The 288,358-nt window shown below is 43.9% G+C and overlaps 3 protein-coding genes and 1 pseudogene across 8 annotated transcripts; 2 read left to right on the top strand and 2 right to left on the bottom strand.

The window, feature by feature from the left end:
• The first annotated feature begins 22,035 nt into the window (after positions 1-22,035).
• LOC147430857 (uncharacterized) lies at positions 22,036-58,774 on the top strand. Of its 2 annotated transcripts, none has more exons than XM_086493398.1 (11): positions 22,036-22,188; positions 22,270-23,385; positions 53,288-53,467; positions 53,542-53,679; positions 55,280-55,348; positions 56,502-56,543; positions 56,657-56,752; positions 57,030-57,137; positions 57,379-57,471; positions 57,545-57,624; positions 57,707-58,774. In XM_086493398.1, the coding sequence occupies exons 1-11, from the start codon at positions 22,180-22,182 to the stop codon at positions 58,617-58,619; spliced, it is 2,844 nt and encodes a 947-aa protein (XP_086349524.1). In that variant the 5' UTR covers positions 22,036-22,179; the 3' UTR covers positions 58,620-58,774. The 2 variants fall into 2 exon arrangements, with proteins under 2 accessions (XP_086349524.1, XP_086349525.1); XM_086493399.1 differs by having other exon boundaries at positions 53,324-53,467.
• LOC147430858 (uncharacterized) lies at positions 40,970-42,992 on the bottom strand. Its single transcript, XM_086493400.1, has one exon. The coding sequence runs from the start codon at positions 42,990-42,992 to the stop codon at positions 41,055-41,057; it is 1,938 nt and encodes a 645-aa protein (XP_086349526.1). The 3' UTR covers positions 40,970-41,054.
• A 49,696-nt stretch (positions 58,775-108,470) lies between the features above and the next one.
• HEMG2 (Flavin containing amine oxidoreductase family) lies at positions 108,471-242,845 on the bottom strand. 5 transcript variants are annotated; one of them, XR_015185650.1, is made up of 19 exons: positions 242,691-242,845; positions 223,986-224,028; positions 223,741-223,876; positions 223,588-223,653; positions 223,078-223,128; positions 222,934-222,990; positions 218,798-218,874; positions 218,680-218,716; positions 218,450-218,515; positions 218,140-218,180; positions 217,573-217,699; positions 180,586-180,771; positions 180,432-180,506; positions 180,022-180,145; positions 179,839-179,947; positions 179,688-179,762; positions 122,359-122,920; positions 121,556-121,662; positions 108,686-108,715 (listed from the first exon to the last, which is right to left on the bottom strand). XR_015185650.1 is itself a non-coding variant. In XM_086493401.1 (18 exons), exons 1-18 carry the CDS (start codon positions 242,716-242,718, stop codon positions 108,576-108,578), a joined length of 1,545 nt encoding a protein of 514 aa, XP_086349527.1. In that variant the 5' UTR covers positions 242,719-242,843; the 3' UTR covers positions 108,471-108,575. The 5 variants fall into 5 exon arrangements, 4 of the variants coding, with proteins under 4 accessions (XP_086349527.1, XP_086349529.1, XP_086349530.1 ...); XM_086493401.1 differs by lacking the exon at positions 122,359-122,920 and having other exon boundaries at positions 108,471-108,715; positions 242,691-242,843; XM_086493403.1 differs by lacking the exon at positions 122,359-122,920 and having other exon boundaries at positions 108,471-108,715; positions 223,741-223,865; positions 242,691-242,790.
• Positions 242,846-270,131: 27,286 nt separating this feature from the next.
• LOC147430860 (uncharacterized) lies at positions 270,132-270,827 on the top strand (annotated as a pseudogene).
• The last annotated feature ends 17,531 nt before the right edge of the window (positions 270,828-288,358 follow it).

Raw genomic sequence — 288,358 nt, forward strand, 5'->3', positions numbered from 1 at the left:
CCCTTGAAAGCACCATTGGCAGGTAGGACATCTCCCATCTCATAGGCTTGGATGCCTAGCTTGGTGGCCAACTTTGTGGATATGAAATTGTGAGTAGAACCAGGGTCAAGGAGAATAAAAGCATCATGTTCTCTTACCTTTCCCCAAGCATGGCATAAAGGAGATCCTTTGTGGTGAGCTTCCTCTTCTTGAATTTCGACCAAGGTAGCTCTAGGAGGCTCGTTTAATGAATTCTTGTGGGGGCAAGCACGATAAGCATGCCCTTGCTCCACACACTTGAAACAACGATTATCTTTACGATAACGATCAAGCTCTTCAAGAGAGAGTTTATTTTTACCTTTATAAACTCCCTTCTCCTTAGCTTTGTTGTTGTTGGCATTGCCTTGAGGAGACTTTTGGATAGTGTCCTTCCCCTTAGGCTCATTTTATTACGGTCCTTGTTCTCCGTGGGCTTAAGATTTTTCTTAGCCCCTTGTTGAAAATGGATTCGTGAAGCCACCATGGTATGGTGTATGACCGTAGATATGGTGCGTGGCCTTTGGGAGTTGACATACTCCACCATATCTTCAGTTAGACCCGCACAAAATTGTTGTTTTTGCTCTCCAAAATCCATCTAAGATGTAAGTCCCAAAACTTGTCTACATATTTGTGAATAGATTCGTAGGGAGAGAGCTTCAAGCTTCGTCATTCGGTGAGTACTTTGTCTTTGGCATCAGTAGCCAAAATTGCTTCATGATGGAAGCTCTTAAAGCTTTCTATGTTCGTGGAGCTTCATGGTTTGCCCATAGGCTAGACCACCATTGCCTCACAAACTTTTTAAAATGCATAGCTACATGGTGTAGCTTAGAGGACTCCGTGAAGCCCTCATCTCCAAACGCCGCATCGAATTGTTGAATGAAGGCCAGGACTTTGTCCGTAGCACCAAAGGTGCCATTGTAGGTAAGGAAAGATATGTTCTTTTCTCCCTATTTGAACTTCTTGAGCTTGGACGACCTCTTCCACGCGGCATAGGATTTCCCATGGCCTCTTCTTTTTGGTGGTTCAAAAGTTGCAACATCACTTTCTTCAGAAGATGAAGAATTTGAGGAAGATGGAGAAGAGGGTGACCTCTTTCTTGCCTTTTTCTTGCCTTGTTCCTCCTTGTCTGCACCATCACTTTCTTCATAAGAGGAAGAGGATGAAGAAGATGGAGAAGAGGGTGACCTCTTCCTCACCTTTTTCTTCTCTTGTTTTATGTCATCCCTCTTTGAATTATGATGTGGAGAAGTGTGCATTGGTCTTCTCCGTTTAGGAGGTGATGGAGAGTGTTTTGCCCGCAGTCTTCATGGAGCCATCTTCGCCGAGGTGGCAGGAGACTCACTTCTTTCTCGCTCTTTTGGTGGGTGCTCTTGAGTTCTCCTTTGTGAAGGAGATGCATCATCAAGTAGTATATTCTTTAGCCCTTCGTACGGATCCTCTTCTTCTTCCCGAATTGAAGAGAGGCCTCTTTTGGAAGTCTCACAAGGAGGCTTCCTAGGTACTCTCTCTTCTTGGTGGGGAGTTTGGAGAATCCCATGAGCACGAAGCTGCCGTTGCACTTCACTTTGGAGGGATGGATTGCCCATGGCTTGTTGAAACCTAGAAACAAGGTAATTAACAAGCATAGGGGCATCATTAGTAGCCTGCTCATTAGCAAAATCAAAGCTATCAACATTAATTTCACTCTCTTTACTATTGTCAGCCATTCTAACAACTTTTAGGTGTGATATTTTTAGGTGTACTTTGGCACTTCAAGCCCTAGTTGCTACTCCTCTTAACCCCTTTAGAAAAGCACTCAAGCTCCTGCACCCGTGGCTCGAATATCATTAATTGCAAGGAATCGAATAGAAGAGAGAGTCTTTCAACACCAAAATAGTACTGGCTCATGTCAAGATTCTAATAGCTCAATAGTGGTTAAGCCGTAGGCAAGCCCCGTAGGAATCCACTATTAAGACCATAGCTCTCGACGATGATGCCCCGTTATCTGCACGAAGCAGGCGCACTGCAAGGCTGAAAAATCCCTATTCTACTTACTCTATTGCAATTAAAAATATCAACCATTTATAGTTAGCTTAAGGACCTCCCTTCTTGAGCAAGAAAAGACAAACCTTGTGCTCTGATACCAATGTAACATTTAATGGCCTAGTAACTTGTGTGTAGCGGAAAATAGCATAAACATAGCGAGCATTTCATTAGAATAGATTCCTAATGAGCATAGCAAGAGTGCTTGGATGGAGAGAGCAACAAACAGCATAACACCTAGTTAGATAGGCATGAACAATACTTCAAAAGAGAGAGAAATTAAGCTATTGACAACAGTTGAGGACCGGATTTACATGGAGCCGGTTCCCCCTCCAAAAGGCTTTGTATTATAGGTTTCCCCCATCAAGGGAGGCATTTTACAATACAATACTTTGTGTTCCTTCAATAACTTGCTGATGCAATGGAGATGGAAGCTTCAAGCACCATGCACACACTTATAAAACACAACATCAATTCCTTCACGGTCTCAAACCTGGGACCTCACACACCTTCGAAGATGGTGAGAGCTAGCGGGGTATGAGAGTAGATTGAGGGAAAGAAGGAGTAGTCTTACTAGAAAGAAATATGTCTCCTCACATAATCACTCATAAAAGCTTAGCATATCTTAGTAATTAGCATGGTAGAGGAGATGAGCATGCATTGAAGCTTGGCTCTTGGTTGGATTTGCATCACAAAGCCAAGAGTTGTTGGTGTAGGCCTCCCTTCTCACAAGCTTGAAGTAGATGATGAGCTTTTCATTAAAGCTTGAGAAGGAGAGAGAGTCTTCTTTGCTTCACACGTGAGATTGTGTGAGTGTGTGTTTGTTAATGCCTTGCCAAAATCAGCCCCCCCTCTCTCTCTTGGTCGACCCCTCTTGCATTTTCCTCATGTTGGCACCCCATTGGACCTTGCAAAGCTTAGCCAATGATAATTGAGAAGCATAAGTGATAGCCTTTTGACATGTGTCCCCCTTTCCCCTTTTGTGAGAGCTTTAGGTATTTAATTAATGCAATTAAACTCTCATTGGACCCCTTTGTCTTCTGGCCAATAGGAACTAGGCAAGCCATTGGGTTGTTGAATGCTCATTGGACCCCTTGGGAGACTGTCCGATAGTCTTCTAGAGAGCTTAATTTCTATTGGTTCTTTTATCAAGTGTTTTAAAATGAATTCAAGTAAATGTACTCTAGCCTAATTCTCATTGGTCCACCTCTATGGCCATCGAATAGGATTTGAATGCATTTTGGGGGCAACTGGGCTAGGGAGCTGACATGTGTCCCCTATTCCCTTTGTGTAAAGGGAGCATGTGAGTGTGAGTGTGTGTGTGTGTGTGTGTGTGTGTCTGTGTGTGTGTGTGTGTGTGTGTGTATGTGTGTGTGTGTGTGTGTGTGTTTCTCTCCCATCCCCTACTAAAAGGGTTCGCCCCCTCCTCTTTAGGATTCTTTGAAGACTTTGTGTACACTACCAAGCATCCAATTTTCCTAAGCAATTACCATTGGACTTAACCTTTGAATTTTGGAACCTTAGCATTTTGGAAGTCTTAATGAGCTGAACCTTAGGCCTTTGAAGCCCATTGCTTGCACATTTCTCTTTTGCAGATGGTCCCCCTTTGGATCCCTATTTTCGCTCCTTTGGATCCCTTCTGTGACCAATCTACTAGCCTTACCAATAATCTAGCTTTTTCTCCCCTGGTACTTCTCCATATTAAATGATCAGTTTAACATGAGAAAATCATTTAGGAGAATTAGATATTAGTAGTTATTATGACATATTCTAACCCTTGTTCCCGTTTATTGTCCCACATTAAATGATCAATTTAATATGAGAAAATTATTTGGGTTGGTTAGATATTAGATTTTATAACATTACCTCTCTCTTGAAATCATAGTCCTCCTCGACTATGAGGTAGAAGAGATAAAGTTTTTAGTCATTAGTCTACGTTTCTTAGCGGGTAGAGGATCCCTTTTTACCCTACGACATCATTCCAGAATGGATGACTAGTCCATTTGGTGCTTGGGAGACTTAGCTGCCACAAGCATGTCTGCTCTTTAGTCCATATCATACTCCCAAAGTAGAGTGACAAATTCTACTTGGTGTTTGAGTAACATCGTCATCACAAACATGATTCTTAGCATGCATACTATTTAAATTTATGCAGAAAAGAGGATTAATCTTATAAGACAAAAAGATTGTTCATTTAGAAAGCATTTACATTTGCTTACTCTAGTGTAGCATTGTACGCATTGACAAGGTTCATACTATTAAGTTGTGTTCCTTGCATCCATCTAGCATCTTCAAAAGGATAGTTTTTAAATTTAATAAGATACCGTCAAATAATCTTACCATGTCTTAGTACCTTGTCTTCGTGTCGAAGAATCGATTCGGGCTGAAGCACCTCTTCTTAAACTTTGATTTCTGGAGGGTCTTCAATAATTGGTTCACTTGGTGGCTCTTCATTGTAGGGTTTAAGTAGGCTCACATGAAAAGAATTGTGTATGAGCCAATGGTTGGGCAGCTTGAGTTGATAAGCCATTTCATTGATTGGCTTCAAGATTTGAAAGGACCATAGTATCTTTTTGCTAGTTTAGCATAATACTTTTGATGGCCCGTAGGATTTTTGCCCGTCGTTTGCCTCAATCGAGCCTTAGGAAACTTAATAAGACCCGATCATTTTCTTTGAAAGGCCCTTCTGTGCTTAGTAGAAGCAGCTTTTTACCTTTGTTGAGAGATGGATATAGCCTCCTTAATCTTTTGAAAAGATTCTTGTAGGTCACAACTATACTCATCAAGGCAGAGAAGATCTTCCTATGTATTTTAAGTAGCAAGGGACTTTTAGGTCTTCCCTCTATGATCGCAAAAGGTGCTTTTTCCATAGTAGTATGGACAGTATTATTGTACACATACTTTACAAGGGGTAAGTACTTCTCCCATTGTGAGCGTTGATCTACTTATGTAACATAAGTGCTAGTAGATTGAGTATCATAAGATTGGCTATCTCACTTTGGCCATCCGTTTGTGAATGATAGGCCGAAGAGAAATTCAATCTTGTACCTAGATTTTCAAAGAGACCTTTCCAAAAATTACTAATCATTCTAAGATCTCTATCTGACACGATGGATGTTGGCAATCCATGGTGTTTGAAAATCTAAGATATGAAAAGGATTGCCATTTGGTATGCCTTAATAGTCTTTTTGACAGGAATAAAGTGTGTTTGCTTGCTAAACCTATCGACTATTGTTCATATTCCCGTATTCCCATGGATAGACTTGGATAATCCAAAGATAAAATCCATGGATATACTCTCCCATGGTGATTTAGGGATTGGCAATGGCTGGAGTAATCCAGGTTTCTTCCCTCTATCATACTTTCTTTTGGCCTACCACACATTTGTACTCAGTCTTTTGGCATACCACACATTTTGAAACATACTCTTGTATGTCCACTTTCATGGTAGGCCAATAGAAGTACGTCTCTACTCCTTGAAGAGTAGGTTGAGTGCCTCTATGCCCCGCATAGGGGGGAGCATGGGATTCATACATGACTTACTCACGAAGAGAGTGGGTAACACATGGCCTATTGCCATGGATAAGATAACCATCCTGCAAGGTGAATGGTTCTTCTTTCTTCCTCAATGCAAGAACGGACATTATGTCTTTAAAGTTAGGGTCAGTAGCATACTCATCTATCATACAAGATAGGTCATTGTGAGTTGCTATAGACACCACATTAACTCTTGGTTGCATCAGCCACTTGATTGTGCTTATCAACAATGTGAGAAATGTGAGAATAAAATTGCGAAAGAGAAAATTTGTCCACCTCATTTGTTTGTCGAAAAGCTTGGTTTGCGTCATGAAGTACTTGAGACTTTGGTAGTTCATTCGCAAAATAAATTGAGTTCCCAAAAGATAGTGCTTCCATGTGTCTAGGGGCATGTAGAATAGTTAAAAGATCTTTTTTGTATATGCCCAAGACCCGTTCATCGGCATTGAGCCTTCGGCTCTCATATGCTATGGCATGCCCTTCTTGAAGCAAAACTAATCCAAGGCAATCGCCACAAGTATCACATTGGACCTCAAATGGCTTTGAGAGATCCGAAAGCATAAGATTGGTTGGAAGGTAAGATTCTCTTTGAGCTTGTCAAAAGCATTTTGTTCTTTAGCAGTCCATGAGTACTTAAAGTTCTTCTTTGTTTATGCATGCAATGGTCTTGCTTTTGAGAGAATTTTGCTATGAAGTGTCTATAGTATGCACACATACCAATAAAGCTTTTCAGCACATGTAGATTCCTTGGATTAGGCCATGCTTTTATTACCTCCAACTTTGATGGATCCATACGGATACCATATTGAGAGATGATGTGACCTACGTATTGAATCTCTTGAAGGAAAAATTTGCTCTTCTTTTGATTAATAAAAAGCTCGTTCTCCCTCAAAGCTTGAAAAATTACCTAGAGATGTTGCTTGTGCTCCTCCAAGGACTTGGAGTAGATGATAAGAACACTCTAGTGAACTTGCAGTAGGGTCTAACTATTTTCTCCATCAAACGATTGAATGTGGCCGCCGGTGCAAGCCAAAAGGCATGACTAGATATTCATAAAGACCAAACGTTGTACAAAATGTGGTCTTTACGATATCTTCATTCACTATCCTTATTTGATGATAGCCACTTTTAAGGTCTTCCTACTGAAGTAGGTCAAACCTTGTAGCTTATTGAATAGATCTTCTACCTGTGGTACAAAAAATCTGTTTTTGATAGTGATACGGTTTAGTGCTCGATAGTCCACACACATACGGTATGTGTCATCTTTCTTTTGCACTAAAAGGATTGGAGAACAAAAACGAGCGGAGATAGGCCTCACCATCCTTTTGTCTACCAGTTCTTGCAATTACCGCATAATCTCCTCTTGTTGAGCTTGAGAAACTCTATAAGGAGGCTTCTTAGGTGGTGAGCTTCCTAGTAGGAGCTCAATTCGATGTTCATCATCCCCTCATTTTGGAGGAAAGTCCAAAGGGATATTATCGATAAAGACATCTTGGAATCTATTTAAAAAAATAGACAAGTCTAAACTCTTCTTGATTCCTTTCATTTTTATTTGATAAATCATTAGCGTCATTAGTGGATTCTTTGACAAAAATCCTGTGCGCAAAAATCGAGCTTCAGGTGAATTTACAAGTGGTATAGTACGACCAGACTAATTAGCATACATGCTCTTTTCCATGTAGGTGAAGTAGATTCTCCTTTCAAGGAACTTTATGTTGGCAGCCATGCGGTTGAACCATGGTGCCATTAGGATAACATCCTCATGTTGGAGAGGAGAGAAAAGTCTTCTTTGTCGACGTAGCTTTGGACATGAAGCCTCAACATCCCAATCAAGGGAATAACGGAGGCTTGCTGTCCCTTGAAAACTCCATCGGCAATTAAAGTATCTCCCATCTCGAAAGCTTGAATGCCCAACTTAGTGGCCAACTTCGTTGATATAAAGTTGTGAGTAGAGCCAGGGTTAAACAAGATGAAGGCATCATGCTCCTTTACTTTTCCCCAAGCATAGGAGAGGGACGAGCCTTTGCAATGAGTATCCTCTTTTGGAGCTTCAGCCATGGAATCTCTAGGAGTGTCCGTACATTTCTTTTGGGGCAAGAACTATAACCATGTCCTTGCTCCCCACACTTAAAGCATTCGTGGTCTTTACAAAAGGTCTCTAATTCTTCAAAAGAGAGCTTATTTTTACCTTTGTAAGCTTCTTCCTCCTTGGCCTTGTTGTTGTTGGGGTTGGTGTTGCCTTGGGAAGAGTTTTGAGCATTGCTCTTCCCTTTAGCATCATTTCGATCCTTGTTTTCCATGGTTTTGAAACTTCTTCTCGCCCCTTGTTGGAAATTGATTCTTGAAGCAACCATAATGTGGTGGATGACTTCGGTGATAGTGCTAGGTCGTTGTGAGTTAACATACTCGGCCATTTCTTCAGGTAATCCCGCACAAAATTGTTGCTTTTTTTTGGCAAAGTCTATCCTTTGAAAGACTATAGCTTTGAGATGTAAATCCCAAAACTTTTCTATATATTTGTGGATAGACTCGTGGAAGAGTAGCTTCAAACTTCATCATTCGGTGAGCACTTTGTCCTTGGCATCGCTTGCAAAGAATTGCTTCATTATGGAAACTTGTAGAGTTTTCCATGTCTTTGGGGCTTTGCCGTTGCCACGAAGGCTAGCCACCATTGACGAACAAATTTTTGTAAGTGCATAGCTACATGGCGTAGCTTGGAGGACTCCGTGAAGCCCTCGTCTCCAAAGGCCACATCGAATTGCTAGATGAAGGCCAATACTTTGTTGGTAGCGCCAAAGGTGCCATCATAGGTGAGGAAAGAGATACTCTTTCCCCCCTCTTTGAATTTCTTGAGCTTTTGGGACCTTTGCCATGCAAGGTAAGTTTTGCGATGTCCTATCCTCTTGTATTCTCTTGGAGAATAACTATTGCTTTCGTCGAAAGAGGAAAAAGGTGAAGGAGAAGGAGAAGAGGGTGACCTCTTTCTTGCCTTTTTCTTCCTTTGTTTCCTCTCTTCCCTTTCGGAGTGACGAGAAGAAGGACCATGGGTTTAGGACCATGGGTTGACCGTTCCCTCTTGGGAGGAGTTGGTGACCATCTAGACCGTCGTCTTTGTGGAGATACATCTTCAGACGAACTTAGGGATTCGCTTCTTTCTCGTTCTTTGGATTCCTCCTCTCTTATGGGAGAGAGTCTTCTTTTGGGAGTCTCATCAACAGGCCTCCAAAGCTCTCTCTCCTCTTGGAGAGGAAGGAAAATCCCACAAGCACGAAGTTGTTGGGTAACTTTGGCTCGCAAAGCATGGTTGCCCATAGCTTGATGCAACCTAGTAACAAGATAATTAACAAACATGGGAGCATCATCATTGGCACCTTCATGTGCAAAATCAAAGTTATCAATGTTCATTCTACTCTCTTGGTTATTGTCAGCCATGTTAAGTAAACTTATGTATAGAATTACTTTGTGCTTTTATACCCTCAAAAACCTTAGTCGCTACTCTTCTTTACCTTTGAAAATTAAATCTCAGGCAGCCACATCCGTGGTTTAGAGAATGTTGATTGCAAAGACTAGTGGAGAGGATCTAACATTGCTCCGTTGATTATAATTCATGTTGAGCTTGCTAGTAGCTCAATAAAGGTTAAGCCAAAGGCAAGCCCCAAGAGATTCATTATTAAGACTATAGTTCCCAACGGTGTACCTCGAACTAAGTCCTTTTCAACCAAGATAATAGATCCCTGTCCCACTTACCCTATTGCAATGAACAGGTCCAACATTTCATGGAAAACTTAAGGACCTCTCTTCTTAAGCAAGAAAAGAGAAACCAATATCTTTGATACCAATGTAATAGAAATGGCCTATGAACTTTGAGAATAGCAGAATTAAGAGAATTAGAGTGAGCATTTTTGTGAGACTACTTGGAGAACATAGAGAGTGAACTTAATTAGCAGTAGCAACATAACCATTATACTTAATTAACTTGGCATGAATAATACTTTTGCAAGAGAGAGTATTAGAGAACGTGACAAAAGTTGAGGATCGGATTCACTTGGAGTCGGTCCCCCCTCCAAAAGGCTTTTGTATTATAGATTCTCCCATCAAGAGAGGCTTGGTACAATATAATCTTTGTGTTCCTTGTGACCTTAGTGATGCTATGAAGATGGAAAGCTTCATGCATCACGATCATAACATAAACTTTGTAAAATCATTAACCATCCCCGACCTCAGTCTCAAGGCCTCAAACACCTTCGAAGGTGGAGAGAGCTAACTGGGAATGAGGGTAGGGAAGAGGAAGAAGAATTATTCATAGGAGAAAGAAATAGTTCCTCACTTATCAAGACTCTTCTTGCTTAGCATAGCATAATAGCATAGTAATGAAGATGAAGAAGATGGCAAGCTTAAGCATTGAAGCATGGCTCTTGGTTGGATTTGCATTCCATGGCCAAGAGTGTTGGTGTAGGCATTCAAATTCTCCACAAGCTTGGAGAATGAGATGGAGCTCTTGCACTTTGCACCTCACGCAATGAGAGAGAGAGAGAGAGAGAGAGAGAGAGAGAGAGAGAGAGTGTGGGAGAGTATACCCCCTCTCATGCTTGGTCCACCTCTCTCTCTCTCTCTCTCTCTCTCTCTCTCTCTCTCTCTCTCTCTCTCTCTCTCGTATCATTTAATTATATCATTTGGACGTGTCCTCTTTGAGAGAAAGATCTTAATTATTTATTTTTATGCATCTAAATTCTCATTGGACCCCTTTAAAGCCTATCCAGTAGGATTCAAGCACATCATGAGGGCCAAATGGGGAGGAGACATGTGTCTTTTATGCTTCTTAAGAGATCATGTTTGAATTGAACACTTCAAGCACCTTGATCATTTAAGCATGAAAATTGTTTATGCCTCTTGAGAGATCATGTTTGAATTGAACACTTCAAGCACCTTAGTCGTTTAAGCATGAGAAGCACCTCAAGCTTGGGCAAGGTTTCCACAAACTCCCTAAGCACCTTAGTCAGCAAGCACGACAAGCACCTCATGCTTGGGTAGGATTCCCACCTCAAGGTTAGCCCTAGCCTTCCTAAGGTCAAAGGACTTTTTAGCACTAACTTTTGGAGGTCTTTAATGAAGCTAACCCTACGGTCTTTAAGCTCCATTATAGGTAGCATTGCTCTTTAAAATGCCATCTCTCATTTGGACCCCTTTAACCTTGGCCCCGTGTTGAGACGACATAAGCACATGTCTATATTCTAACCCTTGTTCCCGTTTATTCTCCCACATTAAATGATCAGTTTAATATGAGAAAATAATTTGGGTTGGTTAGATATTAGATTTTATGACACCTGAGCTTGGAGCTCTGTGTGCTACCAACCAGAGTTGTATGGTTCTTTGAGTTTGTCGAGTTCCTTTGAGTTGAGTCTGTAGTTGTGTTTTGAGTCGTATCATGTCTTGAGACATATTCCACTTCTGTGTTTGAGTCATGTTCATGTGTGATGTTTCTTCTATTGGAGTGTGGTTTCATGCATACTGACATATTCCACTTATCTGTTTGAGTCATGTTCATGTGTGATGTTTCTTCTATTGGAGTGAGGTTTCATGCATACTGCGCTGAGGAGCACCCACTCTAGAGAGCACAATGCCTTTTCCTACCAACCCACTCTAGAGAGCACAATGCCAAGAAAAATTCCAGCAACCCCATTACCCCTACCTTCCCCCTCAACCAGTTCTACACCTCCCCATTCACCCCCATCAATAAACTTCTCATCTTGGGTGTTACAGCAAGCTTCGGTGCAACAAGCTCCTGCATAGACAGCCATGGAGGAGCTCACAAGCGTTCTAGCTAAGGTGAATATTAAGTTTCCACCTTTCAAGGGTATCTCCATAGAGGATGTTGATGACCATGCCCGGAGGTTTGTTTCTCTCTGTAGAGGTCGTGGTCTCAACCGAGAAGATGCCCACTTAGTACTCTTTCCATCCACCTTGGATGGCTTAGTTGACAAATGGTACGGTCAGTTTGCAGAGAACCACTTTACAACTTGGACCACGTTACGACGACAGTTCTGTGAAGCTTTCAGGCAAGGGGACTTCCAAGAGAAGGTTTTGGATGAATTAGCCAATCTGATGTTCCAGCCAAATGAGACTTTTACAAAACTCATGACCAGAACCAAGTCTCTGGTCGCTAAGCTTCCCCAACAACCAGGTGAATTTATGGTTAAGAAATGGGTGGAGAAGGCTCTTCCCAAAACCTCTCAGCAAAAACTCTAAGAGAGTCTCCGACTTGACGCCACTCTCGAGGAATTTGTCGTAGTGGCTACTCAGATAGAAGGAGCTAGGAAGATGTTCATCAACTCTCCTCAGGTAGAGACCACCTCAGTCTTTTTAGAAAGTCCCTCTGATCCTTTAACCTCTTTACACAGGGAACTGGAAGCCCTAAAGTTACAGCGAGCTCTTTAAGAGGAGAAGTGCTTCTCTCTTTGATAGGAGAAGCCTCCACATCATGAGGTTTTGGACCAGATCAAGCGCGAGCTAGAGAGCTCAGGTCTCAGCAAGAGACTAAGCCTATGGTCTGGTGTAGCTCATGCCACTCTCCAGGGTACCCTCCACAAGAATGTCCCCTTCGGGCTTATTGCCACCTCTGTGAAAAGTCTGGAAATGAGGACAAGGATTGTTACTACCTCAAGGGATTGCAACAAATACAACAAAGTCTTGGTCCTACTCTTCAACAAGGGCCACCACATGCATCCCACATGGTTTCCCCCTATGGCCGTCCAAACCACATTCTACCTTTGCTGGCATCCCCTCCTATGCAAGGTATGCAAAGTACTTTTGCTCCCCAATGAAAGCCATTTGCCTTGAAGGAGGCATAGATCCAGTGGTGCAACGTAGTTCCTTGTCAATGGAGTCCAAACCTGAAGTGGAGTAGCCGACTCCACCTGATGGGTCAGAAGAAGACCTGTTAGAGTGGTTGGAAGCTACGAAGTCTATGCCTTGTTATGGAGTCTCTATTCAACCTTTGCCTTTGCCCGAGGATACAACCTCTTCCACATTTTCTACAATACTTGAGCCCAACGTGCCACCTAAGCCAGCAGCCAATGTAAAGGATCTATAGGAGTTCCCATCCACCCCATTCATGTCTAACTTTCCAACCAAGCCAAAGTTATGCTCTATGTTTGATATACTACCCTCCACCAAGCTTCTTCAAGGTGGGTTACAACACGAACATGTCGCTTTCAAAGTGGATGTCACACCAGCTCATGATGTCTCTCTACTCCTAGATGCAGCAATTACTTCATCTACATTGCAATCTTCAGCAGTGCCCTTTCAAGACCCATAAAGGGACCAAACTTCGTCTTTTTTTATGCCCACCTGGCACTACTCGACCATATGCAGAGTAGTCAATCACATTTGTTGTGGTTTGTGTCACAGAAGATAAGATTAGACTCATTAGCAGATGGTTTTGAAAGCGCTAGGTGTCAAACTTCTAGGAAGACTAGTGTGTGTACGGCTATCTTTTACTCGGTCTATCTTCTGCTTAATCTGGCATTGGTATACCACAAAAAGTGTTTCTTACACATGCTAGACAAAATCAGCTTCCGCTTCTCCACCAAAAGCTCTATGCTCTATGTGCACCCTTTGCAGTACCTCCCCCCATCCCCTCTCCTCTCGCTTCTCGCCACCTTCTGTACTCTAGTCCCTCACTACCTACCCTTGCCCCTATCCACCTCCTTTCTCCCCCTCGCCCCTACCCACCCCCTACCCCTAGACCTTGCCCTTACCCACCCTCTCACTCTCCCTTGCCCCTACCCCCCCCCCCCCCCCCCCCCCCTCATCGCCCCTACCCACCCCCTCACTCTCCCTTGCCCCTATCCACCCCCTACCCCTCGCCCCTACGCACCACCCACCCCCCTCGCCCCTACTTCCTCTCCACTCGCCCCTATCCACCCTCCTCACCCCCCTCGCCCCTTACCACCCCTCCCCTCTCGGCCCTATCTAGCTCTCCCCTTGCCCCTACCCACCCTCTCGCCCCTATCTAGCCCCCCCTCTCCCCTACCCCCTCTCCACTCGCCCCTACCCACCCTCTCGCCCCTATCTAGCCCCCCCTCTCCCCTACCCACTCCCTCCCTCTCCTCCTAACCCTAACCACCCAATCCCCCTCCTATCTAGCCCCACAACCGCAATCACCTATCTGATGTGTAAAGCTATCTACTGTGTGCCGCGTATGCTGGGTACTGCTTTGTGGAATTTTTTCAAGCATGGCCTCACTGCGTTATGGTCGCCTGCATCAGGTTGCCCTACCTCTTTAGTCTCCGTTCTGTTCATCCTCCCTAGCTGTTATGGCAGGTTGCCATAATTCTTCACCATACTATGCAATCCCACCGGGATGGTGAGTAGTCTTGTGGCGGGCAACTTGTAGCACGGCTACAGTGTCACTGGCACATGACATGCAATTAGTTACAGTTGGCTTGGAGTTCACACTGGACGGACTGTCACCTGGGTAGTGACATGTGGCAAGTGATATGGATGGTGGTCTAGTGGACACCATGGCCAGATCACCAACACCTCATTTTGGAGATAGGCTTAGCTGGATTGGGATATCTGCCAGTCGTTGGTGGCTCTTTAGGAGATACATATGAGTGGTTGATTCTAGTCATGGGTATGCAACATCATCCACTTTGTATGGTTTAGCATCTAGTGGGAGTCTAGAGTTCTGCACGCCACTGGCACTCTCTCTGCACATTGGAGCCTCAACACCGCCATTGTACCTTGAGTCTTGAGCTTGGTGTTGTGTGTGCTTCTAGCTAGAGTTGTTTGGTTCTTTGAGTTTGTCAGGTTCCTTTGAGTTGAGTCTGCAGTTGTCTTTTGAGTCATATCGTGTCTTGAGACATATTCCACTTCTGTGTTTGAGTCATGTTCCTGTGTGATGTTTCTTCTTTTGGAGTGAGGTTTCATGCATACTGCACTGAGGAGCACCCACTCTAGAGAGCATGATGCCTTTTCCTCGCTACACTCTACACTTTGGCATGATCCTTCTCACATTCCAAAGCTTGAAATAAAAGTTTCATCGATGTTGTCTTTCTTAATTAAATTAAAAAAATCAAATTTAAATTTGGTGCTCGTGGATTCTCATTTGAGCAAAAACACCACTTCATAGTAGGTGGCTAGTCTACATGATTGTTGAGAGACATTGTCTGTGGCAAGCGTGTTTCCATACATTTGGCCTACACAGTTTTCCGTAGTAGATGGCTAGTCTACACATTTTTCCATAGTAGATGGCTAGTCTACGCAGTGCTTGAGTCCACCGCAAGTGCATCTGCTTGCATGCAAATCTTTAAAAACTTAGAACTTTAAGAAATACATAAGCGAAATAATCAAAAATTGGGGGGGGGGGGGGGTGTCCAAAAACCGGGTCCCCACAATCAAATACCTTCTCTCTTAGTGCATGCCTCTTCTTTAAGCCATATTTCATGTTTAATTACAATTATGTAATTAAAGAAACTAGCCTAGAAACTCGTTATAGGATAAACTGAATAGCTTCATTTTGTTAACACTTGTGGTTGATACTTGAGTGTGTACAATACCTCCTTAAATGCTAGAGGAATGCAAAGCCATTCAACAATCAAGAGAACCATTTTGCAGACATACCGTTTTGCCCTTCATGGCAGGCGACAAAAATGTAAATCCAAAACCACCTTCGACTAGGTGATCAAATTTGATATAAGTCTTATTAGCCATCATCACATCATCGTACTAAAGTGTATTAGCTTCAATCCAAGATCTCAAGCCAGAAGTGTGGATGTCACTTGACAAAATATTGGAGAAAATGACTTGGTAGCTACTTGTGGACACTCGTGTGTCATAACAACCGGTCTAACATGAGTCCAAAAAAGCATGCAAATCTAGCAGCAATGATCGTCCTTGGAATAAAGCAACCCAAGATATAAAGTGCTACTCAAGTAGTGAAAGATTCTTTTAACAACCAATGCTTAGACCCTAGGCTATGCATAAATCTGCTGACATGTGAGATTGCAAGCTGAATATACGGCCTTGTATTGCATACATAAATAAGGTATCCAATAGTAGTCTAATGAAAAGTGACATCAGCAATATCTCCAGCATCATGGAGACTCGGTTTCAAACCTGTTTCCATTGGAGTAGAAATAGGTTTTCAGTTCTCAAGTCCAAACTTACATAGTAATGTCTCTATGTATCTTGCTTGACACAAAGCAATACCTCCATCACACTACGTAAACTGTATGCACAAGTAATGATGCAAAAACCCTCTTGAAAGTAGCATTCAATACAACCTTGAATTCATCAATGTGCATCTCATTCGAATGAATAATCAACAAATCATCTACATATAAAATGACGATGAGATATACATCACCCTCTTATTTGACATACAAAGTGCTTTCAGTTCAATTGTTATGAAAGCCTTGTTTAACCAAATGAGTGTTAGCTTTCTCATAATACCAAGAACGAGGAGACTACTTTAACTCATACAAAACTTTCTTGCATTTGCACACTTTTGTTTCTTGTCCTTTCTTACATATACTTCCTCAAAAATATCACCATTCAAGTTGATGTACATTCCATCCAAAATGAGCTCCCAATGCACATAGAAAATGAACAGTAGTCGTACGACAAGTGAAAGCAAAAGTCTCTTCATAGTCAATGCTTTTCTACTGTGCATAACCTTTTGCAACAAGTCTAGCCTTGTAGTGATCAATCTCACCATTTGACTTACGTTTCAACTTGTAAATCCACTTCATACCAATGGCCTTTTTGCTAGGAGGCAAACCACATAAAATCCAAGTTTCATTCTCTCTCAGTGCATCATATTCTGATTGCATTGCAACCATCCAATTTTTTTGATTATGTGCTTCATCAAAACAAAGAGGTTCCTCTTCATCACATAAACTAGAAATAGCCAAAGCATAACAATATGACACATATGATGCATGGCAAGAACCTGAACGAGTACGACTAGACATAGGTGCATTCAATTTACTATCATACAAAGTATGCACTAGCCATTTTGGCATACCCTTGGCCTCTTCATTCTCGGCCCTTCCACATCAAGTACAACATGTACATTTGCATCAATAATAGGTTGATTCGTAGCATGCTCAGAAACCCCAATAGGCTATACATATGCTTCATTGGAACTTACTATCGAGTTTACACCATTAAAAAGAGGCAACAAAGTGTCATAAATGTTATGTGAGATTAAATTACTATCTCTGCTACATGAGAACAAAGTCCGAACAAGATCTTCCACAAATACATCTTGTGAAACCAAGATACGTTTTGTTTGTGGATGGTATAACATGTAACCTTTGCTTTCAGGATTGTAACCAACAAAAATGCATTTGAGAGCTTCTCATCCAATTTCTTGTGTTGTGTTTGTGGCACCAAAGCATAAGCTAAACAACCAAAAGCCTGCATGGGATAGATAGATGGCTTCTTATCATGACATGCTTCATAAAGAGTCATAGACTATAAGGCTTTGGTAACACACATGTTAAGTACATAAGTAGCACACATGACAACCTCAAGCCAAAACAAATGTGGTAAAGCTTGACTCTTGACCATACACTGTGCCATCTTCGTAAGAGACATGTTTTTTATTTTAGCAATGCCATTTTGTTGTGGTGTATACGGCACTATACATTGGCTTTTTTGTCCCATGACTAGCTAGAAATGCATTGAATTCATGAGACATATACTCCCCCCCTTGATCGAAATGGAGGGTGCCCATAGTCATTTAGAGACATTTTTAGCCATAACCGAAAATTGCTTGAAACACATGAACACTTCGGACTTAGTTTTAAGCAGATACACCTATGCATGCCTGGAGTGATCATTAATGAAATCACAAAGAACAAGTAATTACCCAAGGATGGAGTTTGCATAGGCCCACAAACATCACTACGCACAAGTTGCAACTTGCATGTAGCCCTTACTAACCATCCTTTGGAAAATTTCCCAAACGGCGGCAAAAAAGCAACCATATCATATTTCAACGAACATAGCAAATTGGCAAAATTTAGATGCCCAAAACGTGCATGCTAAAGTTTGACATCTAAAATAGCCTTTGAATCCACAAATGCATTCGTAAAATTTTGCCCACACTTGTCATACAAAGTGAGCTCATATAGCCCACGACACACAATGACATATGCAACAATTTCATCACCAAAACTGAGATTAATTGTAAATTGTACATCTGTCATTCACAAATTTTTCAACAAGACCAAGTCTTCCAAGTGCAGATACATACAAAATGTTCTTATTGATTCTTGATATATAAAGCGCATCAACAACTTACAAGTGTAAACGAACTGTCATTTGCAGTAGTTAGCACAATCTTTCCAACTCCCTTGACTAGATAAGAGGCATTGTTGGCACAAGTGACTGTATTCTCGAAGGGATAGCCTCAAGAGAGGGAAACAAATCATGATGTGAAGTAATATGCTTTGTAGCACCACTATCAAAGTACCAAACATGTGACTCTATAGCAACTGACATACATGCATCATGGAAAGAAGGATCATAAGTACACTCTGCACTAAATGCTCACTTTGCATCTACATCAATATCAACATCACAACATCGATTAACAAAATATTGTTGCACATGTCGTAGATCCAACCTCTTTCTTCATGGCTTCTTTTGCCTTCAACTTAGTATGTTGCTTTATCAAGTGATCATTAGCCTTGCAATAATGGAAACACATCTTCTTCTTGCCTTTTCACCAGAATTTCCATATGAGTTGCTACCAACAGAAGCACTAGACACGGGTGATCTAGTACTCTATAGAAGGACCGTGAGAAGTGGCTGCATTGCTATTACCACCTTTTCTTTGAGCATCAACAAAAGCTTTGTTCAACTACACGATGTTTAGCCCTATTCTTTCTTAAAAGTAACTCCTATAATAGCAATGTGCATAATGCATCAAACTTGATAGCTTGAGGGTTTTGGGTCATGAGTCTCCAAGTACTAGCAAAAGTCTGTTAAGGGTCTCCCAACACATCGAGAATATTTTGCACAAGTAAACTGTTAGAATCGAAATAACTTCCCCTGTGGAAATGAACAAGAAAAGTGTCCATGTCATCTTCCTCTTGCAAAATATTCAACTCTAGCTATTTACACAACAATGTAATTTTAGCGTCATTGTGACTTGCATAAAAACCAATCAAAGTATCCCGCAACCAATCAAAGTATCCCGAGCATGTTTTGTTGATTTTGCTAATTCAATGTGAGGAGTAATAATGCGCTTCATAGATAATGCAATCAATGCATGAGCCTGTGCATCTCTAACATCCCAACGAGATTGCTCAGCCATAGGCAAAACAAATATAGCAGCAACAGACCTGCTAGAACTTGCAACATCCTCAACTAAGCCTATATCCACAGAAGGCGGACGTACATCAATGCCTTGCACAACATTCCAAACGCCCGTTGACACAAGAGCATGTGTCATCATGTAAATCCACATTGGGTAGTTATCCCCATCCAATTTGTCCTCAACAACAAACATCTTGAAAACATCTGTGTTGTTGTCAGCCATGGCGAGTGACTACACCCAATGTGAAAACTGCTCCGAAAGAGGAAAAAACGAAGTAGGACTAACACAGGGTATGTAGCATAACCTGAAGAGGACTATAAGGGACCTATTATGTAAAAGATTTCATTGACAAAAAATTTGCACAAAAGGACAAGATTGCCTACGCAATACTACCTGTAGTGAAAATAAAGGCCAAAATGAGCCTGAATCAAAATTCTGAGCCCGAAGTATTGTTTGACCTAATGAAACTCACCAAAGCTCACCCAATTATAGGAAAGTGAGCAAGGGGATGCCAGTGACATTGGTGACTATGCTCAAGAGGATGCAATCTGCTCTGATACCAATTGTTGGAGTTAGGGTTGCAAGGATGCACACAGAACTTGGAGAAGATGAAGAAGCTCAAGGCACACAACAAAGAGAGTATTGCTCCGCGAGCAAATACAAAGATAAGCCTTAGAGTGACGGGCGTATATACAATGTGCCAGGAAAAAACCTCCTAATGAGGGAAAAGGTGCCCCGACGGTCCTAAGTGTGTTCATAAACATCACTACAACTTACATGGTAACACTGGGGTCTTAATTATAATACTCACTACACGGTACACAATTAATCAATAAAATAATCCTAAGGTTTCAAATTTTGTAAAATCATACTCCATATTATGCAGACATACAACTCACTGTCAATATGGTATAATCAAGGCATGAAAAAAGACACATTATATTGCAAGAATAAGATATTTTAAGCACACAATTCATGGTAGATTCAAGAAGAAAAACAATGGCATGTTGGACTTATATCGATTTATTTATGGAAGATAAATTCATAGAGCACAACAAAAGGATAGTAAAGAACTCATCAATCATGTGTTATAGAATGTATTGGTAAAGAAATGAAGTAAAGCACTTGGAATAGTTCAATTTTGCAAGGGAGCATCATGACTTTTGGCGTTGATCAAGAGTCGAGAGTGGGATATTGTGGGCTTGATGAAATTGGCCTAATCTTCCTTAAGGGTCACTTCACTTCGAGAGTCTGCAACTCTATAGATTATCAATGCTCTTCATTTGGGTCAATGGTAGCCTCCTTCTCATTCTCCTCCTCAACCAGAAGAGGACTATTGAACTTGGATTACTGATGAGGCTTTGACACCTTCTATACGGAGATGCAACAAAAAAAGAAAGCCATTGCTGCATTGCAAAAGTCAATATTTTTTTTTGTTTGTAAAGGGCATTTTTCTCCAGCTCTAATCACCAACTAGGTATCCTTTCAAAATAATGATTTATTTTTCTCTTTTTGACTTTGTTGGATTGAAATCTTTTGGATGAATAAAACAATCACGCTTATTTGTCAGAGCACCTACTAAAGTCCACTTACGATTCTACAAGAGTAGTCCACTATCCTCTGAAGACAAACTTTGCATTGAACATGCTAGAAAGATCATGAGCATGGTGGAGAATGTGTGTTGTGTATAAGGACATGTAAAACTTTTCAACACAAATTTCTTCCATATTCTTGTCGGTGGCTTCAAAACAAGATTGTGCATCTTCTTATGTTCCATCCTTAAACAAACCACATATCAAGTTGAGTCAAAACACCATTAAAACTAATGGGGACGCAAACCAGGTACGAGTTGGGAGGTCCATACCAAGCAAGAAAATCAACTTGTTAGAAGGAAAGCCACACTCTCTTCGTTCTACTCCCATCTATATGAATGCTATTAGAAAAAATATATGGTCTAAATTGGACTTGACTTTGCAAAAGAGTTGGGCTTTGGGTGAATCTCGAGTATGAGGCTCAACTAGCTAGAGGAGAAGCCACACTCTCATTTGGTTCTGACCTTCTCCACATGTACACTATTACAAACAAAATATATGGTCTACACTAGTCTTGACCTTGCAAAAGGGTATGGGTTGGGGGTCAAGAGGACTCATTAGTTAGAGGAGTGGCCACTTTCTCACCTAGTTATAACCCTGTTCTTGTTTACACTACTAGAACACAAATCATTGGCTTTTTACAAAAGAAAGCATGCATCCTTGACTGAGCCCTCATGGCTATTCTAGAGGAAGATGTGTAAGTATCAAGTCTTTGGCTTTGGTGTTAGCGCTCTTTTTTTTGGGGGGGGGGGGGGGGGGGGGGGGGGGTAGATCAGAGAACACTGTGAGAGGGTGCAAATCAAAGATCACAACGAAAGAGAATTATGGGGAGGGAGTGCTAGGCGGAGGGAAATAGTGAGGTGCTATGGTGATGCCAGGGTCAAAGCATGATGAGGACCATGCAAAAGGGAAAAAAATTGAAGTTCCAATATGTTAACCTATCAAGACATTAAAAAAGTGCCCTTGATTATATTGTTTTTTTTGAATTTACTCTTGACTACACTGGAATCGACCCTTTCTTGCGTTGAAGAGGGTTTGCTTAATTGCATCGATGGAGGAGGTTTCCAACGCCAGGGACATGGCAGGAGAGTGTTAGAGAGGTTGCAAAGAGTTTTCTAAGGAGATGCCATGACCTGCACAAAGATCATCAAGGGTAAAGCGCAGGTCATGTAGCACTAGAGACAGAGTGAAGTGCATCTAAAAGAGAAGAACTCTTTAGATGGGCAGAGAATATGTACTTTAAAGTGGAGGCACAAAGTTCATAACTTCATTGCAACTTATTCTATGCAAAGCTCTCTCTCTCTCTCTCAACGAGTGCTAGCTCACTTGGTAGAGCAAGAGCCCCTTGTGTCTAGCTCAGATATGTAGCCCTTAGGGGTCGTTCCCCTAGTCCATATGATGGGTTGGCCAACCTTATCTGACCGGGAAGACTCACCTTAACTGTTGAACTGCCTCCACCTTACAGGTGTGTGTTGTAATTTCAAAATAATAGGTAATTCTCCAAAAACAAAAGAGCGCTCTCTCTCTCTCTCTCTCTCTCTCTCTTTTAGCACGCGCAATTTTCTTTAATAATGTTCAGCATTTTTTTTGAGGAGCCCGACTTAATTAGACAATACAGACGATGAACTCAGACAGCTTCAAGATACACATGCTCTGAGCAGATTAGGGTTTCAATGAATGAAGCAGGTAAGACAGAAGGCCTGCAAGAATGCAAGCTATGTCGTGAAGAAAGTAAGCTGACATGCGTGACTTTGTTTCCATGCTTAGTGCTTTGTCGTGGGGCTTTCCTCGAAGAGGTCGACAATGAGCAGCGGCGACACTTCTTGTGCACGTACTCGAGGCTGGAACTGGGACTGTAAGAAGTCACAGAGACTTGAAAGCAAATCATCTTCTTCAGACGAAGATATGAGTTTCAATTTTGACGATTCTGGCAAGAGTGAGCAGTCTAGTGATGGTGGCTATGCCCCTGAAAAGGAACCTGTAGATCTTGGAAAGACCCTTAGTAGCCTGAATGTGTCACAGGCCATGGAAGGTCATTTTACTGAGAGGGGGGATTTTGCAGTCCTTGGCACAGAAGATGAGGAAATGCACACTAGAGATGCAACCCATGAGAGGCATATGGAGGTTGAGGTGGAGAAAAGCGGAAAACACAAGGATGAACACAGAAGAAGGGAGAAAGATCATGAGAAGCGGTCTAAACGGAAGGAAAAGAGCAAAGACAAACTGTCATCGAGAGAGAACAAGAGAAGGAAAGAAGATGCTGATGACAAAAAGTCTCATGACAAGCATAGGAGGTTTGAAAAGTCTCAGAAATGGGAAAGAGAAGATGATGGTGACTTCTACAAGAGGGAGAAGCATCATGAGAGGGATGATGAGAGAAAGGAGAAACATCGTGCTGATGAGTATTCAGACCATGATAGTTATCGTCGAGACAGGCATTGGGACTCTAGCAGGTCGGGCCATCAAAAAGGCTCTGTAAAGGCGGACAAAGAGAAGGAGGTGAAAAGGGCTAGGGTTGACGGTGAGCAAAGGGCGTCAACGAGAGCAAGGTCCCCTTCGATGTCTCCAAGGGCAAACAAGGGGGGAAGATCACCTTCACCACATCAGAAAGAGGATGATAAAGATCGTTCCAGCAAAGAGAGAGAGGGAAGCTCTCGATACAGGCGTTCTGGGCTCGGAGGGTATTCTCCTCGAAGACGCAGATCAGATGCTGCCATTAGAACCCCATCACCACCTGCAAGGTCTCCTGAAAGGAGAAAAACCAGAGCTTGGGATCTTCCTCCTGTAGGAATGGATAGTGGTGTTGCAGCAGCTATGGCTGCTGCACATCAGGCTGCTGCACAGCAGGCTGCTGCTCTTGCCTCTGTCTCCTCTTTAGTAACGGTTAGTTCCTTCTCTATTAAGCTCTTTGCTTTTCACCAGTAGCCAAGGGTGAATTTCAAGGGTAGGTTTAATAAAGGGATATGGGGTGGAAGGAGGGAGGTAAATTATTGGATCGCTTAGTTCTTGAGAGCTACAGGTATAAATGATGAAGAGTGAAGGTTTTGCATTGATATGGATCTTTCACTAAGTGGTTAATTGGTAAATAGCATGTGCCTAACTAATATTGTGTGAAAAATGGCTGCAATGTTTGTGTCTTGGGTGCATAGTATGTTTTTGAGTTGCACTTTTAAGATCACATGAAAATGATAAGTTGTAGAATGTCTCTCTCTTATTTAGAGGAAAACATGGAGTATGGATTCAGTTGAACGGCTACTTACCCTACCTATCCATGGTGTGGTTCCATGGTCTTTTCGGCCCTTGAGGATGGTGGTCGCTACAGGTTAGAGCCATCAAGGTACAAAGCACCCTTCGCACTTTCCTGATCACTTTGCAGCCCATTCATTTTCCCATTCTGTGGGACACCAAGAGATAGTGTCTCCTTTTTTGAGTATTTTGTGCACATTGGGCAATCCATCGTGCTATGTATTGATAGGGCTTCCTATCGTTGTTGGAGTTTGCAGCGTTGGCTTGATTAGAGAATTTTACATGCTTTCCTTTCATAGTACTGGTCATGCGTTTGGGATCTGGGCATCAGCCGCCACATCTCTTACTTCTTTTGGATGTTAGTTCGTAAGGATTGCCTGTTGGCACTTGGGCTATTGGACTGGCCATGACCTGACTTGTCAGGGATGTACATTACGGATTGCTGAGTGCTTGCGACATTGCTTCTGGGTATGCCGGTATCTCGCCCGTATGCTCATTTTGTCTGGCATGCAGTTTGCATGCTTTCATGTCGAGCTGGTAGTATCAGTGTGACATGAAACGTTTCGTGGTTTCGGTCGTTTCGGGATTTCGAGGTTTTGAAACGTTTTGTTTCATAGCGTCGAAAACATGAAACAGGTTTCATAAACGACATGAAATTATATATTAATAAAATATGATAAATATGTATACAATGTAGCACACATGACTCTAGACTTTAATGTCCGAGAGAGAGAGAGAGAGAGAGAGAGAGAGAGAGAGAGAGAGAGAGAGAGAGAGAGAGAGAGAGAGAGAGAGAGAGAGAGAGAGAGAGAGAGACGTGCTCACTGCTCAGTGCTCACTGCTTAGAAGCGACTTCAAGCGAGCCCGATCAAAGAGATGTTCAGTATTGATGAAAGTTAAAACACAGCCATTAGTTTCATGAATCATAATTGATGCATCATTGATTCATTTAGCAAAGTATTTCTATTGAACAAAGTTCAAACTTAATTCAATGTCACAAACCATAGGTTTTAGGGACCATAATTATCTGTTAACTAGAGCTAGACCTCAAGAAAAAGGAAAAAAAACCCCAATTTGAAACGTTTTATAAAAACTGCATGTTTGTTTCATGCGTTTCGGCAAAACGTTTCATAGGTTTCGGGGTTTCATCTGCATGAAACGCGTTTTTTATGTCACACTGGCTGGTATGCAGCATGGCTTTGTGATTCGGCACTTGTTCTTCGGGGTCGCACTTGCTGTAGGGGACAGCAACAGATCCGGTTCTCTTGCTTATAGACTTGGGATACAGACGGGACACGGTGGACAATGCTGCCTTCCACGGTGCATGATTTCAACTCCCTGCAACCCCCCTGCCCCCCCTTTCCCCTTTGTATCCCTTTTTCTTGTTTTGTTGTTTCTTTTGTTTTTTGTTGATTGTCTTTCGCTTGTATGCTGCTCGAGTAGTGTTGGTGAGTCAGCCGCAACTTGTTTTTGTTTTCTTTGTTTCTTCTTTGCGTTTGTTTTCCCGTTTGTTTTTCTCCTTTCGTATATGGGTTGTGTGGGTGTGTGCCTATGCGAGAGTTGTTTTGTTCTTTTTTCATCGTCTTCTTTTTTCTTTTCTTCTTGTTTTGATCTAGACTCACGTAAGCCGCTATCCTAGTAGGCATAGCAGCAAAAATGCGCTTATTTTATTTGAAATACGGGACATCCCGTATCAAAACGTATAGCACTTCTCTAGATGTATTCTATTCTAACGTTTTTTGTTACATACCTTAAAACTTCGTGGTTCACATTCATGTACATTAAAGACTCGTTGAGGAGGTGCATGATGCCGCTTTGTTGTCATTATGAAAAAATCATATCTAAAAAAGTTGATGTATTCTATTCTTGATTCCCAAAAACACATTCAGTACGCGTATGAAACATTGCGTATTAAACCCTAGCAGGGAATTTCATCGGGTCGCCATCTTCGGTCCTTTGGTTGCTTTTGGTTGGTTCAGAGGAGGTGAGGCTGCTCTTTATCATGGGTTCTGATGGTGTATCCATTGGGATCAGATTGTTAGCAGATACACACAGTTTTACTCACAATTTAGTGTTGTAGAGGTATGTTGTTTGACATGCAAAGTGGTAGGAGAAAGGCTGTCATCACCACAGCTTTTGGACTTCCTTTAGAGCTACCTTTCATACAATGCCCATTCCTAGGATCCTGAAGGTTCTTTCCCTTAAGAAGAGGGTGCTACAAAGTTCAATTTGAGGCATCGGACGAAGCAAGTTTAGCGTTGGAATAAAATCTTCTCAGCTTCAGTAGAGTGTCACAAGACGGGCACCCCTTGCCAACGCAAAAGAACAGTTTGAACAACTTTAAGCACTTCAATAACAACTGAAATTGAAAGAGAGAGAGAGCACATGCGACACTTATTGGCGGAATTCCACCCTAGAGAGTATTGGCCCCAAACCTTGGCGCCCCTTTCGGTATTTCTTTATATGAACTCAGTATAATGCCGATACTCGCGCTCTACACCTTCTCTTTGAAGCGTGCTAGAGACTGAGCCCTCTGCACATATTTAAAGACCCTTGGGCTCAAAAGCAGTTACATGAAAAGCAGTAAACACAAAAGCATCTGGTCCAAAAGTGCCAAAAGATGCTAGCAAGTTTTGCGGAAATCCGTACAGTGCCCGTCATCAGCGTAAAATGTGGAAATCATACTATCACGTCAGTGCTGTCAGCGAAAATTACGGAAATTTGTACAACTGCCACGTCAGCATGCCAACGTGAAATCCATACAGTTGCCACGTCAGCATGCCAACGTGAAATCCGGGATTCCGTATAGCTTTGCCACGTCATCAGCTCCCCACGCAATTGTCTTGCTTTACTTATTCTCTTTAGGTCACTTGGGCCCTATCGGACGGGGTCCCATAAGTTGGCGAAACAACTTTAAAAATAGACCCACTCGGCGAGGATTTGTAAGTTGGTGCAACTTCTTCTGTTGCTTCTAGGGTTTAGGCCCATCGACCGGGATCTGCAAGTCGGCTCCGTTCTTCAATAGCTTGACACATCAGCAATTTGTGACATCCCCCCTTCTTGATTACAACATATTTGCAAAACAACTCAAGTTAGCTCAAAAATTTCTGAGGGACATTCCGAGGGACAATCCGTTTGCTCTTTTTTTGTGAGGCTGAGGTGGAGGCTGGAGCAAGGACCTTGTCTTGCTGAAGAGGGTCGAATTGGGCCCCGTGGGAACCCAATGCTAAAGGGCAGGAGCCTGAGGAACACTTTGAGTGCTAGGCTGGCGCGGTGGCCCCTGCCGACGTCGATCACAAACCTGCTGCCAGCCCTCCTCTTCTTGAGCCCTAGGCTTGGAGGGTGGCTCTGCCCACGTATTCTGTGACTCTGCCTGTTGCTGCTGGACAGTCCTTGAGGGCTGGGGCTGGGCCTGTGGTGTAGGTTGGGGTCTCCTCCATGGACAGGCCTTCGTAAGATGGCCCATCTGTCGACAAATGAAACACTGATTCGATAGGCCCGAATCCTCCATGCTCTGTCGGAACCAACCCCCACTCACCCGAGGAAGTAGGATGACCTTCGGGAGAGTGTGGGTGTCTCTAACCAGAACATGTAATGAGGGAATGCCGACCGCCTTGGTAGCTATTGAGGCTGCCGTGCGAGGTGTCTCCAGGACAGTCCCAATCTTTGAGCCTATCCTGGACAAAAGTGGTAGGTACTCCCTCCTCAAACCAGGAAAGCAGACGGAGATGGGAAGGTCTGCCTCCTCTACCAGAACATTTGAAGCTGGGTCAAAACCAGTCTCCACTATCGAAAATGGGCTCAAACTGCTCGGATGGTCAAGGGTACCGCGATGACCTTGGACGCCATCTGAGGTCTCAAACTCTATCTAATAGTAGGCGTGTCCGAGGAACTGAACGTCCAAGATCTTGTTGGCGTTCAATCTCTGCGGCTAGGCTCGCTTGCTCTGTCAGGGATAGAGCAAGTCGAATGGTGGGCTGAGCGGGGTCGGGCGAGGGGGCTTCCTGAGAGTCCCTTTGAGGTGGAGCATGAGCGTCCATTAGTGTCTGCTGCGGATTGCCCTGGAGAAGGGCGGAAAGACGAAGACGAGAGGTGGCCCTCTGCTGGCCAAGCACATCGAGAACGTCAAGAGTAATGACGCTTTCAGCCGAGCAAGACCCGAGGCAAGGGGGGTGGGGGCCGGGGCGATGCGGAGGGATCGGGATTGCGAAGCAGGGGCGGGCGAGTTGAAGCGCGGCGGGCTGAGGCTTGGGCTGGCTGCGGTGCTGCGTGTTGGGGCAGAACGCAGGCTGTGGGCAAGCTGGGCAGCGCACTGAGAGTTAGGGGGAGAGCGATGGCGAGAGAGAGGGGAGGCGAGGTGCAGAGCGTAGGCGAGGGGATGAGCGGGGGCAGCAGCGAGCCAAGGTTCCAGATTAACTGATCCTTATTGCGATCATGTCCATAGAATCTCAAGACCGAAATGGAGCAGTCATTTTATCTTTCAAACCTGCACTCAAACACTCACATGTGAGAATACACATAAATCAGATTCATTTCGAGAATTCCCATGTCAAAGAAAAAATAGTGACTTTATTCCATTTGGGTAACCTGTGACAAAGGAGCGGAGTGACTCCCCTCTTGTGCAGTCCTGTCTGCACCAGGTTCAACCTTGTGCTGATCCATGGGATGTTGAAGCTAGACATAAAATCTCAAGGTAAAGTTTCAATATCTGAGGAATATCTGCTAGGTCCTCCTCCTCCATCCACTTCGCATCAATGTCGGAAAGTTCTTGAATTTCACTAAGAATCGTCGTATCACTTTACCGTTCACTTTCCTTTCCTTGTGAGCCAGTCTCGGTTTGGAAACGAGTATGTCCTCGCTCTCTTATACTCTAGGTTGCTCCTCAAGCTCCGTGTCGACTTGCACCTCACCCTTGAAAGGTTTCAATAGACTCACATGAGAAGCATTGTGAATCTTCCAAGTATCTGGCAACTTGAGTCTGAAGGATACATCATTTATCTTCTCTTGAATTTGGAAAGGGTCATAGTACCGCGTTCTTAGCTTCGGAAAAACAACCACTCCTTTCCCTTTCGTTCCTTAGGCATGCCTTCTCAAACCGTAAGAGCACCCAATCATCTTCCTTCAGTTGCAAGTTGCGTCAATTCTTGTTGGTTGCCTTCTTATGCCGTGCTTGAGACTTCTAAGAGCCTCGTGCACTTGTGCAAAAGCTGTATCCAGATCTAGATCATACTGATTTGCTCAAAAATCTTATCCTGGGTCTAGGGAATTCTCTGATCTACCACTTGATTCCCTTTTCGTTTCTTTCCTTGTGCCGTGGGACCTATGGGTAGCTTCGCTAGCTTCCCCTGTTCATTGGCAAGTCAGTCTCAATCATCGGAACTCTGAGAGGCACTTTCATCTGATACCCTTTCTTCTCTGGAATCCTCTAAGGAACTTGCATCTGGCTCCCTTAGCTCGTCGGAACTTTCGTATGTGCTACCATCTGATTCTCCAGAATCTTGTGATGAGTTGTCATCCGGTTTCCTTGATTCATTCTCTTCAATCTGGCGGACTCTTGCCTCGTTGAGGTGGATACTATCCTGTTTGGAAGATAAGTCAATGAGCCAGCATGCATTCCAAATTGTTGCTTAGCATGTCCCATAAGTCACTGAATGGAGTCAGACTTATGGTTCAGACAATAGTCTCAAATCTCTTTTTGGCCAACCACAACAAAACCTGCTCAATCTGGTTTCTTTGGCCAATAAGTATCCCAAAACCTCTGGCAGTAGTCATCTAATGTATCTTTCTTCAAATACCTCAAATGACGCCTTCCCCTCCAAAGAATAAACTGTGTTGTTGTAGGCAAATCTCCACCAAGGGCAAATACGTTTCCCATTGAGTCTTCTAATCCGAAATAGAAGACTTCAACAAATCCAAAGCCAGTGAATTGGCTATCACAAATTACCCATATGACTGGGGGTGGGACGAGGACAAAAAAGGTGGACAATTACACTTTATCAGAACCTTTTCTCTCAGCGGTTGTGTAAAACACAACATTGTTTTCCACATCAAATAGCCGTCCCGTATGGAATAGCTTGCAACTGTCTCTCCACTCTGTATCCGGTGAGAGATATTTGCAAAATCAAGATTTGTGGCGCATTGATCTACCATATCCTCGAAGCTTCGATGATGTATTATGGAAATAGCCAGAACCAAGGGCTTTCGAGACAATGCATATGCCACTAAGTTGTTTAGTCCCTGAACTTGAACTATCTGGAAGTGGAACTGGGACAAGATGTTAGCCCACCACATCTGCTTTTCCGAAAGCTGCTTCTGTGACAAGATGTCACAAAGTGATGACGTGGCGGAGAGCAGAAACCCTAATTTCTGCCAGAAACCCTAAAATTCTTGCAAATCCTAATTTTCGCCAAAAACCCTAAATTCCGGAAATCGCGGAGACGGATTATTAAAAAAAAATAAAATAATTTTTTTTTGTGGAAAATGATGAGAGACGCGAATATTGCTTTTGCTTTTAAAAAAAAAAAAAAAGAGAAAAGACTCTCTAAGAGAGAGAGAGAGAACTGATGCTTTTGATTTTAAAAGCTTTTGGGGCTCTGCTTTTGGGCATCCCTTGTAACCTTTAAATTAGTGGTGAGGGCCTCACTTCTCAGAGCATCTGGACGCAGAGTCTGAGAGTGAAACCCTAACCGCTCTCTTGTACTTTGATGATTGATCAATATAAAAAGAAATACCGAAAGGGGCGCCAGTCTATGGGGCCAATATCTCTAGGCACGGAACTCCGCCGGGCCAGTGCAAATCTATTGTGATCTGTGAATTGTTTTGAAGTGGTTATTTGGTGCTGTCGCGGTTGATTCTTGACTTGGAGTGTCCAAGTTTGTTACAGTGGTATCAGAGCACGGCCGATTTCTCTTTTACGGGAAATCCGATCCTCGAAATTTTTTTTCTGCGGCACCTATGGCTTCAGGCAATGATCAGTCGACTCCCTCTGCATCTGGAGATGCGGGCTGGGATCACAACGAAGATTCAGACAGAGAGTATGGCCCGCCTCGGCCTACTCAGGCGGAGCAAAGAGAGATGGAGCGTCGTCAATTGATTTGTGATGCAACAAAGATGATGCTCAATTTTGCCAAGGACCCGAAGATGGCAAAATATATGAACCAGACCTCTTTGAAAGAGGTACAGATGGAGTGGCAGAGAACCACAACACCACTCCCGAAACCCGCTCTCGAGAAACCTTCTGCCTCCAAGAAATATACGGAGAAGGAACTGGAGAACGTGGTTGATGCACGGATTGCTCAGCTTTTCGACATGCAAAAGAAAGGCAAAAAGCACGGCAAAAAGCAGAACAAAGGTACTGACTTCTCGAGATATTTAGGTCGTCGGTCGACATTTGACAAGGCAAAGAAATTGAAGAAGCGCGTCAAGTTTGAAGACCTACCCAGTTCTTCTTCTTCTTCTTCTGACAGTTCTTCTAGCTCCTCGGATTCGAGCGAAGAAGACAGAAAAAGCAAAAAGCGAAGCAAGGAACAAAGCTTCGGAAAGGGCAAGAAAAAGGCAAAGAAGGCTACATCTCGCCCAGAGACTGACAGTTCTACTGAGGACTCGTCTACAGACAGCTCAGATTCCGATGACGGAAAGTTTTATGCGAACAAGAAGAATTTTTACAAAGCCAACCAGTATGACTTTCTCGAAGATAAAAGCAAGAAAGTCCGAGAGTTTAAGGAAGGTGGCCACTCGATCAAGTTTGATACTTTTCAAGATACTCAGATGCTTCGAAGGCTTTGTCTTTTATACAACAGTTTGACATCGCTTTCGCGGGAGGACGCTATTCAGAGCACTCCAAGATTCGGAGAGCTACCTCTTACTTTAAGGGGAATGCTCGTACTTGGTGGTCCACGCTTCTATTAAGCAAGACTGTGCAAGTTACATGGTTGAAATTCAAGAGGCTTTTTATTTCTTCTTGGTTGACTCAAGAGTTTGAGCGAGATATACGAGCTGCTTGGAACCATCTTCGGATGACCAAGAGCGATACAGTGAATTCTTATTGTGAAAGATTCTGGAGCTCTTTTCTACCCGCCTCTTCATTCAAGAAGATCTCGTTCAGAGAACAGTTTGAGTGGTTTACCTTGGGTCTACCTACAGAGATCCGAGATCACTGCTTGGAACAGAAGTCGGCTTCTATTCAGGAGTTGATGAGTCATGCGAAGCGGGGCTTTGCCATTCACTCTGGTAGTCTGACCTACCCCACAGATGAGGCAATGACACAACGAGCCGAACAGACTTCTGGGAATGAAAGTAGAATGAAAAAGAGCAACCCAGAGAAAAAAAAAAAAAAGGATGCACGACCCAAGCTTACTCCTGAGGAGAGAGCTCGCTTCATCAGAGAGGGGAAGTGCTTTGGATGCGGGGAACATGGACATATTTCCGCGAAGTGCCCTGATACGGCACAGAAAGAACAGCATGATAAAGACGACGACAGGTCTGAGAGTTCGAGAGCAGCTGAGGAATGTGGCAGAAAAGGCAGATAGAAAAGCAGAACTGGTACCACATGGCGTGGGACCTGCACCGAATCTAATGAATGAAAGTACAAACTTTGCCGCTATCGGGGCAAAGCGAAGGATCAGGAAGCTCTTTTGAAGGAGCCAAGGCCAACTTCTTTTCACTTTGAATTGGCAGCTCGATTTGGAACTACGCTCGACAGACTGATGCCACAGGCGGAGGTAGTTCGACTGGCACCCGGATGGGATGTTGCCATTACACCGAGCATTGGCAAACTTCGTTTGCAATGACAGGGGTGTTCAGGGCACGTGAGTGACGTTCTACTCGGGATCCCTAGGTACCACAAGAACTACGTCGTGGTTGACTACCGGGCCGAGAAAGCGACTTTGATAAATGAAGGGTTTAGAGATTGTACTTGATGAACTTCAGTTTTCTTACTCATTCTTTTGGGAGAACTGAACGATGGATAAAGGTTGAATATGTTTTGACCTGAAGAAAAGAATGCCAAGATTTTTTTTCTCCACGCTCATGCCGATTGCTTTTGAGAGGGCCTGAAGATCATACCATTGATCTGATATCTGGAAGCACGCCACCGAATCGACCACCTTATCGTGTGAGCCGAGTACAAAATGAAAAGATTATGAACTCAGTGAAAGACCTCTTGGAAAAGGGTCTTGTCCAGCCTAGTACTTCACCGTATTGCTCTCCAGTGTTGTTGGTTTTGAAGAAAGACGGATCTTGGAGAATGTGCATCGATTATAGCACTCTCAACGAAATCACCATCAAGAACAGATTTCCGATTCCTAGGATCGATGATATACTCAACAGGTTACAGGGATCCTCGTGCTTTAGCAGGATTGACTTGAAGAGTGGATATCATCAGATCAGGATAGCACCAAGAGATGTCTACAAGACAGCTTTTCGGACGACTTTTGGGTTATTTGAGTTTTTGGTGATGCCTTTTGGCTTAACCTATGCTCCTGCGACATTTAACCGGATGATGGACAGGATTTTTCGAGAGTACAGACTATTTGTTGGCACTTTCTTTGACGACATCATTGTTTTCTCCAAGAATGAGGCAGAACATAGAGATCATCTGCTTCAAGTCTTTCAGGCATTACGAGATCACACGTTAGTGATTAATGCAAAGAAAAGTGAATTTTTCCTACTAGAGATACATTTTTTGGGACACATTGTGTCAACAGCAGGAGTGCAAATGAACCCGGCCAAGATAGAGACTATCCGTGATTGGCCCGATTTGAGGAATGTCCATGAAGTTAGAAGCTTCTTGGGACTGTGTTCGTACTACAGGCGGTTCATACGAAAGTTTGCAGAGGTTGCTTCCCCTTTGCATACCTTGACACAGAAAGGAGTACCTTTTTCGTGGGGACCCACAGAGGTGACTGCCTTTCGGACATTGAAAGAGAAATTGACTACGAGACCTATTTTGACTTTGCCGGAATTGCAGAAGTCATTTGAAGTATATTGTGATGCTTGTGGTCGTAGTCTGGGTGCGGTCTTGCTGCAAGAAGGCCATGTCATAGCTTACGAGAGCCGTTTGTTCTCTAGGCCGGAGATGACAGCACAGATCTATGGGAAAGAGCTTTTGGCGGTTATCCATGCTCTTACTCAGTGGCGGCATTACCTACTCGGAGCGGATTTTACTGTCTTTACAAACCATCAGAGTTTGCGCTACTTCTTGTTACAAAAGCAGCTTTCGGAAAAGCTGCAGATGCGGTGGGTGAACATCTTGTCACAGTTCCACTTCCAGATTGTCCATGTGCAGGGACAGAAGAATGTGGTGGCAGATGCTTTGTCTCTGAAACCGTTGGTTCTGGCTATTTCCGCGATACATCATAGGAGCTTCGAGGATATGGTCGATCAGTATGCCACAGATACAGGTTTTGCAGATATTTTCACACGGATACGGGATGGGGAGACAGTAGCTGGATACACCCTTCGGGAAGGCTACTTGATGAAAAAGACTATGTTGTGAGTTACACAGCCGTTGAGGGAAAAGGTTATGATCGATTGCCACTGTCCACCTTTTACGGGTCACCGCGGCATTGCTACCACCATGAGAGGGGTAGAGAGAGATTTCTTTTGGCGGAGACTGAAGAAGGATATGGAAGAGTTTGTGCGCAGTTGCTTGGTATGCCAGAAGGTCAAGTTTGACAGGCATAAGGCACAGGGATTGTTACAGCCTTTACCCAAACCCACCCGCCCCTCGGAAAATATTGAAATGGATTTCATTTTTTTTGATCTCCCAAGAATACAGAATGATCACGATGATTTTCCGATTACATGGCACGCCTGAGACGATTGTCTCCGACAGAGACCCCATATTTATGAGTTTGTTTTGGAAGGCAATTTGGGAGAACATTGGCACGCGGTTGCAATTCTCGTCATCGTTCCACTTGCAGACTGACGGGCAATCTGAGATTGCCAATTCAGTGATTTTAGATTTATTGAAGTCTTGTATCTCGCATCAGAAGACTCAATGGGAAAAGAACTTACCTTTGGTGGAATTTGCCTACAATAACACGATACACTCTTCGACGGGGAAGACGCCATGAGAGATTGTTGAAACTGCTGCGAAGGTTCCATCCTTCATGAGCACGAAAGATTAGAAATTTGAAGCTGATGAATATTCGCGAGACTTGGATACGGCTTTTGCCAAGGTTCGCGAGACTTTGCAGGAGTCTCAAGAACGACAGAAAAAGGCAGCAGATCGCCATCGTCGCGACTGGAAACTGAAGGAGCATGATTGGGTGCTCTTACTTTTGAGAAGGCACACCTAAGAAAGAAAAAGGGAAAGGAGAGGCTTTTTCCAAAGCTTAGTATGTGATACTACGGACCTTTCCAGATTACTGACAAGATAAATGATGTCTCCTTCCGATTGAAACTGCCAGATACTTGGAGGATTCACAATGCATTGCATGTGAGTCTCTTGAAACCTGTTAAGGGTGATGTGCCTGATGATGGGGAGCCTGACGAGCAACCCAAAGTGGAAGAAAACGAGGAGATCCTTGTTCCTGAACAGATTTTGGCACATAATGATACGAAGAAAGGTAAAGTCCGAAGGGGGGTTCTTGGTTAAGTTCAAGAACTTTCCTGCATTTGATGCGAAGTGGATGGAGGAGGAGGACCTAGCAGATACTCCTCGGATTGTGAAACTTTACCTCGATGTTTTGGTTTAGCATAGTCTACTCCAAACGGAACCCAGAACTCAGCTTGGCCGAAGATCTGGTGCAGTGGGATGCACAAGAGGGGAGTTACTCCGCTCCTTTGTCAACAGATGCCTCGATTTTGATACTAAAGTCACTGATATCTCTTTGAGCTTCAGGGATACTGAGAGCTGACAGTATTCTGCTGGATGACTTTATGAAATGGAATTCTTGATTATGATACTGATTTGTTCTTGACTTCTTGTGAGTGCAGGAACTGATAGCCGAAATGATTGCAGCATTTTTGGTTTGATTGATCTCGAATAGACATGGTTGCAATAGGGGTTAGTCAATCGGACATCGATGAGGTCCCGATTGGACCTAGATGTGATTGCTAGCTACATTGCCGATAAATCATGGTCTAAGATCCGAATGAATGTTGAATGTCATGTGATGTCCTGTGATGTTTGGTGATGTCCTGTGATGTCGTGTGATGTGACTGTCGATTTTGTACATGTGCTAGATGTGCGTTCCTAGTACGTAGGTACTAACAGTCAGTGTCTGCTAAGACGGTTTATGGCTTTTGTCGGTTTTGCAGGCGTAATCGCGGTCGATTACAATGCTTTCAAGAGGGGGGTATGTCACAAAGTGATGACGTGGCGGAGAGCAGAAACCCTAATTTTTGCCAGAAACCCTAAAATTCCTGCAAACCCTAATTTTCGCCAAAAACCCTAAATTCCGGAAATCGCGGAGACGGATTATTAAAATTTTTTTTTTTTTAATAATTTTGGAAAATGATGAGAGACGCGAATATTGCTTTTGCTTTTTAAAAAAAAAAAAAAGAGAAAAGACTCTCTAAGAGAGAGAGAGAGAACTGATGCTTTTGATTTTAAAAGCTTTTGGGGCTCTGCTTTTGGGCATCCCTTGTAACCTTTAAATTAGTGGTGAGGGCCTCACTTCTCAGAGCATCTGGACGCAGAGTCTGAGAGTGAAACCCTAACCGCTCTCTTGTACTTTGATGATTGATCAATATAAAAAGAAATACCGAAAGGGGCGCCAGTCTATGGGGCCAATATCTCTAGGCACGGAACTCCGCCGGGCCAGTGCAAATCTATTGTGATCTGTGAATTGTTTTGAAGTGGTTATTTGGTGCTGTCGCGGTTGATTCTTGACTTGGAGTGTCCAAGTTTGTTACACAAGAAGTAACGTAAACTGTCATGATCTATAAAGACGGTAAAGTCTGCTTCGAGTAGATAGTGTCGCCTGTGCATGGATAACTGCCAATAGCTGCTCCTCGTAAATGTGTGCAACCAATTTAGGACGTGAAAACATCTTGCTCTCGTAGGCTATGACATGACCTTCTTGCATCAAGATTGCTCCCAGACTGCGATCACAAGCATCACAGTAAACTTCGAATGGCTTTTCTAAGTCTGGCAAGGCCAACACTGGTCTCGTTGTCAGCTTTTCCATGAGAGTTTGAAAGGCTGCAATCTCTGTCGGTCCCAAGTAAAAGGAACTCCTTTCTGAGTCAGCATATGCAGAGGAGAAGCTATCTTTGCAAATTTCTGAATGAATCGCCGATAATATGAGCACAAGCCTAGAAAGCTTCGAACCTCATGAACATTCTTCAAATTAGGCCAATCACGAATAGTCTCCATTTTGGTATTGGCCATCTTTACCCCTTCTACTGAGACCGTGTCCCAAGAATTGTATCTCAGGCAAAAAAAGTCTCTCTTTTTCGCATTTATAACCAACTGATGCCTCCGCAGTGCCTAGAAAACTTGCAATAGGTGGTGTCTGTGTTCTGCTTGATTCTTGGAGAGGACGATAATGCCGTCAAAGAAAGTGCCTACAAATGATCAGTTATCTTTAAAAATCCTATCCATCATGCGGTTGAATGTACCTGGAGATTTTGTATGGCCAAATGGCTTCACCAAATATTCATACAAACTCAAAAGTCGTCTTGAAAGCTGTCTTGTAGACGTCTCTAGGAGCAATTCAGATGTGAGGATAACCACTCTTTAGATCAATTCGGCAAGTAGAATCTTGAAGTTTGTCAAGTATATCATCGATCCTCAGAATGGGGAATCTGTTCTAGTTCATTATTTCTTTATTTTGGGCTCGGCTAGGTTGGTAAGATGGTCGGTTCGGTGGTGTACTATCCGGAATCAAATCAATTGTGTGATTTTCAAGACGTGAAGGAGGCAACTCGCCTGGTAAGCCCTCAGAGAAACAATCAACGTGAGCTTGCAAAAAAGCTTGTCGTTCTTGTTTTTGAGGTCTGACATATTTGACCTTTTCATTCAATTCTTTCAAGAAGATCGAATAGGCAAAAAAAAAACTAGATTTCATCAAGGGGGACGGACTCGCCTTTCAGTTTTCCATCAAGTACAATCTCTTTGGCCTTCTCATTCTTCAAGATGGCTTTCCCTGCCCTATAATCGACCACGGCATTGTTCTTGGGGAACCAAGGGATTCCTTAGAGGATGTCACACCCTTCCAAAGGCATGATGTAAAAGTCCTTTTGCCCTAAATACCTGTGACAGTGCAAACGTAGTTTGCCAATGTGATAGGTGTAATGGCAACATCCCATCCGGGTTCTGCTAGAACAACCTCGGCCTGTGGCCCCATTCCCTTGGACGTAATTCCAAATCGAGCCGCCAATTCGGTTGAAGCTGGCCTTGGCTTCTTCCTTAAAGAAGTTAAGGGCTTCTTGGTCTCGCACTTTGCCCCATGCTCTGCAAAGTTCGATACTTTCGTTCACTTGAGCAGGGTCGGCGGTCCCCACAAAATCGGTACCAATTCTGCTTTGTCTTTCCTTTTCTTCCGCACTTGACTGCTGCTCTGTAACTCTCTCTGGCTTATCTTCTGGTGGTTCTCTGGTTCATCTTCTTTTCAAGAGTTCTGTCCCGCACTTTCTGCGAGTACAGGTTCCACTTTTTTGCACTTGTCTGTCCTTTTAGCTTTCCTCTTGACTTGAGAGGAGAATCAATGGCCTCACGCCATCTTGAGCAAAGCTCATCAATCGGGTAATTCTTCAGGTGTTTCGCAAATCTTAGGTCTCTGGAGTACTTGATCAATCTTTTCACAAATGTGTCAATTTGTAGTTGACGTTTGTACTCTACTGTGGCGAACTTCTCTGTCGAAAATTTGCCCAAATCTTTATTCTTTTCTTCAGTTCCCATGTTGGATTTCAACCCTTCTTTGCCTACCCACCGAGAGGTGTTATCTTTGTCAAATTCTCCGCGAGAACCCATGTGTAATTTGGTGTTCGTTATGGCTTATGCCTTGTAAGACAGAGCGATGAAGACGAGAGCGCGCCCAATGCGCGATGAAGTAGGGGTGGGAGTGGCTAATAAGTCCGGGGTAAGGGCACGAAGATTCTTTCAAAAAAAAAAAGCGTGCGCTGCAAAAAGGATCGGATCCTCCGTAGAAGAAGAATCTTTGTGAGCTTTGATACCACTGTAATAACAGGCTTGGACACTCCAAGCGAGAAATCAATAGCAACACACTAGTAGAAACTTAAAAATTAGTGATCTTTAATAAATAAATAAATAAATAAATAAATAAATAAATATATATAGAGAGAGAGAGAGAGAGAGAGAGAGAGAGAGAGAGAGAGAGAGAGAGAGAGAGAGAAATGAAATGTTATATTAACGTCTTCAAAAGGCCATAATGACCTATGAGACCCGAAAGTTACAAAGTGGTGGATCTGATACAAAGTCAGAGTAACAAAATAACCTAATAACCTGAGAGAGAAATGAAATGTTATATTAACGTCTTCAAAAGGCCAAAGTGACCTATGAGACCAGAAAGTTACAATGCGGTGTATCTGATACAAAGTCAGATTAACAAAATAAATTAAACTAGGATAACAAAATATAAATACTGCTGGATCCTAAACTAAGCAGTACAATGTGAAGACAATATGGGAGGGGAGTAGAGATCCATCTTCATCTGCACTCTGGACGACGAAAGAGTATGGCTTGAATCTTTTGCCATAGCCTCCTTCGAAATTGTGTAGCTCCTCTCCTCCCTCGGGGTCGTCTAGATCTCCCTAGCTCCAATGCTCGGTCTATGAGAATGCCAGTAGTGCGGGTAGACCTCTCCACCGTCGCTGGTTGCTCCTCTGTCTGTTCTTCTGGGTGTACAGTATCTAGTGTAAAGAAATCTGTGATCTGTCTCTGGGGATGTCTCTCTTCACCTCTCCTTAGTAAGGTTTCTCTATGCTTGTGTAACTCAAGTAGATAAAGCCCAAGACATCTTTGATCCTCATAACTCATGACCCTAGATAGAGGCCCAAAACCTTCTCTGAATAGACAGTGAAAACGACCTCGTATCTCATAGTACACTGTGCAATGACATATGTAATGTACTTCTGTCTCTGGCTCTAGATGGCATAAGCGGCATATTCTGTTATTTGTTGGTGTCCCTCTGAATCTGCCAGTCTCAATCTCTCGAGCTGATGTGAGGACGTGCGTATCTGGCCAATGGCACAACGCAAACCATGCGAAAGATGCGTGTCCATATAGCTAGGTTGAATTACAAACCCATCCCCCGTGAGGTGGAGAAGATGATCTCTATAGAAAGCCATCTTTGTGCCCAACTCTTGTAACGGCTCTATCCATGTCCTCCTCGTGTCCAACTGGATTAAATCGTGACGGATGAGTCTATTAATCTCTACCCGTGTCAGAGACCTCAAGGGTGTCTGAAGAGAGTATTGAAAAGGAGGCAACCTGTCCATGGTGAAACCATGTGTCTGAAACCATGATGTTATCTGAGCATAGCAGCATGATGTATCCCCGTTAAGAGCTAATTGTCTGGAGGACTCTAGAGCCACCCTGGCATATCTGTCTCTGGTAGTATCCCACAGACTGTGTACAAAGGAGACTGATCTTGTGAGCGCCTCAATCTCCATAGGGGGGGCAGCTAATTCCGCTCGAATGATATCATGCGGTACAGAAACCTTGGCTCTAATCAGCCGCCGAGAGATCATAGATACCAGGGGCTTCTCCATACGCCTCCACCCATCTTGGCCTATAGAAGGTCCCCAAACCTACACCCATATAACATAGTAGAGGCAACCAAAGTATCAAAGAGCCATAACTTTGTCCTAGGTTCCTGGAACTGAACCTGTGAACACATCCTCTCCATTCCTCCCAGAGCCGCACCAGCTCTAGTTAGTCTAGTCTCTGCTGCTCTTCTCAAGGAAAATCTCGGCCCAGTAAAGACTACCCCCAGGTAAGTGTATGCATCTGTATACTCCACAATCTCCTGACCATATTTGAAAGTGGGTACTGATCTCCTGACCCATTGCGTTGTGGTGTTAAACACCATAACCTTGGTTTTACCTAGGTTTACACACAATCCACTATCCTCTGCAAAATTGCGTAGTGCATCCAACTATCGTTGCATACCTTCTGGTGAGTCAGATATCAACACAATATCATTAGCATATAGCAACAATGGGATCCACGTCCCTGCCAGCTGTGCACCTCTGCCACCCTCTCTATCGATGTAATCAGACACCTCATCAACATACATACCAAATAGAGTAGGAGACAATGGGCCCTGTTTCACTCCAATGGTAGAGTGAACTAAATCAGATACCCCTTCCGGAGTGCGTACTCGTCCCATCACTCATCTGTACAAAGCCATAATCCCCCAAATCACCTCTATGGGCACCCCCATCTCCTTTAGTATGCGCATCAATCGAGCTCTTGGTACCATGTCAAATGCTTTACGAAAGTCCACAAAGCTACAATATATTTGTCTCCCACGTGCTCTGCCCTCCTCAATGATGGCCCTGAGTGTCAGAATATGATCAAGAGTGGAGAAACCCCTCCTGAAGCCGGCTTGACCCTTTGCTCGTACCCCCTCGCCCTCTGCCCAATTACTCAAGTGTTGCTCCAGGATGGATGCATACGACCGTGCCAATGTGTGTCCAACCATGATAGTGCGGTAGTTCCCAGGCTCTGTAGGGTCACCAGCCTTGAAGATGGGCACAATATTAGACAATCTCCAAGTCTCAGGTAATCCCTCACACATGGCACGATTGAACAACATTGCGAGAACCTCCATCAGCATATCCCTGGCATGTATAAAGTGCTCCGATACTAGATTGTCATGATCATATGCCTTCCCGATCTTCATTCTGTCGATGGCCCTTTGTACCATCTCAGGTGTAAAGAAAGTGCTCGTAGCTTGGCAAGGCTTGGTAGGGTCTGGAAGGGGTTCCTGTCCAGGAACCGTATATAATGATGTCGCATATTGGCTCCACACCTTAGGTGAAGTAATCACTGGGGGAGGGGAGTGCTCATGGAAGAGACGCCATGCCTCTCCCGAGTCCCTACTCAAGAACATCTGATACAAGTCTCGCTCCATTTGGCCTAGGTAAGCTCCCTTCTTCCGTCGCATAAGGCGTCGGAAAGCAATCCGAGACTGTCTGTAAGTGATGACTCCTAAAAGATGATCCCTCTGAAGCTGGTCCCTCATCTCTCTGCACTCTTCATCATACCAACTATTCTGGGGCATGCTCCTAGAATGTCGTCTCTTGCCCGGCTGAGTGTGTGGGTATGCCACTGATGCAGCCTCGTGCAATGTCTCAGTCAGTAGCGTGGTGCACTCCTCCACTGAGAGGCTTGTACCATTTGTGCCAGCTGGGCCTTCCAATAGACGGTCCCAGATCTCCTCTGAATAAACGAAATCAATCTCTGGAGTAAATGTATAGCGCGTGTGTGACCTGCCTCCTGATGTCTGGGTTGTACTATACTGAAATTTAACGGATAGTGTCAAGAGAGCATGGTCTACTGCTATACCCACTGGCCTGGCTCCCACTGTGAAATCCTGAATGCAGGGGATAAAGCTCGGTTGTGTCATAACATAATCCACTGTACTGGCCCCATGTCTATGTGGAAAGCATGTGAAACCGGCTGCTCCAGGAAATCGCTTTAAGCCATTAAGTATGGCTAATCCATGTGTAGTCGTCATTTCCATGAGGTATCTCCCATACTCCGTTTGCTCTCTGTCATCTGAGCATCTGTCAAGTCCCAACTCACCCACATTCAGCTCTCTAAGCATCTCATCTGAAGTGTCGTAGAAGACTGTCTGCGAGTTGCCCGTTCGGGCATTAAAGTCCCCTAGGAGAATGATATCACCATCCCTAGAAAACTCCCAAATGTCATCATCTAGGATAGAGAAAGGCGCCTGCCCTCTGGATGTGGCATACATTGATGTACTGAGAGGAAAGTAACATATGGCAATATATAGGAATCGACCTGTGTCAGGTCTCAGTCTCACCCACTTATATCTAGCATGATCATCTCTTCGTACAATATGCAGTAATGGTTGTAGTTCCTCTCTGAATAGCACTGCTACTCCTCCTGAACCTCTACTCTCGTTCTCAGATCTCGCATTTGTCCTGTGAGCTGTTTCCCATATGTATCCCACCACATGTGGCATTACCTGTCCAGGGGCCTGATGAGTCTCTGAGAAGAACACAATATCCTTGTCTTTGAAACTCTCCTCAAATGCGCCCACGTCCAACCTCATAGACCCATTACAGTTCCAGGTAGCCATCTTCAGTGTGGTCCCATAGGTCTCGCACCGTCATGCAATACGCCGCTCTAAAATCACCACCGGTCCATCTTTGTAGAAGGCTATCTTTCCCTTCTCCCTTGCCGCTGTAATCTCTGGCATTACCTCTCTCATATGTGCGAGCTGTGAGAGAGTCAGGTCATCACCGAGGAAAATACCTGTCTTTTTGAGAGTAGGCCTCTTCTGTTGGGGTATAAAGCCCAATGTGGTCGCCCAGGTAAGTGGACGGGCCGCCAGGTATGTACACATATTCTTTTGTAAAAACCTAATAAGAACTCACTATGCTCTCTCTACACATTACAGTAGAGCGAGTTCACCATATCGTCTTGCTCTTCTTCTCGCACTCTCTCTCGCGTCGCACTTCCGCTCGTACTCCTTGAACTGGTATCAGAGCTCAGATCGAGGCTCGGGGCAGCACTGCAGGAGGCTAGAGTCAGCAACTCAGATTGGAGTGAAATTCGACAGGCGAAGACACGGCCCCAAATCTCGTGGGTAAGCCCGAAGGGCTTGGTGTTGTCAGAATTTCATTCTGAGGTCATCTCGGCCACCGTTCGGCTTCGACAAAGGTCTGCGCAAGCCATTTTCGACTACGTGGTCTCGACGGGTGCAGATCCGACTCTACAAATTTGGGGTTTTCGGCCTACGACTGCAGGTGTTGAGGATATCGACACTCCCAGAGTGCTGATTTGTGGTTGTCTACACATCGAAGGACGGCTCACAGTTCTTGGAGGCGTGTCACATACGACACGGGCGCATCTACACACAGACTGTAGGCGACATCCACTAGTTCATCAGGTAGCTTGTGTTTGCTGCTTGATATTCCAGATTTCATCCTGACATTGCAGGTACTTCCACATGGGATGTATTGTTAGAGATGATGTATGTCTGTTGAGGGTTTGCTGGCTGTGAGTCACGTAGCAAACAACCGCCGTAGCGGTTACAACATACAGTGGGAAATTTGTGGATGTATGACTTTGTGGGAAGTCTATGTACTGTCAGATTTACTGCAGCCTTTGTTGAGGGTCGAGTGAGGTTTTATTGAGCTGGGGGATTCTCGAATGTTGAGATCCTTTCGGTGATACAGGTCTTGGAGTGATCCCTCGAGCACCCTTAGATAGGCAGTTAGGATGTATTGACTGTGAGTTAGACAGTTGGGATTGCATCTTTGCTTTACTGCCGTTGAGGCATTGTCATAGTCTATGCTTACAGGACAGTGACAGGACTGTGAGAGACAGTACAGGTGCAGGACAGGTTTACCCGCAGCTTACAGTGTCAGAGAGACAATGTTTTTTGAGCTGTTTTTTGGTCTGTTTTTTGAGTACACCAGAGCCATTTTACAAAGGAGACTCTGCCGAAATTTATGCAGAATCTGAAGCTTTCTTGGTTCATTTGACAGGTTGATATTGGTTCAGAGGTCAGTTTACAGGGGAAACTCCGCCGAATTTTTCCCAGGAAAGTAAACCATTGTGAAGCGTAGCTATGGCTGGATCACAGGACACTGCCCTTTACAATATCAAGAAGCTGGATGGAAGCAATTTCCCATTGTGGAAGAAGCAGATTTGGCACGTGTTGGTACAAAAGAAGCAGATAAAACCTATAAAGCTCAAGGGGATAAAACCAGAAGATATGGACGAAGATGAATGGAGCGAAATGGATGAATTGGCACTTTCTACCATTATGTTGACTTTGGCAGAAAGCGTTTACTTCAATGTAGCAGACGAGATGTCGGCTTATCAAGCATGGTTAAAGCTGAGTGATCTTTATGAGAAGCAGAGTGCAGCTTCATAGGTATACTGGCTTAAGAAGCTTGTTGACTTGAAGATGAAAGAAGGGACACCTATGTCCAATCATCTGAATGAATTCAACACAATCTATAGTCAGTTGTCAGCTCAAGGTGTCAAGTTTGATGAACCTGTTAGAGCTATGTTCTTGTTGATCACATTGTCGGAAAGTTGGGACACTTCTTGCACAGCTTTGAGTAATTCTGCACCTCCAGATGGTTTGAACATAGTAGGTGTAGAAGGAAGTCTGCTTACTGAAGAAACCAATAGAAAGACAATGGACAAAGGCAAAGGAACAGCCTTAGTTGTCAGGGGAAGGACCAAAGAAAAGTACAAAGGTGGAAAGAGGAATCAGTCTCGTAGCAAGTCCCGCAGTGCTAAAGGCAAGAGTGACATAGAATGCTACCATTGTGGCAAGAAGGGTCACATGAAAAGAGACTGCATAGAATTGAAATCAGAAAAAGGCAAAGAGAAAGCTGAAGACCATGGTGAGAAGAACAAGTCCTCAGTGAAGATTCAAGAAATAAATGTGACAAACATTGTTGCAGAGGATGACAGTCTAGTGTCAGGAGACATCTACTTCTTGAAGAATACAATGGACTCAGCTCTTCTTACAGCATCTGATGGAAATGCACTGAGTGACTGGATTATAGACTCAGGGGCATCACTTCATGTGTCTCCAAACAAGGAGTGGTTTACCTCTTCTGTGACCACTAAAGATCATGTTCGGCTAGGCAATGGACAGACATGTGAGATCTTAGGTGTTGGAGATGTTCAATTGAAGTTTGAGAATGGCTCTTCTTTCACGCTGAAGAATGTGAGACATGTTCCCACAATTACAAAGAGCTTGATCAGCACAGGTTTACTTGATGATGCTGGCTACGTCACCACTTTTGGACAGAACATGTGGAAGATATCCAAGGGTTCTATGACAGTAGCACATGGAGTAAAGTCTGGAGGACTTTACATGATTTATGTATCAAATGTCTCTAAAAATGTAATCAATGTAACCGAGCAGCCGAACGTTTCTTTGTGGCATAGCCGGTTAGGACATATGTCCAAGAAGGGAATGGAAATCTTGTCTCGTTCTGGTTATTTGCCTGCCTTTTCATTTAATGATTTTGAATTCTGTGAACATTGTCTGTATGGTAAGCAAACACAGCAGCCACATAAGCATAGAAGCAGTAGAAGAGATACACAGTTGGCACTTGTTCATAGTGATTTGTGTGGACCTATGCCTAACCTATCTCTGGGGGGAGCTTCTTACTTTATGACATTTATAGATGATTACTCAAGGAAAGTATGGGTTTACTTCCTCAAGCACAAGGATGAAGCGTTTAGTGTTTTCAAAACGTTTGTGACACTTGTGGAGAATCAGAGTGACAAGAAGCTTAAATGCTTACGCACTGACAATGGTGGAGAGTATGTTTCAAAGGCCTTTCAGGACTTTTGTGAGTCAAAAGGTATAAAACGTGAACTTACTGCTCCTTACAATCCTCCTCTAAATGGTGTTGCTTAGAGGATGAATAGGACCATACAAGAGAAGGTCACAAGTATGTTGCATAATGCACAACTGCCAAATGGGTTTTGGGCTGAAGCTGTATCAACAGTTGTTCATCTTGTAAATAGATCTCCTAGCAAGGTTTTGCAGAAGGATTCAGTGCCAGAGATGGTATGGTCAGGCAAAATGCCCTCATACAAGCATCTCAGAGTCTTTGGCTGTGAGGCATATACTCACGTTCCAAAGGAATTTAGGAACAAACTTGAGCCAAAGAGTAGAAAGTGCATCTTTCTAGGCTTTGGGATCCCGAATCCAGAAAGGTTGTCCGCAGCAATGATGTTCACTTTAATGAATCCAAATATCATTCTAAACCAGAGAGGGTTGAGGAGATTAGAAGAGTTGTCTTCCAAGAAGATGGACCTGCACGTGCAAGACAAAATGTCAGGGCTCAAGAGGAGCAAGGACAGGATAGAGTGGAACCACAAGTTGTGGCTGAGCCTGAGCCACCTATTGTGCGTAGATCTGGACGTGTCACGCGACCTCCTGATAGGTTTGTTCCATCTATGAACTATGTCATGTTGACTGATTGCAATGAGCCTTCATGTTACAAGGAAGCAGTGCAAATGAAGGACTTCGGGAATTGGCAATTGGCCATGCAGTCAGAGATGACAACTGTGCATAAAAACCAGACATGGAAGCTAGTTAAATTACCGCGGGGCAAAAAGGCTCTACCTTGTAAATGGGTTTACAGGTATAAGATCACCGCTCATGATAGTCAGCCAAAGTACAAAGCAAGGCTTGTTGCCAAGGGCTTTAAGCAAGAACAAGGCATTGACTTTGATGAAGTCTTCTCTCCGGTGGTCAAGATGACTACATTGAGATGCTTTCTTGCATTGGTTGCCATATTAGATTTGGTGTTGCACCAAATGGATGTCAAGACAACGTTCTTGCATGGTGATTTAGATGTGGAAATTTACATGCAACAGCCAGAAGGGTTTGTTGAGAAAGGCAAGGAAGATTGGGTATGCCAGTTGTTAAAGAGTCTTTATGGCTTAAAACAATCACCGAGGGCATGGTACCATAAATTCCACAAGTTTATGCTTTCTCAAGGCTACAAACGTAGTGAGTTCGATCACTGTCTATATACAAAGAAGACTAAGGATGGTAGTTGGTTGATCCTTATTTTGTATGTGGATGACATGTTGATTGCTGGCAAGCACTTGAAAGAAATTTCAGCTTTGAAGTCAAAGATGGCAAAATCGTTTGACATGAAAGACATGGGTGAGGCAAGTCATATACTTGGTATGCGCATTGAGAGAGACAGATCAAAGAAGTTGATTTGGTTATCTCAAACAGAGTATATTGACAAGGTTTTGCAACGTTTCAATATGGAGAAGGGAAAGGCATTGAGTGTTCCATTGCCACCATATGTGAAACTTAGCAAACAAGATTGTCCCGTGTCTGAGGAAGAACAGGCTGAAATGGATAAGATTCCATATGCGTCTGCAGTGGGTAATTTGATGTATGCAATGATTGCTACTCGCCCAGACATTGCATTTGCAGTGGGAGTAGTAAGTCGATACATGTCAAACCCAGGCAAGAAACATTGGGAGGCAGTGAAAGGAATATTGAGATACCTGAAAGCTACAAAGAGTATGCGTATATGCTATGGGAGTCAGGAGCTAAGTGTAAAGGGTTTTACAGACTCAGATTATGCAGGTGACTTAGACAACCGAAGGTCTACGTCAGGGTATGTCTTTACATTGGCTGGTGGAGCAGTATCATGGCGTTCTAGATTACAAGATTGTGTTACTCAGTCTACTACAGAGGCTGAATATGTTGCAGCCAGCATCAAAGGCATGCAAAGAATCAATTTGGCTTAATCGACTAGTAACAGATTTGGGAATCAAAGAAGAGATGCCTGTGTTATATTGTGATAGTCAAAGTGCTATACAATTGGCTCGCAATCCAGTTTATCACTCAAAGACAAAGCATGTGGATGTGAAGTATCATTTCATCAGGGAAATGCTCGAGGATAAGCAACTTCAGCTTGTCAAAGTTCACACCACAGAAAATCCTGCTGATCTACTTACAAAAGGACTTCCCTCTGAGAGCTTTGCGCATTTTCGCACGCAGTTAGGTGTAGGGCAGTACATCACTTCTCTACATCTCTTGTATATTAGCTTGTATAGTAGCTTCTCTCACACTTAAAGTACCACATTGGACTTTAAGTGGGAGGTTGTTGGGGTATAAAGCCCAATGTGGTCGCCCAGGTAAGTGGGCGGGCCGCCAGGTGTGTACACATATTCTTTTGTAAAAACCTAATAAGAACTCACTATGCTCTACACATTACAGTAGAGCGAGTTCACCATATCGTCGTGCTTTCTTCTCGCACTCTCTCTCGCGTCGCACTTCCGCTCGTACTCCTTCATCTTCCTCGAGAATTCCTTCTTCTCTTCCAACGAGGGGAAGCGTAGTATGAGAGCTCTCCCCTCTGAAGACTCACCCGTGCCATCACTTTTCTTACCTACCCTCCATGCCTTTGTGTGCAAAGGCTTTTCCATCCCCATCATGGATGTAAGGCTTGTGACCTCTTTCTCCACATTGTTTATGTCCTTGAGACCGGTCACTCTCACATGCAGTGCTCGCTTCCGCCTTCTTTGTTCCTCTTCGAGAGTCATGTTGATAAGCGTCGGTGTACAAGGAGTTTCTTGACCTTTCCCTTTCTTGGCGACCTCAATCCATTTTTCAGCCTCGTCCGCCTTTTTCTGTGTCCTTGTTATCATCTCCGCCCATGAAGATGTCTTTGCTACACTCAGTTTCTCTTCCTTTGTGATCATCCTTACCTGTTCCTTAATTTCCTTAATTTCATCTATTACCGAGGGTTGAAATTCGCCTTCCTCTAGTCCATTGCTTACTCTATCAGCAAGCTCCTGTTTAAGGGCTGAGACTTCTTTTTTGAGTATCCGTATCTCGGCGTTTGGGTTCTCCTGTTTGAGGGTTGAGACTTCTTCTTTGAGTGTCTGTATTTCTCCGTTAAGGCTCTCTTTCTCCTTCTTCCACTGTGCGCCCTCATTGAAGACCGTCTGAAGTAGGTTGGCCTTCTCCTTCCACCATCCTTCCATCTCTGTTTTCCACTCCTTCATTTCCCTCTCCATCTGCGCCATCCGCTTATTCGTGAGCACGAAGGTTGCCTTTGCTCGCGGCTTGCAAACAGGTGAGACATTGGTGGCTTCCGTGTCCTGTGCAGGGTCTTCTTCAAGTGGATCCCTTACGGTGAGGCCCAAAGAATCAGGGTCTTCTTCAAGTGGATCGATTACGGTGAGGCCCAAAGAATGAATGAGAGGTGCGATAGATAGGTTGAGGAGAGGGGTGGAGGGGGGGGGGGGGGGGGGGGGGGGGGGGCGCGATAGACAGATGGGGGGGGAAAGGGGGGCGATAGACTGAGGAGGGGGGGGGGGGATAGAGAGAGAGAGAGAGAGAGAGAGAGAGAGAGAGAGAGAGAGAGAGAGAGAGAGAGAGAGAGAGAGTTGACACGGCCCGACGTAGTTCTGTGCCCAGAGGTATCGGCCCCAAAGTCTAGCGCCCCTTTCACTAAATCTTTTTCATTAATCATTGCAAAGTAGAACTCCCGAGGGACCTCTGTTCTCAGACTCTGCGTCCAAATGCTTTGTAGAGTGGGCATTTGGGCCCCAAGGGCTCTTATAAACAATACAAGGGATGCTAAAAGCAGAGCCCCAAAAGCAAAGCTTCAAGTCCCAATAGCATCTGGCCCAAAAACTGGTGTCGAAAGCTGGCAGTGCAAACTGCGGAGTTCCGTACCATGCCATGTCAACTGCTAGCGAAAAACGCGAGGCTGTCCGTATAGCCTGCCACGGTAGCCAGTCCACGCGATTTGGGTCTTCTACATTATTTTTATTTGCCTTGTGTCCCATGGGCCCCGTCGAAAGGGTGGCCATAAGTTGGAACAACTTTAAAAGTCATTTTTCATCTGCTAGGTGGTCATGCCATGTCATCACTTTGTGACAATTCCTACATTTTACCCTCTTCCTTTGTCGTGGGGGCTGGTGGATAGCTGGCTGACCCAGGCCCTAGGAGGTATATAGACAGGAGGTGGGACACCTTGGGGAGTAGTGTGTGCGCAGGCCTTGTGGTGCCTGGCACCCCCTTTGGGGAGCCCTAGGAGGAGTATGGAGAGCGGGGGGGCAGCATGGGCTAGCGTTTTGTTGGCTGCTCTCCTCTAGCGTTTTTCCTCATCATGAGCAGGGCAGCACGTTGACGTTGATAGGCAGCAGGGGATCAATCTTGCATTTCTCCTTCTCAGGGCAAATGCATGGAGGCGCTACGATCATGCAGATGCAGAGCACCTCCATCATGGTGCAGGCAAACAGGAGGAGTAGATCCGTGTTTGCTAGGGGGTAGCCACACCGTATTGCAGGCCTGATTCGGTTTCTTCTCCCTTCAGATCAGCTAGGGCAGCCTATGACGAGACACTGTCAGTGGTTTCGTGTGCAGGAGTAGTTGCGAGTGTCAGTAGCAGTCGCAATTGTGTGCGGGTCTATCCATTGGGCATGTCAATTCTATGCCGGACCACCCTTGGTCACTTGTATGAGGAGATTGTTATCAGCATGGTTAGCCTTTCCCAGATCTCTCTCTCTCTCTCTCTCTCTCTCATTCTCAGATGTCCCGTCTCTTTCTACCTCAATAATCTCTCTTCTCCAAAGGTGTGCCTTGTTCATGTGCTTGGCATTGTAGGTGTTCTAGATCATCAAGGTGCCCATCGGATCATGAGCCAGTTCTTGTCTTCATTGCATCTTCCGCTGCCACCTTTGACATGGTATCAGAGCCCTATGGTGATACGACCACGTGGATGCTCGGATGTGGCTGATCCGGTGTGGTTTTGGAGATGATTGAGAGAGAAGAAGCTTGCTGTTTTTTCTTGGTTTTCTCAAGTTTGGGGCAGATTTGGGTATGTGGAGGCCTTGGATCCTCGTCTATGACTTCCCTGTCTTTGGTTATCCCAGATGGAGTTATGTTGCCGTTTCTTCCCGCAAGGAGAGCAAGCATGCGGTTGTTGGATCCACAGAGGGAGCTATTCATTTCCAGCTTCTTCCTCAGAGAGGAGTGTCTGGACAACAGTAGGATCTTCTTCAACACTTCGAGAGCAGGTTTTTATGGCTGTGTTATTTTTCCGAGGAGATGGATTGACAGTTTTGCTGTGCCTTTTGCAAATGCACATCTTTCTTGGAATTGTGGACAGAGCTATCTATCCGATCGGTAGCAGGTTGATGATTCGGTTGCACTTTTGTACCAGATTGTGGATTATGGATGATAGAAGGGGATCTCTTCCCAACGAGAGAGAAGAGGAGAATGACACTTGATGGGGTCCCAACTAACCCTCTCAAGGGCGGCCCACACTGTTGCCGTTGTGGTATTTTCTTTAGATCGTGTAAATGGAATGTACACACATGCATTACCTCAAGTGCAGACTCTACTGACTCGAATGATGAGTGTCGCCGTAGTAACTCCTCAAGACGAGGCACCCGGGGCTGATTTGATGTACCTTTGGATCCTTCTCGATGTGGGATTGCGGATGGCTACCAAGGGCTACGTAGATTTGGGGCTGAATTGGCTCCCGTTGTGAGAGGAGTGAAGGGCTGAAAGCTGGCCGCAAAAACACAGACCTGTGATGTAAAACGCAGCAGATCTCTTGTGTAGAGCAGGGCTGAAAACGCAGTTCTTGACGATGCCGATGATGGACAGCAATGGAGCACTCGATGCCGGCGAGGGAATGAGCGACGGGAGGCTCAATTGGCTACTTAAGTACCATACCGCAACGGAGATGGCTAGCGATCACAAACGCAGGCAGATCCGGCAAGGGAAAACTCTAGGGCGGAATTTGCAAACATGGTGGCACTAGGGCTGATCTGGCAAGGAAATGCAAAAACGCTAGGGCTGTAGGTTGTTGTAAGCATCGCTGGGTTGATTCTAGCAAAAACGCCAAGGCTGGTCTGCTTCGGAAACGCCAAGTTGCTCTGCTTTCTCTGCTAACTCAATCTGCAACCTTTTTTAAATTCTTGGCTGCCCGGCTGCCTTTATAGGGCTGAATTTTGAGTTATAAACTCCCTTAGGCTTAGGTAGGGCAAACTGTTCACCAGACCCAACAAAATAAATCTTAAAAATGATTTATTAATAAATTGGACTGGGGTCAGTTTTTGGGTGAAACTATCGCACATCTGCTCACCCAGGAATCGGATCGACGCGGGGGATGGCTTGTTGGATTCCTCTAACCTAGAACTACATGCATGTCATGCCAGATGCCCACCATAGTGTAATAACATTTGTCAAAACGCGTGTACAAACCATTTATGCAAGAGGGTTCCAAAACTGGAAAACCTAATCTAATGGACTCGTCTGGACATGCAGGTGCTGGGAACAGGCTCACAAAATTGCCGGTACTAATCCTCCTAGGATTCTAGACACTCCTTTCTAGGAACTGGCTCTGGAAGTCGATGAAGCATGTCCACGTGGCACATAGAGCCATGTGCACGTGACACAAAGTGCATCCATGCTTATGTAAGGGCATGCAGCGTGGAATGCATGTGGGGAGTGAATGTGTGTGTCCAGTTAAGAGTAGGTTATTTTTGGCACCTTTCCAAGAGTTTTATTTTTCTGGGTCATGGCTTTGGTGGTCGTTTGCTAGCGTAGTGTGTTTCATGGTACTGCTTGATGCAAGAAGGTGAATAACGTAGTTGCTAACTTGTGCCCACAAGGAAGACGTTATGCTAGATGCAACACTGAGAATTATCACTAGCCAGAGTCCTAATTTGTTGTAAATGAAAAATTGTAAACAGTACAAGATGACCAAATTAGGAAACAGTGGAACTGAGAGCTGAAGAAATCTGTAATGCAAAGAGACTTTTTACATGTTTCATTGTACCATGCATCCAATTTTGCTTCTAGGCAGTCATGTGAAGGCCTATTCTAATCTGCAGGTGAACCCTGCTCTGGCTGCTGTGAGTCTTACACAGGCCACACGAAATTTCAGGAGACTTTACATTGGCAATGTACCTGCATCTGTGTCGGATGGAGAACTTTTGGAGTTCATCAATGCTGCAATGCTTTCTGTAAATGCAAACAATCTGCCAGGAACAAAGCCTTGTATAAACTGCATGGTTAGTATGTTTGCATCGGTTTATTCCAAGTGAGAAGCTACCAGCGAAACTAAATCTGTTGGGGTTTTCTGTAGGTCAATGTGGAGAAGAGCTATGCTTTTGCTGAGTTTCTGACTCCAGAGGATGCTACTGCTGGGCTTGCTTTTGATGGAATAACACTCCATGGCACTACCCTGAAAATACGGCGGCCAAGGGATTACGTTCCTCCTCCGGTGAGTAGAATGGGCGATCCACTTCATGCAACTTCCAAGGGGCACTATCGTTTTCATTCACCTAAAACAATTTTCAAGTGAAGACACTTATTTTTCTTTATAGAAATCATTGATGGATTTTGTTTGGGCCTACAAGGTCTGCGTTATGTTCTATCGTGTGTCTCAACCGGTACAGATTTGTTGTTTTTGATAAAAGAGTGCCTGCTTGTGATAGAATGGCCCTTATTTTGGCAAGAAGATCACTATGAAGCATGTGCCAGATTTGTCAGGCATTGGGTTTTTGTGTGCGCGCGCGTGCGTGTGCACCTGCAGGGAGTTAATTTTCTTGTTCCTGGTAAACAAGTTTTTAACTGTAGAGAGAGGAATGCCTGCACCCATGGACAATGCCGTACACATCCTCTTTATTTGCTGATTTTCGTAGATTGTTGAAGCCACAAGTGAGTCCTTGACAAAATACAATCTATAAAATGATCGAATTATTCTGTGCATTGTGGTCCTTCAGCACTTTCAAGCATTACCTTGTAAGCATTATATGAAGTAAGTTTTCTGAAAATGAGCCATATTGTTCCGATGCATCAAGCTATACTTGGGATGATAATGTTGATTATTGTTCTATAAAAATATCTGCCTATCTAGGCATCCTTGGGAAAAGTTGTAGTTGTTAATGAAGTTCTTCATTCTGTCGCATATGTTGCAGGAGTCTAGAGAGAGGTTTCTTAATTGGAAGGGAGGAGCCTCATGGAGGAGTTTGAATAGCTGGTTTAGAGAAAGATAGGCCATTGTAATTGAAGTGTTCGAAAGGGAAATATGAGTTTTTTCACTTTGTGATCACTTCATGAAGTTACATTTTGTTTTTAAAAAAAGAGCTCACCATGCAAAAATCAGTGCACAATGTAAGAAAACCTAATTTTCTTAGAACTGTTACAAATGTTATATTTTTCACTTTTCTTGAGTCATTGGGGTTGTAGAGAGTGTTTAACAAGATAATGGCCGATGTTAAGTTGTACGAAGCTCATTTTCTATGAAGAAGCTTGACGAGTAATTTCTATTTGCTTGCCCAAAATATGGAACATTAACAAAAGCCTTGGGAAAATCAGTGTGGGCCTTCAAGCAAGGGGGGAGAACGTACAGGAGGAGAAGAACATTAACAATGGTTTAGGAAGCTAGTAAATTGAAAAACTTTTTGGAAGCAAGGAGGAATGATTTGTCGAGGACATTAGAGGGGATTGATGGGCAACATGGTCTGGGCACTCATAGGCAAATTCTTGTCAAGGTAATCTTAGTGAAGTTTGTGTCATGTTTTGTTTGAAGGGTTTAAGGGTGGTTTTCTTTCAAAATTAAGAAAAGCCTTGAAAGCCATTGTGGCTGCTACTTGGATGTGATATTATGACTGGTTGTCAAGAAGCATTATGTTATAGACTATAGTCGTGACTTGCTTGAGAGGCATGCTTTCTTGAAATGTTGCAATTTAAGTTTTGCTTCATTCAAGGTAAGATTCCTGGCCGACTAGTGAAGTAAGTTAGCTGTTTTCTTAAACCTGAGCTACATAATACCCCATGGAACAGGAGAATGGTTTCAGAGAATCCCTGTTGTGGTGCAGAATGGGGGAGTGGGCATTGGTTCTGTCGTCGGCATGGTATCGAGTGTTGTTCCAGATTCTCCACAGAAGGTAAAAATTTCTACCTGGTTTGGATGTCAGAATTTTAACAGCTTGTTTAACTGACTGAAACTTGCAATTCAGCTTTGTTGGTAAAAATCTTGTCAGTTTCTTTCAACTACTTCTGATTTCTGCATTGCACGCGCAGCTTAGTTTTTCCTCATTAACTTATATACTGCACTGCTGTTTGCTGGGAAAGGTCAAATGTGTGAAGCAGGAAGTGATGCGTTTTATGTTGCCGAGGGGAGGGGGAGGGGGAATGATCGGCCTTAAATTAATGTCAACATATCCATGGCTGAATGCAATTTAGAGAAGTGGTGTAATTACAATTTTGTCTGCAGCTCTTGGATACCTGTCAGGCAACTTGTAAAGCTCCTCTACTCTAAGCCTTTCTTCACTAGATTTATTTCTAATAGTTGGAGTTATCATGCTCAGGATGAATGGCATCCATACACAAATGTGACATGATTTGTTGATTTGTTTTGGTGAGAAGTCATCCGATTACATTACAACCCAATGTAAAGGTCAGAGATGGTGATGAAATGGTGTCTTCCATCAATAGACAAAGCAAATATCGTGGTTGCGAACAGAGTTGTTAGCCCAATATACATAAGCAAACGCTAATCCAAACATCAAAAGTCGTTCTGGAACCTTTACCTAGACACCTTTGTCTGCGTAGTTTGGCTGGGTCTCCTCTTCTTTGCCTCTCTTTGTACTCCTCTGCAGTAGGTTTATGCTGAGGCTCCACAGGAGTTTCATTTTACACTGTTTCTCTTTCAATGCTGTCCATTTTTGCTCTTTTGGGCACCCTCCAAAAGTGCCTCCTACTGCAAAATGTAAAGCAGTGCTCCCATTATACCCTTTGTCTACCTTCCCCATGTATGGTTGGGAAAGAAAGTTATCTTGGGGGACTTGTAATCGAACATTGATACAGAACGACAGTGTAATTACTGATCATTTGTCTTTAGTAATTGCTTTTAGCAAAAAAGAGAAATTGGAGAGTTTTAATGGATGTTGCAGTCTGTGATTGATTTTGAAAATGTTTTTCATAGTGTCTTTCACAGTTCTCTTTTGTTTGTTTAGCAAGGCAAAGAGTATAACAATGTTTTGGACCTTTTGCGCTTCATAAGCATTACTAAACTCAGTTACTTCTTATTTTTTGAAGATTTTCGTGGGAGGAATCTGTAAGACCTTGTCTGCAGAGAAGGTACATTAGTGCTACACTTTGATAGTTAGTCAAATTTGATCTATTTGAACGCTTCTTGCATGATAACCTCAATAGGAAGGAAAAGGATTGTAATATTATGTTGCTGTTGCCAGGTCAAGGAGATTGTCACGGCATTTGGGCAGTTGAAGGCTTACCATTGGGAGATTGCCGTGAAAAATAATCAAATCGAGGCATTTGCCTTTCTGGAGGTGGAATCTTTCTACCATTGTGACCCACTGTGTTCACAGCTTAATTTAATGTGATTCTTCTATGATGAGGGTGGGCAGTCAGCAGCTTATTGTGATTAAATTTGTGTTTTTATTGTGGGGTCCTGTTAAAATTTGTATTTAATCTTTAGGCAGTGAGTAATGTACAACTAGCATTGTGTTCTCGTGTTGTCCTACTGTAGATATATTCAATTTTATTTTTAATAGATTAAATAAAGGTTTAATCTTATTGTAGCTGATGGTCTACCATTTGTTACAGTATTTAGATCCGTCTGTGACCCTCAAAGCTTGTGCTGGACTCAATGGCATGCGATTAGGAAACAAGATACTTACTGTGGTTCAAGCTACCCCAGATGCAGTCTCAGAGGTAGGTTTCTCTGCAAGCTAGAGTGCCTAAAATAGGCTGGCAGTCATTTTATGGTGCGGAGTTTTGATTGATATTGAAGTTTGCGCTTTCATAGCATATATAATTATTTAAAGCTCAACTTTCTATGCTTTGATTGGTCGACCAGTGCCTCATTGAACACTTTTCTTGTCTTCTCCTCTTATTGTATGATACACTGTTCTGATGGGGAAGGTTTAGTTACTTTTTGAGTTTCTCTTTTCAGACTGATGGGAAACAGGATCCCTTTTATGGTGTCCCAGAGCATGCGAAAACATTATTACGGGCTCCAACACGTATTTTGGAACTCCAGAATGTGGTATTTAAATCACCCGTATTTTTTTTCAATTAGTCTTTTACCTATTTCTTAACTTAGAAGTTCTTGAATTCAGATTACCAAAGCAGAAGCTTTATCCATGTCAGAAGCAGAGTTTCTAGAAATTGAGGAGGATGTCCGCACAGAGTGTAAAAGGTACTCAGTGTTGGTCTTTCCTTTTGTTAGTTGAGTAATAGATGTGCAAGGCCAGGTAAACTTAATGATACTGTCTTTTCAGGTTTGGAACCGTGAAGTCTACTCATATCGTTAAACCAGAAACGAGGCTAGACGAGAATCCCCAGATCAATTTAGGAGATGAAAATAGTGCAGAGCAGCTTTTGCTTCAAGCTGAAGAGGCCTGTGTGTCAGAAGTCGACAAAAGAATTGCTGAGTATATAGCTAGTGTTGGGGGTGAAAATGTTCTGTCTGGTGGCGATTCTGCAAAAGTGATTGGGGCTATTCAAGAGAATAACTGTCAGTCTTCAAATGCCTCTGTGGAGGAAACAAAAGAGGCACCAAGAGCAGAGCAGCTGGAAAGTGGGGCAGTTACTGAGGCCTTGCAGGTATCAGGGAAAGCAATAGAAAAAGATGGAAGAGAGAGGCAGAACTCGATTGATACAATACCAACAGATATGGAAGAAGCTGTGCAGCCTGGAATGGACATAGAAGAGAAAAATGTGGAGAGGGGAAACCATGGCACCACCGTACATAATGCTGACCCCAATGTGCAAGTAATGGAGGATGTTGATGTACATGGTGCACTCACACATGACTCAATCCAACCGGTGACACAGAATTGCGACGCACAGGGTACAACTATGCCATCAACTCAACTAGTGGCAGTTGGGCAGAGCCTTATAGACATGGCTGAAGCTGCCGCTGATGCTGTGAATGCTCAAATAAGTGAGGCTGACATAGGCAGGGTGTATGTGGAATTTACCCGTGAAGAAGTTTGCTGTAAAGCAGCACATGCATTGCACAGGCGACTTTATGCGAATAGGTCGGTCATTGCCGGATACTTTCCGCTTAAGATGTACCAGAAGAAGTTCAAGAAAGGTCTAGAGCCACGCACGCATGAGGAAAGGCAAATACTGGCACTGGCTGCTCAAGAACATTTGAACTCATTTATACCAGATAGGGGAACAACTTAATATGCATCACTCATGTTGCGACTTATGATGTTTTTTGGTTGCAACGGCTGATTTGTCTGGTCATTGATTTACAGGAAGCTGAGTGTATCTTTCTCTCATCTAAGTTGGCTTGTGTGTTTTCGCTGAAAGTTCAACAATACGAGCCTTCATTCCAACTCTCCGTGCAACTAGTTGAAAGCCTGTTCAGTCGCTTATTGTGAGGTAGTGGCTGGGTGGTGTAAGAAAATTTAAACAATTTTGGGTGCAGTCAAGTCTTTCAGTGTGCCTCTTTTAGTAAATAGGACTCTAGTAAGAATGCCGGGTGTGAGTTATATCCACACTTGACCCTTCTAACCAGGTGCAACTTATGTCAAATCTGATCACCTAGTCGAAAGTGGATACTCATCTTGCATATTTGTTGCGAGTGATGAAGGGGCTGTAATGATCAAAGTTTGTGTGCAAAATGGTTGTTAGATCACTGAACGACTTGGCATTCATCTAGCGTTTTGAGGAGGTATCATATGTGCTCAGGTATGGAGGAAGTGCTAACTAAATGAACCTTTTCACTTAACCCTTGCATGGGTTTCTGGCCTAGTTTCATAGCTAATGTATCTCCACGATTAAAGGAGAGGTATGCAGTTAGAGAAGAAGGTTCTTAATTGTGGGTATTACATCTTAGTCGTGGGGACAGGATTGCTAAGCCCCCCCCCCCCCCCTTCTCTTTCCCCCAAAAAGGGGGACTTGAACACACACACACACACACACACCTTTTTTTAGTAAATCTCGTTGATTCAAATTATAAGTGGAACCCTCAAAACAAGGAAAACACACCAAACAGAAAAGATACAAAAAGTGGAGCAGCATGAGGCTCGAAGGGCTAGAAACAGTTGAAATAAATCCTATAGGCATCAAGAGTGAAGTAGGGAGACGGGTCAACAACAATGCCTTGAAACATCAAGGAGTTGTGCTGGTGCCAGATGGCCCAGCCAAAGAAGACCGCAAAGTAAGATTGTAGAGACTGAAGCTCCCCAAAAAGCCAATATCGTGTGTGAAAAGTGGCGGAGGGAAAACGCAACCAAAGAGAATTCTTGCTGAATGAAGGATCTGGAGCTGCGCAACCCCACAATAAGTGCGGCAGTTTCCTTGGCATCCCCACATTTGCGACAATGCGAAGGTGCAATATCCCGAGCACGCAACAAGCTACCAACAAGTAAAACTCCCAGTAAGCAGTAACGGGAGTCCACATTCAAAGGAGGAATAGGGGAAATGTCAGCAATCATCCTCTGAATCTCTCGCTAGAGAGAAGAGTAATGGTGCCCCAAGCGAAAATGAGATGCAGCATTAGGAAACGAAAGAACGTGTCTAGTATCATCCACCACGTCCTGCACTTGGCATATTCCTTTTTGTGAAAGAAAATAGGCATGACGAGGGCAGCGCTAGGCCAAAGTCGAGAGGAAAGCCTTGCTCCAATGCAAACTCTCCAATCGAAGGGAATTGCCAAAAAGAAGTTGGCAACCATGCCACCTTCGAGTCCACAATGAGAGAGGAAGTAAAGGGGCATCCTGGAATGTTTCCTTGAAGCTAACCAAAATCAACCTCCCAATATGTCGGCTACCAATGACCAAATGATGGCGTAACAATATGCTCACACATATGTGACACCATAAGTGTCCAGGGTTGCTGATGTTGCACCAAGGTTGGTAACAACATAGCTTTCCGAGCCAAAGCATGAGTGTGCAAATCTAGAATATTCAACCCGCCAAGGCGCTTGGGAGAACACAGCTTGTCTAAAGACAAAAGTCGGAGGCTTTTTTTTGTGAATGAAGTATGCTAGAAGTGCTCCAAAAAAGTAGACATAAGGGATTGCAAGCGCAACCGAGACCAACACAACAAGGGTAAGAAAACCCCTACATAGGCCTTGAGAATTCTTTGGACAATCCTGAGAGGTACATGTAGTGGCCAAGTGGACAATTTCCAATAATGCAACTTAGAATGCGGATGCTGAAAAACGCAATCGAATTTATGCACAACCGATACATTCCAGGCCAACGGATAACCCAAATGGGGAACTATGATGTGCGGAGGAACAATCTCCCCCTGCCATAATAGCTTATGCCAATCATACTCCTTCAAAGGCAATCAATTGGATTTGCGGAAGTTGACTTTGAGGCCCGTTGCCAAACCAAACAAGTGAAGAGCATGCATAATCAGCTCAACATCGTCAAAATGATTGCGAGCCATAAAAGAAGAGGCATCCGCATAGGCCTGGCCACAAAATGCTTTCCCGACGGAAGCGCAAGACCATGCAATCGACCATAAGATGTCAAGAAATCCAGATACACAAGCAGGGGATGAGCAGTGATTGCATAGAGCAAAGCACTGAGGGGACAACCCTGCCTTACCGATCGTCCCAGAGGCCAAGGATCTGTAAGAAAACCATCCAACAAGCCCGCAGAAGAAGTATGTGCATACAAGAAAAAGACCACGCAAGAAAAGCTTGGGCCCAAAGCCCAATTGTTTCATAACGTCTGACTGCAATGTAGTCCCAAAGAATAGTATCAAAAGCCTTTTCAATGTCAGCCTGCATGACCAATACACCCCGTTGAGTATATTTCACATACTTCATGCCTATGATGATATTGCCAGATTGTCAGTAATTTGACGGTGCGGAATGAAGCCATGTTGAGATTGATGTAGGCCTTCATGTAGAAAGCCCTTGAGACGATTAACAATCATTTTAGCCAACAATTTATATACCACAAGCATGACCGTAATTGGTCTCGAATGAGAGAATCCTTCACATAGTGCTTGCTTAGGTATCAACTTGAGGAGGCCTTCTTTCCAAGAGGAGGGCAGCTATTACTGCTGCTCCCAGGTCGTATTCATAATTATCAACGGAGACAACTTCAAGTCATCCCAAAAAGATAAGAAAAATTCCATAGTAAGACCATCCCAACAAGGCGCTTTCCAATGGCCCAAATTGAGCAGGCTGGCATACAATTCTGACTCCGTAAAAGCAACCTCCAAGTCTTGGGCTTCTGAATTAAAAGAATGGGAGTGACATGCGAAAGAAACAAGCAACATGCTTGGCAAGCTTCCTATGCGAGAGGTAAAGGGGCCTCAAAGATCTTGCCATAATGAGACTGCAGAACTTGGGCCAGCTCCGGTAAGGAGGAGGTCCACACCCCTGACGGAAGCTTGATTCTCTTAATAGCTTGAGATTGCCTAGAATGATGCAAATGCTGGAAGAATTTCTTACAAGCGCAACCTTTATCTGTAAGAGCTGGTTGGCGAGCTCGAGTTTGCCATTTAGCCAGTTTCCTCTCATCGTTATGCCGCAACAAAGTGCGAGCAGATAACAAGTCAGTGACCTGAGTCTCATCAAGAGAGGGAGTGTTGGCAAATTGCATCATTTTATGACAAGTATCCTTTGCCTGCATAACTTCCCTCTCATTTCTGCCAAGTAGGACCTGCCATAGTCTTGGATGCCACATTGAACCCGCATAACAAATCGAAACCAAGATGTGCCCATCCCAAGGAGCATCTAAGATGACAAAGGAGGAATGACGTCCTGAATCATAGTGCGAAACATAATTGAGGATGTCAATCATGTTTAAGATAAGAATTGTTCACATGCAAAAGTCGCTTCTTGGGTAGGGAGTCATTGGCAACAATGGAACCAAAGTGTAGCTTCAAGCATAGAGGAGCATGATCCAAAAGACAAAGCATATAATCAATCGTCATGTCACATACAAAGTCATCATACTGCTGCATACTGAAAAGATACCAACGGTCTAGTTGAGCACGATATATAGATCAAGCATTATGCTACAATGTGAAGCCTGGATCATCCGCATGCAAAATAGGCCACAAATCCAATGCTTGACAATCGAGCGTAAAATGATCCCATGATTGTCGTTCCACATGAAGCGTGTGAGAGTGACCAGAAGTGTTATCCGCAGGATTCGGTGCATTTTTAAAATTCCACAAAGAAATGCATTGGAGCACCAACAATATGAGGAAAGAGCACTCCACAACTGTGCCCTATCAGGAGAAGTCGTGAAAGCATATAGACTGCCAAACTCAAAGACTTCCCCAGTAACAAACATTGAACAACCATCCATCTCCCATCTGGGTCATTGAAAACCAAAGTCGGAGTAGTTCATGTCTAACAAGCATAAGCACTCCAGAAAAACATGCAGACCCCGCGTAAGCAATCCAATAACCGAAAAAGTAAGAAGTTTGACCGGAAAAATGATGCTGGTTATGCTCTTGAAGAACAACGATGTCTGCCTTACATGTATGTACATAGTGCCAGGTAAGCCGCCACTTATTGAGATTGCATAGCCCACACACATTAAAAGAAATGCAATTCAAAAAACTATGCATCGTGTACAATATACACGATGAGCGATGAGCCAAGGAACAGGAGACTTAGGAGGAAATTCCCATAGACACATCCTCATCTATAGTGGGTAAACGAGGAGAAGCAGCACAACCAGATCCAAGAGGATTCAAGAGAGTAACACACTGCGATGCAAGGGATTCCCCTGTCACAACTTCCTTGTGTGAGCGGATAAACTTATCCCAAGCCTCAACCAACAGGAAGTGTTGTCATTGCAAGGAAGATTTTTCTGAACAACATTTTTCAAAGGGGGCCCATAATTACTAGAAGATGCTAGCGGGCGGGCTTTAACAACTTCTTAGGCACCATTCAAGCTTGAGAGGAAAAAGCCCGTTCTTTACCTGCCTCTTTGCATTCAGAGAAGCACGAGGCATGTTTGATTGGGACTGCTTTGCTTTACCTTTATTTGCCCCAACAGTCGAAGTAGAAGGCGAAGCACCTTTGGACCGAACCTCATGAGAGGATTTTAGAGGCAGAGAAGGTTGAGGGAAGGGACAACTGAATGAGGTGGCTGCAAGGTCTGTTCCGAACATTCAGATTGCATATATTTTTTACAACAAAAGCAAGAATTTGCAAATTTACGCATTTAAGCTTGAAAGGGCTCTTTCTAACCACTGGATTCCAAGAATCAACTGCAATACCTGCTCGAGTGGGGATGTCTGTGTCGAACAAGATGCAAAAACAATTAGTGTTCGCTTGCAACTTAGGAGGACAAATAACCTTATCTAGCTAAGCAACCAACAAGGGAAAAAAGTGACACCAAGTGCGGGGAAAATCCAACACCTCAACCTAGGAGGACAAATAACCTTATCTAGCTAAGCAGCCACACACCCACACCCATACCCACACCCACACCCCAACAACCTTCTTCAAAAAGAAGAAGAAACCCTAACAAAACAAGACAAGGAATATTCATTAAGAAGAATTGTACAATAGCCTGGATGTTTAAAACACTTAGCAGATGGATCATATAATGAGTTTTAGCTCTTCATAATCTAAGCATTCTTTCCCACTAGTATCATGTTGTATAGGTTAGAGTGGAGAGACTTCCGGTGAAGATAAATGAGACAAAAGCATTTGTGGTATGACACTAAGATTTTTGAGACTGACGCCCTAGAAATTTTACCACTATGAAGAACGCCTTGGTGGAGCTCATAGGGCCACCTAGATGAACCTAAAAAGGTCCTAAATTCTTTACATCGTGGAGGATAGAGACGATGCATATTCTTGGGATCTTTGTTGTGCTACTACTAGCAGGCTTTGCTAGTTTCTTTTTGAGGATGAAAACTCTTTTGAAGGGGGTAATGGTGTATGTAGCCGATAGTTGCTACGTGAGGTTGAGAATTCAAATGTTGGAGTACGCAGACTTACCAATATGAAAACACTTCCTTGAATGTAGCAAAAGAGATTCTACGATGAAAACTTTGTGACATAACAGAGGTTGGATCATTGGACAACAAATCCACCTTTCACCAAGTTACTCTTATGGTCCAACAATGGTACCCTAGACAAGAGTCATGATGAATATGGCACAATCACACCACCTTGGGTTGCTCCATGGAGAATCAATTGCCAAAGTTAGTAGGGTTGTCTTTGACAATACGACAAAAATTTTCTTTGCTGTGTACACTTTCTCTCTTGCACAATTGGGGTTGTCTTTGACAATACTACAAATTTTTTCTTTGCTGCATACACTTTCTCTCTCGCACAATTTGAGGTTGTTGTTGATGATAAACATAATGCTAGTAGCATTTCTAGTTCTTGTACACATGGATTTATGCTTCTAGCAATATTATCATGGCATTGTTTGTTATACTACTGCAATGAATGTGACGAGAATAGTGGATATTTTTTCATATGTGAAATTGGGGGCTTTTGTGCTCCTTGTATGGGTAACATCTTGGTGTTGAAAGAAGATATGGTTCTTGTGAGTGTGGGGTAGGCCTAATATTGCTTACAAAGGATATGCAACATTGGCTAAACACAAAATCATGAGCTACGCATTGAGCAAAGTTATGCTCAACATCCACGAAAAATCGACTAACAATAACGAAAACCCAACTGGATTTGAAGCTCTTCTTGAAGAAAACTTACATGTTTTAATGCAAAAACCGGAAAATCCTTCCTATTTTGACACAAAAACCGGGAGGATTTTAGATGTGTCCATTTTGCCACTGAGCGGCAAAAAGGTTTTTCTTAAGATTTATGTGAGGTATAAGAGTTTTTGACTAACTATTTGTGGGAACACATGTATACATCATAAACATGAAACAAAAACGTTGAATGAGAGGGCCAGAGTGTCTTCAAGAATCACTACAACAAGGTGTCCAAGGGATGAGCCGACACTATGAGGGAGAGAGAGGAAGAGAGGGACAAACACGACCACTCTCGAAAAAGAATGTTCTATCAATGGCCCGATATATACAGGGCCATATTCTTGCCATATTTTTTCCAAAACGATAGGCTCGCAAGGAGAAACCACAAATTCAAGAAAAATGCCAACTATTGAAAAATAATTAGCAATATGTCAGCACCTAGGTTTTAATCTCATGTGAATATTAGGGCTTACCCCCTTTGGAGGTGCTCCATTTTAGCAAAAGTTATTGCCTTGAAGTCTAAGCAATTCCTTCTCAAAACATGGAATGCTTACCCTCAATTCCAACTGTCAAAACTTACATATAATTTCCAATTCCTTCTTGTGAAATTGACCTCATAATACTCGTGTGACTGGCACTTGGATTTCCTTGAATTTACGCCTTTCTTCTAAATCCATAGGTATACTTAGGTTGGGTTCAGATTGAGCCGGCGGAAGAAAGAAGTCTTCACAAATCTGCCGCCGCCTAGTGTGAACAGTGTGGAGGTGGAACAATGAAAAAGCAAAGGGGGCTGAGAGAGGCCATCAACTCTTCCGAGAGGGGGGGGTCGGAAGAAAAATGGAGGGCCTGGCGAAAGACTGCCTCAACTTCAACCAATCAACTTTTGCCATGGAGCATTGACGCCCCTTTGCAGTTATCTTCCGCCGCCTAGTCCTAACCCACCCTTACTACCCATGTGTCCCAAAGCATGTTGTTTTTCTCATGAAAAAGAAGAGCAATGTGTCGTGTGACTATAAAACACAACTATGAGTGTTCACAAAAACATCTCAACTCCACACCCTTATGGACATTACATGATGTTCAATCGTTCCTGGTAGAGATTTTGTAAGTTTTTCTTTACCTCTGTGGAGCTAGAGAAGGAAAATTTTGCTGCCATGTATGATACCCAAATCTACATCCATAGTCTTGAAGGAGCTTTCCCATCTGGCCTCCCAATCCTTATAATTGGGCTAGTAGCCAACAACGTGATCTTTCATACAATCAAAGATAATCTCAAAGTAACCACTCTATATGGTCTTAGGATTTGTTGGGAGTATAGTTGGGTAAAGACCTTGACCAAAGTGTACACTCTCATAAGTCACACCGTACAATCTCATGGATGTTACGGTAAGAATATCCAAGGGATGAAAATTTTAAAATATCCCAGTAGGTGATACAATCTTTGAAAAAGAAAAGAAGAGGTGAATCAAGGTAGATGCTTTAGTCACGCGGAGAGAGAGAGAGAGAGAGAGAGAGAGAGAGAGAGAGAGAGAGAGAGAGAGAGAGAGAGAGAGTGCTTCCTGTCTAGGGCATCATCTCTTGGAGTCCATGGCGGATGCGCAGATAAGCAAGTGGCAGGCTGCAGCGCAGAAGGGAGGGGATGCAATATGCGGAGCCGACGAGCATATCGAAAGCAGGATTTGTTTATTTTTATTACACTCCAGGCCCTCTGGAGCAGGTAAGCCGGGCGCTGAAGTGGCTACGGGAACAACAATAAGCTATTTGTTGGATAGGTGGGGGTTCAAAACCGAGAAACCCCTTTGTAAGGGTAGTGAAGCTTTCACTTGAGAGAAGCAAGAGGGAATCTTAGAGAGCTTCATCTTCGCATCAATGAATAAACTAAAGCGGAGCCAGTAGATGAGCCATTAAAGCTGGTAACCCAGCTGGAGAACAATCTGAAAAATTGAGGCATAAGTTGCACTCCTTACATAGCTAGCCTACCTACCATTCATGCGGCATAAAACCACTTGGAAATTTGAAAAATTACCACGTGCTTGGAAACATCCCATACCACCAAAAAAGGATCAAACAAATAATACATTGACAAAATTTCTCACATCCAACTAGCTTATACAATCTTGGTGTCCTGCACAACCCAAAGAGCATAAACATTTGATGGAAATCCATGGTTATCTAGGAAAAACATGTTTTTTTTGTGTACTTGAGCATTCCTAAGTATTGTGCATGTTAGAGTGAGTCATACTACGCTTCTAAAACTTGACATCTAATGAAACATGCTTTGTAGAAGTGTCTAGCGAACCATGAGCTTGAATACAAATTCAATACCTTGAGGATTGCAAGGCCTTCACTACACAATACTACAAGCACACCATCTAGATGCAAATAAATAGGAAGAAGATTTTGAGGATGCTAGCTACAATACTTGTAAGATAGAACCCACCTTAGTGTGCTTAAAAACCCTCTTTATGGCATATCGATTTTATAGTACCATCATGCGGTACTGTTTGTTAGAGACAACCATACAGAATACAAAAGGCTCAAAGGAAAACAAGCATCCATAACATGTTGCATCCAAACCATACCTTATGGTAGAACCCTCTTTATGGCATACCGATTTTATAGTACCATCATGCGGTACTGTTTGTTAGAGACAACCATACAGAATACAAAAGGCTCAAAGGAAAACAAGCATCCATAACATGTTGCATCCAAACCATACCTTATGGTAGGATCTTGCTGACATGTTCCCTTGGCCACACTTCTGCAAAACAAGACCTCATTGACGACTGGTTTTCAATAGGAATACAAAAAGTGTGTCCAACAAAAGTACATCATCACATAGATTTAAGTAGACAACATTAATGCATAAAAAACATCCAAATAATACAAGAACTCAATGACCACTTGCCAACATAGATCATGAGAAGAACTACTCCAATAACCTCCTGGCTACTGTAGAAAACTCCAAGAAGCACTTCTAAGCTAGCAAAGATGCCAAAGATTCACTTGCCAACATAGATCATGAAAAGAACTATTCCAGCAACCTCTTGGCTACTGTAGAAATCTCCTAGAAGCACTTCTAAGCTAGCAAAGATGCCAAAGATTCACATGCACCAAATCCATTAGTCAAATATACTTTGCACCAACCATATGTAAGCTCAACGTGCCGATAATTTGCACAACACCTTAGTTGCCATATAGTCATCCTTTTGGAGCACCATGCAGTGTGCAACAACCATAATATTCAACAATAAAAATAGCCACTTTGTGAGATGATTTGAGGGAGGAAACATGATGATGGACATACCTTGCACATAAGAAATTTTATCTATGAACAACATGAAAGCATAATTTTTGCATGTCTTCATCAAGCTATTTAACAGGAAAAAAGCACGAGGATGTTTTTCTAGCACTTTGTATATTTGAATGACACTGCATCGTGAAATCTTGAGGTTTGTAGTAGAACCTATTGGAACAAGAGCACGACCCTTGTCTGAATAGAATTAATTGATCCACTTGCATGTATCACATGCAAGGCAAATAAATAGTCAAGTTTTAAAGGATGTGGTGGATGTGAGCTTTGTCCCATGACCTAGAGCATAGAAAGCATCGTGCATCGAAACTCTTATAACTTGCAATTTTCCACAATTCTAGGTGCACGCACACGTGCGCATGCATGTGTGTGAATCCCTTTTTAAGAGCTTTCATTTAAGCTTTGAATCTCTTTGTTTGACAACCTCTATTTGTTTCCACGAACTAAAACTACCAAAGCTCCTATTATTAGTTTTTCGTTTACATTATGAGGCTAGTAAAGTAAATTTGTGGTTGGCATCTATACTAAGGATAAAGGGGGAGGGAATTCCGGTCCCCCCCCCCCCCCCCCCCCCCCCCCCCCCCCTGCCACGCGTCAGAACCTGCTTCAACCGGCGGGTGTGGCTTGCAGCTCCGGGAGCACAATGACGCACAGAGAGAGAGAGAGAGAGAGAGAGAGAGAGAGAGGGGCGGCGAAGCCGCCGGATATACTAGTCTTCATAAGATTTCTAGTAGCCTACTTTCTACCCTATACCACTTTGGGCAGAGTGCAACATACTCAGCAAGTTTGACATTGACCCATAGGCTAGAGTATCAAATACATCAAATAGATACACAAGAAGTTTTGGACAAATTCTCACAATATTTCCCACATTGTGACACCCCCCACATTGTGGCAGGGGACCACCGGGCCGACGGTCCCCTGCCCCCATTCGTACCTAGCTAGGTATGCGGCGCCTCTTGAGCAGAAGCTCATGATGTTATGCATTGTATGAAAAACACTGAGAAAGACTCCGTTTTCCTACATGAAAAAATTTCTAAATCTTCTTGTGATAGTTGGCAACCATATTTTGGTGCTCGCAGACTGGAGTATCAAATAGATAGCTGGCAACCATATTTTGGTGCTCACATTGCAACACAAAAAGGGTAGCTACAATAACAGAATAACTAGTCAAGTTAAGTTTAACACATGCCAGCACACCATGGGCTTCAATGTTGATTCTAGTTGACCCTCGTAAGGCATCTTTGGCCTATATTGCACACAAAGTGACATAAGGAGTACACCCAACACTTGCTCAGAAATATTGCTCATCCATCGAATTTGTAAAATTGGTGTCAAATAGCGTGCAATTCCAAGAGTTCCCCGGTTGAAGCGTTAGCGTGCTCCTGTGGTAGCTCATGCAACATTGGTATCCAATCACATACAAGGCTCAAGCAACATCGGTAGCCAATCATATACAAGGCAACTACTCACACCATTATTCAAGGGAAAAAATTGTAGCATTTTGGCTTGCTTCAAACTCAATAGCCATTCTAGCGCATGTGGTCAGTTTCCAAAAACTATAAAAGTTTCAAAAGCTTCAGTTTTCAAGTTTCAAAGCTCTGGGGATGGAAACCGAGAAAATTTTTTGAGGGAGCTTCTTTTTACAGATTTTTACTTGTAGTAGCAAAAATCCAAAAATTTCGCCAAAAAAGCTCCCTAACAATCTCCCAAGTGACAAATATATACATATAAATAAATAAATAAATATATGTGTGTGTGTCTCTCTCTCTATATATCTCTCTCTACCCTCTCTCTCTCTCTCTCTCTCTCTCTCTCTCTCTCTCTCTCTCTCCCCCACACACACACATCATACTCATGAGGTGACATAATCGCTTATCCAAGCGAGAAGAATTTTATCCATGAAATAATCCCTTATGTCATAATCCACACGGCTGTGCTAGCGCCCAGTGTCTACTCACCTAATGAGCATGATGGAGAGAGAGAGAGAGAGAGAGAGAGAGAGAGAGAGAGAGAGAGAGAGAGATGGAGGAGAGGGTAGAGAGGGAGAGAGAGAGGGGGAGAGGGTAGAAAGAGAAAGGGAGAGGGTAGACACACACACACACACACACACACACACACACACACACACACACACACACGCATGCACATAACGCATAGATAGGAGGAGAGAGAGAGACACACACACACACACACACACACATATATATATATATATATGAGAGTGAGAGTGAGAGAGAGAGAGAGAGAGAGAGAGAGAGAGAGAAGGGAGAAAGCTCCCTCCAAAAGCTCTCTCTCCTCAGACCTTTCTAAGGGAGCTTTTTTGAGGGAGTTTTTATTTTTATTTTGCTACTGCAAGTAAAAATCAAGAAAAACGCTCTCTTCAATCCTCTACTCGAAAGCTCTCTTTTAAGAGGCCCTTCCCAATGAAGAGGAAAAAAGCCTAAAGCTCAAATCTAGAGGGCATTCACACAACTTTGAACTCACATTTAAAAGCTCATCAATAGAGCTTCAAAAATCCATCACTACATTGAAATTAGCATTGAGCATGATATATTTTGGGGCATTTTCTTTCTCGCACATGCTCGTGCACATTTTGCATCCCAAATGAATTTGTATGTCATATATGTTATGGAGCACGCACAAATGCATTCATTGTAAAGAGGTCCTATTCTCCTTATTCACATAATGCTATGTATGTCAAATATCTTCAAAGGACAACAAGATCGTCAACCAACAATGGTGGAGCTATTTTGCATGTTTTCAAAGCAATATTAGCAGATGAAAAGAAGATAATGCACAACAAAGTTGTTGCAATGCACTTATTCAATGAGAGTGACGTTTTGTAGAGGACATGAGAGGTCTTCGGTCTCATGATTTGGCAAACCCCAAGGGGAGTATCTTAGGTATGGAGTCTTTGTTCCATAGCACCAACTACTCTATGTGAGAACCCTACCTTGAGCTATGCATTGTATCTTGACGTGTGTACCATCTCTTATCCAATCATAACATGCGTAGCTCTCCACCTAGGATGATGGTGCATATGGTGAGCTTTTAACCCATGATGTATCAATGATTTCACCCTCTAAGTACCTATATAAGAGACTTGTAATCTCTTTGTTTTAGTCTATGAATAATTGTTCATTTAGAATCTACGTTGACACTCTCTCTCTCTCTCTCTCTCTCTCTCTCTCTCTCCCCAACGTGCGTTCTCATGCAAACACACATGGAGAGAAAAGGCTACTCTCACTAAGCCACCCTAACCCTAATTGGATGTTGGCTTGAATATCATGCCTTGCATGAATGGACAAAAGATTCTTTTGAAACGAGCTTCCCCATCTTGAGAAAAGGTTAGAAGGCATAGAGTTGATATGAAAATTATCAACACACTTGAGCACCTGAACCTATTTTTGAGATGTTGACTCCTTGTCCAAATCTACAATGCACTAACATGCCTTTGTATGTAGTGATCCAAAATCAAATTGTTTACATGTATAACCTTACCGACTAAATAATTTGGTACATGTATGGCCTTTCAAATTTAGACAATATCACAATTTCAATAATAAAGGAAAATTTCAAAGTAGTTTGAGTGTGTGGCTCTTCTAACATGAGAGAAGAAACTCCTCTTCAAAGAGAAAAATTGGGTAGAAAATCTTAGCACCAACCATGAATACTGTATCGATATTTATTCATGGTACGATTACATATATTTATTGTATGGTTGGCAGGTATACAACCACCTAGATTTTTGCATTCTAATGCGATGGATGTCACATGCTCGCAGATAAGACAATTGTATTCATAAAATCTCTCTCTATTCATGTAACACTTTTGTAATTCACAAATAGGCTCACATGGGTTCATTGAGGGACCCATTGGATGCAAAGTAACCATTCTCCTTCATACATCAATCTTAACTATGTTGTTCTCATTTTAACTAACTTTTTCTTGTTTTGTGGAAATTGTTTCCAAGTAAGTGTTTTGGAAACTTTGCAGGGATGCATTTTCACATGTCCTTAAGTATTACAATAAAACACTTGGGGGACAACCTTGACTATCTTGAGTAGGGACATATCCACAAGAAGTATATTGTGGGTTTTGGACATCTATGTCCATTGGGGTTGGTTGGTTGATGAAATCCATTTGTTATGGGGGTGTGCTACTTGTTGACAGAAAGGTTGATGGTTCTTGATCTTGGACCCATTGGAAAATATCATGTTGTAGATGAGGCCACAAGAAATAGAGGTGTGATTAGCATGCCCTAGCGGTGTGATTATCATGAAGGAAATTGATCAGGGACTGGTTTGTATGGTTTACTTGGAATAGTAGGGTAGATAGAGCAAATAACATGTGGTCGATAAGAACTTGTGGTGTTTTTAAAGCCCCCATTTTGACACACAAATTGGCCCTTAACAAGATGCATTCGGTTGTTTTCAACGGATGCAAAGCAAGGGCATCTCTCCAGATGCAATATCCTATGCTTAAATATTTGAGGCATGTGGTACTATGCAAGATGTTGACATTCACAATGATATTTCTAGTTATAGGTTGTTGAAGAAAAACATCATGCTTGGGATTGTCTTGATCAACATGTATGCAAAATCTGATGTACTTTAGAAAAGTGCACTTATTGTTGCAGGATATGTCCAAGAGGGGTAAGAGCAGAAAGCTTTGGGCTGTATTCAATGCAAGCAAATACAACTGCATCTTCAAGGCATGTGGCACTATTCAAGATGCTAATAGAGCCATAAAAATTCATGATGACATTAATAGTCCGGGGTAGTCTTCAGCAGATACAAAAAGAAGGAAGCTCTCCATATGCAATTAGCTATGCTTGCATATTGCAGAGGGGCTATTGAATAAAAACTTCATGCTTGAAACTGGCTTGGTAATGCCAAATGTGGTGGTGTACTTTAGAAAACATATAATGTGCTTGAGGAGGTTTTTTTCAACAATGTAGTTTTTGGAGTGCATTGATTGCAAGATATGTCCAACAAGGGTAGGGCTAGGAATCTCTGGGCTGTTAGGATGCAAAGAGTGGGCATCCATCCATATGCAATCAGGTACGCTTGCATCTTGAAGGCATGTGGGTGTATGCAAGATGGTAATATGGAGAAAAGAAGTCATGGTGACTTTTTCTCACAGGAGGTGGACCTACAATCATGGGCATCAACATGTAGCATAGAGAACTCTCCACGTCTAAAGGCACCATCCGTATTATGATCACATGGGTAATAGAAAAGTAGAGCGATTTCATGATATATGCTTGAGATGGCTATGGTTTGGAAGATATGTAATTTTTAGTGAGTGTGATATGAAAGCTTATATTCAAATGCTGTTACCTATGTTTGCGTCCGTAGCCTTACGGAAGACCTTTACACAATTCAAGATCATTTTGTTGGTCAAGGCTATTGAGCGAACATGTTGTGGTTCACAATGCATTGGGCAACATTTTTTGAGGACTTCAACAGAGCATCCAAGCAATGAGTACCAATTACAATGCTAGTTAAGGGCTATTGGAAAAACATGTTCTCTTTTGCAATGCATAAGTCGATATGCCCTCTCTAATTCTGCTCTCTCTCATTCAACAAATGCAAAGAGATGGCATTTCTTTAGATCCTATAAGGTACACTTGTATTTTGAAGGCATGTGGCACTATTACTGACGCTAACACGGGAGAAATTATTCACAATGACATTGTTAGTCAAGTGCTATTGGAAACAAAAACGTCGTGCTTGGGATTACATTGTTTGACATGTATGCCAGACGTGGTGTACTTTAGAAAGCCAAAATGTTAGCGATCCTTTCTCTTAGAATGCACACTGATTGTAACATATGTCCATGAGGGATAGGTCCAGGAATCTCTAGGTTTTTTTTAGCGGACACTAATATGGACAAAAGAATTCATGGTAATATTGTTAGTTAGGGGTTACTACAAATAAATGTCGTGCTTTGGACTGCCTTGATTGACATGTAAACCAAATCTAAGTGTATTTTAGAAAGCAAAAAAACTACTTAACTAGATTCCTCTCTAGATCCTTTGACATACCAGATACATATACAATGCCTATGGCCTTATGTAAGAACTCAAAGAATCCACAGTTTGATTTTTGACACTGCGTTTGGTATACATATTGACCAATGCATTGCAAACTTGATCGTGTTTTACCAATAGCCCTTGACTACTAGTCTCATCGTGAAGTGTCCGACTTATTAAACTACGCATATATGGAGAGACCTTCCTTTTTCATAAAGAAAAGGATGTCCTCTAGGTGCAACCAATAGCCGTAAACCAATTGGTCTTCCCTCCATCATTTCCGTTGAGTAATAGGGTTCAAGACTAGTCACATGTATTCACGAAAAACTTTTTAAAAGTTGGGCTTCACTTTGAAAAGTTGGTCGAGCTTATGAGGCCGGCCCTCTGAAAATTCCTCGAGACCCAAAAACACTTTTTTGCAAACAAACCAAGGGGCACCTCATCTTCTTGGACATGGTTTGCATGCCCTTGTGTGACATGGGCCTTAGAAAACAAATGATGCGCTCCTAATAGTGACCTTCATGGTATCTTTAATCCTTTGAAACCTCATTACTTTCTCTAGAACTGACCGAGTTGTGCTCTACAGTGCTGCAAAATCACCTTCACAATGCATTTGTCAAAAACAATCAAGAACTTGCTGGGCAAGGCCCAATTAGAGCATGTCCTTCCATCAAAGAAATCTAGCAAAACGATCAAGAAGAAAGGTTGTTTAGGACAATTAGTGCCAAAGCTTTTAACAACATTGTTTCCCAAGAGCCCCTAATTAGCATAGGTGATGATAGGCGGAGAAAGGCCCCTAACGTGCATACACTCCCTCACAAGAAGTTTTAGAAATTTTCTCATGTAGGAAAACGGAGTCTTTTCCGGTGTTTTTCATACAATGAATAACATCATGAGCTTCTGTGAGGGAGGCACCATATACCTAGCTAGGTACGATTGGGGGTAGGTGACCATCGGCCCCCAATCGTACCTAGCTAGGTATACGGTGCCTCCCTCACAGAAGCTCATGATGTTGAGGTAAGTCACAATGTGGGAATTATTGTGAGAATTTGTCCAAAACTTCTTGTGCCTTTGCACCCAGTAAAAAGAGCATACTGCTTTCTTGCCACATCCATAATGGGCATCTTGCAATCAACTCACTCTGAGAGACGATGTTTTGGACAAAACGCCCATCTAGGACTTTTTGTGCTCTCATGAGGGTACCACATTATTGAGCAGTCCCTAACTAGAAATCTCATCATGAATACTCTCACCCATGTCAACGCCCGGATTTTGTTCCAATTCTCTATGTATTCACACAAGTGCCCAAAGGCTTCAATAGAAAAGTGGATTTTCTTGTTGCAGCACCAATAGATGATGACCACTTGGAGAGTTGGTTGGCTCACAAAGTATGGGTGCAATGAATGATTCGTTGAGCATAATTTAGGGTAAAGATTTCTTGCAAACCATGCTTGTCCGAGGGCTAGAGGTCACTCATCAACATGGTGGGTCCAAAAGTCTTCCCATTACATTTGCACAAATGGTGTAATCTCATCATTACAAAACACCCTGTAGAATTTTGTTTTTTAGGCAGTCTGGCCCAAGCCTTAATTTTTCAATGCAAACATCACTGATTGCATATTGAACATCTTGGTCATGGCATATCTTGTGATTTATGCATTCTATGAGACCGCCAACTGCAAAACATTGTCCTGCACTTGAATTTCTAGCAAACATCAAAATGCCTTTCGAACACATCATGGATTTCTCTAGGCTCTATGGTTCTAGGGATCAAACTAGAATGGTGTTGCTCGCGCTTGTTATTTAGAGCATGTTTCCATGTGATTTTTTTTTTTTGGTTGAAATCATCTAAATTCATGTGAATGCAAGATTATCTAACAAGGGGTCCCTTAAATGGAATCTAAGGCTAAAATTAGGGGATATGGCATGGGCATGAGAACTGAGACCAATAAACTTCGGTGAGAACTAGTTGGTGAACTAGGGCATAAACATGGGTAGTATATGCTCGCCATGCTCGCATAGATAGGTGGCAGGAATAGCATGGTGTTGAGGATATTGTGTGAAAATCGTACTTGGAAATAAGAGTCTTGTTCAAATGGAATTACTCTGTAGTGAAAAATCATGACATTTGGCCACCAACCTAGAGTCAAAAAGCTGTGGGCTATTTTTAGCAAGCAAGAAAAAAGGATTTCTCTATAGTAGTCTCATGGATTATGATTATAAGATAGTATTTTTGGGATAAAGGCCACTATTGACAGAGGATGTTAAACATAGATAGTGTGCTTAGTGGTGCTTTGGTCAGTATGTAATGGCAGACGTACATGCCTTACAAATAATATGAGAAGTTCTTAATGGCTTCTTATCCAAAAGGTCATCCATCACAAGTTTTTTCCATGCTTTTAAATTTCCCTCTTTAGGAAATTTTGGGTCGCTACAAGGGGTATGGTACCTTTTCAATCACATCTTGAGTCTTTATGATAGGTTTCTAGGATATCCTTTACACTCTCACATATAACACCAATTTCTCACCCCTTGAGTGAGGTCAAAGCCCCCATTTAGGTAGAAACTGACATCCTTGCTATCACTAAAATAAGTAGAAATAGTTGGAACCCTTGAGATGCCATGGTTTATGCTTTTCAAAACCCCTACAATCCTTTGTCTCAGAATTCCCTAAGTATCCCATATTCTACTAATGTAGGACAAGTCTCTCATCCATTATCAACACCTCCACATTGTTTATTGTGGGCCAAACAAAAGGAAGTAGCTCACATAAGCCTTGCCAAGCGTGACATGTTTTGTCAATAACCCCTGACTAGCAATCTCATCAACCAACCTTATGAGCCATACACCTGGGTCGCATGCAACACCACCATGAACATACGCAAGGGGCCCTCAAGCCCACACACAATATGATTTGACTAGATTTATGTGTGGTTGGTAGCACCATCAAGCTACACCCTCTTGTACATAAAGGGGCTCAAGCCCTGCTGTTATGGTTGCTACTCCAAAACTAAGGCGTTGCTTGACCAAGTAGTATGAACTGCTCCAAACCTCTTTCCTATTTTATCAAATTTTATACCCTTCATCATGGTTTACAACCTTCAAATCTTGGTTTTCAATGGGCTAAGCTGAGGTAAACCTTTGAGCTACACTATGCAGGGACCTTCAAGGTCTGCCCCAATTTAAAAACAAACATTAAGGCCAATAGCACCTAGGGTTAAAGGATGCAAGCTATTGAGATGTAGGATGGCTAGATTGACACACTGCAATTTTATTCGTCGCCAAAACCTGGGTTCAATTCTCATTCAATGAGGTACTTTTCTAAGTTGGGGCCTCTTTTAGGACATTCGTTTGTTACATGGCAAGAACCCAATCTACGATGAGTCAAGGAAAATTCTTTGACCAAGATAGGAAGGGGATGAGATATAAGAAAGAAATAATAACAACTATTTTGGCAACTTGCTGAAATCATGTCCTTGAACTGAACAAACACCTTTTATATTCTTGCATATCCCATAGCAACCTGCTCTTCACTCTTGACTTCTATGTGCATAACACATCGATGCACTTGTGTATCATGCTACATTTTCCTCACACCCATACTGCCCAGGCATGCTCCTTTACTCTTTTATGATTTATTGTTCAACCTTGTTGATGCATCAGGCACATACCTTTGCAGCCATACATATGGGTTGCACATTATTTATTTTCAAATCCACTTTGCCAACATCTATGATTCATGAATACATAGATATTTGTTACATGATAGTGACATTGTTAGTTATTTGTTACATGATAGTGACATTGTCAAAAATAAATGCCGTGCATTCAATTGTCTTGGTTGACATGTAAAGCACAAAAATTACTTGAGGAGATTCCTTAAGTGTCATGTCTTGAAACGCACCGATTTTTGAATTTGCCCAGGGTTAAGATGCATTGGAGGTTTTCAATGGATGCAAAGTGACAACATCTCTCTAGATGCAATCTCTCATACATGTAAGTCTATATGTTTTCTCTCATTCAATAGATGCAAAGAGAGGTGATTTCTCCATATCAGCCCCATGCTTGCATTTTAAAGGCATGTGGCACAATGGAAGATGCGAACATGGAAAAATTATTCACAATGACATTGTTAGTCAATCTGGTATACTTTAGAAAACTGCACTAATTATAGGATATGTCCAAGAGGGGTAGGAGCACCCAATAGGTTTAACAGTAGACCCATTGGCCATGTTTACTACTATGGTTGTGGTCACAAGGTGAGGTCTTCCCACAGTTTCCCATCAATTGTTAGTCACAATGCTAGCCCCAACGCCACCATCAAGGATTCCCTTCACAGTTAATCCCTTAGTAGTGATTGGTATGGTCGCATTGGATTCATCACCCTCAAAGTATTGTCCCAACTTGTTAACATGTATTTCTACCACAAGGTTCTCATCTAGGTTGGGTTGTGGATCTAAGTGTTCCTCCTCTATTGGCATCTCCCCAGCTCCATCCATCTGTGCAAATTGTGGTAGCCCAGACTTTAGTTCTCCATTGAGGAAGGCTCGAAGAGCTGAGACTAGCTCATGGTCTTTATATAGCTTGGACATGGTGGTGGTTCTTACTTCTGAAGACATGAAATCCATCAATTTGGCAATGTTTAACGGCACCTTTTGGGCTTCAGTCCCTTGACATGGGGAAGATGGGATCTCCATTTCTTTGGTAGGATAAGATAGTCCCTCTGTAAACATTCTTTTCATCAAGAAGTGAGTACACCCACTTTCTCATGAATTTAAGTCACTTTCTTCTTGGATGACACTAGGTACGGCTAAGGGTCTATGGACTTAGTGAGGTTGTTGTTGCGTAGGGAACACGGTGTCTGTAATCTGGATCTGCCTAGGTGCTGGTTCTAGATCCCTTTGGGTATCTTCTACCAAACTCCTTAATTGCTTGACTCATTCGATCTCCTCTGTAGGGTTTGGATAAGTTCCTATCTTCTTCTTGGATCCTGGCCATTGTGGCTCATGAAGATCTTCCTTGTTGGTTTCTATCTTAGTGATCGTTTTGATCTCCATGGTTTCACCTGAATCAGAATCCTCTTCAGTGTTGTTCATATATACGGGGTTGTCACCAGTCCCTATGTTGGTCTTTAAACTGGGGTCTGACTTCGCTGCTTTTTGCGATCTCTTACTTCGTGTATTCTTCTTTTTCTGAGATTGGGCAATTGATGCCGTGTCTCTTTCCTCAAGAATATAATTTTGTTTTTGGAGCATCAATCGTGTGAGTATGGTTACTGGTACCACATGTGTACTTTGTGATGGCTCCTCGGTAACCTCAATCAAGTTTAATGGCGTGATCTTCGGTGCATTTGGATTATTTGGACATTGGGCAATCAAATGATGTATGCCACATTGATTACACATGAGTATCGGCATTGTAGACGTGCTCGCTTGATTGGTTTGCATTAGTGTGGCGTTCTTTTGTAGCCTAATAGGACACTTGGCCACACAATGTGGACCTCCACACTCATAGCATTGAAGAGGTGGTCTCTTAGCAGTGTAATTGATATTTTGGCCTCTTGCAGGAAGAGCAGCTACTTGATAGATAGGTTTGACTTGTCCCGAATAGTCCTCCATGTAGTATTGTGGACTTTCTTCAAGCGCATCCATCCCATAGGAAATATTAGGGTCTATATCTTCCTCACAGCCTTCCAGACAAGCAATAGATGACTCACAACCCACTTGATTCACTGAAGTGATTCTCGGATGTGGTGGTTGCGGTCCTAGCACTGGAGGTGGTAAGGGTGTTGTTTCAACAACACTTTGGGCCCTAGGGACCATGTGTTGTGACATTTGTTCAAGAGGTGGGGCTGGCATCAATGCAGGAACTCAAGGTGTGTCTGTCCATGCTAAGGTTGTTCTCTTGGCCATTGTGCGCTTAAATACTATGCAATCCCTAGCTTGATGACCATACCTCCCAAAGGCATTGCAGTTCCCATTGAATTTTTTTCTAAAAGTAGGGCATTCACTGGTACTATGCGGTCCATAGCATATTGAGCACCATTGATGCTCCCTTCTTGGATACATATGATTGTTTTGTGGAGCATGATTGTCTCTAAGACTCTCTTGAATGGCCTTGGTGAGATCTGCTAAAGTCATCTCAGATATCTTTGGCTCCTAAGCAATAGGCTTTAGGGTCATTGGCTGATGCCCCGATGCTTGCGAGCTAATAGATTTAGGCTCAATAGACACTCTTTCTGCTTGAATCATTAAATTATCCTCCAATTGGATAGCATTGGTGGTGACTGCTTCCCAAGTGGTGATACCTCTAATGACTATGCCATTGTAGATATCCTCATGTCATAATCCCCTAATGAATCTATCAAGCAATTGATTATTATTGAAGCGCTCATTTGGGTTACAACAAGAATTCAAATGCTTCAAGCGACTAATAAAGTCTCTCACCGACTCTCCTTCCTCTCGTTGGGCTTTCTAGAGCTGAGAGGCTACACCCCAAAGCACTCCTCTTGTATGTATACTCTTAAGAACAATCTCCTAAGAGTAGGGTAAATCGTTTTTTCTTCCACCCTTAGGGTTCTATACCAATCCCTTGCCTTCCCATTTAATGTTAGACTTAAAGCATTACCCTTATGCAAGTCATTGTGTTCTCCTAGAGAATCACATTTTGTTCAAACACTTTGATATGCTTTCTCACATCCCCGTCTCCACTAAATTTTTATGTGAGCTTGGCTATTTGTAATGCCTTACTTCTAGGCTCTCTATCAGGCGTGTTACGCATATTCTCAGCAATAGATCGACCGATAGCTTGAGTAAATGTTGCCAAGTCACCTAAGTGACCAGGCACCGTGGGTGAAGGTGCTCCAGAGACTACATGTGGAGTAGGTATTGGCATTGGGCTTGGCGCATAGAAAGCCCTTGGGTTCCACGTTTGGTACAGTGTTGTGCCATGTGGCGGCCCAAAGTTCATATGTGTGGCCCTAGACATAGCAGACATCGGATGTGACATGATAATGCTAGCCAGCATGGTCCCATGGAAATAAGAACTTGGGTGTTGTGGTTGTGGAGCATAGGTTCTTGAAACAATGGGAGGGGTAGAGTATACATGACTGCGATGAACCATAGGAACCATAGGTGCATACGATTGGTACACACTTGTAGGGGCTGTTGTCGGCATTGAGCTACCATATAGTAGTGCTTTACTAACAAATGAGGTCCATGGCGTGTTTCTTGGCATGCCCATCATTGGGGTAGGCATGATAGCCGTGGTGTCATCAAGGGAAAGATGAGCTAGACTTGGAAAAGCAAAGCTATCATTTGTGGGATCAGATTGCACTGAGACCCCTGGCGAAACAACATATGGGGGATCCATCGGAATTACCAAGGGAGTCTCCATTTGCGATAAGGTTGGTTGTTTAGCCTTCCCTGTATCCAAGAATCTCATGAGACCCATTAAAGGCATGTGGATCCCCTTGTTTTGTCTCTCTAGCTCAATAACCCTATGGATGACCTCACAAACTCTTTGTTATTGATCCTCCACACTAGTAGCACCCATTGTGGATTGTAGGACATCTACCAACCCACGTGATAGGTGTGACCTATGTATAGGTCGGTTAGAGTTTCCGTTTGTAGTTTGTACTCCCAGTTCTCATTTAGGAACTCTCCATCTAGGCTTGAGGTGCTAGGGGTGTCCTTTGAACTAGAGGCAATGTGGCTCTCTATGGGTTGACCCTTAGTGGTCGCTAATTCAGGAGCACTCGATTGCTCTCCTAGCAAAGATATTGACATAGGGGCTTTCGCTTTTAACTCTCTTCGTTGCTCCGCCTTGCGTAAGCTCTCAATTTCCTTTTCCCTAGCCGCGACGATCATTACCCTCAACTTCTTGTACTTCGGCAAGGCTTCTACCATCAAGTAATATAACCTCAGAGGGGAATAGCTCTGAAGGGTCAGGGGGGTGCGGTGAATGGAGTATTCACGTGCACACTTTCTAAGAGCATGGGGTCTACGTTGGTCATGAATGGAGAATTTACTTTCCCACCCCCCTCATTTACATCATTAGCTCCATGTTTGGAGCGAGTGGCTCTACAGAAGGTTTCCTTCAAGTGGCTAAGCATGCTCGGCCTGGACCGTGGACCCATGGCATGCATGTCTTGGCTTGAGCTATCGGGATTAGGCATTGAGAAACCCTCCATGACGTCGTAGTCAGAGGAAGAGTCACTAGCCGCTATGTTTGGGTCTTGGTTTGTACTACCTTGGATCCCCGTCGAGAGCCCGGAACCTAAGGTAGGGTGGATATTGAGAACTCGTGTATGTCGAAATGCTCTCTAGTTGCTCAGCCCATAAGAGAGGAGGAATCCAAAGAATGAGAAATAAGCGAATCCCTAAGCTCCTTTGAGGATGTGGCTCCACGAAGACGACGGTGTAGACTGTCACCAACTCCTCCCAAGAGGAAATGGTCAACCCATAGTCCTTCTCCTCGCCATTCCGAAAGGAAAGAGAGGAAAAAAAGGAGGAGAAAGGCAAGAAAGAGGTCACCCTCTTCTCCTTCTTCTTCACCTTCCTCCTATTCCGACAAAAGCAACAACTATTCTCCTAGAGAATACAAGAGGAGAGGACATCACAAAACTTACCCTGCATGGCGAAGGTCCCAAAAGATTAAGAAATTTAAAGAGGGTGAAAAGAGTATCTCTTTTTCCTACCTGTGATGGCACCTTTGGTGCCACCGACAAAGTATTGGCATGTTTTACTAAATGAAAATGGTAGGAATCAAGAAGAGTGAGACTTGTCTACTTTTCTAAATGGATTCCAAGATGTTTTTATCGATGATATCCCTATGGACTTACCTCCAAAATGAGGGGGTGATAACCATCGAATTGAACTCCTACCAGGAAGCTCACCACCTAACAAGCCTCCTTATAGAGTTTCTCAAGCTCAACAAGAGGAGATTATGAGAGGCAAGTGCAAGAACTGGTAGACAAAGAGATGGTGAGGCCTAGCTCCTCTCCCTTTTTTTCTCCAATCGTTTTAGTGCAAAACAAAGTTGACATATACCATATGTGTGTGGACTATCGACGAGCACTAAACCATATCACTATCAAAAACAGATTTCATGTACCATGGGTCGAAGACCTGTTTGATAAGTCACAAGTTTTATCTAGTTCAGTAGGATTGACCTTAAAAGTGGCTATCATCAAATAAGGATAGTGAATGAAGATATCATCGTATAGACCGCGTTTCGTACAACATTTGGTCTTTATGAATATCTAGTCATGCCTTTTGGCTTGACTAATGTATCGACCACATTCAATTGTTTGATGGAGAAAATATTTAGGCCCTACCTTAAGTTCACTGGAGTGTTCTTTGATGATATCATCATCTACTCCAAGTCCTTGGAGAAGCACAAGCAACATCTCTAGGTAATTTTTCAAGCTTTGAGGGAGAACAATCTTTTTATCAATCAAAAGAAGAGCGAATTTTTCCTTCAAGAGATTTAATACTTAGGTCACATTATCTCTCAAGATGGTATCCATATGGATCCATCAAAGTTGGAGGTAATAAAAGCATGGCCTAATCCAAGGAATCTACATGAGCTAAGAAGCTTTATGCATCCCATGCCCAAGTCTATGAGGTCATCCTCATCCTTTGTCCTGTAGTCCCGCTCAGTAAGCTCTTTTATAAACCTCAACAAGCAATATATATATATTTTTTTTGTCGGCCGCATAGAGGTGTTTGAGAAAATCCAGACAACCACACCATGTTGGATCCTTCAAAGACTATTGCATATTCTTCCATGTACTCCATCATGTAGTCAAGGAAGCTTTGTAATCCCTCTACATGAAGGTTAGCAGTGGCATGCATGTCGATCTTCCCCTCAAACACACTGACTAGTTCATCTGCACGATCTGCAAGTCCTATCTTCTATAGTTGTGTGAGAAGTGCATCAGAAGATGTTGCCATGGGTCTGGTCGTGAAGAAGATGGAAAGAGAGCTGAAAGCTTGTGCTTTGTGAATGTAAGAAATGAAGTTTAAAACCTAGAAAGTCACTTTTATACTCAATGTCACTTTTTAAAAGCACTTAAAATTATCGTCAAATTAACTTAAAACTTTAATTATAAAGAAAATCACACGACAAGCATTGAAAGACACCAGCATTGAAAGTACTCACGCTTCAAATTAAAAAACTTGCATATTTCAAACAAAATCTTGAACAAATTAAAAATGAAAAAGAGATTCAAAATGCCATATGTATTAATGGGAGCGAAATACCTCGCGAAAAACCAATGTTTTCACACAGAAAGCTCTTCTCTTTTTTGGAACGAACAACCTTTTTATTAATTACAAAAACATATTGATTGGGCAAGGTATATCTAAGATTAAGATACTCGCGAACGTGACTGAGATTCCAGTCGTTATTCACCGAGATGTCGTGCACTGCATTGTCGTGGAGGTATATTTGCAGATCAATTGATTCTTTAGGAGCAAAATCAGAGTCTAGTGCCTCCCATTCTCCCTTCGTCAGCTTTCATCTTTTGTAGGGAAAGACAATTAACAAGCTTTGCTTCATAATATGGTATCTGCACGCCACATTCTCAGCAACTACAAAGCACTTGATTGTATCTCCCTGGTGGTTGACCACCTTAGTCTCCCATCCAACTGCAAGGAAACCATTGATCGCACTTCCCCCTTTGCAAGTCCACATTGCTGGTGTCCTGTGAACATTTTGTAGTCGAAAGATAAACACGAACACATGAAGGGACATGAACCAAGTTAGGGAAGCTTTATGGGAACCATAGGTGCACTGCATTACTGAATGCACATCCGCCTCGATTCTCCTTTTGGTTGTTGTGATCAAGGCACGATCAGGCTTAGGCCATTCCATACTCTGCAAGGTTGGTGGATGAATCGGAGAAAGATTACCATACTCCGTTTGCCTAGGCATTACATAAGTATGGTAATAAAAAAAAATGTCCCGTGAGACAAGCTCCGTGGATGGACAACTAGCATAGAGCAGCTTGCCAAGGTCAATGTGGATGGCTTCAAAAGTTCACATGAAGGACTTTATTGGCTCCCACTCTACAAAATCGGATGGGAATACATCTGCAAACATGAACAAGCAATGAAAGCCTTATAGATAGCAAAGGAACATATACAACAAAAATACAAAATATACAATCTAAAAACTGGACAGAGGAGTGAAATTATAGTTTGTAGGAGACCTCGATGGAGCCACTGCTATCTCTAGCTTCAGTTGTGAAGAAACATACACATGTTGCACCTTTGCAAGTCGCTTGCCATCATGGGTTTGCTTGAACTCCATGATCCTTCCCTTCCAATGGTGTAATCGAAAAGCCATGTGTCTCCTTGAGACCTTGTGTGCACCTCTTGAGCTGGGTTGCATTGTCACCCACATCAATCGTTTGAACTCCATTGTCACCCAACATCCACTGTCGTCTTGTACATTGCTGCATAAAATGGAGTCAATGATACTCCTAGGTCATCGAGTACCTGATGATGCCATGGGGAATAGTGGCACGACCTGCAGACAAACACTTATGATTAGACATTGCACGTCCATGTTCTCAGTTGTATAGAGCAAGATTCTTGATGGTATACAAAGACGAAGGATGCCACTTACTGCTATACTACTCCCCCTGCTTGTTGGCTTAATGGGGAAGATAATGTTGCAAAGCTTGAGAGGAAAGTAGATCCTCTCTAGAGAACACAATGGAGAAGGAGTAGGAAACTTGTTGAGGAAAGAAAGAGGGATGATCTAGCAGAAGGTTATGCTGCAGATCTTCAGCTTTAAGTAGAGGTGTTTAGTGAGGCTCATGGAGAAATGGAGAACTTTAGCTTGAGGAGAATCCAACATGCTTGATGAGAATGCAGTAAGCTTGAGGAGGGAAAGGAGGTTCAAACTTATGCTGCAAAGATTTTGGGAGGGAAAACTAAAAGGAAGGAGAAAGAAGCAACTCTTGCAAGGTGAAGTGAAGAGAAGTGAGAGATAGTACAGTAGAGAGAGACGGAGGGAATGATGATCAACACGTTTTTGAAGGGATCCCTTTTTAAGAGAGAGTGCGATAGAAACTGACAGCCACTAGAGAGAGAAAGGGTTGGTTTTTACTTAACTATCTAGAGAAAAGTTCATTTTTTTAAATTTATAAGACATTTTATCTTTATATTAGATTAAAGAGTACAAGTTTGACCACTTACTTTTAGGCCTTGCCATACCCACCATTTCAGTTCACATGGCATCCACCCATTTGCCTCTTCCATAATCCCCTTTTTAATCCCATGGCAAATAAAGAGGCTCCCTGAGACCCCATTCCCTTCCTAATGCTCTAGTGAGGCATAATTATTCTTCGTTCAAATTCCACAATGCGCTAGTTACTGTTTATGTTTTGCAAAGATCCAAGCACACCAAGAAGTGTCACGTGACAGCTACAAACTTTCTCGGGGTGCCCCCTTGGTGCGACGATTGGATGGCCCAAATCACACGCGCTTGCTGATCATGTGCCATGCTGTCGATCCCTTGTCACTCCTCCCGTGTCACTTATTGAGGAGGCTCATCATGCCTGGCCTCTCTCTCTCTCTCTCTCTCTCTCTCTCTCTCTCTCAAGAGGTCTCCTCGTCGACTAGATCTTTAAGGTCTGTTACGTTAAAACTCTTCTTCTTCTTCTTCTTCTTCTTCTAGATCTCTCTCTATTGGCTCCTAAGCTGTTCCCTACAAAGAAGCGAGAGAGAGAGAGAGAGAGAGAGAGAGAGAGAGAGAGAGAGAGAGAGAGAGAGAGAGAGAGAGAGAGAGAGAGAGAGAGAGAGAGAGAGAGAGAGAGAGAGAGAGAGAGAGAGAGAGCTTGCCCTCCCCCACACCATTGAAAAAAAGAGTCTGTTTGCATCACAAGGGACAACAAAAAGATCTCTCTCTCTCTCTCTCTCTCTCTCTCTCTCTCTTCCTTACGCATGATACCTTTGCCTTTATCTCTCTCCTCAACACGCCATACCCACGCTGATCATCTTTCCAGAGGCATCCACCCTTGGCACTGCGAGATCTCCACTTTGCTTGCCCCCTTCTGTCATCGTGGCATCAGATTCATCCCATCTCCTCTACCGTTTGTGCTTTGCATGCATGCGAGTGACGTCACTGGCCTTCTGATTTCCACAAGTTTCATGAGCACGCACATGACATGAGCTGCTTTGAATATCTTGCTCTTGTGCTCCAGGATCGACAACGTGTTTGATTAGAGAGAGAGAGAGAGAGAGAGAGAGAGAGAGAGAGAGAGAGAGAGAGAGAAAGAGAGAGGGAGGGAGTTTCCATGTGTTAGCACGAGCGTGCATTCTGTATTTGCTAGCGCTCTTGCTATATTTACACTATGGTAGGCTTGTAGAATCATCCTAATCACATCATATAAATAGCGACAAAAAACTTTTTGACCAGCAAGATAGCAGCCAGTTATTTCTTGCATCTACTCAAAAGACAGTGATCATGATAAGCTTTAAGCAAAAATGCATAATAAAGAACTTAATGCATTCTACTCTATTCCATTGATTGCATAGGTTTCTCTTGACACATATCGAGCATCAATCTCTTAAACAATGTGGACACATATCGAGCATTAATCTCCTAAACAATGTGGACAGTGTATCAACATTGAAGTTTCTATGAGTTGCTGCATGACTTCAGAAAGGTAGTGTTGGAGGTCCTACCTAAGCATATTGGCTTTTTGTTGCATAGCTCTAAATTGGTCAGTGAATATATCAAGAAAGCTCTCTCTCTCTCTCTCTCTCTATCTATCTATATATCAATATATATATATATCTCTCTATATATATAGAGATAGGTAGGCAAACAAAGTGACGAGTTGTTGTTGGCCGTGCGTTTGCAATTGATGCCATGGATAGAGAAGATTACAAAACTCTCTCTCTCTCTCTCTCTCTCTCTCTCTCTCTCTCTCTCTCTCTCTGAGGAAAAATTGAGAACCGCTTCTATTACCGTGGAATAGCAAATGGAAAAGGAGAGAGAAAAAATTACGTGTGCGATAATCGATGCGGTAATAGCCGGGCAATGGTTTGTTAGCAATATGTGCAATAATAGGCACGTAAATACATCTGTGACTATTATCGGGCCTATTACTACATATAGCCGCTAAACGGCTATTTAGAAAAAAAGGTGTTCATTTGGGCCACCCAATTTTAGGTGGCCCAAATGAGTGTTGGAATTAGGGTTGCAAGAAAACACACATAGCTTGGAGAAGACGAAGGAAGCTCAAGGCACACAACTGAGTGTGTATTACTTAGTGTGCAATGGAAAGATAGGATAGCCCTAGAATGATGGGCGTATATACAATGCACGGGGAAAACACCTCCTAGTGAGGGAAAAAATGCCTCGGTGGTCCTACGTGTGTTCATACACATGACTAGCACATGTATATGGTAACAAATTCCCCCTGGGAGTGATGCGCTGAACAAGAGCTGGCACATAGAGTAAAGGGAAGTGCCATGCCCTGAGGACATGATCAGTCCACAAAGGGGAGTAAACCCAAAGCTTTGCGAAAAGCTTTAAGCTTCTCACAAGACAATGCCTTTGTGAAAAGATCTGCAAGTTTGTCCTATGTTGGCACATAAGCCAAGCTGATCTCTCATGCTGAGAACCTCTCCTTGACATAGTGGTAATGCACCTGAATGTGCTTTGTGCGAGCATGAAAAACTGGGTTTCTCGCAACTGCCCATGCGCTCTGACTGTCATTGTAGATAGTGTTGGCAGTGTCCTGTCCAACACCCAAATCATTCATAAGGCGTTTGAACCTTACACACTCAACTGTAGCTGTCAAGACTGCCATGTACTCAACCTCACAACAAGAAGTGGTCATAGTAGGTTGCTTCTTGCTCAACCATGATATACATGAACTACCAAGCATGAAACAAAAACCACTTGTGGACACTCGCATGTCAAAACAACCGGCAAGAAAAGTGTCCATGTCATCTTCCTCATGCATAATCTATGACTCCAGCTCTTTATGCAGTAATGCAATTTTCCTCATTACGACTTGCATAAAGACCAGCCAGAATATCCCAAGCATGTTTTGCAGATTTTGTTGAACGAAAAATAGGGAGTAATAGTGTGCTTCACAGACAACACAATCAATGCATGATCCTGTGCATCTTTTACATCTCAACTAGCTTGCTTAACCGTAGGCAAAATAGCTCTAATAACAACAATCCTTGCAACAAGACCTGCAACATCCTCAACATCGCCTCATGCCTGTATCCTTAGAATTAGGACGTATATCAATGCCCTGCACAATGTTTCAAATTCCCTTCGACACAAGAACATGTTGCATCATATAAGCCCACATAGGGTAATTGTCCCCACCCAATTTGTCCTCAGCGAAGCAAACATCTTGAACATATATGTGCTGTTGTCAGCCATGGTAAATGTTGCACCTGATGTGAAAATTGTCCAAAAAGAGGAGAAATTAGGCGGGAACAACACGTGCTATATAGCACAAACCAAAAATACTTCAACGGACCTGTTATGCAAAAAACGGCAATGATAGAAATTTTGCACAAAATGACAAAATAGCTAGGACAATATTGCCTGTAGTGGAAACGGAGGCCGAATGAGCCCGATTCAAAAATCTGAGCAGACTAAGCTCTTCGAGTATCCCCAAAATATTTGTCAACATGCGGAGAAAGTGAGGAGGCACGTGCTGGACCTGCTGACGATTAAGCCTCGGAGGACACAACTTGCTGACAAAAATCGAAGAAAGTGAGTAGGCACGTGCTGGACCTGCTGACGATTAAGCCTCAGAGGACGCAACTTGCTTTGATACCTATTGTTGGATTTAGGGTTGCAAGAAAACACACACAACTTGGAGAAGACGAAGAAAGCTCAAGACACACAACAAAAAGATATAATAGCCCTAGAATGATGGGCATATATACAATGCATGGGGGGGAGAACCTCCTAGTGAGGGAAAAAATGCCCCGACGGTCCTAAGCATGTTCACACACATCACTACCACATAGCTTAGTGTGCAATGGAAATATATAATAGCCCTAGAATGATGGGCGTATATACAATGCACGAGAGGGAAAACCTACTAGTGAGGGAAAAAATCTTCCGGCGGTCCTAAGTGTGTTCACACATCACTACCACATGTATATGGTAACAATGAATACCTTTATGTTTTACTTGCATAAAACATATGAAACGTCAATTGTTTTTGAAAAAGTATAAACAAAAAACAAACAATAGAATTTGAATGTAACTTACCTTGACAATTTATAGTGCAAAAGACCAACTATTTAAAAAAGCTACAATTAAGATGGTATTTTAGTTCAATCGTGTATACATATGCTCATAAAACTTTTCTTGTGCCACATTGGGACTTTAAGAGCTCGGACTACAAATATTTTTTTATCTATCCAAGTCCTTCTCCTCCTCCTCCTCCTCCACAACCACGTACGTTTGATCGCCTTGACCCTACATTAATGAAAACCAAATTAAACAAAGTAACAATTGAAATCAATTAAAATAGTATAATTTGTCTAAACTTACCACATGTAGAGATCCGACTGCTGAGTCAAATTTCTCCCGAGAGATGTGATGGTTCTCCAACAACCATCGCCAAGTTTCGAATTCTGTGTGCCTCTCTCAAAACTTGATCATCTCTCTAGTTGTCAACTTAGAGTGATATTTTCCTAAGTTAGCAATAACAAAAGCAATTCATTAACTAGAACCTTTTTTGTATTGGTTTACATAATTTGATCAAACTTACAGATTTGTCATTCTATGTTGCTTTGCCTCCGGAACCGTAGTGTGTGGGAGTTTGTCTGGCACGAGCTTCACGCTGTTGTCTGTTGTTGTAGGATGAGCCCGTTGTAGCTTGTTCGCCCTTTTCTTGCAGGGCTCACTCTGCATCTGCCATGTTGCCTCCACGATAGCTTCTGTCTGGATCTCTAACTTGGTTGGCCGATGTGCGCCGTACACTGGACTGCTTGTTTTTTTAAAAATGTTTTAATATAGCCCTCCAACCACTATGACAATAATTTCTCATTGGGGACATTTGAAAATCGAGCATGCAACATGTCCTTGATGTAGCATGCATGATCGGGCTGCTGATCTCTGAACTTTACAAAACAATCCTTATACGTCGAGTGTATAAGAATATGAAGATGGCATCGAAATGCCTTGTCTTGTGTTCTCACAAAGTCCACTTCCCCGCCATATTTTACTCTTTAATAATGCTCATGCGTGTCTGGCATGGGTGCGTCAATATCCTCATTCTCTGCGTCTAGGGTGGCATGCTCTGAAATAGGGGACTCTAACCCCCCCCCCCCCCCCCCCCCCCCAATACACACACACACACACACACCCACACCAAAACAAACGAAGCCAAAGGATCCCTCACCACTCCGTCTCTATCGGTGCTCGCTCCCTTCTTGAGAAAAATGCCGACGCGCGCTACCAAAGGAAGTGCGTCAATGATGCTCTGGTGAAGCAAGAGTGGAATGGAGTGGCGTGGGACCCTCAATGGAAGGGGAGTGGGACCCTGCGATGGAAGAGTAGGTCGGTAAGATGGGGTTGTAGAACGAGGTGCCGTCAGTGCAAGGCTTTGGACGTAGGGAGTCCCTCCCTGGCTCTCCCATAGCATGGACTGTTGACAAAGGCCGTCGGCTGCAAGCTACTGCCGAGTGTAACGGCCAAACAATCCCTCCGTCGGATGGAGGTACTCGTCGTGTAAAGAGAGTGCCCGCTGAATTCTGGGTCTACCACTGGTGGAGGAACCTGGGTAGATGGACCATTACCTCCAAAGGTGTAGGAGGGCCATGCTTGCAAATATCAAAGAGAACCTACACTCATGCTCACAAAAAACTAGCTACAAATGAGCTTAATTTCTTTGTTTGGACTTATCGCCTCAAGATTTGGGTCCACTGGCGCTGATGTCCACCTTGGATAGGAGCCCATCTAGGACATGAACCAACCAAAAGAAGAATGCGTTGGCTGCTCCCCACCAGGTGGTCTCTCGCCTGACATCTACATTATAGGTTCATAATTATAAGAACCTAACGCTATATCTAATATGCATACTGCTACATGAGTACATCCAATCCTCTCTTTACACCTAAACATACGTATAGAGAGGGTAGAGATAGACAAAGACTAAAGCTTTGGTTACTACTTCTCTTAGCCCTCAAAAAAATGCACTCAAGTAACTACACCCGTGGTTTAGAATGTTGTTTATTGCAAAGAGTAGTGAAATGAGTTTAACAGTGCTAAGTTGGCACCGATTCCCATCGAGCTTGCTAACAGCTCAATAATGGTTAAGCCATAGGCAAGTCTAAAAAGACTCCATTATTAAGACCATAGTTCTTGATGGTGTCCCCGAAACCTTATAAACATAGTTCTTGATGGTGTCCCCGAAACCTTATAAACATGCATGCCAACCGAGATAATAAATCCCAATCCCACTTACTCTATTGCAATGAACAGCTCCAACATTTCATAGATTAAAGGAGTGCATCTCTTTTTAGGTAGAAAAGAATCAAACCTAAGCTCTAATCACTGACTATCTATCACTACACTCTCTTTATAGAGATGTAGAGAGGTGTAAGAAGAGGGCAATAGGATATTTTGTACATCTCTTTATAGAGATGTAGAGAGAGAGAGCAATAGGATATTTTGTACTCCTATTGCTCTCTCCCTCTCTCTCTCTCTCTCTCTCTCTCTCCCCCTTTCTTTATCCCTCTCTCCTCTCTATCCCTCCATCTTTCCCTATCCTTCTTTCTCTCTATCTCCCTCCCTCTCTCTCTCTCTCTCTCTCTCTCTCACACACACACACACACACACACACACACACACACACACACACACACACACACACACACACACAAAACCCTCCCTCCCTCTCTTTCTCTCCCTCTCTCTCTCTCTCTCTCTCTCTCTCTCTCTCTCTCTCTCTCCCCCTCTTTCCCTCTCTTTCTCTACCTCTCTATCTCTCCTTCTTTCCCTCTACCTCTCTTTCTCTCCCTCTTTCATTTTATATCTACATCTCTCTCTCTCTCCCTCTTCCCTCTCTCTCTCTCTCTCTCTCTCCCCCCTTTTGTAAAAAAACTACTTTTTAATTTTTCAGAATTACCTCTTCCTATGTTGAGTTGGCGTTTCTTACAGGGCTCAAATTTGAGTCCAAGTTTTGTTACCATATACATGTAGTAGTGATGTGTGTTAACACACTTAGAACCGTTAGGGCATTTTTTCCTCACTAGGAGGTGTTTTTTCTCGTGCATTGTGTATACACCCATCATTCTAGGGCTATCCATCTTTCCATTGCACACTAAGTATTATACTCTCTATTGTGTGCCTTGATCTTCCTTCGTCTTCTCCAAGGTGTGTGTGTTTTTTTGCAACCCTAATTCCAACAATTGGTATCAGGGCAGGTTGCGTCCTCCTGGGCTTAGTCGCCAGCAGCTCCAACACACACCTACTCAATTTCTTCGATTTCGATGAGCTTTGGTGAGGGTTTGCAAGTCGTAAAATATTTTGGGGATGCTCAAAGAGCCCTGTTTGCTCAGATTTTTGATTTGGGCTCATTTTGGCCTTCGTTTCCACTACAGGCAGTATTGCACATGCTATTTTGTCATCTTGTGCAAAATTTTTGTCAATGTCATTTTTTGCATAATAGGTCTGTTACAGTCTTCTATGGTTTGTGCTATATAACATGTGTTGTTTTCAATTTATTTCTCCTCTTTTCCAGTAGTTTTCACATCAAGTGCAGCATTTACCATAGCTCACAACACACAGATGTGTTCAAGATGTTTGATTCTAAGGAAAAATTGGATGGGGGCAATTACCCTATGTGGGCTTATATGATGCAACATGTTCTTGTATCGAAGGGCGTTTGGAACATTGTGCAGGGCATTGCTATATGTCCTGGTTCTGAGGATACAGGCGATGTTGAGGATGTTGCAGGACTTGCTGCAAGGATTGGTGTTCTTAGAGATGTTTTGCCTACGAATGAGCAAGCTCGTTGGGATGTAAAAGATACGCAGGCTCATGCATTGATTGTGTTGTCTGAGAAGCGTATTATTACTCCCCACATTCGTTCAATGAAATCTGCAAAAAAAAACTTGGGATATTCTGGCTGGTCTTTACCACAATCGTAATGAGGCAAAAATTGCATTGTTGCGTAAAGAGCTTGTGTCGAAGATTATGCATGAAGATGACATGGACACTTTCCTTGTTGGTGTCAAGGATATCAATGAGCAACTTATTTCTGCAGGTGAAGTCATTTTTGAGAGTTCCCTTGTGGAGTATGTTCTTGATGCCTTGCCAGATTCTTACCAGACTTTTGCTAGTACTTGGAGACTTTTGACAGTTCCCTTGTGGAGACTGTTCTTGATGCCTTGCCAGATTCTTACCAGAATTTTGCTAGTACTTGGAGACTTATGACCCAAGGAAATCTTGAAGTTGACAAGTTTGATGCATTATGCACATTGCTGTTGTAAGAGTCACTTTCCAAAAAAAAAGGACTAGACAGCGTGCAGTTGAACATGCCTTTATTACTGCTCGAAGAAAATGTGGTAACAACAATGTAGCCACTTCTCATGGTTCTTCTACGAGTGGTAAATCACCTGTTTCTAATGCTTCTACTGGAAGAAATTTGTATGGGAATTGTGATAAGGGCAAAAAGAAGATGGGTTTCCATTATTGTAAAACTAATGATGATTGGATCAAGCAATGTCCTAAGTTGAAGGCCAAAGAGGCTAAGAAGAAAGAGGTTGGTTCCATTGCAAATGCTGGTTCCACTATAAATGCATATATTGTTGAGTCTTCTACGAAAGGAAACTGTGATGCTGCTGTTGATGCCGAATGGGCTTTTATGCAGAGTGCACTTATAATCCTGTTGTTCATAATGCATGCATGTCAGTTGCTCTGATTCACATGTGTGGTATTTTGACAGTGGTGCTACGAAGCACATTACCTCACATCGTGATTTGTTCACCTCTCTTGAGTCTGTCCCTCATGGAAATTCAGCTACTTGTGCCAACAATGCCTCTTGTCCGGTTCAAGGAGTTGGAAAGATTGTGCTTACTGCTACAAATGGCAGCTCTTTCACACTTGTTGATGCACTGTATGTACTTGGGATCAAGAAGAATCTTTTGTCTGTATCTGCACTTGCTAGAATTGGTCTGGTTGTGAAATTTGTGGTGTATAGTACATGATCTTAGTTTCGATGATGAAATCGTTACATGTGGCATTTTACGTCATGGACTGTATAAGCTCACTTTGTATGACAAGTGTAGTTAGAATTTTGCAAATGCAGTTGTGGATTCTAAGGATAATTCAGATGCAAAACTTTGGCATGCACGTTTTGGGCATCTTAATTTTGCCAATTTGCTGTGTTTGCAGAAATTTGATATGGTTGCTTCTTTGCCACTTCTTGAAGCACCTGTCAAACATGTTTGTGAAGGCTGTATTTTGGGTAAGATGCAGCATTCGAAGTTTCCAGAGGATGGTTCAGTTAGAACAGCTTGTGCATAGTGATGTTTGTGGGCCCATGCAAACTCTGTCCTTGGCCAATTATCTGTACTTCATGAGTTTCATTGATGATTACTCCAGGTGTGCATGGTTAAGGCAATGTCCGAAGCATTTTTGTGCTTCAAACAATTTTTTGCTATAGATGAAAATGTCTCAAAATGTACTATGGGCACCCTCCATTCCGATCGAGGGTGGGAGTTTATATCTCATAATTTAATGCATTTTTGGCTAGTCGTGGGATAAAACACCAATGTACAATTCCTTATACGCCTCAGCAAAATGGTGTTGCTGAGAGGAAAAACATGTCACTTATGGAAATGGCACGATGTATGGTAAAAAATCAAGGTTTTCCACATTTTTTTTGGCTTGAGGCCATCATGTGTGCCACTTATGTATTTAACATGTGTCCTACAAAAGCTTTCCAGTCTATCAATCCATATGAAGCATGGCGTGATAGAAAGCCTTCTATTGAGCACATGCGTATTTTTGGTTGTTTGGCATATGCTTTGGTGCCACAAACATAACGCAAGAAATTGGATGATAAGGCTTTCAAATGTATTTTTGTTGGTTATACTGCTGAAAGAAAAGGTTGCAATTTGTATCATCCACAAACAAAGAGTATCTTGGTCTCACCGGATGTTGTGTTTGTGGAAGATTTTGTTTAGCCTTTGCTGTCATGTACTAGAGACAGTAATGTAAGCTCACAGGACATTTATGACACTTTGTTGCCTCTTTTCAGTGGTGGAAGTTCAAATGTAAGTTCCAATGAGGCAAATGTACAACATATGGGGGTTTCTGAAAATGTTATAGATAATCCTATTACTGATGCAGATGTACATGATGTACTTGATGAGGAAAGGGCTGAGAATGAGCAAGCTAGAGGTATACCTAAATGGTTGGTGCATACTTTGCGTGACAGTAAATTGGATGCACCTTTGTCTAGTCGTACTTGTTCAGGTTCTTGCCATGCATCTTATGCATCAGATTGTTATGCTTTGGTTGTGTCTAGCTTACATGATGTTGAGGAACCTCTATCTTTTGATGAAGCATGGAATTAAAAAAAAATTGGATGGCTGCCATGCAATTAGAATATGATGTACTTATAGAAAATGACACATGGAATTTATGTGATTTACCTCCTGGCAAAAAGGCCATTAGTATGAAGTGGGTTTACGAGTTGAAATGGAAGTCGGATGGTGAGATTGATCGCTATAAGGCTGGACTTGTTACAAAAGGTTATGCACAATAGAAAGGCATAGATTATGAAGAGACTTTTGCTCCTAATTGTTGTATGACTATTGTGTGTTTTCTATGTGCATTGGCAACTCATTTTGGTTGGGATGTACATCAATAAGATATTGTTACTTCTTTCTTGAATGGTGACATACTTGGGGAAGTTTATTAATGCAGCCTCGTGGTTTTGTCAAGAAAGGACAAGAGAATAAAGTGTGCAGATGTAAGAAAGATTTGCATGGGTTGAAGCAATCTCCTCGTTCTTGGTGTGAGAAAGTTAACACTCATTTGTTCAAATGGGGCTTTCATAACAGTCCACAGAAAGCACATTATATGTAAAGCGTCAGGGTGATGTACTTCTCATTGTGTTCTCTATGTAGATGATTTGTTGATCACTGGACCAAATGAGAGACATATTGTTGAATTGGAGGCTGATTTGAATGCTACTTTCAAGATGAAAGATTTGGGGCTGTTGCATCATTACTTGGGTATACAATTTAAGTAGTGTGATGGTGGTATTGCCTCGTGTCAGAAGGGTTACATAGAGACATTGCTATGTTAGTTTGGACTTGAGAATTGCAAACCTATTGGCACTTCCATGGAAATAGGTTTGAAATCGAGTCTTCATGATGTTGGTGATCTTGCCAATATCACTCTTTACTAACTTGTTGTTGGATGCCTCATTTATGTATGCAACACGAGGCCGGATATTCAGTTTGCAGTCTCATAGGTCAACAGATTTATGCATAGACCAAGGTCTAAACATTGGCACAGGCTGTCAAGAGGAATTTTCCGCTACTTAAGTGGCACTTTACATCTTGGCTTGTTTTATCCCAAGAGGGGATCATTGCCGCCAGACTTACATGTTTTTTCGAACTCAGATTGGGTCGGTTGTTTTGACACATGAGTGTCCAATAGTGGTTTTTGTTTCATGCTTGACAGTTCATGTATATCATGGTTGAGAAAGAAGCAACCTACTATGACCACTTCTAGTTATGAGGCTGAGTACAAGGAAGTCTTCGCAGCTACGGTTGAGTGTGTATGGCTCAAACGCCTTACGACTGATTTGGGTGTTGGACAGGACACTGCCAACACTATTTACACTGACACTCAGAGCGCATTGACAGTTGTAAGGTACCCAATATTTCATGCTCACACATAGCACATTGAGGTGCATTACCACTATGTCAGGGAGAGGCTCTCAACAAGAGAGATTAGCTTGGTTTATGTGCCAACACACGACAACCTTGCAGATCTTTTCACAAAGGCATTGTCTTGTGAGAAGTTCAAAGCTTTCCACAAAGCTTTGGGCTTACTCCCCTTTGTGGACTGATTATGTCCTTAGGGTATGGCACTTTCCTTTACTGTATGTGCCAGTTTTCGTTCACCGCATCTCTCCTAGGGGGGATTTGTTACCATACACATGTGGTAGTGTTGTGTGTGAACACACTTAAGACCGTCGGGGCATTTTTTACCCTCAATAGGAGGTTTTTCCCCCCGTGCACTACATATACACCCATCGTTCTAGGTCTATCCATCTTTCCATGGCACACTAAGTAATACACTCTCTGTTGTGTGCCTTGAGCTTCCTTCATCTTCTCTAAGCTGTGTGTGTTTTTCTGCAACCCTAATTCCAACAAGTTTCTCCTAATGTCTATCTCTCCTTCTTTCCCTCTCTACGTTTATCTCTATTTCTCTCTTTTCTTCTTCCATCTTTATCTCTCTCTCCCTCCCTCCCTCCCTCTCTCTCTCTCTCTCTCTCTCTCTCTCTCTCTCTCTCTCTCTCTCTCTCTCTCTCTATCTATCTATTCCTTTTCCGCTTTCCTCTCTCACTCTTTCTCTCTCCTTCTCTCTCTCTCTCTCTCTCTCTCTCTCTCTCTCTCTCTCTATTTTTTTAATTCATTCTCTTTCTTATGTTTTTTTTTGGCCTTTTGTTTAATGTTTAAATTTTTTGGTTTTATTTTTTTTATTGAAAAAAGTATATCAACATCTTTTAAGTAGAACACTTTTTATCCTAATATAACACTAACTTAACACTAAACAATCAAAAGAAAGAAGCAATCATTTCTTCTCTTTATGTACTTTAACACTAATTTAAACATATATTGTCCATTAAGCGTACTCTAACAATCAAAAGAAAGAAGCAATCATTTCTTCTCTTTATGTACTTTAACACTAATTTAAACATATATTGTCCATTAAGCGTACACTAATCTCTCTCCCTCTCTCTCTCTCTCTCTCTCTCTCTCTCTTTCCTCTCTGTATTTTTGCTATTCCTATAATCACACTCACAAGCTAATCATTTGCTAACCACAAGTTCATCACACTCTCTCAAGCATTGTCGCTCGCGACCAATCGAATACTCAAGCAAGCAAGTAAAGTGAGGCAAAGAAGCAAACACTGTCTACAAATATGCAAGAGGTATGCGATTTTCCATTTGTCTATCCTAATGTATGCGTGTTTAAGACAATAGGGTACGGTGAGTTGTTAAAAGAGCTTACCTCTATTTGATTTCTCCACGGTTGTATCTTCTTGCATCCTCTAGGTGAAGGCAAGGCGTGTGATCACACTCCCACTAGCTCTACTTCGACAACTTCTCTCTAGTGTTCATCACACAGGGAGGTATGACAATTTAGTTTTGCCACGCAATTGTGAGTAGGTGAGTGACTACCTTCTTTACTTTTATTTGGTTGTGACATTAATTATACCAATTAATGTTACTCATTTTGAACTTCTCTTCTATAGGTCATCTATATCCCAACAATCCACTAACCAAAGCTTTGGTTTGTAGTTCCCGTAACACCTCAAGAGAGAACCATTTTTTCCACTAATGAAGTGGAGATCATCTTCGACCCTCTTCCACCTACTACTTTGGAGGAAAGGGAAACAGAGGAGAGAGAGATGGATGATTCAAGTCCCATGGCCACAAGTCTTAGCGAAGATGATTTCCATGATAATGATGATGATGATGAGATGGAGGATGATGAATTTGAAGATGATGAAGCAAACATTTCTCTCTTTATTGATTTAGGAGCCATGGGCTTAGAATTGGATGGCGCTCTTTGTAGAGATCTTTCGGAAGATGATTCAAAAACATTTGTTGTGTCGTCCATTCATCACTCTCCTCCTCTCTTTTTCTCTCTCTAATTTTGTGAATAATGCTAGATTAAGTTAATAAATTGGGAGTGATTAATTTAATCGATAACAAAATATTTATATTTTTTGGGACAATTATTTATTAAATAAAGCATTACGATGCAAGTGGCGCTAGTGTTTTGTGTTGTGAGCACTGCGAGAGTGCTCTAAAGAAGAGCTTTAAGAAAATATTATAGGTGCTACCATCTTGTAAAATGTGGGTACACTTCACTCTATCATCCCCATGCCTCGAGAAAAGATGTTGTCCATGTTTCACTTGAAGGATGTTGTTGCAAGATAGTGCTTCAAGAAACTAACATAGGTGCTACCATCTAGTAATTTGTGGACACACTTCACTTTATCATTCTCATGCCTCAGTTGAAGATGTCGTCCATGTTTGGCTTCTCATCTCTGACAATGCTTACTTTACATGGATGGAGGCATGTACATAACTTTAAGATGGACCACGCTCTTTGTAGTTTCATATTTATCCACATAGCTATTATTTCATGTTTTAATATCATTTTTTTGAAATTTTATATAATGTTTTAAAATTTTTTTCACAAGAAATAGGGGGAACACCAAAATTTGAATGATTAAGCACCTAATCTAGGTTCGGTAATAAACACGATAAACACGGCGATAATAAATGCGGTAATACCTGTGGATATAGCCACAGGTAATATTTGAAATACAAACCTCCCCAAAAGAGTTGATGGCCTCTCTTAGTGTCTGAGTCTTTTTCGTTGTCCCTCCTCCAATATTGTTCACACTAGGCAGTGGAAGATTTGCATAGAGCTGTTTCTTCTGTCGGTTCAGTCTGAAACCCAGCCTAATTGAAGGCATGCCTTCTGATTGGATCACTTGTTCTCTTCAACGTTACATTTTTTCAATTTCTAGCGCTATCTCCAAGGCCTCACATTTTATAAGCCACCTCATGGACAATTCACGAGAGGCGATTGGTCAGCTTCGGGTATCACCACAATGGCTAGAGATAGAGACAGGAAGAGTTGCACATACCCCCGAGATGAGAGGTTCTGCCACTTTGCACAGAGAGAGTAATTGAGGACGAGGAGCACTCTGTCTATAGATGTATAGCATATTAGAGAAATAGAGATAGATATGAGGCTCCTTTCTCAAGACAGCTCGTCCTACGACATTCCATGTAGTCTAGAGATCAATGCTAGTTTTGTCATTTTCTCGTGGAGATAGCGAGACATAGTTGGCATCTATAGCTGTACCGAAGGGTGGCAGATAGTCACAGCTTACATAATTCTTCCAAAGGACCCTAGAGGAGTCACCCTACAACAAGCTGAGAGGGTCAGAGCTAGGAGTTGTAGAGCTTCGAGACTCCATCACATATAGACCTAGGGTCGCCAATAGGAGGCAGCCTAGGATAGATTTTCTCAAATTCTGGCAGACCCAGCTGTGATCATACGTGCAACCCTTACATCATACGCACCCATGTACCCCCAATTGACTTAGGATGGAGCTAGTCAACTTGATGTACTTCATGATTGTACATTCCTGAGCATATAGATGTGCACCCATAACCCCCAGAGATAAGAGCCCCCCCCCTTTCTCCCCCCAAAAAAGAAAAAATGAAATAAAATAAATTATACCATGTATCTTGTATCTTGGCCTCTCATAAATCACCCACTCCCCCCATACAAGAGGATCACATTTTATTACTTTCAAGACACACGCATGTATATTTGATTTTTGATGTGTCTCATAGATGATAGGCCGACATGAGCCTCAAATAGAAGTAAACAAGTGAAAGGTTCACGACGGCTTTCAAAAACAATAAGAAAGTGAGAAAATTGTTAGGTTGAATTAAACTGGTATCAATGTTTGGGAAAGGATTGCCTCAGCTTAGTCTTGAGCCGATTGAAAATCGAGACTAACTAGCTACAAACCATGGTAAATGGAAGAAAAACCGATGAAATATGTGAGAAAGTCGTCCAAAAAATTTTCAAATTTCAAATTTTTTGCTAGTATTTCCGGTTTTCTTCTTTGTGAGGAGGAAACTCGACGAGTAGTCGCTTAATAAAAGAGACTTTTTTGAACGTCAACATTGACTAGAATCAAGCTATAGAATGCAAGAAATGTAAAGCCATGTGAAGTTGTGAAATGAAAGGTGAAATAAAAAGAACTAATTAATATATGTGTGTAGAATTTATTAAAATTATGCAAGGTGAAGCTTTGCTTTAGCATTCTAAAACAATAGAATGAAAAAAAAAACATATATATATATATGTGTGTGTGTGTGTGTGTGTGTGTGTGTGTGTGTGTGTGTGTGTGTGTGTGTGTGTAAAATTTTCTAAAATTATGCAAGGTGAAGCTGCACTTTAGCATTCTAAAAGAACAGAATGCAAGAAAAGTAAAGATATGTTAGGATGGGAAATGAAAGGTAAGTCTCCATCATGCACTGAAAACTATGAAAGTCTCCCTAAACCAACACAACACTAAGGGTTTCTTTTAGAAAGCCAAAAAATATCTCTCTTTCTTTGTCTTTTTGCTTGACTTTTTTGCTTGCTTTAAGTCTTATGGCCAGCTTTAGGTGGTAGGTCTCTCTCTCTCTCTCTCTCTCTCTCTCTCTCTCTCTCTCTCTCTCTCTCTCTCTCTCTCTCATGAGACAAAAAAAGATCAGGGTCAGAAGGCATGTTGGTAGTGCTGTTAAAAGCGCCAGCCACATCATGGTACTGACGCGTGTCAGTGATCGCAGTATGAGTTGCATAGTCGAGATTCGAGAGCCCCAAAGTCAATGCGGTGGACTTGACTCTTGAGTGGACAAAACTTGTGCTTTGATGAGGATTCACGAATCACATTATTTAAAACAACGAATAGAAGGTGTAGGGGTATCACATTATTTAAAAGACATCTTTTTTTTTCCCCGACACACAAGAGGGACCACGTGGGAGGTGCTTATCCCTTCCGAACATTAGCCATGTTACATGGTCGGGCAAGGGCCGTGTACCATCGGGCAAGAGCCACGCATAGGCATCACCATGGCCACCTAATTGATGCACCATGTGCTGGGAATGATGGAGAGAACTCACAGCAACCAGCAAGGAACCTCCTCCTTGGGTGACCCACCCAAGGAGGAGGATGCACTCGAGTGGCCAAGGGAAAGAGCCCTAGCAACGTGAACAGGAGGTGAGCACAAGGTGTCCCTCTAGAGTGTGACCTAACGAGGGCTTTGAACCCACAACTCATAGGTTGAGAGGCCAAAGCCTTACCGTTAGACCAACTCTTTGGGGACTATTTAAAAGATGTCTTATGTGAGGTTTGTTCAAAGCCTATTGTAGGTATTCATGGAATGTAATGGTATAACTATATTTAAGAGTCAAGTGATAAAAAGTAAAGACAGAGTTTTGCTTTGTAAGTTGATCTGGGTATTTGTACAAAGTGTATTCAATGTCCTCACCTTCCAAGATTGGAGAAATTAAGGGTTAGCAAATGTTGATAGTGAAAAACATTTGCGGTGCTGAAAAATTGAAGGGCAAGGGTACTGTAAAACTCAACCATGCTACTTTCTTGTCTTGTGAAAGGTATTTAATACGTAACAGATATCTTACAAACTTTTCCAAAACTTTCTTCAAGTCGCTTAAACAAATTAAGCATTATATCCAATCTAATTAAGCCTATTGTATTTGAATTATGACCACTTACAATGTTACTAGCAAGTCCATATAACTTGTATAAACATTCACCTTAATATCCTTGCTAGTTTTAGACATTTAGCAAGAGACTTACGAGGATGGAACCTACACATCTTTGCATAGTAATGAGCCATTGTAATCATGTCCATGGCTTCAGTGATAAGACCTACAATAAAATTTGCACATGCATTTTTTTATTCTCCATTATAGATCTATAGTGGATGTAAGAGTCTACTTGCCTTGAGGTGCTTTCCTAGTAAGTTTGAATAGCCTTGTACACTTTCCTTGAGGTGCGTTACTAGTAAGTTTAGTCATGAATAGCCTTGTACAATTGAGGCCAGTAAAATTTCCTTCATTAAATTTCCTTCATTTCCTTCTTGATGAAGCATAGATCTCTCAAAATCCTAGGGTGACGCCTATCATTACACTCAAATAAATTGGCAACTAGTTTGGAGTCCAATAGTATTGGAGCAACTACCCATGATCAATGGGAAAATTTTGCAGATTCAGTACATCAGTTGTGAGACATTTTCCTTTTTTTAAATCGCTCTATAGATTATAAGATGAGGCTTGTATAGACCCTTAAAATATTTGAATATCTCTCTTTTCACCTATGTGATTTCTCTCTACCATATGATTGAGAGCGTTAGCGTCTCCAGGGATATTGTACTTACAATCATACTCTTAAAATATGATTGCACACTATGACGCTTCAAGGTTAGTAGAGTAGTGAACCACTTAATTCCCGTAAATTAGTATCTCAAATTGAACAGCACATTAATAGTGTCTTCGCTTATGTGATTCTTGTATGATGGGCATAGAGCTTCCTTTCATTTGCATTTTTATTTTCATAAGCTCTATCGAGTTTCTTGGTTTCAAAAGCCACATCATTACCATCTTATACTAGCACTATATTGTATCAATCTCCACCATAGAGGGTTTGTGAGGATCTATGTTGCCAATTAAAAGAGTAGTAGATAAATATACCTTAAGCTTATTAATGTTACCTTGTCACTCCTAATGAACTTGTCCTTAGCTCTTAAATTGCCGGCACTCATAGAAACTACAATCTTGGCATGTGTTGTGTTATAATTGCAATACTAGCCATCCATCCCAAGAAACACCGATAATAATTCTTTGATAGAATGACACCACTGAAGAATCTTGTTAGAGCCGTTGTCAACACAAATCATATAACCTAGGTGTGATTTGTTAAAATAAAAATTGACTACTTGCTCTCCTTAGCATAAAGTGCATGCTTGCAAAGAAACTCAAACACTAGATGAAAGATGCTCAATGAGTACTAGAGATGAGCTTCATCTCATGCTTTTGTGTGCACTATCTCTAGTCATGTAGACGTCTAAGTGGCATAAACCATGTGATAACCATGTATTGCCATTTCATAGTTGTTTGGTATATGAGAAGGGGTACTCACTAGATAGATACTCATTGGGTATCCAATTTGTCTCCCTCTAGCTAATCCACATGGTAATCTATTGGCTAATGGGCATGATTGTGAGATATGTTCATGGAAATTCTTTCATCCACTACCCTCATTGTGAGCTTGTTAAGCAAGCATTAGTCTGTGCATATTCCTCCATAAGCTCACTTATTGATTGGTTTAAAATCTCTTCATTAGCCCCACTAATAAGCTCTTTTGAGCAACCATACTAGTTTTGACTTGTGCTCCTACAATGAGTTGACACTTCTTTGTAACATTAGCTCCTATAAGACTAATTTCTTGTTAAGAAAGCAAATTAGTATGTGCATATTCCTCAATGAGATCAATAATTGAGTGGTTTAAAATCTCTTCCTTAATGTGTGTATAACGACTAAAAAGCTCTTTTGACACTTCTTTGTAACATTAGTTCCTTCAAGTATGTGTCCGTAGCTCTCATGATCTTTGCCTTGAGCCTATCTGCACATAAGTTGGGATCATTTGGAGGTACAAATGGATTGTTAACATCACAATTCTCTTTTGGAAGGTTGACTTGTTACATTCTTAATCTTTAGGGTATTCAAACAAGGAATTGAAGTGGTTGTGGCGATTAGGCCATATTTGATTATTTCTAGTAGAGAAGGCATTTGTGTCTTCAAGGCCCTTGAAGCTTGGAGAAGTTATTAGCACAGACAAGGTGAGTACACATAGCAATATACCCTTATTTTTTACGATTTTACTCTTTCCATACAAGGCTTGTGGAAGTTGCCTCTTATAGCCAAAATCCATAGCACAACACATTTGGGAATAGATTGCAACTAGCTCCACACATAGTTGGCGGTCTTGATTGACTTCTCGAAGTATTGGTAGGTCTTTAAGAGCATCAAGTACCCTCATAAATTCATTTACGGCATCATGAGAGTATCATTAACTTTGTCTAGGTCTACAACATAGCCTATTTTTGCATCAAACTTGCATTTTTGTTACAAGTGACAATATTCTCTTGGGACAAAGATCAAGAGAAGTAAACAAGTCACGATGAGATGTAAATACACACATTGCATGATTGGAGCTCAAAATTTGATGCATCTAAAGGCTTGACAATCAAATCAACCAAGTGTATTATCTGTGCCAGGTCAATGAACAAAAACTCATGGTTTTCAAAGTGAATATATGCCGATAGCTTTAGCTTTGGCCAACACACTAATAAAATGTATCAACATAGTGGGTTTTAAGCTAATCACACACACAAGTTGCACTTAGTTCATTGAATGTCAATTTCCATCTTGGTCAACCCCTCTAAATTGTGTGGCTTTTGGCTTGGCCAATGCGAAGGGCTATAGAGGTGGGTTTTCTTTTTGCTAATGAATAATAGGTGTTGGGGTTCAGGCCAACTCGTCGGACCACTTACTAACCCATCTTTTTGACTAACCTTATTCTTGATGTAATACATGAATAAGGAGCTATAAGTTTGCTCCACCCAGATGATGTGTACTTGTCTCCACTCGCACTCCGTACGCACCTCCCGATGCTTGGTATCAAAGATTTGTTGATAGCGGCATAGACCATATGTGTGTGCATGAGCTCCGAGACGAGGTAAGGCTCCAAGGCCTTAGAGCTTAGAGAAATGTTGCAAAAGTATGGCAATGTTGGGGAACTCTTGAGACAATGCAAATTGACAAGTTGTGTCCCATAGGTCCCGAGTCCCTAATGCAATGACTTTGCCATCAATGATGACCCGACCATTGCAATATGATGGCTTCTTCCCTTCCATGCTTTGAGCACCATAGGCATGTCACATCTCCTCCTCCTCAAGGCTAGTGTGTACAAGAAGGAATTTCTTCTTCTTAGCGCCTCCTCCTTGACCTCTTTCTTGATATTAGGCTTCACTATCTCCACCCATCCTTCTTTGGTGGCCTCGTTCCTACCCTCCATGCTCCTGGTGATTGCTTTGGTAAGCTCTTCCTTGATGGCATCTTTGTTCGCCTCAACAATCTCTCCTCCTTCACATTATGGGCAGTCTCAAAGGGAGGCAATTTCTGCCTTGAGTAGGTCCATCTCTTCCTTCATTGAGTCTCTTCCTCTCTATCTTTCATCCACTCTTTGGGCAAGGTCACTTTCTCCTTGATTCTTCTCTCTCCTTTCTCCATTCTTTCATCTCTATCTTGAGTGTGGAGAAGCGTTCGTTAGTTGCCGCCGCAAATGTGGAGAGTTTGTTTGCTTGCTATAGAAAAAGCCACTTTGCTTATCATGGAGGCCATGGGGGGGGGGGGGAGAGAGAGAGAGAGAGAGAGAGAGAGAGAGGCTTGCCCTCTTCTTGAGAAATCGTGGCCCCCTGCTTGAGAAACTGACCTTGTGCTTACGATTTACTGATTGTAGGCTGATCAAAACAGCTCGGCTACGTGGATTGATGCCTAGCGTGCTGGTCAGCCCCACATAACCTTTTTTCGCTATAGATGCACGCTGGCTGCATATATATATATATATATATATATATATATTATAGAGAGAGAGAGAGAGAGAGAGAGAGAGAGAGAGAGAGAGAGAGAAGAAGAAGAAGAAGAAGAAGAAGAAGAAGAGAAGAGAATTTTAACGTCATAGGAAACTATCCCAAGAGACCTTAGAGATCTAGCCGACGAGGAGAGTTGAACTCAAGACCTGTTATTCAAGAGGGAAATGGCATAACCAATCTACCACACTTGGGTGATAGAAAGGTTATACCACTTTCCTCTTTTTATTAGCGCGCGCGCACACACACACCCACACACACCCGAGAAGAAGAGAATTTTAACATCGTAGGAAACTATCCCAAGAGACCTTAGAGATCTAGCCGACGAGGAGAGTTGAACTCAAGACCTGTTAATCAAGAGGAAAATGGCATAACCAATCTACCACACTTGGGTGATAGAAAGATAATACCACTTTCCTCTTTTTATTAGCATGCACACACACCCCCGAGAAGAAGAGAATATTTAGAGAGAGAGAGAGAGAGAGAGAGAGAGAGAGAGAGAGAGAGATGAAATAAAATGTTATATTAAATGTCTTCATATTAGGAGCAGAATATACACAGTATGCTTTAGGAAAGATCATTACAAGCTACAATACATGAAGAAGTTTTCTAGTGATCCACTTTGGTTACTGAGGCCATAGTGAATAACTTCCTTCCACCCGATGACTGCAAATAATCCAGAACTCGACCTGCAGCATTATATCCAGAGGCCATAGCCTTTCCTACGGCCAATCCATCTCTGTTATTTCCTGTGGATATCAAAAGAAAGAAAATGAATCTCTCTCTCTCTCTCTCTCTCTCTCTCTCTCTCTCTCTCAGGTTCAGTTCCAGGAACCTCGGATAAAGTTATGGCTCTCTGATACTTTAGTAGCCTCAGCTATGTTGTATGGCGTGGAGATATGGGGACCTTCTATAGGCCAGGATGGTTGGAGACGTATGGAGAGGCCCTTGGTATCTATGATCTCTCAATTGATCAGAGCCAAGACCTCCGTTACCCACATTTCATTTCTCTCTCTCTCTCTGGGAAAAAACATGCCTATATATCTGTGTACAGTGATCCCCTGAGGTGCTAAGAGAATATAGCCTGCCCCAAGGGTGTACTGACTGAGTGAAAGGGGCTAAGAGCTAAACAGGCTCAAGGTGGCTGGTGAGAGGAGTGCAGGATAAACCATTGCGGAGGACTGTAATGCCATATAATCTGTTCTCCCCTCATGGAGAAGAAGAGGGTAGTGTGCGCCCATCGCCGAATCAAACCAAGTCGTCTCTCACCAGCTGACCATGAGGGACCTGCTGTTGCACTCCACTGACTGCGAAGAGTGTGAATCAGATCTATCCAAGTGGAAGAGAGGATCTCCACTGCTGTGGAAGGGGTGGCGCGTATAACATGGTAGGATCTGGCGTCCCACACATTCCACAATGCAATACTAACAATGGTGGAGAAAATCTGGTCTCTGGGTCCGATATGTGCATCTCGCACCAAGGGGCGCATCATACTCAAGCTACCTCTCATGTAGCCAGATGGTGTCAGCATGTATACAGGGTCCAAGTCACAGCTTTGAAAGAAGTAATGAGGCCTTGATGCTGGATGTAGCCAGGAAACTGAACCCCACGTGAGAAAACCATACTGAAATCCTGCATGGCTCAAGAGAAGACTAACTACTGTCCATATCTCCACAGAGGCAGGCATCATGCATGACCACAAGCAGTGACTAATCCTCTCTGACTGCTGTAAACATCTCTCTCTCTCTCTCTCTCTCTCTCTCTCTCTCTCTCTCACACACACACACATGAGTTACGAGGATCAAAGATGCCTGGGTTTCTTTCTACTCCAGCTACGTAGACACAGAGAGAGCCTGTTGAGAGGAGAGGCCAGCCAGTCTCAGAGACACATCACAAACTTCTTTAGAGCAGACGCTGAACACCCGGAGGAGCTACTACCACAACAGAGCTTGTCGCCTCACACCACAGGCACACTGATCGACCGAGCGACTGAGCTGGGGAGATCCACATGCCCACAACTGCGGAGGACTACATAGCATCGACGGAGGCTACATCAGAGGATTCGGATCACTTTGGCCCGACATGCACGACGCTCGGTCAGACTATTGACCACGGAGGAGATTGATGAGATCTGCCAGCGACCGATGCTGGATCTCTTGTGACTTGTGATTTAGCTATCCCAGCTAGCTGCTTAGTTCACGCCTACCAGTTTAGGATTCCATAGTATTTTTATTTTGTGATTTTGTTACTCTGACTTTGTATCAGATCCACCACATTGTAATGCTCTGGTCTCAAAGGTCACTTTGGCCTTTCGAAGACGTTAATATAAAATTTCATTTCATCTCTCTCTCTCTCTCTCTCTCTCTCTCTCTCTCAAGATGACCAATCCATGTGCAGTCCCCATGTCTATCAAGTGTCGTCCATACTCAGTATGTTCCCCATCTTGTGATAGTCTGGATAGGCCCATCTCTACAACATCCAACTCTCTGAGCATCTCCTCAGAAGTATCATAAAAAACTGTCTGATGATGGGCAGTCCTAGCATTGAAGTCCCCTAGAATGATCATGTCACCATCTCTAGAGAACTCCCAGATGTCATCGTCCAAAATAGAAAAGGGGGACTGTCCTTTGGGTGGTGCATACACTGATGTACTCGGGGGGAAGTAGCAAATAGCAATGTAAAGATATCTGTCTCTCTGCTCTCAATTTCACCCACATGTACCTAGCTTGCTCATCCCTGCGAGCTATATGTATCAATGGCTGCAACTCCTCCCTGCATAACACTGCCACTCCTCCTAAGCCCCGCCCTCTGTGCTCTGATCGTGTCTCCTGTCTATAGGCGGTCTCCCATCTGTATCCACTAATGTGAGGTATAGACTGCCCATGGGCCTGATATGCCTCAGAGTAGAAGATGATCTCTCTCCCACTAAAACTTTCCTCAAAAGCATTTGACACAGTACCCAAAGCTAGATTGATGCGCAGATTACAGGAGATGAGAGTTGTCACGGGGACGTGGCAGCTGTTAACTATGTCACGAGGACATGGCAACTGCTAACTTTAGTTGTTGGTTTCTTTCCAATGGGTTTTGTTTTATTTTTGAGACCCTCTTTTTGAAGTAGCAAACGGTCGGACATTGTGTGGCCAATGTGAACGGTAGTTTCACCGCAGACGGGAAGTGGTCAGCACTGGAATTTGTATAGTAAGAGGATGTCTAGGCTCAGAGCAAGATCATATAGGTCCCCCTGTCGCACTTAGCAAGTTGGTGGATACTAGGCAGTGAACTCAATAAAGGCATAAAGTCAAGGTGGGACTACCAACAAAAAGTATCCGACAGTTGGGCCACATTGCACTTTTGGATGCGGTCACAATGAAAATAGATGGTCAGATGACCAGTGGGAGCCCAACGGAATCATTTCCTAAAATTTAGGGAGCTGCTATTTTGGGCCGTGAAATGTGTTCGCGTCATCACCTTCGGTATGACTAGGGGAACATTTTACAACTTTGCCGCTAAGTCAACTGGGCAACCAGTCGGGAGATTTTTAAGCGGCAAACCCGAAACGGGAAAATGCTTGTAAATGCGCCTAGTGGCACAAGCACTTGCCTCATGCATCAAGAAGTGGTGCTGAATTTATAGCTGGGAGGCTCATTTTTTAGTTTCCTGCCATAGGTTAAGAGCTATGGAGTGCTTCCTTTCCCTCTATGTACAGTGTGGTGCAAAGAGTGATTCCCTGCACGCTACACATTGCTCTCTCTCTCTCTCTCTCTCTCTCTCTCTCTCTCTCTCTTACGTGCAGTTAAGTGATGCCCCACAAGAGGGCTTTTCATTTCGCTAATCCCCCGCAGGTACAGGTGAATTCGGAGAGGTTTCACGTGAGAAATCTCGTCCGATTCAAAGGGCAGTAGCCCTACAAGTGCGAGAGCTCAAGGTCTTGCTACAGATGCAACCGGCACGCGAAACGGAGCCCAAAACAGGGAATTTCAGTCTGCTGTGTATTTTTGCAGGTTTAGGGTTTTGGCCCTAAACGGTCCCTAATACCCCCAGGAGGTTTGGGGACGCGAGGGGACCGCTGTAAAGGTGATCTCGTGCATTTTTGGGGCAAAAAACAGAGAATTCAGCGTGCTGCAGATTCTCGCCAGGTTTTGCAAAGTGTCCGTATGCGTCGGGAAAGTCATCTATTGCGTGAGGATACTGACTGTGAAGCGTCCTAGTGCCGAAATCGGGTCAGAATAGGTGTTTTTCAGCCTGGATTATGCAGGGCAGCTCGTAGGAGATCACAGGTTTTATTCCCTCTGTTAAAGAATAAAGAAATACCGAAAGGGGCGCCAATTTTGGGGCCTACAGGTTGTCGGTGTCTGCTCGGGGCATTCTAGCTTCCGAGCCGTGTGCATTCAAGTGTTAATTCCCGTCGCAGGTTCTTTTTGTAAAGTGCTCTGTGTGCGTGTCTAAAGTAAAGAATTTCGGGTGAAAGCCAACGCCTACTGCCCCACGGGCCGGTTTCAGGAGTACCCACAGAGCTCATTTGGGGGGTCACTTTGGTCTCATAGGTCACTTTGGCCTTTTGAAGACGTTAATATAACATTTCATTTCATTTTCATCTCTCTCTCTCTCTCTCTCTCTCTCTCTCTCTCTCTCTCTCTCTCTCTCTCTCTCTCAAATAACAGGTCTTGAGTTCAACTCCTCGTCGGCTAGATCTTTAAGGTCTCTTGGGATAGTTTCCTACGACGTTAAAACTCTCTTCTTCTTCTTCTTCTTCTTCTCTCTCTCTCTCTCTCTCTCTCTCTCTCTCTCTCTCTCTCTCTCTCTCTCTCTGAGGAGAGCTGAAGAGAGACATCCCCAGAGACAGATCACAGATTTCTTTACACTAGATATTGTACACCCAGAAGAACAGACAGAGGAGCAGCCAACGGTGGAGAGGTCACTACTGGCATTCTCATAGACCGAGCATTGGAGCTAGGAGATCTAGACGACCCCGATGGAGAAGAGGAGCTACACAGTTTCGAAGGAGGCTACGGCAAATGATTCAAGCCATACTCTTTCGTCGTCCACAGTGCAGATGAAGATGGATCTCTACTCCCCTCCCATATTGTCTTCACATTGTACTGCTTAGTTTAGGATCCTGCAGTATTTATATTTTGTTGTCCTACTTTAATTTATTTTGTTAATCTGACTTTGTATTAGATACACCGCATTGTAACTTTCTGATCTCATAGGTCACTTTGGCCTTTTGAAGACGTTAATATAACATTTCATTTCATTTCTCTCTCTCTCTCTCTCTCTCTCTCTCTCTCTCTCTCTCTCTCTCTCTCTCTCTCTCTCATAAAGGGTACTTAAATTGATTTCTCAACATTGTATCAGATTCACCAATTGTAACTTTTTGGTCTTATCCATCACTTTGGCCTCTTGAAGACGTTAATATAACATTTCATCTCTCTCTCTCTCTCTCTCTCTCTCTCTCTCTCTCTCTCTCTCTCACACACACACACACACACACACACACACACACACACTTTTTTTTTTTTTTGTAAATCTGCTTTGATTAATTTACAAGTGGGAAACCTCAAAGCGAGGAAAACCCACAAAAAGAAAGGGATACAAAAGACGGAGCACTATGAGGTTCCGAAGGCTAGAAACAGTCAAAGTAAATCCTGTAGGTATCAAGAGTGATGTTTCCAGCTTCATAGGCAAAATGCAGCGCTTGACCAAGACATAATTTGAAATAGGGAAAGGGGGCAACAAAAGTGCCCTGGAACATTAAGGAGTTCTTATGATGCCAGATTGCCCACATAGTCCAAAGTCTGACCCAGGTGAAGAAGACCGCAAACTGAGATTGTGGTGATCGAAGCACCCCAAAAAGCCAAAATCGTCTGTGAAAAGAGCCGGAAGGAAAACGTAGTCGAAGAGCAGTCGACACTTGCCGATTGAAGGCTCTGGAGTGACGACAACACCACAGCAAGTGTGGCACGGTCTCCTCAGCTTCAAGGCATCTGGGGTAGCGGGAAGGCGCAATATGCCGAGCATGCAACACACTGCCAACAGGTAGAGCTCCCACCAAGCACCGCCACAAGAAAACACGTTCCTTCAAAGGCAGATGACTCTGCCAAATGCGAGACAATGCGTGTTGCCACCACAAGGATGACTCGGAAAGCGACCACAGCTGATTACCCCGATGCACAATCCATACATCAGACTGAAGAATGGCATAGACACTGGCAGCTGAGATGCAGTCCAATCTAGTAGTAGCCAGATTCCAATCAGAGAAGCAAGAGTCTTCATTCAGAGGAGGAATGGGCGAATGAGCAGCAAGCATGTTTTGAATCTCCCGCCAGAGAGGAGAATAGTGAAGACCCAACCGAAAGCGGGAGACGGCATCAGTGAAAGATAGAACATAACCCGAGTCATCAACCACCTGATGCACCTGACAGATTCCTTTTTGGGAAAGAAAATACGCTTGGCGAGGAGACCGTTGAACCAAAGTCAAAGCAAAAACCCTGCTCCAATGCAGACTCTCCAAGCGAAGAGAGTTACCCGCAGAGGATTGTCGACCATCCCAAGCCAAATGCGAAGTGACAACCTTCCAATGAACAATTAGAGAAGAAGTAAAGGGACATCTAGGAATGTGTCCTTCAAGCTTCCCAAAAACAACATCCCAATAAGTCAGTTGCCAATGACCAAAAGAAGGGGTGACAATGTGCGCACATAAATGTACGACCATGAGAGCCGAGGGTTGTTGCTGCTCCACCAAAAATGGCAACAACATAGCTTTTCGAGCCAGAAGATGACGTCTCAAGTCCAAAATATTCAACCCTCCAAGCCGCTTGGGAGAACACAGCTTGTCCATAGATAGAAGCCGAATGCCCCTCTTGGTAGACGAGGTCCACCAAAAATGTTCTAAAATATTGGACATGAGAGACTGCAAGTGCAACCGGGCACAACCGAGGCCAGGATAACAAAGGCAAGTAAAACTGCACATAAACCACAAGGATGCATTGGACAATCCTGAGACGCACATAAAGTGGCCACGTGGACAATTTCCAATAATTCAACTTGGAATGTAGACGTTGGAGCACCCAATCCGTTTTCTTGATAGCCGATACATTCCAACCTAGCGGATAACCCAAATGGCGAACCAGAACATGGGGAGGAACAATCTCCCGAGGCCACAATATCTTATGCCAGTCACTCTCTTTCAGAGGCAATAGCTTGGATTTGCAAAAGTTAACTTTGAGACCTGCTACCAATCCAAACAAGTGAAGAGTATGCATAATCTGTTGTATATCATCATAGTTATTACGAGGCATGAACAAAGAGTCATCCGCATAACCTTGACCAACAAACTGTCGACCAAAAGGTAAAGTAAGGCCATGTAGCCTACCAATGGAGGTCAAGGAATCCAAATACATAAACAAGGGATGAGTAGCGATCGCATAAAGCAAAGCACTCAGAGGGCAGCCCTGCTGTACCGACCGTCCCAAAGGCCAAGATTCTCTGAGAGAACCATCCAGCAAGCCTACAGAAGTACTGTTTGCATACAAGAAAAGCACGACACGGGATAGCCTAGGCCCAAAGCCCAAATGTCGCATGCAATGTAATCCCAAAGAATAGTATCAAATGCCTTTTCAACGTCAACCTGCATGACTAATACATCCTGTCGAGTATATTTTGCACATTCCATACCAATAATGACATTTGCGAGGATATCAGTAATTTGACGTCGCGGAATGCAGCCGTATTGAGATTGATGCAAGCCTTCATGCAGAAAGCATTTGAGTCGGTTACCAAGCATTTTTGCCATTAATTTATATACCACAGGCATAAGTGTAATAGGCCGCCAATGTGAAAATTCTTCACACAATGCATGCTTAGGGATCAGCTTGAGCAAACCTTCTTTCCAAGAGGAGGGTAATTCCTGCTGTTCCCAAGCTGTATTCATCATGAATAATAGAGGCAACTTCAAATAATCCCAAAAAGCCAAGAAGAATTCCACAGAGAGACCATCCCAACCAGGAGCTCTCCATCGACCTAAATCAAGCAAGCTGGCATACAATTCCGACTCAGTGAAAACAGCTTCCAAGTCTTGAGCCTGCCGCAACGAGAGAATGGAAGTGACATGCGATAGAAACATGTGACGCGCTTGGCGAGCTTCTCTCGTGGGAGAAGAAGGGCCTCAAAAATCTTGCCATAATGAGAGCGTAGGGCTAGTGCTAGCTCTCGAAAAGTGGAGGTCCACTCCCCTGACGGTAATTTAACTCTCCGTATAGCTTGAGATTGCCTCGAGTGATGCAAATGTTGAAAGAATTGTTTAGAAGCACATCCTTTATCTGCAAAAGCCTGTTGACGAGCTCGAGTGTGCCATTTGGCCAATTTTCTCTCATCATTGTGCCTTAATATTGCACGAGCAGAAAACAACTCAGTCATTTGAGCATCAGTAAGAGAAGAATGATTAGCCAAGTGCATTAATCGGCTACAAGCATCCTTTGCCTGGTTAACCTGTTCCCTTAATTGTGACAAATAATCCCTGCCATAATCTTGTATAACTGATTGAACATGCATAACAAAACGAAACCATGCTATGTCCATGTCAACATACATCTGGGAGAGCAAAGGCGGGATGATATTCACAATCATAGTGCGAAAAGGCTCATGCTTGAGATAAGCATTATTGACATGAAGAAGTCTTTCTTGGGTAGACAATCATTGACGTCAAAAGAGCCAAAACGAAGTTTCAAGCATACGGGAAAATGATCTGAGAGACACATAGCATAATCAATCCTCATCTCGCATATAAAGTCATCATATTGTTGCATGTGAAAAAGATACCAGCGATCCAGCCGAGCGCGATACATGGATTAAGCATTGTGCTGAAAAGTAAAGCCTGGATCAGTCGCATGCAAAAAGGGCCACAAATCAAGCCCATTACAGGTCGACATAAATTGGTCCCAAGATTACCGTTCCATATGAAGCGTGTGAGAATGGCCAGTAGTATTATCCGCAAGGTTTGGTGCATTTTAAAATCCCCGCAAAGAAAGGCATTGGAACGTCAACAATAAGAAGAGATAGCACTCCACAACCGTGCTCTATCTGTAGAAGCTGTGTATGCATATAATCCTCCAAATTCGAAAACTTCTCCATTAACAATACATTGGATGACCATCCATCTCCCAGCCGGGTCATTAAAGACCAAGGTCGGGAAGAGTTCATGTCGAACAAGCATAAGCACTCTAGAATGGCCAGCTGATCCTGCATAAGCTATCCAGTAGCCCGCAAAGAAAATTGGTGTTGGTTATGCTCTTGAAGAACCGCAATGTCTGCTTTACATGTATGTACATAGTGCCAGGTAAGCCGCCACTTATCGTGATTGCATAACCTATGCACATTATAGGAGATGCAATTCAAAGAACTATGCATTCTATATGGTATATACAGTGGACAAGGAAACACCGAAAGAAAGGGGGGAATAAAACTCAAGTACTAGTGCCCATCAACACATCCTCCCCAGCTGAAGGTGCCTGAGAAGGTGGGTCAATACCTGGACCTGGATATTGAAAGGAAATGCACCTTGCGATGAAGAAGCTTCTTTAGTAACAACCTCCTTGTAAGAACGAACAACCTTGTCCCAAGCTTCAGCCAAAGAAGTGTTGTCATTACAAGGGAGTTTTTTATGCGCAACATTCTTCAAAGGAGGCATATAATTACGAGAAGATGCCGGAACACGAGGTGTAGCAGCTTTGACGGGTTTCTTGGGCACTATCCAAGTTTGAGAGGTCGAAACCTGTTCTTTTCCCTTGTCTTTAATATTTGGAGAAGCAGAAAGTGCAGACAATTGTACTTGTTTCCCCTTGCCTTTAATCGCCCCAGCTGAGGGGGAGGAGGTTGAAACTCCTTTAGTTTGAACCTCAGTAGAAGGTTCCGGAGGCGAGCGAGGTTGAGGAGCAGGGACTGCTGAAGGAGGTGGTTGCAGATTTGGTTCCGAACATTCGGACTGCATATGACCAAATTTGCCACATCGGAAGCAAGAATTTGCAAACTTGCCCTATTTAAGCTTAAATGGGCGCTTTCCAACCACTGTATCCCCAGAATCAATCGAAATACCTGCTGGTGTGGGGATATCCGTGTCCCACAAAATACAAATACGGTTTGTGTTTGCCTCCAGCTTAGGAGGGCAAATGACTTTGCCTAACTGAGCAGCCAACAAAGGAAGAAAATGACGCCAAGTGCGAGGAAAGTCGACCACCTCAGCCCCGACGGGACACGTGACGAATGAGACTTTGATAGTCCTTGGTAAGAGCCCAGGGCAGCACATGAGTCATCTGCGTATTGAAGAAAAGAGGAGACATTTCAAGCAAAGCATCCCGAGCATCCATGTCAGCCAGCAAGACTTCGTAGAACCCTTGCGCACCAAAGTAAACCCCTCGGATTGCTTGCCGTTTGAGTAGGAAATCAACCCATTGGCTTACATCCTGAGCAGTAGGCATTCTACCCGGGAAAAAAAGAATCACAACGTTAAGTGCATATTGAGCAACGGGATCCATGAGCTCCTGTATAGGGATGCGCACTTCCATAACAAGAGCGGATCCTTCCCAGGCTTGACGTGCATCCTCGAAGTCCTCATGCAAACATTCTTTGTTAAGACTCAAAGCATCCATCTCCGAAGTTTCCATGGCTTTCCGATGCTTATATATACACTGATCAGTCGAATCCATGTGAAGCTCTCACACACACTCTTCTTTTTTTTCTTTTTTTTTGGGAGTTTTTGATATATGACTGCTATATACACAGGCACACACACACACACCGGCTAGCTGTACAAAAACACACACCCCTCTCTCGCACACAAGACGACGGAAGGAGGACCGCGTGCAGGCGAAATCAAACTTCCATCCCCGGCGCACTGTGAAGGGCCTGCACAGGTAGATGTTGTGCAGAACAGAGTCGCACGCCAGACGAGGCCGAAGGATTCACCACACCCAAATCCCCCACCACACCTCTCTCACACACACACACACACACACACACACACACACACACACACACACACACACACACACACACACACACACACACACACACACACACACACACACACACGGGCATTCGCTCAAATCAAAGTAGCGAGTTTGCAAAAGCAAAGGAAGCAGACATGGACGTCAATGGAAATGGACGTATCCAGCATGCTGCGCCCTTTCCTCTTCTGCGGGAGCTAACAAGAACTTGATAGTGTCCAGCTGCCACACTCACACACACACACCTCGCTGCACCAAATCACAGAAGCTACAGCCTGCCCGTTGCTGAGGATTGATGAGCAAGAAGGCTGCGTGCTGGTAGGGAAAACGTCCAGACACCTGCGCAGTTATGGTTTGCGACCTGCGGTGGTCAGGGTTTGTGGCCTGAGACTGCTAGGGTTCGCGGTAAAGTACTGAGGGCTGGCTTCAATACACACACACTCACATGCACACAGACCACACACACACACACCAACTTGACAGTATCTCGCCTTCCGACAACAGCAAAGCCGAACAGGATGGAGGAAAGAGGACTTGGGGAAGGAGTGAGGAAGCTGTTGTGAGGGCTTGAACGACGACCGCGAAATCACACACACGCACACACACACACAATGGGAAAATATAATACAAAAGTCACAAGAGTACTAGGAAAGGGAATGACTGCAGTATGCCAGGGGTGGCTCATCATTGGTGAAAAGGCTTGCATGGTCTATGGTGCTGAACTGCCAATGAAGGCACCGTTTGAGGCGCCCAATGTGATGGTGCACTCCAGAATGAGAGTCTAAGACAAACACATTCTTGCGTATCCAACTATGCCAAGAGCCCCAAAAATACAGAAAGGAGAAGGCAACAAACATTTGTCGCACATGCCACAGGGCAAGACAAAAACCTGTGTCTGTATGTTCCATGGACTAGTATGCAGAATAAGCAAAAACTGTTGGAATATTGCGCAGAGAAAGGACAACAGCTAATTGAAGACCATCCATTAGCATCCGCCAAACAAAGACCTGATACTTGAAGGAGAAGCATTGACCCATCCCACCATGATTGTGAATGCCACCAAGCTCACCTTTTTTGATAACCCTTAAGGAATTACCCTTTCCACTAGCCATGCCTGATCCTTAATAAGCAAGTGATAGATTTGGCTGGCTGAAGCATGCTTCAAAGCCAATTGATGCATAATTTCCAAATCCTGCCAAGGCGCAACAACGTCAAACTCAGGAACTAGATACCTCAGGAACTGGATACCTGGGAGACAAGGAATCCAAGATTGACGTCCACAAATCACGATAACCCCAAGGCACATCAAAAATCTTGCACACTGACCTAAAGGACATCAATGTCCTTTGTGTAGGTAGAACTGCATACGCAACTGAGACTAGACCCAATCTTGCCACCCTGTTTAACTTTGATCGAGCTTTTTGTTTTCCATTCCAGTTACGAAGCCAAAATTTTGGTTTGCAAAGAGGTCATTGCAATCGATTATCGATACGATGCCAGAAGATCTTATGAAGGAGGACTTACCAAGAGCTCACCAGATGAGATATAAACGTTGATGATCTCAGCTTGATAGAATCAGCATTAATAATATGCCACCACGATCAGGGATCCGAGTTTTGCCATTCAAATATACCCACATCTTCTAAGAAGTATCTAGCTATAGAGACCCAAGGCTGCTCACTACCCGTATCTTTGAACAAGTGACCGACGAAGAGCTATCATGTGAGCCTTTACAGTCAAGATGCTCCCCCCCCCCCCCCCCCCCCCCAATTCTTTTAGATGTACATATGTGATCCCATGAAATTTAAGTAATCCCTGATTGCTTACCACCCTTTTCCAAAACATAAAGCGCATAGGCTGTGTAAGTTCTCTGAGACGAGTTTTTTACCAGGGCAATAGTGGCAAATAAAAAGAATCATAGACAACATGATAGGTTGAGTAGCCTTCAGACATGGATGAAATGGCCAAGCCTATAATTTCCAGTACACAATCTGTCCATAATGAGAGTTGATATCCAATCCTAAAGTTGCTGAGATGAAACTTGCACACCGTGTAGGGTCCTAGCTGTCTAGTGATCTCACCTTATGCACCCACTTCTCCTTGCCATCTCAAATACAGCAAATCACTTTCAGTGCAGTTGATAAGGGCTGATTTGCTGGTGTTAATAGTCAGCCATGAAGCCGAGGCCATAAAACCCCGTCCAAGTTTCCTCCTAAAGTCTACCCCGACATGAATACCTGAAAGCGCACTTGTGATCCTGCATGCATAGAATGACCTCTGCCAGCTTAAAAGGAGGTTACTGATTGTCTTTTGACAGAAGTTGGGGCATAAAACAACCTGGTTTGGGCTTCACTTGCTCATATCTGTGCGGATCATGTTCAATCATTTTACTATAGATCAATTGAGGCTGTATAGTGCAAACTTGTAAATTGTTACCATATGAAACATAGGGTGACTGGGCAAGGAGGACCATTTCTACATGTTGAGTCTAACTTGGGATGACTGCCAGTGCCAGGTTTCCATACACCTTAATTTAAATTAAATAATAGTAAGACTGCAATCATCCCTAAGTAAACAAATCATAGATACCAGCATAGAAGAACCCAGGAAGATCTTCCTCCAGCTTCTGCAGTGCATCAAAAACCCCATCATAACCTGGTCCATACTGTGGAAAAGCTCTGCTCCAGAAAACATGCCTGCAAAATATCCATGTGTGACACAAGCTCATGTACGTTGTGCTTTCATAATAAAGAACAATTTTCTTTGAACACGATTTGTTTCAAAGATAAAGCAAAACAAACACTCTAGTCTCTCCTTCTCTCTGTAAAATTTGGGGAAGCAAGCAAGAATGTAAACCAAGCAGTTATATAGGAGCACAAGCTGTTATAAGAAATTCCATCACTGAGTCGCGAGTGCTCGCCACTGAAGCAGCCAAACCTTTTGCATATGAAATCATGGCTTTTATATGTCATTTTTGTCAAGTCTTTTCCTAAAATAGCAGCTCACTATCATTGAGCTTTCGGTCATTGTTTATCTTACCTTTTCCTTTTGTCCCCAAAGAGGGATGTCCTACAAATGATGTATCTGATTTGTCCTTTAGGTCCACTTCAGCCTCAAAAGGTTGTTAATCGGACTCTTTTCTTTTGCATAATATGTAATCATATTGACTATCAAAAAGGATGTACATTGTCAATCAGCCAATCAAACAGCTATGTGCAAAGACTAGAAGGGGCCAATATTGGACAAAAACATGAAAGAACAGACAGCCAAGATGGCAAAGCAGTTATGCAAGAGAGTATGCAATGAATGTTGCCGCCAAGATGACATATTTCCTGAATCCAAATTTGTGCATTTGCCACAAAAATGATCCCAGCAATGGTCAACGAAGATACCTTCCAAAGCAAGATGCCTCTCAACCGGAATACGGAAGTTGAGTATGTCAGCCTCGGAACAATACATCTCTCCACTAAGTAGCATATTTTTTAACCCACCCACCAAACCTTGTTGGCCTCGACATGCCAAATGCTTTCCTCCAATATAGACATAATGCTTTGTTGAGTACACAGGAATCGACGCACACCCTAATCTTCTTCGGCTGCTTCTTGGGGACGATGACCATGGGAGAGAGCAACTCTGTATGCTCGATCCGGAAAGTGATCTTGGCTACCTCCAGCTTCTTAAGTTCTTGTTTGACTGTAGCAGCATTGTAAGCCTTGCTCTGACCAGACAGGTGCCTTTTACTAGTGGTATAGTATGCATGCCGAACTCTTGGGACGATGACCATGGGAGAGAGCCACTCTGTATGCTTGATCCGGAAAGTGACCTTGGCTACCTCCAGCTTCTTAAGTTCTTGTTTTACTGTAGCAGCGTTGTAAGCCTTGCTCTGACCAGACGGGTGCCTTTTAGTAGTGGTATAGTATGCATGTCGAACTCTTGTGGAATGCCCTTCAAATCCTGAGAAGAACATGCAAGCGCATTTTTGTAAGACTGTATGAAAGAGATTACCTACTTAAGTAGTAGTGAGTGGTCCCACTGCCATGCTGCCAACAATATAGGCCTTGGGTGACGGGACGTGCTCTGATCTGAGATTGAACTCCTTAGCTGGGTCCTGGGATGAAGGGGGCCGTTGATCTGAGGCTCTACAGCAGCTCTTATGCATTTGTGTCATGTTCCGGAGTTGTGTCAATTTTGAATTCTGCAATCTTGTGCTGTAGCCAGCCTTTGGGTAGCTCCTCCGGTGGGAGGTCTTCAAGAGTGCATTCCTTCATCTTAGGTGGAAGGTTGGTAGACTTGGTCTGTAGGTGGCATTGGAGCAATTTGGGCTACAGGTAACAGGGGATTTCTTCCCCGACACTGATTTGTTATTGGGTCTCCTAGGCCAAAAGACTCACCCTCAACCTCAAGATCACAGTCAAAACTCAGAACTGACACGTAGGGAACTCGCCTCAACCTCAAACTCCGTGGTGTTATCAGGAATAGAGTCACTGATTGGAGTCTGTCCAAGGCTTGCATGAGGTCTTTCCCAGTCATGAAGCGCCTTAGTATGTCGGAGCCATGGCCTGCCAATGAGAAGGGGGAATCCACCCTCCCCCAGAAGATATCGGACCGCTGCACTTGCAATGGAACCTTTTCTACTATACCCAATGGCACCACTGTCCTTTGATCAGCTAATGTGACCAAGAAATGTGCCCATCTCAGGCACAGACTGACATGCATCCCACCATCTAGTTTCTGCAAAAGTCGACGATGCAGAAGCGTACGAGAGAGAGAGAGAGAGAGAGAGAGAGAGAGAGAGAGAGAGAGAGAGAGAGAGAGAGAGAGAGAGAGAGAGAGAGAGAGAGAGAGAGAGAGAGAGAGAGAGAGAGAAATGAAATGAAATGATATATTAACGTCTACAAGAGGCCAAAATGACCTATGAGACCAACTGATTACAATGATGAGTCTAGTACCAAGTCTGGGTACAAACAAGAAAACTACAAACAAAGAACTGATAGGAGTGCTACCGACTCCTATGGGTGGCTGGTAGGCTGAGCAATGGTATCATGCCATAAAGGTACAAAGTGGGGATCAGTGTCACCATGATACAATATAGCAGTAGCATGAAGCCTATCCCGATCGACATTCTGGGTGTCGTGCTAGAATCCTGTGGATCCTCTGCCGCAATCTCCGCCGGTGCTGCGTGGCTCCCCTCCTCAATCACGGTCGTCTCGATCTCCCTAACTCTATAGCTCGATCAATGAGAGTACCGCTGATGTGTGTATGGGTGGGAACCGAGCTCTCTGGTGGTGGTGTCCCCTCTGACTCTGTGGTACTCAGACTGAAGAAATCTGAGATGCGTCTCTGGGACTGTCTCTGTCTTTGCCCATTCAATAGAGCGTCTCTATGTCTCTGAATCTCAAGTAGGAATAATCCGAGACATCTTTGATCCTGGTATCTCATGACTCTGTCTAACGAGTCAAAACCATCTCTGAATAGACAATGAAAGCGTCCCCGTATCTCATAGTAGACTGTGCATCGACATATGTAGTGAAACTCTGTCTCTGGCTCTGCATGGCATAACTGACATATCCTACTGTCTGTTGGTATGCCTCTGAATCTACCTGTCTCAATCCCAAGCTGGTGTGAAGATGTGCGAATCTGGCCAATAGCACATCGTAACCTATGAGATAGATGTGTGTCCATGTAATTGGGACGTGTGACAAATCCGTCTGTCGTGAGTTGAAGAAGATGTTCTCTATAGAAAACCCTCTTCGTACCCAACTCCCGTGATGGTTCTATCCATGTCCTCTTGCTATCAAGCTGGATAAGATCTTGCCGAATGAGTCTAGTAGTCTCCATCCGTGTAAGAGCCAAGGATGGTGCATCAAGAGAATACTGGAAAGGGGGCAGCCTCTCCATGCTGAAACCATGCCTCTGAAACCATGTGCTCATCTGTGCATACCAACATGATGTATCTCCCTGTAATGCCAGCTGTCTGGATGACTCGAGAGCAAGCCTGGCATACCTGTCCCTGGTGGTGTCCCATAAGCTGTGTACAAATGATACTGACCTGGTGAGTGCCTCAACCTCCATAGGTGGGGCAGCCAGCTCCGCTCGTATGATGTCATGTGGGACTGAGGCCTTGGCTCTAATCAACCTAGAAATCATAGATATCAGGGGTCTCTCCATATTAGTCCATCCAGCACTGTCAATAGACGGTCCCCAAACCTGAACCGCGTAGTGCATAACTGAAGCGACCAAAGTATCGAAAATCCAGAGCTTTGTTCGAGGTTCCTGGAACTGAACTTGCGAACAAATCCTCTCTAAACCACCTAGGGCTGCATAGGCACGAGTCAATCTAGTGTCTGCTGCCACTTTCAGTGTGAACCTCGGTCCACTAAAGACCACCCCAAGATATGTGTATGCATCAATGTACTCCATACTGTCCTGTCCATATGTGAAAGTAGGTGCTGATCTCCTAACCCACTGTGGCGTAGTATTAAATACCATGACCTTGGTTTTACCAAGGTTGACAGACAATCCACTATCCTCTGCAAAACTATGCAATGCGTCCAAATGTCTCTGCATACCCTCTGGCGATTCTGATATCAACACGATATCGTCAGCATACAATAAAAGAGGGATCCATGTCCCTGCAAGCTGAGCACCTCTATCTCCTCCTCTGTCAATATAATCAGAGACCCCATCAACATACATACCAAATAAAGTAGAGGACAGTGGGCATCCCTGTTTCACTCCGATGGTGGAGTGAACTATGTCGGATATCCCCTCTGATGTGCGTACATGACCCATCACTGAACTGTACAATGCCATGATCCCCCACATCAGCTCTGTGGGTACTCCCAATTCCATAAGCCGGTGCATCAATCTGGCCCTCGGCACTGTGTCAAAGGCTTTGCGAAAATCCACAAAGCTGCAGTATATCCGTCTACCATGTGCTCGACCCTCCTCAATGATAGCTCTGAGTGTAAAGACATGATCTAGTGTGGAGAAACCCCTTCTGAAACCAGCCTGCCCAGGTGCTCGTATGCCCATAATCTCTGCCCAACTGCTCAGCCTATGCTCGAGGATGGATGCATATAACCGTGCCAATGTGTGTCCTACCATGATAGTACGGTAATTCCCCGGCACTGTGGGGTCACCTGTCTTGAAGATAGGTATAATAGTAGATAATCTCCAAGACTCAGGGAGACCCTCACACATGACACGGTTGAATAGCCGTGCAAGCATCTCTGCCAACAAATCCCCAGCATGTATAATGTGCTCTGCTACCAAACCCTCATGATCCTGTGCCCGTCTGGTCTTCATCCTGTCAATGGCCTCCTGTACCATCTCAGTGGTAAAGAAGGTGCTCGTAGCCGGACATGGCTGTGGTGGGTCTGGTAATGGTGGTTGTCCAGGTACAGTGTATAAAGATGTTGCATACTGCCCCCATATCTCTGTAGAAGTAATCACTGGTGGGGGAGACTTCTCATGGAATAGACGCCAAGCCTCTCCTGAATCTCTACTAAGGAAGAGATGATATAAATCTTGCTCCATCTGGACCAAGAAAGCTCGCTTCTTCCGCCGCACTAGTCGTCGTGTAGCAATGCGAGACTGTCTATAGGTGATCACTCCCAATGTCAGGTCCCGCTGTATCTGAGCTCTCCTCTGTCGACACTCCTCATCATACCAGTTGTTCTGAGGCATGTGCCCAGAACGACGTCTCTGCCCAGGCTGAGTGTGTGGATATGCCTCTGTCGCTGCCCCATGTAATGTCACTGTCAGCATAGATGTGATCTCCTCCACTGTGTATACTGGCTCTGATGTGCATAAAAGCCTACGTATCTCCTCTACATAGACTGAGTCAGTCTCTGGTGTAAAAGTATAGCGTGTATGTCCACCACCCCGTGAGGCCTGAGATGTATTGTACTCAAAGGAGACTGATAATGTTAAAAGTGCATGATCTACTGCTATCCCAACTGGCCTGGGCCCCACTGTGAAATCCTGAATGTGAGAGATAAAGCTCGGATGTGTCAGAACATAGTCTACAGTGCTGGACCCATGTCTATGTGGAAAACAAGTAAAACCTGTGGACAATGGGAAAGTCGTTAAGCCATTCAGTATGGCTAAACTGTGAGTAGTCGTCATCTCTCTCAGGTATCTCCCATACTCTGTATGCTCTCTGTCGTGTGAGCATCTCTCAAGTCCCAACTCCTCTGGCTCTAGCTCTCTAAGCATCTCCTCTGATGTGTCATAGAAGACTGTCTGTGAGCTGCCTGTACGGGCATTGAAATCCCCCAGGAGTATGATGTCTCCATCTTTGGAGAACTCCCAGATATCATCATCAAGTACAGAGTAAGGAGACTGTCCTTTGGGTGAAGCATATACTGAAGTGCTGGGAGGAAAATAGCATATGGAGATGTACAAGAAACGTCCAGTCTCTGCCCTCAGCCTCACCCACAAGTATCTGGCCTGATCATCTCTCCGAACTATGTGCAATAGTGGTTGGAGCTCCTCTCTGAAAAGAACTGCTACACCTCCTGATCCTCTAGTCCCATGCGTAGTTCTGGTGCATGTCCTACAAGCTGTCTCCCATCTGTATCCTGATATGTGCGGCATCAACTGTCCTGGAGCCTGATGAGTCTCTGAGTAGAAAACAATGTCTCTGTCTCTGAAGCTATCCTCAAAGGCCCCCACATCAAGTCTATACGAACCATTACAGTTCCAAACTGCCATCCTGAGAGTGGTCCCATAGGTCTCGCACCGTCATGTAGAGCGGTGCTCTGTAATCACTACTCGTCCATTTCTGTAGAAAGCTAACTTCCCCTTCTCCCTTGCTGCTATAATCTCTGGCATGACCTCTCTCATATGTGCAAGCTGTGAGAGCGTAAGATCATCTCCTAAAAAGATACCTGTTTTCTTGAGGGTTGGCCTCTTCTTTAAAAAGTCTTTCTTTTCTTCCATGGAGGGAAAGCGCAAAATGAGAGCCCGTCCTTTTGAACTCTCCCCATTACCTTCACTCTTCTTGCCCACTCTCCAAGCTTGTGTGTGCGAGGGCTTCTCCACCCCCATCATGGACATGAGGCTCTTCACCTCTTGGTCCACCATATCTGAATCTTTTAGGCCGGTCACTCTCACGTGTAGAGCGCGTACCCTTCTTCGTTGTTCCTCTTCTAGTGTTTTGTTGATGATGTCGGGTGTAGTCGGAATTTCCTTGCCCTTTCCCTTCTTGACAACTTCAATCCATTTTTCAGCCTCGTCCATTTTCTTTTGCGTTTTGGAGAGAACCTCCACCCATGAGGTCTTCATTTCTCCTTCCTCCTTTATTTCTTTGACTTGTGCTCGTATACTATTCAGCTCGTCAATCATTGATGGCTGAATTTCCCCATCTTCAAGGCGTCTTCCCTCTTTGGTTTCGTCGAGTTCCTCCCGAAGGGCTGAGATGCTACTTTTTAAAGCTTGAATTTCATCCCGGAACTCCTTGCGCTCTAGTTCCCTCGCCTGTTCCTCCCTCTTTTTCCATTCGAGAATTAAATACTTCTCTTTCTTCCACTCATCCATGTGGGCTTTGCATTCTTTCAACTCCTTTTCAATGGCTGTCATCCTCTTGCTTGTGACCATGTAGTGCCCCGCCATTTGTCTTGCCTTATTTGTTTCACTTTCTGAGAGAGAGGAGAGAGCAACCTATACGCACCGCATTATGCATACATATGTTTCCCCATTCAGCCTACATGGCATGTGTTTGCTTTCTGTATGTGTCAATTTGCAATTTCTGTGAGCTCTGCAGTTTCCAAATTCCTTGCAAATAAATCCCTGCAGGTCTTACATATGATGGAGTCGATGGCCGTTATAATTGTCTTGTGGATGACTGGCTTGCAAGTTTTCTTTTATAGGTGACTGTTAATATTGTATGCTGCATTCGAGTCTCGGCCGACCAAATGACCTTCAATTCTCAGAGATGCAAAAACCTCGTAGCGAGCTGCATGCGCACCGCTTTAGACAGTCGGTCAAGGATGAACTGCTGCAACAGAGAGGTCTTCCATTTGAACGCTGGAGAGAGGGCGAAAGAGAGAGAGAGAGAGAGAGAGAGAGAGAGAGAGAGAGAGAGAGAGAGAGAGAGAGAGAGAGAGAGAGAGAGAGAGAGAGAGAGAGAGAGATGAAATGAAATGTTATATTAAAGTCTTCAAGAGGCCAAAGTGACCTACGGGACCAGAGCGTTACAATGTGATGGATCTGATACAAAGTCAGAATAACAAAATGACAAAATAAAAATACTATGGAGTCCTAAACTGGTAGATGTGAACTAAGCAGCTAGCTGGAATAGCCAAATCACAAGTCACAAGAGATCCAGCATCGGTCGCTGGTGGATCTCATCAATCTTCTCCATGGTCAGTAGTCTGACCAGGCGTCGTGCATGTCGGGCCAAAGTGATCCAAATCCTCTGATGCAGCCTCCGTCGATGCTGTGTAGTCCTCTGTGCTCGTGGGCATTTGGATCTCCCTAGCTCGGTCGCTCGATCGATCAGTGTGCCTCTGGTGCGAGGCGACGAGCTCTCTTGTGGTAGTAGCTCCTCTGGGTGTCCAGCGTCTGCTCTAAAGAAGTCTGTGATGTGTCTCTGAGACTGGCCGGCCTCTCCCTCATCAGGCTCTCTCTGTGTCTGCGCAGCTCGAGCAGAAACAAACCAGGGCATCTTTGATCCTCGTACCTCATGACTTTGGAGAGTGGTCCAAAGCCCTCTCTGAACAAGCAATGGAAGCAACCTCGTATCTCCTAGTAGACGGGGTGGCATGTGTAGTGCAACTCTGTCTCAGGCTCCATGTCACACATGGGGCATGTCCTGGCCTCTGTTGGTACTCCGCTGTATCTCCCAGTCTTGATCCGCAACTGGTGTGAAGATGTGCGTATCAGGCCAATAGCACACCGTATCCCATGAGACAAGTGGGTGTCCATGTATCTGGGCCTCGTCACAACCGTCCTCCATAAGCTGGAGAAGATTCTCTCTATAGAAAGCCATCTTCGTGCCCAGCTCCTGTGTTGGTTGTATCCATGTCCTCCCTGTGTCTAGCTGAGTCAGGTCCTCGCGGATGAGCCAAGTGATCTCGGACTGTGTAAGAGTCAGAGAGGGTGCATCCAGTGAGTATTGGAAGGGGGGCAATCTGTCTATGCTGAACCCATGCGCTTGAAACCATGATGTCATCTCCCCATACCAACATGATGTATCTCCCTGCATGGCTAACTGTCGAGAGGACTCAAGTGCAAGGCGGGCGTATATGTCTCTGGGAAGTTCCCACATGCGGTGTATGAAGGAGACAGATCTGGTGAGCACTTCAACCACTAGTGGGGGGGCAGCTAGCTTTGCTCGGATAATGGCACGTGGTACTGAAGCCTTGGCTCTAATGAGCCGCGAGATCATAGAGACCAGAGGCTTCTCCATGTTCCCGAATCCATCAGTGCGACCTGTCCTCCCGTGATGATCCAATGAAGGCCCCCATATATCAGCTCCATAGAGCAATGCAGAAGCCACCAAAGTGTCAAAGAGCCAAAGCTTTGCCCGAGGCTCTTGAAACTGAACCTGTGAACACATCCTCTCCAATCTACCCAATGCCGAATGGGCTTTGGTCAATCTAGTCTCTGTTGCTCTCCTCAATGAAAATGCTGGTCCACTAAAAACCACTCCAAGGTAAGTGTAAGCATTTGTATACACCACTGTCTCCTGGCCGTATGTGAATGGGGGCGCTGACGTCCTGATCCACTATGGGGTGGTATAATACTATGACCTTGGTTTTACCAAGGTTGACAGACAAACCACTTTCATGGGCAAACCTATGCAAAGCATCCAAGTGACGTTGCATCCCGTTCGTAGAGTTGGAGATCAACACAATATCATCAGCATATAACAATCGTGCAATCTATGTCCCTGCCAGTGGTGCACCCCTATCACCATCTCTCTCAATGTAGTTAGAAACCTCATCCACATAGCCCTGCTTCACCCCAATAGTGGAGTGAACCGGTGTAGATATACCCTTTGAGGTGCGTACATGCCCTACTCCCATCTCCTGTAATCTGCGCATCAATCTAGCTCTGGGTACTGTGTCAAATGCTTTGCAAAAGTCCACAAAGCTACAATAGATCCGTCATCCATGGGATCTGCCCTCCTCCATGATGGCCCTGAGTGTCAAGATATGGTCAAGAGTAGAAAAACCTCTCCTGAACCTTCCCTACCCAGCTGCACGCATTCCCTCCCTCTCTGTCCATCTACTCAGCTGCTGCTCAAGAATGGATGCAAACAACCATGCCAATGTGTGTCCACTCATGATAGTGCGATAATTCCCAGGCTCCATAGGGTCTCCTGACTTGAAGATAGGTACAATCGTAGATAGGCTCCAAGTATTAGGCAAGCCCTCACACATGGCATGGGTAAACATAACTGCTAGAAGCTTTGCTAGTAGATCTCTGGCATGCATGAAATGCTCAGCCACTAAGCCATCGTGATCATATGCTCTCCCAGTCCTCATCCTATCAATGGCCTTCTTCACCATCTTAGCAGTGAAAAAAGCACATGTGTGTGGGCATGGATTGGGGGGGCCGGGGAGGGGCGGCTGTCCAGAAACTGTGTACTTAGATGATGCGTACTGACCCCAAGTCTCTGTAGAGGTAATGGGGGGGGGGGGGGGGGGGGGGGGGGGGGGACTGCTCATGAAAGAGCCGCCATGCATCACGCGAGTCCCGACTCAAGAACAGCTGGTATAGATCGTGCTCTAGTCGAGCCAAAAATGCCCTCTTCTTCCGCCGCACTAGGCATCAGAAGTCAATAGTGATGTCCCCCAAAAGCACCTCCCTCTGAAGTCTAGCTCGAGTCTCGCGGCATTCCTCATCATACCAGTTGTTCTGAGGCATGCTCCTAGAACGACGTCTCTGCTCAGGCTGGGTGTGTGGGTATGCCTCTGCAGCTGCATCATGTAATCTGTGTGTCAGTAGTAGTAAGCTCCTCCAGAGGTCGCCTTGGTTCTTCAATGCATAGGCGTCTGTAGATCCCGTCTAGATATACAGAATCCGTCTCCCGTGTGAAGGTGTAGCGAGCACGGGCTGCTATCCGTGGACTGTGTACTACACTGAACTGGAAAGAGATGGTCAACGACACAAGAGCATGATCCACTGCCACCCCAACAGGTCTGGGCCCAACTATGAGATCCTGGATACTAGAGATGAGGCTCGGCTGTGCCATGACATAATCCATTGTGCTGGCTCCATGTCTGTGTGGAAAGCATGTGAAATCTCCCGCAGCGGGAAATCTCTGTAGGCCATTCAAGATGGCCAATCCATGTGCAATCCCCATGTCTATCAAGTGTCATCCATACTCAGTATGTTCCCCATCCTGTGATAGTCTGGATAGGCCCGTCTCTAAAACATCTAGCTCTCTCAGCATCTCCTTTGAAGTGAGAGAACAAAATGATATTCAAAAGGCCAAAGTGCGAGTACAAAGGGAGAGTACAAAGGGACTAAAAGGGGGGCCGGGGGGTGGGGTGTTACTACGAGCTAAGTAGCTAAACTAGTTGGGGATGGGTAGAGGGGGTGAGAGTTGATACAATGGGTGAGCTGATACAATGAGTGATACAAATCAACAGAGGTAAGTGGATCAAACTCAAAGGAGATCCCTCATCGGTCGTCGCTGGTGAATCTCATCAATATCCTCCATGGTCAATACTCTTAATGGATGTCTCGCATGTTGAGCTAGAGTGATCCAGACCCTCTGCTACAACCTCCATGTTGGGGTATAAAGCCCAATGTGGTCGCCCAGGTAAGTGGGCGGGCCGCCAGGTATGTACACATATTCTTTTGTAAAAACCTAATAAGAACTCACTATGCTCTACACATTACAGTAGAGCGAGTTCACCATATCGTCGTGCTCTTCTTCTCGCACTCTCTCTCGCGTCGCACTTCCGCTCGTACTCCTTCAACTGGTATCAGAGCTCAGATCGAGGCTCGGGGCAGCACTACAGGAGGCTAGAGTCACCAGCTCAGATTGGAGTGAAATTCGACAGGCGAAGACACGGCCCCAAATCCTGTGGGATAGCCCAAAGGGCTAGGTGTTCTCAGAATTTCATTCTGAGGTCATCTCGGCCACCGTTCGGCTTCGACAAAGGTCTGCGCAGGCCATTTTCGACTACGTGGTCTCGGCGGGTGCAGATCCGACTCTGCAAATTTGGGGTTTTCGGCCTACGACTGCAGGTGCTGAGGATATCGACACTCCCAGAGTGTTGATTTGTGGCTGTCTACACATCGAAGGACGGCTCACAGTTCTTGGAGGCGTGTCACATACGACACGGGCGCATCTACACACAGTCTGTAGGCGACATCCACTAGTTCATCAGGTAGCTTGTGTTTGTTGCTTGATATTCCAGATTTCATCCTGACATTGCAGGTACTTCCACATGGGATGTATTGTCAGAGATGATGTATGTCTGTTGAGGGTTTGCTGGCTGTGAGTCACGCAGCAAACAACCGCCGTAGCGGTTACAGCATACAGTGGGAAATTTGTGGATGTATGACTTTGTGGGAAGTCTATGTACTGTCAGATTTACTGCAGCCTTTGTTGAGGGTCGAGTGAGGTTTTATTGAGCTGGGGGATTCTCGAATGTTGAGATCCTTTCGGTGATACAGGTCTTGGAGCGATCCCTCGAGCACCCTTAGATAGGCAATTAGGATGTATTGACTGTGAGTTAGACAGTTGGGATTGCATCTTTGCTTTACTGCCGTTGAGGCATTGTCACAGTCTATGCTCACAGGACAGTGACAGGACAGTCAGAGACAGTACAGGTGCAGGACAGGTTTACCCGCAGCTTAAAGTGTCAGAGAGACAGTGTTTTTGAGCTGTTTTTTGGTCTGTTTTTTGAGTACACCAGAGCCATTTTACAAAGGAGACTCTGCCGAAATTTATGCAGAATCTGAAGCTTTTTTGGTTCATTTGACAGGTTGATATTGGTTCAGAGGTCAGTTTACAGGGGAAACTCTGCCGAATTTTTCCCAAGAAAGTAAACCACTGTGAAGCGTAGCTATGGCTGGATCACAGGACACTGCTCTTTACAATATCAAGAAGCTGGATGGAACCAATTTCCCATTGTGGAAGAAGCAAATTTGGCACGTGTTGGTACAAAAGAAGCAGATAAAACCTATAAAGCTCAAAGGGATAAAACCAGAAGATATGGACGAAGATGAATGGAGCGAAATGGATGAATTGGCACTTTCTATCATTATGCTGACTTTGACAGAAAGCGTTTACTTCAATGTAGCAGACGAGATGTCGGCTTATCAAGCATGGTTAAAGCTGAGTGATCTTTATGAGAAGCAGAGTGCAGCTTCACAGGTATACTGGCTTAAGAAGCTTGTTGACTTGAAGATGAAAGAAGGGACACCTATGTCCAATCATCTGAATGAATTCAACACAATCTATAGTCAGTTGTCAGCTCAAGGTGTCAAGTTTGATGAACCTGTTAGAGCTATGTTCCTGTTGATCACATTGCCGGAAAGTTGGGACACTTTTCGCACAGCTTTGAGTAATTCTGCACCTCCAGATGGTTTGAACATAGCAGGTGTAGAAGGAAGTCTGCTTACTGAAGAAACCAATAGAAAGACAATGGACAAAGGCAAAGGAACAGCCTTAGTTGTCAGGGGAAGGACCAAAGAAAAGTACAAAGGTGGAACGAGGAATCAGTCTCGTAGCAAGTCCTGCAGTGCTAAAGGCAAGAGTGACATAGAATGCTACCATTGTGGCAAGAAGGGTCACATGAAAAGAGACTGTAGAGAATGGAAAGCAGAAAAAGGCAAAGAGAAAGCTGAAGACCATGGTGAGAAGAACAAGTCCTCAGTGAAGATTCAAGAAATAAATGTGACAAACACTGTTGCAGAGGATGACAGTCTAGTGTCAGGAGACATCTACTTCTTGAAGAATACAATGGACTCAGCTCTTCTTACAGCATCTGATGGAAATGCACTGAGTGACTGGATTATAGACTCAGGGGTATCACTTCATGTGTCTCCAAACAAGGAGTGGTTTACCTCTTATGTGACCACTAAAGATCATGTTCGGCTAGGCAATGGGCAGACATGTGAGATCTTAGGTGTTGGAGATGTTCAATTGAAGTTTCAGAATGGCTCTTCTTTCACGCTGAAGAATGTGAGACATGTTCCCGCAATTACAAAGAGCTTGATCAGCACAGGTTTACTTGATGATGCTGGCTACGTCACCACTTTTGGACAGAACATGTGGAAGATATCCAAGGGTTCTATGACAGTAGCACATGGAGTAAAGTCTGGAGGACTTTACATGATTTATGTATCAAATGTCTCTAAAAATGTAATCAATGTAACCGAGCAGCCGAACGTTTCTTTGTGGCATAACCGGTTAGGACATATGTCCAAGAAGGGAATGGAAATCTTGTCTCGTTCTGGTTATTTGCCTGGCTTTTCATTTAATGATTTTGAATTCTGTGAACATTGTCTGTATGGTAAGCAAACACAGCAGCCACATAAGCATAGAAGCAGTAGAAGAGATACACAGTTGGCACTTGTTCATAGTGATTTGTGTGAACCTATGCCTAACCTATCTCTAGGGGGAGCTTCTTACTTTATGACATTTATAGATGATTACTCAAGGAAAGTATGGGTTTACTTTCTCAAGCACAAGGATGAAGTGTTTAGTGTTTTCAAAACGTTTGTGACACTTGTGGAGAATCAGAGTGGCAAGAAGCTTAAATGCTTACGCACTGACAATGGTGGAGAGTATGTTTCAAAGGCCTTTCAGGACTTTTGTGAGTCAAAAGGTATAAAACGTGAACTTACTGCTCCTTACAATCCTCCTCAAAATGGTGTTGCTGAGAGGATGAATAGGACCATACAAGAGAAGGTCAGAAGTATGTTGTCTAATGCACAGCTCCCAAATGGGTTTTGGGCTGAAGCTATATCAACAGCTGTTCATCTTGTAAATAGATCTCCTAGCAAGGTTTTGCAGAAGGCTTCAGTACCAGAGATGGTATGGTCAGGCAAAATGCCCTCATACAAGCATCTCAGAGTCTTTGGCTGTGAGGCATATACTCACGTTCCAAAGGAATTTAGGAACAAACTTGAGCCAAAGAGTAGAAAGTGCATCTTTCTAGGCTATGGTAATTCTGGCGAGATGGGGTACAGACTTTGGGATCCCGAATCCAGAAAGGTTGTCTGCAGCAATGATGTTCACTTTAATGAATCCAAATATCATTCTAAACCAGAGAGGGTTGAGGAGATTAGAAGAGTTGTCTTCCAAGAAGATGGACCTGCACGTGCAAGACAAAATGTCAGGGCTCAAGAGGAGCAAGGACAGGATAGAGTGGAACCAAAGGTTGTGGCTGAGCCTGAGCCACCTATTGTGCGTAGATCTGGACGTATCACGCGACCTCCTGATAGGTTTGTTCCATCTATGAACTATGTCATGTTGACTGATTGCAATGAGCCTTCATGTTATAAGGAAGCAGTGCAAATGAAGGACTCCGGGAATTGGCAATTGGCCATGCAGTCAGAGATGACAGCTCTGCATAAAAACAAGACATGGAAGCTAGTTAAATTACCACAGGGCAAAAAGGCTCTACCTTGTAAATGGGTTTACAGGTATAAGATCACCGCTCATGATAGTCAGCCAAAGTACAAAGCAAGGCTTGTTGCCAAGGGCTTTAAGCAAGAACAAGGCATTGACTTTGATGAAGTCTTCTCTCCGGTGGTCAAGATGACTACATTGAGATGCTTTCTTGCATTGGTTGCCATATTAGATTTGGTGTTGCACCAAATGGATGTCAAGACAACGTTCTTGCATGGTGATTTAGATGTGGAAATTTACATGCAACAACCAGAAGGGTTTGTTGAGAAAGGCAAGGAAGATTGGGTATGCCAGTTGTTAAAGAGTCTTTATGGCTTAAAACAATCACCGAGGGCATGGTACCATAAATTCCACAAGTTTATGCTTTCTCAAGGCTACAAACGTAGTGAGTTCGATCACTGTCTATATACAAAGAAGGCTAAGGATGGTAGTTGGCTGATCCTTATTTTGTATGTGGATGACATGTTGATTGCTGGCAAGCACTTGGAAGAAATTTCAGCTTTGAAGTCAAAGATGGCAAAATCGTTTGACATGAAAGACATGGGTGAGGCAAGTCATATACTTGGTATGCGCATTGAGAGAGCCAGATCAAAGAAGTTGATTTGGTTATCTCAAACAGAGTATATTGACAAGGTTTTGCAACGTTTCAATATGGAGAAGGGAAAGGCACTGAGTGTTCCACTGCCACCATATGTGAAACTTAGCAAACAAGATTGTCCTGTGTCTGAGGAAGAACAGGCTGAAATGGATAAGATTCCATATGCGTCTGCAGTGGGTAGTTTGATGTATGCAATGATTGCTACTCGCCCAGACATTGCATTTGCAGTGGGAGTAGTAAGTCGATACATGTCAAACCCAGGCAAGAAACATTGGGAGGCAGTGAAAGGAATATTGAGATACCTGAAAGCTACAAAGAGTATGCGTATATGCTATGGGAGTCAAGAGCTAAGTGTAAAGGGTTTTACAGACTCACATTATGCAGGAGACTTAGACAACCGAAGGTCTAAGTCAGGGTATGTCTTTACATTGGCTGGTGGAGCAGTATCATGGAGTTCTAGATTACAAGATTGTGTTACTCAGTCTACTACAAAGGCTGAATATGTTGCAGCATCAGAGGCATGCAAAGAATCAATTTGGCTTAATCGACTAGTAACAGATTTGGGAATCAAAGAAGAGATGCCTGTGTTATATTGTGATAGTCAAAGTGCTATACAATTGGCTCACAATCCAATTTATCACTCAAAGACAAAGCATGTGGATGTGAAGTATCATTTCATCAGGGAAATGCTCAAGGATAAGCAACTTCACCTTGTCAAAGTTCACACCATAGAAAATCCTGCTGATCTACTTACAAAAGGACTTCCCTCAGAGAGCTTTGCGCATTTTCGCAAGCAGTTAGGTGTAGGGTAGTACATCACTTCTCTACATCTCTTGTATATTAGCTTGTATAGTAGCTTCTCTCACACTTAAAGTACCACATTGGACTTTAAGGGGGAGGTTGTTGGGGTATAAAGCCCAATGTGGTCGCCCAGGTAAGTGGGCGGGCCGCCAGGTATGTACACATATTCTTTTGTAAAAACCTAATAAGAACTCACTATGCTCTACACATTACAGTAGAGTGAGTTCACCATATCGTCGTGCTCTTCTTCTCGCACTCTCTCTCGCGTCGCACTTCCGCTCGTACTCCTTCACTCCATGGTTGTGGACGCTTGGATCTCCCTAGCTCAATCGCTCGATCGATCAACGTACCTCTGGTGCAGGTGAGATCTGAACTCTACTGCAACGATTGCTCCTCTGGCTTCCCAATGGCTGGTGTAAAGAAATTTGTGATCTTCCTTTGAGACTAGTTCTCCCTTGGTGTCCTCAACAAGCTCTCTCTATATCTACGCAGCTCAAGTAAAAATAGTCCTAGACATCTCTGGTCCTGGTATCTCATGACTCAAGAAACTGGTCCAAAACCCTCTCTAAACAGGTAATGAAAGAAGCCACATATCTCATAGTACATCTGGGAGAGAGAGAGAGAGAGAGAGAGAGAGAGAGAGTTGCTCCGAACCATCCAACATAGCAGCAAATTAGATGATATAATACAATGGTGCACTTATATACTAACTTGGGATACATAGACCTAGACCCATATCAAATAAGTATAATAAATACCTAAATGAAAACATAATAAATAGGTTCATATTGGGCATTCACTTGAGATGCATAAAACTTTAACACCGTCTCTGCAGCTCACAAAAGACATATGCAGGAAGATCAAGTCGATGAAGAAGCTGCCATGGAAACCCCAACAATAGGTGACACAATTTGCAACCACCTACTTGTCACCGAAAAAGAATGCCATCTTGAGCACCGGTTGCCTCATAGAAAGTTGAAGTATAGACCACATTACATCCAAGAATCTTCAATCGTGAACTGTGAGCACATCACATCCACAATTTTCAAGGTAATGAACTTTGGAACACCCTCTCCATGAACTGGCCAACAACAATGGATTGTGTGCACTATATCCGTAGTGTTTTGTATACATCATGTCGGTTCCTTGCCAGATGCAATGTGCCCTGAACTCTGACACATGGGTTCAAACGTTGATGATGTGAACTCCAACACACGGGTCCAGATCAAGTATTGGGAGCTCCAGCTGCCCCTCTCTGACGCTCACTTGCCTCTCTCTTGTTGAAGCATGTTGCGGCAACCACCACCAAACTAGAACACGGGAGCTAGCTGAGTACTAGTCAACGCACTTTTCATAGTTAAGAGTTCATTAAGATCACCTTTGCCTTCATTAAAAAAGACTGCATTGAAGCCTTGGCTTCAAACTTGATGGAAACAAGCACGAAAACCGCTAAGGCTAGAGGGTTTTCTTCAAGTGTTTCCAAATTCCATCAAACCAGGCTCAAGAAACCTCTGGTTGCAGCCGTAGCCTATCAAAACATTCAAAGAAGGCTGCCACCAAGACATACTTGAACCACAGCATCTCAAAACGCTCAGCACGGAGTGCTCCCCAAAATACGCTGCCACAACGGCGTCTTAAAACGCTTAGGAAGGAGTGCTTCCCAAGACTGGCCGTCATGAGAGCATCTCAAAATGCTCACTCAAGACTACTCCTTGAAACAAGCCGTGGGTGTCGTCGTAGAGGGCCGAGCTTCCCAGTGTTTTAAAATGCTCCTAGAAATGGAGCTTTCCGCTCCTAGAAATACTCTACCGTTTCAAAATGCTCCTAGAAATGCAGCCCACCAATCTAGTGTTTTGTCGTCCTCTTCTTAACGAGGGTCTGGTCTTCCACGTACGCCGCTCTCCCCTCAATCAAAAAGCATGCAGCTTGAATACCATGTCAAAGTCGACGATGCGGAAGCATAGGGTTAGGTAGAGAATGCACGAGGGAGGGGGAGAGAGAAATGAAATGTTATATTAACGTCTTCAAAAGGCCAAAATGACCTATGAGACCAATCCGTTACAAAATAACGAATCTAATACAAGTCTGGGTACAAAACAACTAGAACAAAAATACTACTACTACTAGAATCCATCCTCATCTGCACTCTGGATGTCGAGAGAGTATGGCTCGAATCCTCTACTGTAGTCTCCGTCGATGTTGTGAAGCCCCTCCTCTCAATCGTGGCCGTCTAGATCTCCGTAGCTCGAATGCTTGATCGATGAGAGTGGCGGTAGTGGTTGAATGAGTGTGGCCGAGCTCTGTAGTGATGGCTGCTCCTCTGGCTGTCCCATATCTAGTGAAAAGAAAACTGTAATCTGTCTCTAGGACTGTCTCTCTCTGGCTCTCCCTAGTAAAGTGTCTATATATTTGTGTAGCTCAAGTAGATATAGCCCAAGGCATCTCTGATCCTCATAACTCATGACGCTAGAGAAAGGACCGAAACTCTCTCTGAATAAGCAATGGAAACGGCCCCGTATCTCATAGTACACTGTGCAATGACATATGTAATGTAGCTATGTCTCTGGCTCTAGCTGGCGTAAGCGGCATATCCTGCTGTCTACTGGTATCCCTTTGAATCTACCAGTCTCAATCTCCAGCTGATGTGAGGATGTGCGTGTCTGACCAATGGCACACCGCAAACCATGAGACATGTGTGTCCATGTAGCTGGGTCAAATCACAAATCCATCTCCTGTGAGGTGGAGAAGATGCTCTCTATAGAAAGCCATCTTCGTGCCCAACTCCCTTGGTGGCTCTATCCATGTCCTCTTGGTATCCATCTGGATCAGATCCTAACGAATGAGTCTAGTAATCTCCACCCGTGTAAGAGACATCGAGGGTGCCTGAAGAGAGTATTGGAAAAGGGGCAGCCTGTCCATGGTGAAACCATGCGTCTGAAACCATGATGTCATATGTGCATACCAGCATGAGGTGTCCCCCTGAAGAGCTAACTGTCTGGAAGACTCAAGGGCCAGTCTAGCTCTATTCGAATGATAGCGTGAGGTACGGAGACCTTGGCTCTGATCAGTCGAGAGATCATAGATATCAAGGAACTCTCCATACGTCTCCAACCATTCTGGCCTACAGAAGGTCCCCATACAACATAGCTGAGGCCACTCAAGTTTCAAAGAACCATAACTTTGTCCGAGGTTCCTGGAACTGAACCTGCAAACACATCCTCTCCAAGCCTCCCAAGGCCGCATAAGCTCTAGTCAGTCTAGTCTCTGCTGCTCTCCCCAAAGAAAACCTCGGCCCAGTGAAGACAACCCCAAGGTAAGTGTATGCATCTGTATACTCTACAATCTCGTGACCATATGTGAAAGCCGGTGCTGATCTCCTAATCCACTGTGGAGTGGTGTTAAACACCATAACCTTGGTTTTACCAAGGTTCACAGACAATCCACTATCCGCTGCAAAATTGTGTAATGCATCCACTATTGCTGCATACCCTCTGGTGAGTTAGAGATCAACACAAAATCATCAGCATATAACAACAATGGGATCCACATCACTGCCAGCTCGGCATCTCTATCACCCTCTCTGTCAATGTAATCAGACCTCATCAACATACATACCAAATAGAGTAGGAGACAATGGGCAATGGTGGAGTGAACTAAATCAGATATCCCCTCCGGGGTGCGTACATGTCCCATCACTGATCTGTATAGAGCCATAATCCCCCAAATCAACACAATGGGCGTCACCATCTCTTGCAGTCTGCATCAATCGAGCTCTTAGTACCATGTCAAATGCTTTGTGGAAATTCACAAAGCTACAATAAATACGTCTCCCATGTGACATGTCCTCCTCAATGATGGCTCTGAGTGTCAAAACATGATCAAGAGTGGAGAAACCCCTCCTGAAACCTGCCTAGCCCTTTGCCCGTACACCCTCACCCTCTGCCCAATTACTCAATTGTTGCTCAAGAATGGATGCATACAACCGTGCCAATGTGTGCCCAACCATAATAGTGCAGTAATTCCCAAGCTCTGTAGGATCACTTGCCTTGAAGATAGACACAATAGTAGACAACCTCCAAGTCTCAGGTAACCCCTCACACATGGCACAATTGAACAACACTGTAAGAACCTCTACCAGCATATCTCTAGCATATATAACGTGCTCTGCTACTAGACCATCATGATCATATAACCTGTTGATCCTCATCCTGTCAATGGATCTCTTTACCATCTCAATTATAAAGAAGGTGTTGCCTGGTAGGTGGGCATGGCTCTGTAGGATATGGACGGGGGTCCTGTCCATGAACTCACTAACGATGTCGCATGTTGGCCCCACAAACCGGGAGAAATAATCATTGAGGGAGGGGAGTACTCATGAAAGAATCGCCATGCCTCTCCTGAGTCTCTACTCAAGAACAACAGATACAAGTCTCACTCCATCTGGGCCAAGTAAAAGCTCGTTTCTTTTGTCGCACAAGGCGTCGGGAAGCAATCCGAGATTGTCTGTAAGTGATGACTCCTAAAAGACGATCTCTTTGGAGCTGGGCTCTCATCTCTCTGCACTCCTCATCATACCTACTATTATGGGGCATGCTCTTGGAATGTCGCCTCCGACCTGGTTGAGTGTCTTGGTATGCCTCTAATGCCGCACCATGTAGTGTCTTAGTGAGTAAAGTGGTGCACTCCTCCACTGAGAGGCCAAGACCAATTGTGCATAGACGGCTATAGATCTCCTCTGTATAAAGTGAGTCAATCTCTAGTGTAAATGTATAACGGGTATGTGCCCTACCTCTTGATGTCTGGGCTGTACTATATTGAAATGAAACGGACAATGTCAAAAGAGCATGATCCATTGCTACGCCCATTGGACTAACTCCCACTATGAAATCCTGAATACAAGGAATAAAGCTCGGTTGTGCCATAACATGGTCCACTGTACTGGCCCCGTGTCTGTGTGGAAAGCATGTGAAACCGACTGCTCCAGGGAATCGTTGTAAGCCATTAAGTATGGTTAAACCATGTGTGGTCGTCATCTCTGGGAGGTATCTCCCATACTCCGTTTGCTCTCTATCATGTAAGCATATGTCAAGTCCCAAGTCACCCACATCCACCTCTCTAAGCATCTCATCTGAAGTGCCGTAGAAGACTGTCTGTGAGTTGCCCGTTCGGGCATTGACGTCCCCTAGGAGGATATCACCATCCTAGAAAACTCGCATATATCATCATCTAGTCTAGAGAAAGGCGATTGTTCTCTGGGTGCAACATATACTGACGTACTCGGGGGAAGTAACATATGGCAATGTATAGAAATCGGCCTGTGTCAGCTCTCAGCCTCACCCACATGTATCTAGCATGATCATCTCTCCGTACAATATGTAGTAGTGGCTGTAACTCCTCCCCAAATAGCATTGCTACTCCTCATGAACCTCTACTCCCATGCTCAGATCTCGCGACTGTCCTGTGGGCTGTCTCCCATCTGTATCCCACCACATGTGGCATAAGTTGTCTAGGGGCCTGATGAGTCTCTAAGAAGAAACCAACGTCCCTGTCTTTGAAACTGTCCTCAAAGGCACCAACATCCAACCTCATAGATCCATTACAATTCCAAGTAGCCATCTTCAGTGTGGTCCCATAGGTCTCACACCGTTATGTAGAGTGTCGATCTACAATCACCACCCGACCATCTCTGTAAAAGGTCGTCTTTCCCTTCTACCTTCCCGCCGTAATCTCTGGCATTACCTCTCATATGTGCAAGCTGTGAGAGAGTGAGATCATCACCTAGGAAAATACCTATCTTCTTGAGAGTAGGCCTCTTTTTCAGGAATTTCTTCTTCTCTTCCAAGGAGGGGAAGTGTAGTATGAGAGCTCTCTCTTTTGAAGATTCTCCCGGGCCATCACTCTTCTTGCCCACTCTCCATGCCTTTTGTGTGTGAGGGCTTGCCACCCCTATCATGGATGTGAGGATTGAAACCGGCCCGTAGGCGGTAGGCGTTGGCTTTCACCCGAAATCCTTTACTTTAGACACACACAGAGAGAACGGGCAAAGGAAACCTGTGACGGGAATTAACACTTAAGTACACACACGGCTCGGAAGCTAGAATGCTCCGAGTAGACGCCGACAACTTGTAGGCCCCAAAATTGGCGCCCCTTTCGGTATTTCTTTATTCTTTAATAGAGGGAATAAAACCTGTGATCTCCTACGAGCTGCCCCACATAGTCCGGGCTGAAAAACACCTGTTCTAGCCCGATCTTGGAAGCATAACTGTACTAGGACGATTCACAGTCAGTATGCCCACGCAATAGATGACTTTCCCGACGCATACGGACACTTTGCAAAACCTGGCGAGAATCTGCAGCACGCTGAATTCTCTGTTTTCTGCCCCGAAAATGCGCTAGATCACCTCTACAGCGGTCCCCTTGCGTCCTCAAACCTCCTGGGGGTATTAGAAACCGTTTAGGGCCGAAACCCTAAACCTGCAAAAATACACAGCAAGCTGTAATTCCCTGTTTTGGGCTCCATTTCGCGTGCCGGTCGCATCTGTAGCAAGTCCTCGAGCTCCCGCACCTGTCGGGCTACTTGCCCTTTGAATCGGACGAGATTTCTCACGTGAAACCTCTCCGAATTCACTTGTACCTGTGGGGGATTAGCCACTAGCTAATCCAGTACCTGTGCAAGAGGCTCTTGCCTCGGCAATCCCGCATGAACCCACACAAATGTACATCAGTCAAATGAAAAGCCCTCTTGTGGGGCATCACATAACTGCACGTAAGGGAGAGAGAGAGCAGTGTGTAGCGTGCAGGGCATCACTTTTCGCACCACACTGTACATAGAGGGAAAGGAAGCACTCTATAGCTCTTAACCTATGGCACGAAAACTCAAAATAGGCTTCCCAGCTATAAATTCAGCGCCACCTCTTCTTTGCATTAGGCAAGTGCATAGAAATGTGCCGCTTGGCGCATTTACAAGCGTTTTCCCATTTCGGGTTTGCCGCTTAAAAATCTCCCGATTGGTTGCTCAGTTGACTTCGCGGTAGAGTTGTAAAATGTTTCCCTAGTCATACCGGGGGTAATGACGCGAACACATTTCACGGCCAAAAATAGCATTTCCCTAAATTTTAGGAGATGCTTCCGTTGGGCTGCCTCTGGTCTTTTGACCATCTGTCCTCATTGGGACCGCATCCAAAAGTGCAATGTGGCCCAACTGTCGGATACTTTCTGTTGGTAGTCCCACCTTGACTTTGTGCCATTATTGAGTTCACTTCCTAGTATCCACCAACTTGCTAAGTGCGACGGGGAGACCTACATGATCTTGCTCTGAGCCTAGACATCCTCTTACTATACGAATTCTAGTGTCGACCACTTTCCGTCTGCAGGTGAAACTACCGTTCACATTGGCCATACAATGTCCGATTCAAAATGAGGGTCTCAAAAATAAAACAAAAATCATTGGAAAGAAACCAACAACTAAGGTTAGCAGTTGCCACGTCCTCGTGACATAGTTAACAGTTGCCATGTCCTTGTGACATACCCTCCTCTTGAAATCGCAAACGTCCTCGAGTGCATACCATAAATACACACCATTGATGATCTTGTGCTATTAACACCCTTTTATCATCGCATGTATCCACAAGAAAGGTCGTAACACATAGATACAAATGACTCAGTGTAACCGCGAAACGTTTCAAGGCCGAAACGTTTCACCCTGAAACGCGGTGTTTCACCACGAAACGTTTCAGTCCAAAATGAGAGCACAGTGAAACGTGAGACCGAAACGTGCGTTTGACGACTTTGAAACTAAAACTATGGTAGCTTGTTGTTAGTGAAACGGCTAGTGTTTCACTTGGTGAGCGAAACGTTTCAAGGCCCGAAACGTTTCACCTGCCCTTAGTTGAGTTGGGGCATAGGTAGGTTGTAACCCAAAGGCTTCAAGGTAAAGCTGCGAAACATTTGGTGACTCTGACAGTTCATGCTCTTCCATCCACTTTGCATCCATAGGCGGATGATCTTGAACTTCACCAAATAACGTCTTGCAACTTGTCCTTTAACTTTTCTGTCCTTATGTGCCAAAACTTGCTCAGGTACTAGGATCTCATCAAGTTCCTCAACTTCGGGCTGATCCTCATCTGGCATATATTCTAGCACATCACCCATGAAGGGTCTTAGAAGAATCACGTGAAACACATTATGAATCTTCCACGCATTAGGCAATTTCAGCCTGTAAGCCACATTGTTGATCTTGTCAAGCACTTGAAAAGGCCCATAGTAACGCGTGCTGAGCTTAGGAAACGACCGTTCCTTGCCCTTCATCTTCTTTAACCTTGCCTTTTCGAACCTTAACAAAACCCAATCACCAGGTGATAACAACAATTCAGGACGGTGACCATCAACAACATTTTTCTGTTTTGCCTGAGTCTTCTCCAAGGAAACTTTGATTTTCTTGTACATTTCATCCATGTTCTCAACATATCGATCTGCCTCAAAGATCTTGTCCTTTGTATGCAAAATGGGAGGAACCTTTTTGCCACCTTCAACAATCTCAAAAGGTGCTTTGCCAGTAGACGAATGCACTGTATTATTGTACGCATACTCAAGCATAGGCAAATACTCTTCCCACTTGCCCTTATTATCTGACACATAGCATTTTAGCAGATCTAAGACAGTAGAATTAGCATCTTCTGACTGTCCATCAGTTTGTGGATGAAACGAAGACGAGAACTTGAGCGTAGTGCCCATGTTCTCAAACAATCCTCTCCAGAACAAACTGGTCATGCGAGGATCACGATCACTAATAATCGATTGTGGCATACCATGGTACTTAAACACATTGTACACGAACAAGCGTGCCATCTGATCAGATTTTATCTTCTTCCTGAAAGGGATAAAATGGGTCTGCTTGCTGAACTGTAGATAATGGTCCATATACCATCATTCCCTGTTGGCGTTCTTGGAAGATCAAAGATAAAGTCCATAGCAATGCTTTCCCATGGCTTATCCGGAACCGGCAGTGGTTGTAATAGCCCTGGTGCCTTTTGCCTGACCTTTTGGCAAACTATGCATGCTCGCACAAAGGCATCCACATCTCTCCTCAAGGTAGGCCAATAGAAGAATGTCTCTACCACTTTAACTGTCGCATCAAAACCAGGATGCCCTGCATACGGTGGGACATGACTCTCTTCCATGACCTTATGTCGCAATGGCCTAGTGACACAAAGTCTGCCATGCATCATCATAAAACCATCTCTGAGGAGGTAGTGCTCATGATGTTGCCCCTCTTGCAACTGCTCAAAGATCCTTGCAAAATCTTCATCAGTAGCATACTGTTCCTTCATATCATCTAACTCATGATGATAAGGAATTGACACAGCTGAAATTTGTGTCTTTCTTGATAACGCGTCAGCCACAACATTCTTCTTGCCTTCCACATGCATAATCTGAAAGTGGAACATGGAAAGAATGTTTGCCCATCGCATATGCTTTTTGGATAACTTTGACTGTGTCAAGAAGTATCGCAAGGTCTGATGGTCTGTCTGGACAACAAAATCAGCACCTAAGAGGTAGTGCTTCCAACTAGAAAGCGCATGAATCACGGCCAAGAGCTCTTTCTCATAGACTTGTATCGTCTTCTCTGGCCCTTGCAAAATTCGGCTTTCATAAGCTACTACCCGTCAGTCTTGCATTAGCACTGCTCCGATGCTACTGCCACGCGCGTCACACTGGACCACAAATGACTTCCTGAGATCTGACAAAACAATTACTGGATCTGAAGTAAACTTTTCCTTTAAGAGACTAAAAGCTAAATCTCTTTTTGGGTCCATCTGAAAGTGACCTCTTTCTTTTGCAATGCGTGAAGAGGCGATGCTATCTCTGCAAAATTTCTGATAAACCTTCTACAGTAGGAACACAATCCCAAGAAGCTTCTGACATTGTGCACAATCTTCAAGGCTGGTCATGTCTTAATAGCTTCGACCTTTGCAAGATCCATTATGACACCATCCTTTGAGACTATGTGCCCAACAAAGTGGATCTCTTCCAGGAAGAATTCACTTTTCTTAGGATTGACAAGTAGCTTGTGACTGTGCACCTCTTCGAACACAATGGTAAAGTGACACCTATGCACCTCTTCATTCTTCAAATACACTATCATGTCATCGAAGAACATCCCAACAAACTGTTGATGCAAGCGGAAAATCCGGTCCATCATTCTATTGAACGTGGCAGGAGCATTTGTTAGCCCAAACGACATCACTAGAAACTCATAAAAACCAAATGTCGTTCCAAACGCAGTCTTGTGCACATCCTCTGGCCTTAAACGAATCTGATGGTACCCACTCTTAAGGTCTATCCTGCTAAAAATTGCAGCACCCTCTAAACGATCGAGAATATCATCAATTTTAAAGATAGGAAATCTATTCTTGATGGTATTCTTATATAACGCACGGTAGTCAATACACATGCGCCATGAGCCATCCTTCTTCCGCACTAGGAGCACTGAGGAGCAAAAGGGTGAAGAACTAAGCTGAATCAGCCCCTTCTCTAATAACTCCTCAACCTGGCCCATAGTCTCTTTCTGTTGCGCCGCACTAACCTTGTAGGGAGGTCTATTAGGTGGGCTACACCTTGGCACCAAATCTATCCGATGGTCCTCAAGTCTCTCCTGTGGCAATTGCGACGGTAATGAATCAGAAAAACAGTCACTATACTTTTGCAAAAATGCTGACCTTTCTTTATCTAACACAGATAAATTTGACTGATCACTATCTGAGACATCACGTGCAAAAATCAAATACACAGAAAGATGATTCTTTATTACAGAAGTGATAGCAAAAGCAGATACAGTAGGGACTGACTCTCCTTTTAGCTTTACATCCAAGATGTGAGTTTTGCCCCTATGCTGTACAGTGATCTTTTTGTTGTAGGCATCCAAGACTCCATGCACTCCGAACATCCACAGGATCCCCAACAAGGCCTCGCATCCTTCCAGTGGCACGATGTAGAACTCTTCTGTGTCCACATACGACTGAATCTGCAGACGCAGCTTTCCAATGATGGGAGTAACACACTCTGAGTAGCCAAGACATGCCAACCCTGCCTCTGCTGTGTACCCCATCTCTTCAGCTCTGATGCCGAGCTTCATAGCTAACTCTGGTGAGATAAAGTTGGCTTTGGCACCTGGATCAAAGAAGACAAGTGCCGTCTGACCCCTAACTTTACCCCATGTCCTGCAAAACTCACTGGCATCTGTACTCGGCCTGTCACCCACCATGTCTGGCACCAAACCTGCCGTGGGTTTAGGCTTCTTGCCTTTCTGGTCTTCTTTATCCTTTGAGTCAGCTGGTCTTTTCCTTTGTGGACAATTGGTAGCAAAGTGACCAAGCTGCTCGCATATAAAGCATTTGTTTTAAGCCATTAGGACCTTCTTTTCCTCGAGCGACTTGCGCACAAAAGGATTCCTTTTCTGTTTCTTTGCCTGTGCTCCAGAAGTCTCGGCTGAATCCTTGTCCTTGGTGGCCTTTTCCGACCCCTGTGACGCTTCAGGAGCCGTTTTCACAAAGAGCTTCTTCGCTGAATTTTTCTTCTGCTGCCCTCCTTTCTCGTTGCTCGGAAACCCACCGTCGTCTCCTTTCAACAAGGCAAGACCAGTGTTCGCAACTTCCATAAGCTGAGTGAGGGTAGTCACTTTGTTCTTGGTACAGTAATCATGAAGCCCTCTAGGCAGCCCACAACAGTACTTCTCTATTTGCTCTGTCAGTGGCACAAATCTGTAGGAGGCCACTGAAAGTAGCGCTTTACAAATTGTACTCCAGCAAGCTCTTGCATGAAGCTGAAGTAAGCTGGTGCCAATCTGTCATGACGTCGGCTTCAAATTTATTTGACAGCCAAGAGGATGCAAACATTTGCTTGAAGTAAACCCAAGTGGCGGGTGCCTGCCCTTGCAATGTCGTCCACCATAAGCGCATTGTCCTTTAAGAAAGTGGCAGCTTTCCTGACTTTCAAGGCCTCTGTAAAATTCCCTCTTGCATAAGCTATATCAAACTGCTGGAGGAGAGTAAAAGCCTTTGCTTTATCTTCAAAGCCACTGAAAATATTGAACTTTACAGATGCACCACCTTCTTTGTAAGCTTTCGGCTTCTCCAGTGCCCCCAAGTTGTCATATGGAATGGTCTGCAACATGGGCACTATAGTAGGCATGATCGGCACATCTTGGCCATTCACATTTTGCATCAGAGGTGCGATATCTGGCTGCTGTCCACAAAAACCAGCCATGCCAAAATGACCCTGTGGCACCCCAAAATGGCCCTGATTGCACTGAAAACCCTGCTGCATGCCGATACTACCATACATGGGGTTTGGCATAATGCCTTGCATACCCCCAAACATTGTTCCTGGCATGTGCGGCTGACTTCCAGGCGCATAACCAGCCATATTTTGGAACACTGATCCACCCCCGAAATACCCAGGATGTACCGTGGGTGGTGGAAAAACTGGGTGCATAACCTGTATCCAGTTCCCTGTCCATTCAAGAGAGCGTGCAGGCTCTGAAAGGTGGCGGGCTGAAGTGGCATAACCTGTGGAATAGGCGCTCTAGCCACCTGTTCAAGCATAGGAGGAACCTGTTTTGGAGCCCCTGACTCCGCAACATGCGAGTGTTCCCTTTCCTGCTGAGTCACATTAAGCACTTGGGCTTGAGCCTCAACAAGCTCCGTACGCGGTGTAGGTTGCTTACTTTGTTGTTGCACCGGTGGCGCTTGCAAGAACTCCATATACCTTGGATTCTGCACCAGCTGCGAAAAGACATTCACCGCGGCAACTAACTGAGTCCTGAACGCATCATCCTCAAGTTGCCCAGTCATAAAGCCTTGTACTACTGGAGGGACATTCACATTAACAGGAGGTACAGACTGAGGTGGCCGTGAGCTCTCGCCAATCTCGAAAACCATAGGGATTTCCTGTCTGTCCTTCGAAGAGGAATTCTCTTCCAAAATGCCCTTCCCTTTGTCGACCAGAGTGTAATTCCGTGTTCCTGCACTCTGTCTTTACCCGAAACAACCAAGGCTCACTCTTTGAGGAAAAAGTGCCTGATGTCCCAACAACGGAACCTTGAAACCGGCCCGTAGGCGGTAGGCGTTGGCTTTCACCCGAAATTCTTTACTTTAGACACACACAGAGAGAATAGGCAAAGGAAACCTGTGACGGGAATTAACACTTAAGTACACACACGGCTCGGAAGCTAGAATGCTCCGAGCAGACGCCGACAACCTGTAGGCCCCAAAATTGGCGCCCCTTTCGGTATTTCTTTATTCTTTAATAGAGGGAATAAAACCTGTGATCTACGAGCTGCCCCGCATAGTCCGGGCTGAAAAACACCTGTTCTAGCCCGATCTTGGAAGCATAACTGTACTAGGATGCTTCACAGTCAGTATGCCCACGCAATAGATGACTTTCCCGACGCATACGGACACTTTGCAAAACCTGGCGAGAATCTGCAGCATGCTGAATTCTCTGTTTTCTGCCCCGAAAATGCGCTAGATCACCTCTACAGCGGTCCCCTCGTGTCCTCAAACCTCTTGGGGGTATTAGAGACCGTTTAGGGCCGAAACCCTAAACCTGCAAAAATACACAGCAGGCTGTAAATTCCCTGTTTTGGGCTCCATTTCGCGTGCCGGTCGCATCTGTAGCAAGTCCTCGAGTTCCCGCACTGTAGGGCTACTTGCCCTTTGAATCGGACGAGATTTCTCACGTGAAACCTCTCCGAATTCACTGTACCTGTGGGGGATTAGCCACTAGCTAATCCAGTACCTGTGCAAGAGGCTCTTGCCTCGGCAATCGCGCATGAACCCACACAAATGTACATCAGTCAAATGAAAAGCCCTCTTGTGGGGCATCACATAACTGCACGTAAGGGAGAGAGAGAGAGCAGTGTGTAGCGTGCAGGGCATCACTTTTCGCACCACACTGTACATAGAGGGAAAGGAAGCACTCTATAGCTCTTATCCTATGGCAGGAAAACTCAAAATAGGCCTCCCAGCTATAAATTCAGCGCCACCTCTTCTTTGCATTAGGCAAGTGCATAGAAATGTGCCGCTTGGCGCATTTACAAGCATTTTCCCGTTTCGGGTTTGCCGCTTAAAAATCTCCCGATTGGTTGCTCAGTTGACTTCGCGGTAGAGTTGTAAAATGTTTCCCTAGTCATACCGGGGGTAATGACGCGAACACATTTCACGGCCAAAAATAGCATTTCCCTAAATTTTAGGAGATGCTTCCGTTGGGCTCCTACTGGTCTTCTGACCATCTATCCTCATTGGGACCGCATTCAAAAGTGCAATGTGGCCCAACTGTCGAATACTTTCTGTTGGTAGTCCCACCTTGACTTTGTGCCATTATTGAGTTCACTTCCTAGTATCCACCAACTTGCTAAGTGCGACGGGGGGACCTACATGATCTTGCTCTGAGCCTAGACATCCTCTTACTATACGAATTCCAATGTCGACCACTTTCCGTCTGCGGGTGAAACTACCGTTCACATTGGCCATACAATGTGCAACCATTTGCTACTTCAAAAAGAGGGTCTCAAAAATAAAACAAAAATCATTGGAAAGAAACCAACAACTAAGGTCAACAGTTGCCACGTCCTCGTGACATAGTTAATAGCTGCCACGTCCTCATGACAGGATTGTGACCTCTTTTTCCACATTGTTTATGTCCGTGTGTCACGAGGACGTGGCAGCTGTTAACTATGTCACGAGGACGTGGCAACTGCTAACCTTAGTTGTTGGTTTCTTTCCAATGATTTTTTGTGTTATTTTTGAGACCCTCTTTTTGAAGTAGCAAACGGTCGGAGATTGTATGGCCAATGTGAACGGTAGTTTCACTCGCATACGGAAAGTGGTCGGCATTGGAATCCGTATAAAAAGAGGATGCCTAGGGTTCAGAGCAAGATTATGTAGGTCCCCCGTTGCACTTAGCAAGTTGGTGGATACCAGGAAGTGAACTCAATAAAGGCATAAAGTCAAGGTGGGACTACCACAGAAAGTATCCACAGTTGGGCCACATTGCACTTTTGGATGCGGTCCCAATAAGGATAGATCGTTAGATGACCAGTGGGAGCCCAACGGAAGCATCTCCCAAAATTTAGGGAGCTGCTAATTTGGGCCGTGAAATGTGTTCGCGTCATTACCGCAAGTATGACTAGGAGAACATTTTACAACTCTGCCGCGAAGTCAGCTGAGCAACCAGTCGGGAGATTTTTAGGCAGCAAACCCGAAATGAGAAAATGCTTGTAAATGCGCCAAGTGACACATTTCTGTGCACTTGCTTCATGCATCAAGAAGTAGCGCTGAATTTATAGCTGGGAGGCTCATTTTTGAGTTTCCTGTCACAGGTTAAGAGCTATGAAGTGCTTTCTTTCCCTCTCATGTATAGTGTGGTGCTAGGAGTGATGCCCTGCATGCTACACACTGCTCTCTCTCCCACGTGCAGTTATGTGATGCCCCACAAGAGGGCTCTTCATTTGACTGATGTACAACTGTGTGGGTTCATGCTTTTGTGCTGAGGCAAGAGCCTCCTTTAGTAGGAACAGGGGTAGCTAACCGCGACTCCAAAGCAAGTACCGGTGAGGGTCATAACCTCACCGTACAGGTGCAAATTCAGCGTTGTGTATGCACAGAAAATTGACTGTTTTTTAGCCATACGAACGTCAAAACACTTGGGAATCGTGCCCCACTGGTAGAGGACAGCTAGGGGACTGTTTGGGGCTGAAAACAGGGCAAAAACCAGTAAATACAGCGTGCTGAATTTACTGTTTTTGGGCAGGAATCAGAGGGTATATGCCAGTAGAAGCGAGTTCTAGCAGGGGAACTGGTTTCGTGCAAATTTTGGGGCCGTTATGCTGCCTCAAGTAGTATCTTGCAGGATACAGGTAAAGGATTCCCAGTTGTAATTTACTCTCCTAAAGTATAAAGAAATACCGAAAGGGGCGCCAATTTTGGGGCCTACAGGTTGTCGGCATCTGCTCGGAGCATTCTAGCTTTCAAGCCGTGTGTGTACTTAAGTGTTAAGTCCCGTCACAGGTTTCCTTCGCACGTTCTCTCTGTGTGTGTCTAAAGTAAAGAATTTCGGGTGAAAGCCAATGCCTACCGCCCTAAGGGCCGGTTTCAAGGTTCCGTTGCCGGGACATCAATCACTTTTTCCTTAAAGAGTGAGCCTCGGTTATGTTGGGTAAAGACATAGAGTGCAGGAACGCGGGATTACACTATGGCTGACAAAGGGAAGGGCATTATGGAAGAGGGTTCCTCTTCAAAGGACAGACAGGAAATCCCTATGGTCTTTGTGATTGGCGAGAGCTCACGGCCACGTCAGTCTGTACCTCTTGTGAATGCGAATGTCCCTCCAGTAGTACAGGGCTTTATGACTGGGCAACTTGAGGATGATGCGTTCAGGATTCAATTAGTTGTCGCAGTGAATGTCTTTTCGCAGCTGGTGCAGAATCCAAGGTTTATGGAGTTCTTGCAAGTGCCACCAGTGCCACAACAAAATAGGCAACCTACACCGCGTACGGAGCTTCTTGAGGCTTAAGCCCAAGTACTTCATGCGACTCCACAGGAAAGGGAACACTCGCATGTTGCGGAGTCAGGGGCTCCAAAACAGGTTCCTCCCATACTTGAACAGGTGGCTAAAGCGCCTATTCCACAGGTTATGCCAGTTCAGCCCGCCACCTTTCAGAGCCCGCATGCTGTCTTGAATGGACAGGGAATTGGATACCAAGCTATGCACCCAATTTTTCCACCACCCACGGTACATCCTGGGTATTTCGGGGGTGGATCAATGTTCCAAAGTATGGCTGGTTATGCGCCTCGAAGTCAGCCATACATGCCAGGAACAGTGTTTGGGGGTATACATGGCATTATGCCAAACCCCATGTATGTAGTATCGGCATGCAGCAGGGTTTTCAGTGTAACCAGGGCCAGTTTGGGGTGCCACAGGGTCATTTTGGCATGGCTGGTTCTTCTGGACAGCAGCCAGATATCGCACCTCTAATGCAAAATGTGAATGGCCAAGATGTGCCGATCATGCCTACTATAATGCCCATGTTGCAGACCATTCCGTATGACAACTTGGGGGACACGGGAGAAGCTGAAAGCTTACAAAGAAGGTGGTGCAGCTGTAAAGTTCAGTACTTTCAGCGGCTTTGAGGATAAAGCGAAGGCTCTCACTTTCCTCCAACAATTTGATACAGCTTATGTAGGAGGGAATTTTACAGAGGCCTCGAAAGTCAGGAAAGCTGCCACTTTCTTAAAGGACAATGCGCTTACTTGGTGGACGAGATTGTTAATGCAAGAACAGGCATCCGCGACTTGGGTCTACTTCAAGAAAATGTTTGCATCTGCTTGGTTGTCAAATGAATTTGAAGCCGACATCATGACAGATTGGCACCAGCTTACTTCGGCTACATACAAGAGCTTGCTAGAGTACAATCGGAGGTTTTGTAAAGCGTTACTCTCAGTGACCTCTTACAGATTTGTGCCATTGACAGAGCAGATAGAGAAGTATTGTTGTGGGCTGCCTAAAGGGTTTCGCAATTACTGTACCAAGAACAGAGTGGCTACCCTCACTCAGCTTATGGAAGTTGCGAACACCGGTCTTGCCTTGTTGAAAGGAGAGGACAGTGGGTTTCCAAGCAACGACAAAGGAGGGCAGCAGAAGAAAAATTCAGCGAAGAAGCCCTTTGTGAAAACGGCTCCTGAAGCGTCACAAGGGTCGGAAAAGGCCACCAAGGACAAGGATTCAGCCGGGACTTCTGGAGCGCAGGCAAAGAAACAGAAAAGGAAGCCTTTCGTGCGCAAGTCACTCGAGGAAAAGAAGGTCCTAATGGCTAAAAACAAATGCTTTATATGCGAGCAGCCTGGTCACTTTGCTACCAATTGTCCACAAAGGAAAAGACCAGCTGACTCAGAGGATAAAGAAGACCAGAAAGGCAAGAAGCCTAAACCCACGGCAGGTTTCGTGGAGACATGGTGGGTGACAGACCGAGTACAGATGCCAGTGAGTTATGCAGGACATGGGGTAAAGTTAGGGGTTAGACGGCACTCATCTTCTTTGATCCACGTGCCAAAGCCAACTTTATCTCACCAGAGTTAGCTATGAAGCTCGGCATCAGAGCTGAACAGATGGGGTACACAACAGAGGCAGGGTTGGCATGTCCTGGCACTCAGAGCATGTTACTCGCATCATTGGAAAGCTGCGTTTGGATATTCAGTCGTATGTGGACACAGAAGAGTTCTACATCATGCCACTGGAAGGATGTGAGGCCTTGTTGGGGATCCCGTGGATGTTCCGAGTGCATGGAGTCTTGGATGCCTACAACAAAAAGATCATTGTACACCATAGGGGCAAAACTGACACCTTGGATGTAAAGCTAAAAGGAGAGTCAGTCCCTATTGTATCTCCTTCTGCTATCACTTCTGTAATAAAGAATCATCTTTCTGTGTACTTGATTTTTGCACATGATGTCTCAGATAGTGATCAGTCAAATTTATATGTGCTAGATAAAGAAAGGTGAGCATTTTTGCTAAAGTTGAGTGACTGTTTTTCTGATTCATTACCGTCGCAATTGCCGCGGGAGAGACCTGAGGACCATCGGATAGATTTGGTGCCAGGGTGTAGCCCACCAAATAGACCTCCCTATAGGGTTAGTGCGGCGCAACAGAAAGAGATTATGGGCTAGGTTGAGGAGTTATTAGAGAAGGGGCTGATTCAGCCTAGTTCTTCACTCTTTTGCTCCCTAGTGCTCCTAGTGCATAAGAAGGATGGCTCATGGCGCATGTGTATTGATTACCGTGCGTTGAATAAGAATACCATCAAGAATAGGTTTCCTATTCCTCGAATTGATGATATTCTCGATTGTTTAGAGGGTGCTGCAATTTTCAGCAGGATAGACCTTAAGAATGGGTACCATCAGATTCGTATAAGGCTAGAGGATGTGCACAAGACTGCGTTTAGAACGACATTTGGTCTTTATGAGTTTCTAGTGATGCTGTTTGGGCTAACAAATGCTGCTGCCACGTTCAACAGAATGATGGACCGGATTTTCCGCTCGCATTAGCAGTTTGTTGGGACGTTCTTTGATGACATGATAGTCTATTCGAAGAATGAAGAGGAGCATAGGCGTCACTTGACCATTGTGTTCGAAGAGCTGCGTAGTCATAGGCTACTTGTCAATCCTAAGAAAAGTGAATTCTTCCTGGAAGAGATCAACTTTCTTGGCCACATAGTCTCAAAGGATGGTGTCAGAATGGATCCCACAAAGGTCGAAGCTCTTAAGACATGGCCAGACTTAAGGACTGTGCACGATGGCAGAATCTACTTGGGATTGTGTTCCTACTATAGAAGGTTTATCAGAAATTTTGCAGAGATAGCATCGCCTCTTTACGCATTGCAAAAGAAAGAGGTCACTTTCAGATGGTTCCAAAAAGAGATTTTAGCTTTTAGTCTCTTAAAGGAAAAGTTGACTTCAGAACCAGTAATTATTTTGCCAGATCTTAGGAAGTCATTTGTGGTCCAATGTGATGCGTGTGGCAGTAGCATCGGAGCACTGCTAATGCAAGATGGACGGGTAGTAGCTTATGAAAGCCGAATTTTGCAAGGGCCATAGAGGACTATGCAAGTCTATGAGAAAGAGCTCTTGGCCATGATTCATGCGCTTTCTAGCTGGAAGCACTACCTGTTAAGTGCTGATTTTGTTGTCCAGACAGACCATTAGACCTTGCGATACTTCTTGACACAGTCAAAGTTATCCAAAAAGCATATGCGATGGGCAAACATTCTTTCCATGTTCCACTTTCAAATTATGCATGTGGAAGGCAAGAAGAATGTTGTGGCTGATGCCGTTATCAAGAAAGCCACGAATTTCGGCTGTGTCAATTCCTTATCATCATGAGTTAGATGACATGAAGGAACAATATGCTACTGATGAAGAGTTTGCAAAGATCTTTGAACAGTTGCAAGAGGGGCAACATCATCAGCACTGCCTCCTCAGAGATGGTTTTATGATGATGCATGGCAGATTTTGTGTCACTATGCCACTGCGACATAAAGTCATGGAAGAGAGTCGTGTCCCACCGTATGCAGGGCATCGTGGTATTGATGCGACAGTTAAAGCGGTAGAGACATTCTTCTATTGGCCTACCTTGAGTGATGTGCATGCCTTTGTTCGAGCATGCATAATTTGCCAAAAGGTCAAGTTTGATAGGCAAAAGGCACAAGGGTTGTTAGAACCACTGTTGATTCCGGATAAGCCATGGGAAAGCATTGCTATGGACTTTATCTTTGATCTTCCAAGAACGCCAACAGGGAATGATGGTACCATAATTTGCAGGTTCAGCAAGTAGGCCCAATTTATCCCTGTCAGGAAGAAGATAAAATCTGATCAGATGGTACGCTTGTTCATGTACAATGTGTTTAAGTACCATGGTATGCCACAATCAATTGTCAGTGATCGTGATCCTCGCATGACCAGTTTTTTCTGGAGAGAATTGTTTGAGAACATGGGCACTACAAACTGATGGACAGTCATAAGAGGCTAATTCTACTGTCTTAGCTCTGCTGAAATGTTATGTGGCAGATAATAAGGGCAAGTGGGAACAGTATTTGCCTATGCTTGAGGATGCGTACAATAATACGATGCATTCGTCTACTCGCAAAGCACCTTTTGAGATTGTTGAAGGCGGCAAAAAGGTTCCTCCCACTTTGCATACAAAGGACAAGATCTTTGAGGCAGATCGATATGTTGAGAACATGGATGAAATGTATAAGAAAATTAAAGTTGCCTTGGAGAAGACTCAGGCAAAGCAGAAAAAGGCTGCCGATCGTCACCTTCGTGAATTGTTGTTATCACCTGGTGATTGGGTTCTGTTAAGGTTCGAAAGGCAAGGTTAAAGAAAATGAAGGGCAAGGAACGGCTGTTTCCTATGCTCAGTATGCGTTATTATGGGCCTTTTACAAGATTAGCGATGTGGCTTACAGGCTGAAATTGCATCATGCGTGGAAGATTCATAATGCGTTTCACGTGAGTCTTCTATGACCCTTCGTGGGTGATGTGCCAAAAGATATGCGAGATGAGGATCAGCCAGAAGTTGAGAAACTTGATGAGATCCTAGTACCTGAGCAAGTTTTGGCACATAAGGACATAAAAGTTAAAGGACAAGTTGCAAGACGTTATTTGGTGAAGTTCAAGAACTATCCGCCTATGGATGCAAAGTGGATGGAAGAGCATGAACTGTCAGAGTCACCAAATGTATTGCAGCTTTACCTTGAAGCCTTTGGGTTACAACCTCCTTATGCCCCAACCCAACCTGTGCAAAGGAGGGGTAATGATACAGCTAGCACATCAAATGTACATATGAATTTGGTGTAATAAATGGAAATGACAAAAGTATGAAGGTCTCATTAAGTCATTTGTATCTATGTGTGACGACCTTTCTTGCGGATACATGCGATGATAAAAGAGTGTTAATAGCACAAGATGAGTGGCGTGTATTTATGGTATGTAATCGAGGACGTTTGCGATTTCAAGAGGGGGGTATGTCACGAGGACGTGGCAACTAGCTAACCTTAGTTGTTGTTTTCTTTCCAATGATTTTTCTTTTATTTTTGAGTTTCTCTTTCTGAAGTAGCAAATGGTCGGACATTGTATGGCCAATGTGAACGGTAGTTTCACCCGCAAACGGGAAGTGGTCGGCACTGGAATTCATATAGTAAGAGGATGCCTAGGCTCAGAGCAAGATCATGTAGGTCCCCCCGTTGCACTTAGCAAGTTGGTGGATACTAGGAAGTGAACTCAATAAAGGCATAAAGTCAAGGTGGGACTACCAACAGAAAGTATCCACGGTTGGGCCACATTGCACTTTTGGATGCGGTTCCAATGAAGATAGATGGTCAGATGACTAGTGGGAGCCCAACGGAAGCATCTCCTAAAATTTAGGGAACTGCTAATTTGGGCCGTGAAATGTGTTCGCGTCATTACCTGCGATATGACTAGGGGAACATTTTACAACTCTGCCGCGAAGCCAACTGAGCAACCAGTCGGGAGATTTTTAGGCGGCAAACCCGAAACGGGAAAATGCTTGTAAATGCACCAAGTGACACATTGCATCAAGAGGTGGCGCTGAATTTATAGCTGGGAGACTCATTTTTGAGTTTCCTGTCACAGGTTAAGAGCTATGGAGTGCTTTCTTTCCCTCTCATGTACAGTGTGGTGCTAGGGGTGATGCCCTGCACGCTACACACTGCTCTCTCTCTCCCCTACGTGCACTTATGTGATGCCCCACAAGAGGGCTCTTCATTTGACTGATGTACAACTGTGTTAGTTCATGCTTTTGTGCTGAGGCAAGAGCCTCCTTGAGCAAGAATAGGGGTAGCTAACTGCTACTCCAAAGCAGGCACTGGTGAGGGTCATAACCTCACCGTACAGGTGCAAATTCAGCACTATGTATGCGCAGAAAATTGACTGTTTTTTAGCCATACGAACTCCAGAGCACTTGGGAATCGTGCCCCACTGGCAGAGGACAGCTAGGGGACTGTTTGGGGCTGAAAACACGGCAAAAACCAGTAAATACAGCGTGCTGAATTTACTGTTTTTGGGCAGGAATCAGAGGGTATACGCCAGTAGAAGTGAGTTCTAGCAGGGGAATTGGTTTCGTGCAAATTTTGGGGCTGTTATGCTGCCGAAATTTGGCCAAATCAGGTAGTATCTTGCGGGAAGATATAGGTAAAGGATTCCCAGGACTCTACTTTGTAATTTACCCTCCTAAAGTATAAAGAAATACCGAAAGGGGCGCCAATTTTGGGGCCTACAGGTTGTCGGCGTTTGCTCGAAGCATTCTAGCTTCCGAGCCGTGTGTGTATTTAAGTGTTAAGTCCCGTCACAGGTTTCCTTCACACGTTTTCTCTGTGTGTGTCTAAAGTAAAGAATTTCGGGTGAAAGCCAACGCCTACCGCCCTACGGGCCGGTTTCACCTTGACGCCGGTTACCCTCACATGTAGAGCCTGCATCCTCCTCCTTTGTTCCTCTTCGAGAGTCATGTTAATAAGAGTGGGTGTACAAGGAGCTTCCTTGCTTTCCCTTTTCTTGGCGACCTCAATCCATTTTCCGGTCTCCTCTACTTTCTTTTGTGTGGCGGACGGAGATGACCGCGGCCCATGACTTCTTCTCCTCATCTTCCTTGATAACCATATTTCTTCTCTCATGGTATTCAATTCTTTCATCATGGATGGCTGAATTTCGCCTTCTTCGAGCCACCCACTTTTTACTGCAAGAAGTTCACCTTGGAGAGTTCGGATTGTGGCGTCTTGTGAAGCCGCTTGCTCTTCGACGTGAGAAATCCTTTCGCATAGGTTCTTCTTCTCCTCTTTCCATTCCTCCATCTTTTGAGAAAAGGTTGCCTCCATCTCTTTCTTTCACTCCTTCACTTCAACCTCAAGTGTTGATATCCGCTTGTTGGTGATCAAGAAATTCATGTTGAAAGGGAGGCGGGCAATAGCCACTGGGGAGGCCATGTCACAAAGTGATGACGTGGCGGACAGCAGAAACCCTAATTTCTGCCAGAAACCCTAAAATTCCTGCAAACCCTAATTTTTGCCAAAAACCCTAAATTCCGGAAATCACGGAGGCGGATTATTAAAAAAAGATTTTTTATTTATTTTTTATTTATTTTTGGAAAATGATGAGCGACGCGAATTTTGTTTTTGCTTCTTTTTTATAAAAAAAAGAGAAAAGACTCTCTAAGAGAGAGAGAGAACTCATGCTTTTCATTTTAAAAGCTTTTGGGGCTCTGCTTTTGGGCATCCCTTGTAACCTTTAAATTAGTGGTGAGGGCCTTACTTCTCAGGGCATCTGGACGCAGAGTCTGAGAGTGAAACCCTAACAGCTCTCTTGTACTTTGATCATTGATTAATATAAAAAGAAATACCGAAAGGGGCGCCAGTCTTTGGGGCCAATATCTCTTGGCACGGAACTCCGCCGGGCCAGTGCAAATCTATTGTGATCTGTGAATTGTTTTGAAGTGGTTATTTGGTGCTGTCGCGGTTGATTCTTGACTTGGAGTGTCCAAGTCTGTTACAGTGGTATCAGAGCCCGGCCGATTTCTCTTCTACGGGAAATCCGATCCCTGAATTTTTTTCCGCGGCACCTATGGCTTCAGGCAATGATCAGTCGACTCCCTCTGCATCTGGAGATGCGGGCTGGGATCACAACGAAGATTCAGGCAGAGAGTATGGCCCGCCTTGGCCTACTCAGGCGGAGCAAAGAGAGATGGAGCGTCGTCAATTGATTGGCGATGCAACAAAGATGATGCTCAATTTTGCCAAGGACCCGAAGATGGCAAAATATATGAACCAGACCTCTTTGGAAGAGGTACAGATGGAGTGGCAGAGAACCACAACACCACTCCCGAAACCCGCTCTCAAGAAACCTTCTGCCTCCAAGAAATATACGGAGAAGGAACTGGAGAACGTGGTTGATGCACGGATTGCTCAGCTTTTTCACACGCAAAAGAAAGCCAAAAAGCACGGCAAAAAGCAGAAGAAAGGCACTGACTTCCCGGGATATTTGGGTCGTCGGTCGACATTTGACAAGGCAAAGAAATTGAAGAAGCGCGTCAGGTTTGAAGACCTACCCAGTTCTTCTTCTTCTTCTTCTGACAGTTCTTCTAGCTCCTCGGATTAGAGCGAAGAAGACAGAAAAAGCAAAAAGCGAAGCAAGACACAAAGCTTCGGAAAGGGCAAGAAAAAGGCAAAGAAGGCTACATCTCGCCCAGAGACTGACAGTTCTATTGAGGACTCGTCTACAGACAGCTCAGATTCCGATGACGGAAAGTTTTATGCGAACAAGAAGAATTTTTACAAAGCCAACCAGTATGACTTTCTCGAAGATAAAAGCAAGAAAGTCTGAGAGTTTAAGGAAGGTGGCCACTCGGTCAAGTTTGATACTTTTCAGGATACTCAGATGCTTCGAAGGCTTTGTCTTTTATACAGCAGTTTGACATCGCTTTCGCGGGAGGACGCTATTCAGAGCACTCCAAGATTCCGAGAGCTGCCTCTTACTTTAAGGGGAGTGCTCGTACTTGGTGGTCCACGCTTCTATTAAGCAAGACTGTGCCAGTTACATGGCTGAAATTCAAGAGGCTTTCTTCTTGGTTGACTCAAGAGTTTGAGCGAGATATACGAGCTGCTTGGAACCATCTCCGGATGACCAAGAGCGATACAGTGAATTCTTATTGTGAAAGATTCTGGAGCTCTTTTCTACCCGCCTCTTCATTCAAGAAGATCTCGTTCAGAGAACAGATTGAGCGGTTTACCTTGGGTCTACCTACAAAGATCCGAGATCACTGCTTGGAACAGAAGTCGGCTTCTATTCAGGAGTTGATGAGTCATGCGAAGCGGGGCTTTGCCATTCACTCTGGCAGTCTGACCTACCCCACAAATGAGGCCATGACACAACGAGCCGAACAGACTTCTGGGAATGAAAGTAGAATGAAAAAGAGCAACCTAGAGAAAAAAAAAAGGATGCACGACCCAAGCTTACTTCTGAGGAGAGAGCTCGCTTCATCAGAGAGGGGAAGTGCTTTGGATGCGGGGAACATGGACATATTTCCGCGAAGTGCCCTGATACGGCACACAAAGAACAGAATGATAAAAACGACGACAGGTCTGAGAGTTCGAGAGCAGCTGAGGAATGTGGCAGAAAAGGCAGATAGAAAAGCAGAACTGGTACCACATGGCGTGGGACCTGCACCGAATCTAATGAATGAAAGTACAAACTTTGCCGCTTTCGGGGCAAAGTGAAGGATCACGAAGCTCTTTTGAAGGAGCCAAGGCCAACTTCTTTTCACTTGGAATTGGCGGCTCGATTTGGAACTACGCCCAACAGACTGACGCCACAGGCGGAGGTAGTTCGACTGGCACCCGGATGGGATGTTGCCATTACACCGAGCATTGGCAAACTTTGTTTGCAATGATAGGGGTGTTCAGGGCACGCGAGTGACGTTCTACTCGAGATCCCTTGGTACCACAAGAACTACGCCGTGGTTGACTACCGGGCCGAGAAAGCGACTTTGATAAATGAAGGGCTTAGAGATTGTACTTGATGAACTTCAGTTTTCTTATTCATTCTTTTGGGAGAACTGAACGATGGATAAAAGTTGAATATGTTTTGACCTGAAGAAAAGAACGCCAAGATTTTTTTCTCCACGCTCATGCCGATTGCTTTTGAGAGGGCCTGAAGATCATACCATTGATCTGATATCTGGAAGCACGCCACCGAATCGGCCACCTTATCGTGTGAGCCGAGTACAAAATGAAAAGATTATGAACTCAGTGAAAGACCTCTTGGAAAAAGGTCTTGTCCAGCCTAGTACTTCACCGTATTGCTCTCCAGTGTTGTTGGTTTTGAAGAAAGACGGATCTTGGAGAATGTGCATCGATTATAGCACTCTCAACGAAATCACCATCAAGAACAGATTTCCGATTCCTAGGATCGATGATATACTCGACAGGTTACAGGGATCCTCGTGCTTTAGCAGGATTGACTTGAAGAGTGGATATCATCAGATCAGGATAGCGCCAGGAGATGTCTACAAGACAACTTTTCGGACGACTTTTGGGTTATTTGAGTTTTTGGTGATGCCTTTTGGCTTAACCAATGCTCATGCGACATTTAACCGGATGATGGACAGGATTTTTCGAGAGTACAGGCTATTTGTTGGCACTTTCTTTGACGACATCATTGTTTTCTCCAAGAATGAGGCAGAACACAGAGATCATCTGCTTCAAGTCTTTCAGGCATTACGAGATCACACATTAGTGATTAATGCTAAGAAAAGTGAATTTTTCCTACAAGAGATACATTTTTTGGGACACGTTGTGTCAACAGCAGGAGTGCAAATGAACCCGGCCAAGATAGAGACTATCCGTGATTGGCCCGATTTGAGGAATGTCCATGAAGTTAGAAGCTTCTTGGGACTATGTTCGTACTACAGGCGGTTCATACGAAAATTTGCAGAGGTTGCTTCCCCTTTGCATACCTTGACACAGAAAGGAGTACCTTTTTCGTGGGGACCCACAGAGGTGACTGCCTTTCAGACATTGAAAGAGAAATTCACTACAGGACCAGATTTGACTTTGCTGGACTTGCAGAAGTCATTTCAAGTATTTTGTGATGCTTGTGGTCATAGTCTGGGTACGGTCTTGATGCAAGAAGGCCATGTCATAGCTTACGAAAGCCGTTTGTTCTCTAGGCCGGAGATGACAGCACAGATCTATGGGAAAGAGCTTTTGGTGGTTATCCATGCTCTTACTCAGTGGCGGCATTACCTACTCGGAGCCGATTTTACTGTCTTTACAGATCATCAGAGTTGGCGCTACTTCCTGTCACAGAAGCAACTTTCGGAAAAGCAGATGCGGTGGACGAACATCTTGTCATAGTTCCACTTCCAGATTGTCCATGTGCAGGGACAGAAGAATGTGGTGGCAGATGCTTTGTCTCGGAAACCGTTGGTTCTGGCTATTTCCGCGATACATCATAGGAGCTTCAAGGATATGGTCGATCAGTGTGCCACAGACACAGATTTTGCAGATATTTTCACACGGATACGGGATGGGGAGACAGTAGCTGGATACTCCCTTCGGGAAGGCTACTTGATGAAAAAGACTATGTTGCGCGTTACACAGCCGTTGAAGGAAAAGGTTATGACTGATTGCCACTGACCACCTTTTACGGGTCACCGCGGCATTGCTACCACCATGAAAGGGGTAGAGAGAGATTTCTTTTGGCGGAGACTGAAGAAGGATGTGAAAGAGTTTGTGCGCAGTTGCTTGGTATGCCAGAAGGTCAAGTTTGACAGGCATAAGGCACAGGGATTGTTACAGCCTTTACCCATACCCACCCGCCCCTGGGAAAATATTGAAATGGATTTCATTTTTTTTTATCTCCCGAGAATACAGAATCATCAAGATGATTTTCCGATTACATGGCATGTCTAAGACGATTGTCTCCGACAGAGACCCCAGATTTATGAGTTTGTTTTGGAAGGCAATTTGGGAGAACATTGGCACGCGGTTGTAGTTCTCGTCATCGTTCCACTTGCAGACTGACGGGCAATCTGAGATTGCCAATTCAGTGATTTTAGATTTATTGAAGTCTTGTATCTCGCATCAGAAGACTCAATGGGAAAAGAACTTACCTTTGGTGGAATTTGCCTACAATAACACGATACACTCTTCGACGGGGAAGACACCATGTGAGATTGTTGAAAGTGCTGCGAAGGTTCCATCCTTCCTGAGCATGAAAGATTAGAAATTTGAAGCGGATGAATATTCGCGAGACTTGGATACGGCTTTTGCCAAGGTTCGCGAGACTTTGCAGAAGTCTCAAGAACGACAGAAAAAGGCAGCGGATCGCCATCGTCGCGACTGGAAACTGAAGGAGGATGATTGGGTGCTCTTACTTTTGAGAAGGCACACCTAAGAAAGAAAAAGGGAAAGGAGAGGCTTTTTCCAAAGGTTAGTATGTGATACTACGGACCTTTCCAGATCACAGAAAAGATGAATGATATCTCCTTCCGATTGAAACTGCCAGATACTTGGAGGATTCACAATTCATTGCATGTGAGTCTCTTGAAACCTGTTAAGGGTGATGTGCCTGATGATGGGGAGCCTGATGAGCAACCCAAAGTGGAAGAAAACGAGGAGATCCTTGTTCCTGAGTAGATTTTGGCACATAATGATACGAAGAAACGTAAAGTCCGAAGGCGGTTCTTGGGTAAGTTCAAGAACTTTCCTGCATTTGATGCGAAGTGGATGGAGGAGTACCTAGCAGATACTCGTCGGATTGTGAAACTTTACCTCGATGTTTTGGTTTAGCATAGTCTACTCCAAACGGAACCCAGAATTCAGCTTGGCCGGAGATCTGGTGCAGTGGGATGCACAAGAGGGAGTCACTCCACTCCTTTGTCAACAGATGCCTCGATTTTGAAACTAAAGTCACTGATGTCTCTTTGAGCTTCAGGGATACTGAGAGCTGACAGTATTTTGCTGGATGACCTTATGAAATAGAATTCCTGATTATGATACTGATTTGTTCTTGACTTCTTGTGAGTGCAGGAACTGATAGACGAAATGACTGCAGCATTTTGGTCTACTTGATCTCGAATAGACATGGTTGCAATAGAGGTTAGTCAATCGGACATCGATGAGGTCCCGATTGGACCTAGATGTGATTGCTAGCTACATTGCCGATAAATCATGGTATAAGATCCGAATGAATGTTGAATCTCATGTGATGTCCTGTGATGTCTGGTGATGTCCTGTGATGTCGTGTGATGTGACTGTCGATTTTGTACATGTGCTAGATGTGCGTTCCTAGTACGTAGGTACTAACAGTCAGTGTCTGCTAAGACGGTTTATGGCTTTTGTCGGTTTTGCAGGCGTAATCTCGGTCGATTACAATGCTTTCAAGAGGGGGGTATGTCACAAAGTGATGACGTGGCGGACAGCAGAAACCCTAATTTCTGCCAGAAACCCTAAAATTCCTGCAAACCCTAATTTTTGCCAAAAACCCTAAATTCCGGAAATCGCGGAGGCGGATTATTAAAAATTTTTAAAATTTTTTTTTTAATTTTTGGAAAATGATGAGCGACGCGAATTTTGTTTTTGCTTTTTTTTTAATAAAAAAAAGAGAAAAGACTCTCTAAGAGAGAGAGAGAACTCATGCTTTCGATTTTAAAAGCTTTTGGGGCTCTGCTTTTGGGCATCCCTTGTAACCTTTAAATTAGTGGTGAGGGCCTTACTTCTCAGGGTATCTGGACGCAGAGTCTGAGAGTGAAACCCTAACCGCTCTCTTGTTCTTTGATGATTGATTAATATAAAAAGAAATACCGAAAGGGGCGCCAGTCTTTGGGGCCAATATCTCTAGGCACGGAACTCCGCCGGGCCAGTGCAAATCTATTGTGATCTGTGAATTGTTTTGAAGTGGTTATTTGGTGCTGTCGCGGTTGATTCTTGACTTGGAGTGTCCAAGTCTGTTACAGGCCATGTGAAAGGGGTCAATGGATAGCCCAATGGAGGGGGACCATGTCCCAAAGGACCTAAACCATGGCGTGAAAGCCAGGTAGGTGGCGCAAAGGGGGGGTTGGCAGCAGCGCGAGCGCGAAGGGGGGGGCAGGCGCAGCGAGGTAGCAGCAGCAAGGGGGGGGCTGGCAGGCGAAAGAGAAAAAGAGGTAGCAGCACGAGCGCGTGTTGTGGAGCTGGCAGCAGTGCGGGGGGGGGGGGGGGGGGGGTTGAGAGAGAGAGAGAGAGAGAGAATGAAATGTTATACTAACGTCTTCAAAAGGCCAAAATGACCTATGAGACCAATCTGTTACAAAACGGTGAATCTAATACCGTGTCGGGGTACAAAAGAATTAACTAGATACTACTACTATATATATATATATATATATATATATATATATATATAGAGAGAGAGAGAGAGAGAGAGAGAGATAGATGAAATGAAATAAAATGTTATATCAAACGTCTTCAAAAGGCCAAAATGACTTATGAGACCAAACTAATACAATCTTGGTGGATCTAATACAATGTCTGGGTACAAAAATAAAATGAAGTAAAGTGTGAAACTAAAATCTTAACTGCTAAATGTGAACTAAGCAGCTAGCTTGAACTGCGTAGGATATGAGTGTTGCTCTCCTCAATGAAAATGCCGGTCCACTAAAGACCACCCCAAGGTAGGTGTAAGCATTTGTATGCTCCATTGTCATGTGAATGTGGCTGCTAATCTCCTAGTCCACTGTGGGGTGGTGTTAGCCACCATAACCTTGGTTTTAACAAGGTTAACACAAAAACCACTGTCATGAGCAAACCTATGCAAAGCATCCAAGTGACGTTGCATCCCCTCCGGAGAGTCAAAGATCAACACAATATCATCAGCATATAATAATAATGGAATCCATATACCAGCCAACTGTGCACCTCTATCACCCTCTCTCTCAATATAGTCAGAAACCTCAGCCACATACATACCAAATAGAGTAGGAGAGAGCAGGCACCCCTGCTTCACCCCGATAGTGGAGTGAACTAATGTAGATAACCCCTCTAGAGTGCGTACATGCCCCACTACTGACCTGTATAATGCCATAATCCCCCAAATCAACTCTGTGGGTATTCCCATCTCCTGTAGTCTGCGCATCAATCTAGCTCTGGGCAGTGTGTCAAATGCTTTGCGGAACAAAGCTACAATAGATCCGTCTCCCATGTGATCTGCCCTCCTCAATAATGGCTCTGAGTGTCATAATGTGGTCAAGAGTAGAAAACCTCTCCTGGGCCCTGCCTGCCCGGCTGTGCGTTTACCCTCTTTGCCCATCTACTCAGCTACTGCTCAAGAATGGATGCATACAACCATGCCGATGTGGGTCCAATCATGATAGTGCGATAATTCCCAAGCTCCATAGGGTCTCCTGTCTAGAAGATCGATACAATAGTAGATAAACTCCAAGTATCAAGCAAACCCTCACACATGGCACGGTTGAACATCACTGCTAGAAGCTCTGCGAGCAGGTCCCTGGCATGTATAAAATGCTCAGCCACGAGGCCATCATGATCATATGTTCTGCCAATCCTCATCCTATCAATGGCCTTCTTCACCATCTCAGCGGTGAAAAAAGAACATGTGTGTGGGCATGGCTCGGAGGGTTGGGAAGAGGCGGCTGTCCAAGAACTGTGTACAGAGATGACGCATACAGGCTCCAGGCCTCTATAGAAGTAATGGCAAAGGGGGGGGGGGGGGGGGGGGGGGGTGTGCTCATGAAAGAGTCTCCATGCCTCACCCGAGTCCTGACTCAAGAATAGTTGATATAGATCCTGCTCTAGTCGAGCCAAAAATGCCTTCTTCTTCCGCCGCACTAGGCGTCGGAAGGCAATCTGTTACTGTCTATGAGTGATGGCCCCCAAAAGCACCTCCCTCTGAAGCCTCACTCTCGTCTCGCGGCACTCCTCATCATACCAACCGTTTTGGGGCATGCTCCCAGAACGTCGTCTCTGCTCAGGCTGGGTGTGTGGGTATGCATCATGCAATGTTTGTGTCAATATACTAGTAAGCTTCTCCAGAGGTCGTCTTGGCTCCTCAGTGCACAGGCATCTGTAGATCCCATCTCTGTAGACAGAGTCTGTCTCCCGTGTAAAGGTGTAGCGAGTAGGGGCTGCTATCCGTGGTACGTGTGCTACACTAAACTGGAAAGAGATGGTCATCGACACAAGGGCATGATCTACTGCCACACCAACACGTCTAGGTCCAACTGTGAGGTCCTAGATACTACGGATAAAGCTCGGGTGTGCCATGACATAATCCATTGTGCTCGCTCCATGTCTGTGTGGAAAGCATGTAAAACCTCTCGTAGCAGGAAATCTTTGTAGGCCATTCAAAATGGTCAATCCATGTGCAGTCCCCATGTCTATCAAGTGTCGTCCATACTCAATATGCTCCACATCTTGTGATATTCTAGATAGGCCCATCTCTTCAACATCTAGCTCCCTCAGCATCTCCTATGAAGTATCATAAAATATTGTCTGGTGATGGGCAATCCTAGCATTGAAATTCCCCAAGATGATAATGTCACCATCCCTAGAGAACTCCCATATGTCATCATCCAAAATAGAAAAGAGGGATTGTCCTCCAGGTGGTGCATACACTGACGTACTCGGAGGAAAGTAGCAAATAGAAATGTAGAGGTATCTGCCTGCCTCAGTCTCACTCATATGTACCTAGCGTGCTCATCCCTGCGGGCTATATGTATCAATGGTTGCAACTTCTCCCTGAAGAAGACTGCCACTCCCCCTGAGCCTCGGCCTCTGCGCTCTGATCGAGTTTCCTATCTGCAAGTTGTCTCCCATTTGTATCCGCTGACACGTGGCATAGACTACCCAGGGGCTTGGTGTGTCTCAGAATAGAAGATGATGTCCCTCCGAGTGAAATTATCCTAAAAAGCACCCACATCAAGACGTAGAGATCCATTACAATTCCCAGTAGCAACTTTGAGTGTGGTCCCTGTCACGTGTGCACTTCACTTGCGCTACGTGGACATGCTTCTGCCATAGTCTAGCATAGTCATAGCCTAGCTTAGGACTGAGCCTGGCACTTTGTGAGCCTCTAGCAGGACGTGCATGTCCACGCCGGTCATAGTTGCATACCCTCTCTTGCACAAGAACAGTCATTTCATCATGCAGGAATTTTACCGCATGAACCACCTCTTGTAGTCATTTTATTAAAAGTGACTTTTGGAATTCTTTTTGTAAGTTTGTTGGAAAAGTAGGTAGGGAAAATTTCTAAAGATTCATAAAAGAAACCCATTGGACACTCAATAGAAAGCAGCGACACAAGGAGGCAGGCACCCAGCAGGCAGGCAGGCAGCACCTCAGCAGGAGCCCTAGCGTTTTCTCAAGAAGAAGAAGACCCCATATCAGCCTAGCGTTTTCAGTTTTCAGCAGACAGTCCAGCATTTTCAGTTTTCAGCTTAGCCTCGCGAGAACCCGCTCCCACCAGGTTGCACATCCTCGCCAGATTCCCCATCTAGTACCAGATCAGCCTAGCGTTTTCAGATTTCAGCCAGATCAGCCAGCGTTTTTCTATTTCAGTCCTAGCCCGGCGAAGCGGCTATAGATCAAGGCCGCAGTAGCAGATCCCCCGCAGAACACCTAGCGTTATCAGTTTTCAGCCTTGACGCCGTTATCATCGACACCATCGTCGTCGTCGTCGACATCGTCATCGTCATCGCAGTCCCTATCTTGATGACGAGACCTTTGTCATCGTCATCGCAGATCCCTATCTTGACGACGACACCTTCGTCATTGTCATCAGAGATCTCGGACTTGACGACGACATCATCGTCGTCATCGTCATCGTCATAGTTCCATCGTCGTCGTCAACATAGTCGTCATCAAGTACCACAACATCAGTACCGCTTAGCATCAACATCTCAACATTTAGTCATTGTAGTAGCATTGTGCAAGAATCAAGAAAGTACTTGCTCTAGCAACAAAGCAAAGGGGCCCTTGAGGGTTTGGACCCGACATCCCTGTGTCGTCTCTTTTCTCTCTCTTGTCTCTCTCTTTCTTTCAGTTTCAGTTCAGTTCTTTCAAGTGAAGCAAAGTGTCCCTTGTGTTTGTGTGTGGAGTACTAGATCCGAGAAAATCCTTATTCTCTTCCGCTGCACCTGACATTGGTATTAGAGCTCTATGCGTGCTTCAGCTTCGCAAACTCAAGGGAAGAACCACCAAAGAACCCCAAGTACCCAAGAACTATCAAGAACCCAAGTTGAACCAAAGAACCCAAAGAACCTCTCCCAGTTTTTTTTTCCCTGAAGAATCTTTGAGTCTCAACCATGGACTTACTAGATCCCATCTTCATTGACATAACTTTGAAGGAAGATCGACATCGGATACACGAGAACCCAGATCTTGAGTACCAAGATCTCCTAGCCTTATATGCGGATATGGAAGGAGTTGGAGACAGGATCCCTAACCTCTTTTGCATTCGCATTCGCAGGTAGCACGCATCCATTTTCCTCGTCATTGAACCTTTGGAAAGGACTCCGGAACCACACTTCAGTCCATCAGCACCGGTAATGTTTTCACCAACAGTCAGTGTTCGGGGAACAGCTCTTGCTACAGCAGGCACAGTCAACATTATCTAGTATAGAGCCCAAGCTGATATTTGGCAATCGTAGTAAGGTTAGATAGTGACCCTTACAGGTGTTTGCATCGCCAGCAGTACCCACAACACCCGGAATACCATCAATCCCAGGTTTCGGAGGAATCTGCATTGATTTGTGCATCCGCGACATCAGAAGCATTCATCAGTCAGCATCAGAAGTATAGATAGAAGTTCGGCAGTTGTGCCTCACTTTTAACAGGAGGGGATGTCAAGTGCGGACGTCTAGCATCAATCATAGCCTAGCTTAGGACCGAGCCTGGCACTTTGCGAGCCTCTAGCAGGACGTGCATGTCCAGGCAGTTGCATACCCTCTCTTGCACAAGAACAATCATTTCATCATGCAAGCATTTTACCGCGTGAACCACCTCTTATAAGTCGTTTTATTAAAAGTGACTTTTGGAATTCTTTTTGTAAGTTTGTTGGCAAAGTAGGTAGGGAAAATTGCTAAAGATCTATAAAAGAAACCCATTGGGCACTCAGTAGAAGCAGAAGAAGCAGGACACAAGGAGGCAGGCAGCACCTCAACAGGAGCCCTAGTGTTTTCTCAAGAAGAAGAAGACCCAGATCAGCCTGGCGTTTTCAGTTTTTAGCCTTAGCCTCGCGATAACCCGCTCCCACCAGGTTGCAGATCCTCGCCATATTCCCCATCTAGTACCAGATCAGCCTAGCGTTTTCAGAATTCAGCAGATCAGCCAGCGTTTTCAGATTTCAGCCAGACCAGCCAGCGTTTTTGCATTTCAGTCCTAGCCCGACGAAGCGGTTGCAGATCCAGGCCGTAGTATTGCCGCAGTAGCTGGTAGACAGAGGGGGGCATCTTTCTCTCCCAGATCCCCCGCAGAACACCTAGCGTTTTCAGTTTTCAGACTTGACGCTGTCGTCATCAACACCATCGTCGTTGTCGACATCGTCGTCATCATCACAGTCCCTATCTTGACGACGACACCTTTGACATCGTCATCCCAGATCCCTATCTTGACAACGACACCTTCATCATTGTCATAGCAGATCCCAGGCTTGACGACGACATCATCGTCCTCATTGTCATAGTCTCCATCGTCGTTGTCGACATAGTCGTCATCAAGTACCACAACATCAATACCCCTTAGCATCAACATCTCAACATTTAGTCATTGTAGTAGCATTGTGCAAGAATAAAGAAAGTACTTGCTCTGGCAACAGAGCAAGGGGGCCCTTGAGGGTTGGGACCCGACATCCTTGCATCGTCTCTTTTCTCTCTCGTGTCTCTCTCTTTCTTTCAGTTTCAGTTCAGTTCTTTCAAGTGAAGCAAAGTGTCCCTTGTATTTGTGTGTGGAGTACTAGATCCGAGCAAATCCTTATTCTCTTTCGCTGACCTGACAGTCCCATAGGTCTTGTGCCATCATGCAGAGCGCCTCTCCATAATAACCATTCGTCCATCTCTATAGAAGGCCAATTTCCCTTTCTCTCGGGTTGTCCTTCTCTCAGGCATAACTTCTTGCATATGAGCAAGCAGTGAGAGTGTGAGGTCGTCCCCAAGGAATATCCCTATCTTCTTTAGTGTAGGACACTTCTTCAAGAAATCCTTCTTTGCTTCCATGGAGGGAAAGCGAAGGATCAACGCTCTCTCCTTGGTAGTCTCCCCATTTCCTTCTCTCTTCTTCCCCCTCTCCATGTCTTTGTGTGAGTGGCCTCACTACCCATCATGATTAGAAGTTCTTTGACTTCCCCCCCCCCACATCATCACGGTCTCTTATATTGGTCACTCGTACATGTGAAGCTCTAGCCTTCCTCCTTTGCTCTTCCTCTAGGGTCATGTTAATGATTGTGGGAGTGGGGATGGTTGTTGGTCCTTTCCCTTTGGCTTTTTTGGCGACTTCTATCCATTTCTCGGCCTCATCTACCTTCTTCCGTGTTTTCGTGATTACATCTACCCACGATGACGTCTTCGCCTCATGTTATCTTCTTCTTTGATCTTGCGCACTTGTTCTTTGATGACTTTGAGTTCCTCTATCATCAAGGGCTGGATTTCTCCTTCTTCAAGTCCACTCCCCACTCTAGTTTTCGCAAGCTCTCACTTGAGGACTGGGACTTCTTCCTGAAGCACTTGGACTTCAGCTTGAAAGTCTTCTTTCTCCTTTTTCCATTGCTTGCCCTCGTTGAAGACCATTTGAGTGAGGTTGGCCTCTTTCTTCCATCTCCTATTTCCACTTGTGTTATTCTCTTGTTCGTGACCATGAATGTTGCCTTCGTTATCGTTGAGGGAGACTTGCTCATGGGTGAGTTGCTCTTGGTCTCCATTGCTAGAGAGAGAGAGAGAGAGAGAGAGAGAGAGAGAGAGAGAGAGAGAGAGAGTGAAATGAAATGTAATATTAACATCTTCAAAAGGCCAAAATGACCTATGAGACCAAAAGGTTACATGTGGTGAATCTAATACCAAGTCTAGGTACAAAAAGTACAAAGAACTGAAAAGAAAATAGTGGGTAGAGGTGGGGTGAAAGCTGATACAAAGGGAATACATGGGTGAGATGATACAATGGAGGTCTCTGACAGTCGAGGCATCATATACATATACATCAATATCCAAAAGGCTATAGAGATTCAATGTCCTCCAAGGTAGGCACTCTGTCGGGACGGCTCCTATGTCGCGCCAGTATGGTATGGATCCTCTGTCGCAATCTGCATCGATGTCGAGAGGGCCCCCTCATCCGTGGGCGACGGGACCGCCCCAAAACTCTATCGCCCGATCAAGCAGTATGCCTCTGGTGTTGTTATGTTGTTGGGGCTGCTTGGACTCCTTTGTCTGTGAGTGAAAGAAATTTGTAATCTTCCGCTGTTGCTGGATCTCTCTCATTGTGCCCCTCTTCAAGAGGTCCTCTCTGTGTTTGCGAATCTGCAGTAAGTATAATCCAAGGCAACTTTGATCCTAGTATCTCATGACTCTAGAAAGTGGCCCAAAACCCTCTCCGAATAGACAGTGAAAGCGGCAGAGAGAGAGAGAGAGAGAGAGAGAGAGAGAGAGAGAGAGATGAAATGAAATGAAATGTTATATTAACGTCTTCAAAAGGCCAAAGTGACCTATGAGGTCAGAAAGAGAGAGACTCTAAAACAACCAAAAAATACAAGAAACCCTACAAAACAGCAAGAAACGTGTGTAAACCCCTAAAAACAGGGAAAATCAGCTTCAAAACCTTAAAAAACAGCAAAATACATATTTTAAACCCTAAAAAATAGCAAAAAAATAGTGGCGAAACCCTAAAAAACAGTTTCAAAACCCAAAAAACAGCTAGGAACGATGGCGGAAATCTAAAAGACAACAAAAAAACAGCTTTGAAACCCTTTTAAACAACAAGAAACAATGACGAAACCCTAAAAAAACAGTTTCAAAACCCTAAATACATCAAAGAAACAATGACAAAACCCTAAAAACAGCCAAAAAGCAATTACGAAACCCTAAAAGCAGTAAAAAGCTGATGACAAAACCCTAAAAACAGTGAAAGAGTCCAAACCCGAGAGAGAGAGAGAGAGAGAGAGAGAGAGAGAGAGAGAGAGTTGCTCAAAACCAACCAGCATAGCAATGAATTAGACGATATTATTTTATGGGGATAGAGATGCACTTATGTACTAACTTGGAATACTTAAATACTCCCCCCCCCCCTCCCCCCCCCCCCCCTAAATTGCCCGACCAAGACCCATATCAAATAAGTATAATAAATACCTAAAAGACAACATAATAAATAGGATCACATTGCACACTCACTTGAGATGCATAAACTTTAACATTTCCAAAGGAGGTAGTACACTCCATTATGTACTTGGATCTAGAGAGGGTGCACAGCTGATCATCTTTCTCACCATCCCGCCAACGTTAAAATTGTGCCCAAGTGGCATCCAAAGTCATGGCTCATTTGCAACACCTTGCAACCATGTTTGGACTCTCAAGCTTGGGCTAGTAATAATCAGCTGCCCAGATGTTTCCCACCTGCCTTTTTGCATCTCAAACTTCGCTCTGCTCCAAAGCAACCAAAAGTGCAGCCAAGAAAAAAAGATCTTATGAGATCTCAGGGGAGCAGGGAGCACTCACACACACACACACACACACACACACATAACGTTGTGCGTGTGCGTGCTCACGCGCGCACACACACACACACACACACACACTTTCTCATCTGTGCATGCTTACATAGATCACTTGACACTCTATGCATGCTACTCATAGAAGTTGACTTTATAGCACTATCACTCAAAACTTTATGGGTTTGAGGGTTCTAGAATCTACATTGACAACAGATACAAAAAGAGGACTCAGCTGGCAAGCCCCCTTGCATGACCCAGTGCCCGATCCATCATTCGACTTTCCCTCTTGGCAAAGTGAGTAGAGTGCTTAGTAGTTGAGGTTGACCTGTCTGGAACTTCAGAAATCAATTGATGTTCTGCCAGCTGCCCTCAGATATCTTTACTGCATTCCAGGTCTCCTTGAGACACACATTACCGTTCTGCTTTGACAGGGGTGAGCTCTGTTTAGGCTTGCATCCTTTTGATGCATAGCCCTCTTCATTTGTTTATGCTTTTCTTGTGGTGGATTTTCCTCTTGCTGAAATTTCCCACAAATAAACGATGACTTACAAAAAAAAAGTGTGCAAGTGCGCAGAGATAGTGTGTATGTGCATGTGCGCATGGCCCCAACAGATCCTTCTCTCTCCAACAAGCAGGCCCCTTGCTTCTTGGTAAAAGCAAGACTTGAGCTTAAGAACCTTCGTCAAATGCTCACGGGCAGCGCGTGCAAAAGGGACCAGCGCGAGAGGGGGAGGGAAAAGTCAACAGCGTGAAGAGAGATGAGTGTAGGGGGGCAGCGGGCAACAGCAACGAACTCGCGATCAGGCCTACACACAGGTATCGCTGAATCAGGCTGCCAAGGACACTACCTTTGATGACTCCTACGTACATATCGTAGTAAAGCAGGGACATTCACAATGCAACAGGCAGCCCGAGACATGGAGTCGCTCTTTGATACCCTGGTCAGGCCAACATTGATGTATGCAGCTTCGGTAACTGGGTCTCTCTACTTTCAGTTGGAGACAGGTGGAATGCCCACAGATACTTATGCTGTCCGAACTGATTCATACTAAGCCCTTGATCCCACATAACTGTACCGGTAGAGTTTGCTATGACTTCCACAGTCGTAGAGGCAATAATCAATTCTAGACTAAGCGATCCCCACCCAGTCGCAGAGAAAGGACCAGATAGATTTCCAAGGAGGGCTTTTGAGATGTTGTGCAGACTACAGAGTCAAAATATACAAGAGTTGTAACCAGCAGAGCGATGTGTGGGTTGGAGGATGGCTATGACATAGAATGATTGCCTCCATGTCAATATGGTGCCAGACTCCTATTCATTGGGCCGTCACCCAACAAGTGGAATGGGATTGGGACAAGACCTTGAGCAGTTAAATACACTAGAGACATGGATAGCCCCATGCTGCCTCTTCATCTGAAAATGTACTACAGATATCTCTTCCTACAGACCACGGAGGGTATGTGACATCTGGGAAAATATGGACACGTACTTCCCTCACAAAACAGAGTGATGATTGGGCAGCCTATGAGTATCATCATATCAGCTTAAGATAGTGAGAAAGAGCTGCATGAATCCCGAAAGAGGCACAACTTTGCAGACTATGTAGAAAGGAGGGAGTACTATGCCTGCTGGTCTATAGCATATGATGGCATCACGATGGGATAACCCCACATTGTTTGATGGACAGCGCAATTTTCCGCCAGAATATTGAATTTTGAGATCAACACAAGCTCAGACACTTTTCACTGGAGACATGGAGCCACACAGATACACCTTTTAGGGCACCCTCTGATCAAGGGCAAGGAAGGCACACACAACTCACTAACTTCTTCCATCTGACAGTAGCACACCCAGTGCCCACAAAGGAGGGGTCACAACACAGATTGGTGAAATCACAGCTACTTGGAGACCAAGATGAAGAGGATATAGTACACCACTCTCACCAGGCAGAGAACAAAGAGTTAGGAACGAGATGTAGCCGGCTTGGCCTGTAATTCCACAGCAACACACGAATAGAACTGAAAACCCTTAATCCTTCAACTTTGAACAAACTGTAGTTGGGACACAAAGTGGCAGAGTTCCACTTCCAGATGCGCTTCCCCCAAAGTCTAACGCCCCTTTCGGTACTTCATTTTATGGTAAAGTTACAGAGTACAACTGCTAGGGAGCTTGCTCTGCAACCATGCACTAATTTTTCAGAGTAGACCCCAGGGCACTATTTTATAGGCAGTGTGGCCCAAAAGCAAGGTCACAAAAGCTAGGCGCCCCCAAAAGCAGAGGCTCAACTGCTTTCACACTGGCGTCCAACAGCTGGCCACATCATCATGTCGTGAACTTCACTGCTGTTCAGGCCGCCAGTTTTCCGGACGGCTGTACAGCCACGTCAGCAGACCCATGCGAAATCTCTTCTGTTCGGGTGGCAGCCTGACACGTTGTCACTTTGTGACACGAGAAATCGGTGCTCTTGCTACAAGAGAAGATGGACGCCAGAGCAGTGTGTCAAGGATTCCTTACCTCCTCCTCATCGATAGATATGCATCAAGCTTTCCTGGGTTAGAGCTCCACCTTCAGCCATCTGCTACACCCCTGAAGGTCTATTGTTTACATCCATGTACCCATCACACCCACTCATGAACACAAATATTGATGCTTTGTATCTTATAGGAGACAAACAGTCGTATATGGTTCTGTATCATAAGACAACTCTCTTTGGCCTCTAGAAGGAGTTACTGCAAACCCCCCATCCCCCCCCTTCCCTGCTCCAGCTTTGTGATTCCCCTTCTCACAGCCCCCCTTTTACTGGTGCACTTAAACGAGGTCCAGAGGACACAATCACCTATACATAGTTTTACCAGTTTTTGACCACTGGTTGACGTTAATTCATGTTTCTTTCTTTCTTTCTCACCTGAAAAACACTGGGGGGCCCGAGATTCCTAGAAGCTTCTGTAGATCATTAATTGCGGCTGCTTGCAATTCCGATCTGAAATGTTGAAAAAGGATATTTTCTTATTAAAAAATCTGCAATGTGATTGCCAACTGCAGACAGGGGCACTTACCCTGATCTTGATGCAAGGTCCCTGTTTCTGCTTCCTCCAAAAAAGGATGTGAAAAGCATAGTGTCAGGTGGTGCTCGATCAGGGAACATAGAAGAGGAAAAGAGTGTGCCTAAAATCAGAATCAACTTTAGAAATCAGTCTGATTGTTTTTCGAGATAAAAGACATTGCAATAAAGTCCTGACCTAGTGTTTTAAGGCCATTAGCTTGTTCTTTTGAAGGAACCAGGACCCCAAACCCCTCCAATGGATGCTCTACATGCTCCTTCTTGAAGGCCATGACAAGCACAGATAAGGGTTGATAAATTACCTGCGACTCAACATGCAATGAAGATTAATATGGATACTTTGTCAAGAAACTTTGATCCATAGCACTCACCTCGTGCCTCATCTTTATTATTTAGAAAAGATGTGAAGCCTTATTCTACTGGCTTCTTGTGCTTTTGACCGCAAGCTCTGATTCATTTCTTTAAAATACATGCATACATGGACTGTTCCACATAGTAATTTAATTTCTTCTCTACATGCAAAAATAGATATCAATTTCTTTTTTACTTTTTAGAAGATTTTATGAATGAAACACCATAAACTTTTACCTTAGGTATAAAATCAAGAGAATATGGTTTTCCATCCTTGCACATTTGCATTTGTTGAAAGTCACTAAGAGGTGCCTGCACCAATAGAGCAATGAAGTCAGAGGGCCTTTCTATACAGGAGCTAACTAATAAATCCAAGCACCAACAAACTCACAGTCATGATAACTGCATCAAAGCTAGGAATGCCCTGGTCTTTGCTTTCATGATATTCATGTGAGCATGAGACCTTCCAGCTATCACGAAGAGGGTTACCTTGCTGATTGCAAGCAAGTGAAAGAACTGTTGTATCGTATCTCAAGTTGTCTTTTCCAATAAATTGCGATACAGCATCTGTCAAAGTCTAATGATTTCCAGGTCAGGCTTTAGTTGGCCATTTGAAAGCAGTACAAACATGTATACAGGCAGGCACATAAATAAGACTAGACTGTTGAGCCAGAGGTCAATGTCTGCATCTATGGTCGAGCATTATAATACCTCTTATTGAACAATATGCCTTTGTAATAGTGTGTATTTTTTTGTGTTTACAATATGCAGCAATTGCAACTCTTCTCTTGCCATAAAGAAAATTATTTGCTTCTTTGCTTTATGCTCAGGACACATTCAGGTATTGGTCTTCAAGGATATTGAAACAGTTGAGACTCTTGGTTTGTACAAGTAAAAAACCTGCAGTGTACAAGAACTTCTTGAAAAGGTACAGGTCGGATCGAGTTAGGTTTCACACTACAAAAGTAATTTTGGAATCAAGACAGATTCCTTCGGAAGGATCAAGACAAGTCCTTAGTGAAAGATGACTCAGGTAGTCGGCTACTTGAGGTAGGACAGGTTCAAAGAGGGATCTTCTAGACTTCTATTGAGGGGAGTTGTGGAGTTCCTAGAAGTTTGGACTGGAGGGAGATGACTTGGTAAATAGTGCCCGGTGGGAAAAGATTGTCTCTGAATGTGTAGTTGTGAGGAGCTTCTCTATGTAGAGCTCAGTAGGTATTCAACCGCAGAGTTTGGCAGAGTACCTGCTGCGTAAGGAGAGCCACTCAACTCTCCTAAACAAATCAACAAGATTGTGAACGGAAGTCTTACATTTATCTTTTCAACAGAATCATGGAAACTGTGGCTGATGGTATTTTGCCTAAAGACCTCTATAAAAAGAACGAATGCAGCATTTTGTTTGGAGATTCTAGTGTATCAAGAGGGTTCCATACAAAGGTTGATGAGTCCTGGATGAGATGACTAGATGAATACTGTTTCTATTGCATCAAGAGTTCTGTACAAAGGTCGATGTGGCTTAGATGTGATGACTAGATAGACTGTTAGCATTTGAAGTCCAGTAAGGACCAAGATGTGACTGCAATTGTTATCAAAATCCAATGTGGATTAGGATCTGAATGTTCAGTGTGAACTATGTGATTGTAGAGTCTAGACTATTATCCGAAACCCTAGGATGTGTGCTTTGTGAGTGTATAATCTTGTGGGGATGGTCACTGGCATGTCTTCATGAAGTCTTTATAACTTAATAATTAGGTTTTATGTCTGTGTTGAAAGCATAATTGAGGGCTTTTGGGGCTCTGCTTTTAGTAACACTTTGTAATGTTTATAAGTGGCCTTACGGGCTCACTTCTTAGAGCATCTGGACGCAAAGTCTGGGACAGTTTTCTTTTGAATTACCTGCTTTTGGGGCTCTGCTTTTAGTAACCCTTTGTAATGTTTATAAGTGGCCTTAGGGGCTCACTTCTCAAAGCATCTGGACGCAGTGTTTGAGAGCGAGCACCCGCGGGCTCAATTATACTTTGCTCATAGATTAATACAAAAATAAATACCGAAAGGGGCGCCAGTCTTTGGGGCCAATATCTCTTGGCACGGAACTACGTCGGGCCGTGTCGACTCTCTTTTGTTTTGTGAGTTAATTTGGAGTGAATCTCTATTGTGTCGCGGCAGAATCTTGACTTGGGGTGTCCAAGTTTGTTATAGTGGTATCAGAGCTCGGCCGATTTCTCTTCTACCGAAAAATTTGATCCCTTAATCCGTGACACTTATGGATTCCGAAAAGAATCAGTCGACTTCTTCTGCATCTGCTGATGCAGGAGGACACCACGCAAAAGATTTTAACGAACTAATAGAGGAAGAGTACGGGCCACCTCAGCCTACTCAATATGAACTTCAAGAGATGTAGCGTCGACAACAGGTTGACGAGTGCACAAAGCAGATGATTAAATTTGCGAAAGACCCTCAGTTTGCAAAATTTGTCTCAGCAATCCATCGTTGAAGTGCACACTTAGTGGCAGAGGGCCACAAAACCACCAATCAAACCGGCAATCAAAAAACCTCCTTCTCCAAGAATGTTTACAAAACAAGAACTTCAAGAGGTGGTTCAAACTCAGATCAATCAGCTTTTGGACACGAGGAATCAATCCAAAAAGCAACTGAGAAAGCGCAAGAAGGGGACTACCTTGGTTATTTGGGTCGTCAATCATCTTTTGCATCTGCAAGAAAGCAGAAGAAGCGTGTACACTTTGAAGGACTACCTAGTTCTTCTTCTTCCTCTTCTTCTGACAGTTCTTCTAGCTCTCTGACTCGAGTGAGGAGGACAAAAAGGGTAAAAAGAGAAGCAAAGCTTTGGAAAGGGCAAGAAAAAAAGGCAAAGAAATTCAGACTCCGCCCAGTTTCTGATAGCTCTATGGAGTCGTCATCCTCTAACAGTGCAGACTCCGATGACCAAATGTTTTATGCAAAGAAGAACTTCTACAAAGCCAACCAATATGACTTCCTCGAAGACAAGAGCAAGAAAGCAAAAGAATTTAAAGAAGGTGGACAATCGATAAAATTTGAATCCTTTTCTAGATTCCAACATGCTCCGAGGACTTTGGCCGTCATCCAGCAATTTGACATAGCCTTCTACCGAGGGCACTACTCAGAGCACTCCAAGATTAGGAAGGCTGCATCTTTTCTCAAAGGAAATGCTCGAAATGGTGGTCCACCCTTCTTTTGAGAAAGAAGCTCTAGTCAAGTGGTTGAAATTCAAAAGGCTTTTTATTTCTTCTTGGCTGACCCGAGAGTACGAACGGGATATAAAAACCGCTTGAAACCATCTTCGGATGACCAAGGGAGATTCTTTGGACGCTTATTGCGAGAGGTTTTGGGACTCTTTTCTACTAGTCCCTTCATTTAAGAAGGTCACCTTTAAGGAACAGATTGAACGGTTTTGTTGCGGACTCCCTACAAAGATCCGAGAGTTTTGCCTTTTACAAAAGTCAAATTCTATCCAAGAATTAATGGGTCATGCGAAACGGGGTTTCTCGATACATTCGACTTACCCCCTCTTATGAGATCTTGACTCAGAGGACCAGACAGACCTCTAACAATGAAAGTAGAAAGAAAAAGAGTTCCCAAGAAAAGAAGGATGGACGACCCCGACTGACTCTTCGAGAAAGGGCTAACTATATCAAAGAGGGGAAGTGCTTTGGTTGCGGGGAACAAGGGCACATGTCCGCAGAGTGCCCCAAAAAGGCATAGTAAGGAGAGACTAAAGACAGGCTAGAGAGTTTAAGAGCAGCAGAGGAACGTGGCAAAAAAGGCAAGATGAAAGTAGGAATGGTAGTAGAATGCATGGGTACTGACCCAAGCTTGATAGATGAAAGTACAAAACTCTGTCAAGCTTGGGGCAAAGTGAAAGATCAAGAAGCCCCGATTTTCTTTGATGGAGGAGCCAAGGCCAACTTCATTTCACCTGAATTGGAGGCGCGACTCGAGATTACACCTGACAGGATGGGACCACCAACAGAGGCAGTTCTAGCAACGCCCGGACAAGATATAGCCATTATGCCTGTCATTGGCAAACTTCGTTTGCATTGTCACGGTATTCAGGGCACGAGAACTTCTACATCATGACTTTGGAAGGGTGACGTCCTCCAAGGAGTCCCTTGGTACCATAAGAACAACGCCGTGGTCGACTATCGGGCAAAGAAAGCAACCTTGACGAATAAAAAGGGCCAAAAAACTGTACCTGATGTAAAACCGAAGGCTGAGTCCGTCCCTATTTTGTATCGGATTCGGCCATTTCCAAATTAATGAAATCCGGTCTCTTTGTTTACTCGATCTATTTGAAAGAGTTGAATGATGAACACAGAACAAACATGTCTGAACTTGATAAAGAACGCCAAGATTTTTTCCACACATGCTGATTTTTTCTATGAGGGCCTGCCAAGCAAGTTACCCCCATCTCGTCCAGAGGATCACACCATTGATCTCATTCCTCTAAGCACACCACCGAACCGGCCACCTTACCACGTTAGCCAAGCGCAGAATGAAGAGATCATGAACCAAGTAAAAGACCTTCTTGAAAAGGGTCTTATCCAGCCGAGTACTTCACCTTACTGCTCTCCGATGTTGTTGGTTTTAAAGAAAGAAAGATCTTGGAGAATGTGCATTGATTACAGAGCTCTATTTTCCGATTCCAAGGATCGATGATATTCTTGACCAACTACAGGGATCCTTTTATTTCAGCGGGATTGATTATCATATCAGAATTGCTCCGGGACATGTCTACAAGACAGACTTTCGGACAAGCTTCGGTTTATATGAATTTTTGGTGATGCCTTTTGGCCTTACCAATGCTCCAGCGACTTTCAACCAAATGATGGATAGGATTTTCCGAGAGTATCGATCTTTTGTCGGCACTTTCTTTGATGACATTATAGTCTTCTCCAAGGATGAAGCAGAACATCGACACCATCTGCTAGAGGTCTTTCAGGCATTGTGGGATCACAAATTAGTTATCAATGCCAAAAAGAGTGAATTTTTCTTGCCGGAGATACACTTTTTGGGACACGTTGTCTCAGCACAGCAGGAGTACAGATACACCCGGCCAAGATTGAGACTATCTGTGACTGGCGAGATTTGAAGAATGTTCATGAAGTTAGAAGCTTCTTGGGCTTGTGTTCTTACTACCGGCGCTGCATTCGAAAGTTTGCAGAGGTAGCTTCCCCTTTGCACATATTGACTCAGAAACGAGTCTCTTTCTCGTGAGGACCGACAGAGGTGACTGCCTTTCAGACACTTAAAGAAAAATTGACTACTGAACCAGTGTTGACTTTGTCGGATTTGCAAAAGTCATTTGAAGTATATTGTGATGCTTGTGGTCGTAGTTTGGGAGCGCTCTTAATGCAAGAAGGCCATGTGATTGCACGATTGTTTTCAAGGCCAAAATTGACACCACAGATTTATGAGAAAGAGCTTTTGGCAGTAATCCATGCTCTTACGCAGTGGCGACATTACCTGCTTGTAGCCGATTTCATGGTCTTTACTGATCATCAAAGTTTACGCTACTTGTCACAGAAGCAGCTTTCAGAAAAGCAGATGCGGTGGGCTAACACTTTGTCACAGTTTCACTTCCAGATTAATCATATTCAGGGACAGAAAAACTTGGTGGCAGATGCATTGTCTCGGAAGCTCCTAGTCTTGGCTATTTTCGCGTATCATCATAGAAGCTTTCAGGACATGGTTGATCGGTACGCCACAAATCCGTATTTTCTCAATGTATTCACTCGAATACAGAATGGAGAGGTAGTAGCGAGATACTCGCTACGGGATGGCTACTTGATGAAAAAAACGATGTTGTGCGTCACACAGTTGTTGAGGGAAAAGGTTTTGACTAAGTGCCATTGTCCACCTTTTACGGGTCACCGCGGCATCGACACCACCTTGAAAGGTGTTACTTCTTTTGGCCAAGACTCAAGAAAGATGTGGACGATTTTGTTCGCAGTTGTTTAGTACGCCAGAAGGTCAAGTTTGACACGCATAAGGCACAGGGATTACTACAACCTTTACCCATTCCCACCCACCCGTGGGAAAGTATTGCAATGGATTTCATTTTTGATCTCCCAAAGACACAGAGTGGGCATGATGGCATTTGGTCTGTCATTGGCAGATTTAGCAAGCAAGCTCACTTCATTCTAGTGGAGAAAATAGTCAAGCCAGACCATTTAGCTAGAATGTTCATTGCACAAATTTTCCGACTAAATGGCATGCCTGAGACAATAGTCTCTGACAGAGATCCCCGATTTACGAGTTTGTTTTGGAGGGCTATTTGGGAGAACATTGGCACACGGTTGCAGTTCTCATCATCATTCCTCCCAGCAGACAGATGGGCAATCTGAGATTGCAAATTCAGTTGTTTCTGGATTTATTGAAGTCTTACATCTCCAATCAGAAGACTCAATGGTAAAAAAAAATTCCCTTGGTGGAATTTGCCTACAATAACACGATTCAATCTTCGACGGGGGAGGCGCCATTTAAGATCATTGAAGGTGCTCCGAAGGTTCCACCCTTCCTTAGCACTAAGGATAAGATTTGTGAAGCCGACCAGTATACGAGGGACATGGTGTCACAAAGTGATGACGTGGCGGACAACAAAAACCCTAATTTCTGCCAGAAACCCTAAAATTCCTGCAAACCCTAATTTTTGCCAAAAACCCTAATTTCCGGAAATCGCGGAGGCTTTTTTTTATTTTTATTTTTATTTTTTATTTTTTGGAGAATGATGAGCGACACAAATTTCGCTTTTTCTCTACTTAATGAGAAAGAGAGAGAGAATGCTTTTGCTTTCATGTTTTGACTCTCTGTGAGAGAGAGAGAGCAATTGCTTTTGATTTGAAGCTTTTGGGGCTCTGCTTTTGGGCATCCCTTGAAACCTTTAAATTAGTGGTGAGGGCCTCACTTCTCAGAGCATCTGGACGCAGAGTCTGAGAGTGAAACCCTAGCCACTCTCTTGTACTTTGATTTGATTAATATAAAAAGAAATACCGAAAGGGGCACCAGTCTTTGGGGCCAATATCTCTAGGCACGGCTCCGCCAGGCCAGTGTAAATCTATTGTGATCTGTGAATTGTTTTGAAGTGGTTATTTGGTGCTGTCGCGGTTGATTCTTGACTTGGACTGTCCAAAGTCTGTTACAGTGGTATCAGAGCACAGCCGATTTCTCTTCTACGGGAAATCCGATCCCCGAAATTTTTTTCCGCGGCACCTATGGCTTCAGGTAATGATCAGTCGACTCCCTCTGCATCTGGAGATGCGGGTTGGGATCACAACAAAGATTTTGGCAGAGAGTATGGCCCGCCTCGGCCTACTCACGCGGAGCAAAGAGAGATGACGCGTCGTCAATTGATCAGCGATGCAACGAGGATCATGCTCAGTTTTGCCAAGGACCCGAAGATGGAAAAATATATGAACCAGACCTCTTTGGAAGAGGTACAGATGGAGTGGCAGAGAACCACAACACCACTACCAAAACCCGCTCTCAAGAAACCTTCTGCCTCCAAGAAATATACGGAGAAGGAACTATAGAACGTGGTTGATGCACGGATTGCTCAGCTTTTCGACGTGCAAATGAAAGGAAAAAAGCATAGCAAAAAGCAGAAGAAAGGCACTGACTTCCCGGGATATTTGGATCGTCGGTCGACATTTGACAAGGCAAAGAAACAGAAGAAGCGTGTTCGATCTGAAGGAGTGCCCAATTCTTCTTCTTCTTCTTCTTCTGATAGTTCTTCTAGCTCCTCGGATTCGAGCGAAGAAGACATAAAAGGTAAAAAGCGAAGCAAGAAACAAAGCTTCGGAAAGGGTAAGAAAAAGGCAAAGAAGGCTACATCTCACCCAGAGACTGACAGTTCTATTGAGGACTCATCTACAGACAGCTCAAATTCCGATGACGGAAAGTTTTATGTGAACAAGAATAATTTTTACAAAGCCAACCAATATGACTTTCTCGAAGATAAAGGCAAGAAAGTCCGAGAGTTTAAGGAAGGTGGCCACTCGATCAAGTTTGATACTTTTTCAAGATACTCAGATGCTTCGAAGGCTTTGTCTTTTATACAGCAGTTTGACATCGCTTTCGCGGGAGGACGCTATTCAGAGCACTCCAAGATTCGGAGAGCTACCTCTTACCTTAAGGGGAATGCTCGTACTTGGTGGTCCACGCTTCTTTTAAACAAGAGTGCGCCAGTTAAATGGCTGAAATTTGAAAATCTTTTTTATTTCGTCTTGGTTGACGCAAGAATATGAACGAGATATACGAGCTGCTTGGAGCCATCTTCGGATGACCAAGAAAGACACAATCAATGCTTATTGTGAAAGATTCTGGAGCTCTTTTCTACCCGCCTCTTCATTCAAGAAGATCTCGTTCAGAGAACAGATTGAGCGGTTTACCTTGGGTCTACCTACAGAGATCCGAGATCACTGCTTGGAACAGAAGTCAGCTTCTATTCAGGAGTTGATGAGTCATGCGAAGCGGGGCTTTGCCATTCACTCTGGCAGTTTGACCTACCCCACAGATAAGGCCATGACACAACGAGCCGAACAGACTTCTGGGAATGAAAGTAGAATGAAAAAGAGCAACCCACAGAAAAAGGATGCACAACCCAAGCTTACTCCTGAGGAGAGAGCAAGCTTCATCAGAGAGGGGAAGTGCTTTGGATGCGGGGAACATAAACATATCTCCGCAAAGTGCCCTAATAAGGCACAGAAAGAACAGAATGATAAAGACGACGACAGGTCTGAGAGTTCGAGAGCAGCTGAGGAATGTGGCAGAAAAGGCAGATAGAAAAGCAGAACTGGTACCACATGGCGTGGGACTTGCACCGAATCTAATGAATGAAAGTACAAACTTTGCCGCTTTTGGGGCAAAGTGAAGGATCAGGAAGCTCTTTTGAAGGAGCCAAGGCCAACTTCTTTGCACTTGGAATTGGCAGCTCGATTTGGAACTACGCCAGACAGACTGACGCCACAGGCGGAGGTAGTTCGACTGGCACCCGGATGGGATGTTGCCATTACACCGAGCATTGGCAAACTTCGTGTGCAATGACAGAGGTGTTCAGGGCACGCGAGTGACGTTCTACTGGGGATCCCTTGGTACCACAAGAACTACGCCGTGGTTGACTACCGGGCCGAGAAAGCGACTTTGATAAATGAAGGGCTCAGAGATTGTACTTTATGAACTTCAGTTTTCTTACTCATTCTTTTGGGAGAACTGAATGATGGATAAAGGTTTAATATGTTTTGACCTGATCAAAAGAACGCCAAGATTTTTCTCTCCACGCTCATGCCGATTGCTTTTGAGAGGGCCTGAAGATCATACCATTGATCTGATACCTGGAAGCACGCCACCGAATCGGCCACCTTATCGTGTGAGCCGAGTACAGAATGAAAAGATTATGAACCCAGTGAAAGACCTCTTGGAAAAAGGTCTTCTCCAGCCTAGTACTTCACCGTATTGCTCTCCAATGTTGTTGGTTTTGAAGAAAGACGGATCTTGGAGAATGTGCATCGATTATAGCACTCTCAACAAAATCACCATCAAGAACAGATTTCCGATTCCTAGGATCGATGATATACTCGACAAGTTACAGGGATCCTCGTGCTTCAGCAGGATTGACTTGAAGAGTGGATATCATCAGATCAGGATAGCGCCAGGAGATGTCTACAAGACAGCTTTTCGGACGACTTTTGGGTTATTTGAGTTTTTGGCGATGCCTTTTGGCTTAACCAATGCTCCTCCAACATTTAACCGGATGATGGACAGGATTTTTCGAGAGTACAGGCTATTTGTTGGCACTTTCTTTGACGACATCATTGTTTTCTCCAAGAATGAGGCAGAACACAGAGATCATCTGCTTCAAGTCTTTCAGGCATTACGAGATCACACATTAGTGATTAATGCTAAGAAAAGTGAATTTTTCCTACCAGAGATACACTTTTTGGGACACATTGTGTCAGCAGCAGCAGTGCAAATGGACCCGGCCAAGATAGAGACTATCCGTGATTGGCCCGATTTGAGGAATGCCCATGAAGTTAGAAGCTTCTTGGGACTGTGTTCGTACTACAGGCGGTTCATATGAAAATTTGTAGAGGTTGCTTCCCCTTTGCATACCTTGACACAGAAAGGAGTACCTTTTTCGTGGGGACCCACAGAGGTGACTGCCTTTCAGACATTGAAAGAGAAATTCACTACAGGACCAGATTTGACTTTGCCGGACTTGCAGAAGTCATTTCAAGTATTTTGTGATGCTTGTGGTCATAGTCTGGGTACGGTCTTGATGCAAGAAGGCCATGTCATAGCTTACGAAAGCCGTTTGTTCTCTAGGCCGGAGATGACAGCACACATCTATGGGAAAGAGCTTTTCGTGGTTATCCATGCTCTTACTCAGTGGCGGCATTACCTACTCGGAGCCGATTTTACTGTCCTTACAGACCATCAGAGTTGGCGCTACTTCTTGTCACAGAAGCAGCTTTCGGAAAAGCAGATGCGGTAGGCGAACATCTTGTCACAGTTCCACTTCCAGATTGTCCATGTGCAGGGACAGAAGAATGTGGTAGCAGATGCTTTGTCTCGGAAACCGTTGGTTCTGGCTATTTCCGCGATACATCATAGGAGCTTCAAGGATATGGTCGATCAGTGTGCCACAGACACAGATTTTGCAGATATTTTCACACGGATACGGGATGGGGAGACAGTAGCTGGATACTCCCTTCGGGAAGGCTACTTGATGAAAAAGACTATGTTGCGCGTTACACAGCCCTTGAAGGAAAAGGTTATGACTGATTGCCACTGACCACCTTTTACAGGTCACCGCGGCATTGCTACCACCATGAAAGGGGTAGAGAGAGATTTCTTTTGGCGGAGACTGAAGAAGGATGTGAAAGAGTTTGTGCGCAGTTGCTTGGTATGCCAGAAGGTCAAGTTTGACAGGCATAAGGCACAGGGATTGTTACAGCCTTTACCCATACCCACCCGCCCCTGGGAAAATATTGAAATGGATTTCATTTTTTTTTATCTCCCGAGAATACAGAATCATCACGATGATTTTCCGATTACATGGCACGTCTAAGACGATTGTCTCCGACAGAGACCCCAGATTTATGAGTTTGTTTTGGAAGGCAATTTGGGAGAACATTGGCACGCGGTTGTAGTTCTCGTCATCGTTCCACTTGCAGACTGACGGGCAATCTGAGATTGCCAATTCAGTGATTTTAGATTTATTGAAGTCTTGTATCTCGCATCAGAAGACTCAATGGGAAAAGAACTTACCTTTGGTGGAATTTGCCTACAATAACACGATACACTCTTCGACGGGGAAGACACCATGTGAGATTGTTGAAAGTGCTACGAAGGTTCCATCCTTCCTGAGCATGAAAGATTAGAAATTTGAAGCGGATGAATATTCGCGAGACTTGGATACGGCTTTTGCCAAGGTTCGCGAGACTTTGCAGAAGTCTCAAGAACGACAGAAAAAGGCAGCGGATCGCCATCGTCGCGACTGGAAACTGAAGGAGGATGATTGGGTGCTCTTACTTTTGAGAAGGCACGCCTAAGAAAGAAAAAGGGAAAGGAGAGGCTTTTTCCAAAGGTTAGTATGTGATACTACGGACCTTTCCAGATTACTGAAAAGATAAATGATGTCTCCTTCCGATTGAAACTGTCAGATACTTGGAGGATTCACAATGCATTGCATGTGAGTCTCTTGAACACTGTTAAGGGTGACGTGCCTGATGATGGGGAGCCTGATGAGCAACCAGAAGTGGAAGAAAACGAGGAGATCCTTGTTCCTGAACAGATTTTGGCACATAACGATACAAAGAAAGGTAAAGTCCGAAGGCGGTTCTTGGTTTAGTTCAAGAACTTTCCTGCATTTGATGCGAAGTGGATGGAGGAGGAGGACCTAGCAGATACTCCTCGGATTGTGAAACTTTACCTCGATGTTTTGGTTTAGCATAGTCTACTCCAAACGGAACCCAGAAACTCAGCTTGGCCGAAGATCTGGTGCAGTGGGATACACAAGAGAGGAGTTACTCCGCTCCTTTGTCAACAGATGCCTCGATTTTGATACTAAAGTCACTGATGTCTCTTTGAGCTTAAGGGATACTGAGAGCTGACAGTATTCTGCTGGATGACTTTATGAAATGGAATTCCTGATTATGATACTGATTTATTCTTGACTTCTTGTGAGTGCAGGAACTGATAGACAAAATGACTGCAGCATTTTGGTCTGATTGATCTCGAATAGACATGGTTGGAATAGGGGTTAGTCAATCGGACATCGATGAGGTCCCGATTGGACCTAGATGTGATTGCTAGCTACATTGCCGATAAATCATGGTCTAAGATCCGAATGAATGTTGAATGTCATGTGATGTCCTGTGATGTCTGGTGATGTCCTATGATGTTGTGTGATGTGACTGTCGATTTCGTACATGTGCTAGATCTGTGTTCCTAGTACGTAGGTACTAAAAGTCAATGTCTGCTAAGACGGTTTATGGCTTTTGTCGGTTTTGCAGGCGTAATCGCGGTCGATTACAATGCTTTCAAGAGGGGGGTATGTCACAAAGTGATGACGTGGTAGACAGCAGAAACCCTAAAATTCCTGCAAACCCTAACTTTTGCCAGAAACCCTAATTTTCGGAAATCGCGGAGGATTTTTTTTTTTTTTTTTGGAAAATGATGAGCGACGCAAATTTCGCTTTTTCTCTACTTAATGAGAAAGAGAGAGAGAATGCTTTTGCTTTCATGTTTTGACTCTCTGTGAGAGAGAGAGCAATTGCTTTTGATTTGAAGCTTTTGGGGCTCTGCTTTTGGGCATCCCTTGTAACCTTTAAATTAGTGGTGAGGGCTTCACTTCTCAGAGCATCTGGACGCAGAGTCTGAGAGTGAAACCCTAGCCACTCTTGTACTTTGATTTGATTAATATAAAAAGAAATACCGAAACGGGTGCCAGTCTTTGGGGCCAATATCTCTAGGCACGGAACTCCGCCGGGCCAGTGTAAATCTATTGTGATCTGTGAATTGTTTTGAAGTGGTTATTTGGTGCTGTCGCGGTTGATTCTTGACTTGGAGTGTCCAAAGTCTGTTACACTTGGACACTACTTTTGCCAAGGTCCGGGAGGCTTTAGCAAATCTCAAGAACGACATAAGAAGGCAGTAGATGGACATCGACGAGATTTGAAATTAAAGGAAGGCACGTATGAGAAAGAAAAAGAGAAAGGAGCGGCTTTTTCCAAAGCTTAGCATGAGGTATTATGGCCCTTTCCAGATAAAAGAAAAGATAAATGATATCTCCTCTAGACTCAAGCTGCCTGATACTTGGAAGATTCACAATACTTTTCATGTGAGTCTATTGAACCCTTTTAAAGGCAATGTGCCATGTGTTAGGGAGCCTAATAAGCAACCCAAAGTGGAGGAAAGCGAGGAGATACTCGTTCCAGAATAGATTTTGGCACACAAGGACAGAAAGATAAAAGGTAAAGCGATTAGGCGGTTCTTGGTTAATTTCCAGAACTATCCTACATTGGATGCGAAGTGGATGGAGGAGGACCTAGCAGATACTCCCCAGATTTTGGAACTTTACCTTGAAGCATTTGGTTTAGCATAGTCTACTCCGATAGAACCCCGAATTCAGCGAGGGTGAATCTAGTGCAGCGGGTTTGCACAAGAGGGGAGTCACTCCGCTCCTTTGTCAACGGATTAACCCGATTTTGAATAAAGTGAATGATGTTCTCTTTGGGTTTCAGGTATACTAATGGGCTGACCAATATTCTTTCGTATGTCTTTATGACAAGAATTCCCGAAAATGAATATGATTGAGTTGTACTTAGACTTGTTTGAGTGCAAGAACTGAAAGACGAAATGACAACATCATTTTGGTCTCATAAATCTCTATAGACATAATTGCAATAAGGATTAGTTAATTGAGCATCCGTGAGGTCCGGAATGGATCTAAATGATGCGATTACTAAATAGGTTGCGGATGGTCATGGTCTGAGATTTCGAATGAGTTTTTTTGTGATTTGTCATGTGATGTGGAGTGCGTTGGTACTAACAATCAGTGTCTTCTAAGACAGTTTATGGCCTCTATCTGTTTTGCAGGCATAATTGAGTGCGATTACAATTCTTTCACGAGGGGGATATGTCACAAACTGTTGACGTGGCAGAGCCACCCGGACACCCACACCCTAATAAAGTTGTCCCAACTTATGGCCAAGGGACGAGGGGCCCCGCGGACATTAAAATAAAGCAAAGAATCTGCTGGCGTGGCTGCTGTACGGGCGGCCGCAAATTACGCTGACTGTACGGACGGCCACAAAACGCGCTGGCTGTTGACATGGCCTGACTGTATAGAATTCCGTTATTTCCAATGGCTGCTCTTAGCGCTGGCAGCTTTTGGGGTAGTTTTCTTTTGAATTACCTGCTTTTGAGGCTCTACTTTTAGCAACCCTTTGTAATGTTTATAAGTGGCCTTAGGGGCTCACTTCTCAGAGCATCTGGACGCAGAGTCTGAGAGCTCTATTATCTGTTCTTGATGGTGATTTTATCGAGAGCTCTATAATCAACGCACATTCTCCAAGATCCGTCTTGCTTTAGTACTAGCAAAACCACAGAACAGTAAGGTGATGTGCTAGGTTGGATGAGACCCTTTTCTAGAAGTTCTTTCACTTGGTTTATTATTTCTTCATTCTAGGCTCGGCTAACTCGATAAGGTGGCCGGTTCGGTTGTGTACTTCCCGGAATCAAATCAATCATGTGGTCCTCAAGACGAGGCGGAGGTAACTCGCATGGTAGGCCTTCAGAGAAACAATCAGCATGTGTACAGTGTGTGCAGAGATTCTTGTCGTTCTTTATCCAATTCAAACATGTTGGTTCTTTGTTCATCATTCAATTCTTTCAAGTAGATTGAGTAAACAAAAAGACTAGATTTCGTTAATTTTGAAATGGCCGAAGCCAATACAATAGGGACGGACTCGCCCTTCAATTTTATATATACCTTCATAAAGTTCAGAATAGTCTGAACTCACGAATTATAAGAGGGAATAGAGCACTCATAAAACTATAAAAGCAAGGGACACATGAAAAGAAAAGAAAAAAGAAAAACCAAAACAAAAACAAACAAACAAGCAAATTAAATCACTTTGTTTGCTATGAAACAAAACTAGATAAAACAAAACAATATTAACTTAAAAATGTTTTCAGAAAAGGCATGCGTAAAATAAGTTGACGCAACTTACTTGGCTTAAAATAAGTACTCAACTTTACGAAAAAAAGGATAAGACATCTTAAAAACTTAATCCTAAAAATCAAACTTCACACAACTTCTAAAAGAAGACATTCTTAATTCAAGTACATAAATTCTTGAAAAGAAGGAACGTCAGGAACAAAAAGATCATCTACAAAGCGTCTTACATTGCAAAACTTGTGCAAAAATATTGGGCAAGTGTTAGCAAGGACAAGACGCTCCATAAAATTAAACTCAGAAGTAAAAAGATAGAAATTAGCAAGAAAAACAGCACAACTGGTGCCCATAGGGATAACAATTGTTTGCTTGAAAAGAGAGTCGCCAATGGTTATATATAAATTGTCCAAAAGAAAATCTAACCAAGATATGATGTCAATGTCATCTACAATCCTGGTGAATCTTTCTTCCTTTGTCTACATCGACATTCTTACTTTTCAGCCATAAGAAGTCAAAGTTCAAGGCTTACATTTCTACAAGCAATGCCTTGTACCTATCCTTCTCAAGCTTGTACACAAAAACTTTTGAAATAAGAGATTTGACTCTAAATTTAAGGTCCTCCAAATTTAGCTTCGTATATAGCGTTGTAAAGTCAAAAGTTTGGAGACATAAAGGAGAAGATTTCTCCTTAAGGCTTCTTGAAGAGTTCAAAAACTTTATAGCACGAATCACACCTACAGAATCATTTAAAACCCAACTTGAATTGGTCCTCTTTAACTATCCTCAACCAAATTTTGCGTCGTGAGAGGTGAGCACAAGACCTGCTTCCTTTAGCATATTTTTCCACAATTCATTAACGCTAGGTAAAATGGCTTTGAAACAATAACTAAGCCATTTGAAAACCTAGGTCAAAGAGGTGTTACAAGAAGCAGCTATAAATCTAGGCTTTATAGGGTTCTTGTGGAACTTCCAAACGGTATATAAAAAAGGTAATTTAGGCTGGCACTTGAAACCAAAAGATTTACAAAAGTCTTGATGTTTCAAGATAACCTCTTGCATCGAAAGATAACAATCATTGTAAGTCTGAGAGTTTACTTCACCTAACAAGCATTCTAAATAGAACTTTTTGCACGTAACAACTAAGTTATTAGAGCACTTATCTACGTAAGAGATTACCAAATCACGACGAAATTTCCTAAGAGCATCACGATCAAAGAAGATAAGCTATTCCTTCTTGAGGAAACGTTCCTAGAGCAAGATGCTAATTTCAAAGAAGCTTTCTTGAGGACTACAGACTTCAAATGGGTAACAACACCTTCAACTCCTAAAGACTCCTCAAACTTTACTACGAAACTAGAAACTCCTTCCTCTATGGCTTTGAGAAGGCAAGAGTCATTTGAGGAAGGGAGCCTATATTTAGCACCTCTTGAGAAAAGGTCTTTCAAGGAATCTGAAGGAAAAATAGAACAATCGGCAGTAACTACATGACCCAAAGCTCATTTACGTAAGAAGAAAAGGCAATTTTACTACAAGGGCAATCAGTACTTGAGATTGCTAGCCTTTCTTGCTTTTTAAGATTACGTCCGATGTCACTACAGTTGAAATCTTTCTGTCCTAAAGTTTTCACATATTTGAAAGCTACCCCTGACAATGCAAACGAAGTTTTCCAATGACAGTGTAATGGCAACACCCCCTCCGCGCGCCACTAGAACTGCCTCCGCCTGCGGCCACATCCTGTCAGGCGTAATTCCGAGTCGAGATGCCAATTCAGGTGTGAGGGCTTCCTGATCTTTTTACATTGCCCCATGCGCAGCAAAATTTTGTGCTTTCGTCCATCTGACTCGGGTCGGGTCCCCATACACTCTCGTACCAATCATGCTTTCATCTTGCCTTTTCTGCCACGTCCTTCTGCTGCTCTAGAGCTCTCTAGCCTATCTTATGATTGTCCTCATTGTGCCTTTTTAGGGTACCTCGCAGAGATGTGTCCTTGTTCTCCGAAATCAAAACAATTCCCCTCTTTGAGATATTCATTTCTCTGCTCCTGGTCAATCGGGGTCATACATCCTCCTTTTCTAGAACTTCCTCTTCTATTTTCATTTGTCGAACTCTATCCAGTCCTTGTTGTCGAAACTTGATCAATGGGGTAAGTCAAATTCCCCGAATGCATAGCGAATCCCTGCTTAGCATCTGCCATTGATTGTTGTATGGACTCAGACTTCTGCTCAAGGCAGTAATCTCTGATCTCTTTAGGAAGTCCACAGCAAAACCGCTCAATTTTCTACTTAAAAGTGACCTTCTTAAAAGAAGAGACCGGTAGGAAAGCATCCCAAAACCTCTCACAATAAGCATCCAACGTGTCAGCCTTGGTCATCCGCAGATGGTTCCAAGCAGTCATTACATCTCATTCGTACTCCTGAGTCAGCCAAGAAGAAACAAAGAACCGTTTGAACTTTAACCACTTGGTAGTGACTTTTTTTCATAAAAGGAGATTGGATCACCACATTCGTGCATTTCTTTTCAAAAATGATGCTGCCCTCCTGATCTTCGAGTGCTCTGAGTAGCGCCCTCCTGAGAATGCTATATCAAATTGTTGACTAAAGGCTAAAGCCTTGGGAGCATCTCGGAATCCGGAAAAGGATTCAAACTTTACTAACTGTCCACCTTCCTTAAATTCCTTGGTCTTTTTGCCCCTTGTCTTCGAGAAAATTATATTGATTGACTCTATAAAAGTGTTTCCTCTTTGCATAGAACATGTGATCATTGGAGTCCAAACTGTCAGAGGAAGATGAATCCTCAGTAGAACTGTCTGGTTGCAATCTGCTCTTCTTTGCCTTCTTCTTGTTCTTTCCAAAACTTTGATTCTTGCTTCACTTCTTGCCCTTCTGTCCTCCTCGTTTGAATCGGAAGAGGAAGAACTATCCAAACTCGAAGAAGAAGAAGAAGAAGAACTGATAGAAATGTACATGCTTCTTTTGTTTTCGTGCATTTGCAAAAGAAGATTGACTGCCCAAGTAACCGGGGTAATGAGTCGCCTTGTTGCACTTCTTCAATTGTTTCTTCGATGGCTTCTTTGCTTCTAAAAGTTGATTGATTCGTTTTTCAACAATGTCATTAAGTTCTTTAGTAAACATCCTTGGGGTAGGAGGTTGCTTGAGAGTCGGTTTTATGGGTGACTCAATGGCTTCATGTTGTTGATGTTGCATCTCCATAAGTTGTGGTACTCTGTAGGCAGAGGTGGCCCGTACTCGTGCTCTGCTAATCCACTCGAATTTTCCGTACCTCCTCCCGTTCCCGATGTGGTAGTAGGAGTCGTCTAATTCTTGCTTGAAGCCATGTGTGTCGCGAGAAAAGGGATCATATTTTCCGGTAGAAGAGAAATCGACTGAGCTCTGATACCATTGTAGCAAACTCGGACACCACAAGTCTAGAATCTGTCACGATATGAGAGAGATTACTTTAAACACTTCACAAAATTAAATCACAGTTCAAGTGAGTCGACACGGCCCGACGTAGTTCCGTGCCCAGAGAGATTGGCACCCCTTTCCGGTTTTTTTTTTTGTATTAATAATTAAGCAAGTACAGGTGCCCTAGGCTCTCCTCTACTCATCGGCTCGTCAGCACTGAATGGCCCAAAGAGAGCCCTAGGGTCTTATTTAAAGGCCCTTGGTGTAACAAAATTGGACACTCCGAGTCTAGATTCTACCGCGACACAGCAAAGATTCACTTTAAAACGGTTCACAAAAGACGACACGGCCCGGTGTAGTTCCGTGCCCAGAGGCATTGGCCCCAAAGACTAGCGCCCCTTTTGGTATTTCTTTTTATATTAATCTGTGTGCAAAGTACAAGCAAGTTTCTGGGAACTCACACTCAGACTTAGCGTCCAGATGCTCTGAGTAATGAGGCCCAAAAGACCTACTTATTGTTACGAGGGTTGCCCAAAAGAAGAGCCCCAAAAATATAAACTCAAAAGCATTATGCCCAAAAGCTGCCAAAAATCAGCCAGCGTGATTCATGGAGATCGTACGGACTGCCACGTCATCAATCCAACGCAAATTGCAGAGGTACGTACTACCTGTCGCGTTAGCCTATCAACGGGATTTGAGGGCGGGATTTCTAGCTGTTTTGTTGCCACGTCAGCAAGGGCTATGTGTGTGTATCCGAGAGGTGACATACCCCCCTCTTGAAAGAATTGTAATCACCCTCAATTACGCCTGCAAAACAGACAGAGGCCATAAACCGTCTTAGTAGACACTGACTGTTAGTACCGACGCACTAGACACAACACATCTAGCACTTGTACAAATCGACAGTCACATCACCGGACATCACAGGACATCACATGACAAATCACAGCATACAAATTCATTCCAAATCTCAGACCATGATTAATCGGCAACTTATTTATTAATCACATCTAGATCCATTCCGGACGTCACAGATGCCCGATTAACTTATCCTTATTGCAATCGTGTCTATAGAGATTTATGAGACTGAAATGCTGCAACCATTTCGTCTTTCAGTTCCTGCACTCAAACACGTCAAGTACAAATCAATCATGTTCATTTTCGGGATTTCCAGTTCATAAAGTCATACAGCAGAATACTATCAGCCCATCAGTATCCTTGAAACCCAAAGGGGGACATCAGTGACCCTATTCAAAATCAGGTAATCCTTTAACAAGGAGTGCAGTGAATCCCCTCTTGTGCAGACCCGCTGCACTAGATTCACCCATGCTACAATCGGGGTTCTATTAGAGTAGACTATGCTAAACCGAATGCTTCAGGGTAAAGTTCCAAAATCTGAGGAGTATCTGCTAGGTCCTCCTCCTCCATCCACTTCGCATCCAATGCAGGATAGTTCTTGAACTTAACCAAGAACCGCCTAATCACTTTACCTTTAATCTTTCTGTCTTTATGTGCCAATATCTGTTCTGGAACGAGTATCTCCTCGCTTTCCTCCACTTCGGGTTGCTCATCTGACTCCCCATCATCGGGCACATCGCCTTTAAAAGGCTTCAATAGACTCACATGAAAAGCATTGTGAATCTTCCAAGTATCAGGCAGCTTTAATCTAAAGGAGACATCATTTATCTTTTTTTTATTCTGGAAAGAGCCATAGTACCTCATGCTAAGCTTTGGAAAAAGCCGCTCCTTTCCCTTTTTCTTTCTTAAGCATGCCTTCTCAAAATGTAAGAGCACCCAATTGTCTTCGTTTAATTTCAAATCGCGATGATGTCGATCTGCTGCCTTCTTGTGTCATTCTTGAGATTTCGCTAAAGCCTCCCGGACCTTGGCAAAAGCAGTGTCCAAGTCCCTCGTGTACTAGGCTTCAAAAATCTTATCTTTGGTGCTAAGGAAAAGGTGGAACCTTCGGAGCACTTCAATGATCTCAAATGGCGCCTTCCCCGTCGAAGAGTAGATCGTGTTATTGTAGGCAAATTCCACCAAGGGCAAAAAAATTCCCATTGAGTTTTCTCAGCAAAAATGTAAGACTTCAATAAATCCAGTACGACTGAATTTGCGATCTCAGATTGCCCATCTATCTGTGGGTGGAAAGATGATGAGAACTACCACCGTGTGCCAATGCTCTCCCAAATAGCCTTCCAAAACAAACTCATGAATTGGGAATCTCTGTCAGAGACTATTGTCTCAGGCATGCCATGTAATCTAAAAATATGTGCAATGAACAGTCTCGCTAAATGATCCGGCTTGACTGTTTTCTTCACTTGGAATAAAGTGAGCTTGCTTGCTAAATCTGTCAATGATAGTCCAAAATGCCATCATGCCCACTCTGTGTCTTCGCGAGATCAAAAATGAAATCCATAGCAATACTTTCCCAAAGGCAGGTGAGAATGGGTAAAGGCTGTAACAATCCCTATGCTCTATGCCTGTCAAACTTGACCTTTTGACATACCAAGCAACTGCATACAAAGTCGTCCGCATCCTTCTTGAGTCTCGGCCAAAAGAGGTAATGCTCCACACCTTTCAAGGTGGTGTCAATGCCGCGGTGACCCGTAAAAGGTGGACCATGGCACTCTGTCAAAACCTTTTCCTTTAACGGCTGTGTAACACACAACATCATTTTCTTCATCAAGTAGCCATCCCATATGGAATATCCCGCTACTACCTCCCCATTCTGTATTTGAGTGAATACAGCTGGAAAATCTGGATCTGTGGCGTGCTGCATACTGATCAACCATGATGAATCGCGGAAATAGCCAAGACTAACGGCTTCAGAGACAAAGCATTTTCCACCAAGTTCTTCCGTCCCTGTACATGGACAATCTGGAAGTGAAACTGTGACAAGATGTTAGCCCACCGCATTTGCTTTTCCAAAAAGCTACTTCTGTGACAAGTAGTAGCGTAAAGTCTAATAATCAATGAACACCGTGAAATCGGATCCGAGTAGGTAATGTCGCCACTGAGTAAAAGCATGGATAACTGCCAAAAGCCCTTTCTCATAGATCTGTGCTGTCAATTCTGGCCTTGAAAACAATTGGCTTTCATAGGCAATCACATGGCCTTCTTGCATTAAGACCGCTCCCAGACTACAACAAGCATCACAATATACTTCAAATGACTTTTGCAAATCCAGCAAAGTCAATACTGGTCCAGTAGTCAAATTCTTTTTTCAATGTCTGAAAGGCAGTCACCTCTATGGGTCCCCACAAGAAAGGGACTCCTTTCTGTGCCAAAATGTGCAAAGGGGAAGCTACCTCTGCAAACTTTCAAATGAACCGCCGGTAGTAAGAACATAAGCCCAAGAAGCTTCTAACTTCATGAACGTTCTTCAAATTGGGCCAATCACATATAGTCTCAATCTTGGCCGGGTCCATCTGTACTCCTGCGGCTGAGACGATGTGTCCCAAAAAGTGTATCTCCAGCAAGAAAAATTTACTCTTTTTGGCATTGATAACTAACTTGTGATCTCGCAATGCCTGAAAGACCTGTAGCAGATAGTACCTATGTTCTGCTTCATACTTGGAGAAGACTATAATGTCATCAGAGAAAGTGCCGACAAACGATCTATACTCTCTGAAAATCCTATCCATCATTCGGTTGAAAGTTGTTGTAGCATGTAAGGCCAAAAGGCATCACCAAAAGTTCATATAAACCAAAGCTCGTCCGAAAAGCTCAATCCTATTGAAACAAGAGGATCCCTAAAGTCGGTCAAGAATATCATCGATCCTTGTGTCACGTGACATATCCCAACCCTATGTGTCCGTGGACAAGCTACACCACAGCAGGGTTCAGTCAGTTCAATCAAGTCTAGATTAACAGTGATCTCGCACTTTTGTGAGTCTATTCGTAGACCGTGCATGCCCAGTCACTTAGCATAGATGCATATCCTCCGGTTGCACACAGCATGATCATCGGAATTCCCATCAAAATCCATTAGCATCAGTTAGGGGAATTTTCCAGTGCATTTAGCCTATTTTCCTATTTATTGGTTATTTTCACTTATTATTTTTAAGTGACTTTCCAACAAAAGTAGGTAGGGCAATTTTGCTAAGTTAATATATAAGCAAACCCAAGTTAGCACTTTCTGGCAGAAGAGGCAGCAGGAGCTTCCCGCTCAACAGGCAACTTCTCAGCAGTACCCCCCTCAGCATCAAGATCCATCGCCATACAGCTTCCCCCATCTGGCGTTTCCTCCACAATAGTCAGCTATCGCCATCAGGACCCATCTCTTGACGTTCCCCCCTACAGCCTACCATCGCCATCAACCTTATATGCTGGCGTTTTTGCCCCTGCATTTCAGCGTTTTTACCATCAACCACTAACGCTAGGAGTGCTGCATACCAGCGTTTTTCAGCATCCCATAGACCTGCTGTCCAGCGTTTTCAGCATGGAACAGACTCCCCAGATTCAGTGTTTTTAGCAGGTGCTGTCCAGCGTTTTTTCAGCCAAGCTAACCCACCCAAAAACGCAGCCTAGGACCAGTGACTCCAGCGTTTTTCTTCATCAAGTCAGCCCCGACAAGGACAGTAAAATTCAGCCATGAAAACAGTATGAAAACAGCCATTTTCAGCCACCAAGAAGACCACCGAATTCAGTCCTAGAAGATCCCAGATTTCAGCCATCAAGTCGTCGTCGTCATCACCGTCGTGGTCATTGCATCAGTCCATTGCATTCGCATTGTACACTTTTGTGCAATCAAAGTAGACCACTCTCGCCGACGAGAGTGGGGCCTTCGGAGGAGGGTTTTACAACCTCTCGGTGTCGTATCTCTTCTCTCTCCTTCTCTGAGTCTCATTCACTTGCACGCACAATATCCACTCACTTTGTTCGTGATCACAGCACTCCATAAGACGGAAAGCTCTCTCTTTCCCTAAGAACTAAAAGGAACCTTGAGCAATAAAGATCACTAATCTTGAGAAAATACAACATTCATTCCGCTGCACCTAACACCTTGGAATCGGAAATCTGTTCTTGATGGTGATTTTATTGAGAGCTCTATAATCAATGCACATTCTCCAAGATCCGTCTTTCTTTAAAACCAACAACACCAGAGAGCAGTAGGGTGAAGTACTCGGCTGGATAAGAACCTTTTCCAGAAGGTCTTTCACTTGGTTTATAATCTCTTCATTCTCGGCTCCGCTAACACGGTAAGGTGGCCGGTTCGGTGGTGTGCTTCCAAGTATCAGATCAATAGTGTCATCCTTGGGACGAGATGGTGGCAACTCACCTGGCAGGCCCTCAAAGAAGCAATCGGCATGAGTGGAGAAAATCTTGGCATTCTTTATCTAGTTCAGACATGTTCGTTATGTGTTCATCATTCAACTCTTTCAAGTAGATCGAGTAAACAAAGAGACTGGATTTCATTAAATTGGAAATGGCCGAAACCGATATAATAGGGACAGACTCGCCCTTCAGTTTAACATCAAGTACAATTTTTCGGCCCTTTCATTTGTCAAAGTCGCTTTCCTTGCCCGATAATCGACCACGGCGTTGTTCTTATGGTACCAAGGGACTCCTAGGAGGATGTCACAACCTTCTATGGGCATTATGTAAAAGTCCTCGTGTCCCAAATACCCCTGACAATGCAATTGAAGTTTGCCAATGACAGGTGTAATGGCTGTGTCCTGTACAGGTGCCACTAGAACTGCCTCTGCTGGTGGTCCCATCCTATCGGGTGTAATCTCGAGGCGCGCCGCCAATTTGAGTGAAATGAAGTTGGCATTGGCTCCTCCATCGAAGAAAATCAGGGCTTCTTGATCTTTCACTTTGCCCCAAGCTCGGCAAAGTTATGTACTTTCATCCATCATGCTTGCGTCAGTACCCATGCAGTCTGGTACCAGCCCTGCTTTCATCTTGCCTTTTCTGCCACGTTCCTCTGCTGCTCTTGAACTCTCTAGCCTTTTGTTCTTGATGTGCCTTTTTGAGGCACTTTGCGGAGGCATGCCCATGTTCTCCGCAACCAAAACACTTCCCTTCTTTGATGTAATTGGCCCTCTCTCAAAGAGTGAGCCGGGGTCGTGTATCCTTATCTTTTTTTTCTTGGGAACTCTTTCTCTTTCTACTTTCTTTGTTAGAGATCTGTTCGATTGTCTGAGTCAAGATCTCATCAGTGGGGTAAGTCAAATTTCCCGAATGTAACACGAAACCCTGTTTTGTATGACCCACCAATTCTTGAATAGAATTTGACTTTTGTTTCAAGCAGTAGTCTCGGATCTCTATAGGGAGTCCGCAGCAAAACCACTCAATCTATTCCTTAAAGAGACCTTCTTAAATGAAGAGGTTGGTAGAAAAGAGTTCCAAAATCTCTCCCAATAAGTCCAAAGAGTCTCCCTTGATCATCCGAAGATGATTCCAAGCGGTTCGTATATCTCGTTTGTACTCCCGAGTCAACCAAGAAGAAATTTTTGAATTTCAACCACTTGACTGGAGTTTCCTTCCTCAGAAGAAGAGTGGACCACCATGTTCGAGCATTTCCTTTGAAGAAAGATGTAGCCCTCCTAATCTTTGAGTGCTCTAAGTAGTGCCCTCCAGAGAAGGCTATGTCAAACTGCTGAATGAAGGCCAAAACCCTCGGAGCATCTCGGAACCCAGAAAAGGATTCAAATTTAATCGACTGTTTACCTTCGTTGAATTCTTTTACTTTCTTGCTTTTGTCTTCAAGGAAGTCATATTGGTTGGCTCTGTAAAAATGCTTCTTCTTTGCATAAAACATATGGTCGTCGGAGTCCGAACTGTCAGAGGATGACTCCTCTATAGAACTGTCAGAAATTGGCAAAATTTGGGTTTCTTCTTTTTCTTGCCCTTTCCAAAGCTTTGCTTTTTGCTTCACTTTTTGCCTTTTCTATCCTCCTCGCTCGAGTCAAAAGAGCTAGAAGAACTGTCAGAAGAAGAAGAAGAAGAAGAACTAGGTAGTCCTTCAAAACGAACACGCTTTTTCTGCTTTCTTGCAAACACAAGAAGATCGACGGCCCAAATAACCAGGGTAGTCAGTCCACTTCTTGTGCTTTTCACTTGCTTTTTGGAGTAATTGTTCGCATCCAAAAGCCGACTGTATGGGGTCTGAACCACCTCTTGTAACTCTTGTTCTATAAACATCCTCAAAGAAGGAGGTTTCTTGATTGCTAGTTTAATGGGTGGTTTTGTGGCTTCCTTCCACTAGGTGTGCACTTCTGCGATGGATTGCTGAGACAAAATTTTTTGCAAACTGAGGATCCTTCGCAAATTTAATCATCTGTTTGTGCACTCGTCAACCTGCTTTCGATGTTCCATCTCTTGAAGTTCATACTGAGTAGGCCAAGGTGGCCCGTACTCTTTCTCTGTTAAATCATCAAAATCTTCGTGATCTCCTCCCGCATTAGCAGATGCAGAAGAAGTCGATTGATTCTTGTTGAAATCCATAAGTGTCGCGAGCAAAGGATCGGATTTCGCGGTAGAAGAGAAATCGGCCGAGCTCTGATACCACTCTAACAAACTTGGACACCCCAAGTTTAGATTCTACCGCGACACAGCAGAGATTCAGTTTAAAACAGTTCACAAAAGACGACACGGCCCGGCGTAGTTCCATGCCCATAGGTATTGGCCCCAAAGACTGGCGCCCCTTTTGGTATTTCTTTCTATATTAATCTGTGTGCAAAGTACAAGCGAGTCCCCGGGAACTCACACTCAGACTCTGCATCCAGATGCTCTAAGTAATGAGGCCCAAAAGACCTATTTATTGTTACAAGGGTTGCCCAAAAGCACAGCCCCAAAAATATAAACTCAAAAGCTTATTAGACTCAAAAGTATTATGCCCAAAAGCTGCCAAAAATCAGCCAGCGTGATTTGCGGAGATCGTATGGACTGCCACGTCATTAACCCAGCGAAAATTGCAGAGGTCCATACTGCCTGCCCAGTGCCACGTCAGCTTGTCAACGGGATTGGCAGCACGTTTTCTGGCTGCTGCTGCCACGTCAGCAGAGGCTGTGTGTGTATTCGGGAGCAATGCCACATCACCCGTTTGTGACACTTGGCCTTGGAAAAGTAGTTTACATGAAAAGCTTCAGTTTTATAAGCATCTGGTGCCAAAAGCTGCCGCCCAACACAGCCAGTGTGATTTGCGGAATTCCGTACAGCCTGCCACGCCAGCAGTGCAATTCGTAGGCGTCCGTAAGCCAGCCACGCCAACAGCTTCTACGCAATTTTTTTTGTCTTTGTGTCCCTTTGCCCCCGACGGCAGTTGCCCATAAGTTGGAACAACTTATAATTGAAAGTCTTTAATTTTGTGTCCACAGGTCATGCCATGTCATCAGTTTGTGACACCCGCCCATACCTATTGGAGCCGATCACACCTATCTTGCACTCTCCCTCACTGGAGACACCACACCCTCCACACCCACGACACGCCTCCAATACACCATGATTCATTTCACTCATGAGCTAGCCCCCCTATACTCGGCAGGGATCAAGAAGGGACTCCTTCTACTCCACCCCTCTACACCACTACCCGTGCTCACATCCCGCATCACATCCGTCCTTCAGACATCTGCCATTAGCTCTTTCCCGACGATTCCCGTACACCACCGACATAGTCCCCCCGCCCCAAGGGACTGTGCCATAGAACAGCTGGTATGATGAGGAATGCAGAGACCTTTACCGCCAGTTGCGTGCACAACAGACCCTTAGGGCGATCATTGATCGAGAGGCCAGGTGACAGATGAAGACACTCACACGCCAAAAGCGGCGAGCCTTTGAGGAGGCACAAGAGCTCGAACTATACCACCTATTCATGAGCGTGGATAGTGCCACAGCATGGCGCACCGTTCGAGATCCACAAGTATGGCACGATTATGCAGAGCAACTTTATGAGATACCAAACCAGCCTCTGATTCCACAACCACGCGGGCCCCAACGCATGAGCTCCTCTTTCTTCACAGCGGAGATGGTTAAGAAGGCCATCCAACGCCTACAACACCATCGGGCCTCAAATCATACACGACTACAGAGTGAGCATGTCATCTATGCAACCACCACTATTACCCTGTTGATTGCACATGCATTCAACCGGGCTATAGGGGAGGGCTTCCCAGAGGAGTGGACCCGGCACACCAATGTGCCAATCCACAAATCTGGGGACCCAAGGAATTACAGGACTATCATGATAGGCCATACTATGGCCAAAGTCTATGGGGTAGTATATGCTTGATTCATATGGAGAAAATGAGGGCCTATGAGGGTTCAGGCGGACCTTCTCCACCATCGACCACATATTCGTTCTGTGCTGCCTCATTGATGGGGCAAAGGTGCGGAAGAGGAAAGGCCTTCGACACAGTCCCATGGGAGAGGCTCTTTCTGCAGCTCCAAAGGTTGGGTAAACCGGGAAAGTTCGCTGCCCAGGCGGCCTGTCAGGTCTGCACCATTGGCGTTAAGAAAGGATGCCCCCTCTCCCCGACCCTCTTTGGATTCTACATCGACAAGATCTCCGACTACATCCTACGAGCGGGAGGAGTGGGAGCAAACCTGGCAGGGGTAGCCCAGTCCACATTATGCTATACGATGACGATATTGTTGTGATTTCAGAGTCACCAGAGGGTCTACAGAGCCACCTGAGCACCTTGGATGAGTTTTGCGCACACCGAGGACTGACATTGAACCTTGGGAAGGCCAAGGTCATGATCTTCTACACCTCCACATCAGCCCAGCGAGCAACCAATTTTACGGGAGCAGGAGGCCCAGTTGAGGTAGTCACCTCCTACGTCTACCTGGAAGTCACTTTCACCAGTAGACATGGACCCTTCTCCATGGCACATGCCGCTACTCACAGACTCACCCGAGGATATGCAGCGTTAGCCATGCTAAGACGGAGATGCCATCAGGCACACATTTAGGAGCCCCGCACGAAGGGCTGGCTATTTGATACACTGATGTACGCAACAGTAGTGTGGCCCCCGGATTGACAAATAGCTAGTGGGATCGAGAGACCACAGGTATATATGATCTCCTGCCTATTTTGAGGCAAGCACACACTGCCACAGGACATCATCCGGGCAGAGCTTGCTTCGCCCCCCATGGTAGTGGAGGCACTCTTTCAGACGATCTGCTTTATCCACAGAGTCAGAGAGCTTCTGTCACAAAATGATGACATGGCATGTCCAACCGGGAACTAACAGATTTACAAGATTATAAGTTGTTCCAACTTATAGGGTACCCATCCGATGGGGCCCTTGGGGACACAGACATAATTAAAAAAAAGAGATCACGAAGAGATGCATACGTGGCAATTGTACGGTCAGTGCGCAAATTATGTCACAAAATGATGACATGGCATGTCCACCCGAAAACTGATAGATTTAAAAGTTTATAAATTGTTTCAACTTATAGAGTACCCGTCCAATGGGGCCCTTGGGAACACACAGACATGATAAAAAAGAGAAATCGCAAAGAGATGCTGACATGGTAGTTGTACGGCCAGACCGCAAATCGCGATGACTGCTGACGTGGCAGCGTACGGATTTTCTGTGAATTGCGCGCAGGCTGCTGGGCAGTGCTAGCTTTTGGGCCTGGACACATTAGAACTTGAAGATTTTCAGATACTGCTTTTGGGGCTCTGCTTTTGCGCATCCCCTGTACTATTTATAAGAGCCCTTGGGGCCTCACTCTGCAAAGCATCTCGACGCAAAGTCTGCAAGCAGAGGTCCCTTGGGAGTTGTACGTTGTTGAGATCAATAAATAAAGAAATACCAAAAGGGCACCAGTCTTTAAGGCCAATGCTTTTGGGCACGGAACTCCGCCGTGCTCTCTCTCTCTCTCTCTCTCTCTCTCTCTCTCTCTCTCTCTCTCTCTCTCTCTCTCTCTCTCTCTCTCTCTCTCTCTCTCTCTCTAGCGTGAGGTGCTCCAGCCAGCCCATTGCGTGGAACTCCAGGTGCTCTCTCTCACTCTTCGCAACAGCTCTGGCGTGGGACAGCAGTTCAGCCCTTGCACAAACTATACACAGCAGGTGCTCTCTCTCTCTCTTTGCGTGAGGTGCTCCAGCCAGCCCATCGCGTGGAACTCCAGCAGCTCTCTCTCACACTTCGCAGCAGCTTTGGCGTGGGACAGCAGTTCAGCCCTTTGCGCATCCAACCCAGCCAGCCCATCGCGACAGCACCTGGTCCTGGGTCGCATTTCCAGCCATCGCAATCTGTTTAGCCAATGCGGGTTGGAGCAGCAAAACCCCATCAGTATTCAGCAGTGTTACTAACCACGAGCAGAACTGAGGGCCTGCACAGCAAGCACAGCAGGGGCTGTTATGATGGAGGTCATTAGCGCTTCACCAGTGTGCAAGTCCCATACGAAGGCAGCCTTCATGCTTAAAAACAAGCGGATAACTTGTTGCTATTGATTTCTCCCTTGGAGTGTCCAAGCATGTTCTAGCTCGGCTCGACCTCGAGAGCCTACCACCTTTCTAGTATGACCGTGACTCACCCCAGGCTCATCTCTCATGCAGTGAGAGAAACATAGTTCTACGACAGGATCTCTCGCAGCTATGTATCAGACAAACTTGGATAACATCTCCCCTTTAGCGGAAGATGTCACACTACAGAGACCATTTCCTCACCATACTAGAGGATGGGTTCATACAGCGACCACGCTACATGGACATCTACATTCCACATAGCTCGAATGTGGTGATTGGCTAGCTCGGGGTATCATCACACACTCTGGATCAATAATCCCAAGCCTGCCTCCTCTCTAGGCAATATAACTGTGTTCCAACGAACTCGTTATACTGTGTGTCTATAAATCCATCCAAACCACTCCACAAAATGTTGCGCACTAGGTGGCGCAAACGTGCCATGACTCCAGAATGTAGACATGCACGATGTAGTGAACCATTTTAGTTAGAGATCCATCCCCATCATCCCTCAAACAAATGTATACACACCAAGGTTGGATCAAAACGTACGTACTGATCCGTTCCGTACCGTACGGACATTATGTACGGATCAATACCGTACGGAACGATCCGTACGCCTCTTTTTTTTTTTTTTTTTGGGGGGGGGGGGGTGTGGGAAGCCCGTACAATGCTGATTTTAAATAAAAATGCAAATCTCTTGCAATGGTTACACAGTATATGGTTGTCTTGTAAAACGTGTCTTTGAATGTCTCTATAAGTTGTTGGCTTCTCTCTTGTTTTTTATTGGAAATGTCCTAGAAAATTTAGTACTTTGCGGTTTTTTTACAAGAGTACGTATTTTTACGTACGTAAAAACTTTTCCTGTATGGAACAACGTACAGTACGTACATATACGCCACGTACAGTACGTTTGGTACCACCTTGATACACACCCCCACGTCAATCTGTATCTATTTTGTGGCATGTTTATTTTCAGCACTTTTGGCGTTTTTTTGGAAAGCCAGAGGACACATATGTAAATTGTTCCTTCTCAGAGGCCAACTTTGGCCTCTAGTAGATGTTGATAAAGCACGCTCTCTCTCTCTCTCTCTCTCTCTCTCTCTCTCTCTCTCTCTCTCTCTCTCGTGGCAGTAGACACTAGATTGACTCGTGCCTATGCAGCCCTAGGCGGTTTAGAGAGGATTTGTTAGCAGGTTCAGTTCCAGGAACCTCGAACAAAGCTCTCGCTTTTCGACACTTTGGTCGCTTCAGTTATGCACTACGGGGTTCAGGTTTGGGGACCTTCTGTTGACAGTGCTGGATGGAGTAATATGGAGCGACCCTTGATATCTATGATTTCTAGGTTGATTAGAGCCAAGGCCTCAGTTCCACATGACATCATACGTGCGGAGCTGGCTGCCCCACCTATGGAGGTTGAGGCACTCACCAGATCAGTATCATTTGTACACAGCTTATGGGACACCACCAGGGACAGGTATGCTAGGCTTGCTCTTGAGTCATCCAGACAGCTGGCATTACAAGGAGATACATCATGTTGGTATGCACAGATGAGCTCATGGTTTTAGAGGCATGGTTTCAGCATGGACAAGCTGCCCCCTTTCCAGTATTCTCTTGATGCACCATCTTTGGCTCTTACACGGATGGAGACTACTAGACTCATTCGGCAGGATCTTATCCAGCTTGATAGCAAGAGGACATGGATAGAGCCATCACGGGAGTTGGGTACGAAGAGGGCTTTCTATAGAGAGCATCTTCTCCAACTCACGACAGACGGATTTGTAACACGGCCCCGCTACATGGACACACATCTATCTCATGGGTTACGATGTGCCGTAGGCCAGATTCGCACATGTTCACACCAGCTTGGGATTGAGACAGGTAGATTCAGAGGCATACCAGCAGACAGTAGGATATGTCAGTTATGCCATGCAGAGCCAGAGACAAAGTTTCACTACATATGTCATTGCACAGTCTACTATGAGATACGGGGACGCTTTCATTGGTTATTCAAAGATGGTTTTGACTCGTTAGATAGAGTCATGAGATATCAGGATCAAAGATGTCTCGGATTATTTCTACTTGAGATACAGAGACATAGAGACGCTCTATTGAGAGGGCAAAGACAGAGACAACCCCAGAGACGCATCTCAGATTTCTTCAGTCTGAGTACCACAGAGCCAGAGGGGACACCACCATCACAGAGCTCGGTTCCCACCCATACACACACCAACGGTACTCTCATTGACCGAGCTATAGAGTTGGGGAGATCGAGACGACCGCGACTGAGGAGGGGAGCCACGCAGCACCGACGGAGATTGCGACAGAGGATCCATAGGATTCTAGCACGACACCCAGAGTGTCGATCAGGATAGGCCTCATGCTACTGCATATTATATCATGGTGACACTTATCCCCATTCTATACCATTGTGGCATGATACCATAGGAGTCGGTAGCACTCCTAGATCAGTTCTTTGTTTGTACCCAGACTTGGTACTAGACTCATCATTGTAATCAGTTGGTCTCATAGGTCATTTTGGCCTTTTGTAGACGTTAATATATCATTTCATTTCATCATCTCTCTCTCTCTCTCTCTCTCTCTCTCTCTCTCTCTCTCTCTCTCTCTCTCTCTCTCTCTCTCTCTCTCTCTCTCTCTCTCTCTCTCTCTCTCTCTCTCTCTCTCTCACATCGGGCGCTGGCGGATCTCATCAATCTCCTCCATGGTCAGTAGTCTGACCGGGTGTCGTGCATGCCTGGCCAGAGTGCTCCGAATCTTCCGATGAAGCCTCCGTCGATGCTGTGTAGTCCTCCACAGTCGTGGGCGCCTAGATTTCCCCAGCTCACTCGCTCGATCGATCAGTGTGCCTCTGGTGTGAGACGAAAGTGAGCTCTGCTGTGCTCTAAAGAAAACTGTGATCTGTCTCTGAGACTGGCTAGCCTCTCCACTCATCAGGCTATCTCTATGTCTGCGCAGCTCGAGCATCTCTGATCCTCATATCCCATGACTCTGGAGAGTGGTCCAAAACCCTCTCTGAACAAGCAATGGAAGCGGCCTCGTATCTCGTAGTAGACGGGGCAGCAGCATGTGTAGTGCAACTCTGTCTCAAGCTCCATGTCACACAAGGGGCAAGTCCTGGCCTCTGCTGGTACTCCGCAGTATCTCCCAATCTCAATCCGTAGCTGGTGAGAAGATGTGCGTAACTAGCCAATAGCTGTGTAAGAGTGAGAGATGGTGCATCCAATGAGTACTGGAAGGGTGGCAACCTGTCTATGCTGAACCCATGCGCCTGAAACCATGATGTCATCTCCCCATACCAACATGCTGTATCTCCCTCCATGGCTAACTGTCGAGAGGACTCAAGTGCAATGCGAGTATATCTGTCTCTAGGAAGTTCCCACATGCGGTATATGAAGGAGACTGATCTGGTGAGCGCCTCAACCACTAATGGGGGGGGCGCTAGCTCTGCTTGGATAATGGCATGTGGTACTGATGCCTTGGCTCTAGTGAGCCGCGAGATCATAGAGATCAGAGGTTTCTCCATGCTCCCCCATCCATCAGTGTGACCCAACCCCCCGTGATGATCCAATGAAGGTCCTCATATCTCAGCTCCATAGAGCAATGCAGAAGCCACCAAGGTGTCACAGAGCCAGAGCTTCGTCCTAGGCTCCTGAAACTGAACCTGTGAACACATCCTCTCCAATCTACCCAATGCTGCACGGGCTCTAGTCAATCTGGTCTCTGTTGCTCTCCTGAGTGAGAATGTCGGTCCGCTAAAAACCACTGCAAGGTAAGTGTAAGCATCTGTGTACTCCACAGTCTCCTGGCCATATGTGAATGTAGGTGCTGACCTCCTGATCCACTGTGGGGTGGTATTAAACACCATAACCTTGGTTTTACCAAGGTTGACAGACGAACCACTTTCATGGGCAAACCTATGCAAAGCATCCAAGTGATGTTGCATCCCCTCCGGAGATTCGGAGATCAACACAATATCATCAGCATATAACAAAAGTGGGATCCATGTCCCTGCCAGCTGTGCACCTCTATCACCATCGCTCTCAATGTAGTTAGCAACCTCATCTACATACATACCGAATAGAGTAGGAGAGAGCGGGCAACCCTGCTTCACCCCAATAGTGGAGTGAACCGGTGTAGATGGTCCCTCAGGGATGCGTACATGCCCAACTACTGATCTATACAATGCCATGATCCCCCAAATGAGCTCTCTGGGTACTCCCATCTCCTGTAGTCTGCGCATCAATCTAGCTCTGGGTACTATGCCAAAGGCTTTGCGGAAGTCCACAAAGCTACAAGAGATCCGTCTCCCATGAGATATGCCCTCCTCGATGATGGCCCGGAGTGTCAAGATATGGTCAAGAGTAGAGAAGCCTCTCCTGAACCCTGCCTGCCCATCTGCACATATTCCTTCCCTCTCTACCCATCTACTCAACTGCTGCTCAAGAATGGATGCATACAACCGTGCCAGTGTGTGTCCAATCATGATAGTGCGATAATTCCCAGGCTCCTAGGGTCTCCTGACTTGAAGATAGGTACAATCGTAGATAGGCTCCAAGTATCAGGCAAGCCCTCACACATGGCACGGTTAAACATAAGTGCTAGAAGCTCTGCTAGTAGATCTTTGGCGTGTATGAAATGCTCAACCACTAGGCCATCATGATCATATGCTCTCCCAGTCCTCATCCTGTCAATGGCTTTCTTCACCATCTCAGCGGTGAAAAAAGCACATGTGTGTGGGCATGGATCGGGGGGGTCGGGAAGGGGCGACTGTCCAGGTATTGTGTACAAAGATAATGCGTACTGACCCCAGGTCTCTGTAGAGGTAACGGCGGGGGGGGGGGACTGCTCATGAAAGAGCCGCCACGCCTCGCACGAGTCCTGACTCAAGAATAATTGGTACAGATCTTGCTCTAGTCGAGCCAAAAATGCCCTCTTCTTCCGCCGCACCAGGCGTCGGAAGTCAATCTGTGACAGTCTGTGAGTGATGTCCCCCAAAAGTACCTCCCTTTGAAGTCTAGCTCTAGTCTGGCGGCACTCCTCATCATACCAGCTGTTCTGAGGCATGCTCCCTGAATGGCGTCTTTGCTCAGGCTGGGTGTGTGGGTATGCCTGCTGCATCATGTAATGTCTGTGTCAGTATAGTAGTAAGCTCCTCCAGTGGTCGCCCTGGTTCCTCAGTGCATAATCGTCTGTAGATCTCGTCTATGTATACAGAGTCCGTCTCCCGCGTGAAGATGTAGCGAGTAGGGGCTGCTACCCGTGGCTTGTGTGCTACACTGAACTGGAAGGAGATGGTCATCGACACAAGAGCATGATCCACTGCCACCCCAACCGGTATGGGCCCAACTGTGAGATCCTGGATACTAGAGATGAGATTCGGCTGTGCCATGACATAATCCACTGTGTTGGCTCCATGTCTATGTGGGAAGCATGTGAAACCTCCCGCACAAGAAACCTCTGTAGGCCATTCAAGATGGCCAGTCCATATGCAGTGCCCATATCTATCAGGTGCCGTCCATACTCAGTATATTCCACATCCTGCGATAGTCTGGACAAGCCTGTCTCAACAACATCTAGCTCCCTCAGCATCTCCTCTGAAGTATCATAGAACACTGTCTGGTGATGGGAAGTCCTAGCATTGAAGTCCCCTAGAATGATAATGTCACCATCTCTAGAGAACTCCCATATGTCGTCATCCAAAATAGAAAAGGGGGACTGTTCTCTGGGTGATGCGTAGACTGACGTACTCGGGGGAAAGTAGCAAATAGCAATGTAAAGATATCTGCCCGTCTCTGCTTCCAATCTCACCCACATGTACCTAGCCTGCTCATCCCTGCGGGCTATATGTATCATTGGCTGCAGATCCTCTCTAAATAACACTGCCACTCCCCCTGAGCCCCGTCCTCTGTGCTTTGATCGCGTCTCTGTCTGTGAGCTGTCTCCCATCTGTATCCACTGATGTGAGGCAGGGATTGCCCAGGGGCCTGATGTGTCTCAGAGTAGAAGATGATGTCTCTTCCAGTAAAACTATCCTCAAAAGCACCCACATCAAGACACATAGATCCATTACAATTCCAGGAAGCCATTTTGAGTGTGGTCCCATAAGTCTCACGCCGTCATGTGGAGCATCGCTCTAGTATTACCACTCTTCCATCTCGGTAAAAGGCAATCTTGCCTTTTCCCCTTGCCGCTCTAATCTCTGGCATTACCTCCTGCATATGAGCGATATGCGAGAGGGTAAGATCATCCCCGAGAAAGATGCCCGTCTCTTTAAGAGTTGGCCTTTTCTTCAAGGACTTCTTCGCTTCCACGGAGGGAAAACGGAGGATGAGTGCCCTTTCTTTTGAGGTTTCCCCATTGCTTCCATTTTTCTTTATGTTGCCCACTCTCCAGGCTCTTATGTGCGTCGGATCATGAACCCCCATCAAGGCCATGAGTTCTTTTACCTCCTCGTCCACATTGTCTTTGTCTTTAAGACCGCAAATTCTCACATGTAAAGCGCGCACACGTCTTCTTTGCTCCTCCTCTAGTGTCAGATTAATGATAGTGGGGGTGGACGTGGGCGTTATCTCCTTGCCTTTTCCTTTCTTGGCAACCTCGATCCATTTCTCGGCCTCATCTGCCTTCTGTTGAGTTTTTGTAAGAACATCTACCCAATAAGTCGTCATCTCTTTGTGTTGCTCTTCTCCCTCTTTGATGGCCCGTACTTGCTCCTTAATCGTGTTGATTTCTTTGATTACTGAGGGTTGCAATTCGCCCTCTTCCAGTGTGTTTCTTGATCGTGCTTCGGCGAGATCCTTCTTGAGTGACGCAATCTCTTCATAGGTCACTTTGGCCTTTTGAAGACGTTAATATAACATTTCATTTCATTTCATTTTCTCTCTCTACATACAAAGGTATGGATAATTGATGCATTTACACCACTACAGCTCAAGAATAGGCCAACAAAGTTGGCTAAAGTGAAAGAAGCAAGGAAGAATGGCAAGTGGGCAATATACACAAGAGGAAAGGCAATCATTGGAGATTTCCATTTCTTACCCTGTAAGTTAGATGTACTGATTTTTCCTATAGGTCAACTTCGGCCTCAAAAGGCGTTAATATAACTTTCCCTCTTTCTTTCTTTTCTCTCCTCAAGGAAGCATTCTCAGACATCATTTGCAACAGTTCAAGAACAATGATACAAATATGATAATTCATGCAACACGCATACATGCCACATAAACTGGTCTACTGATGCACAGGTGTCCTTGACAAACAGGAAAATTGAGAATAATGAACCAGTTCTCAAATCAAATGGTCTTTCAAGCTTACTTGCAATCCTCCTACAAAAGAAAACGATGTGTGTGACCGCCCTCTTGCCTTCGAGTTTGAACCTCCTTGCCTCGACTTCTTTCTTGCTAAAGATGACTTTATTGCCCCAACAATTAAAGAGCCATACCTTGCCAACAAAAAGAAGTAGCCAAGACAGCTTAAATTGACAGCACACAGCACAAGAAGTTCACAATATACATCATACACCAGGTAAACCTCGTTGAGATTTTATCACAAAAAAATGAGCTTTCTTGCCCTGAAGCTATGGGCTGGACTGCTCAAAACACAAGAATAGTATATGGGAAAATCACCTAAGCTCAATACCCACCTCAGATACTGACCCCCACTCAGCCTATTGATCAGTAAATACAGATATGGAAAAGACAGGTAACAGTTTACTACAAGGTCATAAATATTTTTATGTAGGTTGCCTTAGTAAACTGGCAGGCCTTGTGAAAACACCCATTTTTTATCCTGTATATAGTACTCTGGCGGCAGTCTGATGATGAAAAACCAAAACAAGAATGCCTACTGAAATGAAAGAAAACAATCTGAAGGACTGCTTACCGCTCTTCAAGGTTACAAATATCTGGAAAAGCATTCCGCATCTGTTAAGCATATCATGTTCAATAATGAGAAACTTAAGAGACCAGAAAAAGCAAAGGATGCTTCATGAACTTTCCCTCTTCCTGTCTTTCTTTCATCACACAAGGAATATACCTAGATGAACCCAGGATAAGCCCAGATTCACCCTTAAAGGAAAGTGCAAGGAATCTCTAAGATATAGTGAGTGACTTCAGTGATAGGTAGAACTTTAATTAAAGTGCAAGGAATCTTCAAGATACAGTGAGTGACTTCAGTGATAGGTAGAACTTACAGACAGAGAATCAGGATCCGATCCAGAAGTTCCAGCAATAAAAGGGTCTACTATATAATCAACAACCTGCTTAAGGTTGTCACGAAAGATCACAAGCATATTCATCAACCTACCGAGGTTGCTACAAGAGATTACAAGAATTAATGAGTCATCATTTTGTTTGGTATAAACTCAATTGCTCTTTATCTACAGCCAAGATAGTTTGGTGAGAAAAATATGAAGAGAATTACCTCGCGGCCCACATGTCTTTCTAAAAATTCTCCGACACTGCACAAAATAAGCATGCTGGACCTTGCTATGATTGATGGCTTGATATTTCCTTTCATTTTTCAGAAGAAAACAGCTAACCTTTCATCCTTTGTCAATGACTGAGGCTCATTGTGTTGCTTACGTCTCCACAGAAAGGGCTCACATATAGTTTGAAACTGCAAAACAGGGATCATTACATAGGTGTTTAAATCACCTCACAGAAAAAAAGAAAGAAAGCTTCTGTTAATGTCTCGTAGAGGCCAAAGAGAACTGGCCTTTGAAAACAATACGCTGTTGATGGATGACTTGTAAGTGTACAATGTTGATTCTTGTGATCAGTGCCAACCTTGCTTACCCTTCCCACATGTTTCAAATAATAGCACGGCCCTACCGCAGCTTTTGTGACCACATTGGCCACCAACCTTGCAAGATTATCACCTCCCCGTCTCTCTGTGCTCCTATCACTACCTGTGCACCTTGACTTCACTCTGTAGGCTGCAAATAAATCGGAGAACAACCCTGATGTAACGTCACATCACAAGCAGTTCGACAAGCCCAAATGACCAAACTGTGAGACCAGAATGTATGCACTCGGATAATTTTGGGAACAACCTTGACCCCCTCTGTAACGCCATGTCATGAGATGGCCTGGAGGCCAAATGTGCTAAAAGGTGCACACATGGAGGGATCCCTTGACACCTTGTCACGTGACACATCCAACCCTATGTGTCCGTGGACAAGCTACAACATGACCAGGGTTCAGTTCAGTCAAGTTAGTCTAGAACAGGAAGTGATCTGGCACTTTTGTGAGTTCGTTCGCAGACCGTGCATGACCAGACACGTAGAGTAGATGCATATTCTCTGGTTGCACACAGCATGATCATCAGATTTCCATCAAAACCCATCAGGAGCATTTTTACAGTGCATAGACCTATTTTTCCCTATTTTTGACATTTTTCACTTATTATTTTTAAGTGAATTTTGTTGGAAACTAGGTAGGGCAAATCTACTAAGTTTGTATATATAGAAACCTAGCGCTAGCACTTTTTGGCAGAAGAGGCAACAGGGACCTGACATCCAACCGTGCACCTTCTCAGCAAGACCCCCCCCTAGGCAGGAGACTTAGCGTTTTCAGCCAAGAACAGCCAGCGTTTTTCTCCATTGCAGAGCAGCCCCAGCGTTTTGCATTGCAGACCAACCCGGCGACAGCAAGACACCGCAGAAGCCTAGCGTTTTTGCAGAAGACTCCAAAGCAGCCCTAGCCTTTTTGGTTTGCAAATCATCCCCTAGCGTTTTGCAGTTCCATCGCGACGGTCCCCACAGTAGCACCAGCGTTTTCAGTTTTCAGCATCAAGACTCAGCACAACAAGTCCCGAACCTCGCAGATCTCACCTTCCCGCAGCTAGATCCTCGCTGCACGGTCAGATCCCACGAAGTTTGCAGTTTCAGCCCGGAAAACGCAGATTTCAGCATCTGCGTTTTCGGCGCGTCGTCGTTGCATCGCCGTCATCGCCGTCATCACCGACATGTCAGAATTCAGCAAATAAAGATTTGCAGATTTCAGCACGTCTCGTCGTCGTCCTCGTCGTCGTCGACATCGTCGGCAAGTCCAAGCATTGTAAAGATTTGTGCAATCATAAGTAGACCGCTCGCCATAGAGAGTGGGGCCTTCGGAGGAGGGTTTGAGAACATTCCGGTGTCGTATTCTTCTCTCTCTATCTCTCGGTCTTAGCACCTTCATTCACAGTGTTCACCACTTTGTTTTTGTCCATTGCACTCTCTCACTAAAGTAATGGAAGGCTCTCCCTTCCGTAAGTAAAAGGAACCCTTGAGCACAATTCGGAGCACTCATCTTGAGCGAAGTTCAACATTCACTTCCGCTCCACCTTACACACCTTGTCACCAAAAAGCTAATGTGCCAGGCACTTTTTGGACGCTACATCTAAGACGCAATTATAGGGCACAAGCACCGAGTTGTGCCTGGCGTCCCATTCGTCCAGGCCTCGGGCTTAGTAGAGTGACAGTGTGCAAGAAAAATCCCATCAAGGTAACTTTTTCATGTGTTATGTGCGGGATAAGGATCTAGTGACAGTTCACAAGCTCGTTTTACCAAGAGGAGCTAGCGTCCATGTGCGCACCCTTTCACGATGAAAATTATGGGCCTCTAGGGATGGATAGGAGTGCGCGGGTAAGTTAAGCTAGCCTTCATGTGTGTACCTTTCACTATGAAAATTGTGGGATAGATAGGAATGCATGGATAGCACTATCTTTTTCGATTTCTTTAGTGTTAATTCGCTACAGCAAAATACTGTAACTAAAACTTGGGGGTGGTGCTAAGACGTGGTCCTGAAGTTTCAAGAAACCTTTTCTTGAAAGTACACTTTCTTGGCAATTCCCAATAAAGTTTTTAAAAGTGGAAATGAATTTGTTAAACCAAAATACACTAGAAGCAAATTTGTTTTTCTATAAATAAGTGGGGGGTTGTGCTTGTGCCCGTACCGTGCTCACCAAGGTGACAAACATGGTCCTCAAGTTTCAAGAAACCTTTTTGTCTCCTGTATCTTCCCTCAAGTTTCAAGAAAAGGTTTCTTGAAAGTATACCTATAGTTTCTTATCGTCTCTCTCTCCCCCTCCCTATAGAACAATAGAGGTTAATGGCCACTTGTATGATGGCTCTCCTGTCAAGCTTTTCTCTTTCCAACTCCTAGCCACTGCCCTTCTTGAGGGTAAGCCTGTTATGAAGGACCAAGAGATATCTCCCACAGAAAACCCATCTCCCATTTCCAAGTACATTTTCACTCAACAAGCTCTCTACAAAACCTAGGTACTCTTGTTGAGGTTGAAGGCATGGCTACTGAAGCTTTTGAAAAGCCGAATCTTTCTCTTGCAGAGAAAGTTATCAAGCTCTTAGTAGACGAGGTGAGTGATGTAATCCATGGGCTCTCACACTTGACATTGGGGCACACCATCTTGAGGATTAGCTTCTCTCCAATTGTCCTCTCTTTCAAGTGTCTCGAGAATGTGGAGAGTGACATGGTGAGTGTCCACAAACAAGTAGCAAGGGCCCTTTCGCCTCAAATCACTGATGGCTTTGGCGAGATTATTAGAGCCTTCAAAAAGGGTAGCCACAGGAAATATCTATGGTAGATCTACTTGTGATAGCACAAGAGTCTTCATCAACAGTAGCTTTGTTGTGTTTGCAGTTGCCTTGAATCACTAGTCTTTGTCAGCATTAGCTTTGGTATGTTTGCAACTGCCTTGAATCACCAGTATATCTACCGTGGATATTTCTTGAGGCTATCTTTTTGAAGGCTCTAAGAATCTTGCAAAAGCCATCAGTGATATGAGGTGAAAGAGCCCTGGCTGCCTATTTGTAGACACTCTCCATGTCACTCTCCACATTCTTGAGACACTCGAAAGAGAGGAGAATCAAAGAAAAGCCAATACTCAAGATGGCCTACCCCAATGTCAAGTGTGAGATCCATGGCTTGTGTATTTTGCTACAGCAAATTGGCTTTGCTTTTAGTGTATTTTGCTTTAAAAAATTAACACAAAAACATAGAGATTTCAAAAAAATTATCTTTGTAGGTAGATTTCTTTACGTTTCTTGAGAAAGACGAGTTATCCAAGAAACTGTATTTTCAAGAAAAGGTTTCTTCAAACTTGAGGACAGCATCTTAGCAGAACCCCCATGTTTTATTTACAATATTTTTCTTTAGCAAATTAGCACTAAAAATAGACTCAGATTTTTCAAGGTAAATTTCACAGCTTTTATAAAACATACTCGACCTTTATCCAACACCACTAGCTTTGTTTAGAAATACTAAACAAATAAAAAAAAGATAGTGTTACCCACCCACTCCCATCTATCCCTACAGGCCCACAATTTTCATAGTGAAAGGTGCACACATAGCGGCTATGTCAACTTACCCGTCCACTCCTATCTATCCCTAAACTAAAACTGACGAGTTCAAACCTCAAAGATCTGGATGGTCGAGCATTCACCAATCTACCCCAGCAGCTAGCATCCATACCACCAACAAGTCCAAGAACTCCAAGCAAGGGGCTTCTCTGCACAAACTCAATACTCCTAGCAAACATCTAAGGAAGACAGGGAAGTGCGATAACTTTAAGAAGCACCATTTGAGTGGAATGTTTGGTGTTTCTAAAATACGAGTTTTAAAAGAGGGAAAAAGGATAGAAGCATGCACACAACTTCACATGAAAAAACTTACTTTGGCCTGTGCAGAGAGTAATCTGCTTCCAAGAAATGCCAGGGGATTTGAAGGAAGCTGAAATACAACTCAAAAAACACAATTCATGCCAAGCAGATCCATCATCAGCACTTTCATGAAAGAAAGGGAAGTAAGACAGCTTACCCGCTCAGGTTTTCCATCTCTAACAATGTATCTCTTGCCTTGCATCACAGGCTATGTAAGACATCAACAAAAAAGGTTCAACTTGGTAAATTTTTAATCCATGAGGGACTAAACCAACAAGTGGACAGGATGTTTATTTAATGAAACCATGTTGAAAATTCTAGGGTTGCCAAGGGTCGACATGAAAACATGAAGCAAGCTGAAACATCCCGAAAGCAATAGTGAGTTATTATCTGGCCCTTCAACTTGCAACCTGTCAAAGATCTTCGATATGCATACAATGTGTGATAAAAGTTATCACTGACCAAGCAGAATCTGAATCCTAGAGCATATGAAAAAAGGCAGTAAGTGCATTGTTCCGGTGTCTCTGCTTATCCCACCCTAAATGTCGCGTAGTAAGTAATTCAACTTAAAATTATATAGGTGAAATGTTACTCGCTCCTCGATGTTAAAATCCGTACAACCCCAGATCAAAACGCAAAAAAAGCTATGTTACCCTCAGAAAATTACATATTGTTGCTTTTCACGCAGATGCAGTCCATCAATCAGTTCACTGACTTCCACATTGCTTTCTGTCTGTCCAAAAGAAATCAACAAAATGAAAAGAGACACTTGACCTTTTCAATCTTTTGCATGGGCCCTATTTCAGCTAGATAGTCTCACCATTGTGTTGGGTCCCTTTTCCCACGTAAATCCATCCTCAAAGAAGCTCTTTACCTTTCCTCCGCTAATACTCTCTGCCTCAAATACTGTCACTGCTGCCCCTTCAACCTTAAGACGATAAGCTGCTGCAAGACCACTACATCAAGAAAAGTCATTGAATTTTTAAGAAGGGCGGGGATAGAGAAACATTTGCTACACCACCAGAGAAGCAGAAATATTTGTACAAATTCAAAACTTTCAAATACCTCACACCTGCACCAATCACCGCTACTGATCCAAGTACAGGCTCTGCAAGAAACAACTACCAATAACCACCATTTCTTTAAAGAAAACACCGTCTCCTAATATTTTCATCTCTCTAACTTATTCTTACCCATAGTTCAGCATCTGGGTTACCCCATTATTTGGGACGTCTCATTCAAAGAAGAAGTTCCTTGGCTTTTGACTCGTCTTGAATGCAAGATCAATAATTGGAAGCTCTCTACATGGCCATTGCGTGTGCGACTACAGATTGTTCAATCTATCATTATGGCATATATATAGTTTCATCTTTCATTATTGGCTTGGAATGAAAAGCATATTGATCACTTTATGTCCAAGGCCATAGAATGTTTATGGGACACCCAAACTGATTGCAAGGGTTTGCATTTTCTTAAACAACTTTAGGTGGTTCACCAAAGACGCATGGCAGTTTCAATAGTCTGATATTCAATTCCATGCGCTTGCCCAGAAGGCCTACTTTTCTTTGACAACGACCGAAGAAAACGAGAGAGAGAGAGAGAGAGAGAGAGAGAGAGAATGAAATGATGAAATGTTGTATTAACGTCTTCAAAGGGCCAAAGTGACGAGACCAGAAAGTTACAATGTGGTGGATCTGATACAAAGTCAGAGTAACAAGATGACAGAATGACAAAATAAAATACTATACTATGGAATCCTAAACTGCTAGATGTGAACTAAGCAGCTAGCTGGGATAGCTAGATCACAAGAGATCCAGCATCGTTTGCTGGCGGATCTCATCAATCTCCTCCATGGTCAGTAGTCTGACAAGGCGTCGTGCATGTCGGGCCAAAGTGATCCGAATCCTCGGATGCAGCCTCCGTCGATGCTGTGTAGTCCTCTGCAGTCGTGGGCGTCTGGATCTCCCCAACTCGGTCACTCGGTCAATCACTGTACCTCTGGTGTGAGGCGACGAGCTCTGCTGTGGAAGTAGCTCCTCCGGGTGTCCAGTGGCAGCTCTACAGTGATCTGTCTCTGAGACTGGCTAGCCTTTCCTCTCATCAAGCTCTCTCTGTGTCTGCGCAGCTCAAGCAAAAACAAACCCAGGCATCTCTGATCCTCGTACCGCATGACTCTGGAGAGTGGTCCAAAGCCCTCTCTGAACAAGCAATGGAAGCGACCTCGTATCTCGTAGTAGACAGGGCAATGGCATGTGTAGTGCAACTCTGTCTCAGGCTCGATGTCACACAGTGGGCATGTCTTGGCCTCTGTTGGTACTCCGCTGTATCTCCCAGTCTCGATCCACAGCTGGTGTGAAGATGTGCGTATTTGGCCAATAGCACATCGTATCCCATGAGACAAGTGGGTGTCCATGTATCTGGGCCTCGTCACAAAACCATCCTCCGTAAGTTGGAGAAGATGCTCTATATAGAAAGCCATCTTCGTGCCCAGCTCCTTTGCTGGCTGTATCCATGTCCTCCTGGTGTCTAGCTGAGTCAGGTCCTGGCGGATGAGCCTGGTGATCTCGGACTGTGTAAGAGTCAGAGAGGGTGCATCCAGTGAGTACTGGAAGGGAGGCAATCTGTCTATGCTGAACCCATGCGCCTGAAACCATGATGCCATCTCCCCATACCAGCATGCTGTATGTCCCTGCATGGCTAACTGGCGAGAGGACTCAAGTGCAAGGCGGGCATATCTGTCTCTGGAAAGTGCCCACATGTGGTGTATGAAGGAGACAGATCTGGTGAGTGCCTCAACCACTAGTGGGGGGGGCAGCTGTCACAAAGTGATGACGTGGCTACGGACAGCAGAAACCCTAATTTCTGCCAAAAACCCTAAAATTCTTGCAAAGCCTAATTTCTGCCAGAAACCCTAATTTTCGGAAATCGCGGAAGTGGGAAAAAAAAAATGGAAATTTTGAGCAACGCAAATCTCAGCTTTTTTGCTATGATTTGGGAGAAAGAGAGAGAAAAAGAGAACTTGCTTTTTACCGACTCTCATTGAGAGAGAGAGAGAGAGAGAATCTGCTTTTGCTTTCAAGCTTTTGGGGCTCTGCTTTTGGGCATCCCTTGTAATCTTTAAATTAGTGGTGAGGGCCTCACTTCTCAGAGCATCTGGACGCACAGTCTGAGAGTGAAACCCTAACCGCTCTCTTGTACTTTGATGATTGATTAATACAAAAAGAAATACCGAAAGGGGCGCCAGTCTTTGGGGCCAATATCTCTAGGCACGGAACTCGGCCGGGCCAATGCAAATCTATTGTGATCTGTGAATTGTTTGAAGTGGTTATTTGGTGCTATCGTGATTGATTCTTGACTTGGAGTGTCCAAGTCTGTTACAGTGGTATCAGAGCACGGCCGATTTCTCTTCTACGGGAAATCCGATCCCCGAATTTATTTATTTTTCCGCAGCACCTATGGCTTCAGGCAATGATCAATCGACTCCCTCTGCATCTGGAGATGCGGGCAGGGATCACAACGAAGATTCCGGCACGGAGTATGGCCCGCCTAGGCCTACTCCGACGGAGCAGCGAGAGATGGAGCGTCGTAAATTGATTGATGATGCAACAAAGATGATGCTCAATTTTGCCAGGGACCCAAAGATGGCAAAATATATGAACCAGACCTCTTTGGAAGAGGTACAAACGGAGTGGCAGAGAACCACAACACCACTCCCGAAACCCGCTCTCAAGAAACCTTCTGCCTCCAAGAAATATACGGAGAAGGAACTGGAGAACGTGGTTGATGCACGGATTGCTCAGCTTTTCGACGTGCAAAAGAAGGACAAAAAGCACGGCAAAAAGCAGAAGAAAGGCACTGACTTCCCGGGACATTTGGGTCATCGGTCGACATTCGACAAGGCAAAGAAACTGAAGAAGCGTGTCAAGTTTGAAGGCTTACCCAGTTCTTCTTCTTCTTCTTCTGACAATTCTTCAGACTCGAGCGAAGAAGACAGAAAAAGCAAAAAGCGAAGCAAGAAACAACGCTTCGGAAAGGGTAAGAAAAAGGCAAAGAAGTCCAAGTCTCGTCCAGTGAGTGACACTTCTACAGAGGACTTGTCTACGGACAATTCAGACTCTAACAACGGAAACTTTTACGCGAACAAGAAGAATTTTTACAAAGCCAACCAGTATGACTTTCTCGAAGATAAAAGCAAGAAAGTCCGAGAGTTTAAGGAAGGTGGCCAAGCACTTAAGTTTGATACTTTTTCAGGATACTCCAATGCTTCGAAGGCTGTCTTTTATACAGCAGTATGACATCGCTTTCGCGGGAGGACGCTATTCAGAGCACTCCAAGATTCGGAGAGCTGCCTCTTACTTTAAAGGGAATGCTCGTACTTGGTAGTCCACGCTTCTTTTAAACAAGACTGCGCCAATTAAATGGCTGAAATTTAAGAAGCTTTTTATTTCTTCTTGGTTGACGCAAGAATATGAACGGGATATACGAGCTGCTTGGAACCATCTTCGAATGACCAAGAAAGATACAGTGAATTCTTACTGTGAAAGATTCTGGAGCTCTTTTCTACCCACCTCTTCATTCAAGAAGATCTCGTTCAGGGAACAGATTGAGCGGTTTACCTTGGGTCTACCTACAGAGATCCGAGACCACTGCTTGGAACAGAAGTCAGCTTCTATTCAGGAGTTGATGAGTCATGTGAAGCGGGGCTTTGCCATTCACTCTGGCAGTCTGACCTACCCCACAGATGAGGTCATGACACAACGAGCCGAACAGACTTCTGGGAATGAAAGTAGAAAGAAAAAGAGCAACCCAGAGAAAAAGGATGCACGACCCAAGCTTACTCCTGAGGAGAGAGCTCGCTTCATCAGAGAGGGGAAGTGCTTTGGATGCGGGGAACATGGACATATCTCCGCGAAGTGACCTAAAAAGGTACAGAAAGAACAGAATGATAAAGACGACGACAGACCTGAGAGTTCAAGAGCAGCTGAGGAACGTGGCAGAAAAGGCAAATAGAAAAACAGAACTGGTACCACACGGCGTGGGACCTGCACCGAATCTAATGAATGAAAGTACAAACTTTGCCGCTTTTGGGGCAAAGTGAAGGATCAGGAAGCTCTTTTGAAGGAGCCAAGGCCAACTTCTTTTCACTTGGAATTGGCGGCTCGATTTAAAATTTACGCCCGACAGACTGACGCCACAGGCGAAGGTAGTTCGACTAGCACCCGGATGGGATGTTGCCATTACACCGAGCATTGGAAAACTTCGTTTCCAATGACAGGGGTGTTCAGGGCATGCGAGTGACGTTCTACTCAGGATCCCTTGGTACCACAAGAATTACGTCGTGGTTGACTACCGGGCCGAGAAAGCAACTTTGATAAATAAAGGGCTTTGAGATTGTACTTGATAAACTTCACTTTCTTACTCATTTTTTTGGGAGAGAACTGAACGATGGATAAAGGTTGAATATGTTTTGACCTGATCAAAAGAACGCCAAGATTTTTTCTCCACACTCATGCCGATTGCTTTTCAAAGGGCCTGAAGATCAAACCATTGATCTGATACCTGGAAGCACGCCACCGAACCGGCCACCTTATCGTGTGAGCCGATACAGAATGAAAAGATTATGAACCCAGTGAAAGACCTCTTGGAAAAGGGTCTTGTCCAGCATAGTACTTCACCGTATTGCTCTCCACTGTTGTTGGATTTGAAGAAAGACGGATCTTGGAGAATGTGCATTGATTATAGAGCTCTCAACAAAATCACCATCAAGAACAGATTTCCGATTCCTAGGATCGATGATATACTCGACAGGTTACAGGGATCCTCGTGCTTTAGCAGGATTGCTCTGAAGAGTGGATATCATCAGATCCGAATCGCGACGGGAGACGTCTACAAGACAGCCTTCCGGACTACTTTTGGATTATTTGAGTTTTGTTGGTGATGCCTTTTGGCTTAACCAATGCTCCTGTGACATTGAACCTGATGATGGACGGGATTTTTCGAGAGTACAGGCTATTTGTTGGCACTTTCTTTGATGATATCACTGGTTCCTCCAAGAATGAAGCAGAACACAAAGATCATATGCTTCAAAGATACATTTTTTTGGGACACTTTGTCTCAGCAACAAGAGTGCAAATGGATCCGGCCAAGATAGACACTATTCGTGATTGGCCCGATTTGAAGATTGTCCATGAAGTTGAAAGCTTCTTGGAACTGTGTTCGTACTACAGACGGTTCATTCGAAAGTTTGCAGAGGTTGCTTCCCCTTTGCATATCTTGATACAAAAAGGAGTCCCTTTCTCGTGGGGATCCACAGAGGTGACTGCCTTTCAGACATTGAAAGAGAAATTCACTACAGGACCAGATTTGACTTTGCCGGACTTGCAGAAGTCATTTGAAGTATTTTGTGATGCTTATGGTCGTAGTCTGGGTGCGGTCTTCATGCAAGAAGGCCATGTCATTGCTTACGAGAGCCGATTGTTCTCTAGGCCGGAGATGACAGCACAGATTTATGAAAAAGAGCATTTGGTGGTTATCCATGCTCTTACTCAGTGGCGGCATTACCTACTCGGAGCGGATTTTACTTTGCGCTACTTCTTGCCACAGAAGCAGCTTTCGGAAAAGCAGATGCGGTGGGCGAACATCTTGTCACAGTTCCACTTCCAAATTGTCCATGTGCAGGGACAGAAGAATGTGGTGGCAGATGCTTTGTCTCAGAAACCGCTGGTTCTGGCTATTTCCGCGATACATCATAGGAGCTTCGAGGATCTGGTCGATCATTATGCCACAGATACAGATTTTGCAGATATTTTTGCACGGATACGGGATGGGGAGACAGTAGCTGGATACTCCCTTCGGGAAGGCTACTTGATGAGAAAGACTATGTTGTGCATTACACAGCCCTTGAGGGAAAAGGTTATATCTGAATGCCACTGTCCACCTTTTACGGGTCACCGCGGCATTGCTACCACCATGAAGGGGTAGAGAGATACTTCTTTTGGCCGAGACTCAATAAGGATGTAAGGAATTTGTGCACAGTATGCTAGAAGGTCAAGTTTGACAGGCATAAGGAACAGGAATTGTTACAGCCTTACCCATACCCACCCGCCCTTGGGAAAATATTGAAATGGATTTCATTTTTGATCTCCCGAGAACACAGAATGATCACGATGATTTTCCGATTACATGGCATGCTTGAGACGATTGTCTCCGACAGAGACCCCAGATTTACGAGTTTGTTTTGGAAGGCAATTTGGGAGAACATTGGCACGCGGTTGCAGTTCTCGTCATCGTTCCACCCGCAGATTGACGGGCAATCCGAGATTGCCAATTCAGTGGTTCTAGATTTATTGAAGTCTTGTATCTCAGATCAGAAGACTCAATGGGAAAGATATTTACCTTTGGTGGAATTTGCCTACAATAACAAGATACACTCTTCAACGGGGAAGACGCCATTTGAGATTGTTGAAAGTGCTACGAAGGTTCCATCCTTCCTGAGCACGAAAGATTAGATATTTGAAGGGGATGAATATTCGCGAGATTTGGATACGGCTTTTGCCAAGGTTCGTGAGACTTTGCAAAAGTCTCAAGAACGACAGAAAAAGGCAGCGGATCGCCATCGTCACGACTTGAAATTGAAGGAGGATGATTGGGTGCTCTTACGTTTTGAGAAGGCACGCCTAAGGAAGAAAAAAGGGAAAGGAGAGGCTTTTTCCAAAGCTTCGTATGCGATACTACGGACCTTTCCAGATTACTAAAAAGATAAATGATGTCTCCTTCCGATTGAAACTGCCAGATACTTGGAGGATTCACAATGCATTTCATGTGAGTCTCTTGAAACCTTTTAAAGGTGATGTGCTTGATGAGGGGGAGCCTGATGAGCAACCCGAAGTGGAAGAAAACGAGGAGATCCTTGTTCCTGAACAGATTTTGGCACATAAAGATACAAAGACTAAAGGTAAAGTCCGAAGGCGGTTCTTGGTTAAGTTCAAGAATTATCCTGCACTAGATGCGAAGTGGATGGAGGAGGAGGACCTAGCCGATACTCCTCAGATTGTGAAACTTTACCTCGATGCTTTTGGTTTAGCATAGTCTACTCCAAATGGAACCCAGAATTCAGCTTGGCCGGAGATCTGATGCAGTGGGATGCACAAGAGGGGAGTCACTCCACTCCTTTGTCAACAGATGCCTCGATTTTGATACTAAAGTCACTGATGTCTCTTTGAGCTTCAGAGATACTGATAGCTGACAGTATTCTGGTGGATGACTTTATGAAATGGAATTCCTGATAATGATACTGATTTGTTTCTTCACTTCTTTTGAGTGCAGGAACTGATAGACGAAATGACTGCAGCATTTTGGTCTACTTGATCTTGAATAGACATGGTTGCAATAGGGGTTAGTCAATCGGACATCGATGAGGTCCCGATTGGACCTAGATGTGATTGCTAGCTACATTGCCGATAAATCATGCTCTAAGATCCGAATGAATGTTGAATGTCATGTGATGTCTGGTGATGTCGTGTGATGTGACTGTCGATTTTGTACATGTGCTAGATGTGTGTTCCTAGTACGTAGGTACTAACAGTCAGTGTCTGCTAAGACAGTTTATGGCTTTTGTCGGTTTTGCAGGCGTAATCGCGGTCGATTACAATGCTTTCAAGAGGGGGGTATGTCACAAAGTGATGATGTGGCTACAGACAGAAACCCTAATTTCTGCCAGAAACCCTAAAATTCCTGCAAACCCTAATTTCCGGAAATCGCGAAGGTGGAAAAAAAAAAATTTTGAGCGATGCAAATCTCAGCTTTTTGCTATGATTTGGGAGAAAGAGAGAGAAAGAGAACTTGCTTTTTACTGACTCTCATTGAGAGAGAGAGAGAGAGAGAGAGAGAGAGAGAGAGAGAGAGAATCTGCGGGCTCTGCTTTTGGGCATCCCTTGTAATCTTTAAATTAGTGGTGAGGGCCTCACTTCTCAGAGCATCTGGACGCAGAGTCTGAGAGTGAAACCCTAACCGCTCTCTTGTACTTTGATGATTGATTAATACAAAAAGAAATACCGAAAGGGGCGCCAATCTTTGGGGCCAATATCTCTAGGCACGGAACTCCGCCGGGCCAATGCAAATCTATTGTGATTTGTGAATTGTTTGAAATGGTTATTTGGTGCTGTCGTGATTGATTCTTGACTTGGAGTGTCCAAGTCTGTTACAGCAGCTAGCTCTACTCGGGCAATAGCACGCGGTACTTAAGCCTTGGCTCTAATGAGCCGTGAGATCATAGAGACCAGAGGCTTCTCCATGTCCCCCCATCCATCAGTGCGGCCAATCCTCCCGTTATGATCCAATGAAGGTCCCCAAATCTCAGCTCCATAAAGCAATGTAGAGGCCACCAAAGTGTCAAAGAGCCACAGCTTCGTCCGAGGCTCCTGAAACTGAACCTATGAACACATCCTTCCCAATCTACCCAATGCTGCATGGGCTCTGGTCAATCTAGTCTCTGCTGCCCTCCTCAATGAAAATGCTGGCCCACCAAAACCACTCCAAGGTAGGTGTAAGCATCTGTATACTCCACTGTCTCCTGGCCGTATGTGAATGCAGGCGCTGACCTCCTGATCCACTGTGGGGTGGTATTAAATACCATGACCTTGGTTTTAGTATTTACCAAGGTTGACGGACAAACCACTCTCCTGGGCAAACCTGTGCAAAGCATCCAAGTGACGTTGCATCCCGTCAAGAGAGTCGGAGATCAACACGATATCATCAGTATATAACAATAGTGGAATCCATGTCCCTGCCAGCTGTGCACCTCTATCACCATCTCTCTCAATGTAGTTAGAAACCTCATCCACATACATACCATATAGAATAGGAGAGAGTGGGCAACCCTGCTTCACCCCAATAGTGGAGTGGACCGGCGTGGATAGACCCTCTGAGGTGCATACATGCCCCACTACTGACCTGTATAATGCCATAAAGTGGCTACATATAGAGGATTGTTAATACTTACTACTGGTTCTGTCTATGGACCATACTATCCCAATCCCTCGCACAATGTCAATATGGTCGGAGTCGGTAGAAGTTTCCACACTGGGATGCCCTTCAAACTACTTTGGTTCTTGGTTTATAGTTGCTCGCTCCTTTGCTCCGGGACAACTCCTACTACCAATACCACATGATGAGGATGTGTTTCCATTAGCTCTTGTTCCACAACTTCGGCCAGGGATCAAGAGGGCTCGCCATTGATCCTCAGTCTTGTAGTCCTTGATGTGGTTGGTGTATGTCTTTGAGGTTTCAAATTCATCATTGGTTGACACATGGGGACAGTTACTGTAGATGTAGCAAGAGATTTTCACACATTTTGGGAGACTGTGATTGGCCAGCAGTATTCTAACAGTGGTGTATGCATTTCTATGGGACCCCGTTGGCGCCATTGTGTACATGACCATGGTACATTGGTACATGATAGAGCGATGTGGATTACTCAAAAGATGGATGACTCTCTGGTGGGTGTGATGTGCATCTATGTTCCAACTTCAGCTCAGGAGGTTGCCGAGTTTTGGCACCAAATTGTGAATGTATTACCAACTATGGATTCGTGAGGTAATTTCAACAATGTAGAGACCATTGAGGACTGGCGATCCATTCAGCCTCCATCTTTACCATATGTAGCACTATGTGAGAGAGAGGCTTCTTACAAATTCCTTTTGCTTATTTTGGTAAAGATTCCTCGCATATCCCATCTGTGGCTCACACTCCACAGTCATTGCACTTTTTGTGGGGTTTTAGACGACAGTCAAGTCATTTGCTAGAGCCACTAAATAGATTTCACATTGGCACCTGGGCACCATCTCATGGTGGGACAATTACGATTTGGCCTAGTACACTGCTCTTTGATCATGCTCCAGTTTCTTTGCATCTGAGATTTGAGACTTCCTCTATGCCAAGACAAGGATCGTGCATACCTGACTTGGTGTCAAAAGATGCTTCATTGTCTCATTTGATTCAAGATGTTTGGGCACGCATTGGTTTGCAAATCCTTCGTCCCATTTGGCTACATGCATTATAGCGTCTTCCCAGGCTTGCAGACAAACAATTGCAAAGTGGCGACAAGGCATGTTCCGCAAGGAACGTGAGTTACAGGACCGTTTGAGTTGCATACACCAATAGCTCGAGGAGTTTCCAGGAGACGAGTTTCTGGGAGACGAGTTTCTGGGTGAGCGCGAGGTTGACAGCAGAGAGACACTTGGTCACATTCAGACTAAGAAATCCGAATTTGGCTATCATGCTTTGATATCGACGTTGATATCCAAAGCGGATAGGATGAATAAGGATTTCTTTGCAAACTTTCAGGAGCATCCCAAGGAGATTTCTATTAGGGCCTTACAAGATTTTGCATACAGGTTGCACACGGATCCTAATCAGATCCTTGACATAACTTCAGAATATTTTGAGCATTTGTTTATTGCCAATCAACTTAGAGATGATATTTTGCATGCCAAAGAAGAGGGTTGCTCTCATGTATAGCCTGTGGTTACAGAGTTTGTGCCACACTTTACTAGCCCTCTTTTCTATGCAGGAGATGTATGACGCAATGGTTGGCCTAGATAGTGTATCTTGTCTTGGAGGGGATGGGTTGACTAGACATTTCTCCTTGCAGGTTTGGGATGCACTCAGCCCCGTTATGCTTTCAAGATTACATCACATATTTGACATAGGAGAGATGCCTTCCTCTATGTGCTCAAGACTCTTTCTCTTATATCGAAAGGGGGAGATGAATCATCCCTCCGACAATAGAGACCGATCACTCTCATGTCTTCCGTGTATAAGATCTTTGCTCGCATGATTAGTATGCGCTTGAAGCCCCTTATGCTCGACCTTATCTATGCTTCGCAAACACGTTTTGTGCAGGATCAATGTATTTTGGATAACATCTTCACTTTCTATGAGGCAATCGAGTGGTCTTGTAGGACTGAACAACCTATAGCGTTCATGCTTCTTGATTTTGAGAAGGCTTATGATAGGGTAGATTAGGGTTTCTTGGAGGGCACTATTCAGAGGATGGGTTTCCCCTTATAGTGGATTAGAGGGCATTGTACCGTACTGCTTCTAGCGTTGTCACAATTAGAGGCCACATTGGACGGTGTGTTCCTCTGTCTCGTTTAGACTGCCACGGGACATCTACTTCTTTCTCCTTTTGTTGAGGCCATTTCTCTCTTCTTGCGCCACAGGACACCACAGTTGAGAGGTCTTAGTATGCCTTTGGATGACTCGCCAGATTTGTTGGATCAGGAGTATGCAGATGACACTATGCTCTTTGTACGCTATGATACACTCACCATCAGCTAATGGAGATGCAACGTCAACAGCAAGTTGACGAGTACGCAAAGCAGATGCTCAAGTTTGTAAAGGATTAGCAGATCACGACTACGGGCCACCTCAACCTACGTAGCATCAGCTAATGGAGATGCAACGTCAACAGCAGGTTGACGAGTGCGCAAAGCAGATGCTCAAGTTTGCAAAGGATCCACAATATGCAAAAATTTTGACGCGGCATCCAATTGACGAAGTGCACACTCATTGGCAGAAAACCATTGAGTCACCAACAAAACCGGCAATCAAGAAATCTCCTGTCCCACAGATGTTTACTGAAGATGAACTCCAATCGAAAAACAAGTCAACCAACTATTTGAAGAAACGTAACAAGGGAATTGACTTCCCTGGTTACTTGGGCCGAAAATCTTCTTTTGAGAAAGCAAGAAAACAGAAGAAGCGTGTACGTTTCAAAGCATTGTCCTGTTTGTCCTCATCTTCTTCTGACAGCTCGTTCAGCTCATCCTTTTCTGACTGGAGTGATGAGGACAGAAAGGGCAAGAATCGACAAGCAGACTATATGTTTTATTCAAAAAGGAAGCACTTCTACAGAGCCAATCAGTATGATTTTCTCAACAACAAGGGCAAGAAGGCCAAGGAATTCAAAGAGGGTGGACAAGCAATAAAATTTGAAACCTTTTTAGGGTTTTGAGATGCTCCTAAGGCTTTAGCCTTTATCCAACAGTCTGATATAGCATTTCAAGGTGGTTCAGAACGCACTATATGTGGCGTATATGTACGTATTGTACGTTGTTCCGTACAGTAAAAAAAATTATGTACATAAAAACATGTAACTCTCGTTAAAAAAACTCAATTTACCAAACTTTCTAGGACATTTTTGATAAAAAACAAGAGAGGAAAACAACTTTTAGAGACATTTAAAGACATGTTTTACAAGACAACCGCATACTGTGTAACTATTGCAAGAGACTTCAAAGTTTAGACGACATTGATGATTGAACAAGCATATCAAAGCTCAAATGAGAACTAATTTGGTCGCCCAGAAGTCAGCAAAAATGCATCAAAAACCCTCAGCCACGCTTATCTTCCAAAAAGAAAAATGTTAGAAAGTGCCTTATACAGATCGATCTGTATCGTACGAATCGTACAGTACGGAACGGATTCGTACGTACGTTTTGATCCTACCTTGTAGCATTTTCTGGAGGCCACTACACAGAGCACTCAAAGATTAGACGTGCAGCATCCTCTTTGAAAGGCAATGCTCAGACATGATGGTCCACTCTTTTGCTAAGAAAAGAAGCACCGACAGAGTGGCTGAAATTCAAGAAACTCTTTATTTCTTCATGGCTCACTCAAGAGTATGAACAAGATGTGAGAACCGATTGAAACCACCTTCAGATGATCAGAGTTGACACCTTGGATGATTACTGTGAAAGATTTTGGGATACTTTCCTTCCGACCTCTTCTTTCAAGAAGATCAGTTTTAAGGAGCGGATTGAGAGGTTTTGTTGTGGATTCCCAACGAAATTCAAGACTACTACCTTGAGAAGAAGTTAGAGTCCATTCAACAATTGATGGGACATGCTACGCGAGGATTCGCTATGCATTCAAGTAACTTGACTTACCCACCCGACAAGTCAGAACAGAAACAGACGACAGACAGATACACGAACTCAACTAACAGAAGAACAAAAAGATACATGATCTCGCCTGATAGAAGACCACAAAGATGAATATTTCAAAGCAGGAAAGTGTTTTGAATGTGGAGAATAAGGACATATTGTTGCACAGTGCCCCAACAAGGCACAAGAATAAGGATGACTAACAAAATGGAAATCCTGAGGGAAGGGAGATACTCGTTCCAGAACAAATTTTAGATAGAACATTATGGATGAATTAGCATTATTTTGGTGTATGAATTAATGAAATAAGACTTTTCGGAAGAAGATTTTGAATTTTTGGACGAAACCAATGTTGTATGGAAGAACCTGTTATTTGGGAGCATATAACACGGTTATGAATGAGATGATGATGATGGCTTTGGAGCAGCGATAGCTCCCAGATGAACCTGAATTGAAAAAGAGCGAGAAGATACTCGTTCAAGAACAGATACTGGCTTTCCAAGACAAGAAAGAGAAAGGTAAAATGAACAGTGGTTCTTAGTTAAGAACCATCCGGCATTGAATGTAAAATGGATGGAGAAGGAGGACCTAGCGGATACTCCTTGGATTTGGAACTTTACCTCAACGCTTTTGGTCTCGCTGTGCCTATTCCAAGAGTTCCTACTGATCAGTAGGTTGAATCGGGTGCAGGCGGGACTACACAAGAGGGGAGTTACTCCGCTCCTTTGTCACAGATTACCTAGATGGAATAAAGTCACTTATTTCCCTATGGGTTTCAGAATACTGATGTGCTAACAGTATTCTACTGAATGACTTTATGAGAGAAGTACTTCGACTTGAGATCCCCGAAAATGATTACTCGCACATGACAGTGCTTGAGTGGAATGATTGACCAAATGACTACAGCATTTAGGTCTCAGAATCTATGGACGTGATCGCGATATGGGATTAGTTAAATCGACATCTGTGAGGCCCGGTGCGGATCTAGATGTGATTGCTAAATACGTCGCCAGGAATCACAGTCCTAGATTCTATGTGATGTGAATGTGAATGTGATATGAATGTGCTCTGATATGATGTGACTATCGTCTTTGTACAAGTGCTGGATTTGTGTCGTCTAGAGAGTCAGTGTCTACTGAACTAGTTTATGGCTCATGTCTGATGGTGCACGTGTAATCGAGGGCGATTGCGATTCTTTCAAGAGGGGGGTATGTCACAAACTGATGACCTGGCATGACCACCCCCGGACAGATGCTGACGTGGACAGAGAGCACAACAGCTGACAAGGCAGACAGTACGGACGTCTGAAAATTGCCCTAACAGGCTGCTGACGTGGCAGAACTGTACGAAATTCCGCAAAAAAAAAAAAGCGTTGATGCTTTTGAGCCAGCTTTTGGGGAATATTGTTTTTGGAACTCTTTGCTTTTGAGTTTATGGCTTTTAGGGCTCTGCTATTGGCATCCCTTGTAAAGAATAAAAAGGGCCCAAGGTCCTCACTCTTGAGGGCATCTGGCCGCACAGTCTGAGAGCCGACAACCCGCAGGAGTTGTACTTTGATCAAGCATTAATATAAAATAAATAGCAAAAGGGACGCCAATCTTTGGGACCAACCTCTAGGCATGGAACTATGTCGGGCCGTGTCGTCTCGAATTGAACTGTGATTTAAAGTTGTGAAGTATTTTAAGTGATTCTCTCGTGTGTCGTGTCAGATTCTCGACTTGGACGCCCAAGTCTGTGACATTGGGGATTATTGATCCAATGATGAGAGAAAGGCAATGCTTGCCAAGCTCATAGTACGCAGATTGTTTCTAGAGGTTTAGCCTTGGAAATTGTTTCTACACCAGGCTTTGCCACATACCTCTCCTCGTTTTAAATCTATTGCCAATGTTTGACACCCAACCATCAGATTCATCTTCACAAATGCACTCTTGGATAAGTCCCATTTGTCACCATTTATGCATTGCTTGTTGCGGGTTTAGAAACACCACCTTCTTTTGTTGAGGAGGTAGCGAGGCAGCCACTTATCTGGAATGCATATGTGACAAATTCAGAAGAGCATCAGCTAGGCGAGAGAACTCACATTGACTGCGCTAGATGGGAGGACGAGCCAACAGACACTTTACCTTGTTGATCAAATGCTTCCTTGGTTGGGGCACAAGTTATTGGAGCTACCTATGGGATCCGCAGAGGAGTTGCTGCCCGTATGAGAGAGATTGAGGAGGCTATTCCACCACACTAGTATGACTTCATCGTAGGACAGACTCTTCTACCTTCTCATCAAGGTTGGTGGGTGTACTTTGATCCTCGCTGCGGAGTACCGATTGTTGCTCAGCAGGGGACTCTAGTCTTTAGCATCGTTGAGACTAGCCATCATGGACGTCACATCACATTGGAGTTTCAAAATGAGTTTCCACTTGATCAACGGTTGACTATCCATTGGCAGCCTATTAGAGTGGTTGTCACGAGACTGACACAACACTAACTTTATTTGTTGGTTTCCTTCCCTTCACTTTTATTTAAATTTTGGAACCCTCTTTTTGAAATCACATATGCTTGGACATCGCATGGCCTATGTGAAACGATCGATGGCCGAAAGTTTCACCCGCACGAGGCAAGGTCAGGCAACCACGAGATGGTTCGGTCGATCGACACCGAAATCTCACTAGTAAAAGGGTGGCTAGGCTTAGTTCAAGTCATTTAGGGCCCTCAGCAAGACTTCATCATTTGGTGGGTACTAGGAAATTAAACCAAATGAGCAAAGTGGACACATGCAATCTGTGAGCGATCTGCAAGACACATCAGCAAGAGGGGGCGCCCAAAATCCAGTAGAGTAAGAGGGAGAGCTGATTTGAGATCATTAAATGACTAAAGTGTGTGTGTGAATAGTGGGTGCAGGTTCACACCTTTAATGGAAAACTTGCCTTCTCCTATGCCTTATGTAGCACGATGATTCCGCTCTCGTGCATCTCTCTTCCCTTTTGAATACATATTCGTGACGCCCAGCTCAAGGGCTACTTATCTGTTATGTACAGTTGTGGGGATTCTATGCTCGATTGCCGAGGCAAGAGCCTCTTGCACGGGTACCGAATCAGCTAGCGCTAACAAGACGATTTAGAGAGATTTATTGAAATCTCGTCTAAATCAAAGGGCAAGTAACCCTACAGGTACGGGAGCTAGAGGGCTACCCACATGAGTGATCGGCATGCGAGTCAGAGCGAAAAATAGAGAATTACAACTTGCTGTACTTTTTTGCAGGTTTGGGGTTTCTGGTCAGTTTTGATGCCTACAGGCCCCAGGAGCTTCAGGGAAGCTAGGGAATCACCAAACAAGTGTTTTGGTATAGATTAGAGGCCAAAAACAGAGAATTCAGCATGCTGTAATTTCTCGCCGGGTTTATAAAAGTGCTCTAAAGTGCATGGGGAATCACCGTTTGTCACAAACTCGGACGCCCTGAGTCAAGAGTTTGGCACGACACACGAGAGAATCACTTAAAATGATTCATAACTTTAGAACTTGAGTCGACACGGCCCGGCATAGTTCCGTGTCCAGAGGTATTGGCTCTAAAAACCTGGCGCCCCTTTTGGTATTTCTTTATTATATTAATGCTTGGGCAAAGTACAACTCCCAAAGGGGTCCTATGCTCTCAGACTCTACGCCCAAATGCTCTGAAGAGTGAGGCCCCTTAGATCTATTTATTGATACAAGGGATGCCCAAAAAGCAGAGACCCAAAAGCTCCCAAACTTAAAAGCAAAGTGTTGCAAAAGCAACCGGTTCCCAAAAAGTTGCCAAAAGGCATCAGTTCAATTTGCAAAAATCCGTATAAGCTGTCACGTCATCAGCCAGCCCAAATCCGGGCTTTGTACAGCCTACCACGTCATCAGCCGTACTGCCACATTAGCACCTCTGTCCGCTTCTGCCACGTCACCATCCCCTGTCCGTGGGTGATCATGCCACGTCATCATTTTGTGACATACCTCCCTCTTGAAAGAATTGTAATCGCCCTTGATTACCCCTACAAAATCAAACATAAGCCATAAACCGGTCCAGTAGACACTAACTCTAAGTACCGACGCACTAGACGACATAAATCCAACACTTGTACAAAGACACAGTCACATTGCATCACATTCAGATCACAGTCAAACCACATTCAGATCACATCACATAGAATCTAGGACCGTGATTCCTGGCGACATATTTAGCAATTGCATCTAGATCCACACCGGACCTCCCTAATCTTGATTTAACTAATCCCATATCGCGATCACGTCCATGGATTCCATTATGATCTAGGACCATGATTCCTAGTAACGTATTTAGCAATCGCATCTAGATCTATCCCAGATCGTGATGTCGGATTGACCAATCCCATATTGCGATCATGTCCATAAATTTCCAAGACAGAAATGTTGTAGTCAATGTGGATCACCATGTCTATGCATTGCCTTTCAAAAAGGATGTTGCCCGTCTAATCTTAAAGTGCTCTGTATAGCGGCCTCCAAAAAATGCTATGTCAAACTGTTGGATAAAGGCTAAAGCCTTGGGAGCATCTCGGAATCCTGAAAAGTATTCAAATTTTACTGCTTGTCCACCTTTAAATTCCTTGGCCTTTTTGCCCTTGTCGTCGAGAAAATCATATTGATTGGCTCTGTAAAAGTGCTTCCTTTTTTAATAAAACGTACGGTCCTTTCATCGTTTCTTGCCCTTTCTGTCCTCATCACTCGAGTCAGAAGAGGATGAGCTGTCTGAGCTGTCAGAAGAAGATGAGGACGAGAACTGGAGAATCCTTCAAAGCGTACACACTTCTTCTGTTTTCTAGCATTTTCAAAAGAGGATTTTTGGCCCAAGTATCCAGGCAAGTCAATTCCCTTGTTATGTCTCTTCAGATGCTTCTTCTTTACCCCCAACAGTTGGTTGACTCATCTTTTAACCACGTCCTCCAGTTCATCTTCAGTAAACATCTGTGGGACAGAAGGTTTCTTGAGGGCTTACTTTATTAGGGAATCAAGGGTTTTCTGCCAATCGGAATGCACCTCATCAATTGGGTGCCGGGTCAAAAATTTGGCATACTGAGGATCCTTTGCAAACTGAAGCATCTGCTTTGCACAATCAGCCTGTTGTTGACGCTGCATATCCATCAATTGATATCCCATAGGCCGAGGTGTCCCGTACTCTAGGTTTGTTAATTCATTCGAATTTCTCATGCTGCCTCTCGTTTCAGAAGTGTCAGAAGGGTTCATTTGATTCTTGGGGGATTCCTCGTTTGAATCCATGTGTAATCTGGGATTCTTTATGGCTTATGCCCTATAAGACAGAGCGATGAAGATGGGAGCGAGCGCCCAATGCGCGATGAAGTAAGGGTGGGAGTGGCTAATAAGTCCGGGGCCGGGGCACGAAGATTTTTCAATAACAATTTCCAAAGTGTCCAAGTGCTCTATCCGCTCTTTGGTAGGACCGGTATGCTTTTAGAAAAGCACATGCCCGACTACACTAAAACCTGCAAATTTTTAACTTGAAAGAGCAGTAGAGACAAACACGGTAGACCGTGGTTCTCTACCTAGAAGTAGGCGCCCCACAATTTCCAGTGGGCTTGACGTTGGGCTTTGAGGACCATTGGCATTTCATGAATAGAGTCTTATCTCAACAATTGGCGTCAAATGCCTATTCTTTCTTTCTCTCTTAGGCCTGTTGTAATACCCTCTCAGCCTGGTTTTGAATGTTGCGAGGACATGAAAATTGACGTTCGCACAAAATGCAGGTGTGCAAGCCCATGCAAGTGTGTATCTACGTGAGCACTGAACTATGAGAGAGAAAAGAACTTACTTGAGGTCTCTTCCTGCGAGCTCGCCATGCTCCTTGCCACAATGCAATGATCCTTTGAGCCGGAACGGAGATTAAAGTACACCCAAGTCCGGCGTCCGCTTTGAACCTTTCCGGCAGGAATCTAAGGCCTGCGTCACACATACTCAAAAAGAGTATGTTTGGGCGCTGTAGTGTCCCACCCAGGCGGACGGCCAAAGTTAGAGCACTTTCGCACGCTTCCTCAAGCCTATTTTGATAAGCCCTCCTCTTTTGTCTTCTCTCTCCAAATGTTGTTGTTCAAAGCCAACTTTGCCAAAAATGGTGGAGTAGCATCGCACTTGGCTTTGTTAACCAAGAAGACAACAGGTAAAAGCCTAGTTGCAACTTTTCTCAGGTGGAAAGAAAACTAGTTCGCCTTGATTGGTTCACTATACAGATGGTAACAAGTGAAAAAGTGATAGTGGTGTGGATTTTACCTCATGGTAGAGCTTGTGATGATGGCTTCATAGCATCTCTCCTCAAATCTTTTGCCAAAAACTCTATGACCTCGCATTAAAAATGAGATTTTGCATTTAAAGATATATGGCAGTGAAAGTTTGCGCATGATACTATTTAAGATGAAGAGAGATGCATTTTGTGCATCGTGATGCTTGCGCCCATCCAAAAAACTAAAAAACAGTACGTATGTATGGTGTTGAGTTGGCACTGTTCTCCACATTTATAATAATACCGTAAGGGAACGTGGCTTTCCCTCGCCATTTTTATCCCCTCCAGTGTTGAAGGGGAACTTATGCTTCTCCTCTAGTGTTGAAGGAACTTTCTTATCGTAAAAATACTAAAATTGTATAAAGAAGAACTCGTTACAGATGTTTTATAAAGACATGTATCATTCCAGGTTGCCATGCCGTGGTGTATTGTCTAGGTGTCCCTTTGTTGAGCAAAAATTCTTCAATCCATGTCACCTTTATCTATAATCTTTTCAATAAAAATAATCTAAATTTATTACTTTTGAGATTACATAAAAGAAATCAAAATACAAAACATAAGTGTACCTTTGGTATTGGTCGCCTGCATCAAAGCACAATCTTGGATGGATCGACTCCTAGACCTTCCTTCGATTGTTATGCCACCTTGCACTAGTGTGTGTTTTGTCGTCGTCCCTTCTGTGGCTTCTGTCAACATGTCGATTGTCGCATTCACTTTTGCTATCATGCCTACCATTACCTGCACTACTTCTAATGTTCTTGGGGTTTATATCAACTGTCGCATTCACTTTTACTATGATGCCTACCATTACCTGCACTACTTTTGATGTTTTTGGGTTTTAATATGCGGCATCGCCCATTCTTAGGATCACACACACACATATACACAAACTCGCACTCTTTGGGGCATCGTATCCAGCATACATATCAATCAAAGCACGGCCAAGCACATCTTTTTTCAAGAGCCCCTAAGAAAGCACATGTGGTGCTTTCCCTCCTACTCCTTTGATTGATGGGCACCCTGGTTTTTTAATTCATGAGAAAAGGAGGGACTCCAAGAGACCCCTTTCATTGCAGAAAGCTAGTTCATAAATTTTTGAACTTTTGTGATGGTGCTAAATTTGGTATGCATATCAACCAAAGCACCTCCGAGCACAACATGTTTCACCAAGAGCCCCAGATTAGCAACCTCGTCATGAATAAACTTTCCCAAGGTGATGTCTTGCACTACGTATGCAATCGTATCTACAAAGACTCCCTTTTTTATTCACATGTGATAAAAATAGATACAAAATGCCACAGGTCTACAAGGTGCATGCACAGGTGTTTCCATTTGTAGAGGGGCCCTTTTCGTTTTGCCTATGGTGAAAGCAATCAAGAGCTTCCTTTCAACAACCATGTTGGAAATATCTTGCAATCAACATACTCTAAGAGACAACATCCAGGTACGGAGCTCATGTAGAACTTTTCGAGCTTTTGTGAGGGCAACATGTTTCTCCACGAACCCTTGACTAGCAACCTGTAAGGACATGGGTCCTACGGGCAAGGCCACCGACACGGTCGGACAATGCGTATGTTAGGGAGAGGCTATAAGATAGCACAGTTGGGTGGAGACCAGCACATGCATTACCACCACCATTTCACTGGCATTCGAGCTATTTTTGGGAGGAGGAGAAAAGCGGGTTGCATGTGCATGCGACGCGTTGCTTCTCTTCCACGTTTCGCAGACAGTGACGTCTCCATTGTGCAGCAAAAAGAAGGCAAGCACAGTTTCCTATGCGCAGCACACGTGGACAAACAATGACAGTCGATCGCGATCGTCCCACCTACGCCCTCCACAGCGAGCAACTAAGGCGGCCGACCAGGGCTAACTCGATCGATAGCACGGCAGCACCGAAGGCTTCCATTGGCACTGTTGGCTGTGCACGTAGGAAGCCCCGCTTAACCCATGCACAAAGGAGGATTGAACCCACCCCATGAGGGTAAGAGGCCAATACTTTACCATCAAGCTTCTGACCCTTGTTGTGTATAACAAGGAAAGATAGCATACTTGTGTTGAAAGGAAAGCTAGAAGGAAAGGGAAAGCTTAAATCTTCAAGGAAGTAGTTTCACCCTTCCTTTTCACTTCTCGGAGGAAGGCAAGTTTTCCTCCAAAAATTCTTTTTCCCTCAAGGAGGTAGCTTCAAAGTGAACAAAAGCCTTCACAAAAACGATGAGTTTTTGTGAAGAATCAACAAAGGTGTTCTTAAGACGAACGAAACGTGAAGCGCTACAATTCTCATAAGGCGAGGTTCGCATGCAATGCAAATTGCGAAGCATACAAAACACAGAGACTTCAATTTCACAAGGTACAAGTTGACGTTTTTCTCTCTTTACATTAGTGTGTGTTTACCATGGCCAGTGAGGATATCCCACCTACACATACTTTTGATTTTGAGCACTAGATCAAAATCAGGGCACCATGGGTGCTGCTGACACTAATATGCATGATGATGATGATCTAGGAGATCATGGGCTTATAGATATGGCTGCTTTCAAGACTTTGGAACATCGCCAAAGCGTACTTGAAAGCAACCTCTGTGCACTCAATGCAAATGTTATCAATCTTACGGAGTTACTTGTGAAATTTATGAATTCACAGACGGCTCAAGGAGCCACAAGTGGCACGGATGAAGGGAACCAAGCTCGCACAACTCAAGGAGTCCAAGAGACAAGTGCTGCAGAAGATGCAGAAGGTAGTAATGCATTACTTAAGAATATCACCATTCTTGAGTTTCACGTGGAAGAGCATGATCGCAACAAGGATGCGGTCCATACGTTCTTACACAAATGGAGTGATATTCATAGATTGAGACACACCCCGGATATAAAGACGGATGTGGAAACAAGTCTATCTCTTAAAGGCTGTGGGACGCATGTCTAACCTCACCATCCTATCTTATTGCAGTATTAGCACGATTAATTTGTCAAACCATGGGACGAAGCTGACTCGACTAGTGCATAGAAGCTACAAGAGGTTGTCAATCTCTTGGAAAACAACTAACAACTCATATCTAACTCAAGCTACACTCAAGTGACTGAAATCACCAAAAGCCAATCGCTCATCGACAAGCAAATCACATCCGTTACAGCATCAAATGACATCCAAACGTAACGAAACTTCTAGGACAAATTTATAAGACTTAAGCACACATGCCTATGGCCTCAAATCCCACTTTGGTCAAGTTCCAAAATCGCGATTATTAACAGCAGTGGATTTTTTACCTAGTTGTTTTCGACCCAGAATGTATCTAAATGCTTAGCAATGATGCCCCAATACCCCACCTATGTTTAATTTTTGATTTAAAAGTGTAAATTCCTAGTTATGATGAAATTAGGCCGTGGGTCGGCGACGCCAAAAGCTATGAAATACTGTGAATGGCTTACGTCAATGCGTAGAGCTCTTACCTGCGGTTGCAATGCAACAAACGCATTCGCAATGTGATAACCGGAGAGGGAGTAGGAAGCACGAGAAGGAGAGAAGTGAGCGTCGTTAGCTCACGCTGTGTATTTCTTATCCAAAAACTTAATAAAATCTTTACAAAGTTGGCTTTTATACCTTAGCCAAGGTCTAAAATGTGTAATGTCTCGCGTCCAAGACCTTTGAGACTCCACACTTATTGTATCTGCAACCTAGGTACAGTAACTGACTTGTTCTTTACAACTTGGAACTCCCATTGAGCCCGTAATACATTAAAATATTACAATAGCTTTAAATAAATCGAGAATTTACAATATGTGACCATTTTGGGAAAATGTAAAAAATGTGTAACTCCAATCTTTACTGCTTCTTCACTTTTATCTTCGATGTGCAGCCATACGTCTTCAGTCTTTAGCAACTTCTATTAACTGACGTTGACTCAGTTAACAAAGGCAAGGCCTATAAGTTGTGGATGACATTTCCAATAGATGCTCATCCTCCGTCTTGGGCTGCATTTCAAGCTTCTTTCTCCAAAGAGTTTTTGGACTTCAATGAAGAAGATAAGAATTGGCTAGCATGGGATGCATGCCGCATGTCTGGCCTCTCTCTCACATAGTACCTTTCGATGTATCAGAAAATCATATTAAAACTAGAAGGTCTAAATGAGTTCCAAAAGATACGGGGTTTTAATAGGGGTCTTGACAAAGACTATCGTCTTCATGTCAAGACTCAACATCCAAAAACTTTGGAAGAAGCCATTAGTCATGCCCAAAGATATGATGATGACCAAAAGAGGAAAGGAAATGTTAACTACTCTAAGAATACTTTTGCTAAGAGCAATGTCGCTAAGAGCCAATGGCGAGGTAGATCTCCCACACGTTCCAAGAGGAATAAGAGACAATCTACCTCTCCACGTCCACAAGAGGTTGAGAAGCCTAAGCACTCACGAGATACTCCACATGGATCTCTCAGCGCTGCTGATTTTGAGCGTGCAAAGAAACACAATTTGTGTTTTAGATGTCTTTTGGACCAACATAACAAGAAAGATTGTCCTCTTTTGCAAGGCAAAGAAAAGGCCATGCACAAGGTGCAATGCCTCACATTAGATTCATCTCCTGAATATTATGTTGTAGAGGTTCTTCATATGGAAGAAAAGCACAAGTGTTGTATGCATGTTTCAATGTGGCAGCCCACCTTTGGCCCCCATGATTTGATTCACATGCATGGCACTATTAACGGAAAACGTGTTCGTATTTTAGTGGATGATGGTGGAACTCATAACTTCTTGAACTATAAGCTAGTCAAGAAATTGAAGCTTACACAGACTTCCTGGCCTCACAAGTATGTGGTGGAGCAGATGTCTAGGAATGATAAAGAAGTATGGGACACGGTAGTTCAAGGGGTTGAGCTTATTGTTCAAGATCATACAATGACCCTTGACTTCCAAGTTATGAACATGGACGGTGCTGATGTAGTTTTAGGATGGGAGTGGCTGCATGGTTTAGGAAACACATTGCACACTAGTTATGAACATAACTCCTTATCCTTCATGGCCAATGGTAAACATGTGCTTTTGCTTGGTGAGAGAAATATACCATTTGCACCTCTTATATGTACAGCCGAGCTTTCTATTTTGCAGAAAGCAGATTTAATAGATGAAGACTTTTTGTGTTACTGCTTGTCTCCATGTCTTGTGAATTCTCAAGAGCAAAGTGCGGTGAATTCTAGTAATGGTATGCAAAGTGCAAATAATTCTAATGATAAGTAAAGTGTTAACAAATCTAACGAGCAAAGTGCTCTCAATTTTAATTCTATAGAGCAACGTGCAGCTGTTGTAAAACAAACATTACAAGAATTACAAGATTCTTCATCCCAACATAACTCTAGTTTGCTTTCTCCTTTTGCACGGCAAAAGCTGGCTCACTTACTCACGGAGTATAGTGATGTGTTCTCAAGTGATTTACCACCGGGTTTACCCCCTAACGTGATGTGCAACATGACATAGATGTCTTGCCAGGCACTAAACTCGTGAGTAAACCACCTTATTGTATGAGTGCTAAAGAAGCCAAGGAGGTTGAGAGTCAGTTGGCTGACTACCTCGCTCGTGGTTTCATTAGATCTAGCACTTCGCCTTGGGCATCACCAATTCTATTGGTAAAAAAGAAAGATGGTACTATGCGTATGTGCATAGATTATCGCAGATTAAATGCGATAACCATCAAGAACAAGTATCCTCTGCCTCGAGTGGATGAGTTGTTGATAAACTCCATGGAGCAAGATACTATATACAAAGATAGATCTTCATTTAGGATACCACCAGGTGCGTATCCTTTTGCAAGATATCTCTAAAACTGCCTTTAGAACACGGTTCGGGCATTTTGAATTTTTGGTTATGCCTTTTGGTCTAACCAATACTCCAGCTATATTTATGACACTCATGGATAGTGTCTTATGTTCCTATCTTGGAAAATTTGTTGTGGTTTTTCTTGATGACATTCTCATTTACAGTAAGACTGAAGATGAACACATAGAACACTTACGATTAGTGTTTGAACAGCTCTACGAGCTCACGCATTGTATGCTAAGCAAAGAAAGTGCGATTTATTTAAAACACAGATACATTACCTCGGTCATGTGATCTCTTATTCTGGCATCAAAATAGACACTGACAAGGTCGCTGCCATTCTTCGATGGCCACATCCCAACACGGTTGAGGAGCTTCAAATATTTTTAGGCATGGCTAGATTTTATCGACAGTTTATCCGTGATTATGTCAAAATTGTTGTTCCTATGACGGATCAACCTAAATCAAAAGGTAAGACCTTGGGAAGAAGCCCAAAACCGTAGTTTCAAACAGCTCAAGGTAGCTATAGCCACTGCTCCCATCCTAGCAATCGTCGATCCACTTAAGCCACTTGTGGGTAGAGATTGATGCTAGTGATAAAGCAATTGGTGTGGTACTTCTCCAGGAGGGAAGACCTATAGCCTTTGAAAGTAAAAAGTTAGATAGAGCTCAACAAAATTATTCTGTCTATGAGAGAGAGCTCTATGACATAATTCACGCTTTACGAAAGTGGCTGTCACGGCTAGGGACTTGCTACGCGCCATGTGCGAGCCACAAAGGCTCCTAGCACACAGTCATACAACAGACAAGCTCACAAGGGAGAATGGTGTGTCACTCACCTTCCTGCGTAGTTGCGAATGAAGGATTCCCGCGCCGCGAAGAAGAGGGAGACACCGCTACGCCGCGCTCAACCGCCTCGCCGCCGTCGTGCCGCCGCAACGCTCGATCACACACACACTCTCACTCTCTCTCTCTCTCTCTCTCTCTCTCTCTCTCTCTCTCACGTACACACACACACACACACACACACACACAAGGAGATGGTGAAGGAGAAGGTGGAGATGGAGCAAGAGCAGCTTCTATTGCACAATGAGAGAATGAGTAAAAATTAGGTTTAGTGTCTTTTATATGAGCTCACCCCATTCACACTTGGGCGCCCATACTTAGCCAACTAACTCCTTGAATATTCCAGTTAGAGTGCGCCTGTCATCGGCGATCACCCTTACCCTGTTCCTATTGGTCCGACAAGCCCGGTACCTGACTCTAAATAATACAACGTTTATAGATCATAGGGTGTCCGTGTGCCGTGAGGGTTAACATGCCCCCCTTCCTGATGTAGATTCCGTCCTCGGAAGCTATCCACTTGAAGCTCGTTCGTCGAGATGGGAGAGCAGTCGACATGGATGTGCGTAGTCTTCTTCAATCACTGCAAAATCAAACAACATTGCCACAGTAATTGCATTCTCATATACAATTAAAAATCATATGCAATAGACAGACAAATTGATTGGTAACAGAATTTTAGACAATTTGTCAGCAATAAACATTAAATTGCAATATAATCAAATGCATAAACAGATGTAAAGGTAAAAAATTAAACAAGTCCGGGGTCGCTAATTTAACGGTCAAAAGGCACTAGAGCTCGACTATTAATACCATGGGTAACTTCTCAATTTTTTCTGGTGAATTAAGTTGTTTAATCGCGAGAGCCAAGTGTTTGATGTTCGAGGGTTGACTAGAGGCTATACCTAGAAGACCTTGTAGTTAAGCTACGATAAAAGGAATTTCTCATGAAATCATCGCCTGACTGATTACCTTTTCTTTGACCCCCCAAAGTCTTTTCACATTGATTCAATTTTGATGTGTGTGCTTATTTTATATGCCTTGGGTTTTTTGCTTTTCAAGGAAAAGCGCCCACACTGGGAACCTCTAGGGCTCTAGTACCATAGGCGATACATGTGAGTGAAGTACCAATTTAAGCACGGATTTCTCTTCCAGCTTAAAATTTTACATTGTGGCACTTTGATTTTTTTGTTTGTTCATTTTCAGCATTTTAATTTTGTAACTTTGGGGGGTCATATAACTATGTTACCCTCCCCAGGCTCATCACATTAGTAAACTCCCTTTATAATACTTAAGCTAAAGGTCAATAGGGTTAAGCCCACTAGAAAGCCCTAGTACATTTCACACAATGCTGCCTAAATCGGATTAAGAACCTAAGTAACTATTGCTTATTAGGAAGGCATTCCCCATGGTATTAAGAGAAGATTTCTAATACCTAGCTTGGTCAAACTAGCTTAGTCGGACTGCTTGATTTTTAAACCTAGACAAGTGATTATGACAAAACATTACATTGAATTAAATGTTTGATACTAAGCAAATGCGCTGAATATTATGCTACCAATCACAATCAAAGCAGACAAACATGGATGCAAAAAGATAAGGGCAATGCTAACGGACATAAAACACCTGTTTGTGCTGATGGTCGCGCTTGATTTGAAGTGTGAACGAGAGAAAGGTTCCATGAAGGTCCAAATCCTATCAATAGCAACACGCTTCTGTACACACTAGGAAACAAAAGGAATACCTCCAGGAGGCACATTAGTGGGAAAAGGTACCAACACTTATTGAACACAACAAAAAACATAAGGAACCCTAACCTAATTATTTGCACTCCCCCTAAAGAGTCAAGGGAATAGGATATTGTAGAGGTTGGGGGGAAACCCTAAGGCTAAACCCCTATCCTCGTCGTCGAGATAAACAAAGTCATCATCCATGAGACCATATGTGCCATCCGTGTAGTCATGTAAATTTTCTTCTTCATCATAGGTGCCCATGTTTACTAAGAAGGTCACTAGACGCCTATAGTCATCTTGGTCAAAAGGGTAGGCTTGTGCAATGGGAGAAACGCTCTCTACTAAGTATGGATCAGACGTGGTCAAGAGACGTATCAGCCATTCTAACTCCTCAAAATTCCTCTCACATGCTAGCGTACGCACCTATCAAATCCCATTCACATGCAAGCACTGGAAAGACCATGTGAAACATTTGTGAAAAGTAACGAGGGTACCTCTCACCCAAGGCAGGAGTGGATGACTCTAGCGTACTAGCCATATCTGTACACGCAAATAGATGATGGTTAGAGTGCAAATATTACAAGGGGTGTGTTCTTGCATAATTTGTTTTTATGATTTGTGTGATGGCTCTTTCTCTTTTACTTTTTTATCTTGTTTTTGTGAGTATAAGGCTTTATATATACATTCCCTAAGATCGGAGATTAAGAGGTCAGGGAGAAAGGTTGAGAGGGAAGCAAGTGAATGATGGATGTCCACAAACACTCCCCCCTTCCTTGGGTAGATCATACCGTTTGAAATGAGCTTGTCACCCTTTGAAACCAATTGTTCCAGTTGGTAATAGGTGAGGATTTTTGCCAGTAGTTTTCTATTACCCTAGGTGCCTCGTCAAGTTGCAAGGGTGGTAAGGTACTCTCCCAGGATCGAACTTGAAGTGGTTCATCAGGTGATTCTTGAACACTGGGAGGTGTGGATTCTTTTGTAGCTTCATTGAGGTCCATTACTATAGATGGAGGCTGTGTAGAAGCTTTTACCTCTATGGATGTATTACATGAGGAGCTAGAAGCTTCATGGAACTCCCCCCTTCTTGAGCTAGGTGGAATAAATTGGGTTTGCCTTGGAGCCCAAACTAGCTCTGGACTAGGTGTGTAGCATTATGTGATCTTTCCCTTCCCACGGTCTGCCATTGGCTTTAGCGTTACACTGTTTGACTCATACGGGTTTATTGTCGATAGGGAAGGACACATCTTACGTTTAGGTACCCAAATTTGCTCATTTCCATCATAGTATCCTTGGGCTTTTAATAGTCGTTTAGGAATCCAGCGCCACGTTTTCTTACATTTCTTGGAGCGAGTGGGACGTTTCTTACGAGGCTTCCGTTTTTTAGCATCAGCCATGGTTACTAAAGAAGATTTAGGGACCCAATTGTATGCTTTCTTTGTTATATTAGGATGGTTCTTGCGTGTCTCAAGCTTTCTTTCAACTACATCAGTTGAAGATCTAGAGAGTTGGGCTATGGGGACGTATGGTTCAACCTCCTGGACATGCAATGTCTTGGGTTTTATTTCCTTAGGCAATATCTCAGGGACTATGGCTTGAGTGGTAGGGATAAGAGTTGGTTTTTGCGTTGTGACACCCCTAGTCCCCCAATCAATAGTGCATTTGGTGGCTATCATCCACGTGCGCCCTAGGTTTATATTACCCTCCATAGTTCCAGTAGGCATGACCAAAAAGTCTTGAGCTACAATTCCATTGTCATAACTGACAGAAGTGTGCCAGATTCCAAAAACCGTAGTTTTTTTCTTGTTGACACCCTTGACTTGGATAATACTCTCAGATAGAGGTGGCTTCCCTAACTGACACCACACCCCATAGGATAGCAGATTATATTTAGCACCCGTGTCCAATAAGGCGTTATATAGCACTTTTCCATAGGCACTATTTAACTCAATAGGGTATCGTAGAGGTGTGTCAGAGTCCAACCAATCCTCTTCGATTTCCACGTGGAATGCATTTGTGACTCCAAGGTTAGCCTCTCGTTTTTGTCTTATACGTTGTTGTCGCTCCTTAGCCTCAGCTTGAGCTTGTATCTTCTTTAACTCGGTTTGTGCTTTGGCGGCCTTCTTTTGATGAATGGCCCGTAGTTCTTCTTGGCTTAAAGGATCATAATATCTTTTGAATTTACTCCCATTGAGGAATCCAATGGTTTCAACTCCATCAAGAGTTTCCACACGAAGGGTACCTTGTGGGGTAATTTCACATACTCTATATGGTCCTTTACCAGCATATTTCAACTTTTTCTTCTCTTTACATACTCCATACATAAGGACTTTATTACCAACTTTGATGTCCTTGTCCTTCACATGGCGATCAAACCACTTCTTTCTCCTATCCTTTTCCACAAGAGCATTTTGCACAGCCAACTGCCTCTCTTCGTCTAGTTTTCCTAAGATATACAAACGCTCGGTTAAGGGGTTACCATTCCATCCTTCTTGCGAAGCTATCCTAAGACTAGGAATGACAAACTCCCAAGGCATAACCGCTTCTTGGCCGTATACCATTTTGAATGGCGTACAATTAATAGCCACTTTATAAGCAGTACGATAAGCCCATAGAGCAGATGTCAACTTCAAATCCCAATCAGTGCGATGAGCTTCTACCGTCTTGGTTAAAATAGAGATTAGAGTCTTGTTGGTGCTCTCGGCTTGTCCATTAGCTTGCGGGTAATAAGGTGTAGACTTATGATGGGATATCATAAAGGTCGTGGTAAGCTCTCTTATTACCTCATTTATAAAATGGGTACCATTATCACTAACAATTTCAAAAGGGCAACCAAATCTTGTGATAATGTTCTCAAAAAGAAACTTAGCTGTTGTCCTCGTGTCAGCTTTTTGTGAAGCCTTAGCTTCAGCCCACTTTGTTACATAGTCCGTAGCAACTAGAATATATCGAGATTGAGTGTTACGAGCTGCGGGACTAATTGGACCTACAAAGTCTAAGCCCCATTTTTCAAATGGTTGGGTTACTTAAACAGGATGTAAGGGCATTCTGTCTTTGCGCTGTGTGGTCTTGTAACGTTGGCACTCATCACACCCTTTTGTAAAAAGTGATGCATCCTTAAATAAAGTTGGCCACCAATAGCTTGATTGCAGCACCTTTCTAGCAGTCAGGTCTCCTAAAAAATGTCCTCCTGCTATTCCCATATGTGCTTCTTGCAAGATATACAAATATTCATCCTCGCGGGCACAACGCCTACGAATATCGTCCTTGCCTAGTCTATACAGAGTTCCGGCAATCAAACAATAGGGTTCACATTCTTTTACTAGCCTTCGAGCGATATCCTTACAAAGTTCCTTGGGTGGAAAAGCATTAACTAAAAAGTTAACAATGTTCTCACTCCATTCAGGCATAGTCTCAACTATGAATAGGGAAGTATCGGGTAATTCATCATCAACTCAATTCAATGAGAAGCTTGTACAAAGGACGTGCTATCTCAGCGAAAAATAAAATAAACCGTCGATAATAACCCACGTGTCCCATGAACCTTTGAACTCCCTTGTAATTGGTTGGTGGTGGTAACTCTAGAATCACTTTAATTTTGCTTTCATCGGTTGAGATACCATTCTTAGATACTATATGCCCTAAAATAACTCCATGCTTGACCCAAAATTGGCATTTGAACGGGTTCAATGAGATACGATATAACCTACACTTTTCAAACACCTTCCGCAAACATGATGGATGTTCTTTCCAAGAAGATTAAACACAAAGGTTGTCTAAGAAAGCTTCACAAAACTCTCTCAAATATTCTTTAAAAGCAGTGTTTATTAATCGTTGGAATGTAGCAGGGGCATTTGTTAAGCCAAAAGCCATCACACGAAATGCAAACACGCCAAATTATGTGATGAAGGCAGTTTTAGCTTGGTCCTCTAGCGCTATCGTGATTTGGTTGTAGCTTGAGTACCCATCTAGAAAGCTATAAGCTTCCTTGCCTGCAACTCTTTCGAGTACATGTTCAGAATATGGTAGGGGGTAATGGTCTCTTCTAGTAGCTGCATTAACTTTTTTGAGGTCCACGCACACCCTGAGTTTCCCATTCTTTTTTGGAACGATAACTATTGGAGACACCCATTCAGAGTGTTCAATAGGATATATGAACCCACATTTGATAAGCTTTTCTAGTTCTTCTTGAATGATCTTTGCGTACTTAGGATTCATCGGGTAGGGTCTTTGTTGTACGGGCTTCGCAGTGCTAATCATAGGGATTGTATGTTGGACCACAAAAGGTGGAACACCTTTCATATCATGGTATGTCCAAGCGAATACGTCCTTGAATTCCTTGAGAAGCTCTTTGAGGACCGCCTCTTCAACTTCTGTGAGGTCTTGGGCAATAAAAACACGTTTTGATTCTTCACCGGGGTCGGCTAATTCTAATTCTTTAACTATTGCCGGACCATCATAGATTCCATTATTCCCATCGATAGGTATTCTTTGGGCTTTTGTGTACACAACCTTTGCTTCCCCTGTGGTGTAAGATTTGAAATGTTCTGGTGCAGGATGCAAGTCTGTGGATTCTGGTTGTGCTTTGGTATGTGCTTCCATTTCTGCTTTCTTGTGTTGTCGAGCTAACTCTTGGTTTTGACGCCTCCTTGCACTGCGGCTCAACTTTGGCTTGTCTATGATCTCTAATTGGGCTATGTCATGGGGTCATGGTCTACACCACATAACATTTTGGAGATATTCACCCCAATCGTCTACCAATTTTCGATGAGCATCACATGCTTTTATATAACTGAGCCATTCTGCTGAGGATCTCTTCTTTTTTATCCTAGCATGTACATTGGCTCGATATCAACGCCTCTTAAAGTTTTTCTTTTTCTTATTTGAGACCTGATTTTGATTTGCATTTAGATCTGGCTCACTAAAGGAGTCCCCGTTGGTGTCCTCTTCACTCTCGGAGGAGCTATCATCGGTTGATGTGCTCGGTCCTTCCGAATGTTTTGACTCTGAACATGCTCCACTCTCTAATTCATGAGATTCAGAATCCGTTTCACTCTGGGAGTCAGTGTCTGAGTCGTGTTGGTCAAAGTCTTCTATTGAGCTATCGGTGTCACTGTCAGATTGGTCTACAATTGCCTTGCCCTTAGAAGATGCATGTATGGCACTTATCATGTTCAGAGGTGCAATTTGTGGTACCTCTTCCCCCTCTGGTGTGACCCAAGTAGTTCCTCTATTTCCCCAGGTATCTATGGTTGCAGCTAGGTGTACCCAGTCTACGTTGTCTGATTCCGTCATACCCGGTAACACATCCATCTAAGGAGAATCTTGGCCAATGTCTGTATCCTTCTTACAAGTGTAACAATATTGTAGTAGGGCCGAGTGAACTGTGGTGTCAGAGCGATGATCAATAATGGTTTTACTCCCTAAGGGGTGTACCTTACCAGTCACCAAATCCACTCTAAGGACAGAGTCTTGGAATTGCAAATAGACATGATTTTTAGACCAATCATGAACCATTTGTGCTTCCCTCATGAATGGTCGTCCTAAAATCATTTCATATGACATAAGGTGTTTAGAGAAATCCATTACAATGAACGTATGTCGTACCTTGTGTCCTAGAACTTTGATCTTAAGATCCTTGAGCATCCCCATAGGTTTGGCTATGGTACCATTTGCCATCTTTACCACAATGTTAGTAACACTGAGGTGGGGTTTTCCCATGGATTCCCAACAATCTTTTGTAACGATGCTAACTCCCGCACCACCATCAAGAATTCCCTTTATAGTTAATCCCTTGGTAGTGATGGGTAGGGTCGCATTAAACTCGTCGCCTTCAAAATACTGCCCTAATTCGTTAACGGGTACCTCGATCACAGACTCGTGTCCATCTAAGTCAAGTGATTGCACATGATTTTCCTCATCAATCATAATCGAGTCAGGCCTATTTGGTTGCGCAAACTGTGGTAATCCCGTTCGTAGCTCTCCGTTAAGGAATGCTCGAAGTGCAAGGAATAACTCAGGATCTCCATACAACTTTGCTATGATCGTGGTTCGGACCTCAGAAGACATGAAGTACACTAGTTTGGCAACATTCATTGGCATTTTGCAGGGTGTAGGTCCTTGACTAGGAACTGGTGAGGATGGAATCTCATATTCCTCAATGGGATCAGGTATTCCTTCGTTAAACATCCTTTCCAACAAGAAGGGTGTATGCTCACTTTCTGATGTCCTGTCCTCACTCCCTTCTTGGATGATACTAGATATGGCTAACGGTCTATGGTTCATGTGGGGTGGATGAACTTGCGTGGGAAACACTGTGTCATGAATTTTGACATGCATGGGTTCTGGTTCTAGTTTCCTTTGAGTCTCCTCCACTAAACCTCTTAGATGTTTCACCTGCTCAATCTCGTCTACTGGGTTTGGGTACGTCCCAATCTTCTTTTTACGATTCTTCCCTTTTTGCCCCTGCGGTTTATCTTGGGGGTCTTGGATTGGATTTGGAAACACTTGTGGTGTTTTCGGAGGCTCTTTATGGTTTTCTCTTATTCGGTTTTCATTTGGTTCCATGTTACGGTTTTCTTGGTCGGTCTTTCCCTTTGTGGTATTGGTTCTAGTCTCCATTGTCTCGACTGAATCTGAATCATTCCCGAGGTCATTCATATACACGGGGTCATCTCCTGTTCCTATGTTTGTTTTCGAACTTGGCTTTGAATTTCCCGTATTCTGCGACCTCTTCCTTCGTGTCTTCTTTTTCTTTGCTTGGATAACTAACGCGGTATCTCTCTCTTCGAGGATATGGCCTGGCCCTTGAAGCATGGACCGTGTAATCGCATAAGCGGGTGCGACGGGTGGTATTGGCGATGTCACACTAGCAATTTCGACCAAATTTAGGGGTGTGATTTTAGGCGCATTTGGGTTATATGGGCATTGGGAAATCAAGTGATCTATGCCACAACGATTACATGTGAGTATTGGCATTGCAGACGTGCTCCCTTGATTCATTTGCATCTGTGCAACATTCTTTTGCAGCCTAATAGGGCACTCCGCTGCTCGATGTGGTCCACCACACTCGTAGCATTGAAGAGGTGGCCTCCTAGCCTGGGTGTTGATATTTTGACCTCTGGATGCGAGAGCAGCAGCTTGATAAACCGGCTTGACTTGCCCCCAACAATCTTCCATGTAGTATATAGGACACTCTTCTAATATATCATGTCCGTAGGCAATACTAGTGTCTATTTCCTCCTCACAACCATCTGCATAAGCATTAGATGGCTCGCAACCCACTTGGTTCATAGGGGCGACTCTTGGATGCGGGGGCTGCGGTCCTAGCACAGGAGGTGGTAGTGGTGTAGCTTGTACAACATTTTGAGATCTAGGGACCATGTGTTGCGGTAGTTGCTCAACAGGTGGAGCAGGCATCAATACAGGAGCTCGAGGTGCATCCGTCCAGGCTACAGGTGGTCTATTTGCCATCATACGTTTGATCATTAAACAATCCTTAGCTTGGTGACTATACCTACCACATGCGTTGCAAGTTCCATTAAATTTTACTCTAAACGTAGGGCACTCACTAGTGCTATGTGGACCTAAGCAAATGGAACACCATTGTTGCTCCCTTCTTAGATACATGTGACTATTTTGAGGGGGTCGATTATCCTTAAGAGACTCTTGGATTGCCTTGGTGAGGTCTGTCAAGAATGTCTCAAATACCTTTGGCTCATTGGCAATGGGCTTTGCAGTCATGGGTTCATACTCAATGGCTTGTGAGCTAGTGGATCTCGTGTCAGTAGACACCCTCATGCCTGCTATCATCAAGTTGTCCTCTAATTGGATTGCATTGGCAGTGACATCTTCCCAGGTTGTGATACCTCTAATCACTAGTCCATTATAGATTCCTTCATTCCTCAACCCTCGAATGAATCGATCAAGCAGTTGGTTATTGTTGAAGCGCTCATTTATAGGGCAGCGAGAGTTTAAGTGCTTTAGACGACTAATGAAGTCCCTTACTGATTCTCCTTCCTTACGTTCGGCCTTCTGTAGCTGAGATGCTACACCCCAAAGCACACCTTCTCGTATGTACTCCTTTAGAAACAACCTTCGAAGGGTAGGGTAGATTGTTTTCTCGTCCACCCTTAGGGTTCTATACCAATCTCCAGCCTTCCCACTTAATGTCAAGCTTAAGGCATTGCACTTATGTAGTTCGTTGCGTTCCCCTAAGGAATCACATACTTGTTCAAACACTTCAATGTGTTTTCTAGCATATTCGTCCCCATTGAATTTTTGCGTGAGTTTGGCACTTTGTACTGCCTTACTTCTAGGCTCTCTATCAGATGCATGACGCATATTTTCCGCGATAGATCGACCTATGGTTTGAGCAAACGCTGCCAAGTCACCTATGTGAGGAGGCAGGGCCGGTGGAGGTACTCTTGGAATCATATGTGGGAGAGGGACGGGTACCGGTCTTGGCATATGTGTGGATGATGCAGGATATGCAACATAACCGGGCATAGGTCCACTCGGATAAGGGCTAGGGAGCGGCACTCGAGGAGCATAAACAAGTGGTACAATTGGAGGTGTGGGGGCCATGTGTGCATAAGGGGCTAGAGGCACATACGGTCAAGGCCCCATATTAGGTACTACGACACTAGGTAGTGGCATTGCGCTAACCGTAGATGTCATCGGTACATTCTCTGTCAGGCCTATCCCTGGAGTGAGCACTGTGTTTTCCTTAATAGAGGGTTGAGCCAAGTTAGGGAAGCTAAAGTTGTCGCTCGGAGGCTCAGATTGCATAGAGACCCCAGGTGAAATGACGTAAGATGGGTCCATGGGACTCATTAGAGGAGTCTCCATTTGTGATAGAGTAGGATGTTGAGCCTTGCTCGTATCCAGAAATCTCATGGGGCCAGTTGAGAGTATATTTACCCCTCGGTTTTGCCTTTCTGATTGAATAATGCCATGGATAACATTACAGATCATTTTCTGTTGATCTTCGATGCTCGTGGCACTAGAGGTGGATTGTACAATCTCTATCCATCCTACATGGTAGGCGTGGCTAGAGTATAGATCCGTCAACACCTCAGTGTGGAGGTCATATGTCCAATGATCATTAATGAACAATCCTTCTAGAGTCGACGTGTTAACGGTTTCTTGTGAGGTAGAAGCAATATTGCTCCCCGTGGTTTTACTTGTCACCAACGGTACTCTAGAGGGGACTTCTGAAGGAGGCAGCTCAACAGGGCTATCCACATGGACACTCTTTGGGGGTGTGGGGTCCACGTGCGATGTGAAAGGAGAGTCCACTTCCCCACCCCCTTCGTGTGCTTCATTTGCATCAGGTTCCGAGCGAGTAGCTCTACCTAAGAAGTTGGCAGGATATCCACATGGACACTCTTTTGGGGTGTGGGGTCCACGTGCGATGTGAAAGGAGAGTCCACTTCCCCACCCCCTTCGTGTGCTTCATTTGCATCAGGTTCCGAGAGAGTAGCTCTACCTAATGTTTCCATGAAACGGCTAAACATACTAGTACTAGGCTGTGGAGCTTCGGGAGGTGCATGGCCTTCTCTCTCAGTGTTTTGGGTAGGGTATGCTTCCATGATTTCTGAGTTGGAGGAGGAATCACTAGCGGCTATTTTAGGGTCTTGGGTGGTGCTACCTTGTGTCCCCGCTGAGGGTCTAGAACCTATCGTGGATGGGTAATGGGTGTCCGTATGAACAGAGGCACCCTCAATATGCTCGTGTTCTAGCACCCGCCCAGAGCGTAAGTGCATGTGCTTTTGATACCCTCAGGTGTCAAAAAGCTGCTCTAGGAGGCCTTGTGACTAGTTTTTTGCGTGTTTTTTTGTTTGCTTTTTTGCTAGATTTTTTAGAGCGTGTCGTGGAATGGGCCGTGTGATAGCTCGAAACAAGCGTATCGCTAGGAGGGACGCGCTGTGCTTTACAGCCCACCGTTTGGTTCTATTTTGCTCCAGAAAAGCCCGAAACAGTCTTTTCCTAGCTGGGGAACTAGGCTCCAAATAGCAAGTCTAAGGGTGCAAGTGGGAAGAGAAGGGAGGAGAGTGCAGGACTTGCCCCACATGCTCTCATTCCCTCTTGAGGGGGTAGGGTATATATATAAGAGTGAGTCTAGTGTATATCATAAGACTGAGGACTGAGGCCTAGGCTTGGGCTTGGGCTTGGGCTTGGGCTTGGGCTTGGGCTTGGGGAAATGATCCCGATCAAAATTTTAGTGATCCCCCCAGTCACTCACGCTTAAATATTTTCTATTTTTTCCCATCCGTTTTTATAACCTCCCCCTCACTCACGTTTTTATATTTCGAATATTTTTTTAAAATAATTTTTTTTATTTTTTTTTTGGGATATTATTTGGTACGCGTTGACCTCACCTAACTATTTACTGTCCCACCTACCTACTGACCTGCTAATCAGTGGTTCACCTAATTACTAACCTACTTAATTAACTAACTGTGCGCCTAACTGTGCACAAACCAAAAAACATAGAAAATGCAGAAAATTGAAACTTGACAGAACTGTGCAGTGCAAACCAGAAAATGCAGAAACCGCAGAAACGCAAGAAATGCTAACTGTGTAAGCTGAAATCTGAGCTTAATAGAACTAACAAAACAAAGCTTAACAGAACACAGAAAACTTGAATGCAGTCAACAACGTTGTGTCTTTCTCTACTGTTTTCGCATAACAACAATGATCAAACTTAAGCCGCGCCTTTCCTACATAAAAAATAGCTTCAATACAATTTACAGGTCGCCATTGGAGCTTCACGCGTAGCAGCTCCCCGACAGCGGCGCCAAAAATGTCACGGCTAGGGACTTGCTACGCGCCGTGTGCGAGCCACAAAGGCTCCTAGCACACAGTCATACAACAGACAAGCTCACAAGGGAGAATGGTGTGTCACTCACCTTCCTGCGTAGTTGCGAATGAAGGATTCCCGCGCCGCGAAGAAGAGGGAGACACCGCTACGCCGCGCTCAACCGCCTCGCCGCCGTCGTGCTGCCGCAACGCTCGATCACACACACACTCTCACACTCTCTCTTTCTCTCACACGTACACACACACACACACAAGGAGATGGTGAAGGAGAAGGTGGAGATGGAGCAAGAGCAACTTCTATTGCACAATGAGAGAATGAGTAAAAATTAGGTTTAGTGGCTTTTATATGAGCTCACCCCATTCACACTTGGGCGCCCATACTTAGCCAACTAACTCCTTGAATATTCCAGTTAGAGTGCGCCTGTCATCGGCGATCACCCTTACCCTGTTCCTATTGGTCCGACAAGCCCGGTACCTGACTCTAAATAATACAACGTTTATAGATCATAGGGTGTCCGTGTGCCGTGAGGGTTAACAGTGGTGACACTATTTATATGGTGCCGAGTTTGAAGTATTTTTTGACCATGATAGTATAAAGTGGTTTACTACTCAAACGGACTTGAAGGGCCGTAAAGCTAGATGGGCCAAAATCCTTCAAGATTATGATTGTAAGCTTCGATATTGCAAGGGGTGATATAATTGAGGTCGCGGAGCGGAGCTTAGATAGACTCTCTCTCTCACACACACACACACACACACACACACACACACACACACACACACACAGATAAAGAGCTTACACAGTACACAGAGAATTCGTTGAAGGGTTATCTTCCGAATCTTATTATTCACACAAGTATAAGTGAGTATATACAAAGAGTTAGTGATAAGCGAGTTAGGCGGGCAGGCGGCCATATCCGTATAAGAGGCCACTTAGGCTTTAATCCCAACAACCTTCCGCTTAAAGTCCAATGTGGCACTTTAAGTAACTGTAAATATATGAACATAAATGTACAAAGATTTACATGGCTGCCATCTATCCAATGCCCAATAACTCACAACAATGCACAAAGCCCTCTCTTGGAAGTCCCTTTGTGAGTAGATCAGCAGGATTTTCCTTGGTGTGGATCTTCATCAGTTGTATCGGCTTGTCTTCAAGTACTTCCCTAATGAAGTGATATTTCACATCAATATGCTTAGTCTTAGAATGGAACACTGGATTCTTTGACAATTGTATAGCACTATCACAATATAACTCTGGTATATCTACTTTGATTCCCAAGTCTGCTACCAATCTACCAAGCCAAATAGCTCCTTTGCATGCCTCATTTGCTGCAACATACTCAACTTTTGTAGTAGACTGCGTAATACAATCTTGTAATCGAGATCGCCATGATATGGCACCTCCAGCCAATGTAAAGACATAGCCTGATGTAGATCTCCTCTTATCCAAGTCTCCTGCATAATTTGAGTCATTGTATCCTCTGACACTCAAATCCTGACTACCATAGCATATGCGCATACTCTTTGTATGTTTTAAGTATCTCATGATACCTTTCACTGCCTCCCAATGTTTCTTGTCGGGATTTGACATATATCTGCTAACCACTCCGACTGCAAATGCAATCTCCGGACATATAGCAATCATTGCATACATCAAAATCCCACATGCAGACGCATACAACACCGTATCCATTTCAACCTTTTCCACCTCAGACTGTGGGCAATCTTGGTTGCTTAGTTTCACATATGACGGCAATGTGTCATCAATGCCTTTCCCCTGTCCATATGGAAACGTTGCAACACCTTGTCAATATACTCTTCCTCAGATAAGTAAAGCATCTTCTTTGACCTATCTCGCTGGATACACATACCCAGTATATGACTTGCCTCACCCATGTCTTTCATGTCAAAAACCTTTGCCATTTTGACTTAAGAGCTGAAATTTTTGCCATTTGTCTACCAGCAAGTAACATGTCATCCACATACAAGATGAGGATTATCAAGCTACCATCCTTAGCTTGTCGAGTATATAGGCAATGATCTGTCTCACTTCTCTTGTATCCTTGAGAAAGCATAAATTGGTGAAACTTGCCATAGAGACTCTTTCTCAAACGACATACCAATTTCTCTTTGCCTTTCTCAACATACCCTTCTGGCTGCTGTATATAAACCTCCTCATGCAAATCTCCATGAAGAAATGCCATTTTCACATCCATCTGATGTAAATGCAAATCATGTTTGGCAACCAAAGCAAGTACACTTCTCAATGTTGTCATCTTGACAACTAGTGAAACGACTTCATCAAAATCTATTCCGTGTTCTTGTTTAAAACCCTTAGCAACCAACCGTGCTTTGTATTTTGGCTGCCCATAATGAGGAGTAAGCTTATACCTGTAAACCCACTTACAAGGTAGAGCTTTCTTGCCCTCTGGCAATCCCACGTTTGATTCTTATGCAGAGCCGTCATCTCTGATTGCATGGCCAATTGCCATTTTTTCGATTCAACAACTTGTAATGCCTCGTAACAAGATAGTTCTCCGCAATCCGTGAGCATGACATAATTTAGAGGTGGCACATAACGATCAGGTGGTTTGGAGACATGCTCAAAATGTCTCACCACAACTGATTCTACCTCTCTAGCCACTATAGGCTGTTCTTGAGTCTGACCATGCTGTCTTGATGTGCTAGCATTAGGTCCATCTTCCCTGAAGACAACTCTTCCGATCTCCTCTATCTTCTGTGGCTTAGAGTGAAACTTGGCTTCATTGAAATGCACATCATTGCTACGAATAACTTTTCTGGACTCAGGATCCCAAAGCCGGTAACCCATCTTGCCTGATTCTCCGTAGCCAAGAAATATACACTTCCTACTCTTTGGTTCTAACTTATTCCTCAAATCCTTAGAAATATGGCTATAAGCTTCACAACCAAAGACTCTGAGATGCTTATACGAAGGTGCCTTGCCTGTCCATAGCATCTCGGCCACTTCACTCTTATCCAGAACCCTACTAGGAGACCTGTTGATCATATGGACTGCTGTAGCCACTGCTTCCGCCCAAAATCCATCAGGCAACTCAGCATTTGACAACATGCTTATGACCTTCTCTTGTATGGTCCTATTCATACGTTCTGCAACTCCATTTTATGAAGGATTATATGGTGTAGTAAGTTCCCACTTTATCCCTTTTGCTTCACAAAAGTCTTGAAAAGCTTTGGAAACGTACTCTCCACCATTGACAGTTCTCAAGCACTTTAGCTCTGACCACTTTGATTCTCCACAAGCTGCAAGAATGTTTTAAAGACCTTGAGCACCTCATCCTTGTGCTTCAAGAAGTAAACCCATACTTTGCGAGAATAGTCGTCTATGAATGTACAAAAGTACGCTACTCCCCCTAGTGACAAACTAGGCATTGGCACTACAACACTAAATGAAGATATCGACGTGTATATATCGACGGCCATGCTTTTCCACGCGTATATCGACGACATTAGCGGGCGTCGCTATACACGTCGCAGTGTGCGTCGATATACGCGTGGAAAGGCTTTTATTTGCCACGCGTATAGCGACGCGTATATTGACGCGTATAGCGATGCAAAAAAATTTGGGGGAAAAAAGTGAAACCCGCGCGTAGGGGCCATTTTCGCCTGCTTGGGTCTTGGCCGAAACCTACTGCGCAGGTATTATGTCCATCTCCACCCTCCCCAACCCCTCTCTCTCTCTCTCTCTACCTCTACATTGTGTGTGTGTGTGTAGGAAAGAGAGAGAGAGCGTGGTGTGTGTGTGTGTGTAGAGGAAAGAGAGAGAGAGAGAGAGGTGTGTGTGTAGGAAATAGAGAGAGAGAGAGCGGTGTGTGTGTGTAGGAAAGAGAGAGAGAGAGAGAGAGAGAGAGAGAGAGAGAGAGAGAGAGAGAGAGAGAGAGAGAGAAATGTGTGTGTGTGTGTAGGTAATCAAAGAGAGAGAGAGAGAGAGAGAGAGAGAGAGAGAGAGAGAGAGAGAGAGAATTAATGTATGCTTAGGAAATTAAAATTAAAGAAAAAAAATTAAAGAGAGAAATGAAATGAAATGTTATATTAACGTCTTCGAAAGGCCAAAGTGACCTATGAGACATGAGACAAGAAAGTTACAATGTGATGGATCTGATACAAAGTCAGAGTAAGAAGATGACAAAATAAAATATTATGGAATCCTAAACTGCTGGGTGTGGACTAAACGGCTAAACGAGCTCGTTGGGATAGGTAGATCTCCTCCATGGTCAGTACTTTGATCGGGCGTTGTGCATGTCGAGCCAAAGTGACCTAGCTAGATCCTCTGATGCAGCCTCTGTCGATGTTGTGTAGTCCTCCGCAGTCGTGGGCGTCTAGATCTCCCTAGATCAGTCGCTCGTTCGATCATTAGAGAGAGAGGGAGAGAGAGAGAGAGAGAGAGAGAGAGAGAGAGAGAGAGAGAGAGAGAGAGAGAGAGAGAGAGAGAGAGAGAGAGAGAGAGAGAGAGAGAGAGAGACAAGGGGAAGTGGAGCTCCAGGAGTTATGGCAGAGAAATAGGAAAATAGAGAAATAGAGAGAGATAGGAAAATAGGGAAATAGAGAGAGAAAGAGAGATAGCGAGAGCGAGATCGAGAGAGAGAGAGAGAAAGAGAGATAGCGAGAGCGAGATCGAGAGAGAAAGAACGAGAGATAGGGTATGTAGACAGAGAAGAAACTATGGAACTAAAAGAGGCAAAGGGGTTTTGCCTGCTACATGCATTGCCATGTACACCTGGGAGTGCACGTATGTGTCTACCCATATAGGATTTGACCAATAAAGACGAGATTTTGACCCGGTGGTCCTGATCTCTGTACACCTCTGGACCGAGGTGTACGGAGATTGTGCAAGACTAGAGAATGTGAGGTAGTTTACATTGTGAGGAGTATATATATATATATATATATATATATATATATATATATTAAAACAACATTCATAATCATTATAGATGGCAACGTCATCAACTAACATGGAGGAAAAGATTGCATGCTCGTGCATGCTCTGCAAGTATCAAATCCTGCGCAAGCGTAGGATATGTAATGAGCATGTGCACAAGTACGGAGAGTTTGCTAGAGAAACCGTACAAAATCTGCGATACAACTCCTACGGAACGGGCATTGATTTCCGCGACATAGCACCTACATCTGAGAGAGAGAGAGAAAAAAGATTATGCGTGAAGGTCCGACCAATATAGAGCCACGGATGGAAGCAGAAAAGGGCTTACAGACAGAAGACGACGGCATGGAGGAGATGCTGGATGCCTTCTTCCAGACAAGCGAGGAGAACGTGAACGAAGCAGCACCAGAAGCCGTGCGTCTATCTCCTGAAGACATGTTGAGGAAGTTGGCACGTCAACCAATCTATGAAGGCGCCAAAATATCTATGCTTCGTACTTGTCTGGCGTTTTTGAATCTTCAGTCAGTGTACGGGTGGTCAGATGTAAGCGTCACTGCTTTGTTTAGGTACGTAATTTACAAAAGAGATTTTCCAATTGCAACGGTGATGTGCTCGGAGAGCTTTTTAATTTAATGTGGCTTAAACAGGTTATTGCGGGAGCAACTTCTCCCGGCTGGCAATGAAATGCCCCCCTCCAAGCCAGACGCAAAGCAACTTCTAACCTCAGTTGGCTTGGACTACAACAAGATTCATGCATGTCCAAATGATTGCATTCTTTTTCGCAATGAATTCGCACATTGTCTGTCGTGTCCTAAGTGCGGAGCAATGCACTACAAACAAGATGCAGTTGGCGAGACAGTGCCAGCTAAAGTGTTGTGGCATTTCCCTATTATTCCTAGGATAAAAAACATGTTTCGTTGTGGTTCCATTGCAAAGTTGATGCGGTGGCATTCTACGAATAGATCCATTGACGCAACATTTAGGGTGCCCGCTGATTCAAAGGCTTGGAGGCACATTGAAGATACCTGGCCACATTTTAAGAGTGAACTACGCAATTTGCGTTTGGGCATGGAAATGGATGGAGTCAATCCATTTGGCTTGAGAAGCTCGTCATGGAGCACTTGGCCTGTGTGCCTTATCAATTACAACCTCCCGCCGTGGCTTGCTATCAAGAAGGGTCATTTGATTTTAAGCTTGATTGTACCTGGTAAGTTCAAGGCAAAAAACATGGATGTTTATCTAGCTCCGCTAGTTGACGAGCTCCAGGAGTTATGGCATGGGATCAACATAGCAGATGCGGTTGAACCAGTAGGACAACAACATGCAAGGATCCATGGACTTCTTATGTGGACTATGCATGATTGGCCAGGATACGGAGAAGCTTCTGGTAATGGTTATTGATTTACAAAATTCTCGCTATTCGCAAGCCCTTTGCCTTGGCCTGATTCATGCTTTGATATATGCAGGACTAACAACTTCGGGATACAATGCATGTCCAATTTGCAGGCATTCTTTGGATGTGCGCTATTCTACCTCTCTTCGAAAGACAATTTATCAAGGCCACCACCGTTATCTTCAGATGGCCATCACTTGCACGAAGGCCAGCTTGGTCGCGTCGAATGTCGTCCTATGCATGTACAAGAGTGGCGTCGCCGATGGGAGCAACATGAGGGGCAACCTGTTCCAGGAATGAAACGTTTGTCCATTCTCCATACGTTGCCGTACTGGGGTGATCTACTAATTAACCATTTGCTGGATCCAATGCATATATTCAAGAATGTGGGAGAGCTCCTCTGGAAGACAATCATGGGAATGAAAGACAATCAAGCTTCACGAGATGATTTGCAGTCGGTTGGAAAGATACCAGATCTGTGGCCTTTCACCAATGCAGCTGGTCAAACAAAACTTCCAAGAGCGCCATGGGTATTGCTAAAAAACGAAGAGCAACAAGTGAAAAGGGTGATTTCGGAGTTCAGGACGCCAACAGGATATATGCGATGTCTCAAGACATCATTTACCCGTGACGATCAATTGTCAGGGTTGAAATCGCACGACTGGCATAAGTTCTTGCAATTCATTCTTCCAATTGCGATCAAGGGGTGTTTAACGGAGGAAGTGCGGACCTGCATATACAAGATTCAGAGCTAGTGCGGTGGATCTCTTCCAAGGAGATATGGGAGGAATCTATTGCAGTCGCAAGGGCTAACTCCATTGAGGCAGTTTGCATGATTGAGAAGTATCTACCCACGAGCTGCCTAACTATCCAAATGCACTTGCCCGTCCATGTAGTAGATGAGGTTGCAGTGGCAGGTACATTCCACAGCCGTTGGATGTTCTTTCTAGAGCGGTTCATGAAAACACTTAAGGGTTTTGTTCGCCAAAAAGCGCGTTCAAAGGGGAGCATGGCAGAAGGATGGCTGGTGCAAGAGTCTCTTGTATTGACGACCGAATTTCTATCCGTTTCTGACCCAGAAATGCCTCGACTGTGGAGCGATGAGGAGGATGCAAGACTGGTGGGAGAGGAGCCGCAAGGGCAAGGGGTGCCGAAGAAAATGAACCTGGCCATGCGAGAAAAGATCATAAAGTTCTGTATACTAAATTCAGCACCGATGCAAAAATGGCTTGAAAGGTACGAAGAAGAGAAAGAGAGACGCAATCTAGAGCGACAGGATTTCAGGCGAAGTCGAACGACTAGAGGCTTACCCTTGCCAGACTATCTCGCTCCTCTACTTGAATTCCCTACAATGGCATGGTTGGACAAGACAGTGAGAGCAGCTCGACAGATCGGAGAACCCATATCTCTAGAAGAGGAAGAGCTGGCTATTGGATGTGACTGGAAGTATCATACATACATGGCACTGTGGTTGCATGGAAAGCATTTCAGAACACAACAAATTGACAGCAGAAGAAACACGTTTGACATTCGGGTAATGGTTAGTTTTATGCAGAAGAGCAGGGCGAGTGCTAGAGACATGAATGAGAGCACTAGCAACCTGGATTATTGTGGTCTAGTGTCAGATATCTTGAAAGTAAGCTTCAGGCGGTTTGAGATGTTTTTGTTGGATGTGAAGTGGTTCAAGGTGATTACTTCTGGTTGCAATGCAACGGTACGCAGAGATGGAAACAAACTTGTGCAAATAGATTCTACAAAGATTTGGACAGATGCGAGCGACACATTTGCTCTCCCCAAACATTGCGAGCAAGTGGTCTGTGTACCGGACCCTCGAGAGCGACAATGGTGGTTTGTGGTTCAGGTTGCTCCAAGAAATAAATAAGTATTTGAAGGGCAAGATCTCCTGGAGGAAAGTCAGACAGACGACGTCCATACTACTGTGACATTAGATGACATGGACGAAGGTATGGGAGAGGAAGCTGACAGATATACGAGGGATGACGCAGACGAGCCAGAATTGACACTTGTAGATGAAGATGCAATGGATGAAGACAATCTGCCAGAATGAGTTGGGGCAGAGTTATGTTTGCAATTAGAGATAGACGATGATACGGTGCAAGATCTTATCGATGATGCCTCACTCGTCGAGGCCTAGGCCTGTAAGTGTTTGTGTGAAGACTTTGATTTAAAATTAAGCTTAAAGTTAATTTAAACAAGTGTGTTCTGACGCTTTATTTTACTTTCTTTGTGCAGGACTTTAGTATGGCAGACGAGATTCGAGATCCCGCTTCCATGAGTGCAAATGCATTCATGGGCTTCGTTACACGGATGACGCCTGCTCAGATGGCAGAGGCTTCTCAGTACTGGGTAGCCAGAGGCACGGGTACTACGCCTCCGGGCTTCACACCCGAGGGTTCGACGTCTAGGGGGGGGACGCCTATGGGTACGACGCCTTCTTCTCCCATCACGGTCGCTTCGACACCTAGGGGTGGGACAGAGGCGGGTACGTCCTCATCTCCGCAGCACAAGCGTACTCGCTGATCTCGGCGATCGTCAGGTGGAGGTGGTGGTTGCTGTGGAGGAGGGTGCACAGATGCTTCGACCCCTCCTCGCTCACGACCCCCGTCCTACCCAGGCACACCTCTCGACACACCTCTTGGCACACCTCGGACACCTTTGGGGGGCACATGATCCTAGTGCCTCCAAGCTCTATACTGTACGGGGAGATGGTTCTGTTGACATGGATAGAGTCGGGACTGAGATGCGACAGCGGATTCGCCAGCTCGTGGAGCTGCAGTTTTCGACCAGCATTCTGACGTCCTGGGATCAACAAGAAAAGGAAAAAGTCACTTACATAGTGGAGACCATCCTGAGAGCGTACCAGCCTGCTTCGGGTTCTTCCGTTGTTTCGGTGCGGTGGATCAAGGGTGTTGCACGGGACACCTTGAAACATCGACGAGATGCAGCTTGGAAGGCTTTCAGGACCGGCTCGCCGAAGCCTTCGGGCATCCCACACGAGACGTGGCTGCAGTTCAGGGAGGATGAGCGGACAACGGCCACGGGGTTCAGACAGCAGCGTGAGGCCGCGCAGGTACGACAGATGACTAGGGGGACATCTCATCTTGGCAGCGGAGGCTTCGACACCTTTCGCTATGAGTTTGTGAGTTTCTAATCCAATCTTAACTATGGCGTTTTTTAAAACGCGATGAATCATGTATTCTTATTACTTTGATTTTTGTATAAACACAGAATCTTGCGATGCATCCAGCTCCGACACGCGAGGAGGAGTCAGATGGATATCGCAGAGGTATCTATGAAGTACTGAATGATCTTGAAGCTTCAGGAGAGCCTGTAGACTGGGAGGCCTTACAATCTCGCTTGAGGTGAGACGTTAATATGTGTAAGTTGATTTAATTAAGTTAGTATATGTGAAGTAATATCAATACTAATTTTGTGAGTTGTCCTATGTGCAGGTTGCGACGCCTAGTCATTAGTGGACCAGATTTCATATATATGCTTTGTGAGACACAGACACGCTTCTGTGTCTCTTTTTTGTACAAACAGTTAGTGTTCAGACAGTTATTGTTTTCCTTATGGTTATGATTATTGTCATTGTCATTGTGTAAACAGTTATTGTTTCTCTTTCTAGTTATGCTTATGGTTATTGTTAATTTTGTTTATGGTTATGGTTATCTGCATTATGGTTTTGATCAAAGTGGTTATAGCCGGTTATGGTTTTAAGTTATGGTTATGCTTTTAAGTTATGGTTATGGTTCGTTATGGTTATGCTTTTAAGTTATGGTTATGCTTTTCAGTTGGTACGGTTGTCTTTCATTGGCCTTAAATCTCATGTGAGATCCTACATGGATAGCATGTAGGAGGCGTATACATGATATGGTTTTTTTTGAAAAGTTTATGTAAAAACAAAGGGAACTCTGCCAAAATTTTTGCGCGCGGGAGCATGGTTGATATTTTGGTGCTGCTCGCTTTCTTGGGCAGAGGGCAGGAAGTCTGGCTGTGGCTGTGTCCATCTTTTAACTGGGCACATGCCAGGCTACCTGCCCTCTGCCCAATAATTTTTTTTTCTGTTATGGTCGTCGCTATGTGCGTGGCAATCTGCGTCTCTATACACGTCTATACCTGCGTCGCAAATAGTGACTGGTTTCACAGCGACACGCCGCGTCGATATCTGCGTCGATGACACCTTATTTTGTTGTAGTGTGGTCCGCATAGATCACTGTGTACAAGAGCTAACCGTTCATCCTTACGATTTCCCTTTGATCTATGCAGTTCCTGTATTTGCTTACCATAAACACAATGCTCACAAAACTCGAAATCTTGAAATGAAAAGCCAGGCAAATAACCATAACGAGAAAGTGTTTCCATTCCTCTTTTTGACATATGTCCCAGCCTACAATGCCACAGTGACACACTTGGCTGCTCAATCACATTAATTACATGGTTTTTAACCTCTGAAACATGTAAAGTGTACAGAGTTCCTGACTTGCTGCCACGTGCTACAGTCACTAACCTTTGGAGATCTTCCAAGCGGGTGTTCCCAAAAACTATCACATAACCCGCATCATCCAACTTCCCAGTAATGATCAAGCTCTTTCGAATTGCTAGAACATGTATGACATTCTTGAGCCATAAAGAAGAGCCATTCTGAAACTTGAATTGCACATCTCCTACTCCAAGTATGTCACAAACCTGCTCATTGCCAAGTCTGACATAATCTTTAGTAGCCACATATGATGTAAACCACTCTTTGTGCGGAGAAACATGTAGAGATGCCCTTGAGTCGATAATCCAATCACTCATAGCATGTCCATCCTCTGCAGTCAAGAAAACAGAATCAAAATTTCTTGTGAGGACGATGTCAGTAGCTGTTATACCAGAATCACTGTCTGAACCAGATCTTGTGACATTCACCTCTTCAATCTTCACTAAACTCTTCTTTTCATCTTGCTCAAAACTCTTTGTTTTGCCTTTTTCTTGTTTCCACTTTGTGCAGTCTCTCTTCGTGTGACCCTTCTTGCCACAATGGTAGCATTCTATGTCATCGTTTGACTTCGAGTCACGAGAATTACTTCAGTTTTGTGCCTTCTTACCCTTCTTCTCTTTAGACTGTTGTCTCCCTCGAACGACCAAAGCACTATTGCCTTTGCCTTTGTCAATGTTCTTCCTATTCACTTCCTTTGTGAGCAAGCTGCCTTCTACATTGGCACTTGTAAGACCCTCGGGCACGACGAAATTACTTAATGCCGTGCGAAAAGTATCCCAACTGTTTGGCAAAGTGATTAAGAGAAGCATAGCCTTCACTGAATCTGGAAAGACTATCTCTTGTGCTGTTAACTGGCTGAAAATTGTGTGAAATTCATTGAGATGATTTGACATGGATGTCCCTTCCTTCATCTTCAAATCCACCAATTTCTTGAGCCAATAAATATGAGAAGCAGCACTTTGTTTCTCGTATATACCACATAGCTTTTGCCATACGCCATACGCTGTAGTCTCTTCTGCTATGTCGAAGTAAACATTCTCTGCCAGTGTCAACATGATTGTGGAACAAGCTAACTAGTCAAGCTCTTCCCACTCATCTTCAGCCATACCTTCTGGTCTCTCCCCTTTGAGCTTCAATGGCTTCACTTGTTTTTTCTGCACCAAAACCTGCCAAATTTGCTTCTTCGAGAATGGAAAGTTTGTGCCATCCAGCTTCTTTATGTTGTAAAGAGTCTCACTTTGAGAAGATGCCATGTCTGCCAAACTGTTTACTCCTGGGAAAAATTCGACAGAGTTTCCCCTGTAAACTGGCCTCTGTACACAATAAACGAGCTGTAAACAACAAGCTGAACACCTCTCCTCAAGAAGTGTCAGTATTTTGAAACATTTTGACAGAGTCTCCCCTGTAAACTGAGCTCTAGAAACCAAAAGATAGCTAAAAAACAACCATAAATAGCTGACCAGTGACAAATCTAAAAATCTCTGTACTATGCTATCCTGTAAGCATACATTGTCTCCTGTCTGGGCAATCACAGAACCTGTATCTGTCTCAAGACTGAACCCTTAACAATGTCTCAATGGCCTGACGCATAAGATGCAATCCAGTGTCTACACAAAGTCATACATCCTATGGGATAAAAGTCACCGAAGAGGATGCGTGTAGAGAGGAACTCCAACAACCTAATCCACCTCACACTGGGTAACCCAGCCCCCAGTGCTTGGCTTCAAAAAACCTCACACACGACCCTCTCAAATGGATCAGCAAACTGCCCAAAACTAGCATACATCCTACAATAGACCAATCACTGTCCTATGACCGTTGCGGCGGTCTGTCTGTTAGCGTGACTCATAACTAGCAGACCCACAATCACAGTACATCAATCTGCAATACATGCCAGTGGTGTCAAGCCGTCGTATGGCCACACCTCCCCTGGAACCTGGCAAGCACAAGAAGTAGCAATGCAGACTGCAATATATATATCTGATGATATATATGTGTACTTGGTCTATAGATGATGCTTTGAAGACTAGTGAGTGATGTATGTCGATGCCAATATTGATGCCGACCACCTCCTGCTTGCCAATCTACACAAGACAGGTTTCTTTGCGATTGAAACCTATCTTTTGATGTAGTGCTCAGAACAAAATTTTAAGGGCATAAACAGCTTCAAAAGGGGGTAAAAACTTGAGGTCACCTGCAGGAAATACTCTCGGAACGCCGAGTGTAAATTTCCAAGCTCCGGATCCAGAATCTGCTTGAAAAGTGCACATGCGCGATTACGCAAAAACGCACTAAACCTGATACACAAACAGAGAGCTTACACAATACACAGGGAATTTGTTGAAGGGTTATCTCCCAAATCTTATTATTCACACAAGTATAAGTGAGTATATACAAAGAGTTAGTGATAAGCGAGTTAGGCGGGCGGATGTCCATATCCGTATAAGAGACCACTTGGGCTTTAATCCCAACAATAATGTAGTAGCGGATGCACTAAGTCGGATGCCTCAGATTAATTCACTTGCTTTCACGGAAATAAAGAGTGGATTTTTAGAGTCATTACGTGGCAAGTGTGCACAAGATCAATCATATGCTAAAGTGTGGTGTGCACTTTTAAAAAGGGATTTCTCACACTCACATGTCTCTGTACATGCAGATCAACATGTCTCTACACGCACAGATTAAAAACTCCAACACACAGAGCTCCATCGCTACTCAGGAAGAGCTTAGGTGATGGAATAATTTTTCCATTTCCTTTTCACAACCTCATCATGAATACTATCACCCATGACAATTTCTCAAAAAATTCCACAGGCATTCAAAGTTCATGCATAAGTATTGCATTGAAAGGGACCTTTTTGATTTCACATCTTATGAAAACAATCCAAACCTTCATTATAATAGCCATGTTGGCCATATGTTGCAAGCAATGCACTCCAAGAGATCACATTACAGGCAAGAATCTGAATAAAAACTTTTTGCGGCGGTGCCACATTTGGTATCCACCAAAGCACCTTCGATCACAACATATTTCTTCAACAACCCCTATTTAGCAACCTCATTATGAATACTCTTACCCAAGATAATGCATTTCTATACTTAGTTAATTTCACTTGGAGAGACGGCCTTTTTGCTTTGCATATATAAAAAATTCCATAGGCCTACAAGTTCCATGCATAGGTGATTGCAATTGATGGGGGGGCCTTTTTGCTTTGCATCTGGTGAAAACTTCCCACATCCATGTTGGGCATATCCTGCAATAAAATCTCTCTAAGAGACATCCTGGGCAAGGAGCTCATCCAACAACCATTCCTTTCATTAGGCTTGTGCTAGCTACTATACCTTTGTGCACTCCAATGACTAATCCAGCCCTTGCGATCCCTGTCGCCCCCCCGTGGCCTCAACTCAGCCCCTATTTTGCAGACCCAATGCTCACCCTCAAACATGTGCCCACTACTTTCTAGAGTTGCCACTCACTCATTCCTCGCAGTTAGCCCTTATTGTTGTGTTTCATATCTATCTATACCACCTTATGTTTTGCCCCACTTCCTTTCCACCTCTAACCCATCAAAGAGCTACTCTACCCGCCCCTTAGAGCCACATAAAGCTTCCAATTGCCCATACACAATTGTCTTTTAGCTTTGTATCTAGTGAGAATAGTCCAGAGCTTCCTTGCCACGACCTTGTTGGGGAAAATCCTGAAATGAACACTCCAAGAAACAACAGCATGTGTAGGGATCATATCTAGAACTTTTTGAGCTTTTTTGAGGGTGCTTCATTTAGCATACATATCGACAAAAGCACTTGCAAGCACAACATGTATGGCCAACAACCCTTGATTAGCAATCTCATCATGAATACTATCCACCATGGTAGCATCTTGCACAATGATATAGGCCTTCAAGGTGCATACATAGGTGATTGCATTTGAAGAGGGGGCCCTTTCCACTTTACATCTTGTGAAAATAGTCCAGAGCTTCCTTGGCACGCCCATGTTGGACATATCTTGCAATCAACGTACTCTAAAAGACCCCATTCCAAGCAGGAAGCTAATCTAAATTTTTTAAGAGCATCTCATGTTTCTCCAATACCCCTTGACTAGCAACCTCATCGTGAATAATATTGCCCATGGCAATGTCTTGCACAATTACATGCCTTAAGGTGTTCGATAGCCGATTGCATTTCGAGAGAGGCTCTTTTTGTTTTTAAAACAGTTCAAAGCCTTGCCATACCGATGTTTGGCAAGCTACACTCAAGTCATGGCATGGTTTATACATTGATGGGTTGTACGCTTGCCTACTCTGCTACACATTACGGAGTCCAAAGACCAATGTCAGTTTGGGTGCTTCTTGCTCCAAATACACACAAGGCACTCATGGGCCTATATGAATAGTTTGAGAGAGTGGGAGACATTTACGACTCAAGGATTGAGAGTCCCGAGACTACACCATAGACAATTTTGGTCGTACAAGGTATCTTAGGAGAGAGACACCTAGATGATAGATAGAGGTGGTACACTTGATTTGTCCCATAGGCTCACTTCCCATCCAATCTCTCAGGTGAACTCATAGATCATCTTTTCATTAGTAGACGATCTTGCCTTGTCGTTTGGTCCACATCCCTCGTGGAAAGGCTAATTTTATCCCTTGGTGCATGCTCACCACCTATTATGTCTTGCTTAGGACCAAAATAAAGGAAAGTTAGGCTAAGAATCTCATCATGAACGTGAGCGTCTTGCGTAATGCCACATGCTTCAAAATGTAAGAATCACCTTCAAGAGGAAAAAATAGGTGACTGAATTTGGAGAGATACACTCACTTTGCATCCATTGAAGATAGCCTAGAGCTTTCTAGCCATATCTTGTTTTTCATATCTTGCAATCATTGTATTTCAAGAGGCAACATTTCGAACAAGAAGCTCCCCAAGCACTTTTTGTGTTTTCTGAAGCACACCACATTTGGCATACATATTGACCAAGGCAGTGCCAAGCACAAATTCTTTTTTTAGCAGCCTTTGACTAACAATATAATTGTGAATTCTTGTGCCCATATCAACATCTTATGTTGAGCCACGCGCCTTCAAGATGCATGGTTGCATCTAGAGAGAGGCCCCCACTTCGCGTTTGCTGAAAACAAATTAGAGCTTTCTGGCCCTGCCCCTATGGGGAAAATCCTGCATTCCAAGAGTCCACACTCTGGATAGGAAGCTCCTCAAGCACTTTTTGTGCTCTCTGAGGTGCACCAGATTTAGAAAACATGTCAATCAAGGCATTGCCAAGCACAACATCTTTCCTGACTAGCAATATCAATGTGAATTTTTATGACCATATTAGCATCTTGCGTAGAGCCACATGCCTTCAAGATGCATGCGTATGTGATTGAATTTGGAGAGAGGCCCTTGCTTAGCATTTGTTGATGAAAATAGCCTAAAGCTTTCTCGCCCTACTCCTGTTGCACGTATCAACCAAGGCATTTCCTAGTATGACATTTTTTTACAATAGATCTGACTAACAATATCATAATGAATTTATGTGCCCATATCATCACCTTGCGTAAAGCCACATGCCTTCAAAATGCACGTGATTGTGTCTGGAGAGAGGCCCTTGCATCTGCTAACAACAGCCCTGAGTTTCCTACCCCTACGCATGTTAGGCATATCCTGCAATCAGAGATGACATCCCACACAGGAAGCTCAGACTTGTTGTGCCATGACAGGTGCACCGCACTTGACATACATACTAACCAACATGTTCCCCAAGTATGTGTTCTTTTGAAGTAACCCACTATCATGAATATCAACATGAATCCTATTGCCTTCGTACAAATCCTTATTCTCAACAACACAGTGCTAAGAGAGGAAATGAATGTGTGTGTGTGTATGTGTGTGTGGATTTACCAAAAAAAGCACGTGTGTGCAAAAAAACAACGATTCTCACACAACATTCCATACAGGCCACCGCCAACACGCATTACTTTTTCTATGAGGGTGCCATTGCATGTTTCTTCTACTATGAGGTGTATTTTCTCATTGCTCCCTTTTGGGGGAAAAATGTAATCCTTTGGTTTTCCATGTAGAAAATTGTGGTGTCTGCATTCTTCAAATCGGTATTAGACAATCAAGGTAACAAGCTTGCTAATGGCAAGATAACTGCTTTTGCAACACGTGAAATGTACCTTATTTAAACTTTTTGTTGCAGTGAGCACAAGTGTTGTCTGCTAGCAAAGGTGCAGAAGCATGAGCATGGAATATGTAGTTCCAATGTGTCTAGATGCATTTCGCATGCATACTTTTAAATATGTTGGTTGATGGCTAATGATGGGCAAGGGGAGAAGTTGGATAGTTTCGCCTTCTAATGGGTATCTCGATGCCAATGTACTTGTGCCATCTCATTTGTAGACATGTCCGTGCGAACACGTGACAGGGGCCTAAGTGATGGAAGCTATGGAGTGTGCAAGGGAAGGGATGGAGAGAAGGGGAATGCAGGAGCAGACCGTTCTTTGGTGGAGCATAAGGGAGTGCAACACTCTCTCTCCCTATTTACTTTATGAACAAAGAATGAGGTAAGAGCACGGGCACCCTGGCCACAATCCGGCCATGAGACTAAAACCCAACAATCTCCCACTGGAAGGCCAACGCGGCCCAAGTGGTTAAAGAATGTAGCGGCTACTATGTACAAATGAATGTGAAGCATGATCCTAGCTTCACCCTACACCCATCATCTCTATGCAATGTGAGAACCACTGTGAGTTTAAGCTCTTTGTTAGAGCATCCGCTAAGCTCTGAGACTAAGCTCTTTGTTAGAGCATCCACTAGGTTTTCATCTATGTGAACTTTGACTAGCTCAATGTGTTTGCTAGCCAAAATATCTCATACCACATTATACCTGACCTCTATGTGTTTTGACTTGGAGTGAAACACGGGGTTCTTTGCTAACGCAATCACACTATCACTATCACAAGGTAGCATTGGAGTCTAGTGTATATCAAAATCTCCACTAGACAAGATAACCATACGGCTTCCTTACCGGAACTAGAAACTGCAACATATTCTACCTCAATGGTGGAAGACGAAGTGCAATTTTGGATACATGATTTCCAAGAAATTGTGCTCTAGTGAACAAGAAAACGTAGCCAGATGTGGATCGCCTAGCGTCCATACAACCCACATAATCTAAATCAATGTCCAACTATGGATGCATCATTATTTCCAAAGTGTAAGCACTTGCTAGCTAAGCCCTTGACGTATCTCAAGATGTGCTTCACTGCTTCCCAATGCTTCCTTTCTGGATTTTCCATGACCTGCTGACCACTCCCACTACATATGCAATGTTTGGCTGTGTGCTAACCATGGCAAACATAAAACTGCCAACTACCGAAGAATACAAAATTTTTCCATCTCTGCCTTTTCAGCATCCGATTTGGGACAATCATGCTTGCTAAGTATTTTGTATGTTGCCATTGGGGTACTCAATGCTTTTCCCCCTTGCATATTAAAACGTTGCAAGACCTTGTGAATATACTCTTTTGGCAAAAGTTCAAGTATACCACGTTTGCGGTCTCTCTTGATTCGCATACCAAGAAAATGATGTGCATCTCCCAAATCTTCCATAGAAAATCGCTTGCTGAAGGCCCCGGGGGATTCACTTTATATAAAAAACGAACGCCACCTACGAGCAGACAACTTTGATAAAACCCCTATATACGACTCATATTAAGGAATATGACCCCCTTTCTATGCTTATACAACAATCAATGAATAAAACTATCATATCCCTATCTTACATATAAAATTTAAGTCTCACATGATCTAAATAAGTAAAACTAGTCAAAGAGTGTGTAGCATAGTGAATGGCAATGTACTAAGGAACCACTTCTATTGATAACTAGATGTACCCTCAATGTGTCTTAGTTTGATTTTCAAATTATATGCCCGATCAGTCTGCACTCTGGCTACTCATCCAATTCTGACCCATCCAAAGCTGGTGTAAATAAACCCTTGACCTACTCCAAATCAGCCCTTATCTATGACCTTCTTGGTGCAAAATTTGATGTGTGACCTGATAAAAAACTTCCTCAAAATTCATCCAAGTTATAGTACACATCACTGACCAATCGTTACAATTAATCAACCCGGGTCAGGTTCCCCCCTGCCCTCCCCGTCCCTTATAAATATGATACCCCCAGCTTGGGAGATAAATTATTGGGGGCCTACCCCTAACTTATACGCTTATGTAACTTGTAAAAAAAAACCCCTCCCTTGCACTTACGTGGTGCGATAAATTTTCCATGGTGAATCCCCCGGGCTTAAGGTGTAGGTGTCCTTGAGAAGTGCAATCTCATCTTTTGACTTCTCGGCTACTATGAGCATATCATCCTCATACAAAATCAGAATGATGAGGGAACCATTGTGTACAAGCAGTGATCCTCTTGGCTCTATATGTAACCCTAGGACTGAATGTACTTATCAAACTTGATGCACCATTGACTTGAGCCTTGCTTTACTCCATACAAAGCTTTCTTGAGTCTACACACCAATTCTGCCCGTGTTGGCATGGTAATGCATGTTTACCTGCTGGTAACTCTGTCAAATCCCAAGTTTCATTGGCTAAAATCAAGTTATAGTCAGATTGCATAGCCTCTTTCCCCTTCATGCTATCATCCATTTGAATGGCCTCTTTGTGGGTTCACCACAATCAGTGACTAGTAAGTAGTCCAATTCGGGCTCAAAACGCTCAGGTGCACGAGATGTACAAGGATATCTCCAAAGTGCATGACTACTGGATTCTACTCTCTCTGGAGCAACATGTGTGTGTGTACTAGTGGAAGGTGCATCACCAGCATGTCCAACATTATGTGTAACTGGCGGTGAGAAAACATCCTCAAACCGTACTCTACGATACTCAATGTCTTTCACTCGCTTTTTATGCATCTTAGACTCGTTGAATATCACCTGTGAGCTAAGCATAACCTTCTTTGATTTTGGGTGCCAGAGACGATATCCCCTCTCTTTGTCTACACCATATCCAATGAAGATGCACTTGTGTGATTTGGGGTCCAGTTTTTGTCTAAGCGCTTTTGGCACATGTGAGAATGCCTCACACCCAAATACATGTAATATGTCTTAATTGGGCTCTTTTCCCATCCACATCTCCTGGGGAACTTTGTACTTTAGTGGTGTACCAGGTGACCAATCGATCAAGTAAGCAGCTTGCACCGTGTGTACTGCTTTCTCCTTGCCATGAGCAACAGATTTTCCCTTGGAACAATCTTTTTTGCCATGACCACTTCCCAAGCATTGAAATCATAATTTCTCTTTCTTAGCCTTCTCAAAGTCCTCACGAGAGAGAGGACATCTAGAACCCTTGGGTTTTTTAGCTACTTCAGAATTGGATACCATAAATTTCCTTTTATTGTGCCCATACGGTGTGCGTGTATTACCATGTGTATTAGCAGGCACATGATTATTATGTGATTTCTTTTCATCTGGATCATCATGAATGTGTGCTTTCACTGTGGCGTCTTGAGTCTTGACGTGATTCTTAAGCTCTGGTGCCAGACCACGAATAAACCCACGTACTTGCCGAAAGGTGTCCAGTCCTTCCAACTTGAGGATAACATCCCGATAGTGACATATATATTCAAGTAATGATGGGTATTGGCGCATGGAACACATGTCCCAAGCCGTCCAATTCCGATCTGCCTCATTTGTAGGCAATAATTCTTTGCAAAACATAGTCTTAAAGGTTGCCCAACTCTGTGGTATGATATTCTTCTCCTTGAGAGACATCCACCACTTGTAGGCCTTGCCTTTCAGAGTTAAGCTTGTTTGCAGTGCTCTGACTGCATCCGGAGTACACTGTAAGGCGTGAATTCCATCCCACTTTGCTGTGAAAGATATTCACTACATCCTTATTGCGATCTCGAACTTCTCCCTTAAAAGTCGGTGGTTTGGTGTTTTTCAAAAACTCATCCACCTCCTTTGTAGTGAGAGTGTGCAAACAATCTGGAGATGGACCCTGTCCATGATCAAAAGGGCCTTGCCCCTGAGTAGCAGTTTGTTCATGCATGTGTGTGGCAATAGGGCCCTTGGCCTACTGCTGCATAAGTTGTATCACTAATGTAGATAATTTAGTGGCGTTTTCATTTGAAGATGCAAAATTTCCTTCCATGACTAATATGTGTGTCTGAAGTGCACGAAATTATTGAATATCAAGCAGTTCATATGCATCGTCACCCGCCGTAGCGTCGCGGGCACTCTCCGTGAGAGCATCTGACCGCGAGCCATCACGGACAGGATTAGGTGTATGATGCTCGAAATCAGAAGTCATATTCATATCTGAATCCATGACAACACTGTGTAGTGGAAGAAATAGAAGGAAAAATACCTGGAGTCGAGAAAGAATCTCATCGTCGTATGATGCACCGCAATAGGTAATTAGCCGTGCTAATTACGTTCGTGTTCCAAGGTTGAAGCAACCGGTAATTTGGTTGGTAGTCCAAGCTTCTTAATTTTCCCGTTCAAGGGTACTGAGTGGCTTTGGCGGAATCGGCTTAAGGTGTCAAGGTACGTATTGATTCCGGACACCAAGTGGGTAATCAAAATTTTCTGCAGTTTAAGCTTGTCTACAGCAAACAGATTCTTGCTTTGAATAAAACCCTTGCTCTTGATACCATTGTAAAGCCTAGGGGTGACTAGAGCCTAGAATACACCTCCCAACCTCCCACTATATAGGCCAAGCTCCTAGCCTTTTGCCATAGCTGGATTCCCTTTCCACATTGCCTAGTCCGGCGCTTGGCCCAGTCCATGACTCCCTAGCCTTGCACTTGTCCTGACATGGAAGAGATCCCAACTTAAGAAGTAGGAGCATATATGCTATTTGTGTCTTAACTTGGAAAAAGCTTGTAAGAAAACGTTTTTGGACATTCTCAAACTCTTTCCCCGCACTTCAACTCCATAAAGAAGAATCGGTGCCACCAATGTGTCAAAAAGGTACCTCTTGAGAACCCAACACTTGATGTTTCCCACATTACACATGTTCTCAAATGCATAGTATGCTCTCTTTCCTACTTCCAAATGATGCATAGCACATTCATACCACTTATGATTGGCCGGAACCTCAAGGCCAGGGTACTTAAAGCTCTCAACTTCAAGTGTCTCATTGCTATACACAATGCATGGCTTCTCCTTAAGGTTGGTTTTCACAAGCATAACCTTTGTTTTGGCTTCATTCACAATCAAGCCACTATGCAAGAAAAAGTTCTCAAGGACAACCATAAGCTTTTGTGCATCTTCTAAAGTGTGTACTAGAAGCACACACTTTAAATAGTGACCTCTTCAATGCCTTCTTCTTGCATAAATTCAAGTACCATTTGTTCCAATTGATTGATGCATAGACCAAAGAGTGTTGGTGACAATGGACATCCTTGTTTAACCCCAAAAGTGCTTGCAATTATTTTTGAAATTTCTCTTTCCATGCACGATTGACACATCACCTTCTCATAGATTTGAGAAACTGCAAGCATAAACTCACTTGGAACTTGGAGTTCTTCCATCCTTCTCCACAAATTGTTTAGGTGGAATCATATCAAAGGCTTTCTTAAAGTCCACAAAACAACAATACAATTGTTTTCCTTTCAACCGGCTTTCCTCCATGAGAACATGAAGAGTGACAAGATGAGCAATGGTGCTATGGTGTCAAAAAAAACCTGCTTGTCCTTTTGCAAGCTTGTCACTCTCTTCAGCCCAATCACTCAATTTCACCTCCATTATGCACCCAAAGAACTTTTCCATAAGAGGCCCAATTATTATAGTTCGGTAGTTGTTTAGATTCTTTACATCCCTTTCTTTATGCAAAGGCTTGAACCAATTAGTACTCCATTCATAAGGCATACCATGTTGAAGTGCAAGGTTGAACATATCACACATCCACTCATGTTGTGTAAAATCTCCCATCCATTTAATAATCTCCTGCTTGATACCTTTAAGATCTCTCCCTTTGTGAGTGGCCAACTTTTCAAGTCCACCACATACATCCTCAATAGTAAGAAAAGAGGGCATATATGGGATTGAACCACAAAATGGCCTTTTTTTAAAAGGATTTGGTTTTTTATATAGTTGCATACAATGTGTGTACATATCCACAAGATTCAAGTTACCAAAATTCTCAACCTTCTTGCCCCTCAAGTTTCTCCAAAATCTTCCACATGTACATGCCTTTTTTTGACTTGAATTTTTTTTTGCTTTACTTCCCATCTGCTTCTCTTCTTTTGAATCAATGCCTTGTATGTATGCAAATGACTTTGATAGTTGTCTTTGTCCATAGTTGTATCAAGCTTTATCAAGGACTTTCGAACATCTTGACATTCTTTATCAAACCACATTTTACGTGATCTATCTTTGTTTATACCATGGACATGCTTTATGGAAAAGCCTTCTTTGGCACAAGAACAAATAACTTTCTTGAAAGGTTCCCATTGTGTTTCCAATGGTGCATCATATTGAAGCTTTGTCATCCATAACTTTTGCTCAACCATTGCAATGTACATTGATACACGATTGAAATCCATACATAGTGATAAATTCTCTTCCCTTTGGTTGAGGTTATCATGCTTAGTTGCTTCTGAATATGCAAGGTCAATACATAAGGTTCAATGGTCTGATTCCGGGGTCCATTGGCTAAACATAAAACTCTTTATGCGATGCATGATGGCTTCAAAGAGTAGCATATAGTCAATCACACTATCCCCATTATGTTTTCTACACGTAAATCCATTAATTCCACTCCACAAAGATACACCAATGGCAATGAGCATACCCGTGCTATTACACATGTGTAAAAGTAACTTTCCATAGTGATCTGGCTCTTTCTCATCCATTGAAGTATGATCATACAAGTGAACTTCCTCTAACTCCTTTGAAATGTATGGCATATCAACTTGTGAGTATCAGGTTGCAATGTTTTTGTGTGAGCATTCACATCCCCAAAGACAATACATCAGCTTTGCCTTTGAAATAAACAATGTCCTCTTCTAAATAGAAGAAATGGTTGATCTCTATCCATGCAAGCATAAAAGGGGGAATCATGATGAGGAATGTAGCAACCGGATACAAAAATGGGTGCTCTTTTTGGTGTCAGAATTTTCAGCCATACATAATGTTTGTACTTGTCATCTTTCACAATTTTATACAAAATCTTCCAATCCTTCCTTAACCTTTGTTGTTGCTTGAGATTCTTTGACCACATCAATGAATGTACATTGTAATCCTCCAAGTCGTTAATCCTTTGTGTATCATGCTCCCAAGTTTCAACAAGAAGTACATCATCGAATTTTCTTGTTAGTTTCCCAATGACCTAAAGTACCCAAGTTTATGGGAGTTTACAGAGGGATTTATAGGTGCTTGGGTCCAAGTTTACATGTACAAGCCACTAGGGTGATGGGAATGAGTAGTTGTCAATCGAAAGAAGTTTCTCATATAAAAGCATATCCACAAGAAATTGTAGTATAATGCAATTTTGCATTTGAAGTGGAAAAGGAAAAAAAATCCTCCATTTAGGATGTAGGCTTTTTACTAGAAAACCTGACATTCTAGTCCCACCGGGCATACCACTAATAGCTATTTTTTTAAGGCCTAGACCATGGAGCAGACCCGGACCAAGAAAGCAAATAAGAAAGATGCTCAAACTCCCAAACCCAAACTGCCATGGACCTATGCCTAGAAGGTGCTACTAAATTTGCTTTCAAGGAATTTGCATGTAGTCTCAGTGTCAGATCCCATCAACAGTCAACATTTGGCATGATCACATTTCAATAAATGAGAGAGAGAGAGAGAGAGAGAGAGAGAGAGAGAGAGAGACAAAGAATCATAGTTTTGATTGAAAATGCAAGACAAAAGACGATGTGTAGTGTAAAAGTTTTATATGAGTTTATATATCAAGATCATTTTTACAACATTCAATCAAAACTTATCTGTATTTTTTGAAAATTCCATGCGAGGCCACTGCTTCAAATATTCACAGATTCCAACTTTCAATGATGATGTCGACAACCCGGCTTACACCCTGTAGGGCATCACATTTGTTTGGCAGTGCAATCTCTCACACAATAAGGTTTCCCCTCTCTCTCTCTCTCTCTGTCTCTCTCTCTCTTCAATTTCACAACTTTCACTTTACTATTTCTCTAACTACTTCATGATTTGCCTACAGGAACTCTCCCTAGTGGCAATGAATGAAATTAAAGGCTCCCCTTTTTTTAAAAAGAAACTTCTCCCTCCCTTTCTGTTGATCTGCAATAAAACAGGATGTGTGCTCCTCATTCCTCTTTTTATTTCTCTCGCATACGCTACAACACTCTCTCTCTCTCTCTCTCTCTCTCTCTCTCTCTCTCTCTCTCTCTCTCTCTCTCTCTCTCTCTCTCTCTCTCTCTCTCTCTCTCTCTCTCTCTCTCTCTCTCTAACTCCCCTTGGCAAAACCATGGTCGTCTGCTACTCGTGATTTCCTCCTCTTCCTCTGATTTGAACAACTTTTTGTCAATCAAATGAAAAATTTGTGTCTACCTTGAGATTTTTGACTAGGTACTGGCGAGTTAATGAGTTGACCCACTTTTTTGCAATTTTTGCTCTGATGTCCTTTGGAAAATTTGTTGAACCATGCAGTCTATTACATGTCACCAATTCTAAACTTGTATTATCCTAATGTGTAGCTCTACTCGTTGTGACCCTATTGATATGAAGAACTCACAAAACAGACACATGGTTTGCAAGATAACTCACTCAGAAGCTCGTGGGAGCTTGCCTTGCGATGGAACCAAAACTTCGTAAGCTTGGCATTGGTGCGTAGCCCTCACCGTTGCTAACTCATTGATGGTGTCATCTTTGCAATGCTGCTCCATAACGCACATAGCAAAGAGATAAGAACTCTCTCTCTCTCTCTCTCTCTCTCTCACACACACACACACACACACACACACACACACACACACACACACACACACACACACACACACACACACACACACACACACACACACACACACGACACAGTAAACGCGATAGTTTGATTAATTCAAAAAAGTATCTCTAGGGTTACAAAACTTTGGCTTATACACATTCCTCTGAAGGGGCACATTCCCATAAAAAATAATACCTCCAATCTATCAAAAATGAGATAATACAAAAAAATAGGT

Source organism: Adiantum capillus-veneris, chromosome 21, assembly GCF_014529385.1.
Source record: "Adiantum capillus-veneris isolate H3 chromosome 21, ASM1452938v2, whole genome shotgun sequence".
Classification (NCBI taxonomy): Eukaryota; Viridiplantae; Streptophyta; class Polypodiopsida; order Polypodiales; family Pteridaceae; genus Adiantum; species Adiantum capillus-veneris.

Excerpts from the sequence above, each read along its gene's own strand:
- HEMG2 (XM_086493401.1), bottom strand. The coding sequence starts at position 242,718 with ATGGCGAGCTCGCAGGAAGAGACCTCAA. Across the intron at positions 222,991-223,077 it reads GAGATGGAAAACCTGAGCGG|CTTCCTTCAAATCCCCTGGC; the intron begins GTAAGCTGTCTT and ends GTTGTATTTCAG. Across the intron at positions 121,663-179,687 it reads GGCCCCCCAGTGTTTTTCAG|GCATGTTTTCTGGAGCAGAG; the intron begins GTGAGAAAGAAA and ends GATATTTTGCAG.
- LOC147430858 (XM_086493400.1), bottom strand. The coding sequence starts at position 42,992 with ATGGCTACCTGGAACTGTAATGGGTCTATGAGGTTGGACGTGGGCGCA.
- LOC147430857 (XM_086493398.1), top strand. Across the intron at positions 55,349-56,501 it reads TTCCAGATTCTCCACAGAAG|ATTTTCGTGGGAGGAATCTG; the intron begins GTAAAAATTTCT and ends TATTTTTTGAAG. Across the intron at positions 57,625-57,706 it reads GTCCGCACAGAGTGTAAAAG|GTTTGGAACCGTGAAGTCTA; the intron begins GTACTCAGTGTT and ends CTGTCTTTTCAG.